Source organism: Xenopus laevis, chromosome 6L (assembly GCF_017654675.1).
Source record: "Xenopus laevis strain J_2021 chromosome 6L, Xenopus_laevis_v10.1, whole genome shotgun sequence".
Taxonomy (NCBI): Eukaryota; Metazoa; Chordata; class Amphibia; order Anura; family Pipidae; genus Xenopus; species Xenopus laevis.
Window position 1 is genome coordinate 103,012,820 of NC_054381.1, and position 241,027 is coordinate 103,253,846.

General features: G+C 37.5%; 1 protein-coding gene across 5 annotated transcripts; it reads right to left on the minus strand.

Moving 5' to 3' along the window:
• Nucleotides 1-111,022: 111,022 nt before the first annotated feature.
• On the minus strand, nucleotides 111,023-239,975 carry nfatc1.L (nuclear factor of activated T cells 1 L homeolog). Of its 5 annotated transcripts, none has more exons than XM_018266473.2 (10): nucleotides 239,410-239,975; nucleotides 223,356-224,454; nucleotides 209,226-209,385; nucleotides 194,022-194,224; nucleotides 192,772-192,944; nucleotides 191,089-191,229; nucleotides 170,437-170,492; nucleotides 166,174-166,306; nucleotides 145,268-145,957; nucleotides 111,023-113,438 (listed from the first exon to the last, which is right to left on the minus strand). In XM_018266473.2, the coding sequence occupies exons 1-10, from the start codon at nucleotides 239,546-239,548 to the stop codon at nucleotides 113,383-113,385; spliced, it is 2,850 nt and encodes a 949-aa protein (XP_018121962.1). In that variant the 5' UTR covers nucleotides 239,549-239,975; the 3' UTR covers nucleotides 111,023-113,382.
• Between the last annotated feature and the right edge of the window lie 1,052 nt (nucleotides 239,976-241,027).

Sequence of the window (241,027 nt, forward strand, 5' to 3'; positions counted from 1 at the left end):
AATTGTAATTTTCATGGCTATATGGTGGAGATGGCTAAAGTTCAAGGAATCAGAGTGGTATAATACATTTATTTAAACCCTCCCCCCCCCTTTCCCCCTCTCTCTTTCCCCCTATCTCACCTACCTTCTAACAGTCCATTCATACCATAGAAAGCATATGTTGATTTGTTGTTATATGTTTTATGCTATAATGTTGAAAGTGCAGAACTATTGCATTGAACTGTGGATATGCACTGCTTTCATTTTATATTCTGTTGAAAACTTCAATAAAAAATTACAATACAAATAAAAATAAAGTAGTAAGCACAGATCAGCCGATGTTCTGCCCCTGACAGCAATTGTACGAAAGTTATGTCCGACATAAAGCTAGTGACAGAGTCTCCCACTGAAAGTCGTACGATCAGCAATACGTGCAGAGAAATTATCAGCAGCCGACAGAAATCTTTTAACCTGTCCGATCGACCAAATGAATGATCTGGGATGACAAATGTACGATCCACACACGGTACGAAAATCGTACGAATCCTCGATTCGTACGGTCGGATCTTTGCGTCTATGGCCAGCTTTACACTTTCTTTGTATTTTAAAGGCAGCTGTTAGAATTGATACAATGTTGCTAATACTCCAGAGATGCTGCTGAGAAATGTATCAACTAAATGTTGCAAAATTGTAACAGTTCAGAAACTGCACCTGAATTACTGAGCTGCCAGACTCAAACATCAGGGACATTAAACTTTAAACTTAGATTTTGTAAAAACAGTAAAAAAATAAAAAATGGATAAGCAGTTGAAAAAAGTTTTTATTTCTAGAGAACAATCTGAAAACAATTCGAAACCGTTTGAAAACGTTTGGAAGTTGAACAACCCCTTTAATGGCAACTGCCTGTCACTGTGCACACGGGACAGATTCTGGTCCAAAAAGTCACACATGAGCATTTTCAGGCAGTAGATGGTGGTTACCAGTATGGCCAATGGCAGACTGCACAGGGGGTATCAGGGGTGTTTGTCAGGTATGGGGAGTGCAGTATTTATATAAGAAAGCCAGGAGTTTGTTTTGTATCTGCATACAGTCTCATTTTACAAAGTCAATCCTTTTATGGGGCTATTTTCATTATCAGGTTCAGGGGTCCGTTTACTAAAGTGCGTTAAAAATATTTTGCGCAATATATAAACAGAATTTTCGCCAAATATGTTATCGCCAGTTTACTAACCTGCGGTAAATATAAGTTTGCGAATTTTCTTGCGCAAGAATAATTGTTCACCAGTTATCGCATTCGCTGAAAATAACGCTACATACACATTAACGCCTGGTTTACTAAAACAGCGAAATGTGCTAAAGACAAAATTAACGCCAGAATATTCACAAACTTTTACCGCCACCTATGTAGTGGCGTAAAAGTATTTTTTTCGCCAGAAAATTCTCAAGGGGCAGGAAATATCCCATAATACTGTTTTTTTTACCCATCATTCTTTGCTCACAGGAGACAGATCTGTAGCTATTGCTGACAGGATGTTTTGGCTTCTGCTTCTATCTGTTGTAACAGCAGCAGTTTCAGCTTAGAGTCGTGTTATTGGCAGCGAGCATCACAGTCCAAGCCTCTATGCTTTTTTGGTTTCATTGTGATTGGCTACATTAAACTGTGCATTTCTATGAAGCAAAGAGATTGACTGGTATCATTTCTTGTTCCTATGATTCTATTGGCAGAAGGGTTTATATGATGCAGACATGTTTGATTGGTGTTACTCTGGTGATGTTGTTGGATGGTATAATCATCAGTCAATAAAGTTTATGAGTTTTGAAGATGCATTTCTGGCCATAAATGTCACAGTAAAAATTGCCATAATAACCGCCATAAAACAAGACTATTTTATAGCAGAAATATTCGCAAAAAACTTTTTCGCCAGAAAATTCGCAACTCGATAAAATTACCGCTGACGTAAACTGGTTCCTTAACATAGTTACCGCAAGTGATCGCAATGACTTCTGAGGGTATCGCTGTTTAGTAAGTTTAGTCGCTGCGAATATTCTGGCGTAAAAATATTCTAAGCGATAACATGCGGAAACTTAGGGGCACATTTACAAAGCTCGAGTGAAGGATTCGAATTAAAAAAACTTCGTATTTCGAAGTGTTTTTTGGCTACTTCGACCATCGAATGGGCTACTTCGACCTTCGACTACGACTTCGACTACGAATCGAACGATTCGAACTAAAAATCGTTCGACTATTCGACCATTCGATAATCGAAGTACTGTCTCTTTAAGAAAAACTTCGACCCCCTAGTTCGGCAGCTAAAAGCTACCGAACTCAATGTTAGCCTATGGGGAAGGTCCCCATAGGCTTGCCTGCGTTTTTTTGATCGAAGGATATTCCTTCGATCGTTGGATTAAAATCCTTCGAATCGTTCGATTCGAAGGATTTAATCGTTCGATCGAACGAATAATCCTTCGATCGCAGGATTTGCGCTAAATCGTTCGACTTCGATATTCGAAGTCGAACGATTTTAGTTCCTGGTCGAATATCGAGGGTTAATTAACCCTCGATATTCGACCCTTAGATTTACCGCACTTTAGTAAACGGACCCCTCAGACTTGACTTCAAAAACAGAGAATTTAGCCTCTATTAATCTGGGGGATCTGGGCAATATCTACTATACTCAGAGCACACTCATTGCTCAGAGACCATATCCCCTGTTCCTCCCCCCGGGTTTGGGGCCCTAAGATTTTCTGATTTTCTCCACTCTGCACCAGACCCTAGCCCTCCGCTCTGCACCCAACCCTAACCCTCCACTCTGCACCCAACCCTAACCCTCTACTCAGCACCCAACCCTAACTCTCCACTCTGCACCTGACCCTAACTTGCCACTCCGCATGAACCCTAACACTCCACTCTGCATCCGACCCTAACCTGCCGCTTCGCACCCAACTCTAACCCTCCACTCTGCACCCGAACCTTACCCTAACCCACCACTCCGCACCCAACTCTAACCCACCACTCTGCACCCGACCCTAACCCACCGCTCCGCACCCAACCCTAACCCTCCACTCTGCACCTGACCTTAACCCTCTGCTCCGCACCGAACCCTAACCCTCCACTCTGCACCGACCCTAACCCACCGCTCCACACCCAACCCTAACTCTCTGCTCTGCACCCGACACTAACCTGCCACTCCGCACTGAACCCTAACCCTCCACTCTGCACCCGACCCTAACCTGCTGCTTCGCATCTGACCTTAAACTGCCGCTCCGCACCCGACCCTAACCTGCGGCTCCGCACCAGACTAACCAGCCCCTCTGCTTCCTTTTACTGTATATACCTTGTCTCTGACGTCACTTCTGCATGTGACATAAACTAGCAGGGAGAATATAGTTTTGCCCTCATGAATATTCTATTTTCATATATCCAGAGCTGGAACTAAGGGTAAGCACAAAAGACAGGAGCCTCAGGAGCCACTGCCTGGGTGAAATTGCTGGGGCAGTGAATGGGTGGGGCTGTGTGTGTTGGGGGACATAGGGAGTTTTGGCACACAGGCCCAGGTCAAATGGTGTCAATATCACCTAGGGGCACATTTACTTAGCTCGAGTGAAGGATTAGAATGAAAAATACTTCGAATTTCGAAGTATTTTTTGGCTACTTCGACCATCGAATTGGCTACTTCGACCTTCGTCTATGACTTCGAGTTTGAATCGAACGATTCAAACTAAAAATCGTTCGACCATTCGACCATTCGATAGTAGTACTGTCTCTTTAAAAAAAACTTGACCACCTACTTCGCCACCTAAAACCTACCGAGCACCAATGTTAGCCTATGGGGAAGGTCCCCATAGGCTTTCCTAGCAATTTCTGATTGAAGGAAAATCGTTCGATCGATGGATTAAAATCGAAGGATCCTTCGAAGTCGAAGGATTTAACTTCGATGGATGAATATTGAGGGTTAATTAACCCTCGATATTCGACCCATAGTAAATGTGCCCCTTAGAGTTTACTGTTGTATGGAGAAATAAAAGCCCACTTGTGCCATAGAAAGCCATGACACATGTGGCAGCTACACATACCTAGGGCTGGAGTTAGATATGAATGGGCTCCCGTCACTGCAGAAAGACTGGGAGAGCAATCAAAGCCAAATGGAGAGCAGGAATGTCCAACCTGCATCCCCCCAGCTGTCCTTGCAACAGCTTTGACTAGAAATCAATGTTAATTGGTGTTCAGAATGGGAGGGGCAGAGGCGAATGTGTGTTTTTAATACTAGTCCTGAAAATATTAACCATTTGCCCCTCCCCGCTCCAAAGGTCCCTTGTGATACTGGAAAATGCACTTTATGTGCAGCCCTAACAGCAGCCCTGCAAATAAGCCTGTATGACATAAGCCGCTAACTTCCTGTGACGTTCCAAGCATCACATTTCATCCTGCTCCCTATACTCACAGCAGCCTCTCCCCTCTAAGAATGTTTTTATCTAAATTAGCATTACTGTATTTCAGAGCTTTGTGGATAACTGATTTCTGAATTTTTGGATACTTCGACCATCGAATAGGCTATTTCGACCATTGAATTGGACTTCGACTCGATCATTTTGAATAAAGAATCGTTCGACTATTCGACCATTCGATAGTCAGAGTACTGTCTCTTTAAAAATCCTTAGAATTCAATACTTCGCCAAGTTAAACCTACCGAATTGCATTATAAGCCTATGGGGACCTTCTACAAACAAGTTTTTGGCATAGAATAAAAATCCTTAGATTGATCGATGAAAATCGTTCAATCGATTGAATGCTTATTTTAGAGCTAAATCCTTTGAATTCGATATTCCAATTCGAAGGATTTCAAATCGATGGTCAAAATCGAGGGTTTTAACCCCTCGAAATTTGACCCTTGATAAATACCCCCCTAAATGTCAGAAGAGCAAAACAGTAAACTAAGCATTTCTCTGACATCCTTCAGAAATCCCATAACTGCCATGACAGATTTAAAAACCAGAGGCATTTGGATCTGATTGCTCATGTGAGCCCTGACTTATTCCTGAACTCTTCCTTATTAATGAGCCTTCTCTTGTGCCCAAGTTCCTGCCTTGTTCCAGAGTCACTACCTTGTTTCTTTCTCTGTGCCTTTTTCATGTGGATTTTCTGACCTCTGGCTTGGGACTTTACTTTGCCTTTTGCCTGCCCTGGCATTTAAATCCAGTTTATTTCCCAAATACCACTCACATAATACTGCAATGTGCAAATAATGTGTAGCTTTATTGGAGATCCAGCCAATAGCTTTATTGGGTACCCCCTACTTCAAGTGCTCTTAAAAATGGGGTTGCCCCAAAACATTTGATGGATCTTCATTTACGCAACATGTTGTTTGCTGTATTATGTGAGTGCTGTTTTGGAAATAAACTGGACTTGAATCTGTGACTCTTCCATATATCTTTTGTATATCATCAAATTGGGCACCATACACATATTGATGATAACTCCGCTCCATACAATATTAATTGTTTTCTGCCCTGGCATAATGTGCCCAATCATATATGACATTAATACATTTAAACTTAAATTTTTAAGTACCCCTGTGATTATACATGAATATTCACATATGTATTGGAGATATGAACATAGTCTAATTAATATAAATGTGACAAAATTCAGGACTGTGTTTTCTGAGCTAAAGAAGCACTCCAAGATTGGAGGTTTTCAATTACTGATCCACTGCAGTGTAATCATTCTTGACACACAGGAGGTTATTTACTAAACCTCAAATGTAAGTGGTTGTTTAGAATTAATCTCCAATATATGACATAGCACTTATTTTTAAATAAAAAGCCTTTATTAGGACATTGGGCTTCTGATCCAGAACGTTCAACGTTTCTAGCCTAATCTTGGCCCTTTATCAAGCTACTGTTTAAGTCACATTGTTACAATTTATACTGTTTTTACACAGTGCGCTCTAGTGGCTTTCTCATATGTTATAGTAACAGATCCACAATAAAAACATACATTGTTGCAAAAATAATCATTGTTGCAAAAATAATTGTGTCACTTATCTACTTCTTGTATGACTATCCTTCTACTTATATGGCTAACTCGATATGTTTTTCATACAAATCTTTCTTGGTAGTTTTTTTAGACTGATCCATAATCTGTAAAAGATAAAGCGACAACCACATTAAAATCAATTATTTAAAAACATCCAAAAGTACAGGTAAAAACTATCGAAATATAAAGTGCAAATCGTTCTCTCGATTTAGACCATGGGGTTCTAGAGTTTCCAGAATATGAATCCACTTAGCTTCCTTAATTAAGAGCTCTTTCGCTCTATCACCACCACGGTGTAATGTTAGTACACTATCTATGATCTGGAATTTTAACTGTTGAACTCCATGGCCTTTTTCGTTGAAATGGGCAGAAACAGCTTGGTCCAATTTTTTATAACTTGATAGCTGACTTATGCTCTCGAATCCTTTCCCTGACCATCCTGGTAGTTTGTCCCTTGTATAGGTGACCGCAAGGGCACTTGTGGAATCCCCTTGGGGCCATTCTCATTCTATTGGTAGGTGTATCTGCTCCTTGTTGGTGTTTTTCTTAATGTGTTTTTTTCCAATGAGTGGTACATATGATGTGCATTGTCATTTGATGTATTGTACAATTTATGCCAATTTATTAAGCCATTATGTGTAAACATTTTCTCTGCATAAAAGTAAAGCTTTTTTAGATACCACTTTTTTCTCTAAATTGTATTTTTTGAGAGTGCAGACCTACAGATATATTGAATTGCTTTATGTTACCTTATGTAGGGGTAACCTATGGTTTTTGCACCTCTTATACTATTATCCAGAACATTTACAAATTGGTGTGCCCTACATCTACTATTAACTCTGTATAAAGTTTTATTTCTCTGGTATGTCATCCCAGCTTGAATAGCCAAATCTACCCAGGGGCAGATGAGAACTTTTATATTGTTTTCTTCCTGCGGAATTATATCCATATATGGTGGAATTGTTCCAATGCAGTCTGCTTTTGGATAAGACTGTACAATTTACTATTCTCTATTTTACACATTAATTTAAGATGGGACTCTTACGTGGCCCTTACGGCCCCCGATGGATTATACTGTTGCGTAATAGTCTATCAGCACAACAATTGCTGCATGATCATTGCTTAGTATTATAAATCACCTTTTATAAACTTTCAGCTAGTGAAACTTGAAATGGATTAGATCTCTTCTAAAGAGCAGTTGACCAGTATTTTAGAGAAACAGCAATCATTCAGTTTAATATGGCAACTGTGGATCAAATATAGATTTCACTGTACCCTTTCTAGGGGTCATGAAGCTTTCAAGATAATGTTGAAGGTTTCAAGATAATTTTAAATATTATACCCATAGGGGATTTTGAGGTGATTGAAATAAATGAATCAGTCACACTGTATTCTGGAGAGAGGTATCCATTTACTTTGGCTTGTTTTTATTTCTCTTTTTCTTTTTTTGTTTCAAGTAGTTTAAATCTATCTATCTCTATGTATAAATCTTGTTAACTACAAATGGTGTATAATATCAGAACTATTTGTGTGCACACCGGAAATGTTTGCATGTAAGCCTGAATATTGTGACAGCTATACATGTGAAAATGTTATAAACAGACTAAAACAAAAACAGAAAACAAAACAGTATAATTACTTATAGTGCCTAGTCTCTGTCTTGCAGCCCCATCTGCTATGAAGAATTTCCAGATGTGCATACGCATTAATGGCTCTCAGTGCAACTCTGTGTGCATCGTACATACAACATGGTGGGATACCAACCAAATTGTGCTGTTTTATAGACTGTGGAGCCCACAGACCATTGTTATAGTCAAGCAAATCCCTTTTAGATATAGTACATCTTTAAAATATGACTATTGGTCAATACAAATAACTTAGATTACTCTAAGGGACAAGGGCCTCTCTTGTCTTGTTAGTACATAAACTTAAATGTAAGTATATTTTATATTTATCTTTTTTTTTTTTTATTATATTGACCCTGTTTGTTCTTCTAATGTAGTTTTTACTGTACTACATGTACAAGTAGAGCTTTCGGGATGTATAAAATACGTAACTGCTTTTCAACCAGGTCCTCTTTAACTGTTGCCACAAGATGGCACCATAAGATTTTTTTTTATTTGCTGTCTTTTTAAGGCTGCATTCATAATGCTCTCCCAGTACATTGAAGCTATTGCAAGTTGATACTTGCAAGTGGCAATTTGTGAATACTTGTAAAATACTATATTTTCAAATAAGTTCAATTTTTCAACTAGTTTGAACTTTTATTTCTCTTTTGAGTCATTTGTTTTAAGTACCAAGAATAATTAATTTCTCAAGGCTATAGTTAAAGCAGGGTTTTGGATATTAAAGGGGGTTGTTCACCTTCAAATACTTTTTTCAGTTCATTTGGTTTCAGATAGTTCATCAGAAATAAAAACTTTGCAATTACTATTTTTACAAAAACTATTTTCTTTGTTTTTCTAATATTAAAGTCTAAAGCTTAATTTTTCACTTTCTGATGCAGCTCTGGGAGGGGGTCGATGATAGTGATGTAAGAGTTTACAAATTGCCAACCTGCCTCCAAACCTAATCGACCACTCTGCACCCATACCCAACCCTAATCCACCATTCTGATTCACTTTATATACTCGTGCCTGACCTGCCCCTATCTCTGACATCACAGAGGGCCGGGGTGGTAGGCACATGTCTATAAACAGACGTTGTTGGAAGTAGCGCATACTTAGGTCGCGGCCCCAATACCGTTTGTGTGAGTCGGCCTGAACCCGACAGGAACATTAAACTTTATTTATTTTTTACGAAAAGTCGTAAAAAATAAAAATTGGAGAGCAATTGAAAAAAGTCTGTATTTCTGGTGAACAATCTGAATACAACTCAACTGAAAAAAAGTGTTTGAAAGGTGGACAACCCCATAAACATATGTTGTATAAGGAAACATGATTATTATTCGCATGTGTGTATTTTGAAATAGCTGAGCTTATTATTAAATTGCATGCTGGCTCAATCGTGAGCTCTACTGCATTGCAGATCTGGGGTCTTCATTTCAGTTCTAAATTGGGCACTATCTGGAAAGTGTTTATACGCTGACTTGTAAAAGTATTGAGCAAATTGTTATTAAATTAAAATTTATAATTTTATGTAATTGATCTACACCAAATAATCCACAATATTGTGGAAAAGTAGAAAATAACAAAATGTGCATAAGTATTCACCCTCTTTACTTTGAAACACTAAATAAGCTGTTGTGCAATGAATGTCATAAAATTAGATGAATGGAGTTCTCCAGTGTGAGCATAAAGGCCCCAGAGTTGGTTAGAGAACATATTTAAGCAAACAGCATCATGATGGCACAGATGTGTATAACCCAACCATCACTGTTGGATCATAAATAACATTGAACTAACGTCTATGGGTCCACCCTTAAGTCTATTAATAAGAAATGGAAAGCATATGGCACAACAATGGCTCTGAATACAGAAGGCAGTGACTGGTTAGAAGGGCATTGGAGAAGCAAACAGAAGTGGTTAGAGGTAACCACACACCTTATTTACCCAAAAGTCTTGGTGCTCAATGATAGAGAAATCGGCCACCTCACATTCAGATTATGAAGAAATTCAAGGGGCATGTCCCGAAATGTTGCACAACTGCATTAATACAATTGCAAGGGCTTACCCTGCTGACACAAGTCTTGTGTGCCGGTGAATTTCTTCATACATTGTAGAAACAACCAAGAAAACCAAGAAAAGTAACTCTGAAGGAGCTGGAGAGATCCATAAACCATTATTGAAAGAAAACCCATACCAAAAGCATTTGGAGTTTGACAAAAGGCATCTGTGAGACACAGCAAACATGAACAAGGTTCTCTGGTCTCAGAACAAAACTGAACTTTTTAGCCTAAGCACAAATGCTATGTGTGGCAAAGAAACCCAAATTGCTCATTACCATGAGAAATCAATCCCCACCATGAAGCATAGTGGTGGTAACACGATTTTGTGCGGAGGCTCTTCATCAGCAGGAAAGACTAGGAAAGTGGTCAAGGTTGAGGGCAGGGTGAAAGGAAAGGGGTTAATGTATATTATGGGAGGGGTTTGTACTTTCTTAAGAGAGATCAAGGTAGGCTGCCATTAGCTTCTGAGGAAGTGGTTGGTAGTGGTTCACCATAATTAGGCCACAATTAACCTGACAACGCTTCAGCAGTTTTGTCAAGAAGAATGGGCAGAAATTGTTGACTCCCTTATCACCTATAGGAGTAAAATTATTCTGATATGAAATTGTTACAAAGCAAAATTATATCTGTAGATGCTGGACAGACATCTGTAAATAGAATGTTCACTGTCGGGTGCTACAAATCGCTGGTTGCTAGGGTTTAATTACAGTTTTGAATACAGCATCTCCTGACGCTTTCTTGCTCACCTCTATAACTCCTGTCATATAATGCAAGAGACCTGAGCAGGGAAGCATCCAGAGAACCTGCCACAGGTATGGGACCTGTTATCCAGAATGCTCGGGACCTGGGGTTTTCTGGATAATGGATCTTTCTGTAATTTGGATCTTCATACCGTAAGTCTACTAGAAAATAATGTAAACATTACATAAACCTAATCGGCTGGTTTTGCTTCCAGTAAGGATTAATTATAACTTAGTTTGATTAAGTATAATGTACTGTTTTAATTACAGAGAAAAAAGGAAACCATTTTTAAAAATTTGGATTATTTGGATAAAACTGAGTCTATGGGAGATGGCCTTTCTAATTCAGAGCTTTCTGGATAACGGGTTTCCGTAAAATTTGTCATAACCAGCTTCTGACCAGCTTCTGACTAGACAGTAGAAAAGTGATAAAACTTGAGGCTGCTACTTACTATAAAGGAGTTGAATTATCAGCTCAGACTAAGGTTACCCCATTCAATTGCATTGTATTAATCTAAAGGAAACACAAAAATAAAATTGGTCACCTATGTACATTATGCTTTTGTTTAAGCCTTCATTAAAGGTGTTTAAAAACTACTTGCAGATTCTGTCTTGTCAGTAACAGTCATTGTTAAATGCTCTTTTCCTGAAATTATCTGTCTCCATGCAAAGAAAGCCTGCCAATGTCCACACAGAGGGCTAACTTTCTTCCTGCTTTTCAGGCTGAATCGTCTAACAGGCTGATCAGGTTTAGAGCATTTGACCAATCAGGTTCGTGACTGAACTACAATAATACAGTGAACTTATCACAAAGAGGTTTGTTGCTGTTCAGTTTTATCTCAGCCTTATATATTAAACCCCATATATAAAACAAACCATGCCATTCGTGTGGGCCCACATGTGCTGGCTTGCCTTTACTTACCTAACGCTGTCACTGTAGTCACTTTACAGGTCAGAGCACGGTCAGCGCTATTTGCCAAATCTTGCTGGCGTGGCCGAAGCACACACAGATGTGCACAGTTTATGTAGAGCATTGGAAAACAAGTGACGTGAATCTTTTTTTTTTTCTCATATTGCTGAAATGAGAGCCCAGTTTGCGCTGCTGCTGTCAGACTGTGACCATTGTAAGTGTCTTTAAACATGCAATGATTGTGTAACAAGTTGCTGCAGGACAAAAAAGTTTTGTAAAACTAATGCAAAATACATTTGTAACTAATGATTGTTACCCACAGAAGGATGCCATTTATACAGCATGTACGGATATACCCTTTGTCCTTAATAGGTAGACTTTATTTCATGAAAATTGCACTGGCAGCTGAAATATACCAATATTATCCAGGACTGAACTTGTTGGGCCTCAGTTTGTAGAAATTACATTAGCCCAGCAGGCACAAAATCACATCAGTTAGTGCCCATATAAGGGGTGGTTCACCTTCAAGTTAACTTTTAGTATGTTATAGAATGACCAGTTATAAAAAACTCAAAAGCTACACATATAATATCAAAATATTGCAAATTGTCTCAGAATACCACTCTCTACATCATACTAAAAGTTAACTCAAAGGTGAAAACCCTTTTAAGTTAACATTTGTGTCCAGGGCATTGCTGCATTCTGCACCTTGCAAACCATTAAAAACCCAGAGTGCTCAGAGCACAATGCAGATAGGGTAAGGCAACCCTGTCATTAAAGAAGAACTAAAGCTTAACTAAAGAAGTAGCTAAAAATGTTGTACATAATGTTTTGGGCTTCTGTACCAGCCCAAGGCAACCACAGAACTTTAGCAGTAAAGATCTGTGTCTCCAAATATACACCAGTAGCTTCCAATCTTCTTTTCTGCTAATTCACTGCACATGCACATAGAATGGAAATGTCACAATATAAGGCTGATTAGTAATTAATACAGATAATTACTACATGGCATCACATAAACCAGTGCAATTATTATCAGAATTGAATAAGCAGCCCTGTAGCATTAGCTTATATTATAGGCCAACCTCATTTTCTGCTTGATAATTTGTGACGACCCCTAAGCTTAGCTTGTCAACAGCTGATCAGAGCCCACTGAGCATGTGAGTGTCACAGACAATTTCAAAGATGGTGACCCCCTAGGACAAGTTTGAAGTCCTGGATCATTGCTACTATTGACAAGTTGAAACTTTAGGCTGGTGCAATAAGTTCGGTATCTGAAATATGACATTCATTATTAGGGTTAATTCTCCTTTAAACGTGCTTAGGGTAGGCAGAAAGGACAATCCTGCACCCTCTGGGTCTGAATGACACACTAATTAGGGGACAGGATGGGGGACACCTACATATCAACTCCAGGCTTCCCCAGCCTGTGAATACAGTTATAATAAACACCCACAGTCCTGTATTTATCATGGAAGCAGAGGTCTCGGGAGTGCAAAGACCTGAACCCATGGTGCAAAGTGCAGGGCCGGGTGTAAACATGCAAAAAATTATGTTTTGCACCTGTTTCTTGCACTTTGCTCCCTGCTCTGCACTTTGTACTTGAACCTTCAAATGTACGGACTTTCTCATCAATCTGTAACTTATGTATAATACTTCATTACTGGTACCAGTAGAGGGAGCTCAATGTTAACATCTAATCAAATAAGCATGATCAGTTCCAATAAATGGATATAGAGGCTGCTCTACATTTTCTTTTCAACTTTTTTCAGTATTTAAAAAAAAACCCAACTCAGTAGTGTATTCAGTCAACAAATGAAGAAGAAGCACGTGCATAAGAAAGAAAATGAATTAATCATCAAGCAGCTCATTAGGAATACAATTAAAGACCTTTTGGATTGACTTTGATCCAGGCATGGAAGTGCTCACTGATGGGTCCTTGTTTTTCCAAAACTTATTGGCTTTTTTTATTAAGGATTGATCAGGTGGTTTCTTTGCAGTAAATGGCCAATTTCCTTAGCCTCTGACCCAGTCAAAAAGTTCAAGGGTGACCAGAGTAAGAAAATGTGCTCTTATACAGAGCAGATAAATCAATATATGAATAAGAACGCATATTAAATATTAATAGATGTGCATCTAATATTTCATTTTTTCCAAAACAGATAAAACACATCTGCTAAAATGTGCTGATACTTAGTATTCTCTCCAGTGCCCATCTGCAACCACAAGTCTCTGTATGTGTATATAGGGCATAGGTATCAAACAGAAATATACAGAGCTCGCTAGAGTTTACCAGTGGGAAATTTCACAGCTTCTCTTCTCTTACATAGGATTTATATTAAACAAAAAAATTATAAAATCCAGTGAACTGGAGAATCTCTACCTGGTGAGCTTCATAAATGTAGTATATTACCGTGTGAAGTTATGTTGGACCTTAACTTTAATTGCTTTTTGTACTTTTAATGGCAGTAATTCAGCATATACACTCTCACAAAAATGAGATGGAAACAGTACCAAATTGTGTAAATCTTACATGGGTTTATGGTGGAAATAAAAAAAGTGCTTGATGGGAATTGTCCCAGACTGGGGCCCATTATGGTACTAGGCCATTCCGACCCTGACCACTACTAATGGAGGATTATTTAGGAAAGGAGTTGCATTCAAGATCTGATATACAGCATGTCCATTCTGATAAGCTGTTAATAAAGTTAAGTTAACAGCAGAAATGGTTTACTAGAGCTTACAAGGTGTAAATGACATTTAAATACCACTAGCAATATCACTGAATGTGAGTGTTATTAACATTATGAGAATATTTAAGGGAAACTCAACCCCAAATTAAAATTTCTGCCTAATAAAAGAAACATGATTCTAAGCAACTTTGCAATATACATTCATTACAAATTGTCTATGGTTTTTAAGTTATTTGTATATATAATGCTATTGAAAGCAATGTTTATTTGACCCTTTTCTATTCTCTGCACTGATGGATCAGACTGTTGATACAATGTAAGACAAGGCAGCTGATTAACAGACCTGTCTTTGCTGGGGAACTCAGACTTTTGCAACATTGTTGAAAAAGTAACAACCAGGATTTCAGCAAATGCCGCTTTCAATAGCAATATTTTTTCAAATAACTTTATAAGCACTTAACATTTTTAATAAATGTATATTGGAAAGTTGCTTAAAATTATGTTTTCTTGTAATAGATACATTTTTATCTTGAGGTTAACTTGCCCTTTAATAATACTCATGAGGCTAATAAAGAAACAAAATTGATTAAATTGGTTAAAATCAAGAACATATAGCCCCCATTGAAGAAATATTTTCGGACCCTATTTCATAGAAAATGACTGAAATTACTGAACTGAATTACTGACTTACTTAATATTATATATTCAAGAAATGAATAGCCTTCTTTGTATCAATGGGCCACAATACACATGTGCAATCCCTACTTATTTTCTGTGATTTACCATACACAGTGTATTCAATAACAAAAATGTAAGATTTATTAATTTTCGAGCAAAACAGAAAGATTTGCAAAAAAAAAAAAAAGAAATAGGGAACATCGACAAAGAACACTCAGACTTCCTTCCTTAACTGGTGTTTTATATTGTAGTTCCACTTTTCCTTAAATAGAGTTTATAATTATGTTGCATGTGTCTGCCAGTATATTACTAAGTGTAAAGTTAAGATCCTGTATCAAAAAGATAAGTATGAGTAAGTCAACAGTCTGGACCCTTTTGTATTTATTACACACATAAATGTGCAGTGGCATAACAGGGGCCCCACAGCAAATTATATTTATGGCCCCCAACATGTCCAGAGGTTGTCCTGTTTTACCAATACACATTAACATAATATTGCTCATTAATTAGAGACTCATGGGGCCCCCTATACCACCTGGGATCCCAGGGTCTGCTTCCTCTGTAGTTAGGCATGAAGATAAGGCACACCAGTCACATTCCATAATTGAAAATTGGAACTTGTTGGGTCAGACCTAACCATGCAAACTTGTGCCCTACCACTTTTGGGATACATGAACTGTGCCAGTCCTGGCTAAATAGTGACAAGTACAAGGGAAGTAAGAATAACAGCACCACAGTAATAACCAACATGAAAATATGTGGCTTGGAGAGTAGGGTTACCATCAGTTCTGGGTACAGGCCACATTTCAGAACCTTGGTCCCTGGGGAACAGGAGGAGGGGGTGAGGGCAATATTATAAGTACAAAAGGCCTGCTCCATAATTTGCAAGGCTATAATGTACTATCAATAGCAGGTTTACAGAAGTGAAATTTTGGGAGGTAGCATCCATTCCGCCACAACCATATTCACAATCAAAACACTCCAACTGTCAGAGCCCTAACTAATTAAAATAAAACAACACAATACAGTACTCTGCATGAGATTATAATACATCAAATTAATTTATATTTATATAGAACTTCTTTCTGTATACAAGATTATATTTTTACATTTAACTAATTGCAATCTCTTCCAGGCAGGGACATCATTTGAATAGTGCATTGAAACTCTTAGTATTTATTAGAGTGTCTAATAGCTATACCCCATTTGTGTTTGTGCAGTGGTGGAACTGCCATTGATGTGCAGGTTGTGACTGCCCGGGGCCCACCGGCGGTTGAGAATCCGCCTCGATCTCCACTTCTGGAGGGGGGCCCAGCTGCATAGCCTACACCCAGGCCCCAGGCCCCACGCCAGGTAGTTCCGTTACTGTGTTTGTGCCTTTCAAGGAACTACTTACATACAAATGCAATGCAATACAGATACTATATTAATAAATTCAAGTGCACAGATGAAGGCAGCTGTTGTGCTCTTACATTTCTCTGTTGCCTAACTGTGTTTGCATTTTGCAAAATTGCTCCATCCTCCTGCATACCTCTTTCTGCTCCTGTTACCTTCCAACTTTTTCCTCCATGACCCCTATGGTACAGGAATGTCTGGGACCTATTGTACAGTAGTGACAACATAAAGAGTGGTTCAGCTTCAAATTAACTTTTAGTATGTTATAGAATGGCTAATTCTGAGCAACTTTTCAACTTGTCCTATTTTTTATAGTTTTGAATTATTAGCCTTTTTCTTCTGACTCTTTCCAGATTTCAAAAAATGCTCTGTATAGAAACAAATGTATTGCTTCATTGTATTACTCATCTTTCGATTCAGGTCCTCTCCTATTCATATTCCAGTCTCTTATTCAAATCAATGCAATGGGTGATTTGGACCCTAGCAACCAGACTACTGAAATTGCAAACTGGAGAGCTGCTAAACAACCCCCTTAAATTAGCAATTATTATGTCCATAATATGACCACAAATGCATCCCAGTGCCAGAAAACTTTACATAAAACTCAAAACATTCATTACAGGGATGCATGTTTGATTTGTAAATGTTAGCTATGACTCTCTGCGAGTGGCAGTCATGTTAGCAATATTGCACTTATAATGGCAGACATTTACAGTATAAAGCATCAGAACCAGAACAACCTGTTGTGCTATGAGGAGTTCAGTGACAACGGTGAGGCTGTGAAATCCTGCTGCTAGTGTTTCCTTCCTTGTTTCTTTCTTTCTGTAATTCTGTTGGTGACCCCCCCACCCCACGTCTTTCTTCAATCTATTTTGATATTAACCTCTTATTTTCCCAACATTGTACTGCTGTTTTCTGTCTTTCCGGCTAGGTTTCATCCTTGCTTACCTATTTTTTACTATAGCACTTTCACTTAACCCTGTTTTTTCTGTGTTCTCTTAAATTAACCTGTTACATTGTACCCCACTTACCTTTTGTTTAATAGTTTGTAGCTGCTTCTCTCCAACATCTCTCACTTTGCTTGCCACAAGAGGTGCATGTGACTCACTTTCTCCCCTCTAGTACCCTGTACTGTATATGATGTGCAGAGGTAGTCTTGCCTTAAAACAAAGTATAGTATCTTGGCAAGGCAACTTGCTGCTTACACTAACCAGTGTAAATTCGCCAGCGCTGGCTTCGCGCACATCACAACACTTCGTCTGGACAACGCTAATTCAAAGTACAATGACTGTATATGCTGCGGCAAATACATTACACTACAAGGCCAGGGAACCTCAATAAAATTGTATAGAGTTGTTATATAGCCCTACACTTGTGCTCACTGTATAGTTTATGTGCCATATGTTATCAAATGTAGGGGGGAAGGAGAGTTCCCCAAAAAAAATTTTGATCTTTTTCAGCCTATCACCCTGTAAAAAGGAAAAGACACCAGCGTTTTTTTTTAAGGAACTCCTATCTACTCTATTGCACTTCGCCTGGTCTGAGGTGCCGAAGGCAAGTCTGGCGATAGAGGTAATGGTCAGTAAAATCTATAACGTAGTGAATTTGCGTAGTAACACTCTTTCGCCCGAGCAAAACTTCGCCCTGGTGTTAGAGTGCGAAGTTGCGCCAGATCTCCTTGGCAAAGTGCTGAAATGAGGTCACACTGGCGAATTTTCGCCAGCATTAGCCACTTCGCCCTTTGTAAATTTCCCCCGTGGTGAGCATCTGCCCTTCACTTAAGGAAGGTGAGAGGGTCAGACCATCCTTGTAGACAATGACTTACCCTTGTTCTGCTTCTCATGATTTCCTTCCTGGCCCCAGTATAAAAACCCCATGATCTATATATGCCCCTACATATGCCCCTACATCTCAAACACATGTGTAACCCATAATTAACAACATTTATTCATCCTTTAAGAACTAAATTTTAGCTTTCAATGGAACACCAAACCAATATATTCACCATGCCATTGGCTAAAGTTCAAGGGGTATCTTTTACTATGATTATTTATTTATAATGAACCTTTATGTGGTGAAATGCATTTGTGTGCAATGAAAAAGAGTTTAAAAGAAATGCTTAGGCATAGGAAGCATTCTTGCAGACACAGTGACACATTTTTATGATCTTAAAATTAGCAGGGCTCATGGTAAGTGGAATAAATCATGATTTTATGTTGTTCTGCCAGTGACCTGATCCTCAGTTTTTATTTGACTGTCAGTTCTACCAGACAGCACACTCATTAAAGGATACTACCCAACATCTGGTTATAATCTTTATTTAATACCCCTTCCCACCCTCCCCATGCAGACAATACAAATTCAGCAATAGTGCCTGTGTGAAGTGCTCACCTCTATCCTTTGCCTTGACAGGCGTTCAATTTATCCCTCCCCCCTAAACAACCAGTACTGTCAGGTAACAGGAAGTATAGAGTTACCTTTCAGATATTCCCTGACGCTCACCATGAGACAAGATGTTTTTCAGCATTTGCCTCTCCCCATAAAGGTCTTGGCAGAACTAATAATGAAGGAGAGTAACATTTAGAATATGCCATATTAAGTACATGGGGATATACAGGTATGGGACCTTTTATACAGAATGCTCAGGACCTGGGGTTTTCTCAATAAGGGATCTTTCTGTAATTTGAATCTCCACATATTAAGTCTACTAAAAAACGACTGGAATGTTAATTAAGCCCAATAGGATTGTTTTGTCTCCAGTAAGGATTGTTTATATCTTAGTTAGGATCAAGTACAAGGTGCTGTTTTATTATCACAGAAATAAGGAAATCGTTTTTTAAAAATTTGCATTATTTGATTCAGATAGAGTCTATGGGAGATGACCTTCTCGTAATTCACAGCTTTCAGGATAACGGGTTTCAAGATAACGGATCCTATGCCTGTATAGTCAGTCAAGAGTTCTTAGTCAGACATCAGTAACTCACTAAATGGACAGTAGGGAAATAGGTGTAAAACAAAAATAATATGTGTATGTGAGTTGGGGGAGGGGTGAAGATTGTTGTGAGGAAACATTCAGAAAAGTATGAATGACATTTAATGAATGGACTGTTTAACCTTTTATTTTTTGCTAAAACAATCCTGCATTTCTTAAAACAGGTATGGGATTTATTCTCCAGAAGCCTCTGAAATATGGGAGGTCCATCTCCCATAGAGTACTATTTAAGCAAATAGTTCTTATTTTGTTACTGTGTTCCCTTTTTTCTATGAAAAAACAGTACCTTGTACTTCATTGGAAACTAACATGTGTTAATCCATATTAGTGGCAAGACACTAATATAATGTATGGTGAGTCAAAGACCCCTTGTTTGGAAAACTACAGGTCCCAAGCATTCTGGAGAATAGATCCTTCTCATGTTAAATCCATGAAGAATTCTAAAAGGTTTTTTTTTCTGCCAACAATATCTGGGTATCCTATCTGAAAATTCCTGTTACTACACCATGCTGGAAGAGGTTAGACAGGGTTTAAATTTTTATCACTTGCCACAACCTCCCTTGATGTTCACTACTGTGGTAGGTGATCACACAGAAACAGTTTTTTGAGCATATCCAAGTGGATCCTGTGTTATCTGGCAACTAATACATATGAACATATCACATCATTATCATAGATCTTCAACCTGTGGAGCACACTGACCATATACAGGTTTGGGACCTGTTATCTAGAATGCTCCGGACCTGGGATTTTCCGTATAAGGTGTCTTTCTGTAATTTGGCACTCCATAATATAAATCATTTAAATATTAAATAAACCCAATGGGATTGTTTTGTCTCCAATAAGGATTAATCATATATTAGTTGCGATCATGTACAAGGTACGGTTCTTTTATTTCAGAGAAAAAGGAAATCATTTTTAAAAATCTGATTTGTTTGATTCAAATGGAATCTATGGGTGATGACCATCCCGTAATTTGGAGCTTTCTGGATAAAGATCCCTTAAAGGGATACTGTCATGGGAAAAAAAATTTTTTCCAAAATGAATCAGTTAATAGTGCTGCTCCAGCAGAATTCTGCACTGAAATCCATTTCTCAAAAGAGCAAACAGATTTTTTTATATTCAATTTTGAAATCTGACATGGGGCTAGACATTTTGTCAATTTCCCAGCTGCCCCATGTCATGTGACTTGTGCTCTGATAAACTTCAATCACTCTTTACTGCTGTACTGCAAGTTAGAGTAATATCACCCCCTCCCTTTCCCCCCCCCCCCAGCAGCCAAACAAAAGAACAATGGGAAGGTAACCAGATAGCAGCTCCCTAACACAAGATAACAGCTGCCTGGTAGATCTAAGAACAACACTCAATAGTAAAAACCCATGTCCCACTGGGACACATTCAGTTACATTGAGAAGGAAAAACAGCAGCCTGCCAGAAAGCATTTCTCTCCTGAAGTGCAGGCACAAGTCACATGACATGGGGCAGCTGGGAAATGGACAAAATGTCTAGCCCCATGTCAGATTTCAAAATTGAATATAAAAAAATCTGTTTGCTCTTTTGAGAAATGGATTTCAATGCAGAATTCTGCTGGAGCAGCACTATTAACTGATTCATTTTGAAAATTTTTTTTTTTTTTTTTTTCCCATGACAGTATCCCTTTAAGGTCCCCATAGACGCAAAGATTTCTCTTGCCGAACGACCGATTTTAGTGAAGCCCGACCAATCCTTCGAAATTATCGTGCGGTTAGTGGGATTAGAACGATCGAACAGCTTATGATTTTTCGGCCGACATTTGTCAGGAAATTGATCGGCCAGGTCAAAAAATCTTTGTCGGTCCCAGTGTAATCTAACTATGTTTGCAGGGCCAAGTAGGCAGCTCCCCTTTGTTTTCCTGGCAAATTGGTCTTTTTAGTTGATGGTAAATTCGTACGATCCTACGATCGTTCAGAGAAGATCGTGGTCTCGCGATCAGGATCTGATCTTTTAAAAATCTCAACATCTATGGCCAGCTTTACCTGTATATGCAAAACTGTGGTACCTTATATGTGATATCTGATTTGTTCCTTAATGAGTACTGCGTGATCAGGAAGCATGGGCTGCATTTGTTCCTGTTAGGGATGCACTGAATCCAGGATTCGGGTCGGAATTCGGCCAGGATTCTGCCTTTTTCAGTAGGATTCGGCTGAATCATTGTACATGGCCGAATCCGAATTTGCATATGTAAGTTAGGGGTGGGTAGGGAAATGACATGATTTTAAGTCACAAAACAAGAATTTTTTCCACTTTTTCTTTTCCTGACCCTAATTTGCGTGTGCAAATTAGGATTTGATTCGGTGTTTGGCCAAATCTTTGACCAAGGATTCGGCCAAATCTTTGACCAAGGATTCGGCCAAATCCTAAATAGTGGATTCAATGCATCCCTAGTTCCTGTGGTCTCCAACGGTGGAATGCATAAAGGATTAACCATAAAGCGACGCAGGAACCTGAAGTAAATACATTTAACGCCATTTTTTTATTGACAAACAAAAGTTTAGTTTCCATACATACTGTTTTTTTAAAAAAAATTCCGTTCCATAAAAGATTGTAAATAGGACGTGTTTTGCTCAGGTGGGAAAACCACCAGTGAAATGTATTTTCTTCCGGTACTGTAGCAGAGTATGGCTAACACTGAGCTTCTTGTAAAAGTAACAACCAGCACAGCAGAGCAAATGTGTGTGTGTACAATGTGTAATGGAAGGGTGGCAGGCTCCAGCTAACCCAACAAAGTTGTATATTTGAGTTGTATAATTCTCAGAGTTTCTGGTGTGTTTCAAGTAGTTTCTAACATCAGTGTTGGACTAGGACACCAGGGGCCCACCCAGCAACGTAACTAGAGGGGGGGGGGGCGGGTCCTGGCGTGGGCCCCCACGCCCCCTCTGCAAGCCCGGAACTGTTCGGAATCAGCCCGGAACCGTCCGGAATTCGTGGTGCGCGAGCTGCCGGGGGGCCCTGAGGGGATGCGGGCCTGGCCCAATCGCACCCCCTGCTCCCCCGGTAGTTACGCCACTGGGCCCACCCAAAAATCTTAGATCAGGGGCCCACCAAAAGACCTTAGACCAGGGGCTCACTCTCAGTACTATTATAATTCCTCTCCTCACTCAACCTCTATTCTGCTAGTCTCTTTTCTTAACATGTTATAATCTATTATTCAATCTATTTAGTCTCTTTGTTCTCATAGAAATAGGTAATGGCTATGAAATAGGCCAAATGTTTTGAAGCAGGAGGGCCCACTGACACCTGGGCCCACCGGGAATGCAGACCAACAAAAAGAAAATTACAGGAAAATAATTTGACTTCTGCATTAAAAACAGGCATTAAAGGGGTTGTTCACATTTGAGATAACTATTAGTATGATGAAGAGCAGGGGTGCCCAAAAGGTAGATCGGGATCCACCAGTAGATCTTTAGCTGGTGATCAGTAGATCTCAAGACACAATCAACAAACAGCTTGTCTAAATCACCCTCCTGTTTCATGCTTTTCATTCAGATATTTATTATGTTAAGGTTACATAAGAAACAGTTGTTTATTTAATAAAGCAATATACATTTTTCCATAAATCAATATAATGTTTAAGTAATATTTCCCATGGAACAAAATGCTAACAATGCGTTTATGGATGGAGATCATAATGGGACATCATCACTAAAAGTAGACCCCGTAATAGTAAAGTATGGGCACTCCTGATGTAGAGAATGATATTCTGAGACAATTTGCAATTTGTTTTTTTATTATTTGTGGTTTTTGAGTTATTTATCTTTTTATTCAGCAGCTCTTCAATTTGCATCTTAATCTGGTAATTATGGTCCAAATTACCCTGGCAACCACACATTGATTTGAATAAGACTGGAATATGAATTGTTACCTTAAAGATGAACCACCCCTTTTAAATGTGGGGACCTATTCAACACTTCATTAGCAATACATTCCATGTGCTAAAATAAAACCAAGGAGCATGCCCAAACCTGCACAATGACAATGCTCTGTAATAATGCCTGGAACATGACCCTGGGAGAACTCTACACTGTACCAGAGAGCAGCAGATGGTTTTCATGTGAGCCTGAGAATGTTGTCTCATTGTATTGTAGGGGAATTCTTCTCGTTAAGTCTCAGATATTGTCATTGCATTTCAGCAACTGCTACAAGCGTCAAATGAGAATTTCGTAACATTTTTTTGTCTGGTAGTTGAACAGGGATTATGTCTCAGTAAGTGGAAAAACATGAGAAATATTACCATCAGTGCAAGAAGAAAAAATGTTCTGTTGGGAGGTGTCTACCCCAATGTTTATTTGAGTTTGTCGACCCCAAAAGTATTTTGATTTTTGAGGTGCATGCTCTCTTATGTGTGTAACATATAAAGCCTCAGTCCCACTTATCTGTTTCCATTTGCCCAAATATTTAATCAGTATTGGACACTAAAATGAGTATATATATATATGTATATATATATATATATATATATATATATATATATATATATATACACACTATATATAATTTTTTTTATGTAATATGAAAATGTGACAACCTAGCTCCATCCTTCATTAGCAGATTCATAGAAATACACAGGAAATATGAGTACAAGTCAAACCCTGCAGTGCAGCCTTTAACTGTATTTTTCTTCATATTAAGACAGTACTGTACTTGCCCATACTTGGGACCTGTGGTGAACTCTATATTAAGTTTTCATAAATACCATGTACATAAGGCAAGACCACTCAGATTTTCCCCATACACATTTTTATTGCATAGCTGCAAAGCTGATTCTTGGACTAAGCAGTTCCCAGCAGCTTTGTGTAACATTTAACAGAAATTTCTCCCACCCCTCCCCTCCCCCCCTGAAAAAAATATTGTGGCAAACCAGCTGTTGGAGTATTTGCTAAAGAATTTCGTGGAACATTTATTTCTCTTTTTTATATACGTATAAAAGAAACATACTGCATGGATACACTCCTGTTCCTTGAGTAACCACATACGCACGATGCAGGGCTGATTTGCAGCCGGTTGAACTTTAAACTGTATGGTCAAATGCACATGCTGCAGAGCTGAAACGTAATCAGTTCAAAGAAATTTCATGTAGTTGTGCAGAAACGACCTCAGTCTGTGCGTTGCTCCGTAATATTCCCTACGGAAAAAACGACACAAGGTGACACAAGAGAGCAATGTAGGTTCAGGTGCACCCTCCATAATATCACAATCAGGTAACGACTGTAACTCCCAGACTATACCACAGGACAAAAATCACACACACCCTAATCAGTTTTCCAAAGTAATTTACTCGGTACACCCAAGTAACAATATTGTAAACTCATTATATAGGTTTATAATTATTAAAAACAAATTTATCAAAAAACTCGAATTTCGAGAGATTTATTGTGCCCCAAATCAACAATCCAAAAATATTCCAGTTAAAACTTGTTGAATTCATGTAAAAGTCAATGGCAGAGGTCCCTTTAACCATCTGAAGATGTTTTTTGTCTTCGTGATTTTCGGGTGTTTCACGCTTGTTTTCGCTAAAAAACTAACTTTTTAGTAAATTAGCCAAAATCATGGATGTGAGTTAGGTCAAGTTTCTGGTAAAATATGAGAAAATAAATGAGTTTTGCTAAATAACCCCTGAATGTGTATATTTACAGATATACTAAATACTTCAGAGAGCATGATTGTGAGCTTGTATGAACATTTGGATGGTCCATAGAGACTTGTTCCTTCAGTCCAGCAAGGCTTTCACTGGTAACAATGCTGCTGGTATGCCCACAGCTTGTAAGGCAGCCCTTGTGCCCAAACTATTCGACTGAACCTAGTATACACTGCCAGTCCATTCAAATTTGGTAGCTGTAAAAAAGCACACACTGGATACCTATTAGATATCCGGCCACTCTTGTGGAGCATCCACTGAAGAGCATCCTGTTCCTTTGTCACAGTGCCTACCTAAGTGTCACTGAGGGGACCTTAAACTCAGTGCACAATCTATTCCAGTACAGGAAGAAGATTCCTAGATTCCAGCAATAGCTGTGAAGAAAGCTTCTAATTCCTTGCATTGTGCAGGTGCTCCTGACACCTACCAGGGTAGATAATCCAAAGAAGGTTACCAGGGTTAGGCACACAGCTACACTGGCATCTCAAGGCTGCAGTATGCGCTGATGACAAATATGTCATCTCTCCAGGACATGTCTGGGGATATTGTCTCATACATGTTCATATCATTGACATAAACTCCAGAAGTACCTGGGTGCTCATGCGCCCCTTCCAAATGAGCTGAACAGACATTTTCTGCCAACACTGCTGCACTTCATAGAGACATCTGGGTTATGTAACACCAAAGAAATTTGTTTTTCTATGCATGTGCAAACATTTTGTCCTATACATGCGCAAATGTTTGCATTGCATAACTTTTTGAGGGATATTTTAAACCGCATATGAGCAAGAAGTAATACCTGCTAAACTACATCTCTCCTTCTCATCTTTTCTAGGTATGTCTAATTCCTGATAAATCAGCTCTGCTACTCCTTGCTTTCTACAACCCACCATTCAAGTCAGCTGCAAAACTCTTTATTACCATTGCCAATTATTCAATTGTGGGATATGTGTAAAATGTTATATTGGCTTAAGTTTATCTAGCAACTTTCCTACTTGCTTGAATGATGGGTAGGTTTGTCCATTTCATTGCCACATCTGGCTCAGTGCCATTAATTGCTTAATTACTGATGTTCTGTTAGATAACCAGGACTAGGAGATTCTTCTGTCTTTAAACTTGTCTTAATTAATCAACTGCCTGCCCTCACCCATGTGACCCCCTTGCTGTATATCAGGACATTCACTTAAGGGGAAGCATGGCAGATTTAATAACTTAATAAGTCCATCAATTTAAAGTACAGACAGTTAAAGTACACCGTATAGAGTTGGACAGCAGTTGGATCAGTAGTTGGATTGGAAGCTCCTGCAAACATTGGACATCTCATCGAGATATCACTGCTCGTCATTACTTCTGTAAAAAAGGTAAGCATGACTATACTATTTAAACTATATTTAAATTAATCACCTTCTTTTTCTCTCTCTCCTCTATACATCTGCATATATCCTCTGCACTCCAACATCTATCTAACTATCCTGGAATTCTAATCTCCCATCACCCTCTCTGAATCTAAGCACCCTGTCTCGCATTGTTAAATCGGTTATCCCCTCTCAACCCATCAAACAATACAATACAAATCTAGGTCACACCTTGTGTGACTTTCTTTATTACTGTTACTTGCAGCTGGGGACATCTCCCAAACCATGGTCCCACTCACTTGTACCCTCACCTATTCCCACTCTTAGGTTTTAACAATGTCTACACCAGTCTCTAAAACCTTCCGCATTTCTAATCCTGCAAACCTTATTCACATAAAGCCAGCACCCTCTCTGCCTTTCTCATGTGCCCTCTGGAATACATGGTCAATCTGCAATAAACTCACAGAAATCCATGATCTCTTTATATCCAAATCCCTTCACCTTATGGCTATCACAGAAACATTGCTCTCTCCCACCGACACTGCTTCACCTTCTGCCCTCTCCTATAGAGGCTTCTCATTTAGTCACACCCTTGGATTTCTTTCTCGTGAAGTCCACAGCCAGACCAACATTCCCATTGACAACTCTGCTTCTCCTGCCACCTCTAAACGCTTCTCTCTAACAACTTCATTTGGTCTCTCTCAGAGGAACGACTCACCTACCCACATTGTGGGTCATGCTCTTGATCTTATATTCTCCCACTCGGGCCCCCTATCCAACCTTACTAACTCTCCCTGACCATCATCTACTCTCATTTCAGATAACACTTTCACCTGCACTATCACAACCATATCTCTCCACCCTCATGCACAGAAACCTTAATGCATTTGATCCACAACAATTATCAAAAGTAGCAGCACAATCCATGTCTCATATTAGCAATCTTTCCTGTCCAAATAGGGCAGCTTCTCTCTACAACGATGCTCTTTGTCCCCCATCTAAAAGCAGGAAAGAGTCAGAAGAAGAAAAGCGGCTTGAAATTACCCATTTTATAACATACTAAGGGACATATTTATTATACTGTGTAAAAAATAGCAGGATAATACACTTTTTTTACAAAAAAATTTTTTTAGCGTGTGTAAAGTAAGGCAGCAAATCTGACATTCACATGGTGAAAAGATTACACACACTTTGATAAATTAACCATTTATTTTACACAGATTTTTACACCATTTTTTTGGCGCATTTAGTTTTACACAGCATAATAAATATGCCCCTAAAAGTTAACTTAAAGGTGAACCACCCTCTTTAACTGACCTATTCACTCACTCTGCAGTCTACAATAGGCTGACCATACCTTTAACCGGAGAAGAGATGCATAGGATCTGTATAGACAAAGTCAAACAGTATATGGGCACTTGTAGCCATGCCATAACTTGTGTGTGATTCAGAAGTGCAAGTTAAGGAGCAACGACATACACAGGCCAGACATAGAAAAGCTTAAGGGTAGGACTAAACGGATGTTTTCTGTGTAATCCGACGTGCTGCAACAAAACGCCAGCGTCAAATCGCATGCAACGAAAATAAGGTAAGTAATGGAAATGTTGGATGAAGTTGCAGCGTTGATCTGACAAGTCACGACTGTTGGATGCAGACGCTGCACGCTGCGTCTGCATCCGTCAATCGTGTTGCATTGGATCAACGCTGCAACTTCATCTGACATTTCCATTACTTACCTTATTTCTGTCGCATGCGATTTGACTCCGGCGTTATGTTCCCAGTGCGTCAGCTCACACTGAAAACGTCCATGTAGTCCTACCCTAAGGCTGGCTTGCACCCATCAATTCTACACTCTGCACATAAATCTATATTTTCTTTTGCCATGTACAAATCCCTGAGGAAGAAATTGAGATTGAATTAGCACTAAGGGATGTGCTCTTGCACTTCTTTTCTTTGTAAATAACCTCTACTGGTTTCAAGCAATAAATGTTACTGGAATGATCAGTATGTGGGTATAAAAACCAATCTGGGTAGCAATACATGCTTGTTTACAGGGTACATTACATTGGGTGTCTCTGTTAAAAAAAAAGGATCTGAGTAGTTTCCAATTAAGTATATTTGTTAGTATGCTAATATAAAAGGATTTGTTAGAAAGCCCAGCCTATCATAGGGCAATGTAATTCAACATTTAATGTTTTTACTCAGATGCTGTGGCAAGCAATTGATATGGATATTTTCAGATTTTACTTAAAAAGATTCCTTTGTTACATTTACCATTAGAATTTCCCAGCCTTGGTTCAGTACAACGATACACTCTTGCACTCAGAAGTTAAGATACATCTTCTTAAGTTGCTTTATACTCGGTGGAAAAGAGAGTAGGTCAAGGGGGCATGCCTGAGTGGTCTGAAATGGACTAGACACTCTTGGGTCATTTTCAATGCTATTTCCCTGCTCTTGGATACATAATGCAACACATTGATGGACAATAAGCCTTCTAGTCCACATTACATATAAATGGAAAAAACAATATCCCAAAATGATGTAAGAGCATAATTCATTTGCACCCTCCTTATTCCAGTAGACAGTAGATGCTTTTACTGATAGTGGTTTTACCAATTACGTGCAGCATAGTTGACTCCAAAATTTCACTTATGCATCAAAGCGCTCCTGTCCTTGTTTATATCCGTAGGTAAATTGCATTGCTTTGTAGCAACCAACTCTCAGCAAACTGTGGAATAAAGGGACATTTGTCAAAAATGCGACGCCAACTTTTTGTTGCAAATGAGTTTGAAAATCATTGTGCGTTTGACTAAGATTAAATAACTGATAAATTTATCAGGTTTAGTTTAGCTAATTCTTTTGTGAGTATTTTTATAAATAAATTGTTATAAAAAGAATAACAGACACCCTGTTGCTCTTATAGCATTTGCACAGGGGCAGGTTTAACATCTAACATCCCATAACACATACTGGACAATGCTTGGCCCTGGCTGGGACTGTGACACGCTCATTTACAAAATTTTCTGAGAATGTACCTGTTAATGTTGTGCCAGATGGCATTTACCATAGGCAGGAAGTATGGGCAAAGTATGTCGTTCTTAGACTGGAAGTTACTTTATGTAAGGAATACTGTGGAGTGCTATTCATACTGACCAATCAAGCTTTTTTTTTATTATAGGAGGTGATTTGTCTTAATTACTTGCTGTGGGTTGTTACACTGGAATAAAGTTACACACTTCAGTAAATTTATCAAGGGTCAAAGTGAAAATTCGAATGAAAAAAGTTTGAATTTAGAGCTATTTTTTGTGTACTTCGACTAGGGAATAGTCCAAATTCAATTTGAAAAAAATTAGAAAATCTGAATATCAAAATGTATTATGTACTGTCTCTTTAAAAATTCAACTTCAACCATTCACCATCTAAAACCTGCCAAATTGCTTTTTTAGCCTATGGGGGACCTCCTAGAACCTATTTGGAGTCAATTGGTGGACTTTGAAAACCTGAAGTTATTTTTTTTAAAAAAATTCGACTCGAATTTGATCGAATATGATGTTACTTCAATTCGTATGAAAAAACAAAAACGGCCTCTTCACCCCAAAAAAAGCTTTGTGTTTTTTTAATAAATTTAATAAGCTTAATAAAACTTTTTTATTCAAATTAAGAATGTTTTTTATTCGAAATTCAACCCTTCATAAATCTGCCCCTTCATGTAAAATATACATCCTGCCTGGATAATTAGTTATTAATTTCAATTTACTCCAGCCAGTCTCAAAAATACCTGAAAACTTCTAAAACCACGAATCAAAGAAATATGTTTTACAAAGAAGTTGTAAAAGGGACATCTGCCATTGACTGTTACAGGATTTAGAGTATTTTCATAGTCATAATTGTCGAAGTTCTGTTTCATAATAAACCCAGAAAAAGTTGTGCTTTTTTTTTCTTGCAACTTTAGGTGTCAAAAAGCCCAACCTGAAAAAGTCACGGTTTAAGGCTATGGACACACAGGCTGTTGTCAGTGGCTGTTTTCAGCCTGACTAATTGGCCTGACCTCAGCCTGTGTGTGACCGCACAGAGGCTGATCAGTTAGTTTGGAACTTTTTAGGAAACTGTGCAACTCAGAGAATTAGCCATGTGTCCTGCATGAAAGGGGAAGTCTGGTGGCATTAGTGTAGCAATGGCAAACAGCCAGCTGCTTACTACAATAGCATGAATAAGAGAGTAGCCTCAGATCACATGATATCAGGAAGTTAATCAGCTACGGTTACATTTAGGACAGTTCAAAGTAAGTCACAAAAGTGGAGCATATATCTATCTATACAACATGCTAACATGCAATCTAGATTAATTAAATCATTTTTGAAATATGGTAATAAACTGAGAAAGCACCTCTTCATTATTTATAAGTTGGTATATCCATGGACCGAATTTGTGTGATGGCTCATCCTTCATAGATACATAATACATAAGATCCATGAATATCCTGTAAATTATATCCTTATAAACGGTGCGTAATGATGTCATCTTTTATAAGCTTAGCGATGTAATTTCTGTCACATGACTCACTGAAACGTGTGTTTTATAATACAATTATTATAATTTATATTTCGTGTTTTTATATGCTCATGGAACTCCTCTGTAACTTATAATATCCATATATTTTACAAGAGGGGGTATGTTATTCACTAAATATACTGTAGATAATTGTACAGGCAGCTTCCTTAAAGGAGAAGGAAAGTCGTTTACCACTTGGGGGTGCCAAATGTTAGGCACCCCCAAGTGAATGTATTTACTTACCCTAGTTTTCTGCTTGTAGGAGCACAGTCCCGGGTTATTCCAGTGAGCACCACTGATCACTTCTCTTCCGGCTTCTTCTTTCTTTAAATTTCCCAGGGCAGACGCATGTGCAATAGAATGAAAAAGTTCGGCTTTTCACACAGCCACGAGATGAAAGAAGAAGCCGGAAGAGAGGCACTCTGTGGTGCCCGCTGGAATAGGTAAGTAAAATACATTCACTTGGGGGTGCCTAACATTTGGCACCCCCAAGTGGTAAACGACATTCCTTCTCATTTAGCTGTAAATTACTTTGGGGTTATTATGAAGAAATGAAGAAATATCCACTCATGAGAAAGAAGGCATAATATTACCTTTTAATAAGTTATCAATAAGACCTCCTTTTGAGTAAAATGTACAGTGTTGGGTGCTGTTTCACAACAATAAAGCCCCATAAATGGCATCACAAAACCATGATATGCTGCAAAATGATATTAAGGTGCAGAACAAAACTGTCAATAGAAATAAAAACACCTAAAACAAAGTAGTGCACACTCTGTCCTATTACCAACAAACAACACAAATCAAGTCACAAATCTAGGCTCCCTGGTCTCGGCTCTCACTTCTGCCTTTAAACACCGCCTTTCACCTCGGGAGGAGCCCTCGGCTAATTGGATGCCGCCAGCAAAGCAAACGGTTCTGGACGAGCAAAGGGGCACGATACTCTCACCAGGATACTGGAAGGAAGAACACCACCAGGAACAGGCAGGCCGGGCCAGCACAACCAGATAGAATGGTCAGACAGGCCGGAATCAGAATTAGAGAATGTAGAATAGTCAGTGGACAGGCAAAGGATCAGGATTGGAGAGATCAGAATAGTCAAACAGGCAGGCAAGGGTCAAAACACAGTAGATCAACCAGGATACAAGTTATAAAGCACCCAGGAACCTTGGTAAATTGAACCTAACAACGGACAATGTGAAATTTGCAAAAGCCCCTTTAAATACTATTTGAATTTCACGACGTCATCACGCCGGCACATAAACCCGGAAGCGCGCCGGCGCACGACATTGAGGAGCCGGCACTTGACCAAGAAGGAGCTGCGCAGCGGGCGTCGACGCCGGACGAGCGGCGGTGGACCCCGCTGCCCACTAGACAATATAGTTGCAGACAGTATAGTTTTAGAGGTCATTAATACACCCAAGCACCTGGGTGCAAAGTCACACAAAAATCTCTCATTATACACAACAAATCTTATAAGTGGTAGATAACATCAACTGACATGGCATACAGGCAATACAAGATCTTTTTGTTTAGTGAGTGGAGCTTTGCCTGAACCACCCTTGTGGGGGGACAAATTGGGCCAATCAAATCACTTGGACCCAGGCCAACAATTTTATTCATAAGAGATGTCTGATCACATTTTTGGCCCCATTTGCACTAAATGTTGTCCTGTGTATGGTCACTTTGAGAAAAGCAGACATAAACAAGTAGTAATGATTAAATGCAAGACCTGCTACTGGAGGGAGATGCTGAGGTGAAAACCCAAGTCAATCGTTTTATCAGATTGTTATTGTACCACTTATTTCTGACTTTGAGTAGAAAATGCCTGCAGACCATTGAATGTGATATCACACAATATACACAGAATATTTGTGTGCAAAAGATTGTATATGAATCTACAATGGTGCCGAACAATATGTTGCCAACTCAAAGCTGGAGGAGTGTTTTTCAAAGTATTTGAATATACCACTAGGGGACATGCTAGTACTACATTCAAGTGCACTATTATGATAACTTCTCCCAGAACTTCTGACATTTTATTGAACGACATGATTCAGGGAGAATTATTGAATTAAGAGCAGATCCTATGAAAGTAGACATTAAGATGTCTAATGATCTCAAGGGCTATGTTATAAAAAGCACAATATGTGTAGGTCTAGTAACCTATAAAAAACAGTCAGCAGCCAGCATAATTGGCACTAATTTCAAAGTGAAAAGATGTTCTCCTGCTATGGTTTACTAACTTTGTAACTTTCCCAATTGTCCTCTGAGTTACTTCTTGCACTTTATTCAAGTAGCCTGGTTGCAGCCTGTAACTGTACATAATTGCTAGTCGTTTTCATTTAATGCAGGCAAAGGCATATATATATATATATATATATATATATATATATATATATATATATATATATATATATGTGTGTTTGTATGTATATAAATGTGTTATATATGTATCTAATACTATACAGGATTAGGATCCATTATCCGGAAATCTATTATTCAGAAAGCTCCGAATTATGGAATGGCTTTCTCCCATAGACTCCATTAAAATCAAATAATTCAAATTTTTAAAAATGATTACCTTTTTCTCTGTAGTAATGAAACAGTACCTTGAACTTGATCCCAGCTAAGATATAATAAATCCTAACTGAATGCAGAATAGTGATAAGCGAATCTTTCCTGTTTCGCTTCGGTGAAAAATCTGTGAAACTCAGAAAAAAATTTGCATAACAGGGACTCTTATGTCCAAATACATTAAAGTCAATGGGCATCAAAATAATTTTGATGTGCGACAATTGTGACGGGCAAAACCATGCGTGGCGAATAAATTCGCTCATCACTAATGCAGAACAATCCTATTAAGTTTAATTAATATTTAGATGATTTTTAGTTGACTTAAGGTATGAAGATCCAAATTACGAAAAGATCCCTTATCCAGAAAACACCAGGTCCCAAGCATTCTGGATAACAGGTCCCATACCTGTATATATATATATATATATATATATATATATATATATATATATATATATATATATATATATACATACATACAGACAATTACAAGAGTCCTCTGCACTCAACCCATTATCAATATATTTAAGACAGAGACATTTTGTGCATACTGCTACTAAAAAATGCCTTACCCTTTAAACAAAACAGGGATTGTTTGTCCATATATTGCAATATATTTAAGCTGGCCAATTACGTCAAAGTCATCCCATATCTGGCCAGTCCTATAATTTTCATTGTTTCATTTTACATTTTACAAAGGGACTAAGTTTTAACTGCAACTTACTATCTTACTAGCTGATTGGCTAATAAGTGCCTATACACTCTTGGATGATGATGATTGGTTCATTTGAATGGTGTATAGACACTCATTAGCCAATGAATTGGCGACATGTCACACAACCCCCACCTGACAGACCCCCACTTGTCATTTCCTTTATATCAACAGTTTTTGTGCAGTGTTGTATCACTTTGAGAAAGGCTGGTGTCCCAGCCGAAACGTTAGTTTTGTGCCCTTATTAAATATTATATATATATAATTAAATGGTATAATTTTACTTTAGGCTCCAGATACATGACCTCATATATTTAATTTCAGCTGCAATAAATAATTTGCACTGAATGCTGAGGATTATTTTAAAAATTACTTTCTGTAAAAGGGGATGTAAAGGCAGGCAAAGATTTATGTGAAAGCTTCAGTAGAACAAAGGACATATACAATTGCCTGTGTCACTTTTTATCAGTTAGGGAAAAACACATTTTCCTGCCCATTTTCCTGCCCCTGGCTCAATTTGGCAGTAGAATTCAAGGAATGTTTCATAAGTTACAACATGCTATACAGAATAAAATTACATTGCTGCATTGTTGTGCTTTCTGCTTGTTTTAATTACGTTCAAGTTGTTTTACTTTAAGACTATGGTCTTAAGAATATTAAAATATAACATTTCAATACAATATAATTATAAACACACACACATATTATTGATGGATTTTACCAAGTAAGCTTATGAAAAAAGTTATGAATACAAAAAGAATCATATTAGGATATTCAGCTCCGTCAGTTGCCCTTGGCTGGTAGGGTACTGTGGGAGTTATTTTCTGCTTTTCATACTGTTGCATAGTGATGAAGGGGGTGCAGTGTCGGACTGGGACACCAGGGGCCCATCCAATAACCTTAGACCAGGGGCCACTGTCAGTATTATTATTCTCAATCAACCTCTATTCTCCTAGTCTCTTATCTTTACATACTATAATCTCTTATTCCATCTATTTAGCCTCTTTGTTCTCATAGAAATAGGGAATGACCATGAAATAGGCCAAGTGTTTAGAAGCAGGAGGGCCCACTGACACCTGGGATACTGTCATGGAATTTTTTTCTTCAAAACGCATCAGTTAATAGTGCTGCAGAATTCTGCACTGAAATCCGTTTCTCAAAAGAGCAAACAATTTTTTATATTTAAATACGGAAGGCAGAGGATTGACTTTATCCCGTCTTTTTTTTTTTTTTTTTTACGCCAGGGAAGAAATGACCCATGAACCCTTAGACTTAGAAGTTTTACTGCTTACACTGCAAACTAAAAAAATATTTTTGTGGCAACTTTAATTCCCTATAATTATTTTATTGTGTGAAATTATTTCACTTTCTTATTTACTGACATTTTTATTTTATATTTTGAAAGATATTATGTGAATTTTTGTTAAATACTTGTCAGTTATCTTTCTATCAGTGTAGTCTTTCTTGTTCATGTCAGTGTGTAGTTAGTATTGATGTCACTAGCCTTGCGGGACTCCAATTTTGTATTATGAATATTTATTTTTCTCTACTAGTCTTCTGTGTGTTTAAGCTTTGACATAATTCATGGTTATTGCCAAGGCAAGTTTCAGTTTAAATTTATGTTGTTGGTTTGTATGGCCTCATGCAGACATATTATTTATGTTTATGTTCCTAGCAGAGAAGTTCAACTTGTGGTTTGGCCCTCCAGCTATTTCATTACTAAAACTATGAATGACTTTTTCCAGTCTTCTGCTGTTTGTATATGCTGGGAATTGTAGTTTGACAATGTACAATAGTCCATTAGTTTGCAATTATGCCTCCAGAGTATATGTGTGTGTGTGTGTGTATATATATATATATATATATATATATATATATATATATATATATACATATACATAATATAATATACTGTTTAATATATATTAGATGCTTAAACCTATCATGTCTATTATTTAAAAATATCCTTTCCTCCATATGTGTATATGATTTGCTCCCTATTTTTCCAATTAAAAGTTTAATTAAAGTAGCATTCCTGCCTATCCAGAATGCTCCTCCTTGTTTTAAGGGTATACGGTATTTTAATTCTAAGATGGTAAATAAAAATACCAGTCTACAGAGAAGCCCTGTGTATAATGTACAGTTCCCTATCTCAAAGCCAAACAAAGGCTGCAGCATGGGGAAGGGAGGGGTTTGTTTTTACAGAACTCCTTATCTCCATTTATAAAAATGACTGTTTATGGGGAGAAAAGTTGATCATTTCAGAAAAAAACAAGTTTCCATTAGTATTTTAGAAAGGTTCAAAATTAGAGAAAATGTATGTATTTAATTAAAACAATATGCTAAATACATTTTCAAGTCAAATATATTTTCAACACAAGTCCTATTTGTTGTGCTCACTGCTCTTGATTAGCAGAGGTGTATATAGATGTGTATAGCCCCTTTAATGACAATGATAAATGCTGCAAATAGACTATGGAGGGTATAGCAAGGTCCTTCACTCATCCTGTTTAATGAGGAACAAAAACACTTAACAGTACTACAAAAGTTATGCATACACATCTCATTCAAGACTTTGCAAGGGCTGCCCCTTTCTCTGCAATTCTCTGGAATTCTCTCCCATGGTCTGTATGACTTTCTCCCAATATTTCTGCTTTTTTTTGCAATACCCTATGCTACATCTCTCACCTTGCTTGCCTATTTCCAAACACAGGGGCCCATTTATTGAACCTCAAATTTATCTGATCGAGATTTTAAAGGGGAAAACTCAAATTTTTGGAGGAAAAAAACCCTCAAATTTTTAGAGATTTATTATACCCCAAAGCTTCTAAAAGTACTCCATCTCAAATCTGTCAAGACATGGCAGATGTCCCTGAAGTGGTTTCTTGACATTGTGATCTGCTGTGGATAATCTGATAAAATTGGGGTTTTCGTCCGATAATCTGATAAAGTTGAGTTTTCACAGCGACAATCCAATAAAGCCGAGTTTTCAGATTGTCAATTGTATGTTACGAATGGATGCTTGATTTTGGCACATTGTTTTTGTTCGATCTGACTTTTTCAATAAGAATTATTGATAATTGAGTTGAATTCGTGGATGGGTGTTTATTCCTCTTTTTTAAATAAAAAGCAGAGAAAAACTTGAGTTTTAGTAAATAACCCCCTCGTGTCTCAAGACTGTAAGCTCTTTTGGGCATAGTACTCTTGTATCGGTGATTGGTCACCATATATGTAATTCTGTATGTTCATTGTATAAACATAACATCTATAATATAATATAACAACAATACTACTACTACTACTAGTACTCATAATAATAACAACAATAATAATAATAATTAAAAAGTAAAAAAATAAAAATGTGAGGTCCAAACAGATTATATAGATTTTTTACAGATATACTATGCATAGTGGTAAATAAAGGAATGCTGCATGCTTAAAGAGAACCAATTAAAAGAAATATTCTTAAAACAAAATTGAAATCTTAAGGTGCAATAAAATGCAAATCATGAATTTAAGACAAAACCTTTGAGTCTTTGTAACTATCTGTAAGGGTTGCACAGATTTCCCATATGCCCTTTGCCTTATTTTTAGAAAAAGATTATAGAAATATCTGTTGAGCAATAAATGTGCAACATGCACATCTGCCCCTTTACATTCTGATGTCAAGTTGAGAAAATAGGAAATTTAGCTCAGTTCATTTAATATCTGACGCTAAACTATTGATTGCAGTTCAGATGATCTGGTTTTTAGTCTTGACCTAAAGGTGAAAGGTTCCATATGTATGGTCAACACACAAACCCATCTGTTCCAATAATCGATAACACCAACATATTCTAAAATTGTAAAGGCTGCATGTGATAACTAACTGACATAGAGGCTTGGTGATTGGGCAAGACCCACATTATTTCTTGCTGCCCTTATTTTACTTTGTCATGCAGAGAATGTGTTGTCACTTTGTTACCATGTGAAGTTATTTTAATGCAGATTCTGCATGGCTCCTTTTTTCCCTAAACCACCTCTTTAACATATCATCTTTTGTGCACTGGCTTTTTCGCCTTTATCTTTACTGTGTATCTTTAAGCAATTTAAGAATATGCCATTTAATACACTCTGAATGTTTGTAAACAATATAACCTCTACTTAAAGGATGAATACGGTTAAGAGTAAATATTCATTTATTGACTTGAAATAATGGGATGTTGAAAGAAGCCTTCGTAAAAGTGATTTACTTTCCATTTTAGCTGCTTCCATTGATGAACCAATATCCTTATAGTCATGTGACCTTATTCCTTCCTGTAAAAACGAAGAGTAGCGTCATGCTTTATGACTGAGATTCCTGGGACTATGCACACCCAAATATTAACCAAAAAGAATAAATAAAAGAAAGCACTGAGTGACTGGGGCAACACCTCTCAACAAGCCCAAACCATTAAAACAAAAGCAAACTAGACTGATAGCTTGTACCAAATTCACAATATCAGTACGTAATAAACAAGAATACTTTATTTTGTTATAGCAGTAGCTTTTTTTGCTGTGTAAGTCATATCTATGATTAAAACATGCTGTATTTATTTGCAAGTGGGCAAGCCTCCTTAGCAATGAATCAGATGACAGTTTCCAAGTAATGTGCTATTAGGCTTTCTTCCAAAAAAGATAGCCAAGGGGTCTTGAATGGTTCTGTGTAGGAAATTGTAGAAGGTGAACAGGAAATTCAGGACTGAAGCCTGGCCTCTAAGGACAAAACAATACACCTGCTTTCCCCATCCTTGTAACTCCTGCTGTGCATGGCTGATGAAATGTGATCTTCCTGCTGTCGTCAGTTGCTGGCACATGTAAATAGCATGATTGTAACTGAATAAATATTATAAAATAAATATATTTGAAAGCAGTGAAACACTGAAAAGGTTTTGTGTTTGCAAACGCACAAGACCTGCAACTCTGGCTCCAAAACAGTAATGAGATGCAATCTTATTTCATACGTGTCTCTAAAATACAGACAACAAGGGAGATTTATTATTATTATTATTATTATTGTTTTATTTGCCTCCTCTGTTTAGACACTTTTTTCATACTCTGAAGTCTGACTTGGTGGAGGTTGTACATGTGGGCGTAGTGTTTACAACAAGTTTACAAATAATCCAGTACACACTTTTCAATGTTAAAATGTCTTTTTGCATTGCATACTATTTGCTGAGATTTTCTTTAGACACACAAGTGTGTTAGTTAGCCCTGTCTTTGAGTGAGAGTGAGACTTATTTATGAGCTTGTCTACTAAAAAAAAATAACTTTGAGTAATCAAAGACAAAATACAGAATATGTTAATTAATTATCAGAACAAAGCATTGTTTAATATATTTTAAGCAAAGACCAAGCATAGTTTCTGAGGCATATCATAACTGTATATTACTGGTGGTAAAAAAAGAGGAAGTTTATGATGCAAAACATTTTTAGTTATTTAATTGCATTATGGAATGCTCCTTGTCACTTTGGCACTTGAGTTGTATGAATCAGATACATAAATACTTACAGGCACATGTTTCAAAGTATATTACTATGTAAAGCTTTATAAATAAGCAATGATAAAATAAAAATATTTTTTGTTTTTTGTCCATGCACCAGATTTGTATCATAAGCCTGTGCTGACTGTCCCTGCTGGCTCCATCCCTATACCTAGAGGTGGAGTTGCTAAGCAATCAACAAATATGCATGCTCCCTATGGATTATCCATCTCAGAATGTATTAGTATTAGAATTAATCTAAGCATCATTTACCTGCCCAATGTCATTTGATAGGGATACAGATAATTACCATGCATTCTAATACCAAGAATATGTACATATGAATGAAAAATGTCCTGCCAGTGCCTTATCTGGCAGTGCAATTTATTATTCTTACTCACTTTTTTGAGTATCACACAGCCTCCAGCTCAGTAGGAAAAAATTGTAATTAAAGGTCTGGAGTCCCACGCTCAAAATGAGATCTCCTGGAAGGAAAATGAAAATATCTGCATCTGCTCTTTGTTTAAAGTGGGACGGGCATGATTATTATCTCAGAGAATAGGCTTTGGGATGTAATCCTGTATTATCCCAAACAAAAAAAGCTTGGTTCTTTTAACTTCAATATGCTGTAGAATAGGAGCTCTTCTGCATATGTATCACTGGTAGATATACAATAAATAACCAGAATGTGCAATGTACCATGATACATCTGCTCCAGGTGTTCACTGCTTTCCACTGCTTTCCACTATACTATTTTTTTTATTAATTATTACCATGTCCTATCCACCTGTATTTTATAATAGTATAATGTATAGGATAGTGTCAGGAGATTACAGGAGCTATAAGGCTCTTGTGAAAACATTGCACAAAAACAAACGACTTGATTTCTGTTGTCTTCTTTTTATGTGCCTACTACAGGACCCAGGTAACCTGGTAGTCAACATACCCCTCATCTACACTACTAGTATCCCCTGCCATCTAATTTTGACCACAGTGGTCCACAATACTTTGTATATAATTACCTTGATCCCAATCAAATACACACCTAAATGTATTATATACTGTATATGACCCAATACCAATACTCAGACTTGCTAAATTCAACACCACCTTATTTGCTTGAGATGGTTCTTTGTTATGGGAAATCTCTGCTCTGCTGACATCCATGCTGATGGACAATGTGCTCTGCCTGCTCTGTGTCCAGCAAAGCACACCATGTACAGTCTGTAAACAACACAGATAGCTACCACTAGACATATAATAAATAATATGTATGTATGCCCCTCAACTGCCGTCTCTCTCCAGCAGTATCACAATATTGTTTTAGCAAAACACTATTTTACCCACTGTATTGTGGGTCCTGACCCTTCATACTGTATGTGTACATTTTAGCATTTCCATCTTTCATATCCTTCTAATAAATGTTACAGCTGCTGGGTTACATTTGCTATATACAGGTATATGATCCATTATCCTGACACCTATTATCCAAAAAGCTCTGAATTATGGGATGACCATCTCCCATAGATACAATTTAAATGAAATAATCCAAACTTTTAAAGCGTATTTCCTTTTTCTCTATAAAAACAAAACAGTGGTTTGTACTTGATCCTTATTGGTGGGAACACAATACAATACTACTGCGTTTATTTAATGTTTCAATTATTTTTGTAGTAGACAAGTTATGGAGATCCAAATTACCTTTACCAGAAAACTCCAGGTCCTGAGCATTCTAGATAACAGGTCCCAAACCTGTATAAGGTTTTTCTTTAAATATCTTAATTTTTAATATTAAAGCACAACCTCATGATAAGAAATTGTATAAAATTTTATACACAATCAACTGGATTTGTTTAAACAGAATTTTATGAATACAGTACAAAAGTATACAAGTGTAAATGTGTTTGCCTTGCTTTGTATTGTATTTCTAAGATGTAGTTTTAAAAAATGTAATTGTTTTTTATCTTATACATTGTATGATGTTTGAGCAATATTTTCCTTGCCTTGCTGTACTGTCAAAATTATTTTTTGCCAAGTACTATGATTTAAAATTGGTAGAATTTGTAAGGGAATTTTTGTTTCCAGAAATATTGTGAATATATTTTGAGCTGGTGAATTCCTGTTTAAAATATTGCTGTACATTCAGACTTAGTCATTCACAATATTGGAAATTCCCTGTCGCTGTCTCATTGACTTCCCTTACTTTTGTTTTGTTACAGTTGTGGAAATATTCATTAAAATGGACATGTTATGTGGGACAAAGGTGAAAATTTAACAAAATCTTCACAATAAGTTTTAACAACATGGTTAAGAATGCAAATAAGCACACTGCCCCAAACTTTCCAATTTACAACCTGAGCTTGACATATTTTACAATTCTTTTCCTACTTAATTCTTTTCAGTGCTCTTTTAATTATCGTATAACACGATTACGTGTACGTTTGAAGAGTGATATAAATATATATTTCAATGAAATTATAATGAACATATGCAGTTATTTTCCTTTTCTTTTCATTTGAATTCTGAAGAACACATTTCCAGCAAATCATCTTTTATACCCAATAATTATTTAACCATCACTGAGGGGCCTATTTATCAGCAGTCTCATTTTGTGGTTTTAGAAACTCTAAAACTTAGAATGTCGTAAGATTTATTATAAAAAGTACAAACGTAAAATTACACTGATCTCTGCATTAAAAAATGTGAAAACCTCTAAACATTTGCATTTTCTGACAATTCCTAGCAGAAGAAAGATCACAAAACCTCTAAAAGTCCAAATTGATTTAGAGTGGCCCAAAAAGATCAGCGCAGCTCCCATTGACTTCTGTAGGACTTCGACAAATTTTACCTGGCAAAGTTTTGTTTTAGAGGTTTTTGTATTTTTTACACTTCATAAATCTCGAAGTTTTAGGGGGTTATTTATCAAAGTCCGAATTTATCTCAATATTTTCCGTTACAAACTCCGATCAAATCTGCTCGGGTTTTTGTGCTTATTTATTATTACATTTTCCCAAAAATTTGCTTTGCAGGGGAAAAAAAATCAGATTTTCAAGATTTTTTTAGATTTTTCATTACATTTTCACAATTTGTTTAAGATTTTTCACCTGAAAACTCAGAGATTTCCCCAAAAACTTCAGGGTATTGCACGAAACCCAGCAAAAAACAAAAAATCATTGGGACTTCTCCCATTGACTTATATGCAACCTCGACGGGTCTGAGATGTCGGATTTTCTGATTCTAAGTTTTCCAGCCTCGGGGTTTAATAAATTCTGAAAAATTCGTGATTGTTTAAGGGGATTTTTTCAATATTTTCTGCTACAAACTCCGAAAAAATCCGCTCTGTTTTTTTACACTTATTTATTATTAAATTTTCCCGAAAATTTGCTTTGTGAGAAAAAATCAGATTTTCACGATTTTTTCAGATTTTTTTTATCCAATTTTCACCTGAAAACTCTGAATACTTCTTGGTATTGCACGAAGCCCAGAGCACATCAAAAAATCATTGGGACTTCTACCATTGACTTATATGCAACCTCGGCAGGTCTGAGTTTTCCATCCTCAGGGTTTAATAAATTCTGAAAAATTCATGATTTTTTAAAAGTCTAATTTTATAAAATAAAATCACAAATTTTTCGTGATTTTTGAAATCAGACTTTAGTAAATAACCCCCTAAAAGTCTGATTTTATTCTAAAAATGCACAAATTTTTAGTGATTTTTGCATTCAGAGTTTAGTAAATAACCCCCATACAGTTTTTTTTAAATAATTAGAAAACAATGAATTTTTACAGATTCGTGTAAAAAAAATCGAAATGACCCCCTGAGTTTTATATGGCCCATATTTGTATAAACTTTAAATAAGTTTCCACCCTTTGCAATTTCCCATATTTTTAATTTGCTCTAAGGCTGTACAAAGCAATGACTACTTTGCCTTCTTCATGTATGTGTGAGACAGACTGAGATTTAAAACCACATCTACTACAGTGGGCATGTACTAGAAGGGAAAATTGAAAGTGCATGATAAAACATGACAGAGGTCAGACCAGACAGATCATTAATATCAATAGTGTGACGATTTGTGGTAAGAATTTTATCCACAATAAACTTTAGGTTGCAAGGTGTTCTATTAGATGATGTACTGTAGCCGCAATAAAGTGCATTTATGATTAAATTCTGACCTCAGGCCCCTACATCCAAATGAGTCCATTTTTACTTCAACATCCTTGAATGAAGGATTGTGTCATGGCTGACATCATGGCTCCAACAGATTTCAGTAAACCAGTAACACACATGACCTGCAGTTATTAAGAGGCTTCCAATCAACTTGCGGTGCCTCTTGGGGGTATATGAAATCATAATGGCGACTGAAATGAAAGTTTGTGTGTGTCATAGATGAATCACTGGCAGAGACATTTGCGGTAGGTTAGCCTTCATTTTAAAACCTGGCTATGGCTCATCGTTCTACCACATTGTGACCTCACTTGTAACAAACATCTGTTGGTTTAATCTACAAAAAGTAGCTCAAGGCTCCGAGCTGACTAATTTGTGTTGAATGTAATGAACAGATGATGCAGTCTTGTTGGCCCACATAAATATTCTTTCTATTGAACCATGCAAGTATCATCTGATTAATATTATTGTCAGGACTTTATAGGATGTATTTTAAAATGAGACCGTGATAAAAGCATGGATTCTGCTGGTTTAGCTTCTTGAAAGAATAGTTCTTCCTGTGAAATACTCTTAAATAACATTTTTTTGCTCAAACCTATTGACAAATAAGCTTCCATTTTATTTTATTCAGTTTCATCTGAACCTAATATAACTTTTTAAATTTACTGCAGCCTCTGGTGTCTCATCCATTCATTACATTAGAGTTATACATTTCTGTGAGTAAAATATTGAGGTTCTCTGTCTATCACTAGCTTACATGGTTGTTGCTTCAAGACATTAAACAGTAGAACTGAACAAGAGCCCCTGAAGAAGGTCATCACACTTGACATCACTAACATTCACACTAGAAAACAGGCTTCAATTAATTTATTGGTAGTGTTAGTTTACATATTAGTATTATCATCCATTATCATGGGCAAAATAACTCTTTACATGTAATTCATAGCAACCAATGGGTTGTGGAGGTACCCATGCCTCAAAAGTGCAGGAGAATTAAGGGGGTAAGAAAATCCCTCCTCTAGTTCTCATTTACGCATAACTTGCATCCTGGGGATTGCTGCACTCTCTACACCCCCCTGGATTAGAAATCCAGAGAAAGATACAGAGAGCAGCACTGTAGGATGCTCAGTTTTGATTGGGGGATAAGGGACCTCTGTTACATACTATTTTTTCTTAGTATCTACCTGTATCCCTGATATTGAACCAAAGTTATATCAGATTTCAGTGGTAGAACTAGAAACTAAACATGTGCCTTTATATTTTGTAAATCCCCATTAGTTGCAGGGTCTGCTTATTCTATAAAGATGCCCCTTGTTTGCAGATCACAGTATCTTCTTTTGGATGAACGTGGTTAATGTGAAAATGTGAAAGCAGTGCCTCCTCTCTTTTTGTTTGAGGCAGTTATTATTTGAGGCTAATATATGGCTTTGGTTGTGCTTACTGTGTGCCTTACAAAGATGCAGAATTTAAAAATGATGAAAAAAAAGTGCATGTAACTAATTTATAGAGCTTGTCAAAATAAAACTCTTGTCCCCCTCCGTTGTACATGGATAATATTATGGCCATATGTGTTTGTTTTGCCATATGTCTACAGACAACTGGGATTAACGAACAGGTAAATATTTGTATTCAGATTAGCATCTGTCTTCACTTTTGGCTTTTGAGTGATCGTAGCTTTTAAGGTTATTTTCTTTAATTGTGATAAAGTAGTTTACTGTATAAGATGTTTATTACAGAATTATTCAATTATTCAGTGTTAAGAATATTTGTCACATATTAAATTGTTTCTCATGTTAGGTATATCCATAACTGTTACTGCTCATTTTTCTAAATTGTATTTTTTTGAATATATCAGCACTTGGGATACTGGGAGCAGAAATTGTGTTATAGTTGCCTGTATAACACAGGCAACTGTCCTTGATTTCAAAGACAATTCTATTTTATAATTTACCCTGTATTAATAATACCCCTTTTTCTATATCTGATTTTTTTCGTATTTAAATGCAATGATATATTCATTTTATTCGTGAGTATCATGCCAGTTTTGAAGCCATTTTTTGTTACATAATTCCGCACATTTATGTTGCACATATTTGAGAGTTGTCATGTTTTGGAATTAACAATTTCTAGACATTTATTCTACAGCAGTTGTACTAAGAGTCTTCGATGTCGGGGTGCTGTCATTGCTTGCTTTGCTTTCAAAATAATGCTTTCTTTGCAAGTACATACAGTATATTAATGCTGGATGCTGTGAGAAAAAAAATAAAGGAAAGGTAACATTAAATAAAATAAGATATGCTAAGATACATATTGTTCCCTTTAAACAAATCTGTAAAACCAGATTCCTGATCTGTACAAACTATTTTGAATTGTACTGTGCTGAACTTTACTGGGAAATAGTAGACAGTTGTTACACCCCCCCCCACCCCAAAAATCACTGCTTCTTATTAGCCCTGTACACTGTTAAATATGCTACAAGAACTTTCATACTGTGCACCAGAAGTGCCCATAATTTACTAATGTGAGGTCTACTTTAAGTTATGATTTCTCATTATGATCTACAATCATCCATAAAAGCATTGTTAGCATTCTATTCCATGGAAAGTATTACTTAAATATTGATTTATGAGAACATGTATATTGCTATATTTGACAAAAAACTGTTTCTTATATAACCTTAACATAATAATTATCTGAATGAAAAGCATGAAATAAGAGACGAGCTGTTTGTTGACAGTGTCTTCAGATTTACTGATCACCAGCTAAAAGTCTACTGGTAGATCCCGATCTATCCTTTGGGCACCCCTACTCTACACCTTTGTATACATATCACATCCTGTATTCATACCATATATTTAATGAAAAGAACTCATGCACCCATTATTGTAGAAAGTTTCTTGTACTTAAAATGGTGGTGCAATCTTCTCCTAAAATGAACATCAGCACAAGGAAATCAGAGCAATTGATTACAAATCTCTGGGGTGCCTAACATATTGCCACACTGAGTAAATTTCACTGTCCGTTAAGAGTGTGAGTTAAAATATTATAATGCAATGTCAATTGGTCTACAAGTGCGTTAAAATGTCTTTAGGGGGTCTAATAAAGGGCAACAGACACATTTTAAGGCATAGTTATGGATAGAAAGAGTGCTGAAGAGGTGACTAATGTACCTTTTGACTGTATGACACTCTAATTAGCAAATGCTTGTAGTACCGTTGGAGAAGGTATTATTGATAGAAGAAATACAGTAGTTTACATAAACACTTAATCAGCTGACCAACCTGCAGCCTTCAGTAGTGGTAGAAGTTCCAGCACCCTGGCAGATGGTAGTTGGTATAATCTGATAGCTGAATGTTCAAGGTCTTGAGATGGGACAATCCTCCAGTAGATAAGTAATGTGACCCTCTTAAGCCTGTTCTGCTCGTGAACCTGTCACCTTTAAAGTTGGCCTTGACTTGTTGTGTAAAAACATTTGGGCACATAGGGTTAAAGACAGAGCCCCTTCTGAACTGATTTTTCGAATGCTGTCTCCTTGATTAAAGACCTTTTCAACCGTACATTTGGCAGGAGCGCATTTATTTATAAACGTCATTTGCCTACATTTCAGACATCACCGGCTTTTATAAAAACACACCAAAATCTGTGTTCTAATAATTGACTGTACATTTTGTGTCTAAAAGGTTTGCAGGTATCCAAATTAAGGTTGAGGGTGTTTATTTTTGTGCAAAGTGCTACATTGAAAATCACTGTTATGGACAGAATTATCCACCAAAAATTATTTCCTCCCATTCAAGCGGTCAGCGTGACCTGCCTGGGCCGGAGTGTAGTTTAACTGCAGAAAAAGTAATTCCAGCTAAAATAAATGGCTTCCTGCTGCATTTTGGGGCCCTGGGCCTGTGATTATGTTGGGTAAGGTGCAATTATATCAGCAGATATCAACTCACAGGGTTGTTGAGTTTTCACATATTGAAACATTTAACCCCATTGTGTGATAGGTCATGTATTCTTAGTGCAACTCTATATATATAATGTAATGACACAAGTTACTTACTACTACATTTGTCTAGTAGTATGGCACTTTGCAATACTGAGTATAATTGACTAATGATGCACAAAAATGGTCTGATTTAGGTTACTTGATGCATATGCTTATATGGTGTTAGTAAAACTCAAAGGAGAACCTAATCCTTAATTATGAAAAGACCTACCCCCCTACCCTACATAGACACCCCCTGCTCCCCCCAGTATAGCTGTTACCTTCAGTAAATGCCCATAACTCTTTACTTATCTTTCTTTGCAGATTCAGCACAGCGGAGCTCACGGGCACCATCTTCTTCTCTTTGGTCTTCTTCAGGAAGTAAACGCCATATCCGCGCATGCGGAGTTGGAGCAGTCTTTGGGTTTTTGACAACTGCACATGCGCCAAAATTGACAGAAATTGCAGAAGCGCTGGAAGAAGACCCAAAGAGCCAGAGGACGGCACGAATTTTTCTATTCCATGTAAATAAGAGGTTCCCCATAAGAGGAAGATGCAACACTTAGCAGGCATCACCCAAAAAACCCCCAAAGCAATCTGCACATAAATGAATCCAAAAATAAGGATCAGGAAGAAAGAAAAAAACACTAAAAATGATTCTTAATCGAGCGATGTCTCCTCCTAGATATCCTGCAGTAGGTGGGGTGGAGCTTTGATAGCAAGTCAATTGTTTTGCTTGTTTTTTTTTTTTAAAGGAGAAGGAAAGGTTAAAACTAAGTAAGCCTTATCAGAAAGGTCCACCTAAATATACCAGTAAACCCTCAAAGTAATGCTGCTCTGAGTCCCCTGTCAAAAGAAACACTGCATTTCTTTCCTTCTATTGTGTACACATGGGCTTCTGTATCAGACTTCCTGCCTTCAGCTTAAACCTCATTGCCCTGGGCAAGAGCATGCTCAGTTTGTTCCTCTTCCCCCTCCCCCTCGCTTCTCTACTGTAATCTGAGCCCAGAGCAGGGAGAGACTCAGGCAGGAAGTGATGTCACACCATGTTAATACTGCAGCTCCTATCCTAAACAAACAGAGAGTTTCTAGAGCTTTTTACTCAGGTATGGTAAAACATTCTACAGAATAAATATAGCATTCTAGCTTGCACTATTGCAGCTAATCTATTGGCAATAAAATGCCCCTGTAGCTTTCCTTCTCCTTTAAAGAGAAGACTGAAATATATACTGTAGTTCAGGCAAAAACAGAGGAGCATATGTTAAAGAATTAAAAAAAGTTTATTAAAAACATAAAAATTGTAATAATCCTGAAATATTTTTTTAAAAAGTACACTTGTGTTACAAAAAACAGCAAATGGGTTATCCTCCAACCAAAAACTCAATCAGTTATAAAATATGCTTCTAGGCCTCATACTCCACTTCAGATTCACTTTGATGAGAAAATTAAATTCCAGATTTTTTCCATAGAGCCAAATGCAATTCAATGAGAAAAAACTTACCTAATTGTTTATCATATGAAAACTCTTGAACTATTGAAGTCTATTCAAACTTCTAGAGATGAAAATGTGATGCACTTTGAAAAACAAGTGTGTTGGTATTTCATCTAAATATTACCATATTATATCAACTGTAAAAAGAAAAAACTATCATTATGCACAAATTATTAGCAATTAGTTTACTCCTTATAGCCAGATTCTGGAAACAGCTTAACCCTCCCAAAATTAAGGATGTTATAGATGAAGTACATAAAATGTGGTATAACCTCTTAAAACAAAATACACTAGATTAATGCTTAGAGTTTTTTTAGACTTTTTTTAGACTCACCGTCACCTCTTTTTTAATGTTTTTTGGTGTATTTCATTTGTTATAGTAATACGTACTTGTTAAAATGGTATAGATGTAGGCCCTTTTTGAATTCTAAGATACCGTAACTTCAAATGTACAAAATTCTTTTGCCTAAAAAGAATTTTATAACTGCTTCCTGGGCATCATTTATACATAAATACAAGGAAATTAAATATTTGTCTTGCACTAGGCAACTGGAACAAAAACACATTTTTGTGCAGTTATAAGAAAAAGGAAATTGCAGAATTAAAAATTTACAGAACTTAAAATTTAAAAGAACTTTTGCCATTTCATGATTTTGAAAAAAATGTATTGCCTCTAGTTTCAACTCAATAGTTAGAATTGGAAGTGTCATCATGTCAACTGAAAGTGACATGGTTCTTAAGTACTTTGCAATTTCCAAAATGATTGATCAGTAAGGTAAATAGAGGGACTGTCAGATTAATTTATCAGCAAAACAAATGTTTTATAAGAACAAACTACAAGTGAACTCACATTTAATTCCAGCTGAAATGCTTATGGGTTCACAGATTTTAATGAAGAGACCCATAGCAACCAATGATCAATGATATTTTGTGTAGTAGAATAAAGAACGCAAATTTTGGTTTCTTTGGGTTAGGTCCAGCATGCGGTAAGCACAGTTGCTCTGGAATTATGGGAAATTTTATATTTAAGCTACAGCCTGGTGCTACCAATCACTACATATAATATATACATACCATACATATATAGACAAACTGAAAACAGAACAGAGTAAACCCTATAATAGTTTTCCTTTTTCCCATTATTTGATCAGATGTTTCTTCCTCCTCATACAAACTATTTTCCCCTGTCACTCACTAGTGTGTTGTGTCAAACAATGCATGATAAAGCACTACTAGAATTTGAGACATGCTAAGAATCTCTGTACCTTACCAGTTTTTGGAAAATTATTTCTCAGAATGCTGGAAAAAAATGATTTTTGCATACATATTTGTGAACTGAGAAACTGAGCCACAATTTCGAAGCTTGCTACTTCATTTCACCAGTTTCTACTATCCAATAACTGAAACACCTGGGTTTGTTTTGTTAAAAAATATAACTTTTTTGTTCATTTTCCGGAGAAACTTTCCATTTGATTTTATATAAATACAACATTTGTGATTTGATATCATGTCTAAATATATATTTTACAATATTGTGACATACACTTTGCACAAGAGCAACACCCAGATAATAGAACATGCAGTATGCATATAATGACGCAATTATGCATAGAACTCTGTACTATGTTAACTGTAATTCTCCCAGCCAACATACAGGATAGAATATGTATCAAGACCAGGCGTCCCCAACCTTTTTTTTACCCATGAGCCTATTGTAAAAAGAGCTGGGGAGCAACACAAGCATGAAAAAAGGTCAATGGGGTGCCAAATAAGGGCTGTGATTGGCTGTTTTGGTAGCCCCTATGTGCACTGGCAGTTAGTGATGGGTGAATTTATTCACCAGGCGTGAATTCGCGGCAAATTCCTGCGTTTCGCCGCCGGTCGATTAAACTTGCAAAAAATTTGCCGGTATCCAAAAAAAATGGACGCCGCCATATGTTTTTTTTGGACGCTGATGCATTTGCGCAAATGTGCACCGGCATCCAAAAATGGACGTTGCCATCAAAAACTGCAGCATTTTGCAAATTTCGCGGGAACAAATTCGCCCATCACTACTGGCAGTCTAAGGGATGGTCTGTTTGGCAGTAATTCTGGTTTTATGCAACCAAATCTTGCTTTCAAGCCAAGAATTTCAAAATAAGTACTTGTTTTGTGGCAAAAGCCAAGGGGTTGGTGAGCAACATGTTGCTTGAGAGCTACTGGTTGGGGATCCCTGATTTAGTAATATAATTCAGAAAGAGAACTGAGTTTGTAATGCCAAAGGTATCAAATTTGAGGTCAAAATAAAACTGACAATAGGTTTTAGATATTAAGCAATATAAGAGGTAGTAAACAATAAGTGGATGCAATCCATCATATGATCATTTCATGAATTTTCATTCGGCCTATCTATATGTGCATTAAATGTCCAATAAAGAGTGATGAATTTCAGCTACCTGTTTGTTTATTTTAGAGATCTTCGGTTGGAGTATATAGTAATGTGAACTAGGAGGCAAGTGCTAGAATTACTGCTACTGACTGTGATTCAGTGTTTGTCTCCAGGAATATTTTATGTCCCTAATGCTTTCCTTTTTTTCATGATTTTTAACCCATTATCATTCCAATGGCTCAACGTTAATATTTTCCAGCGTAAGTTTCATTTGGCATCAACCCTGGAGACAGTCAGCATAATGTATCAGTTTAACAACAAGCTATAGTTCCAAAGACATTAAGAATCTGCCAAGGACAATGTTTCTCTGTAAAATATTCTAATTTCCATTAAAAATACAACTTAAGACATTGGCAAGATCTTGATAATGAATATGGTATTCAGGGGGTGGACAAAATCACTAAAACCCCATATGGCAAAGTATGTTAAGTTTGAAATAACTAAATTACAATTACAAGTAAAGCTACACTGTCATATTCAGTTAATTATGACAGTGTAGCATTATGTTTCATTACTATGATGTTAGGTTTCTAAAGGCAATTAACAGATTTACAAAAAGTCAAAATAATGTGGGTACATTGGTAAAAAAAAGCATTATTTAAAGGGATTATTCACCTTTAAATGACAACCAAACCCTTGCTAATAAAAACACCAACCCCCCTACCCTACATAGACCCCCCTGCCTGCTCCTCCCCAGCCTAGGTGGTACCTTTGGTGGTACTTAACTCTTTACTTACCCCATGGTGCAGATTCATGGCATTGGAGTTCACCGGCGCCATCTTCTCTGCGGTAATCTTTGGGTCTTCTTCCGGCGCTTCGGCAATTTTCGTAACTTTTGGAGCATTCGCAGTTATTGTGAAACAGAAGATTGCTCCAACTAAGCATGCTCCATTACGCCGCTCTCTTCCTGAAAATTACCGAAGAGAAGAAGATGGCGCCCATGAACTCTGATGCACTGAATCTGCACCGAGGGGTAAGTAAAGAGTTAGGGGCATTTACCAAAGGTACCACCTAGGCTGGGGGAGAGCAGGGAGGGGGTCTATGTAGGGTAGGGGGATAATGGTGTTTATTAGCAAAGATTTGGTTTTCCTTTAAGTTAACTCTTAGTATGTTATAGAATGGATAATATTAAGTAACTTTTCAATTGGTCTTCATTTTTTTTAACGTTTTAATGTTTTTGAATTATTTCTTATGATTCTTTCCAGCTTTCAAATAGGGATCACTGAACCCAACTTTAAAACAAATGCTTTGTTAGGCTTCAAGTGTATTTTTATTTCTACATTTTGTCATCATCCTTCTACTCAGGCCCTTTCATTTTCAAATTCCAGTCTTTTCAAAAAAACAGATCATGGTTGCTAGGGTAATTTGGACCATAGCAAGCAAATTGCTGAAGTTGCTAAATGGAGAACTAATACATAAAAAGCTAAATAACTTCAAAAGAATAATTTAAAGGTGAACAACCCCTTTAATATGTGAATATGAAAAACATGCAGCATATGGCAAACATGGACAAACGACATTAGCAAACAGAAAGAGTACTTAATCGGGGGATAGAGAGACACTGAACAGGATATATGCTTGTTATCTTAAAAGAACCTTATTATCCCAGAATGAAATCAGCACATTTTTTACCCCTAATCAACAAAAAAATGATGTCAGGGCTGCTATTTTGGAAACAATTTGTACCCAAGTACAATACAAAGATAAATAATCAGTCATCTTGCACCATACAAATGTCGAATGAATATGTTGAACCATTACAAATAACATGGCCGTGTGATACAGTGAAGGTTGTATTTGTTTTAAGACTTGGGTAAACTAATTCAAAGTTCAACAAAAAGGATGAATCCTTTAATTGTGAAGCATACATTTGCCTTTTAATTGCCTCTGTAATATAGAACAAGATTGCTGAATTGGCTAAAAGCTCATTGCAGGCAATAAGAAAGAAGAGTATGTGTATCTGCTATTCATGTCAGAAATAAATTAAATATAGTGCAATATTAGAACTGAAGTGGCAGCTGTTTTCAAAATACCTTGTGCAAAATATATTGGCAGTTCCTACCATTGTAATTAATAATTGTTTTTCCATTTTAGCTCTTACTGACAACCCCAGATTACTTGTACATTCCATTAAACTTTAATACATGTGGTTTTTAAACCACTGAGGTACCAAGGCACTTCCCAGTGTGGTTAAAACATAAAACTTGCATGTAAATTCAAGTGCAGAATTCTGCTTTAAACTATTGGATAGTAATATAACTAATATAACTGAATCTCAAGGCTTACTCTATATATCACAAATTAAAACAGGACAGTCCTGTTTTCAGTTGTCCTGACTGGACCTTTAGAAAAAGAAAATATTGTGAAAATCAAAGGAATATTTATCAAGGTTTTATTCATATTGATAATTTATCGTAGCATAATCCCAAAGCCAGAAAGTCAGAAAGTGAACAAATTCTTTTCTATGGGCTGAAATTTTTGCAAGGCTGTCCAGAATTCTATCAGGAAAATGATCTGTGAAGCGTTAAAACTGATTCTGAGTTATTTTGATCAATAATAACACTGGAAAGATCAACTGATTGTATCTAGTGGTTACCACCCACTCCAAAAAAACCAAACAAACAACACTTCCTGAAGTACAGCTGAACTCACTAGAAAGTTGGCAGTAGAAGGGTAAAGCTTTTTCAGACCTTTGGATTTTGGGTCTTTTCCTCCCTCTAAAGGTGGCCATACACTTTAGGATCAGCTCATTTGGTGAGGTCATCAAACAAACTGATCTTTCCCCGATATGCCCACCAATGGCAAGGAGATATTGGGTTAATCTGATTGTTCAGCCCTAGGGCCAAACGATCGGATTAAGCTATGCTAATAGCGCCAACAGGTTCTAGGACTGCATCAACTAACTGATGCGGCCCTCAATAGCAGGAAAATCCAAACCTTCCCAATTTTTGGCCAGATATGGATCGGGGAGTCCCGTCAGAAGCCCTATACATGGGCAGATAGGCTGCAGAACCAGTCTGAAGGACTGATATCAGCAGCTTTAATCTGCCCATGTATGGCCGCTTTTAGATTTGTGGAACATGATAAAGTTGGTGTGCCATAACTCATCAAAAGGTTTCAATAAATAAAATAAAAGCAGGGTTTGAACAATCAGGGACATTCTTATTTAAATAAGCACTGACTCACAAATTACAAGCTCTTTAGTCTTCTGATGGCCACAGTCATCCTCAACATTAAACCGCAATTTGGGAGATCACTATTTTGGGTTTTGCTTTAAAGGAGAAGGAAAGTCTTCTTCCACTTGGGAGTGCCAAATGTTAGGCACCCCAAGTGATTGTATATACTTACCTGAAAGCCAGTGCAGTTTTTTGCTGATAGGAGCACCGGCCCGGGGTTCTTCCAGCGAGCACCACAAAGTGATCCTCTTCCGGCTTCTTCATTCTTCTCGTGGCTGCGCATGTGCAGTAGATCAAAAAGCCGAACTTTAACTAAAAAGTCGTCTATTTCGTTCTATTCCGCATGCGTCTGCCCCGGGAAATTTGAAGAAAGAAGAAGCCGAAGAGGATCGCTTTGTGGTGCTCACTGGAAGTACCCCGAACCGGTGCCGTTTTCTGCTGATAGGAGCACCAGCCTGGGGTTTCACCTAAGTAAAACCAATCACTTGGGGGTGCCTAACATTTAGCAGCCGCAAGTGGAAGAAGAGTTTTTCCTTCTCCTTTAAAGCTCTTCAATTTGGAATTTAAATCTGGTTGTTAGGGTTCCACAAGTAAGTAATTTGAAACATCAGACTGATAAATAGTAAATAATCTGAATAGAAATACAAATTAAAAAAAAAATAAAAGCCTAAACAGAGTTACTGACAAAGTCCATCAAGTTCAACCCCTCCAAATGAAATCCCAGCATCCATACACACACCCTTCCCTACTTTCACATAAATTCTATATACCCATACCTATACTAACTATAGAGTTTAGTATCACAATAGCCTTTGATATTATGTCTGTCCAAAAAATCATCCAGCCATTCTTAAAGGCATTAACTGAATCAGCCATCACAACATCACCCGGCAGTGCATTCCACAACCTCACTGTCCTGACTGTGAAGAACCCCCTACGTTGCTTCAAATGAAAGTTCTTTTCTTCTAGTCTAAAGGGGTGGCCTCTGGTGTTGTGAACAGAAATACTGTTTTTTTATGTGTACCAGGGGCTAATGACCATTGCAATAGACTGAGTTGTAAATGCTGGAGTACAGGATGGCAGAAAAAAATAGAACATAAAATCAATAAAAATATTTATGTAAGATTTCATACAGGGAAAGGGATGACTTTAGATAAAAAATAAACCAACTGAACAATTCAATGAGATGGAGCACAATGCAGAGAAAACTTTTATATGTCCAGAATTAACACTCATATTTGTCATACTACATTAAAAGCATAAATGGTATTGGCAACCTTTTATAGGTTATGGCACATGGGACACCTTGGAGGCCTTTGAGGCCTTTGAGCACCTGAACCACTCTACCCCCCCAGAGGTTTGCACTAAACCAACTGACACTCGCAAGCATCAGTATTTGTCAGACTGCCTTATAACACATTAATAAAATAAGTACAGTTTTCCAGTCACTTGCAATGCAACTATATTTTTATCTGTCTTCCCTGTTAATAGCATTGGCATCAGACATGATTTTTACATGCAGGGACAGTAAAATTACAACCAGGTGGAAGTCCTAATAGGGGGGTGCTTTTTGAAACTGTTGATGTGTTTTTGGGTTACTGAAAAAATGCATCACTGACCACACACAGTATTGATAAAGCCCTGCCAATGGGGCCTGATTCAAATCTAAAATAGAAAAATAAAATGTTTGATATAATACAAAAAATACAAACATTTGAGGTTTTGGTCCCACATTTTGGCCAAAAATTTGTAAGTTCACATGCCACGTCAAGGCCTCTCATTTAAAGTGATTCTGTCATGATATTTATGGTGTATATTTTATTTCTAAATTACACTATTTACACTTCAAATAATTCACTCTACCATGTAAAATTTCATTCCCGAACCAGCAAGTGTACAGTATATTTTTATAGTTGTAATATTGGTGTGTAGGTGCCATCTCAGGTCATTTTGCCTGATCATGTGCTTTCAGAAAGAGCCAGTGCTGCACTATGGAACTGCTTTCTGACAGGCTATTGTTTCTCCTACTCAGTGTAACTTGAGTCACAGTGGGACCTGAATTTTACTATTGAGTGCTGTTCTTAGATCTACCAGGGAGCTGTTATCTTGTGCCAGGGAGCTGTTATCTGCTTATTGTTCTGTTGTTAGACTGCTGGGGGGGTCAATATCACTCCAACTTGCAGTGCAGCAGTGAAGAGCAACTGAAGTTTATCAGTGCACAAGTCACATGACTGGGGGCACCTGGGAAACTGACAATATGTCTAGCCCCATGTCAGATTTTCAAAATTTAATATATAAAAAATCTGTTTGCTCTTTTGAAAATGGATTTCAGCTAAGAATTCCGCTGGAGCAGCACTATTAACTGACGTGTTTTGAAAAAAACAGGTTTTCCCATGACAGTATCCCTTTAATGTGTCCTTCACTGTCTACAGTTTACTAAAAAGCAAAAAACATTTAAAACCATTAAACTCCTAGTAGCAATGTGCATTATGTGTGACTGGGTGGAAGAACTGTTTTCATTTACTCTTTGTACTCAGGAGCTATAGGAGCATTTTCATTCATTGGGCCCCCAGCAACACTGTGCTTTATGTTGAACTGAGTGGTGGAACCATATTCACTTACTCTTTGCTCAGAAACTCTGATGAGACCAGCAAGGTCTCAACTAATTCATTAAAACACACCTGTGCCTGAATTCTGAATAAAGGGTTTTGCCTTCAAAAGGCAATATTTGATATGACTTAACTTGATGTGACATATAAAATAACTTAACCCGCACTTACATATGCCAAAGTTACTTTTAAAGAATGTGGATCTGGAAATGCTGACCCCCATAACACACAATGATCCCTAGATTGGCTTGCCTTGGCAGAATCCTTATTTTGTTTTAATTCCTATTTTATTATATTTGTTATCAATAAAGTCTCATGAGTGGTTGAATCTTCATCCAGTTGCTAATATTGTATTTATTGTTATTGTATCCAATGTTATTGAAGATGAGTCACTGAATGAATAGCAATTTAAAAGGAGATCATGAGATCATCATCAGTTCAGCCATATTTTGGAGTGACATACTGGAACAAAGTTGTATACAGCAGTTACCCAGTGATGCATTGTAGATTTGTAAAGTTAACTCCGGAATATGTTACTTGCTCATGCACAAAGCTTGCAATTTACCTTTTCTGTGTTGTCAGAAGGACAGTGTCATGTTTTCATTTGTGCATTGGCTATTGACAGAGACTGACTTTAGGATATGTGGTACAGAATGCTGCAGGCAGGCTACCCACCCATCAACACTGCCAGTACCACATATCACCAATATTTATTTCCCTACTTCCAATTAAATGGAGGACTTTCTTCAGAATCCCCCTTCTTGTTTTTAAATCCCCAAACAATCAAGCCTCTGTTTAGCTGGAAGAAATTTAGATTCCTCATATCCATGCGTTTTCCCTCTATTATCAAGTTAGGAAAAATTCTTTTACCAAAAGTCTCACTAAAATCTTCTCTGGGTGTTTTCAAAAATCATCAGTCAGTAATTTGTTAAAAGGCATCTGTTGGCCAAAAATATTATCCCCAACCAATGCTATGGGCTAATAGAGTCCACACTCCGGTTGGGGAATAACAGTAGTTTTTTTAAAAAAAAAATTGCCTCCACCAGTGCTAGGCTACGCGCACCGGGAGGGAGTTCCTTGTCAGAGCTGGATTTAAATGGGCAGCCCTAGACCCACTGTAGTTTGCCATCCCAATCCCCTCCCTTTTATTCGCTCAAATTTTCATCAGGACCAGAGCAATGGGCGATTGGTGCACAGGAAATTTAAAAAAAAATATTTTATCTCCTGCGCATCCCCAGTGTTTCTGAACCAATGTGGGTGTGGTTAGGCATCATGCCTCCCCCTAAAATCCTGCTGCTCTAGGCCCAGGCCTTGGTGACCTCTCCACAAATCTGGGCCTGCTCCTAGTATGAGCAGCCATGTTGGGGCATTCGAATTATGAGTGAATGCCGCGATTTGCTCATTATGCACTGACATCAGAAGCACATTGTGCACATGCACTATGTTCGGCATTGCCACTTGCACTGGGAGCTCCCTCCTGGTGCCAGTGTCCTATTGCTGGGACAATTAAAAAAAAAAACTACTGTTACCTCAAACCAGAGTGTGGGCCCATACCTTTGGTTGGGTATAATATTTTTTCCCAACAAGTACCATTTAAGCATTTTGAGTCCTATGGATTTTTATTATTATGATTATTATTATGCAGTATCATTAAAAATAGTAAATGCCCACTTTCTAAATGGTCAATCTTAAGGGGCAAATTGTCCTAGGACCACTTAGAGGGAACAAATAGCAGTGTTTATAGCATATAGCAATTCATCATCAAGACGTATGTAAACGTATGTAATCTAGCAACATTAGGGATGGATTACAGCTTGTACATGTGCGTCACAACTATATGATGACATGTAACACTATAAACAAACCACTGGCATTATATCCCCGGCTCAGTATACTAAATCGCACCATAAGGCTCCAACAGGAACTGAGCACCTTCTTTATAAACAGTGTGTTTGTTCATCTTTCAACACTTTTTTTCAGATTGGTTGTTTCCAGATATTTGACCAGAAATAAAGACAATCCATTTCTATTTGTGATCGTTTTTCTAATATTGAAGTGTAAAGTTTCATTTTTCATCTTCTTATGTCTTTCTGAAGCAGCTCTGGGAAGGGGGGGGGGGGTCATCGACCCTGTAAACTATCCTAAAATGATACATTTATATTTTTTATCTTTGGTCCTGCTGAGCAGAATCCCTGAGTTTCAGTAAAGGCAGCTGTTAGAATTGATACAATCGTTGCTAATATTCCACAGATGCTGCTGAGAAATGTATCAACTAATGTAACAAACTATAACAGTTCAGAATCTGCACCTGAATTACTGAGCTGCCAGACTGAAACACCAGAGACACGAACATTTAACTTTAGACTTCAATTTTGGAAAAAAAAACAGTAAGAAATAAAAGATGGAAAGCATGAAAAAAAAGTATATTTCTGATGAGCAATCTGAAAATAACTGAACTAAAAAATTCTTTACAGTGGCTGTCCTGTGATTAAATATGCTGGACATTCAATAGAGTATAATATGCAATCCAACATTTTTTTACCATTACCAAACGTTTTTTACTTTTTGAATTAAAAGTCTAGATTCGTGCAGCGTAGAATCCAAAGCACAATGTCTAGACAAACTCCTACTGTCTGACCATTTATGTATTTCCTAATCCAAATAATTGTGCCAAATTTGGTGACTAAGCAAGCAACAGTTCACTTTACACGGTGTCATGAAGGTCTGACAAGGCCCAGGTCACCGTTATAAATTTCAGTCTGGCTACTTTAGCAAATCCTTGGCTTTCCTTGCACAAGACATCTCCCGTGAGGGAACTGGTCTAACTGTGATGATGTGTGCTCTGGATCATCATGAAGTAATTCAAAGATTGTAAAATCCAAAAGCCACAGCTCTGCCGGAGAACACTGAGCTCTATTATCCTGGAAGCCCCTAGTGTATTTATAGACCGTAAAATGAAGGCTGGAGAAATTTGAGGCAAAGCAAGGTAAACATCAGTGATGTAAAGTCCAGTTCAGGGTGCTGTCGTCACTTTAAAGGAGGTACTCACAGTGGTAATGAAAGTGCAATAAAACTCTGATTCCTCTGCTTTTCATTTGCCGTTAACCCTTTTGTTACAGGGCAGGCTTTGCTGTTGCAGTACAGAAAACCTATGAAATGTTTCTTTATTCAATAGTTGCACTGCCAACATGCAGTCTGGCACATCACACCAATTAAACGATAGTTTTGTTTGAGATCTTAACATAACAGACATAAACCTAGCAAGTATACATTATGCACACACTAGGGATATTTGCTAAATAGGGAAGGGGCTCTCTGAATGCTGGATTTCATGACCTGCATGTCAATACAACATCTGTATGTTATTACGGCTGCTTTGCTACTGAGCTTCCTATTCTGCTACAAATCAAAAAGAGTAAATAGTACGGCTGCGAAAAGTCTACCAATAAGTCCAAATAAAATACCTCATACGCTTAACTCTCAGTGATATATTGTCATTGTGCTGCGTGCTGGCAGACTGAATTAAAATACTTTGTCAATAACATCATCAGAAATGTCTAGATAATTGCGGTTTGAGAATTGAACCTGTTTTCGGAGACAGCTGAAAGCTTTTCTGAGCCTTATTTTATGAAGGATACCATGTTGCTTAGATGTCGCACCCTGGTGTATCACTAGGTGTCAACAGTTACACACACAGCTCTGGCTCATGGTAAGTAAGTAAATGAGATGGAGCAGAAAAAAATAGAGCTCTATAGGATAACATATTCTAGAAAACTGTTACAAATGTCATGGAAGTAAAAGTAAATTTACTATATACACATAGGCCACTGTATTTAAAATCACATTGCTCTCGCGTGTATAGGACTGCAGTAAACAGATATTCCAGAGCAAAATAATGAAACCTAATACATGGAAAAAGCCTACATGCATAGCATAATTGTTTTTTTTCCAGAATACTTATTATATTATATTATAAAAAGTTATGGCATAACTCGTCTGTGCATTGCAATCCGTAACCCACCCACCTACTTCCTGTCCCCCTCAGGCTCTTTTCTGCCCCCCCCCACAGGCCAATTCTGATGTCTCCCTGTGTCCTCCCTCCCCTGAGTCGCCGCTCAAAGATAGGGGAGTGGCTAGGGAGGGAGGGATCCTTTAAAACTATAGAGGACTACAGACCTGTGGGCTGAGTCCCCCTGTTCCCTGGGCCCCCCTGCAGCCGCGGGGTCTGCTTACTCTATAGTTAATCCATTGTATACTTGTCCTTCTTGTCTTTCAAGTGTTCCGATTTTTTTCTTATTTGAAATAATGAATTGCATCTATATGCCGAGCACTCTGTGTTTGAATGAATATACAGGGGAACTGCTGTCCACAAGTTACATGGGGAGATGGACAACAGCACCTGGTACTTCAAGAGCAAAAATTCTGATATTAAAATCTAAATTTAAGCCATCTCAGGCTGGCATTCAGTACCTAAACATCCCTGTGAATATATGTTTTCAAAGTAAATTTGTACATGGCCCTATATAGCTCTCTTAACTTTCAGTTCCTACATGTAGCTCAAATACAACTCCTTGGCATTCGTCAGTATATAGCAAGGGATTAAACAGGACCCTACATAACAAATACAGTAGGACATGAATGCAGAAAAAAATGAACTCAGATCATTACATTTACAACATCTTAAACTTGATTTTTATTTTAAAACTAAATATGGCTAAAGGAACAGTATACCCTCTTTTTTTTAACATTGATGCTATCTGTAGGGTCTGTAAAGAACATACTTTATGCCTGTTGTTTTAATAAGGAAACATTTATTTTGTGACCCATACAGGGTTGGTGGAAATAACACTTCACCCATCTGTGCCACTTGTTATTCAATGAATGGAAAAACTCCTGAATGCCTGACAGGAGATTATATCAGAATGATGGTGGCATGAATTGGCATTAGGCTTTACTATTCGCTTTTTTTATAGGATATAAAAATAGGTAAAAAATAATATTTAAAATTATTTCTTAGAGTGACAGGTTTCCTTTAACAAACCACTTTCAATGCAGAATAATGCCCATTTGCTCCACACACCGTTTTTATAAGTTTTCACCCAAGAAGGCATGATAAAAGTGGGTGCAAACTGCTGTCATTACAGGTCATAACAATGAGGTGATGGATACAGTACATTACATTAAATACATTCTATGAGCAGTGCAGAGGCCTACAATGAGCAATTAAAAAAGGGCAAGTAAACATATACATGAACAACTGAATTCTTGCCCTCTGACCTCTGTGTTTTCCCTGCATGAAAATTAATTCTGAATAGGTTGGTAAGGGAAATAGAAATAAGAAATAAAAATAAGAAATGTAAAATAAGTCTGGGCCAAACTAATTACATTGTGGATGGCGGTACAAACGTTACAGTCTGCTGCCGATGCCTGCATTACCAACGATGCGGAAAAAAAAATCACCACTTGCAAGCAGACGTTACTCTCCCATCACTAGTTTGTTATGGTGATTACATTTTGAGCATCAGCCAAAAACCAGCAATCATCTAATTTGTAGAAAAATAGTATATCTCAGTACTGACTTTTTTTCCATATGGTTCCAAGACATGGATCTGCAACATGTGGCTATCCAGCTACAAAACCTTTACTCATACTGTACCTCCAACTTAATGAAAATGTGTCTTATTTAATAGAAGAACATCTCTAAGCAGATGTAACAAAGCATGATCTGGTGGCTGGCAAATTTTTCATGATTTTTCCATTCAAAAATTTGAAAAGGGTTGCCCTTTAACATACACCATGGGGGTTATTTACTAAACTCCGAATGCAAAAATCACGAAAAGTTTGTGATTTTTTTAAATAAAATCTGACTATTAAAAATCACATATTTTTTGGAATATATTAAACCCCAAGGATGGAAAAGTCAGAATTTGAAAATCCGGCATCTCAGACCTGTCGAGGATGCAATGCAATGGGAGAAGTCCCACTGATTTTTTCATGTGAGCTGGGTTTCGGGCAATACCCAGAAGTTTTCCGAGTTTTCGGGTGAAAATTCCGAAAAAATTTAGAAAATCTGATGAAAATATTCTGAAAAAATTGTGAAAATCGGATTTTTTCCTGCAAAGCAAATTTTCTGGAAAATGTAATAATAAATAAGCATAAAAAAACCAGAGCGGATTTGATTGGACTTTGTAGCAGAAAATATTGAGATAAATTCGACTTAAATAACCCCCCAACTGTGTGATAGTCTAGACTAGATAGATCTGAAAGTCTGGCCCTTAGGCATGTGCAGAACTAGATCAGTAAACGTTGTACATTGGGCCCAGGCAGCCCAATCAATATCTGATATTGAAAACTGAATAAGCCCTAATTATACAGTATATTAATCTCAAATTATTGTGGTCCAAAACAGGGGGCAATCAATGGCAAGCTCTGTCAACAGGCCAAATTCTGAGTGCGTTATAATCCAAGATTTAGATTGCAAATTGGCAAATTTCTAGCGCTCTTTGCAGAATTCAGATTCAGTGGAATATTTTGGGTTTAAAGGTTTAAAGTTTAAATGCAAGTGACTTTAAAGCTGGAAAACTGAGTGGCAAAGTTTCTGAATCTCAAATTTTAATATGCAATTGAAGTTTAAAACTGTTGTGGAAGACTTGGGGGCCGATTAATGAAGCTCGAGTGAAGGATTCAAATTAAAAAAACTTCGAATTTCGAAGTATTTTTTGGGTACTTCGACCATCGAATTGGTTAAATTCGATCGAATTCGATCGAATTCGATCGAATTCGAACGATTCGAACGATTCGAAGTAAAAATCGTTCGACTATTCGACCATTCGATAATCGAAGTACTGTCTCTTTAAAAAATACTTCGACCACCTACTTCGGTAGATAAAACCTACCGAAGTCAATGTTAGCCTATGGGGAAGGTCCCCATAGGCTTGCCTGTGATTTTTTGATCGAAGGATTTTCCTTCGATCGTTGGATTAAAATCCTTCGAATCGTTCGATTCGAAGGATTTAATCGTTCGATCGAACGAAAAATCCTTCGATCGATCGATCGCAGGATTTGCGCAAAATCGTTCGACTTCGATATTCGAAGTCGAACGATTTTAGTTCCCAGTCGAATATCGAGGGTTAATTAACCCTCGATATTCGGCTCTTGATGAATCGGCCCCTTAGTATTGGTGCTCCCAATTAAAAAATAATGTGTTTGCCATAATGATCGAATATTTTATTTACAGATAATGCCATTTTTTAAAATGTAGCTCTAATCTGAATATGGAAATTAGGCTTCAATTTTGATTTGTTATTCAGCCAAAACTTTTATGAGGGTTTCAGTATTTTGGCAAATCCTGAAGTTCCTGAAACCATCATGGCCAACGGCTATTTAACATTGCATTGAAATGTACAAACCATAGGGCTTATACGTGGTCATGTTCTTTATCGCAACCATATTGTTTTGTATTAGTTGTATATATAGCTTGCCATCTAAAACCTGGATGAAAAAAAAAATGCAAAAAAAAAAAAAAAAAATGAACATGAACATCTATGTTATTTAACATCAAAAAATAATAAATGAGCTCCCCCCACAGTGTTCCTTGAGTCCAGAAAAGCAAATTGCTCACAATTACATTTGGCATCCAGTTTCTTGCTTTTCAAAACACCTTTTTCACAGCTGTTTCACAAATGAACCTTTTCAAACTGTCTCACTGTTTATTTTGCAAGTGAAACCATCAAAATGTCTGGGGTTGCAGAGGCTACATCATCTCCCACATGCATTTTCTTTTGCTTTTTCAGCAAAACACTGATGAACACTGATTCTATTATACAACCGCTTGATGCAAGAGTGAAAAAAACACACAAGCTGGGCACCAATCACTATTTCTGAAGGAGAAGGGAAAGCAGAGCAGACACAGTAACCGTTACAGCACTTTCACCTTGTCTGGCTTCCTTGCTCACACTCTCACATTGCTGCTTTCACAATAAAAAATATTTCACTCCAGGCATCATTCCCTGCCACTAACTTGTTCATAATGCCAAATGAAATCAGAATACAGGTATAGGATCTATTATACAGAATACTCGGGGCTTGGGGTTTTTCGGTAAGGGATCTGTCCGTAATTTGTATCTATATACCTCAAGTCTGCTAAACATAATTTAAACATTAAATAAATCCATTAGGATTGTTTTGCCACCAACATGGATTTATACAGCTTAGTTATCATCAAATACAAGCTGCTGTTTTATTATTACAGATAAAAAGGAAAGCATTTTTTAAAGAATTATTTGATTAAAATGGGCTCTGTGGGAGATGGCCTTCCTGTAATTCAGTTCTGGAAAATGGGTTCCTGGATAATGGATCCTATACCTGTAATTTGAATTCTGAAACAAGGGGCATATTTATCAAAGGGTGAAAATAAAGAATGCTGGGCTGAAATTCCGCTGCTCTGTATTCATTGCTATGGAAATTGTAGAGGAGGTTTTAAACTCTCACTTTCACCCATTGATAAATATGTTTCTAAAAAACCCCACAGAAATAAATAGAGTCACAGCATTTCACTCACTCAGTCTGGGAGTTCTAATCTTTCTGATAATAGCACTTGGGCTCTATTGACGGCAACACCGCTGAAACATCCATTGCTAAACCCATTAATGTAAGCATTCATGGGAGGCTTTAAAATGCCTGGTTTTAGCAATGGGCATGTAGGTGTTGTGATTTTGGCTGCCTTTTTGTGAGCAATGGAGATTGAATACTATTAAAAGGGTTGTTCACCTTTAAATGAACCTGTAGTATTATGTAGAGAGTGATATGCTGAGATAATTTACATTTGTTTTCCATTTTTTTTTTATTTGTGTTTTTTTAGTTACTTAGCTTTTTATGCAACAGCTCAGCAATTGTGTTGCTAGGGTCCAAATTACCCTAGCAACCATGCATTGATTTCAATGAGAGACTGGGAAATTAATAGCAGAGGGTCTGAATAAAAATATGCGTAATAAAAAGTATCAATAACAATACATTTGTAGCCTTACAGAGAATTTTTTTTAGATGGGGTCAGTTAGAAGGCAAATTATTAAAAACCTATAGCAAATAAAAAACGAAGGCCGATTGAACATACTTAAAGTTAACTTAAAGGTGGCTTTAATTTTATATTTAGGCTTATCAGCACACCTTGCATCCAGTAGGTAATATACACATACTGTATAGGCTGCGGGGGGGGGGGGGGCTTTCTATGTTGTATCTTTACAACAAAGTTCTAACTTAAAGGGATACTGTCATGGGAAAAAAAAAATCTTTCAAAATGAATCAGTTAATAGTGCTGCTCCAGCAGAATTCTGCACTTAAATCAATTTCTCAAAAGAGCAAACAGATTTTTTTATAGTCAATTTTGAAATTTGAGATGGGGCTAGACATATTGTCAATATCACAGCTGCCCCAAGTCATGTGACTTTGTTTTGTGGTTTTATTGTACTGTATAGTTTAAAGCCATTAAATAACAGTCAATGCACGTGGACCTTCTATGGAAACAGACAGCTACAGACAACCAAGTAAAACTTGTAAGAATAAAGTTTCAACAGCAAGTAGATCATGGGAAGCTTTCATATTGTGTTATCAACCTGAGAATATTACTTGCTTTCATTATACTGACTTTTGGGGCAAACTTTTATAAACATGTAAGGACAATATAAAATATGTAATCAAACTATAAAAAGTTAAATTTGACTAGACTTTCTTGTGCACCTTTGCTCAATATAATCTGCTAAATATTGGTACAGTATTAAAAAAAAAGGCAACACAAATATTAGTTTCAAACCATTAGCAAACATGCATCAACAGAGTTTCTCTTCTTGTTATGCATGAAAAAAACACAAACACCCTCAACAATATGCCTACTTTATACAGATAATAGAAATTAATAGCTTGTGGAATTATCATCAATTGAAGTCAGAGATCTGGAGAAACACATATTGCCCATATTATCATGACATAATGGCTCCTCTACCAATCGCATAGCAATTTTTACCAATTTTAAAGGCTTCATTTTACAAAAGAAAGTTAATTTGAAATATAACTTCTATTATTTAATATATTTCAAATTATTTTAATCTCATATGTAAATATGGCAAAATAGCACCCTACTCTAAGCATAAGGGGGAAAACTGTCATCAAACTTGTTTCATATTACTGACAGTTAGCTGAACCAACCATCACTGCTAATTTGACATGCAGCATAAAATGTCACCTTATTTGTTCATTCCTTATGCCTCAGATTTAACTAGCAATCAGCTCAGAAGTATGCTGCATGTTTATTTAGAAAGCAATGCATTCTGTGTATATATATATACAGAATAATAGCTGTGTACCATTCATACGATATATCACTCTAGATTTAAAGTGGCAGAGTTGCAATAGGATGGATATACGTCATCTTACAAAACCCCAATGAAAATACATACAAGTATAGTAGAAAGGCAGCTGTATATACACAAGGCAACTACAGTGTCAACAAATGATACAAGGATTGTAAATTAATAGTGCCAGATGAACAGTATGATATCATAGGTATTACAGTGAATGACTTTCATAAGTTTGAATTTAAAAAGCTACACTATATTCAGCAAGCAATTTAATTCTAAATAAAAATAAAATAAGGATTAAAACATGATTAAAATTAGATGGATTTATGAAATGCTGAAGCTGAAATGCTTGGTTGTTATAGCTATACACGCAGAGTAGTAGTGAGCATGGCCAAAAACTCAATTTTGTGTACTGCAAGTACAGAGCATACTGAAATGAGTGTCTCAGTTGTGAGCACTCCTGTCTAGTATGCATGTTTTTTTACAAATCACAGTTATTTCACACTATGGCCAGGCTTCCAATTCCGGTAATCACAGCATTGTGCAAGTGCCGCAAGGTAGTTCAAAAGCCAAGCAAGTTGCAACCTAATATACTGTGGCTTTATTTATATGCTGTGTAGCCATGGGAGCAGCCATTCAGACACAGGATACACAGTAGATAACAGATACATTCAGAAGAATGCCATTGTATACTACAGAGCTTCCTTTAAAGGCAATGTTCATTTTTAATCTTATTTTTTAGGATTGTATATTATTATCTGTATACAAGTAAAAAAAGTATAAACTGTATATTATCCGTTTTTTTTTAATTAAAGGGGATCTATCATGCCTTGTCGCATCTTAATCTCAGTTCTGCTTATGTGGGAAGATCTTGTGACTATTAATCTACCTATAGCCTAAGACACATGACAGATCCTTTCTAGCTGTATCTGTAAGTAGTCTGTCACATGAAACAGTTCATTGCAGCAGAGATTTTCCTTCTCAGGTGGAGTGAGCATGAGTCCAGTCCCCAGAGAACTGACAGAATGGTAACTTCTGAACTTCAGTACATAGGGGCAGCAAGCAACATAGTGAATCATGAGGACTCCACTTCAGTTTCACTTGGTCCTACGACATGACAGTTCTCTGCTGAAGAAATATCTGTGGAGGTTCCATTGAGCATATCTGTTTTAGAAGAACACAGCCTCTACAGCTTGGCAAATTGTATATTCATTTTTCAAAGCATCACAAGTGCATTCTTCAATTTTTAAAAATGAGAATTATTTATTTGAAATTGACTCTATGGGAGATAACTTGGAGCTTTCTGGATATTGGGTTTCCAGATAAGGCATCCCATACTTTCACTAGACAAATGGAATATTGCTTTTTCTGCATTCTGATTCTTTAATGGTAAACAGAAAAGATAGATTCCATAATGCAGCACCCAAACTTCCCACTACAGGAACGCTGGTAACTCTCCAGGTATATCAACTTTCCCATACCTGTGGGTGGTGCAGATGCATTTGAACATTTTCCTGCAAAGGAACTTTCGTTTTCCATGTGGGATGTGTACTTACCTTTCTACGTCACATCCTGTAATTTCACTTTAAAATGCTAATTGGTTGATTGGTTTTCCACAAGAGCCTCACAGGGCTCGAAACATGTAGTGCTGAGAATAAAACACAGAAGTTTGAGCAGTTAAACTGCAGTTTTACCTGTTCTTGTTCTATATAATTACTCTGCTTGGACAGCTAACAGTCACACACAGTTTACAATATGTAGCGGTTTCATTCTTCTGTTATAACATGTTTTTTGCCGGCACCTGAACACAAATTAGTGTGCACCTCTGTGCTTAGTACTGGGCTCACTATTTAAAAATGAAATCCACAGTCTTAAAATACAAAATATGTGGACGCATGTTGTAACTGGTTTTGCTATGCCCTGGGGCTCAGTACCGATGGAAGAAGATACCAGCTCAAATTTTGTATTGTCCTAAACCAAGTGCTTCCTCTTCAGTCTCTTCAACCCAAACCATATTAAATAATAATACATTTAATGAAAATATCGGTATTTAGTATAGTGTAATTTATAATGTAAGCCCCAGTGCAGTAGAACCTCCTCTACTGTAAAATGCCAGGTGTCCTCAAAGGGACAGTTCAGTGTAAAAATAAAAAGTGGGTAAATAGACAGAATGTGCAAAATAAAAAATGTTTTTAATATAGTTAATTAGCCAAAAATGTAATCTATAAAGACTGTTGTGACTGGATGTCTAACATAGGGGGGCCACATGGGACATAACTGTTCAGTGAGTTTGAAATGGATCCTTAGCATCGAGGTCAGATTCAAAAGCAACAGTTATGGCTCCATCTCAAATCCTTGATTAGTTGCTGCCTGGTAACCAATCAGTGGAAACCAAGAGAACTGCAAAGCAGGAAGTAGTGTTCTGGCTATTATGTGAGACATCCAGTCACTCCAGTCTTAATAGATAACATTTTTGGCCAACTAACTATATAAGAAACATTTTTTTATTTTGCTATATCTATATCTATTTACCCAGTTTTTATTTTTAGACTGAACTGTTCCTTTGAAAAAATTGCATAGCTATGACACGGTCGCCTATCCTAGGGGAAGAACTAATCTTTTTTAAATTTGAGAAGGGGTCTCCCCTCTCCCAAGGAGGCAGCTCAGAGTAGATGTATAACCCACTATGAACAATTAGTAGATTAGTCAGGAGCCCACCGTTATGGTGTAATTGATTAAAGTTCATTGTAACCCGCCCCACCAGTCGCCCATCATCGCTTACCTCTAGCCTCGCTGACCGGCGGACTTGGGCTGTGGCACAATCCCTTCCCGGCACAGAGGCACCCAGTGATTACACGATCCACGCCTGCGCACCTGCGTCCAAATTGACGCTGATTGTTCAAATCTCTCTACCATTGGTTCTCTCTATAGTCTATCTTTGTTTCTCTTCTCCCATTGATCCTTCTGCCTTTAAATAGCTGATTCCTGTTCCCCTCCTTGCCCAAGCTGGCTTATGTTTACTCAGTTCCTGCTCAAGCTTCATATGCATTGTTATTCTGGGTTTTGACTCCTGCCTGCCTACCGACTCTGATCCTTGCTGCCTGTCTTGAACCTTGCCTGGCCTGACTTCGCTCTACGCCTTATCCTTGTCTGTATTATTTGGTATCCTAAACGTGTTCAGGTTCCCTGATTGATTCTGCAGCAGAAAGTCCGGGGCCCCAAAAGGGTGTGGGTAAACACCAGTATAATCAGGGGTGACCTTGCTCACCGAAAGGTACTTACCAGCGGTCTCCTTGGGTTCCTTGTCAACTAACGTTATAGTCATATTTATCAAAGAGTGGAAGCAGAGAGCTCCACAGTTCACAAGATGGAAATTTTTCTTTTACTTTGTAATCAGGAGCATATGAAAGTACAGATCCCTAAATAAATTCTATAGTTAATAGAGAGCTGTGATTTTTTTGGTATCCAATCAGTTATTATTTACAACAGGATCTGATGCACTTTCATACTATCAGCCTGTCAGCAGGATACCTTTTGAAAAAAGAATCATCTTTCATCCAGCTTCACCATTGCTTCTAATGATGATGGGGAACGATATCTGAATAACAGGCATTTATTTTAATTACAGATATCCAAAGTATTCCTAGAATATGTGGGCCTGCCTTTATAATAAAATGGTAGACAGTGAGCCTCCTGAAATTGGTTCTCTATACTGAAACCAGTGTCAGTGTGTTATTGACCAGATCATTACATTAATGTGGGATAGCTATGGAAAATATATTATGCAGAGCTGAATAGGAACCACTGTAAATCTTCAGGATGCATATTTCATGTTCTGCCCTAATGTTCTGCATTAAAGGCAAGGCTAGTAAGCTGAATGTAAAGTCTATAAGTCATTTTCTATGTTTTATGTTTTGTTTTTTATTTTTAACACCCCATTTATTCTTACAATCAGACCATGTATTCCAGAGTAAATAAATAACATGTTTCATGTCCATCATTGATGTCATGGCATTGCCTATCCTCATTAGTGATCGTAACTGATATTGCCTGTAAATCAGGCATGTTGTCATCTATGATGTGTAAAGAGTTAAAATCATTTAAGACAGGGTAATCAAAACTGTGGCAGCTTATGCAGCACATAATGATTGAAGACAATGCAGGCCAGCAAATGCTATTGCAATGCTGTCTGACCACAGAGACTGCTGGGATGGGTTACTCTAACTCAAGTTCTAAGCGAGCGCTTCTCATTAATCTTTTATAATGGCATTTGGGAGCCACGGTTCATTTAAACATTTTACATTTTTTTTTATATTCAGTCTGCAATTAAACCTGTCGTGGTCATATTATGAAGACTAATGAAAATAGCAGAAGGCAGGTTTTCATTTTCTCTCAAACTAAATATATTTTTGTTGCCAGTTACATAATTCCTCTGAACAAAAAGAATAAACATTATTGTGCCTTCTTGAAAATGTCAATAAAATCTCATATAATAGCCATAATGAATTTACAAGGCAATATTTTGTGTCTGTCCTTTGTCTCTTTTTAGGACAACGATGTCTAATAATATCTAGAGCTTTGAGAATGAAACTGTGTCTAGTATAAAAACAGACCAGAAATAAAAAATGAGACACAGGGCAATATAAAAATATAAGTAGGCTGGGCCCTAGTTTGAGGAAAGACTACTAAAATTATGGAGCCATACAGTATGTCACCATGATTGGATTCTGAAGAACTTACTGCACCTCTACAGCTCCTGTTATCAACTCACTGCCTGAAATACACAGTACCTACATACTATCAGATGCTTACTACTGGGAAAGAGCACAATACAATAAAAATATGCTTAGTAGATATGCTGTTGTCTGTTTTCTCCTAATGGAAGATGACCAAAGAAAAAATGCCACTAAAACCAAGATTTTTTGCAATGATTTGCACTTCACATTTTATTTTGCCAAAATGTTTTATAACACAGGCATTAATTGGATGTCTAGTAATTTATACAACAAATGCAGAAACAATGGAAATGCATTTGGCTATAGGATTAAATATGCTTTTATACTTTCTAGTGCATTTCTATTGTTGTGGTTACAAACATGTTATGCTGGACTGTCAAGAAAGTGTTTCTTTTTAATGAAAACCAGGTGTAAACTCTTTAAGAAAGTCTAAATTTGAAGCCATTGTCTAGTAATGACATTAAAACGCTGACATAAAAATCAACCAAAAAATATGCCTTAAGTTAAACCAGTATATTCTAGTTACTGTTTGTATTTCCACCATTATAGAACATTGTATTTTCTCAAAAAAGAAATGCAAATCTATAGAAATCTATAGAGATTAATGTTTTAACTTGTGCCTCCTCTAAAAACCTGTTAAATATAGTCAATACTTTGGATTTAAAAGGTTTCATATTAGGCTCCTCAATAAGCTACTTCCCATAAATTAGTAAGAATGACATATGTCAGAATCTTTGCTTCCCAATCTGTATTAAAAGAACATTATTAGGTTCATTTATGAATGCAAAGTACAAGGTGAAAAGTACACTTATTTCTAGTGTTGTCACTGGCTTGTGTTACAATTTGCATGTGAATTAATAATGTAAGAGGCACAAGATTTTCATAGTCAATTTGTGCATGGATGATTCACGAGGAGTATGCCAGTTGTTTGTGTAGGTGCAACCAGTGCAGGGCCTAGTTAGTTGGGAGTCCTTGGCTACCAAGCAGGCCAGATTGCCCCCAAACCTCCTTTTACTCTAATAAGTATGCATGTGTGTTGGTGGACTGGTAAGGAAGCGTGCATGCTGCCAGGGGATGATGGCCTGGACCAGGGGTAGGCCAAGAGAAGAGGTACGTGCCTAACGCCCTAGGCACGTGCCTCTTCTGCCTACCCTAGTTCTGCCCTGGGCTCTGCTAGGGGTTGATCCTGAGACCTCCTGGTTACTGGCTGCTTGCCCTAACCACCAGGCAAGGAGAGCAGCCAGCAACCAGGAGGTCTCAGGATCAAAATTGCAACTTGCAATTTTCTCAATTCAGGTGTTAAATCCAGGTGTTAACTCCAGGCATCCCATGCGTCTCTGACCAAGTATTTTACAATTTGCCTGCAATTCCATACAGTTAAACAGAACAAGCTAAGACAGAGCTTTGTCACACCTTTTGCAAGGTGTAAGCTGTGTATACTGCATGGGGTAAAGTATCTTTGGGAACTTTGTACTGCACTTGCATTCATAAATTAGCCTTTACAGCTCTGGATTTGTGGAAAGGTGACAAAGGCGCGGATTTATGGTGGCACATTTTTAGGGACATATTACCCAGGTGAATTTGAATTTCCTGGTTCTACAGACACTTAGAGCAACGGGAACTGGATGTGCCTGGAATTTTGATAATGTACATGTGTGTGTAGGTATGTGATGGTTTAGGGACTGGGAGCAAGAGTCGGCCAGCCTAGGGGAGCATAATTTGGAAGTCCAGCTACCCTTTATATTGCCTAGTTATGGAATTAAAAATCATTATATTGTTTGTATAGCTTTTCCTCCTGTAAAACAAGATTTACACCTTGTCTAAAAGATTGCCATTTCTTGGAAAAGCCATGAATGCATTTCAACATGGTTCCTAACATTTTGGCCACTAGGGTTCGTTTACATTAGAGATGATGCTACATTGTTGGTGCAAAAATGGCTGCTGCAACTATAATGGTATAATCACATGTGACACTGCTGGAGGACCAGTTCTCACTCATCTCATGCAAGGTCCTCTGATTTGGAGACTTTCTCATGTCACTAACATTTTTTATGTTAAGCATGAGGCAATCCCTGTATGTCTGTTTTGATATACATTTACAGTAAACATGTACAGTACATAGAAAAGAGCATAGTTGAAAAGAATTTTGATGTTTTTTTTTGCCTAATGTGAGACAGAGTTCCTGGGAGATATACCAAAGAGTTGCATTTTAAACCAATGATATACCCTGTACTGAGAATGGTAACAGAGATCAACAGTGAATGCAGTAAAATTGCCTTCAGCATTTATCTCCATTCCCATGGGTACAGACTCATTGAGAAACAAGAAAGCAATTAACACATTCATTGCCATGCAGAGAATAGCACACATGTCAAACATGGATCCTGAATGCTGTGAGCATGAAGTATAGTAAAAATCAAGTGGCAAGCCATGCCTACGTTTCTTCATCTTTTAATTTATTTCTTTACTGATTTTTCAGATTACAATCATCTAATGTTGGAGGCAACATTGGGGGTTCTAACTAGGGAACTTAAGAAAAGGAAGGTCACGGTAAGAAAAGAGGAGAAAGAGAGCATAAGAGTGGGTAAGTGGACAGTTGGGGAGGGGGGGGGGTCTTTTCTTTGCCGGGTATTAGTTGCTTGGAAAGTCTTTACTACCTGTTTCTGCTGTCTTGGCCGCCTGGCATTTTTCTTTGGGGGTAACTGTGTTCTTGGGTGTTGAGACAGTTTGCCTACATTTCTTCTATTAAGGCCTTGGCCCAAGCACGATTGTTCTTCTGAATGCCAATGCCAGGATCAGAAATGGATTATTTAACCTGCCAGGACTTAACATTTGGAAAATCTTCCCTTTAGCTATAGGTATAAATACAGGGCATATAAAGCACAATTACTGTAGAGATACTGCAAATGTGCTCTAGCTGTTTTAGGAATCAATAGCTCAAAATAACATTTTACTTTTTCTCTCTTGGGAAAATAATATTTCTGGGTATTTACTATTACTGGTGACAACTAAAGGAGAGAGAAATATTCTTACACCATTCCGCTTTTCATAAAGAGGAAAAATATGACAAATTTGTTTTACAATAAGTAGAACATCTTAAATGCGCCTCATCCGCACATGATGCCTATTACAGGGGATAAAAGGAGAACGCATGATGATGATCTTCAGGGTTTAAACTTGCAACACTTTCCTGGCACAGACACATCTGAGATGCTCTGTTTTTCCCATAAATATTTGAAACTATTACAACTGTTGCATCATTCTGATTCAGACGAGGCATGATGGGACAAACATTCAATGATCTTAAAGCCCAGGGGTACTTTGCTCTTAATCATCTTCCTGTTATACATTAAGATAATAAGCAGAGGAAGATGAATAGAGGCAAAAAGAAAACTGTTAGTTGCAAATATGAGAGCAGGTGCAAAGGTATATATTCTCATTAACACCTCTGACTTCATATTTCTGTTGAGATTATTATCATAGTAAGACAAGTATTCATCTTGTTTGTGTGTATGTGTAACTGTGTGAGTACATATGCATTTGTCTGTGTGTGGATAGAGTTCTTAGCCTCTTCATTCTTATAAAATAACTGAAGACATTTTACCTACCTATAATGCAATATTCTTTCCCAAAACAACTTTTGTACCACATTCTCTGCAGCATTCACCAGAGCACACAAGCTTTACAATGATGTATTTAATATTAAATAATTGTAAAGCTTGTGTGCCCTAGTGCTGCAGAGAACTGAACAAATGGGTGTGGGTAACACCCTATAAGAAAAAGCAGCAAGTCAGTTGCATATTGTTCCTCCAGCAGACAGTTGGCTAAACATTAACTCAGTATGGAAAATATTATTTAATCACTTAATAAAGAAAAAAAAAAATTGGCCCTTTTCTGATATTGATTAAGCAATATGATGTAGTATATCATAAAGCCCTCTAATTCAATTTCTATATGATTTCAATGTGTCAAAGGGCAGATGGAAAATGAAGCTCTATCTTGTGGTCTCATGTGCAATATAACTGCTTATTTATTCCCTTGGAGGCCACGGCCTCTCTTTATTGATTTAATTTTTTCAGGTTGTTTAGTGGTTAGCAAATTGATTATCATAATTGCCTAATTATTTCATGATATGTGGCTTATATAGAATGTTCAGCAAATACTGTAATAAAGCCCTGGTCTTACTCATTCATGACTCATTCATTATTAAAAAATATGCCAAACCCCCTGACTCTAGTGTAAGAAATGGATGATTGCCATTCTTTAACCTCTGTGCAGTAGCGTGAACTCTCTAATGCATTCCTGTCTTCAGGGGCAGTGAAGGGTGTAAAGGTGGGGTCCTGTAGGACTTGAATTAACCATGTGGTATTCTCTCCACATGTGGTGGTTATTTTTTCTTTTTTTTAAAAAAGTAAGAAAGAAAAATGGAAAGTACAATAAATCATTTCTGGCCTCTTGTCATAAATAATTAAAAAGTAAAATGTCAGGAGAGCCCATGCTAATTAGCGCAAGTGCAGGTTACCCCGGCATGTTCTTTATCTGATTCCCGGTACAGCCAGCAATTTTTTTCCTTGAGACATAGATGAAGTGGAAAAATAAACAGTACCAGCCAATTTCTTGTAATATATCTACTACTGAGTCTGAATTGCCCTTCCAGGGAAAGCCTAAGGAAAGTGGCCAAAAAAGGCTAACACTTCGTTTATGTCTTACAAATGTTACACATGTCAGGGTGGAGCAACCGGTGACATCATTCTTTATTCCAGTTTTTACTTTTCTAATTCCATCATTTGTTTTCCTAATTGAAAAGTCAAAATAAAATCCTGGTTTTTCAATTGCAAGCATTCCTACTGTAAACATTCTCAATTCTTCTGTCTGTTAATGACAAAGTGTCAAAGATCTGCATCTACTACTGGTTGTAGGAACATATTTTTGTACAGAAATCCCAATGCAAAATTCAGACTGCGGTTCATGACAATAGACACAAGGAATTCAGGCATAATACAGGTATGGGACTTGTTATCCAGAATGCTCGGGACCTGGGGTTTTCCGGATAATGGATCTTTCCATAATTTGGGTCTTCATGCCTTAAGTCTACTAGAAATTCATACAAACATTAAATAAACCCAATAGGCTGGTTTTGCTTCCAATAAGGATTAATTATATCTTAGATGAGATCAAGTACAAGCTACTGTTTTATTATTACAGAGAAAAAGGAAATCATTTTTAATTTGGATAAAATGGAGTCTATGGCAGACAGCCATTCCGTAATTCGAGCTTTCTGGATATCGGGTTTCCGAATAAAGGATCCTATACCTGTACTTCATTAAAACTTGTATGTAAGCAAAGAATGCAGTAAAATGGTGGGAAAAGCAAACCATAAACTTGTATGGGACCTGTTATCCAGAATGCATGGGACCTGGGGTTTCCGGTTAAGGGGTCTTTCTGTAATTTTGATCTTTATACTTTAAATCTACTAAAAAAGGAATTCAAACATTAAAGGGTGGTTCACCTTTAAGTTAACTTTTTGTATGTTATAGAATGCCTAATTTTAAACAACTTTTCAATTGGTCTTAATTGTTTAATTTTTATAATTTTTTAAATGATTTTCCTTTTTCTTCTGACTCTTTCCAGCTTTCAAAAGAGGGTCACTGACCCCATCTAAAAAGCAAATGCTCTGTAAGGCTATACATTGCTCCTTTTTATTACTCATCTTTCTGTTCAGGCCTCTCCTGTTCATATTCCATTCTTATTCCAAAAAAAATGCAAGTAATAAAAAATGAAGACCAATTGCAAATTATCTCAGATATCCCTCTCTATCATACGAAAAGTTAACTCAAACAACCCCTTTAAATAAACAGAATAGGATTTTTTTCCACTAATGTAATTAAAGGGATCCTGTCATCGGAAAACATGTTTTTTTCAAAATGCATCAGTTAATAGTGCTACTCCAGCAGAATTCTGCACTGAAATCCATTTCTCAAAACAGCAAATAGATTTTTTTATATTCAATTTTGAAATCTGACATGCTAGACATTTTGTCAATTTCCCAGCTGCCCCCAGTCATGTGACTTGTGCCTGCACTTTAGGAGAGAAATGCTTTCTGGCAGGCTGCTGTTTTTCCTTCTCAATGTAACTGAATGTGTCTCAGTGGGACATGGGATTTTACTATTGAGTGTTGTTCTTAGATCTACCAGGCAGCTGTTATCTTGTGTTAGGGAGTTGCTATCTGGTTACCTTCCCATTGTTCTGTTGTTAGGGTGCTGGGGGGGGATATCACTCCAACTTGCAGTACAGCAGTAAAGAGTGATTGAAGTTTATCAGAGCACAAGTCACATGTTTTTCCCCATGACAGTATCCCTTTAATTACATTACATGAGTTTAGATCAAGTACAAGGTGCTGTTTTAATATTACAGTCAAAAATTAAATATGTTTTTATAATTATTTTATTAAAATGGAGTCTATAACAGATGGACTGTCTGTAATTCTGAGCTTTCTGGATAATGAGTTTCCAGATAACTGATCCCATATCTGCACTTGGCTATATAGCAATAGGTATTTATACAAGGATGATCTAGACCTGTACAATTAGTAAATCAATATGCAAGGGGCAAAATGCTTCATATTGCCCTCCGATAGCTTTTATGGCAATCATCAGGAACTACAGGAGCACTAACAGTGCACTAATAAAAGCTCTTATCTTATCTTATATTATCAGCTTTCTGTTATTAGCTTAGGGAAAGAGAAAAAGGTTACAACATAAAGAGAAGTGTGTGGTGTATCTAACCAACAACTATCATCAGAAGTGGTATCTACTAATCATTATGTGGGAAATAATGAATGGATACTGTGATTAACACCACCAAAACTAGAGTGGGCGTCATTCTGTCAATAAGCTCCAGTTCTCAGAGTGAAGGAGTCAGGGATCTGGAGCTTACTGACGCCATGAGGTGCAAAGTAACCATTAATTGTTCTGTTGGGTGAGAATTTTTTATGAACATGAAATCCATATATATTATCATATAGAGCAATTTGATAACCATCATACTGAGTGTTTGTTTACCCACTCTAGCAAAATGTGCTTAATTGCCCATGTACTGCTGCCATTTGTAGAAGAAAGTAGCTCCATTTTAGCTTCACCATAGTCTCTTGGATTTCATAAAATAATTTGGACCACAAATGCACAGAATCTTTTGCTCAAAGGTGCTAATTTATTGTTCCATAAAGTGCACAATGTTTAGTGTTGGTGTCAGGTGCATGAAGCTGCTTTCTGGCAATATTCCCATTGTTTCACACAAATTAATCACTTTGCTAACCAGGGTTTGTGCTATAATTCATGCTTTTCAGGTGCATAAACCTGGTGATACCCTCTAAAATACAAACATGGTGACAGCCTTACACTTTTCATTCACACATGCACTTAGTCATATGATATCTATGTGTGCAAAACCCATACGATTGTTACTATTGTGTGGCATTTCATCATGCTACTTAGCCCAAGTTTGGGTTTTTGTGAGAATGCTTGTGGACTTATAGTGCCAACTATTCAGCCATAGTTCCAAGAATATCTAGAACAGCAATTGTTCAGCCCCATATCTTACTTTAATAACTTTAAAAGTGGGCCTGTAACTGTGTATAGGAGAACAATTAGGAATTCTATCCTACTTTTTCCTTAACTGGCCTTCAACCTGAGCCCCTGCCACTGCCTTAGGCTCCCTTAGAGGGACCAGACCGTAGGTTTTAGAATTAAATTAAATCCTTTCAAGATGGTGACACAACAGCTTTAACGTGCAAATATTGTGCAGCAGCAACTTTCACTTTGTTTATTTGTGGTTTTCTTTATCCCAGCCTTCCCTGCTAATTACCTAATTCAGATCCATCCCAACTGCACTAGGTTGTGCTTACTGGCAATGAGTACCTGGAGAGGCCCTTGAGTGACCAGCATTGGACTGGCCCACCAGGACACTGGAAGAAATCCTGGTGGGCCCTTTCACTCCATACAGATATGTGCATGTGGGGTGGGTGAAGGGTCATCACCTATGGGGGAAGCATGAATGGTCACTGATGGGGCCCTGGAGGTCAGGACCTCTGGTGGGTCCATGGGTCTCCAGTCTGACACTGTAAGTGACCGAAGGCTAAGTTAATAAGATTTCTACTCCTTTCATGTATTATGAATTTTACACGTTTATACACAATATTACTTAACACCCAAAAATGATTTACTATGATTGTGAGGATTCCCTACACTGATATAGATGCCAATGTTCCACAACAACTCATAAGATCTTGGACTATCCTTACATTCGTCATCTTATTGAAAATCTTTTATTCAACTCTCTCAGTCCTGATATCTTGATCTCCAGCAATAGTTGAATTTGTGAACATGTGACTCATCCAAAAAATTCTACTAATTATGGAAAACATGGCTTGAAGCAGGAAGACCTGCCCTCAGTGTAGGACTCACCCTATTTGTGTTTGTCTGAAATTACATGCAGCACTGACCTCTGTTGATTTTATATGTTTCAGGATCAGCCCGGGACTTGAACTCTGGTGGTGCTGTTCTGGCGATTTGCAGCACTTGCCTCATGAGCCACTGGGGGCTCTCAGGAATGGTCCTGAACTATTGTGTTTATTGTTTCTGGTAATCTGCCTGTTTTCCACCCACCTCGTTTACCCTCATGTTACATAGTTACATAGTTACATAGTTACATAGTTACATAGTTAAATTGGGTTGAAAAAAGACAAAGTCCATCAAGTTCAACCCCTCCAAATGAAAACCCAGCATCCATACACACACCCCTCCCTACTTTTAATTAAAATTCTATATACCCATAAATATACTAACTATAGAGTTTAGTATCACAATAGCCTTTGATATTATGTCTGTCCAAAAAATCATCCAAGCCATTCTTAAAGGCATTAACTGAATCAGCCATCACAACATCACCCGGCAGTACATTCCACAACCTCACTGTCCTGACTGTGAAGAACCCTCTACGTTGCTTCAAATGAAAGTTCTTTTCTTCTAGTCTAAAGGGGTACGGTGATCCACTTTATGGGTAAAAGGTCCCCTGCCATTTGTCTATAATGTCCTCTAATGTACTTGTAAAGTGTAATCATGTCCCCTCGCAAGCGCCTTTTTTCCAGAGAAAACAACCCCAACCTTGACAGTCTACCCTCATAATTTAAGTCTTCCGTCCCTCTAACCATTTTAGTTGCACGTCTCTGCACTCTCTCCAGCCCATTTATATCCCTCTTAAGGACTGGAGTCCAAAACTGAACTGCATACTCCAGATGAGGCCTCACCAGGGACCTATAAAGAGGCATAATTATGTTTTCATCCCTTGAGTTAATGCCCTTTTTTATGCAAGACAGGAAACAATGTGTCTCCCATTTCTTATCACCTTCCCTTTATAAACCCCGCCCTGAGCTTTGCTCAGGGCTGAGTCATTGAATGTATTCTGTTTGTTCCTGACCTGCTATCTGAATCTGAATCTGAATCTGAATCTGAACCTGAACCTTGAAAACCTTGTTACCTTGTTTCCTGATTCCTGAAAACCTTGTTACCTTGTTTCCTGAGTGAGTACCTTTGTTCCTGTGTTCCCCATTTTTCCCTCACCATCTGGATACCTCGATTAGCCTTTTCGCCTGTTCCTGCCTTTTGTGTTTCTGTACTACTACTGCAATAAACCTACGATTACTTCATCATCATCATGTCTTTGCCTACAATTACCTATGGCTACACCCCTGGGCTCCCACCATATCCACTCCCCTTGGAGTGGCTATCCTCGGTCACAACGGTTCGCCGTTGTGAACGTTACAATATGATTGCCGACTGAACAAGTATGGCTTCCTTCTGCCACTTCTACACACTTCCCACCTCTCCCCATGTAATGGGCCCTGTTATCCAGAATGCTTGGGACCTGGGTTTTCAGGATAGGGGATCTTTTTTGTAATTTGGATAACCATACCTTAAGTGTACTTAAAGATAATTTAAACATTGATGAACCCCAATAGGATGTTGCCTTCAATAAAGATTAATTATATCTTAACATAGTATATTTTTCCTTTTAATAAGAAGACTAAACTTGACCTTAGGTGGATTAAGTGATGAGATTTTAGCTTGAATAATAAATTCATAGAAATAATATTCTAGCTATGAGCCGTACCTCAGAAGCTAAAAATGTTGATTTCCAATTCCTTAATGTAAGTCCCTTTAATCTTGGACTCAGTTATTTCCAGATGTTGAAACTATTCAAAGATGCAAGATCCAAAGCTATGTTCTCATTGGCTGAAAGTGGGGTTTTCCATCCGTTTTTGTGCTTTTCTGAAATTGCTACTAACAGCAGACACTGGGTTAAGAAAAACTTGGCTGAATAAGAATGGGATGGAAGTTAGAAATCTGCTTTTTTTAACACTTTTTCCCCCTGTACAAGGAAAATTTGACAAAGGTTTAGTTTTGCCAGAGTGTCTGAGAGGGTGTGAGTTAGTAAAAGAAACTGGGACAGGGAGTTTCGTAGAACCAGGGCCAGACGTTCCAGGTAGTTGGAAAATTACATTTAAAATATCCCATTCTATTTGAAAGACTAAAGAAGTATGTTCTTACCCTGACAGAAGAACTAGCATCACAACGGGTTAAGGGAAATCCTTCAGTCTGTGCTTCTCTCTCCCATAAAGTTTTTGATGAAAGTTACATTTCCTTACAATGCGGTTTAAGCATTTTTTTACAAAAACTTTCCGTTGTACAGTCTCTCAATCAGCTTCATGCACATTCACATTCAAAACTGAGCTGATAAAACTTTAATTATATATAAAGATACACACACACACACACATATATATATATATATATACAATTTATCAAAATGCTTAAAGGGGTGTTTCACCTTTCAATTAACTTTTATTATGTTATTAAATGGCCAATTCTAAACAACTTTTCAATTGGCCTTAATTTTTTCTGTTTTATAGTTCTTGAATTATTTGCCTTCTTCTTTTGACCCTTCCCAGCTTTCAAATGGGGGGTCTTATAAATACAACCCTCATGTTGCTGAACTACAGCTTCTGCAGAAAACATGCCATTCTTTCATGCATTCTTCTTTGGCATGCCCTTCTTACTCATGACCCAAAAGGTTTTTTTATTTTAATATTTCCACTGTGACTTCCTTTTTTTCACATCTTGACTTTTCAGTTTGCGTCTGCATTGCTATTTTTGCAAATACAAAACAACACATTAAACCTTGTGACCAGGTTCCAACTCAGTGATGACAAAAATAACAGATCTATATCATGGTGCAGTGGTCAGGGGGCATACCTAACCGCACAGCATGGGGAGTGGGGAAACATAAATATTGTTAATTGTGTTGCAGCATTACATGTAATAAAAATAATGTTATCATTACCTAGGAGCTGTCTGGGGGATTTCCATCAACTTAGTCTGTGAAATTCTAGTTACATAGGCATGTTGCAAACAATCTAACATTTGGGTGAATTTATCTCATATTTTTATTAAACCAAGCTCGACCCATCCACGATTTTATCTTATTTATCAATAAAATAATTTCAAAAATTCGGATCAGGAAAAATATCGATAAACCCGAACCATACAAATTTTTCAGATTTGTTTTTTTCGGTTTTTTTCGGAGTTTTTCAGATTATCAGATGAAACCCAGTGCAGATCATAATATCTTCAAATTGTAAAAGGGACATCTACCATTGACTTATACATGACCTCCAGAGGTTTGAGATGGCAATTTTTCTAATTCTGACTTTTTGCAGCTGCGGAGTATAATAAATCTCAAAAAATGGTTTTTTTCCTCTATAAATTCCAGTTTTTGCCCAAATAACCTCGACCACAAAAAATTGAGGCTTAGTAAATAATCCCCCTGTTGTATATAAAACTACTTGGTTATGAGTATTATGATGTAAAATTACATTTAAACCCTTAAGTACTTGCTTTCTTACTAGGGTGGTTCCTACCATCTGGAGCCATGCATGTGAATACCAAACTGCAATGTGGGTTTAATATTGAGGCAATAAAGTTATTTTTATTATGTATGCAATGCTGTGATTAACTTTTTAAGAAATAATTCTTGATTATTGCATTGATGCAGTGCAACTAGGTTGCCCATCTACCCTTGACTATTGTTTTGGCTATGTAACAGGGTATTGAAAAAAAAAAAAGAAAGTGGTTTTAGGGGTTTTTGAAACTAAACTCACTTTCTCTAAAACCACAAATGTCATGACATTAATTAAAAGAAGTAAGTATAAAACAAGTATGAACGGAAAACAACGATGAACAATGCGCTAAATAAACATGAATACCTCTAAAACCTCTAAAACTTCTAGCTTTTCAGATAATTCCTGGCGGAAAAAAAATTCTAAAGCTTCTAAAAGTCCCGAATTCATTCAAAACAGTCCAATAGGATCAGCACAGCTCCCATTGACTGTTATAGGACCTGGACAACTTTTACCTGGAAAAATTTTGTATTCGTGGTTTTTGTGGTTTTTACACTTAATAAGTCTCAAATTTTTTGAACTTTTAAAAAAATAGGGAATTTGTGGAAAAAACTAAATTTGATTTTTAGTAAATGGGCCTCTTAGTGTGTTAAAGAATGTCCTATTCTTAGCAACTTTTTAATTGGTCATGATTTTTTATAGTTGAATTTGACTTCCTCTTCTGCATTATTATGGTTACATTACTAGTTACCTTTCTATGCAGGCCCTATCAATTGCCAGGCTCTCATTCAAATCACTGGCGGGTTGCTGTGGTGCATTGGACCCTACCAATAGGATTGCTGAAACTCCAAACTTAAATATTCCTTGCCTTCTACTTTATGATAGCAGTTTGAAGAAGGCCCTTTCCTGTTTCATAATCCTCCCCATTTAAAAAGTAAGGTTCATACTGAAATGGTTTGCTGAAACAGGAGCAGAAGAATTTGCTGCACAGAGCCTTGACCTCAACCCAACTGAACACCTGTGAGATGATTTTTAAGGTTCATGTGAACAGCTCTGAACCCCAAAACCAGTGCCCAACCTCTTACTTATGAATGGAAGCAAATCCCACCAACAATGTCCCAACATATAGAGGCCAATTTATCAAAATTCTAATTTGTGTAATTTAAAGTCAGAATTTTTTCCCCTGCTTTGAATAAACTCACAATTGATTATTGCTTATTGCTTAAAACATCTGAATATAAAAAAAATGTGATTGAATAAAGCTGTGAAATTTTTTAAAAAAAACGTAGTTTACATTTTGCCTGTGATGGCTCCCATTGACTTCTACGTGACCTCACAAGCTTCCAGATTCCAACGTTTTACACGAGAGGTTTTTGCATTTCTTATGCAGTAATAAATATAGAAAATTCATATTTTTAAAGCCTGTAATCAATTTCATGATTGTAAGTGCATGAATTTGAATCGCAGAAAAAAAAGAGGACAAACAATGATAACCCCTATAGTGGAAAAAATAGAGGACAAAGGCTGTTTTAGAAAAGGGCAAACTTTATACATTAATCCACAATTTAACATCCCCTCATTTTACATTTTCCTGCATTTTACACAGTTTTTATGGTCCCTGGTCCCACCAATATATATAATACATTTCCCTGATTTTACACAATTTTTTGGGGTTCCCTAAAAAATGTTAAATGGAGGATCTACTATTTTAGGTTTTGGAATAAAATGTTGCATAGGCAGGTGTGCACATACTTTAACCATATAGTGTACCTCTATCTAGAAGAAAAAAGGTTACATTTCAATATTTATAAAATTACAATTTTATTGCCAGTTTTTCTAGGCTTGAATAAATGTTTTTCATCTGGGCAAAAATGCAATGCTAATACATATAAATTGCATTCAGATTGTTTCACTTATTCTTTGAATGTGAATGTGTGCCTTAGCCGTGTGTTTTGTTTGGGGAAGAAATATACACACACGCTACTATTATTGGATGTGATTTGTTTGCCCTTTACCAATAATAACAATTGCATAGAGTGGAGGACAACTAAAACCAAATGTTAATTATAGACACATGTACGAAGAAACCCTCAATGTAAGAGGCATCAATAATGTTAAAATTGTCTATTTATGAAATGCTTCACATGTATTAGGAACAAAGGAAATTACATTATTAGTGGGTTAATAACCATCACCAGAGTGGAAAACTTTATAGGTAGTGTTAGTTCCTTTTATAAAACGCCATTGTGATGCCGATGAGCCAAAGGAAATACAGTTTATTATCCAAACAAGTGTAACACTGCCTAGTTATAGTGGGTTAGTATCAGAGGTGTCCATCCCCATTAAAGGAACCTAAGTGTTACACTCAGGGATAGGCTTTATTAACTTTGAAGAGGTCCAAGATTGATGCCAGTAAGCCAAGGCAAAGACATCATGTCTAGCTACTTTGAGCTTTATTACCCTAGCAAGCACACAAATTAGCAGAAGATCGTTATTTGAACTTTAGAAATCCAAGCCAACACAGCACACAGCAGGACTGTGATTTTTACCCTCTATCTTCCAAAAAATACAAGAGAGCGTTATCCCCTGGACATTTTAAAGTGAACATGAAAACTCCAACACGACTTAATGTAAAATTGGTCAAAGTAGTCTTATGAGTACATTATTTTAATTTCATAAGGAGGAGGAGCTAGAAGCATAGTTTGTATGACATCGCTACAGGATTAGATAGTTGGTTTGATGTGGGAGGGAAATGGAACAAGGGAAGGGCATAGGTAAGGAAAGATTAGGTGGAAAGTTTTCTGCCAGTAGCTAGTTATTGGAACACAGAAACAGTTCCCCACCCAACCTTTCTAATATTGTTGGCAGGTGCTTTGAGGGTCAGGATACAACAGATCTTAGACTTAGTTTCCAATTCTCTTTATTAAATTTTTAATAATCCAGCAGCAAAGTTTCAAACAAACCATATTTGCCAAGATTCTATGTGAATCATACAAGAAATTAATTTATCATTCACAGGTATTAACTACCAAGTGACCAGGGATCTACGTAATCTTTTTGCTCGACACATTTAAAAACAAAGCAGTATAACATGTGAATGGTACAGCCAATCTCAAAATAGGTAGCAAAGGAATTTCTAGACCTCAAGGATTTTCTCCCGTAAACTTATAAGTAAATTGCCTTTTTGTTGTTTTTTGATGTTTATAAATAAATCGGCCACTTTATTTTGAATAGCTTCCTTGAAGAATGGTCTCCTAATTTATATCTAAAAGCATCTTGTAAGCAAAGGCTATGGAGATATTTAAGAACATCATTTAAAACGGGAGCAGTATCCTTAATCCAATACAATAAAACGGCCTTCCTAGTAGCTGCCATTTCTAAAAAACAGAAATTAACCACTTCATCAGAAATATCAGGGATAGAATGTTCATCAGATTCCTGAAGATCATCAGAGAGGTCAAGAAAACAGATCTTAGAAAGTTAAATTAGGTTAGGGGGGCCATTAGATTATTGCATTAGATTATAGTTATAGCCCCTTTATCATTCTAACCAGTCACTCCTTTTTTGAGCGAGTTGCTTGTCTGCCTGCCAGGTGTTGAAGTGGTGAAGTCATGGGTGTTATTGGTGGTTATGGGTAACTCCTAAGGAGGTGAATAACCCTGGTGATTTGAACTTCATTATGGACTTGGACCCTTGGATATCGACTGCTTTAGTTACTGATACCAGAAGGGTCTTCTTTCCTGGGGAATGGCTGTACTCTCTACCTCATGCCAGATTTTTTATCCGGCACAAAGAATAGAGCCCAGTATTATTGGGTGGAGCCAGTCTTGCCTTGCAAACTGCCACAGGGCAGATGATAAGGACAGGGTCCTAACTTGCTGTTGTGTTCACTGTTCAGCCTTTCAGTGTTCTAAGGCTCCAGAAACAGGCGGCACATTAACAGCAACTTTCTGCATGTTTACTCAGCAATGAACATATAACTTAACACACAAAACATCAGGGTGCAACCATGCTGTGCAAGAGAGAGTGAGAGTGAGAGATATAGCAGAACAGCACTGGAGAGAAACTGCTGCAGGTGCAACACAGCTCCCTCTATATTACTCCAGTGGTAAAGTAACAGACAAATACACTATACTTACAGCCAAAAGGGGGATAATGTGTGCTTTAAACTTTTTTTTAACTAACATTCTCAGTTCCAGTCTGCCTCAAGTTTTCCTCTGATTCTGATCATCAAAACCAATAGTATACCCGCAGTATGTCCTCTACTATTGATTCACAAAACAATCCTTGCCACACAGGGGAAGTGCAAGTAGGGTAAAACCATTGCAAAATTTAATTCATGAAGTGTAACTTTGAATCTGACATATACAATGTGCAAAGGTTTTAACCTGCTAGCACTTGCCCTGTGTGCTGAGGATTGTTAGGTGGAACTACTGGTGAGGGTGGAGATCCTTCCATTAATGAGCCCCGGACCTAGTTAATTTGGAAAGGAAAGGGTGTGCGTCCATTTTAACTTTGTCTATACTAATAATTCCCCTGCCCCCTTCTGACCTCAGCACGCTCATGCTCATCACCCCTGCCCCTGGCTAAACTCTTCAATGCAAATCTCGAGCTCCTGCACATGATCTGCAGAGCTTTTATAAATAAAATTCCATGCAAAATCTGACTCTTCACTATAATATATTACTTCTTTGATCCTATGTCATCTTTTTAGTATTATGATTATTATTATTATTATTTTTAATACTAATAATAATAATAATAACAGCACATTGATTAACATATGGCATTAACATATGCCACAGTGCTGTACAATAGTATATACACTAAACATACAGATTACATATAAACATACAATTGATAACCTATAGCAGAGCAAGAGTGACCTGCTCAAAGAGCTCACAATCTAAACTATTTGTCTTCATAAACACTCTGTTACTGCCCAGCTTACACACATATATTCCATCCTTCCCTAACTTATGGAAATGTCCCCTTTCTATTCAAACAAGCCTCTGTCAAGCCTATTTTCTTCAAGAGGCCACATGTAACCCTCCCTCCTTCATTGCCCCATTTTTCTACCAGCAACCTGAAAGATTTCCCCTGTCTCTGACATTAATAATAATCTGCTTGACCATATACAATCTTCTTTTCAGCCTGCACACTGTGCTCAGACAACCTAATGTATAGTTGAAAATTATTTCCAGATTGCCAAGGTCAAAGGACACCTCTCTTGTCTTGTGCACCTATATTTCATGGATCCCCTGCTTTTGATTCTATCTCTAATGTTTTGAATGGGTTTCTTTTCCCTTCCAACCAAAATGCTCCATTGCCTTGGTGTCCGCTATCAAGCTCCATCTTGGTTCTTGTCTTGACTTTTTTAATCACTTCTTCTCTGAGTCTTATGGCAAGACACCTAGGGTCTTCTCAAAGTTTGCTAGATTTTAACAAATTGACACAATTATTTAACCTGATAACGGTGTCAATTAGTATTTGCTATGAGCAGCTGCATGCCATTTTTATCTACAGGTAGATAGTACTCAGCACTGCTCACCAGTCTGAATGTTGTTCCCCAATGCATCTGGAGGGAAAGGCTTTTGGAAATTATTGCTAAATTTGGAAACCTTTGTAAAAATTATTAGACTTATAAATCAACTTTCTTTGAAAGTCTATTGAATCATGGGCTCCCTAGACTGGTGCAATTTACCTAAGCTTCAAAGTGGCGCATTGTTTTATATGTAGGCAATATAATATATATACAGGTATGGGACCTGTTATCTAGAATGCTCGGGACCTGGGGTTACGGATCTTTCTGTAATTTGGGTCTTCATGCCTTAAGTCTACTAGAAATTAAACATTAAATAAACCCAATAGGCTGGTTCTGCTTCCAATAAGCATTAATGTTATATTAGTTTATATCAAGTACAAGCTACTGTTTTATTTTTATGGAGAAAAAGGAAATTATGTTAAAAATTTGGATTATTTGGATAAAATGGAGTCTATGGGAGACAGCCATTCCGTAATTCGGAGCTTTCTGGATATCGGGTTTCCGGATAAAGGATCCTATACCTGTATGTATATATATTTATTTTTATTTATTTATTTATTTGGATTAATAGTGTCCATTAAATCTGCAATATATTTAGAGAAATAATATAACATACATCTTTTCTAGGAAGTCTTAAGGTGGCGATAAATGTAGATATCGGATCACAACATTGGAACGGTCGGATTGAGGACTGCATCAACAATGTGGTCCTCTACCTGACGGGCTTTTTAACCCTGCCCCTTCGAAATCGCCCAATAAACTGCAGACTTAATCTGTTGGCAGCTTATATTTGCTCTTGTATGGGGACCTTCAGTTGCAACCTGCTCAGTAGATGAAGAAAGGGTTATAATAGCACACTTCCCTCACAGTACTGGAGTCAATGTAGAAAGAATTCATAATGGCTATTAAATGTGAATAATGATGGTGGCTCTGATTTTTGGGGGGTGAGATGGAAAAGACATTGACTATGTTATTACTTTCTGAGAGTTAACTAAAATATTAATTGTGTCTGGTAGGCTGATCTAAGAAATATTGCATACCTTGTTAAAATAGAAAAAACGTATATGTAGTATTGTAATAGTTGATTAGAAAATATAAATCTACTGCTTTATACAGTATGCACATCTGTAATTGCCATTACTGTGAGCTGTCTGTGTTTTTCTAATTCGCAAGTTAAGACTGATGTAAGTTGATATAGTGTTAGGTTACAGCATTCAGTACCAAGATCAAGTAAAGAGAAATTCTGGCTTTAGGCCTCTGTTTATTTTTCTCCCTTGCACAAACGGAATATATAGACTGGTTTATTCGCTATAACCGAAATGTTTCTTTTTTAAATAAGAGACAATCTTTGGTGATGTACTGTATTTCCACAACGAGCCTTATAAGCCATTATGACACTATGGAGAGTTTGATTTCTCAACAGTTTTCATGTTTTCTCATCAAAGCAATTCCTTATTATTGGTGACAATATATTACTAAGCAAACAAAATATATACCTATATTCTTAGCAAGTCAGATTTCCCCATAGATGCCAATTATAAGAATAAGAATTATAAGAATTTTCAGCTGGAGGGAAAAGAATTTGGCTGACAATTTCAGTGGTAGCAGAAAGTTGAGAGACTAGAGTTGGCTTAAGAAGAAGACTTGTTTTACCACTCCTGAAATATTAAAAAAATTTAAAAACTTTGGGGTAACACTTTTCCCAAAATAAAGACAAGCTATGATTTCACTGACTTAAGGGGTCGTTAGAGGAGAATTAAACTCTAAAAATGAATGTCTAAAAATGCCATAGTTAACATAGTTAACTTATTGCACCAGCCTAAAGTTTCAGCTTCTCAATAGCAGCAATGATCCAGGACTTCAAACTTGTCACAGGGGGTCACCATCTTGGAAAGTGTCTGTGACACACATGCTCAGTGGGCTCTGAGCAGCTGTTGAGAAGTTAAGCTTAGGGGTCGTCACAAATTATCAAGCAGAAAATGAGGCTGGCCTGTAATATAAGCTGATGCTACAGGGCTGATAATTAAATTCTGATGCTAATGCCATGTAGTAGTTATCTGTATTAATTACTAATCAGCCTTATATTGTGACATTTCTATTCTATATGTACTGTATATTGTGAGCGGGTCCCTAAGCTCAGTAAGGGCTAGTCCACACGGGGAGATAGCCACGCGTTTGCGGTCGCGGCGACAAAGCGCCGCGCCAGTCGCCGCGACCGGCGCAGGCGACAGTTTTGTATGGGCGCCTATGTAAAAACGCCTGTGCTAACCACACGAGGCGATGCGCTTTTCAACAGTCGCCTGAAAATGCCTGGCGAGGCATTTTCAGGCGACTGTTGAAAAGCGCATCGCCTCGTGTGGTTAGCACAGGCGTTTTTACATAGGCGCCCATACAAAACTGTCGCCTGCACCGGTCGCGGCGACTGGCGCGGCGCTTTGTCGCCGCGACCGCAAACGCGTGGCTATCTCCCCGTGTGGAATAGCCCTAAGTGACAGCAGCACAGAGCATGTGCAGTGAATCAGCAGAAAAGAAGATGGGGAGCTACTGGGGCACCTTTGGAGACACAGATCTTTACTGTTAAAGGGCTGTAGTTGCCTTGGGCTGGTACAGAAGCCCAAAACATTATGTACAACATTTCTAGCCTACTGTACTTTTTTAGTTATGCTTTAGTTCTCCTTTAACAACCTGCAAATGCACTATGCAAAATGCACTTTAGGGTATGTTTTTTTTAACCCAAAATTAGTTTTTTCCCATTATTCCATAGTAATTGTGGCTGCAAGGGGATGATGTGCCTTTGCAATTGCGGAAAATGATTGGAAATGCACACAACCGAACTTGCACTTTGTTGCAAAAGAAAAAAATTAAAATTCTGGAAAGTCTGGTTGGCGTGGGAATGACGCGGGACCCTGCAGCAATAAGAGCAGAACAATGCACAGGATTAGGAAAGATCTTACTTAGACTAAAGCATAGCTAAAATCACCGGTTTTTAATAGTTTTCTGCAACACTTTAAAATTACCCTGACATTTCTGCATTCAGAAAACAGATGAACTAGATGGTCTGTAAACAATGGTAGACCATTCGGGGGCTTTGTCATTTTGACATTTGAATTGTAAATCACATAAACCCATACCTTACATTCTGCTACATTTCCATTGCACCCTAAGATAGTTTAGGTTAGCATCTCTAATATACTCCTAAACACATCTAGCACCAATATGTGACTGCCTTCTTTACAACTGTGCAATAATAATGAGGAATAGTTGACTGTGGAATGACACAATGACCTCTTCAGCAGGTGGTAAATCATGGTGAACCCGTTCCTCAAGTTACAATAGATGGAGAATAGCGTGATGATAGATGGAGAATATGGTTACAATAGATGGAGAAATGTTGGCCCACCCCAACACAGTCCCTGAATCATCCATAAACACAATCAAAGGCCCATAATTATGAGCCATTAGAACGTGGCCTTTTTTTATATCATGAAATGGTTTGTGAAAGAGGAGTCACTCTATCAGCCAGATGACATAGCACTCACAGCCCAACTAATAGTTTTATTGGCAGTTGTTTTTGGCTGCATTTTCCGCAAAGCCTTAGAATTGCCTGTTGCCAAAATAAATGTTATTCACCAGCCTCAAAGGAAATGTATGCTATTTCACATCTATAATTTCTGCCACCTGGACATTGGCCACTACAGTTTTTAACATGGGATCTCCAGAGAGTCACATTTGACTGGACTGGATATTGCATGAGAGGTACAGCAAGGGATCACTGGTTTGTGACATCAGTTCAAACCCGTATTTGTAGAAAGCAGGAAACTCTTTCCTCCTTAAGCTGAAGGCTATCAACCTAATCGCCTACTGTAAGACATATATTTACATATATACAACCATTCTTGGAACATCAAACTCTCATAGGCCTAAAGATCTAGGAGTGAGGAAAGCTCCTCAAACAGGTTGATATTATGAATCACATTTTATTTCCTTTCTCCCTCTCTTTAGTTACTGTTGCACTGAAAATTGAAATTATATAACCCCCCTTCCTTTCCTCCCAAGCAGCCTATCAGCAGAACAATGGGAAAGTAGCCAGATAATTGCTCCCTGACCAGGGGCGATCCTGGCCATTTTGCTGCCCCCTCCCCACAGCACTCAACTTTCCGTGCCGGATGGGGTTGGGGAGTCCATATCGATAGAAGAGCTGAATTTCCAGGTTAAAAAAAAAGCTCTTAAAGTTACCAGAAGCAGCATTTTTGTTGCCCTAGGGGGGTGCCGAAGACTCATGGATTTGCCAGACACAAAAGGCAGGTGTAGCGGGGAAATCCCCTGCACGTTTATTAAGTCAAAGATGTAACGTTTCGGGGGCATGCCCCTTCTTCAGACAGGCCAGACCAGGGGGGTGCTGCCATCTAAAGCGAGTTTCTCAGCTCGCCGCATTGGTGTTGCGTCCCTGTCCCTGACACCTGCATTGCTAAAAATGCTCCCATGCCCCACCTAGTGAGTGGACTACCCAAGTCGCCAGTCCTTCCGTTACTTTGAGTAGGAGAAACAATAGCTCCATAGCCAACAAAAGTCCATTTTGAAGTGTTGGCTCTGTCTTAAAGCATAGGATCAGGCAAAATGACCTGATATGGCTGCCTACACACCAATAATACAACAAAATATTTATATATTTATTGGTTCAAGAATAAAATTTTAATTGGTATAATGAATTACGTACAATGCATAATGTAATGCACAGTGTAATTTAGTAATAAAAACTGTACCGTAAAAATCACAACAGACTTTAAGGGGCCGATGCATCAAGGGTCGAATATCGAGGGTTAATTAACCCTCGATAGTCGACTGGGAATGAAAATCCTTCGACTTCGAAAATCGAAGTTTTTTTACTTCGAATCCTTCACTCGAAGTTAATGAATTGGCCCCTAAGCTTTTTCTTTAGCTGGTCTTTTTCACTACTTTCAAAGTAACTATACTGTATAAGCTAAAGGCATATATATTTATATATATATATATATATATATATATATATATATATATATATATATATATATATATATATATATATATATATATGTATATATATATATATATGTATATATATATGTATATATATATATGTATGTATGTATATATATATATATATATATATATATATAGATATAGATATATATATATATATAGATATATATATATATAGATATATATCTATATAGGATGAGCGGCATTTCATTTTGCTAATTTAATTTTAGATTATGGGGAGGTGGGATGCCTCTCAATGCCTGCTCTCCCAACCCCCCTTAATGGTGTCTTTGGAAGAGATCATGCTAAACAAAGAGATAAGAGAAAAAAGAAATGGCCTTTTTCCCCCCAAAGATAACACTTTCTCTTTTTTTCACTTAGTTAGGACTGACGCTTGGACACTGCCCTGACGGGGCGCGTCAGCTTATTCATACTTTGTACATACTTTGTAACTAAAGTGTCTTTTTATTTAGAGTTACAGTTCAGTTGTGCAAAATAGTTTTTCTCAGGGAGTTGTATGTTGGAGCGCTGGGGTAATTTCTGTTATATATATAAATATATTGCATAAAATGTGCTCTGCCTAGTAAATCCAGGCTTAGCTGTCATTAAACCTGAATTGGCCGAAATTGGACCACTGAGTGAGCCATTCTACAAGACTGTAAGGGCTATCGTCATACAGTTGTTTGAAATGTCATTGTGAAGTAATGTCCACTGAGCCCTTGCTCTGTCACGCTGTGGAAATACTGAATAGCTCCTTAACAGAATATCCGTGTTTTTTCTACATTAAACAACATGATGATTGAACTACGGTGTTAACACATTACAAAGTGGGCAGTGAAATAAAAGAATTCATATGGCAGAAATATATGTCTGGATCTGTCCTGTTAGCACTTCATCTTTAGTCAATTATCTACATTCGAATGTGACTGCACCTCTCATTGGAATCAACTGGCTGACTCTTCTCATTCTAGTGGTTCTGGCACTTGCTACGTTCCTTTCCACCTGAAAAGGAAACTGTTAAGTGAAAACAAAAATAAACAGTATTTCATTCAGTTCTGTTGTCCTGTGGAACATATTCACTAAACATTAAGGGGCAGATGTATTAAGGGTTGAATATCGAGGATTAATTAACCCTCGATATTCGACTGGCGAATTAAAATCCTTCGACTTCGAATATCAATATTGAAGGATTTTGCGCAATTCGTTCGATAGAGCGATTAGAAGGATTTTAATCCATCGATCGAAGGATTATCCTTCGATCAGAAAAAACTTGGAAAGCCTATGGGGACCTTCCCCATAGGCTAACATTGACTTCGGTAGCTTTTAGGTGGCGAACTAGGGGGTCGAAGTTTTTTCTTAAAGAGACAGTACTTCGCCTATCGAATGGTCGAATAGATTTTTTTTGTTCAAATCGTTCGATTCGAATACGTAGTCGAAGGTCGAAGTAGCCCATTCGATGGTCGAAGAAGCCAAAAAAACACTTCGAAATTCGAAGTTTTTTTTCCTCTATTCCTTCACTCGAACTTAGTGAATGGGCCCCTACAGGACAAAAGTATAAATGTGTGTTAAAAAACAGTGCTGAAATACATCAGACATTGGCTATATATATGTATATATAGATATAATAACATGGTGCACAGTGTAATTATTTTATGTTGCCGATTATAAAGTTTTAGTGAAAAAAAAAGGCGTTAGCTTGAAAAAAAAGCTGCATAAAGATGTTGGGTATTAAAATTTGTGCATCCTTTTGCATAGGAGTTTGTCCAGATGACTTCTTTATACTGGTCTCAAATATTCAATCTTTTATTTTTTTTTATAGTTTTGTGAAATAAATGCGTTTTCTCAACCACATTTTTTCTTGCTGCAGACAGCTCAGCCATGCTGTCAGTAACTAAGAGTCAAAAAGCAGACTAGTAACTTATACAGGTATGGGACCTGTTATTCAGAATGCTTGGGAAAGCCCCAGGGCTTTCCAGATAAGGGATCTTTCTGTAATTTGGATCTCTATACCTTAAGGGGCACATTTACTATTGGTCGAATATCGAGGGTTAATTAACCCTCGATATTCGACCGTCAAAGTAAAATCCTTCGACGAATATCGGATATCGAAGTTGAAGGATTTACTGCAATTCCTGCGATCGAACGATCGAAGGAAAAATCTAAACGATTTTCCTTCGATCCCAAATTGGTAGGAAAGCCTATGGGGACCTTCCCCCCATAGGCTAACATTGGTGCTCGGTAGGTTTTAGGTGGCGAAGTAGGTGGTTGAAGTTTTTTTTAAAGAGACAGTACGTCGACTATCGAATGGTCAAATAGTGGAACGATTTTTAGTTCGAATCGTTCGATTCGAATTCGTAGTCGAAGGTCGAAGTAGCCCATTCGATGGTCGAAGAAGCCAAAAAAACACTTCGAAATTCTACGTTTTTTTTCCTCTATTCCTTCACTCGAACTTAGTGAATGGGCCCCTACGGGACAAAAGTATAAAGGTGTGTTAAAAAACAGTGCTGAAATACATCAGACATTGGCTATATATGTGTATATATAGTGGATAATGTACCCCCTACTGTAATTTATAAAGATATTATTAGTCACCGAGGAGTTATGTGACCATATAAAAGCACGAGGCCGCAGGCCGAGTGCTTTTATACAGGTCACATAACTCCGAGGTGACTTCTAATATCTTTATAAATTTAAGTTGGGGGTACATTATGCATTATAATCTACAATTTTTGTGTGCAGTGGTTTATTTCCTAAATAGCTGACTTTACTACATATCTGGCTTAACGTTCTATACAGTTGTAAATTTTAGTCTGTAATTGTTCCCTTGGCTGACTTCAGTTTTTGGTTTACTCAGTTTCCCTTATTTAGGACTAAGTACCTGCATCTGTACTCTTCTGGGTCTTTTAGTTCTTTTAATGTGGCCTGCTATGGGTGACGTCATCAGCTGAGGAGAGGGAAAGGAAGAGAGATTGAAACTGGTACCGGATAGTGGAGGGGAGCGACACTGGAGAGGGGCCTTGTGAGGGGAAGCCAGACAGAGCAGACTGTCACTTGATGTCTGCGAAGCAGAGGAACCGAAACTTGAGATGGTGGGAGGGAGGGGGAGCCAGACTGCAGACGCAGCGTGCGAGGAGGGAGCTGGGAACGTCATCACGTGAGGCACTAGACGGAGCCGACACGGAGGGGCAAGGAGAGAAGAAAGTAAAGACTGGATGACTTGCGAGTATGTTAGGAGGAGCGCGTTAGCTGGTCTAGGAAATTAGACGGAAGGGGGGGCAGAGTGGAGTAACAACTACAGGGAGAGCAGTGGCAAGTGCTCTCTGTCTTATAATCGGCGCGTTCTGACGCAAGAACGCGCCGTTTATAAGGATATAATTTACAGTCTGGTCCCATAGGGAAATGACCAGACTGTAGATTATATAGTGAATAAAGTACCCCCTCTTGTAAAATATAAGGATATTATAAGTTACCGAGGAGTTTCATGACCATATAAAAACACGAGGCCGAAGGCCGAGTGTTTTTATACAGGTCATGGAACTCCGAGGTAACTTCTAATATCCTCATATTTTGCAACTGGGGGTACTTTATTTATTATAATACACAAGTTTAAGTGAGTCATGTGACGGAAATGACATCAGAACTCACCGTTTATAACTGATGACATCAGAACTCACCGTTTATAAGGATATAATTTACAGGATATTCATGGCTTTTGTGTATTATATAGATATAATAACATGGTGCACAGTGTAATTATTTTATGTTGCCGATTATAAAGTTTTAGTGAAAAAGAGGCGTTAGCTTGAAAAAAAAGCTGCATAAAGATGTTGGGTATTAAAATTTGTGCATCAATTTGCATAGGAATTTGTCCAGATGACTTCTTTATACTGGTCTCAAATATTCAATCTTTTATTTTTTTTTATAGTTTTGTGAAATAAATGCGTTTTCTCAACCACATTTTTTCTTGCTGCAGACAGCTCAGCCATGCTGTCAGTAACTAAGAGTCAAAAAGCAGACTAGTAACTTATACAGGTATGGGACCTGTTATTCAGAATGCTTGGGAAAGCCCCAGGGCTTTCCAGATAAGTGATCTTTCTGTAATTTGGATCTCTATACCTTAAGGGGCACATTTACTATTGGTCGAATATCGAGGGTTAATTAACCCTCGATATTCGACCGTCAAAGTAAAATCCTTCGACGAATATCGGATATCGAAGTTGAAGGATTTACCGCAATTCCTGCGATCGAACGATCGAAGGAAAAATCTAAACGATTTTCCTTCGATCCCAAATTGGTAGGAAAGCCTATGGGGACTTTCCCCATAGGCTAACATTGGTGCTCGGTAGGTTTTAGGTGGCGAAGTAGGTGGTTGAAGTTTTTTTTAAAGAGACAGTACTTCAACTATCGAATGGCCGAATAGTAGCCAAAAAAATACTTAGAAATTCAAAGTATTTTTCATTCTAAAAGTATATGGATAAAGTACAAGGTATTGTCTTGTCTATGGGAGACAAGCTTTTTGGAGAACAGATTTTTGGATAACGGATCCCACACCTGTAGTATCCCTGTAGTATGAGAATGTTTTTTTTGCAGGAGCAGCAACACAATCATCAAATCTGAAAACATTTTGACTGTGTTAAAATATTAAGGCAGTGGCATTTTCTGACATTTGGGTGTTGAATATAATAACAATACGTTTTTACTCTAGGCCAGTGGCACACCAGGCTGTTTCTCCACAGGTTGATCTGCTCCCATTTAAAAACAGAAATATGCATTTTCATGTCAAAATCTGTTCCTTCTTACACCTTTTTAATGTCAGTATTTCTTTGCTGTTTTTTTGTCCCAATGACATAAATAGGTTTTGCCAGGTCTGAGTAGGTATAAAATAACGGTGTATATGAATATGTACAATAACCTCTCTAATGCTTTATTTACTAGTAGATCCTTCCCGCTGACAATTAGAATTAATTAGAAGAAAAGAGTTTCCCCCTAAATATTCGGAAGGGGTTTTTTACAGTGAGAGCTGTGAAGATGTGGAATTCTCTCCCTGAATCAGTTGTACAGGCTGATACATTAGATAGCTTTAAGAAGGGGTTGGATAGCTTTTTAGCAAGTGAGGGAATACAGGGTTATGGAAGATAGCACATAGTTAGTGATGGGTGAATAAATTCGGCAGGCACGAATTTGTGCTGAATTTCCATGAAACTGGCACGAAAATTTGCAGGCAAAAAATCCGTTGCATACAAAAAATTTGGATGTGTGTCAGAATAATTGCGCGCATAAACATTGTCGCATGTCAAAATTATTCGGACGCCCGTTGACTTCAATGCTTTTCACAAATTCAAAATTGACGCATTTGGTCAAAATAGGTGCGCAAATAACAATCTTGGGCATCGAAATGAACCTGCCTCAAAATAATTTTGCCGCCCATTAACTTCAATGCTTTTCACAAATTTTTCGCAGTTTCTTCGGCAAAGAGAAACGGGACAAATTTGCCCATCACTTCTCATAGTACAAGTTGATCCAGGGACTGGTCCGATTGCCATCTTGGAGTCAGGAAGGAATTTTTTCCCCCTTGGAGAGGCTGCAATGGGTTTTTTGCCTTTGGACCAACTAGCAGTTAGGCAGGATATATATATATATATATATTTTTTTTTTTAATAGGTTGAACTTGATGGGTGTGTGTCTTTTTTCAACCTCATTTACTGGGTTACTACTATGTTACTATGTATTGGGCATACTTTAGGGATAGTGAGCTACTCAGATCCAAACATCTGTTACATTAATAGAGTACACATGGTTGTTATGTTAAATTTGGGTGGCTGCTTTCCAGAGACTGGTCTTCTATATCTAGGCTGTCAATCCACTTTACATTAAAATAGAAGCAGATGTCCCTTGCTGATTCCAGTTTGCTCCTGAATTGCAGTTGGTAAAGTAGTTGCAATACTGTATGTTCCTCTTACTTCACTGTAAGGATAACTGGCAGCAAAGGTTTTATTCTCTTTATATTATACAGCAAGAATACCTAAATTGTATCCCTCAAACCCTGGCTGAAGCTAAAATGTGTGCATGGTTGCTAAGGGAAATGTGTGCGTGGGGGAAGTGTTCTTCACCAATAGCTGTGCAGCCAAAGGCTTTTAATCATATTTCTAGAGCCTAAAGAGTTCATTCATCTGTAGTTGTAGTTATGTATGCTGTTATATGTCTCCCTTTGACCTATATAATTGAAAGAGTATTTTATGGTCCCATTAGGAAACTTATTGTTTCAGCTTTTCTTTACTTTACTGGGAAGCCACAAAGAGTAGCCTTCTTTATCTCTTAATCCTCTAGCATTATCCAATGCCCAAGTGTACAAACCACATACAGAAGTGACAGGTTACAGAAAGACTGCAGGTTAGGACAGATTGAATACAACAGAACAACTTGGCTTTTGCTGAAGCTATTTCTTTACCCTGTAGCAAACACATAATAATTGTTCACTACAAGACAGGTAATTCCAAGTATTCCTTACCTTGTGCTCGGGGGGTTCTAATTAGTCTGAAAGGCAGTTATTGTAGCCCAAGAATTGTTTTACATCTAATTATGTGCCTCACTTTAATAATTGCAGGAACAAATGTAACTGTACCAGTCTGCATTAAAGGTGATCTTAGGGAACCTCCCTTAACACCATGGGGTTCATTGTTTTGGTTCTCATAGGTTAAGATAGACAAGTTTAACTACAGAACTAAATCCAAGCCCTTCCCAACCCTGTCTATCTAAGGAGCTGTTTGGGCCCCAGGCTTGGAAGAAATTGGCAAAATTGCAACCTTTTTATTTTATGAAGAGCAGTTGTATCTATGGTTGCTAAAAGTGTTGGAGGGAGTGTTGTCAGTGTTGGAGGCAAACCAAATGCTTGCGGAAAAGGCTTGAACGGGTTTAAATATTCCATAGGACAAAGGCCACATAAGCCCACTGATGCTCGTTGGCCTCTCGCACCAGGGCTGCTTAGTCTTCTTTTATGATCTGACCATTGGCCCAGGAGCCAAATGCTTGGATCACCAGTTTGGCGTGCTTTGTGGATGCTGTAGGGTGGCTAAATCATGCAAAGATTGCTTGTTTGATGAGCTTGACAAATAGGTGCATCTTTTTGTGTAATTAAGTAATTCAAGAAAAATAAATATGAAAGGGGGAGTATCAACTGTATCACAAACAAAAAAACTATAATTTTTTTCCTGGTAGCATGCCTGACAAGTGCTTCAAGTGATCCTTTCCCTTTAAATAAGTATTTGTGTAGTGTGTTTAATTAAAAAACAATAAAAAAAAAGTCTTTAATGGAAGTTATACAATAAGCTGTAGACCTTTTTTTTTTTACCCTGGCCAGATGTAATCTATGCCCAGCATTGCTCAAAATTGATGAATACCCATTGTGCTGAATTATATTACATGTCTAGACTTGGTTACTGAAACTGTAATGAATTTTTTCACTACTCCTATACTGAAGAGTGATCCTGACAAAGTCTGTATGTTGTTTTAACTCTTTGGCTGCACTCAAAGAAATTAACTATGGCAATTTCATTTCTAAATCATTAAAGTCAGGGCAAAAGCCTGCTGGTTCCTTCTCCTTGCTTTGGTATATTTAAAATGTTACACAGTTTACACAATTGTCTACTATATGGCCCTGCCCTGGGTCAGACTGGGCTCGAAGGACACGAGAAAAAAACCTGGGGGAGCCTGCCGACCCAGGTCCTCTCCCCACCTGAGATCCTGGGCACAGCTCCCTTACCTCCTCCACTGGACCTGATCACGGCATGAGAAGAAAAAACAAGGTGCATGGGGGGCTGGTGCATGGGGTTCTGTCTGGGGAACTGGGGGAGGTGTGGGGGCCCCTGAGGCAGCAACCCCGATGGGCCCTGGACCTCCAGTCCGACACTGGCCCTGCCTATGCTGTATTCTACAAATCCCAGCAATGTTGAACAACCATTGTCTGGAGTAAGATGCATTGAAATCCTTTACAAACAAATCCTTTTCAGGTTTTTTCTACTGCCTTTGAGTGTGAAAGGCATCATTTTCCAAGCACAGCATCCCTAATGTGTGTGCACAAAACTCTGGCTAAGGGAACACTGGAAGTACCAGCTCCAGCTCCACTAGGCAGGGACCTCCAAGGTTCCATCACACATGTTGAGCCTTTTCTTTAGATGGGATTAATAAAAGTAGACTGAAGGGTGTGCAAGTTGCTAGGAGCATGTATGGGAGCAAAATACTTTCCAAGTGTGCATAATTTGGTTTTCATTTTAGCTCTATATCCTTCCATTCATACAAGAGCCCTTGAGAGTTACTCCTAGAAGCACATGAAGCATAGCAGATGTAGTTGTCATTTCAGAATTCATATCTATTCAACATGATGCATATGAGGCAACTGAAATTTGCTGGGAAGGTGATCAACTTCTAAAATGATGGTTCGTGTTGGCTCTTTATCTATCCTTCCACACACAAACATCAAAATGCTAGCAATAATGCTTTAAAGATGGGACCTGTAGGTGTATACTTAGCTTAAAGAGGCTGTAAAGTCAACCCACTTAGTTTAGGGATTGCAATGAGGATATAAACAATAATCAACCCCTAGTGCAAAGTTCCAGCTCTTATTGATTTTACTGACATTTTCAATTTTTTTACTGAGTTAAAAAAATCAGTAGATACAAGTGCAGGTATGTAGCATTTTATAGGCCTGGTCTTTTCTTTTTTTTTTTTTTTTTTTCATTAGTTTTTTATTTTCAAATATGCAGTCGACATCACATATATATATGCCCACCAGGTGCAACCCGGGTGCGGTTATTATCAATGTAGACAGTATCATAACGTATATAAAATATGCATAAACTGGTGTCAATCTTATTTGTCGACCTAAAGAGAAGAATTAGGGGGAAGGAAAGAAAAGAGAAAAGAGTTGAAATGCATGAGTATGTAATGTTTGCCTTATCAATTAGGAGAGGACAGTATTACTGGTAGACCTTGTATGGCTAACAAACATTCAGGGTAACAGGTTCAGTTATTGCAGAAGGCCTTGGGAGATGTGACGGTAGGAGAGCCAGAGAGACCAGGTTCTGTTGAATGTTTTAGCCTGTCCGGTTTCAACGCTAGTGAGTCTTTCTAGTATCAGAACATTATCCAGTCTTGTTTTGACCTCTTGTATGTTAAGAGTATTGGTCTTCCATGCTTTCGCTATTGTTTGTTTGGCTGCCGAGAAAATATGTGTAATCAGTCGTCTGTAGTATTTATTGCCGCCTGCAATATGCTTGTTCAGTAAGGCTTCTGCAGGGTCTTTTTTAAGGGAGAGGCCGGTAACACTATTGATTAGTGTATATACTCTGATCCAGAAACGGGCTGCCACCGGGCAGTCCCACCATGTATGTAAGAAAGAGCCGTTTTGATTGCATGCTCTGAAGCAGAGCTTGGAGGAAGAGGGATACCAGCGGGATATTTTCTCCGGGACTAAGTACCAGCGGTGCAGCACCTTCTGGGAAGTCTCTTGGGTGAGAACATTGATTGAACATTTAATAGCGTTTCTGAACATATCCGACCAGGTATCCTCATCATAGCATTGACGTAAGTCTGTCTCCCAATGTTGAACATATGACAGTGTTTTAATCGGGGAGATATGAATCATGTTGTCGTATAGGTAAGATATGGCTCCCTTAGCTGAGACAAGGTGCAGACAGAGCCTTTCGAAGGCCGTCAGGGGAGAGAAGGCATTTCCTTCTATTTTAGAGTTGATAAAGTGCTCAACTTGCTAGTACCGGAACCATTCTCCCCGAGGGGCTTTGTATGTTTCTTGAAGTTGAGGAAAGGATGGTATTTTGTTTGCCCGAGTAAGGGAGTATATTGTCGTTAAGAGGGCTTGTTCCCACCATGCAAAAGCCTTGCAGGATTTGCCAGGAGGAAAGTCGTCGTTATTGAGTAAACAGGTGACTGGTTTATGCGGTGAATATAGTTGATAGGTGTCCCTTGTTTGGGACCAAACCTTCAGCGAGTGAGCCACTATTGGGTTAGTCTGTGCTTTGATGGATGGAGTTGTAGCCCAGATTATGTTCCTTAAATTGACTCCTAGGAGGGAGTCTTGCTCAATCTGGGCCCATATTGGTGAGTCATTAGTCTGATGCCAACAAACTATCTGGGATAGTTGAGCAGCGTAAAAGTAACTTTTCAAGTTTGGTATTCCCAAGCCTCCTTTATAGCGGCTTCGACAAGCAGTTGAGAAGTTCAACCTGGCTCTCTTCCCGTTCCACACAAACCTGTTGAAGGCCCTCTGTAAGTGGTCAATAAAACCTCTAGGGGGGAAAGTGGGTAAAGTGCGGAATAAATACAGTAATAGAGGAAGGGCTGACATTTTTAGGGCCGTAACTCTTCCCAGCCATGATAAATTAAGAGTACTCCAGGATTTCAACATCGCTAAGACTTTGTGGCCAGTTTTTGTATAATTATCGGGGGCAAGGGTAGAAAATTGGGCTGATATACATGTTCCCAGATATTTAATGGTCTTAGGTTGCCAATGGAAATCAAAATTTATTTCCAATAACTTTTTTTGGTGGGTTGGAAGGTTGATGTTCAGTGCTTCTGACTTGCCAGCGTTCACCGTTAGGCCCGACAGTTTTGCATATATAGAGAGGGCATCATATAGAAAGGGTAAAGAGGTCATTGGTTTAGTCAATGTTAGGATGATATCATCTGCGTACAGTGCGCCTTTATATTCTATCTCCCCCACCATTACGCCCGAGATTTTCTCGTTGGCTCTGATAGATTGTGCCAGTGGCTCTATAGCCAGGGCGAACAATAGGGGAGATAGGGGGCATCCTTGCCTGGTACCCCTTTGTATAGGAAATTCTGGAGAACTGAAACCCATGTAGTGGACTTTTGCCTTGGGGAGGTGGTACAGGGCAGATATTACTTGGGAGAATGATGGAGGGAAGCCATAAACCTTCAGGACCTCAAACAAAAAGGGCCAGGAAACAGTATTGAATGCCTTTTCCAGATCTAAGGAAAGTAGCATCGATGGTGTGCCACTTGTCTTAGCTATGTGGATTAGGTTGAGAATTCTGCGTATGTTATCAGTGACTTGCCTCCGGGGGATAAAGCCTGATTGGTCTTTGTGGACAAGGCATTCGATAAAGCTGTTTAATCTGGTGGCCATAATTTTGGCCATCATTTTTACGTCTATGTTTAAGACTGAGATAGGGCGAAAATTTTTGCAGTCGGTAGTGTCTTTGTCCGGCTTTGGGATCACTGCTATCTGTGCCAATAAGTCTTCTTGGCCAAATTTGCCCTTGCCCTGCATTATATCATTAAACAATTTGGTTAGCCAGGGGATCAATCTTAGGGAAAAGGTTTTAAAGTATTTCCCCGAAAATCCATCCGGGCCCGGGGATTTTCTAGTTTTTATCTGTTTTATTGCGTCCTGTACTTCCTCCGTCGTGATTGGGTCAGACATAACTGTGATCTGTTGTGGTGTTAGGGGGGGTAGCTGGGCTTGTTGGAGGAAGTTTGTTAATGTTGTTGGGTTAGGATCTGGCTGTGAGCTGTAGAGTTTCTGGTAGTATGAGGCAAACTCGTCCGCTATGCGTTTGGGGTTTGCTGTCAGTGAGCCGTCTTTTAGTTTAAGTTGGGTAAAAGTCGATTGGTAAGATTTGTTGTTTAGGCGTCTAGCCATCATAGTGTCAGCTTTGTTGGCTTTGCGAAAGTATCTTTGTTTGGTCCATTGTAGTTTGCCTATTTCTATCTCTGTTAATTGTAGGTTAATTTCAGTTCTTAAGGTATCTATCTTTTTCCTGAGGCCTTGTATATATTGAGTCTCTAAGCTCTGTAGCTCCGAGGTGAGTTTATGTATTTGCTCAGCTCTGGCTTTCCTCACTTGTGATCTAAGTTGTATTAGAATACCCCTGATGTAGGCCTTATGAGCTGCCCATAGTGTTTGGCTACTGATTTCTGGAGAGTTGTTAATGGAGAAGTAAGTGTCTAGCTCCCTCTCTATATGTTCTCTGTGTTGGGGGTTCGATAATAGTGTATCGTCTAGGCGCCATCTCACCGTATCTGGTTTGGCTATGATGTTGGAGAGTTTCAAGGTGACGATAGAGTGGTCTGACCACGCACAGGAGCGTATTTCGGAGCGAAGAATATTGGGAGATAGTTGTTTGCTAATTAGGATCATATCTATCCTAGAGTGAGAATTGTGAGGGGGGGAGAAAAAAGTGAAATCTCTCTTGAAAGGATAGCATTCCCTCCAGGAATCTACAAAATTATTTTGGCCGATCATTGAGGCGAAATAGTGTGGGCCTCGTTTGAGAGGGGTAGCGTGGGTAGTTGATTGTCTGTCTATAGTGGGGTTAGCTAACTCGTTGAAGTCCCCGGCTAGAATGATAGGACCTCTACCCTCCTCCTCCAGGAACGCAAAAAATTCCGTGTAATAGTTTCTCTGAGAATCATTAGGGCCGTATACTGTTGCTAAAGTAACAGGGCTATCTTGTAGTTGGCCTACTAGTATTAGGTATCTGCCCTCTGGGTCAGATTTAGAGCTAGTAAGGCTAAAGTTTAGATTTTTGTGGATGCAAATTGCAACACCTCTATGCTTCTTAGTTGTGCTTGCCGTGTATACACGGTTATACGAATGGTGAAAGTATTTTGGGGTGGAAGAGGTTGAAAAGTGCGTTTCCTGGAGGAAGATGATATCGGCCCCCATTTTACAGTAATGACGGAATGCAATAGACCTCTTGGTGGGAGAGTTAAGACCCTTAACATTATGAGTTACACAATGTAGTACCATCTTATAACAGAAAGAAAGCTAAGGTTATGGTGCCATACGGTTAACCAGAAAGTGTGCGATGTACATATCATGCATTCAAAAGGTATGAAAGTATATATAATAGAACTAGAGAAACAAGAAAAAAAACTTGTAAACAGTAACCCACGAGTGGGGAAGTCATTTCTGGGAAATGTTGGTGTAGGTCTCATGGTGTGACCTAAACAGGGGGGGAATATTCCCCGGAGGACTCAACTTGGAGAGTGTGCACCGGAATAGAATAAGAGAATGGTAAGCCATAAACCTCCCAAGTGTCATTTTATTTTACCGTTCTGGTGTTTCTGCCATATTGGAGAGAGAGGTCTTGCCTTCGGGCTCCCTGCTGGTGTAGAGGTGGATGGAGACGGTGAGGAGGGGAGATGCAGCTTTAGGTGGGTTAGTATCTCCATGCCCTCCTGTGGAGTCGAGATTGCGTGTTGGCGATGTTGGTAGGTAAATATTAATTTGAATGGATATCCCCACTTGTAGCGGATCTTCTGCGTTAGTAGTATTGAGATAACTGGTTTCATAAGTTTCCGTTTCTGGATGGTGGAGGTCGCCAGATCGGTGAAGATAGAGAATTGGAAGGATTTGTACTCCAGCGCGGTGGAGGCCCTTGAGGCGCTCATGATGGCCTCTTTAGATGTGTAATAATGGAGCCTCGCGATGACGTCTTTCGGTGGGGCCCCTTCCCTTCTCGGACCGAGGGCTCGATGAACTCTGTCGAGTATTAAGTGGGAGGAAGGGATCTCCGGTACTATTGTTTGGAGCAGAAGCGGGATCTCTTCGTGCAGGTTCGTGATCGAATCTGGTAGGCCGCGGATGCGCACATTGTTCCGCCTGGAGCGATTTTCGTTGTCCTCTTGGCGGTCCTGCAGTTCTGTTAGCTGTTGTTGTAGATGTGCAATAAGTTCATCGTGCGTAGTGGTCTTACTTATCAGGTCGTCCACTTTGTCTTCGACCGCTGCTGTTCGTTGTCCCAGCTCCCGTATTTCTTGGGAGACATGTTCCGTGATTCTGTTTGCCACTGTATTGAGCTCTGAGTGGAGGAGCTGTTTGAAGCGGGCAATTAGCTGTTTGTCTCCGGAGTATTGTGTCGGAGTCTCCGCTTCTGATTCCAGCTTGTCGGAGTCTGGGTCGTGCAGAGGGGAGGACGCCGCTGTCGGCCATTTTGGGGCCTCGGCCCTGTGTTAGCTTGCGGGCAGGTGTTGCTGATAGCTTCGGCGTAGGCGGAATTTTCCTAGATTTACCGCTCTTAGACATCGCTGGGGTGTCCAAGAGCCGGTTGTTGCGTTGGGAGTCCGGTAAATGTGCTTATTATTCGCTATGGGAGTCCCCCGGGTGCGGAGAGTCGGTGGAACACGTCTGGTTAGGTCCGCTGCATGGCCACGCCCCCTGCATGGCCACGCCCCCTTTTCTTTTTTTTTTTAATCTATTTCATTAAAAGAAATAAATTAAAATGAAGTGACTATACCCCTTCGCCCCCCCCCCAAAAATAAAAAAAATGTGTTAATTTTGTTCATGGCGGTCACCAAGAAACCTTAATTGTATTATTGTTTGAGAAAAGAAGGTCATTCTATTAATGAAATTCTATCTTTTCTTAACCAATTAAGTTGACAGGAAGCATTCAAGTTGAAACAAGTGAACTTAAATGTAAACAAGTTCTTAATGGATATATATAACGTGTCTAAGCCAGCTGGGACACCAAGTTATTAATGGGGTTATGTGTTAGAAGGTGCAAAGTTTGCTGCGGGTCTAATCACCTATAGCAACCAATAAGTAGGTAACATTTACTGGTCCAGTTGTCCCACTAACATACCCCATGCAGCCCATAATCCCCACAGTTCCATCCCTGTAGGACACCACTGGAATTGTCCCATGTCATGACAAGGTGCCAAAAAAGCCCTGAGCCAAGAGACTATAAAGTACTTACGTTAGAGCACCTAATCTGTGACCTTCTCCTAGTTCTGATTTCACCTTTAATGCTAGAAAGCAAAGTATAAGTGCAAGCAAGCTAAACTTGGAAAGCAACATTCATTATTTGGAACACTGTACCTGCAATCTGAAAGATGTTCAGTATCACACCGACAGCAAGAGAATCCTGCTGCTTTATTGTATTATATTGGTGAATGTGTGTGGTCAGGTCTTACCCTGGATAATTCTTTGGAATGTAAGCAAGAGATTGGGTTGTGGCTAAAAGAACCATTATACTCTGTAATGATTTTATCTGCAGTGAGGGAGGTGTTCACAGCAGCGACACAGAAACTTTTCGCTTTACTTAATTTTTGTTGCATTGGCCTGTTATAATGGCATCTCCTATTTTAATAACATCCCCTAGATCATGTATATGGAGCAGAACAGACAGTGCACCTTACTAAAAATGATACATAATAGTTCTAAGAGTTCCTGTTCATTTACATGATGGTATCCTTTCAAGCTGCAGTATGCACGATGTTTCCTATATATTTCATACAGATTGTAAGCTCTACATTATCTGTGCTCCTGTCTGCACAATTAAAGGGGTTGTTCACCTTTGAGTTCATTTTTATTATGATGTAGAGAGTGATATTCTGAGACAATTTGTAATTGGTTTTCATGTGTTATTATTTGTGGTTTTTGAGTTATTTAGCTTTTTATTCTGCAACTCTCCATTTTGCAATTTCAGGTCCTAATTAAACCATGCATTGATTTGAACGTGAGACTGAAATATGAATAGGAGAATAGAAAGACAGGTAATAAAAAGTATCAATAACAATAAAGGTGTAGCCTTACAGAGCATTTGTTTTTTTAGTTGGGGTCAGTGATAGTGATGAGCGAATTTATTCGCCAGGCGCGAATTCGCCGGTGTCAAAAAAAATTTTTTGTCGGCGTCGAAAGAAACGGAGGCCGGCGTCAAAAACGGACGCCGGCATCAAAAACAAGACGCTGGTGCCGTTTTGTGGAATTCGCTAATTTTTCGGTGAACCGAAACGACGCAGATTCGCCCATCACTAGTCAGTGACCCCCATTTGAAATTAGAAAGAGTCAAAACTACAAAAAATAAATAATGACAACCAAAAGAAAAGTTACTTAGAATTGGCCATTCTATAACATCCTAAAAATTAACCACCCCTGTAATATAGTGTAGACATGTACAGTGCTGTGTATGCTGTTGTTTAAAGATGTTCATATTTACTGTGTATTGAAGCACATACTCATAAGAAGTATCAAGCTTCATATCATGGAAAATCCCAACAAAGTAACATATCACTGGGCAATAAATAACAATAGGAAGCATGCAAAGCAGAGACTGGACAGCTGAATACTGGCTCCAAAATATTGCTTTATTGGATATTGTTCAGGGATAGCCAGTAAGCTTTGTCTTTGACCACTGAATTATCTACTTGGTAAACTATTATACATATATCATGCACATTCTATAGTACTATGTAATGGGTAAACATCCTTGATTACACGTGAGAAATAAAAAGTTATTCCAATAACTAAGCCTAGTTTGTACATGAAGCCATATCGTTGCTTATATATTATCACAGTTGTGTGCAAATCTGAAATATGGCTTGTGTTTTTCACAACGTAAGACATTATACACATATTTGAGCCAGTTACCTCACTATCAGTTTGCAATTCAGGCATTTTTCCAGAAGAGGGCATTAATTACTAAGGCACAACAAGTACATTTTATTGTTATTTAGACCATGCTAGTTTGGTTACATCAGGGACGAGCAGCCCTCGGCGTTCCAGCTGTTGTAGAAGTAACCCTCGCAGTCTCCCTCGACAAGGATTCTGGGAGTTTTATTTGAACAATACCAGGAAGGACACAAGGTTGGACGCCCCCCGTTTATATAAAGTAAAGATTCTTCACTAGTGATATACTAAGCAATTTGTACAATAGGCAACAAGCAGAGTCATACTAAATACCTGCAATTTACTCCAAACTGGATGAACTAATATGGACAGATATCAACTGCATTTTCAGCCATTGTTTTTGGTAAGACTTCCCTACGAGAAGCACAGAGTCAGAATAAGGCCTTTGTGGAATAGCAATCCTGGAAACAAAGAAATATTTACAATCTATTCGTCTATGTACAGTTTTATTTACTCATTTGGTGCTTTTTACGCAACTTTCCTAGTCTAAAGTGCTTGCGTTCCTATACGAAATTCCTTTGTATCAGACAGACCCATGGCTTTTTAACACTATAGTTTAAGCTGGACAGGAGAATAGAACAGTTCCATGTGTTCCATAGTTACACAGTCCTAATAGACAGGTATGGTATCACTGATTCAGGATTAAATGGGTGTCACTTTCAAATAGAATCATGCCATGTAGGTGAGTGGAGCCTGGTCATTGAGTACACACGGATGGCAATGAGAATGAATGATCATGCTAGGAGGTCGATGCCTTTGGGAAAATAGGAGTGTTGCTTTAAATACTCAGAACATATTCCATTCATAAATCTATATACTGGAATGTGAAACCTGTGAAACCATAACCCCCAGCATTGGAGTGCGTCTAGTTTATGATTCTGGGATCTGTACTTCTAAACGGTGCTCTGGGTATGACATCTATAATCACCAATTAAAATCTAACTTTTGACTTTGGGGCCTCCTCTGATATACTAACCCAAAAAAATAGAGATTTTTGGGGCCCCCAAAATGGCGGGAGCCATCCCCACAGATGGTTGCCTTGTCCTTAATGCTAGCAAATCATTCTGCTTTCATTATTTTTTTTTTCACCTTTACATAAAGAGCAGACAGTCCCAGTCCGTAGATCCTACTGAAATGATGGGCTGCATGCACTGTTTTTCCTCTGTGCATTAACTCAATAAATAAAGCTGCATGTCTACAAACAGCTGACATTCTAAAATAAATCTATATTTTAGGATCTATATGAGATTAAGTATTGCTATAGGCCCTTGCCTTTGATTTAAATACTAGATACTGCATCTAAAAATTCACCTAAAATATCCAAGGATTATTGTGCTTTTTTCTCCTTTGTTACTTAGTTCCATTCTAATACTCTAACCTGCTGTGTGTCAGGAATTTTATATTACAAGGTACAGAATAAAGAGAGATAAATGGGTTTACCCCCCTTCCCCCCCCTTGTCTGAGGTGCAGAGATTAAGGCAATACAATATTACTTGCAGCATCCACAGAGCTCGGTCATTCCTTTACATGTACTAATGTCTGCCCCTCTCTTCCCACAGCCGTGTCGCTTCCACTGGTGCAGCAAGCAGTGGATGGAGTTGCTTGGTGGTTTTCTTCTCTAATGTTTTTGCACCTACAATACTTTATTTGGTAGCAAACAGAAAGCATTTGAAACATCCTAATGCCACAAATATGAACATTTAAGGCACTTCTGGCATCCAGTGGTGCCAAAAAGATCAGTCGTGCTTCCAGGCCATCTGCTTTTGTCAAGTATTTCAGTTATATTTTTCCATAAAATACATTATCAATCAGTTCGTTCCTTCTTGCTTAGCTTGAGATGAGAATTCTTCTAAAAGAGAATCACTTGACAGCCCAACAAATGAGCTGTGTCAGCCAGTTGGACTTCAGTTATCTAAGGCAGGAGAGTGTACCATGTGATACTGCGGGTCCAATAAACATTTTTAATTCACTGCAATCGGTAATGTTCAGTTTCGCTTATTGAAGTCCATGATTGTCAAAGCTATGAATGCACATTGTTGTTGTTGCTGGAGAGGTCGTTTCGTATTATTTCATTTACTGCAAAGGAGAAACAAAACAGTATCGCTTAGAAACACTATATATAATATTAATAAATATGCTATTATATAAATATTATTATAATTATACTTTTGTGCCAAGGTATAGTGTAATGCTACATTTGAAAATTATCCTACTAGTGAATAAATCACCCTTTGAGCCCCAATTAAATAATACAGGTTTATTACAAATAAATATACAATGATAAAAATTCTGCAATTCTACAATTTCTGAACATAATTTACCCACCAGAGGTCACTGTTTCAATAGATTCAAAGGATGACATTTAACTGGTAACCTATGACATTATGTGCTACTGCACACCATACTATTTCACTGATAAGCCCTATATGTACATTTTGTTTATTTCTACTTTTCATTATTCTGATTATTTGCTTTCCATTAACTGCTCTGTAGATCCTACTGACCCAGCTTGCAATTTTAGTCTTGCCCAAGCTGCTATTGTCTTCCAAAAGATGGAATTAACAGGGACACCGCCCTACATTTGTGCTCAGCACGTTAAGAGAAATACCATAAGCCAATTCCCTGCATTAAGGAATTTTGCAGGATATAATGACCCTTTTAGGATAAGGCACATTCCATATATAAAGGGGTTGTTCACCTTTGAGATAACTTTTTTTTATTATTTAAGGTTTTTGAATTATTTAGTTTAATCAGCAGCTCTCCAGGTTGCAATTTCAGCAATCTGGTTGCTAGGGTCCAAATTACCCTAGCAACCATGCATTGATGTGAATAAGAGACTGGAATATGAATAGGAGAGGGCCTGAATAGAAAGAAGTGTAATAAAATATAGCAACAGCAGCAATACATTTGTAGATTGAAAGAGCATATGTTTTTAGATGGGGGTCACTGACCCCCATTTTGAAAGCTGAAAAAAAAGGCAAATAATTAAAAAAACGAAATAATGAACTGAAAAGTTGCTTAGAAATGGCCATTCTATAACTAAAAGTTATATATATATTAAAAAAAAAAAGATATATATATATATATATATATATATATATTAAAATACATATTAAAGGGTTGGTTCTCCTTTAAGGTAACTTTTATTATGTTATAGAATGGACAATTTGAAGCAACTTTCAATTGGTTTTCATTTATTTTTTGTTGTTTTATAGTTATTTGCCTTTTTCTTCTGACATTTAGCGGCTTTCAAATGGGCGTTGATGGCCCAACAATTGCTCTGTAAGGCTACAAATGTAATGTTATTGTTACTTTTTATTACTGATCCTTCTATTCAGGCCTCTCCTATTCATATTTCCGTTTCTTATCCAAATCAATGCATGATTGCTAGGGTAAATTGGACCCTTGTTACCAGATTGGTTAATATGCAAATTGAAGAGCTGCTGAATAAAAAGCTAAATAATTCAAAAACCGTCAGTAATAAAAAATGAAAACAAATTGCAAATTATCTCAGAATATCACATCATACTAAAAGTTATCTCAAAGGTGAACCCATTTAATATATATATATTAAAAGTTAACTTAATGGTGAACCATCCCTTTAAATTAGGTACTGGATATTATGATGGCCCTAATTTAGCCTTTTATGTAGTTTTAGGTTAAGAGAACTAAACCCACCCACCCATAATAAAACCCTTTTACTAATGAAAATAATTGAACTGGGAAATCCTGAAGGATCCAGTATAGGATCATAATGCAAATTCATCAGAATGTGTTGAACTGCTTTTAGCAGCCTGACACCATCCTGTTCTCTAGGTGTGATCCCTGATACAAATTGAATGTGAAATAAATAAATATAAATGAATTGGTATTTCTTGACCAAGCGATTTTCGATGCTATATCGGACCCTCTGTTTAACTAAAACATTCCAACCCTTGAGTTAAGAATATCTGGGAGGCTAAAACACAAAATAAGAAAAAATATACAGTAAAGTATTCTGATTAAGTCACTGGACTTGTGCATAAAGGCTGAGTCTTGTGTCACCCAGTATAGAACACAGACAAGTATGTTTGGGCACTCAGGTTTTATGCATGGCTAACACAGCTGAATACAGGCCTTATACCTATAATCATGAACAGAGGTATGGATTCCTCCAACAGGAATGGTAACTCAGAATTACAGGCATTGGCTGTGTGTTAAAACACAGAACACATCACAGGAACAACAGCAATCTGCATTTGGCCTTCATCTTTCATCTGCCTGAGGCCCCAAGTTCAGATTGTAAGCTCCAAGGGGAAGGGTCTCAATACCCATGCAAAATGCTGTGTTCTGCACTGTGTAACAATTCTTGCTACTTGATAATAACATAAACTCAATAGCAATGTCAAACTTTAGCAATAAGAGAGCAGATTGGCTTTATTAATGATGCATTATCGCTCTGCTGTGAGTGGTCTCATTTCATTTGAAGATTTTCTATAATTAACTAAGAGAAATGCTAAATAGCAGCTCTCTCTCAAGTGCATTCAAAAAGCTTTATTTTCTCATAGAGAAAGGTTTTTTTTTTTGGCTTTGTTTTTTACGAGTTCTTCTTTCATTCTCTTTTTTCTCTTGTACACTGTCAAGCTATACAGTTCCCACACTCATCATTTCATGTCAATTTATCAGCATGTGTGTTTTGGCAGTCGGACAGGAAATGAGTGAACCTGGCAAAGGCCATCTAAAGCTAAAGCAAGCTGTACAACATCCCTTCTGTTTCCATCCCACCCTCGTCCACCCACTCCCAAGCACCGCTACCACCGCTACCACCTGATCGCCACAGAGATAGGCAAAATGTCAATAGACAGGCAAGCAAGACTCCTGCTTCTACATCGGAATTTTACCTGCTATGAGCTTTTACATAATGCAAGTAGCCAAGTTGCCAGATTTCCCTTTAGTCAGGACTCCAGATCATCAAAATAAAACAAGTCATCTAAACTATCCTTCTGTTAGCATTGGCTTCCCAAATAAAATAGAATGTACTGTAAAAGAGTATTAGCTCTTAAAAAAATAACAATACTTTGAAAAAGGCTTTAATGTAAAACACCAGGTCTCCCCTTGATTTTGGTTTGCCACACATAAAATATATTACAATAACGGGACCTGTTATCCCGAATGCTCAGGACCTGGGTTTTTCTCGATAAGGGGCTTTTCCGTAACTTTGGATCTATTATTTGACACTAAATAAATCCAGTAGGATTGTTTTGCTTCCAATAAGGATTCATTATATCTTAGTTGGGATTAAGTACAAGGTACTGTTTTATTATTACAGAGAAAAAGGAAATCATTTTTAAAAATGTGGATTATTTGATCAAAATAGAGTCTATGGGAGCAGGGTCGGACTGGGTCGGCCAAAGATAGGTTCTAGCACGAATGGCCGCTTCCTTCCTGGCCCCCCAACCACAGTGCAGGGGGTTAAAGGGGGACAGAGGGGGATGGGCTCCGGGGTTGGGGGGCCCTAGGGGTAGCAGAGGGAGGTGGGGGCATAGGGGTTGCGGAGGAGGGTGGAGGCCCTTGGGGAGGTTGCAGGCCAATGATATGGCAGCCCTGGTGGGCTCACACCCCTCAAGTCTGATGATGTATAGGTGATGTCCTTTCCGTAATTTGGAGGTTTCTGGATAATGGGTTTCTGAATAACAGATCCTATACCTCTATTACATAAAAATACATGCTTCTATATTAGCATTAAAGCATTAATGTACTATATTTGAACACAGTGGAGTAGGAACTGCCATATTTATGCCTGCTGCATAGTGCTGCGAAGAATGGTTTAGGGAATCCAAATAATATTGCACAGTAAGCAGTCCCACTTAACCATAGATTTTCTTCCAAAGCACTAACACTACTCTTGCAAATGCCACAAAGAACACAAACCATTCTTCTTAAAGGAGAACTAAACCTTAAAATGAATAGGGCTAAAAATGCCATATTTTATACACTGAACTTATTGCACCAGCCTAAAATTTCAGCTTCTCGGTAGCAGCAATGATCCAGGACTTCAAACTTGTCACATGGGGTCACCATCTTGGAAAGTGTCTGTGACACTCACATGCTCAGTGGGTTCTGAGCAGCTGTTGAGAAGCTAAGCTTAGGGGTCGTCATAAATTATCAAGCAGAAAATGAGGGTTGTCTGTAATATAAGCTGATGCTGCAGGACTGATTATTGCAGTGCTAATTGCAGTGTTGTCTGTGCTGCCATGAAATAATGATCTGTATTAATTACTAATCAGCCTTATATTGTGACATTTATATTCTCTATGTACTGTATATTGTGAGTGGGTCCCTAAGCTCAGTAAGTGACAGCAGCACAGAGCATGTGCAATAAATCAGCAGAAAAGAAGAGCTACTGGGGCATCTTTGTGGTTGCCTTGGGCTCAGGGGCGTAACTATAGAGGAAGCAGACCCTGCGGTTGCAGGGGGGCCCAGGAGTGTAGGGGGCCCAGTGAGACCCTAATTAATTACCAATTTTAATATATCTTGGTAAAATAGGCCAACTTATAAATATTTTGGGGCCCTAAATTGAATTTGCTATGGGGCCCAGTAACAACTAGTTACGCCACTGCTTGGGCTGGTATAGAGGCTCAAACATAATGTACAACATTTCTAGTCTACTTCTTTAGTTAAGCTTTAGTTCTCATTTAAGTGGCTTGATCGAACAAAATTTGCCCTCCCACATTGATGCAGCAGCTCTGAATGATACAACAAACTTCAAGCGTGCACATTTCCTTAAAAGAGGTTGTTCACCTCTAAATTAGGATGAAGTTGAGAGTGATATTCTGAGACAATTTGCAATAGTTTTTTTTTATTATTAATTGTGTTTTTATTAGTTATTTAGCTTTTTGTTCAGCAGCTCTTCAGTTTGCAGTTTCAGCTAGGTTGCTAGGGTCAAAATTACCCTAACAACCATGCCTTTATTTGAATGAGAATGAAATAGGAACAGGAGAGAGTCTGAATAGAAAGATGAGTAATAAAAAGTAGCAATAACAAAACATTCGTTGCATTGAGAATTAGTTTGTTAGATGGGGTCAGTTACCCCCATTTGAAAACTGGAAAGAGTCAGCAGGAGATGGTTAATAATTCAAAAACTATAAAAAAAAGACCAGTTGAAAAGTTGCTTAGAATTAGCCATTCTAAAAACATATTAAACTTAAACTTAAATGTGAACCACCTCTTTAAAACTAAAGGGTACTGAGGGTAGCCAGTTATTTTCTAACTTTGGTTGTGACAGCAGAATTTGCTTGAAATGTCTGTGGCCAATGTAGTAAATGAGTGAAATAAAATGCTGTCAGATATCTAATCTTTAAATGTATATATAGGGGCAATGCAATAGTGGAAACAGACCCAAGTCCTAGGAATCTATAGAGCTGAGTATGGCTTGATGTCGATGGATGTGAAATGTCTACATATGTTTGTTAATCTACTATGTGTATTGTGAGTACCCTAAAATAATTTTGTAATTTCTAATGAGTGGATTGAAATAGAACAGAATTTTGTGGACGATAAACATACAAATACAGTATTGGATTGATTATCTGGAAAGCTTGGAACCCAGGTTTTCTGGATATTTATACAGTGTAACATAATCAAGATAAACATCACTTTCAAATAACCATCATCTACACAGTTTCAGGTGTAGAAGGCCAATCAACATCCCCTATATACTGTAGCACAGCACTGTTTATTCAGATACTGTATTATAAGGTAATACAAAGGTTGAGATGCAATTACTGTGCGCACATGTTCTTTACATTTACAAAACTAAATGACTATGCAGATGAAAAGATGAACAAAACAAATAACATCTGCTTGAAGTAGAAAGAGGAAGAAAAATGAAGCAGAAGATTCTAAAAGTGGGCTTCCCCCTCCCTGCCCACCACAGCACCTGAAAACTGCTTTAGAGGGAATACCCCTGTGGGCGTCAATGGAAATTCTATCCACATATTTCAAGTTCAGCGTTTGCAAGATACAACTTAAAAAATGTCTGTCACTGTTTTGCATTATCCGTTTTACCAAGTAGGCTTTTCCTCCAAGATACATGTAGTAATAATATCAGGACTATTTTCATAATAAATAAATCATGTTTTATTATCCGGCAAACAATTTAATGGAAAAAAACTTGAAATATATCCACAGATTTGCCACCCTAGCTACTGATTCCTTAAAAGAAGGATGCGAAAACAACAGATATATAATTATAAATACTACTGCATATTAAATGATACAAAAAATGGTATACATAAAAACCCCAAAACTTTAGTTTACCTCACAAAATACCTAAACACAGAGTATTAAAACAATGTACTCCTTCTTCAATATACACCTAAAATCTACAGAAGTCACCTGACTATGTACTTCTAACTGGGATCTATTTAATATTTGATCTACATACATAGATGACCTTGTTTGAGTATATCACATCAAAGACATATGTTTGTATGACTGGAACACCCATAGTTTACAGAATTTCAAGTTTATAGAAAGCAGGCCTTTCCACATTCCCACTGGGTTCTCTAGCTGACTATATTGCCCAAGAATCTCCTAATTAGAGTAATCAATTCTACTTAGCTCAGCACACATAAGTTCGTTTCAACCCTACACAGGGGTCTAACTTCAGGAATTCTTAACTACCCTAGCATGTAACTGCTATTAGGCCAGAATAGGCACTTTTGCCAATAGCTGTGTCTCTACCTGACATTTTGTGATGTGGACTTTAACTTAAACTAAAAGGACTGTTTCTACACCCCCCCCCCCAGTTTTTAACAGTTGGATTTCCTGTGACATTAGTAACATTAAGCACAATAAAGTTTAAGTGATAAGCCTGGTGCTACTGCTTAGTTTTCACCTAACTCGCACACATGGTTGCAGCAGCTCCCAGAAAATTCAAAAAACATTATTTGGATTCACCTTGGATAAACCCTAAAGTAACATTCCAGAGGTTGAGCAAATATAAAATGGAAAGAACGTGAGATAATTCCCACTCAAAATTACCAATAAAATAATGGCACATTACACATTGTACCCATGGTAGGGTAAGTATTTTAATCATTTTAGACCTACTGCATTGATTTACAAGGCTTCGGAACTAAGAATCTCTTTAGCACTACGGCAATGGTGCTATAGTTTTTACAATATATTTGTTGGCAAACTCCAAAGTTTAAAAGTATAGTACGATGCCCCTTCTTTTAATATAGTTTTGGCTATCCGGATATTGGTATCTTTGATAGAAGTCAGTCCGGATGTTGATGCCTTTGATAGAAGGCAGACTGCTCCAATTTTAACCCTATTATCGTCATTTTAGATCTTTGCTCTTAATAATCTTTAGGCTTTTATTGACAGTAACACTGTTTTGTTTTTAGAAACATTCAGCCTTTCCATTAGCAAAAGTGATGAAAATCAAGAAGCGAACTTCAGTTAACCTGGGACATTAGCCACCTTTTGTTATAAAATAATAGAATAAAGTTGTTTCTGTACTGCCATCAAAACAGATAGTAAAACAGGATGTGGCAAACTGTTAGACCACACATTAGTTTACTGAGTAAAGTTGTTTTTTCTTAACTCCCACGTTTCATTTCACTAAAGTATAAAATGGAAATTCAGTTTTAGCAAATCACAGCAACATTAGGGCAGCATTTCATCATAACCAAATTTTGTTAAACGTGCAGTAATTTTCTTCTAAGGGTAAAATTTTAACATGGATGGAAAATACTTGTTATTGGATACCATAGAACCATACAACGCAGCCACTCAACCAGCAGTTGTGTACACATGGCTATACAGACTAAATGGATTGCTGTCGAAAAATTAGCGAAAATTGTGAAATCAGAAAGTTCACGAAAAACGTGTGAAATTCGAATGTTTTCACGAAAAAATCGTGAAATTCGAAAGTTTTCACGAAAAAATAGATCAATTCGAACGTTTCACAAAAAAATATAGCAATTCTAACTTTTTCACTTTAAAATCGAGCAATTCTAACCTTTTCACGGAAAAATTGTGAAAATCGGAAATTGACGCGAATTCGTGCCAGGCAAATTTATTCACCCTTCACTAGATACTAGACAAAATCTTTTCACTGTCACAACAATAATATTTACCAATGGGTGAAAGTTCACCATTTGATAAATGCACTTCTTAAAATCCCATAGGAAGGAATAGAACGTCTTAGAGTTTTTTTTTTCTGATGAGCTGTCTCACATTTTGATGAAGTTGCCCCTAAATCTTGACTGGTTACTGGTAAAAATAAAATGTCTTCATGCAGAAGGCATGGAGTAAATGAAAAAGTGACCAAAAGTAATTACCACTCAGTTTGACAGATCTCATGCAATAAAAATCATAAGGGGAAGTGTTGAATCGGTTGCTATAGGCTAGTTGATTGGGGTACATTTTTCATATGTTACTACATAACTCCCTTAGTGTCCATTTAACCACCCAGTAAGAATTAGGTTTGCTGACTATAACATCTACCAATGTCTTACTTGAGCTCTAAAACAAAAAAGGAAGGCAGGAAAATATTTGCTGTCTAGTTCTCCTGCATTGAAATGCTTCTTTGAATGGAATTAGACCATAAAATGTCTTCTAGAAAGGAAGATAGCTTGTTAGGCACTAAGTCTTGGCAATTAGCATCCTGAGAGCTTCAGAAAGCTTCTTACTGAAATGACTCTGTCCTGTACATGGCAGAGTTCAAGCAGTCAGTCTCGTGCACTCTGCCTCGAAAGGAAATGAGAAGTGGTTGTAACATATTGTTTTTCCTTTGTAGTCACAAATAGCAACTGCATTTGGGAAACATGCTGCTGTTCTATTTTTAGTTGCTTCACCAACCGCAATGTTCAAGTACCTGATATTTATCAACTATTCTCTTTTTTCACACTTGCTCCAGGACAATGGGTGTTATGTGGTATTTTATTTTAGTCAAAGTTTTAAAAAGTCCTAGCCCATAAGTAGCATATAGTCTATATTGTTGAAAAATTAAACTTCCTCTGTGCCTTAGGGTAATGGCACAAGGGAGGCAATTTGTTGTATTTTGTAGCTCCATGTTTGGGGCCAAATGCTCCATGCTCCACTCCGTTAACTTTTAAACTGATTAAAAGTGCCTGGTGCGGTTTTGAGCAGTATTGGTACAAAATGCTGAGAACAATTGGGGGATTTTTGTGGTAACAAACTGTGAACCTCTAGCCAGAAACAGCAACACAATTCTCTGGGGCACTACAAGGTTAGCTTTAGCTGCGTGAAATAAAGATAACTTTTTAAGAAGGCCTAATTTTCTCTGGAGACATGATTACTCATTACAGATACGTAAGAGCACATTATAGACAGATTTTTTTCATTTTAAGCTTTAAGGTTGTGGAATGCCCTGCTGGTTGATGGCAGATTCTATTCATGCCTTTAACAGTGGCTTTAAGAACAATAATAAACTCTATAGTTAGTATAGGTATGGGTATATATAATATATGTGAAAGTATGGAGGGGTGTGTGTATGGATGCTGGGTTTTCATTTGGAGGGGTTGACCTTGATGGACTTTGTCTTTTTTCAACCTGATTCAACTATGTAACTACATGTAATAGAATAGAATATACATTCTATTGCGAGGAGACGAGCAATGGTATCACAAGCACATTAAGCACATTCACATGCATTTTATTGTTTTTGGAGTATGGAAGAAACCCATGCAAACAAAGAGCAAACTCCTTGCAGACAATGCCCTGGAATCTACCCTAGAACCCAGCACTGAGTAAAATAAAACTAAAATTCACCAGGGACCTTTTTTTACGAACCCCCTAGGTATAGAATTGCTAACCTTGGACCCTAGGCCAGAACTCTCTCTTTGCTAAAAAATGCATTGACCTGAAATATATGTTTAGGAGTGCTCCTCCACCATAATTTGATTTGTTCCCAGTGGTGCTTTTTTGATTGCTAGTAAAACAGACAATGGTGGAGATCCTAAGCAAAAAATGGGGAGCAAGTCTGGGATTCAAGGTTACTGAATATGTTCAGCCTCAACGCTATAATATCCCTACCTGTTATAACAATTATATCTTATGTTCTTTTTGGAACTAGTGCAGCACTGCTTCAATAAAAGATATGGGCAGACGATGGTGGTTTATACAAGAGTAAAACTGAAACCTGTTTTAGTAAACTAAAATAAAGCAAAATAAAATGCTGAAACCCTATAGAATAATTAACAATGGAATAAATAGGCAGGTGGAAGTTTCAACTGCAACGTGTTTAACATTCACTTTTACTGTGTTTATACATTTTTTAACATGAATGGCACCCTAAGCCTTAACACATGCACACTGGAGTTCACATAAATACCCTTCTATTGCTATATGTCACAGTGCTTGCTAGATGCATTTCCCTGGAGACACTTGCAATGTCTATTATCCTCTTCCTAGTTAGATGCTGTGTTGAAATATGAATATTTTATATGTATTTTGTGAATGTTAAGCCACGCATTGAAGTGATAGACAAAACAAAATGTACTTGCTTAATTTGTGTTATTTCTCGACTTGCTGTGTTATCATAGGGTGCCTTCAAAATCGTTATTAATAATTCAAATATACCTTGACGAAATTAAACATGATCATGTAATCATTAAAGATCCCTGTCAACACAACCTTTCGTGTGACTGGATTATTATAAAAAGATAAGCAAAACAGCAATTGGATTTAAGTAGGCTAGTGCAGGTAGAGCACAATAAAGAAACATAGAGGCAGATTTACTAAAGGGCAAAGTGGCCGTCGATAGCGAAAACTTGCCAGAAATCTCTAATCCGCAGGGACATCGCCAATTCACTAACAGGCGCAGATAACAATTCGCTAGGGAAAGAGACCATCGCTAGTGTTTGTTCACACTCTATCACCAGGCGACTTTTCGCTCAGACGAATGGTCGTTGCTCCGCAAGTTTACTAAAGTGCGGATTTTACTGAACATTACATCTTTCGCCAGAGTTGACTTTGCCACCTCAGACCAGACGAACTGCTAAAATGAAGCTAGATCTTCCTCAATCTTATGTCAGTGACATCATATCCTGTCTGCCAAAAATGCATTAAAGTTGAAAAAGCAACTAAAAAGTCCTAACTTTTTTGGGTTAACATTTTTCCCCAGACATTTGAGGGCCATGGAACATTCAATTTATAGTGGGCTCATGTCTAGGGCATTATATGATCTTTATAAAGGTTCCTTGGACATTTGTACAGGTATGAGACCTGCTATCCAGAATGCGCAGGACCTGAGGTCTTCCGGATAATGGATCTTTCCATAATTTGGATCTTCATCCCTTAAATCTACTGAAAAATGATGTAAATATTAAATAAACCCAATAGGCTGGTTTTGCTTCCAATAAGGATTAATTATATCTTAGTTGGGATCAAGTACAAGCTACTGTTTTATTATTACAGAGAAAAAGGAAAACTTTTTTAAAATTTGGATTATTTGGACAAAATGGAGTCTATGGGAGACATCCATTCCGTAATTCGGAATTCGCAATAAAAAGTGGTCACTTCAAGCATTGTCAGTGCACCAACATCTGTAATAAAGACGTCCATACAACTTTAATGTACCCACCCTATTTAAATTGACCTAAGCGTAAGATCATTAGCAACTTTTCGCTAGGCATAAACGAACACTTGTGTGATGTGTTCTCGCTTTTAAATGGATTAATAAAGAATTTGGATTTTTACTGAAGCAGTGTGCGGAAAATACAACTTTATCTTCCTTTGAAATATACGGCCTGGGATGCCAAGGTCTTTCCAGCACCTGATGATATTTAGCATGGACTGCCTGCATTCCTACAAGAGAAAGACGCGGTGAGTCTGAGCGGTTTACCATTTTTTCACATTGCTTTAATAAACGAACACTAGCGAATCTTCGCTATGAAATGCTAGCGAAAAGTCGCCAGCGTTCGGCGCCCAGGATTCAACTTCGCATTTTAGTGAATTAGTGTAGTGGTAACGAATTTGCGCCAGACGAAGTGGTGAGAAGTGTGCAAATTGGTCGCTGGCAACAATTTGCCCTTTAGTAAGTCTGCCCCATAAAGTCTAGTTGGTTACTGCACTAGGACAACTTTCCACTATGTCAATAATATGAGCCAGTTTGCTATATTAGTATATCAAAGATCTATGACTGCAGTAAACAGATATACAACATATGGCATCCGATTAGAAATCATTCCATGTATATACTGTATATGTATATATATAAACACATATATAAAATTGTAAATTGAATATTTATGTTACTTAGAAGCAGCAAGGTAAAGGTTTCTAGTTTGTACAATTGCTGGGGGGTGTCTGTCAGAGCAAGGTAAGCATTTTTTAAATAGTGAACAAAGCTAAAGACTATTCATGAGAAATGTTGTGAAGAAATGGAAAATGTGACCTAATACATTCTTTGAAGAGTTCATTTTCCCCCTCCTGCTACCTCAGGTGCGTTGGATTTGTTCAAACATTATGCCATTTGTACCTTTCTAATCATAATAATCTATTGCCATGGGGCATGCTGTTTTTGGAAAAATAGACAGGACACTGAAAGCATTCACTGACAACAAGTAGCGGGTTCAAATAAAACATGATCCTCCCTTAAGTATGTGGTTTTGGCATGGATGATTACAATAGTCAGCTGAGGCTGTCAAACAATCAACTCAAAGCATTCCCAGTTCAGTTCTGTTTCTGGCTAGTGAAAACATGACAATGTTGTGCCCCCCTTCATGTCCCTGAAAAACATGGACATGGCAACTTAACTGGGTTTACCCAGTGACAAATTGCTTGAGGCCTCGTAGTTTCCTGGCACATGTCTGGTTTGTTTATACTATACATTCACTATCCAAATGAAGACTGGGAGGGAAGAGATTCTCGTTCTATTAATATACTCTGTTTCTTTTTACTTCTCTGTTGTATCTGCTGACAGTTTCCAGCAATCGCCATGTCTGTTCTCAGTTGTTAAGCATATGCCTTTTTAATGCCTCAGAATTGAGACCACTGAAAAAATATTTCAGCTTTATACAGATATTTTTAGAAATATATTTCCACGCAGGAAGACCACAGTTTGTCTACAAATTCTGACCATAGTGTGAAACCTCATAATCTTCTTAAGGGCAACAATCATAGAGACGCTGTTAATTAAAATTACCCCACAGCAACCTTTAACAATAACAATCTAACAGTAACGGGCAGCTTTATCAAGGGTCGAATTTCGAGGAGTTTTTTTAAACTCCCATCAACTCGAAATTCAAATACAAAAAAGGACCAACCAAAATTTAAAAAAAAAAATTAAATTTTTTAACTTCTAGGTGCAGATTTATCAAGGGTCGAATTTTGAAGTGTAAAATACTTTGAAATTCGACCATCAAATTGAAATACTTCGACTTCGAATATCAAAGTCAAAGTATTTTTCACCGAATTTGGACATCCTGCGATCAAATGATTCGAACGATTTTCCCCTTTAACCTCAAATGATTAAACCAACTTTTTATTTGTTTCAGTCATGAGTTTTGTCTCCACATGATACTGCAGAAAGGAATGAATTAATCCACTGCTTTTTTCCCCCTAAATTGCTGTATTAGCAGTTTGAAGTCTGCATTTGATAAGGAGACAGGAGAAAAGTCAGACAGAGAAATAATATAATTACATTTATCTCCACTGTGTATCAAGAAATACAGAATTCTATGTCTATGAAAGAACCAAATATAGAACAATTGTTCACAAAATTGTGCTTTGCAAAAAGCAAACATTTACTATCTGTACATTTCATTACATATACAGTAAATGTGTTTTTGCTTCTTGTAGGCCCAGGCTTATACTACCTATTAGTTAAGTAATCATTAAATCTGAGAAAAGTTCAAGATCTTTTTTGGTATACATTATGATTGAACTCCTCTTGCATAGAGTCAGATCTTTAAAGTGTGTTTTGACAGAGATTTGTGATTATTGTGTTTATTTATTAAAGGTTGAATTTTAGTGGTATTAGAGCTTTTTGAAACCACTATTAAATTCTATTTCTCTATCATCATAAATGCCATGAAAGTTATTAAAAGATCCAAATATTAAGGGGCAGATTTACAGTATTAAAGGTCAAATTGAAAATTAGAATTAGAATTTTCAAGTTTTTTTTATGGTCAAAACTGTCAAATTCGACTAGGGAATTAACCAAACTCGATTAACCAATAGGATCAGTGCAGTTCCAAACGCGATTAACCAATAGGATCAGTGCAGTTCCCATTGACTTCAATTTAACTTTGACTGCTTTTACTTGGAAAAGTTTTGTATTAGAGTTTTCATGGTTTCTTACACTGAAATGATGCATTTTTAGAAATTAAAAATAAAAATCGAATTTTAAGAGAAAAAATGTGATTCTTAAAAAAAAAGAAAATTCAAATGTTTGTAAATAGGCCCCTTAGAATTTCCATATTTACCGGAAATAATAATTGGCCTACTTAACGTTACCATTCTTCCATAATAATAACAAGTGCTCCCAATTCCGTAACCCACATCAGATGCTTGTTTTTTTTCCAAAAGTCAATCAAAAGTGCTGCTGATTGGTTACTCTGGGTTTTTTCAAAATGATGCAAACTTTGCTCAATAATTGGCCTTTGAATTCCTTCATAGTCGAAATACACTCTTCATGCCAGGTTGACTTCCTACATAAACTGAATAGAAGAACTCATAGTACTTTGTTGTGACAAAGCCACGCACTGACATCCCTATCCAACATTCCACAACTTCCACTCTGCAAAGGAACATGCATGCAGAGGTCATGAATCTCAAATTCAACTTGGAGTTGAGGCATCAATCCCTTCCTGCAGCTGGGAGACATCTGTAGCTCCACCATGGGAACCTCTGCTAATGAAAATACTGCACCATCATATCTACAGCACAGTAGACTCCGACTGTGTACTCCGACTCTATTTATTGCTTCTATGTTCTGTGAAGGTGGTAAATTATTCGCATTCAATGTTATTACTATAAAGGCTAAAAAGCTTACGTCAACAAGACAGCAATTCTAGCAACATTTATTTACTGTTTCTGTTGCATCTACAGTCATATGAAAAGGTTTGGGAACCCCTCATAATTCTTTGGAGTTTTGTTTATCGTTGGCTGAGCTTTCAAAATTGCAACTTCCTTTTAATATATAATATGCCTTATGGAAACAGTAGTATTTCAGCAGTGGCATAAAGTTTATTGAATTAAGAGAAAATATGCATCATAAGAAAATTAGACAGGTGCATAAATTTGGGCACCGCAACAGAGATATTACATCAATACTTAGTTGAGCCGCCTTTTGCAAATGTAACAGCCTCTAGACGCCTCCTATAGCCTTTGATGAGTGTCTGGATTCTGGATGGCGGTATGTTTGACCATTTGTCCATACAAAATCTCTCCAGTTCAGTTAAATTTGATGGCTGCCAAGCATGGACAGCCTGCTTCAAATCATCCCATAGATTTTCAGTAGGTGGACTGTGACGGCCATTCCAGAATATTGCACTTCTCCATAAATGGATAAATCACTTTGTAGATTTCTAAGGGTGTTTAGGGTCATGGTCTTGTTGGAATATCCAACCCCTGTGTAACTTCAACTTTGTGACTGATGCTTGAACATTTTCCTGAAGAATTTGTTGATATTGAGCTGAATTCATCGGACACTCGACTTTAACAAGGGCCCCAGTCCCTGAACTAGCCACACAACCCCACAGCATGATGGAACCTCCACCAAATTTGACAGTAGGTAGCAGGTGTTTTTCTTGGAATGTGGTGTTCTTCTTCCGCTATGCAAAGCACTTTTTGTTATGACCAAATAACTCAAATGTCTCATCAGTCCAAAGCACTTTGTTCCAAAATGACTGTGGCATTTCTAAATGAGCTTTTGCATACAACAAGCGACTCTGTTTGTGGTGTGAGTGCAGAAAGGGCTTCTTTATCATCACCCTGCCATATAGATCCAAATTGAGCTCAATTGTAGAATAATGTACAGATACACCATCTGCAGCAAGATGTTCTTGCAGGTCTTTGGAGGTGATCTTTGTGTTGGTTGTAACCATTCTCACAATCCTCCGCATATTCGGCTCCTGTATTTTTCTTTGTCTGTCAGACCTGGTTTTTACAGCAACTGTGCCTGTGGACTTCGAATCCCTGATTACATTCCTTACAGTTGAAACTGACAGTTTAAACCTCTGAGATAGCTTTTTGTAGCCTTCCCCTAAACCATGATACTGAACGATTTTAGTATTTTAGTATATGTTTGTATCAAACAAAGGTGAATATTATACGCATCATTGTTTAAATAAGTTCAGATGTATGTATGGTGTGAAGTATCACCTGTGAAGTGAGAAATGTTTGATCAATACCTGGTCAGTGGGCCATAGAATCCAATTTTCCTGAAGGCAATGGCACTTCCAATGTGTAACTGCCCCAAAACAGACAACTGCCCTACCAGGATACTTTGGACTGTGAGTGGAAACCAGGGAACTAAGAGCAAGCCCACAAAAACAGGGGGGAAAACACATATACACCCCACCGAGAGAGAACCCCAAACCCTGGATCTTCTGGATTACAGTAAATTGGATTTGTGAGCTTATCTTTTGGTTACAATAAATGTTTTTGCATAGGAGCATATATCTTAAGTTGAGTAGAATAACATCACCAAATGTCACAACTTTAACACCATATTGTAAATTAGTCTGTGTAATCATTTTAAACAAATATGTAGCCAAGTGTAAGATTCTGGCATAAATAGAGGTACTGGCTTGAAAAAAAAAACCATCCACGTAACAGCCACTACTTTTCACATAATATTTTACACAACTTTTGTGGGGAAACTGAAATGTACAAAATCACATTCTAAAATGCAATTTTTTCACTTTGCACCTTTGCCCTTACCATTCAAGCATTTGAGGCCATGGCATTGGTAAATGAGCTATATACAGTATATGGTATCCCATGAGCTTATAGTCTTTCTATGTCATTTTTTTTTTAAGTTTATTTTTCCTCTCCAATTTGTGGTCATTTTCTCCTACCCATCAATTATCCTGCAAGGGCACTCACTGATACAGCCTCTTGATCCCTGTGTTCTTTCTAGAATTGTGCTGAAATAAGGGAATTGCACTTGCTTTTGTACAGTCCTATATCATATGCTTGCAATTAATTTTATTTTATGCAAGTATTTTTATCTTATACTGTATTTAAAATTTAAAGGAAACTCTCCTTTGTGAATGCTATCGAGGCACACGGATTGTTATTCACAGATGAGTTATCTTTAAGTACAAGGGGAAAAAAACCTCTGAACAACTTCTGTGTCTGAAGCGCTTGGAAACAATTGCTGCACTGAAAAAGGGGATTTCCAAGTATGCTTAACCTTTTGGGTGACAGAGAAGTGTGCGAAATAATAACCTCAAGGCACTACACGAATATACCTGGCTGTGTTTTCTCTTTAATACTTGCTTTCTAAATAAATGCTCCAATATGGTAGGCTTTTAAATTATATTTCACCAACACTGTGCTAATTAACAGATTTTTGGACAAAGACAACCTAATTAAATAATCTTCTGCAGGGCACTTTTCTATTTGGTTTACAGTAAGTTATAATTACTATAATTATATAAATCACATGTTATTCTACAATTAATAGCAATCCACTTTTTTATACATTTCAATAAAAAATATAACACTGTTCTATATGCCTGGAGTTACTTAGTTCTTGAGTGATAACATTAAATGCTTTTGTGTAACTAAAAATCTCCTAAGTGTTGACATTGTTGGAAGTATAAACTCTGAACTAAATATGGCTATGAACCAACATGCTTTCCTCTAACAAGCCACTGTCAGTACTGGATCCAGCTAAATATACTGTACATTCATCAGAAAATCCATGTTTCTAATCTACCTAGGCAATATGCAAGTTCATAGGTTCATAGAGATCAGTGAACCATTGATACAGTAGTAGGTGAACTTCAAGGTGGTTTAATGCTGCCTGTGTATAAAAACTTCACAGTGAGGAGGCAGTAAATGAGGATTAGTAGACTAACCACCAAAACATATGCTTCAACTCATAATTCAACAATACCCAAGTGACTCAGTGATGCCTGGGACACAGCTAGGGGTTTCCCTGACAACATATGGCAGCCTATTAATGCTGATAGAAAGGTGTGGTGTCCAGAGACCTGGCAACAATGGTTTGTTTTTAACAATGTATTTTCACTTTTGCTTGCTGTGATCCCTTACCTGTCTTTAACTGAAGAGCTTCTTTTGGATATGGACAACATCACCTGTGATGTTTTTCTCCAATGTTTTACAAAGCATGATAAATAGGCCCCTCGTTCTGCTTGTGTATGCTGACCTTTGGTGGAGTTATGGTACAATGATGGCCAGTACATTTTGTGCTGTGACACACATTGACAATTATTGAATGTAGGAAGGAAACTTGCTTTGAACTAGTTGATAAAGGGTATTTAGTATTTATTTATTCCATTTCAGCAATTTAAGGATTACAATATTCAAGTGGGTGTTAAAGCTTGATGCCGCTGCTGAGCTCCAGCAAACCATAGAAGACCATGGGGTCAAAGCAGCTGAACACATTCTGATTAACTGACAAATGTATTTTTTGATTACTTAGCTTATTACATTTTAAAGAATAAAATAGGGAAAAAAAAGAGTTGGGTTTAATATTTGATAAATATGTCCCTTCATTTTTTTTAATATGCAGTTAGGGAGCTAAGAATGAGGAACTCCCAGCATGAAAATATAAAGGTCTGTTGAACATGCTGATAGGCTCTCTCTCAGGTGAATCAGCTTCAGTATCTGCCACATTATTCATCAGCTAGAAGGAAATAACATCTCTTGTTCTGGGAATTTGGGATTGCTGGAAAACCCTCACTGCTCAAGACTCATGCAGTTATGGATGATAACATCTATTGCAAAAGATTTATTTGGTTAAAACTTTTAAATTTTTAAGTGATATAGAGTATATAGCTCTACCTAAAGAAAAAAGAATGAGAGAAAGACAGAAATAAAGGAAGAAAGAGAAAGACTTTATATGAAGGCTGCTAAGAGTCTGACATTGTGAAATGCAGAAGATGAGCCAAGACAAGCAAACAGCACGGCTTCCCCATCCCGGCCGGCTGCAGCGATTTCTGGATATTGACTATCTGTCGCTATGGGATACAGTCACCCGCTCTGACAGAGCTCATCTGGAGACTGTAATTAAAACGAAAACATCTTAAAATGTAATTTCTCTCTCATAAGCATTTGCAGATGTCAACTAGACTGCTTTTAGTGTAAAGGCCGGTGGGTGTGCTGTTTTATTGTACTTACCAAGGGCAAGATTCTGACATTCTGCTCTGGTCTGGTATCACATGTTATTATTAGCTACAAAATGATGAGAACATCCGATTACATTGAGAAAGCATTCTGCAAAATAATGTTGAGGTTGGACACCCCTGGTTAATATGTCTGGGTGCAACACATCATTTAATACTGCGTGCTAGAAAGCAGTGCAAATCTGAATTGTATGTTAGCCAGTAGGAGGCTGAAGCATTTCATGTGTAATTAGAATATACCATCCTATTATGTGAAGGGGGAGGGGGTTTCTCATATGGGTAAAAGGCTGAGCAAGCAGAAGTCTCTTCAGTGCACACGTGTCAGTTCCACCTCAATACTGCAAATAAAGTGGAACTTTTCACTGAGCCAAGTACTTTAAGATTTACAGGAGACGTATCATATAACTCCAGAGTACCCAACAGAAGGTGATGGCTTAATACTCCATCCTGATCATCAACAGTCCAGACAGTGATGTCTACAACTTATTTTTTGCAACTGGCTTTGATTGGTGCCAGAACCTTGGTAAATCAAGAGGAATTTCTATCCCCCCTTTTTTCTCTTCTCTCCCTGCTTTCCGGTGCCTACTTCCTGCCATATCTACAAAACACAGCAGCTGCATGAGGCTGATAGAGAAGCGTCCCAGGGTAATGACTTTCACAAATGAGCTGGAAAAAGTACAAATGAGTTTGGGAAAGGAGAACAAGACAGTTAAAAGGGGAGCTGATAACACAGGCATAACATCAGGTTTTTTTTTCAAAAGTGGCCCCCTGATGTCTGTCTACAAAGAGAAAGACCACTGTGATAGAGACATGAGAATGATAACTTAAAGTGCACTAAGGGATAATACCACAAAGTCTCAGTGCACTGCTTCTATTGTGTTTCCTATCAGACTCTGATTAGAGAAAATTTCAGGGTAAAAAGATTATGGTAACAACTTTTTCAAACATTAATATATAAATGTAACAAAATATAAGAGTAAATGTTAATATACAGTTAGGTTCATAAATCTTTGGACAAAGACAGAAAGGCCACAAACAAACAGCAACTGAAAGCCACTGCAGTAAAGGCCTGGCAGAACATTAAAAAGGAGGAAACCCAGAATCTGGTGATGTCCATGAGTTCAAGACGTCAGACTGTCATTGCCAGCAAAGGATTAGAAATTAACATTTTATTTTTAGTTTTTAAATTTGTCCAATTACTTTTGAGCCCCTGAAATGAAGTGATTGTGTGAAAAAAAAGGCTTTAGTTCCTCACATATTTATGCAATCTTTTTGTTCAACCCACTGAATTAAAGCTGAAAGTCTGCAGTTCAACTGCATCTGAGTTGTTTCATTTAAAATTCATTGTGGTAATGTACAGAACCAAAATTAGAAAAAAGTTGTCCAAAGATTTATGGACCTAACTGTATGTGCTGTCATTATGGTCCTGTGAACTTTCACAGCAGTCAAGGGGCGGGGGGGGGGGGGTCACTGCAAAATACATGACTCCCTTTAACCCTTATGGTGAAGGTAGATGGGGAGATTTGTGGCCCTTGGTTAAATCTGTGCTACTGAGGGTGACAAATCTCCGAAAATACTTTCCCACCAGCAATACTGTATATTGCCGGTGGGAAAACATATGTAACACTTAGTTTTATGAAGATGCCTCATGAGGAAACTTCAGGCAACTTCCGAGTTCATGTTTAGGGAATAAACCATTGTTTTATTCAGGAAAGCATTGGCTTTCAAAATATGCCTGAAGTAATGGGAAACATATTCCAAAGCATTGTACAATAGAAGGTGGTGCACTCACACAAATTCTGTTGTTAGTACCCTTTGAAAACACACTAAGGGGCCCATTCATTAAGTTCGAGTGAAGGAATAGAAGAAAAAAAACTTCGAATTTCGAAGTGTTTTTTTGGCTACTTCGACCATCGAATGGGTTACTTCGACCTTCGACTACGACTTCGAATCGAAGGATTCGAACTAAAAATCGTTCGACTATTCGACCATTCGATAGTCAAAGTACTGTCTCTAAGAAAAAACTTCGACCCCCTAGTTCGCCACCTAAAAGCTACCGAGCTCAATGTTAGCCTATGGGGAAGGTCCCCATAGGCTTGCCTAACTTTTTTTGGTCGAAGGATAATCCTTTGATTGTTGGATTAAAATCCTTCGAATCGGTCGATTCAAAGGATTTAATCGTTTGATCGAACGATTATTCCTTCGATCGTTCGATCGAGGTATTTGCGCAAAATCCTTCGACTTCAATATTCGAAGTCGAAGGATTTTCATTCCCCAGTCGAATATCGAGGGTTAATTAACCCTCGATATTCGACCCTTGATGAATTTGCCCCTAAGAAAAAAGCATACTTTAGATTGCAAGGCTAAATAATGGTAAATTGCAAAGATGCTCCACAACATATGTTTTGAAAATGTTGACATCCCACTGAAAGCAAACAATTACAACATGGCATCACAAAAAATTATCTTCCACCAGTTTTTGCCAACTTAATATTTTCACAAAAGCCAAGATGTACAGCACAATACAGCATCTTTGCCTTGGGCTGGTATAGAAGCCTAAAACATAAGATACAACATTTCTGCCCTACTACTTTAGTTAAGCTTTAGTTCTCCTTCAAAAACACTCTAATTAAAGATCTATACGTGCTCCTAAAATGTTATGGTAATCACCAAAGTACCAGTTCAGCCTGCTCTACTGAATTATGTGCAAGGTGCAAAAGAACAACATGCAGGAAAGCAAGTGAACTCTGAAATTCCTGTCTTGAAGAGGTGTTATATGGTCCCCCAGCATATGCTTATTTCCATACGTGTGAAGTACGGTATACCCCAGGTTGCTACGATGATTTTTGGATTCTGGGAAAAACACTGCTTTGCAATTAAAAACAACCCAATTTGCAAATTAGGCTACCTGAAATTTTATGTATTACAAAAGCCCCTTATAGTAAGTCTGTCTAACAAAAGAATATAAGTTTCAATTTTTTAAGACTTCAACCTGGTACACTAAAATACCAAACCACAAATCGATGCTAAACTTGTGGTTTCCAGATTTCCAGAAATTGATTAAAAGTTGCAATTTAAGGCATTTTTTCTTGGGTACAAAAATAGATATTCTGTTTATAAATTAAATGATACAATATATAGAGCTATAGACATATTAATATATAGAGGTTATAGAGGGTGCAAAAAATAATAGTTCACTACTTTTTAATTTGCCTGGTAGCCAACAACTTGGATAAGAACTAACTGGATTTTCAAATCTGCCAGATTGGGAAAGGCTTCCTGGGGGACCCATAAATGGGCCAGTAAGCTGCTGATTGTAAATACTTATAAAGGTTAAAAGACACATTGAGAGAATACTTATACCTTAGTAGTGAAAGATGGGAAAAGAGGGGTCCAGCTGACATTTTATTAACTTTCCTGGCTCTATGTTTACAGAAAAGATACTTAGATGCCATATAGCCATACTATTTAGAGTCAGGACTAAATTACACTTATACAAATACTGTAGTTCTGCAAAACAGAAACAAAACCAGGAAGAAAAAAAAACAATCAAGTGCATATTTACTAATTTAGCAGATTTAAACAGGTCTTGCTTATAATTTACACTAAGGGGCACATTTACAAAGCTCGAGTGAAGGATTCGAATTAAAAAAACTTCGAATTTCGAAGTGTTTTTTGGGCTACTTCGACCATCGAATGGGCTACTTCAACCTTCGACTACTACTTCGACTTCGAATCGAACGATTCGAACTAAAAATCGTTCGACTATTCGACCATTCGATAGTCGAAGTACTGTCTCTTTAAGAAAAACTTCGACCCCCTACTTCGGCAGCTAAAAGCTACCGAAGTCAATGTTAGCCTATGGGGAAGGTCCCCATAGGCTTGCCTGAGATTTTTTGATCGAAGGATATTCCTTCGATCGTTGTATTAAAATCCTTTGAATCGTTCGATTCGAAGGATTTAAATCGTTCGATCGCAGGATTTGCGCTAAATCGTTCGACTTCGATATTCGAAGTCGAACGATTTTAGTTCCTAGTCGAATATCGAGGGTTAATTAACCCTCGATATTCGACCCTTCTTACATCTGCCCCTAAGAAAAAAAATACCTGTTGTAAAGAGCCCAAGCCTTTAAATGTGTCGATTAAGCAAGATTTTATTATAGCTGCATTGTTACAAATATGTGTACAGACCATCGAAAGTGGGTGGATATACAGTAGGCTTTTGCCAGAATTCATGTTTATTTTTAAAAATAAATGGTCTTGTTCATGGAACAATAATCTACTGTACCACTGGGGGAGGAAGGGGAGTTTATGCAATTGTTTGGCATTTTATTCACACCATTACACAAACAGAATTCATTGGTTAGATATCTGTAGTGCATTAAATGAAGTTTCAAAGCACAGTAAGTACTATGGGGTCCATTAACTAAAGTACGGTAAAAATATGCGCACAAAATATAGACAAATATAGTTTTCGCCAGTTTACTAACCTGCGGTAAATATAAATTTGTGAATTTTCTTGCGCAAAAATATGTTTTCGCCAGTTTGCATCGTCTGAAAATAACGCTACGTACACATTAACGTCTGGTTTATTACGAAATGTGCAAAAGACAAAATTTACGCAAGAATATTTAAAATTTTACTACCACTTATGTAGTGTCGTAAAAGTATTTTTTCCCCAGAAAGGGCAGTAAATATCCCATAATATTTTTTTTTTTACCCATCATTCTTTGATGACAGAAGAGAGATCTGTAGCTATTGCTGACAGGATGTTTTGGCTTCTGCTTCTATCTGTTGCAACAGCAGCAGTTTTAGCTCAAAGTCGTATTATTGGCAGCGGCCATCACAGTCCAAGGATTCGTCAGCCTCTACGCTTTTTTGGTTTCATTGTGATTGGCTACATTAAACTGTGCATTTCTATGAAGCAAAGAGATTGACTGGTATCATTTCTTGTTCCTATGATTCTATTGGCAGAAGGGTTTATATGATGCAGACATGTTTGATTGCTGTTACTCTGGTGATGTTGTTGGAGGGTATAATCATCAGTCAATAAAGTTTATGAGTTTTGAAGATGCATCTCTGGCCATAAATGTCACAGAAAAAATTGCCATAATAACCGCCATAAAACAAGACTATTTTATAGCATAAATATTCGCAAAATCGTAATTTGTTGCCAGAAAATTCGCTAACGTAAGCTGGTTCGTTAACGTAGTTACCGCAAGTGATCGCAATGATTTCTGAGCGCATTGCTGTTTAGTAAACGTAGTCGCTGCGGAAAAATATTCTCAGCGATAACATGCGCAAGTCAAATTTACTGCACTTTAGTAAATGAGAATACATGTGCTCTAGATACACCAATATGGTGTTTGAATGTAGCATAAATGTTAAGTTTTCTCTTAACTGAAAAACAACTGTATGTCATTTCACTAATTTGAAATGAGTTATCAGCTTGCATACAGTATGCATAAGCACACGCAGCCACCTGCCCCTGTCATTTAAAGCATGGAGGCTGATTTCTGGAAGCCCCTGGAGAGAGGTTAAACAGAATGGTTACAAGTTAAATGGGGAAAGGCAATCATGATAGCTTGGCAGTCTGTTTAATGCTCCTTGCCTGACAGGGGTAAACAGTTACTGCATTAAAGATCTGACCCAAATGAATTATCGTAACTATTTATTTATTTGAGTTTTCTCTCCCCATCCAATCTAAAACTGCATCTCAAATGTTAACAAGTCAGCATGTTTTATCACAGCATGTACTCTTTCAATCATCATTAGAAATGCAGAGGGGACTGGTTTAGGCATGGAGCCAGCTTTGTAATATTTTCCATGAGGAAATCTTAATTTTTTTTCTCTCCAAAAGCTGCTACTTGGAATGGGGAGGAAGTGGAAGGTTCAGTATCCAGACTGTAGGGGAGACGATACTTCTGAACTTTTCTAACTACCTGAATGTTGTTTTAATGACATAGTGACTACTGGAAACCAGAGCCCTCACATGGGTTTTTCAAAATCATAACTGTGTCAACCCCGAGCTCAGCTGAGTGATTGTGATAGCTCAAAACAAAATAAAAGTCCATGCTCTCTCCACAAAATATAATAGACTTAATGTTTTGAAGAGAAAAAAAAAGGTTCTGTAAAACAGTACAATAAAATATTTTAAAATGTTTTTCTAATGATAGCATCAAATACAGAACAGTAATGAACACAGGCAGAAGGTGAAAGAGAGAACTAATGGTTATTTTCAGTGCCAGCAACTGATAATATGTAAAACTTAGGCCTTCTTTTTGGTAGGCAATGTATTAAGTACAGGTATGGGATCTGTTATACGAAAACCTGTTATCCAGGAAGCTGCGAATTAAGGAAAAGCCGTTTCCCATAGACTCCATTTTATCTAAATAATAACATTTTTAATAAGCAAAAACAGTACCTTGTACTTGATCCAAACTAAGATATAATTAATCTTTATTGGAAGCAAAACCAGCCTATTGGGTTTATTTAAGGGTTATTTATTAAGTTTCGAGTTGTGAAATCTCAAAAAATTCTAGTTTTTTTCACTAGTAAACTAAATTTTTGGGGAAAAAACAGTTTTTTTGAGATTTTTATACCCCAATGCTGCAAAAAACGTGAATCCAAAAGTCCTCCATCTCAGACCAGTTGAGGTCCTGTATAAGTCAGTAGGAGAGGCACCTATCCCAATTTTAAGTTTTCGTGGTCTGCGCTGGATTTAGCTTGAAAATCTGACTTTTTCTGGGTTTTCAGGAAAGAAATCTTTTTTATTAATATTATGAGATAAATTGGATTTTAGTAAATAACCTCCTTAATGTTTACATAATTATCTAGTAGGCTTAAGGTATGAGCATCAAAATTACGCAAAGATACATTATTTGGAAAACCCCAGGTCCTGGGCAGTCTGGATAACAGGTCCCATACTGTACCTACTAAAGTCAATCACTGGCAGGTGAAGAAAGAGAGCGGTGCCAGTACAACCCAGGAAGGCTGGTGGCTAATGGAAGTGCCAGTGTTGCACCTCAGCCCTTTGTGACAAAAGTAACTTACAGAACTAAGAATAGTTAGGACCTTAGTTGTCCTCTATATAAGCTGTTAAACAAAATGCTGCATTTTGTTTTAAAAGGTGGAATAATATAACTTCAAACAAACCTTTCTCTAAAAAAACACCATAAAAAAATAACCTTTATAATAAAGAAATTGACAGGACTGTAACGCCATTACTTGTGCTCTCCCCTACACTTGAGTTACACCTTTAAACAATATAAGCTGTATGGCGAGCTTACTATAAAAAGTAGAGAACGGAATGACCACAGGAGAATGCTATAACAAAGTGAAAGTGTTAAAGGAAAACAAGAAACTTTAACAGCATAACCTATTACTTTCTTGGGATCATTATATAAAGCAAAGCGACAGCAAAGGGAGGATTTCCCATTCAGCTGAGTTCACTGAAGTCTGGAATAAAGTCTTGGCAAGATGTTGCTTAGAAATTCCCAGAGAAGTCACATGCAAACAGTAAAAAGATGTGAGGAGAATACCATAACACAGAATTATAAGAACTCGTTTGTAAACAATATATGCAACTGCTAAGTATGTTTTGTTATGCAACATTTGAATAATATAACATTAAAATTGTTCACTATAAATATTATTACTGCCACTGTGAATAACGGCAAACAATTAATGGCAGATGGCTAAATTAAAATAATTATTAAAGACTGTCTTTAATTACTAAAGCTAGAGATGTTTTGAAGGTCACTGAAGAAGAAGAAGAATACAAAAAAGTATATCATTCATCTTGTAAAAGTATAGGTGCAGCAATTAATGGGATGGGGACTATGGGGATAATATCAGACAAATGTTTCTTCACCATTTAAGGACTGCTGTGTGTGTCTCGGATGGAAGCGTTGTCCCTAACCCTTAGGCTTGGTTTATATCTGTATTCTCCTGCTGCATGTGGTGTAAAACAAACAATTGTGCACACAGCCTAATACTCATATATTGAATATTGGCATAAGTTACCAATAATTCTTTCCTGCAAAATGTCTTTTTACCCTAGCGTTCTATGTAGTATATGAATTTATCAGGAATGTGCAAAGATTAACATACCAGGATGTTTGAACCATCAGCACTTCAATTATCCGCTACCAAAGAAAGGCAACAGATAGAGGCCCATGTAAGGCACATTAGCTTTGGTAGATAGGACTTTTCTATAACTAAACCTGTCTATGATGGGCACAGATTTATTAATGAGCCAAGTGTTCAGTTGGCCCAACTATACTGTGAGCATTAGACTGATGGTACAATGGAGTGCCTGAATGCTGCTGAGGAACCAGGTATTTGTTTAAATAGAATCTGCCTGTCACACAAGTGACAGCTGCATTTTGGTCTAAAAATACTCAAATGTGCATTTTTGGGATAAAATCTACGGCTGTCACTACTGGTAAGAAGAACTTTCCATTCATTCTAGTGACAGAGACCGCTCAGCAAGTGGAGAATATATGTAGTGAATTTAACACTCTACTTCAAATTTAATTTAAAATTTGTAATTATTTTATTTTGCAATATTAAAAAAAACTTAAACACAGAGCTATGACTGTCATGAGAAAATAATCTCCAAAAAACAATGGGTAGACTAGCCACTAAGTGATTACTATTCACAACTATAAGGAGTCTCTATCCTTTATTATTGCCCCATGGAAATAAAGAGTGCCATGCTTTTATTGGGAGAAATTATATAATAAATTCACAAGACTGCCCCGAAAATTCACTGGTGAAAATTTGGCAAAAGATTTTGGACGCGCATCAGAAGAGTCGCTTGCGTCAACACATCGGGTCAACATTATTTAGACATCCATTTACTTTAACGTCAGCGTCAAAATTTACGCGAGTGGGAAATTCGTAAATTTTCGGGCGAATCAAAACTGAACTAATTTGCATATCGATGTGGCAAAATCTTGCCTGTGATTAAATTCTTATATTGGACACGTCACTCCATTTAAGTGACACAAGCTAATGAAGTAAATTGATTAAAAATTTCAGAAAAGAATATTCAGCACAATGCTGAAATAGCCACGGAAACTGATAATCAACGACTTTCCCTGTGGCAGCTTGCTTTTTGGTTCTGTTGTCTCCATTTCGGCTGCATGAAGTTACTTTCTAAAAACAGTGACTTCAGTCTGTTATATATTAGTAAAATTAATTAGTTTGAGCTGCTGAATTATATTCCAAGCTGAAACAAAGATTTAAACAGTCTGACTTTTTTATTGAACGTAACAGCTGCAGTAATAAGGAAATGTGTTATTGTCTGCATAGTAAAAAGCACCCCTTGTTACTCACAGCACCAAGCTTCTTTTTTTAATCCTAAATTAGCCTGAACCAGGCTGCTTATGTCTGAAATGTCACAGAAAAGACACAATATGAACACTATTATGCTTCTTTTTAATCCTAAATAACAATTGACTGCAGTTGTTCCTTTAACAATTTCTACCAGTTATCTAAGGCTGAAACTTTAAAACTGTTTCATAAAGTTTCTCAAAAAAAAAGAGTTAGCTACTATATTAGTTACATAACCAAACACAAAATGCAGTAACGCAATAACTCTTTAAAGCAGACCAATATATATATATAAAGCAAGCAAACCGCGTTGTCTCTCTTGTCTCTAGACGAGCACAGCCTCAGACAGTAAAAAGAGTGCTAAATGCTGACCTATGGTACTCTGGATTTTCACCTGAACACTTAAAAACCAGTCATTAAATCCACATCATGTAGGTGTCCTTAGCAGTTTGTTAGATGCACGCTGCAGACTACACTAGTAGTTTTGACCATGCAAGAAATTGATTCAGAATTGATGACAGAAGGACCTCAACTCAAACAAGCATTTTAGAGTTGAGGTCCATCAGTCACAACAGGGAGGCCCATTTATCAACATTCTCATTTTAGTGGTTTTAGAGGTTTTTGAAACCACAAATAAACTAATTTTCTCTAAAACCACAAATGCCATGTAATTATTATTAAAAGATCTGAATATAAAAAACACAAACGAAAAAATGCTTAACAATCCAAATAAAAATAAGAAAATATCTAATAGCTCTAATTATTAAACATTTTTTTTATTAGTGAAAAAAAGAATTGATTCAAAATGGACAAAGAAGCGCAGCTTCCACTGAATTGTATAGGACCCCGACAGCTTTTACATGGCAAGTTTTGTTTTTTGATTATTTTCATGGTTTTTACAATCTATGAATCTTACACTTTTGGAATTTTAGAGAAAAATTTGATTTGTGGGAAAAAATAGAAATTTGAACGTTAAGAATAGGCCCCATAGTGTGCTCCAGGCACAGCATTTCTCAGATTAGTATGGGTTGCCGTGACAGGCAGAAAGGGATATTCCTCCTAAGGACAGAGGCAGCCATTACTCGGGATGTATTGAACCCTGGATTTGGACAAATTAGGATTTGGACAGCAGGATTTGGATTCGGCTGAATCCAAGAGCCTGCCTGGTTGAACCAAATCAGAACCCTCAAAATGGCATGAAGACATTCTTTCTCCCTTCAATAGCCTTATTTTCATATGGAAATTAGGGTTCAAGTTTGGTTCAGGATTCACTTGAATCAACAGGCCCAGACCTTCAGCTAGGGGAGATAAAAAGAAAAGTGATGGGCACTAAAGGAGACTACAAAGGCCACAAAAATATAGTAAAAAACACATTAATCCAAGATACCATCCCTGTAGCCTTATATGTTTCATGCTCAAAATGACGCAGTTAATCATAGGCACCAAACCTATAATTAACTTAAGTGCTATTTTTTAAACTCAAAAAACATTGGATAGCCTCTTGAATAAAAGTTCTTTTACTATATTTATATGTTCTCTGTGGATTCCTTGAGTGTCCATTACCTTTGTTTCATTGGGGACCACCCCTTGTGTTTTAGACTGTGGATATGACTGTGGGCAGATATAGTAGCACTCAAAAGCTATTAAACCTAGGACCACAGTACTGTAAGACAGCAAAAAAAAAATAAAACCTCTATGCTGCTGTGCTTTTTTATTAATTGCATAAAGAACGCATGACTCCTTCTAGAAGTAGCATCATCCAAAAACACCAATGAAACAGTGACCTGTTGGCCTGAATTCTATAAAAATGGATGAAAGCTCAATTGCTATGAACGCTTAATAATTTTTCAACAATTCATATTCTGGAGAAGTCCCATCAATGTTTAATCAGCAAGGCAATTTCTTATAAAGCATGTGTTCTTTTCTAATCGAATACTGATCAGGATAATGTTATACATATATAAATTAATTTCATTGACAAATAGTTGCAAAGTCTAATTTGATAGTTGAGTAATAATCAGTGTTTTGGTTGAGGCAAGACACAAATACAAATAGGCTATCCCACTTGATTACTGCTACAATTTGTTCACAGGTGATACCACAAGACGCAAAGAACAGATTAACGAATCAATAGTGATATCACCACAATGTCGTAGGTGTGTGCCACTTTCTTAAATTTTGCCCTGTAAGGCAAAGCTACAAAGGTTTTATGGTCTGTCTCTGTACATGAACAAATACTCTTTCTTAGGTCATGAAATATTCCTTTGTTGCTGGCTATGGACCCAAAGCCTGTAGACTGTGCCCATCCTGCTAGATCATGACTGAAGGGACAGGCAACGGATTGAGAGTTAGATCAAATCAGATTTGGGTATAGGCGTGGCAAAAATCCACTGGATTAATTTCATGGGAAGCAGGGGAGGAGTGTGAGACCTGCAGGGTCATAACCTTCATACTATATACAAGTCTTCTGACTGATTCAAGCAGAACGTGCTGGATAAATGGAAAAGGCCCTAAATCAAAAGCAACAAAGTTTCTACTTGGTATCTTCCTACCCGCAGTATAACAGATTACACATATTTTTCTGGTTTTAGCAATGATATCTCTAGAGAAGGAAAACCAGCAGCCTAAAGAAACATAATCTGTGCAGCATGGTCTACTAGCAAAACTAACACAACACAAAAGAACATGCTCTAACACAAAAAAAATCTTCTGCAGCAGATATATAGAGCTTACACATTACCAGTCTTAAGCTAGTCAGAAGCTAAAGTTTCTTAGCATAAAACCCCCATGTTCTTATAGATCATTGCAATATATTTTATTTTAAAATGCTTTAACATATTTGTCATTTTATTTTTGTAATAATCTTCTCATACAGGAGCACTGCTCTCTTCTTTCTCTTCCCAGATATGCATCTGCAGACATTTTGTAATGCCGTTTCACTCAAACTTTGTCAGGTCACCTGAATGAGCTAAGAGCATATGGTTGCAATTACTTAAGTGTAGCAGTTGGTGGTTAAGCTACCTCTGTGGTTATGAATGGCACTTAATGCCTTAAACACACAGTATGAAAAATGCTACAATAGGAACTATTTCAACTCCCTTCTCTTATTTTTTTTAATTCATTTTTTTAGTGCTGTTAATTTATGAGTACTCCTGTAAGCATCTGGTTAATAAAGAACTTACAGATACAGCAATATAGTTGAATGCCTCAACATCGGTGGAACACTTACCATCGTCCAAGTACAACTGATCCAATTCCTCAGGTTCACGCTTGATCGTTACAGGAATAGGGGCCAAATTATGATTACTGTCCTCATGCAACTCTGGCAGTGACAGTAGTTGACTGTTTGGAGATTCATTTCTCTGAACCTTCTGATGTTGGTGCCGCGGCTCACCGATTACTGCTGAGTGAGTTGGACTGCAGGACTGCAAATATGATGGCTCTTGGGTAATGGACGGAACTGGTGAAGAGGGACTGTTGGGATATACTGTTTGTTGAAAACCAAGGGGACAGCTACTGCTCTGATGGAGACTCACCTGCGGATGCAGCATGATGGGGGACGACTGGTCAGGTGAACTTGGGTGCACAACTATAGATCGTGGTACTTCCTGTATTGTGGGGACACCGCCAGTGGTCTGCTGTAGTCCTAGCTGAGTATGACCTGGATTCGAGATACATTTGTTGTATGCAGAAGCAGACAGGTCATGAAGCTTGGGGCTTGAGTTTGGAGAAGATGACATCACAGTGTTTCTTTGCTGACAGGAAGTGAAGCCAGACACAAGGCACGAACCAGGATCAGGGGGCATCATGATCTGTTGGCTGTAGTATGGCTTTGAGAGTTGGGTTAATCCTTGGCTCATTGGGACACAGCTTTGAGCTGACTCATAATCATCAGAGGGCTCTGTTTTTATAATTGGAACTGTTAGAAAAAGAAAAAAATTGAATAAACATGAGTTGCATTTTAGTAAGATCAAGTTGGCTTGTGGCTAGGATACCCCTTGCAAAACAAACAACGTCTTGAATAAGACTCTGTGTGTCTTTTGCCTCGTTCTCCCACCCAATAAAAAAAAAAAGTATGAGTCATCAGCATAAGTAAGTTACAGCTGGTTTTAATATTCAAAGGAACTATTTTCTTTGGAATCTCCTCCAGCCCTAATGTGCTATAAAAATCTATTTGCAAATAGCCATGTTGCTGAAGAAGCTTTGGACCCAAGGGCTCCATGGATTTGTATTAATCAAAGCAAAAATGTTAACTTGGATTTAGCATTGCCTGTGCTTCTGCTACCAATGGGCCATTTGATAAATGCCTGCACATTTAGCAGAGTCACAGGCAGTCTAAACAGATTCAGCTGATGTAAGAAATATATACACACGCATGGGTAAATAGAGTTGTGGTTTATGATGTCACCAGCACTAGGATGATTAGGGTAGCATCCTGTATTATTGAATATGTTTACTTTTACTTTGTTACAGCTACTGAGGGCTATGTATGTTCTCCTAGAAATCTGTGTTTAATAAAGCCTTCACATCTGGAAGAAATGCTTGGATTTACCATGTCATTATATACTTTTAATCAATGGCTTCAAAAATATCTTGTTTTTGTGTTAGAGGCATTGTAGCAGCTAGTTCCAAAGATCTAAACAATTATCTTCCATTTCTAGAAGACACTTTGTTAAAGTCATTCCCTTTTAAATACTGGTGTCATACATGTAAAGCAAATCACACTTATACAGTGCTTTGTTGCAGTCCTATGGAAAAGACTTTAGGCCAAAACTGGTAGCATTGTAGCTAATATCAAATTAAATGTTTGTACTGCCCCTGTCATCAGGCGGAAAACAGTAGTGGTCCAAATGCTCCTCTCCTTCTGTCAACTTATCCAATATTAATCCATGGGAAATGTTGTGCTTAAACACACATAGCATGACAGGTGGACCTGCACTCAAAAATGTTCAAGCGAGTATTTTGGATCGTGGCTGTTTCCACCTGATGACAGTACTTGTCAAAACACCCAGTCTAACATTAACTTAATTTACAAATATGTTTTATCTTTATCTACAATAGCATTTATAACTGACTCGCAGCACATACTTTTTTTTATTATAAAGAAATTTACATATATGTTTTAGCTTAAGAACATATGTATGCTTTGTACTACAGTAGAGTAGATAACACATTTTGAATACATACTTTAACATTCTATACACAGGATTGTGTGTTCTCATTTGTTGGATACAGCTCTAGTGGCATTGTATACAGTATAGCAATACTGTGTGGCAGATGCCTGCAGAATTGATTGCATTCTTGTTTGCAGATGAATCCTCCATTATATCTCAAGTCAATGCACAAAGCACTGAAATGAGTCCCAAGCTGGACTGTGCAAGAGATGGCAATTTGAAGGAAAATACACCCTCCTTTTAGACATGAGCTTGTTCAGTTAGGTTTATGTAGAAAAGGTACAAAAACATACCTGATTTCACATAATGGCAAAAAAAATCACACTCTAACAAACCATTTCCCAGCATCCCTTTCTCCCTCACCTTGTTCCATTGTGAAATGGTGGATTCTGCGGCTTGAAGTCACATTGCTTCCCACAGTGGGTGGTGCACAGGTTCATTGTAAAGCAGAGGGACTTAAAGAAGAAGGGAAGCTACTGAAGCATTTTATTGCCAGTAGATTAGCCACAATAGTGCAAGCTGGAACACAATATTTATTCTGTAGAATGCTTTACCATAATTGAGTAAACAGTTCTAGAAGCTCTCTGTTTGTTTAGGATAGCAGCTGCCATATTAGCATGGTGTGACATCACTTCCTGCCTGAGTTTCTCCCTGCTCACTCATAGGCCTGGGCTCACATTACAGCAGGGAGAAGGGTGGGGGAGAGGGATAGAGGAGCAAACTGAGAATGTGCAAGCCCATTACCTGGAGGTTTAAGCTGAAAGAAGGAAGTGTGATACAGAAGCCCATGTGTATAGAAGGAAAGAAATATGTTCCTTTTGACAGAGGACTCAGAGCAGCACTACTTCGAGGGTTTACTGGTGTATTTATATAGACCTTTCTGATAAAGCTTACTTAGTTTTAGGGTAAGGGCACACGCTAAGACTCGGGGAGATTTAGTCGCCCGACGACAAATCGATTCTTCTTCGGGTGACTTATCTCTCCAAAAAGCCTTCCCACCGGCTAGAATCTAAATCACCTGCGGGATGGCACTCGGAGCACTTCGTTTTCTGAAGTCTTCCGAAGTTTCTTGGTGAGACGACTTCGGAAAACGAAGCGCGGCGAGTGCGATCCCGCTGCCGATTTAGATTTTAGATTCTAGCTGGCGGGAAGGCTTTTGTGGGAGATTAGTCGCCCGAAGAAGAGGCGTTTCGTCGATGGGTAACTAAATCTCCCCGAATCTTAGCGTGTGCCCTTACGCTAAACCTTTCCTTCTCCTTTAAGAGTGCATCACTTAACAATAAAACAAGGTAAGGGAGGGGCTGGATTACAGTACAAGTCTAGGAAGGGGGGGGGGCTGGCAAACACAGACTATTATGGTTTTCTTTAAATCGGTTGAATCAGGTCTTTGTTTAAGAAAATACATTTACATTTATTTTTGGAAGTTAAGTCAGTGTTTATACACTTTTTACTACATAAGCCCAGGTGAACAAGCTCATGTCATAAAGTGGGGTATATTTTCCCTGTAATGAATAATTTCATGGAACTTATGTCAGCTGCTGCATTTCACTCATAGATGCAGGACTGACACTCTTATTAGCAAAGCAAAGTTCTGTTAACTGTGTCTCTTTAGTAGTTGCTGAACTACCACTAACAATACTACAATACAAGTGTTACATAACAGTCAAAAAGAAACAGGTTGTAAAGCTCTGAATTGGGAAGAGCTGGTAAAGCAGTCAGCATGTCCAACACTAAATATATGCACATATAACTGTCTTCTCTATAATATAACAAATCAATTAAGAGCCTCATGAGTGAATGCCAATTCTTCTGAGACCTATTGGTAAAGAATAGCTTTAATCTTAATGTATTGTAGAGCAGAGCATTGATTTATAATGTATTCTATTACTGTTGATCTCATTATGAACAGCAGCCTCCAACACAAAGGAAACATTGTAGCAGCAAACAGAAATAAACATGTAAACAGTATTTACAGTACAGGTATGGCACCTGTTATCCAGAATGCTCGGGACCTGGATAACTAATCTTTCTTCATACCTTAAGTCTACTATAAACTCATGTAATCATTAAATAAACCCAATAGGGTGGTTTTACTTCTAGTAAGGATTAATTATATCTCAGTTTGGATTAAGAACAAGGTACCGTTTTTTTATTACATTGAATAAAATGGAATCTATGGGAGATGGCCTTTCCATAATTCAGAGCTTTCTGGATAACGGATTTCCAGATAATGAATCCCACACCTATACTCATAAATTGAAAGGAATTACATAATTCACATCCTTATTCCATGGGTTTCTAAAAAATAATGTGTTCCAGCGCAGAAAAATATTGCCCTTTATCCAGCCATATTCATCAGGGAGCAAGAATTTAGACAGGTGACAGGCCAGCAAGTTGTACCCCAATATTAAAAGGCAAACACTGTAGGCCCAAAATTATTAGAGTGTAGCAGAGCATAATCTATTTTATTTTTGACTTAAAGTAGATAAGGATTCCTCACCTGCTTAGGAGAGCAACATAGTAAGTTGAAAAAAGACATCATATTCAACTCTTCCATAACTCGGTACAGATAAAACAAACTAACCTTCCAATAGCCAAGCTGCTCATAAATGTAAAAAGCATCCACCATTGGGATGGAAGATTTCCAAAATAATTTGTTGCAATGTGTCATGGAAGTTACGCTTTTTTTTGAATTTGTCAGAAACCTGTGCACATGTTATTCACATACTGTAGCTGACCTTATTTAAAATTTAAGGGGGAAGTATACCTTTAAACCAAACAGTCACAACAAAGGGTGAAGGGAAAGGGTTGGTTATAAAAAGTTGAGTCTTTAGTTAAACATTCAGCTTACTAATAATGGTAAGATCGCAAGTGCAAAATATGCTCTGTATCTATGCTTTTTACTAAAAATAACTACAAAATATTCTTTATTATAATTAAAACAATAGGCATAACATTTTCAGCATAAGAACTATTTATTTTGCTTATGTGCCTTTAAAGTAAAAAGTAAAAGCAATCTTTTTTTCATATCTGCAAATTATGAATCGTTTTTTAAATTACTACTCATTATTTAGCAACTTGATTATACACCTTGATACACTTGTATCTAATAAATTAGCTAAATCGCATTAGGAACCATCACAGTTTTACCACATCCGCTCACTCTAATAAAGTTAAGCACTACAGTCTTTCAAGTCTAGGCTTAAAGGGCATGTAAAGTCTAAAATAGAATAAGGCTAGAAATGCTGTATTTTGTATACTAAATATAAACATGAACTTACTGCACCACAAGCCTAATCAAACAAATAATTTATGCTTTCAAAGTTGGCTACAGGGGGTCACCATCTTGTAACTTTGTTAAACATCTTTGCAAGACTAAGACTGTGCACATGCTCAATGTGGTCTGGGCTGCTTAGGGATCATCATAAACAACGCTGCTTGAGTTCTGCATGGCTGGGAAGTAAGGCGGGGGCTACCCCTGCTGTTCATAAGTATGATTGTTTCCCTGCTCAGCAGTTAGGGACCATCTGACAATTCCTATCCACAGCAGTAAATGAAGGGAGAATTTCACTGCATACAGTCGCGTTTCTTATAAAAACAGTGTCAATTTTTTAATTAAAGTATATTGGAGATAGTTTTTTTTTCATTAAAGAAAGTAAAAAAATGTATTTTATTTTTTTGCCTTTACATGCCCTTTAAAAAAAAGATCAATAGTAATTTCCAGGTAAACAAAACTAAGGATTGTTTTGCATTTAACATGGATTCATATCCATCAAGAACAAGGTACTATTTTATTATTACAGAAAAAAAGGAAATCATTTTTTTTATAAAAAAATAGAATTTGCTTACAATAGGAGATGGGCTTCCTGTAATTCTGAGCTTCCTGAATAACAGGTATCCGGATAAGGGATCCTACACATGGGTATTATTTCCCTATGAAACACAGAACTTTATGCTTATATAAAAGTACAGGTGGTTATCCTTTTAAATATCAATAATGTTGTGCAAGAAGACCCCCATCTAAGTAATGCTAACTATTTCCTATAACAATCTGTGATATTAGGGTGTGCACATGACCGGTCGCCTACAGCACTATAAATAGACGGCCTGCATTCTCATGTCCCCTGTGTTTATGGAAAATAATTTGCATTAGATGCATGAGGGGAATGGCCCCTCTAAACTGGAAATTCTATCACAGCTCTCCAGATGAATTTGTATGACATGAAATGTTTCAGGTATCTGACTTTCCACTGGCAATATTACAGTAATGTGGTTAAAGGTTTATTAAACAGGATCTTATTAATGCAACTTGTATAAACATGTTTATAAAAAATACATTCTCCGTGGTAGTTTCCATCCAGGATACATGTGATTACATCAGCAATGGCAAATATAATTACTTGTATTAATCTAAATGTCTAGATGAACAATGATGATTGTACACAATAGCTATACAATTCTATAGTACCAGTAAAAACTTCCATCATATTCCTAAACTAGCGCAGATAAATGCTTATCATTAAAGGCACTGCAGGCTATACACTCCTGCTCTTCCACCCAGTCTTAATAGACAATGCCTATGAATCTGATGTATGAATTATGTCTCTGCAAATCTATGATTATATGATATATCTCAGGGAAGGAAAGAAAAACACATAATTCTTAGCATGATAACTTGTCTTCCATGTGCTGTAAAGATTATGTTTCTCTCCTTCCACATATGGCTTCCTAAATTCTATTTAATCACTGACATGAATGTATGACCTGTTCATATCCTAATTTCAAGTGTAATTTAAGGCTACGTAATCACAACAAAAGTATGGATTACGTACCCTTAAAATATTTGTTTAGTTTAAGATTTTGATAACTACATCTGCATCCTGCTCTAGAATTTCACATGTTAATAGAATTACGAATCAAGATGGAAACATCATCCTATTAGGTGTCTCAATTCCTGACATTTTTGATTAATAATATGTGCTCAGAAAAGACCACATATTGATTTAAAATTAAGTTGGGTCTAATATGGTTGCTACTTTATTGAATATCTCGATCCACGAATGGCAGCGCATACTAAGCTCATGGTAACTAATCAGTCTGTGTATGAGTGTATATAAAAAAGAAAGGTGTCATTTTATATATTGTAAAGGTATACCAAGCAGTAATGAGTAAATTATGCAACAATAAGAATTTTTGAAGTCAAGGAGGGGACCAGAGCTACCACTGATATCACCAACTGGGAGGGTTTGCCATAAGATGACAGCAAGGGTAATGTGCAGGGGCTCAAGGAAGCTGGTCTGACAATACCAAAAGTTTTAAACCCCAACCCACCAAACCCAGCACCCCTACTTTGTTACCCAAATATGTGGGTCCCCCAGGTATCAGTTATACCCACACATCACTGTGGTAGAGGCATTACAGCAGGGTTTCCTTTTATCAGATGTATAGGAGTCATCTAAGCGATAGATACAAGATTTGGTTTAAAATTGTCTATATGACTTATTTGAATTACTATTGTGTGTTATAGCAAGGCATTTCACTTTACTAAAGGAATTCATGGAGATTCAGCATGGAGACACAGTTTTGGGTCTAGAAAGAAACACTGCATTACAGGGATAATGTTATACACAATACATTAGAGGGGCGATTTAAGATTGCTCCCCCCACTAATTATGTAAGGTTTAGTGCTAAAAAAACATTGCCAAGCTTCATCATTTTACCCAAATGTGCTTTAGAAACAAATAAAAACATCAACACCTAAAAACTGTCAAAGTTTTTCTTTGTTTCAAAAGTCCATTCAGGTAAAATGATGAAGAAGAGTTTGTTTGTTTGCTATGAAACCCCACGTGATTAGAAAATCACAATTGCTTTAAAAGGCATGACCAATCTTAAATCTGTCCCCTAATGTTTTGTGTATATCATTATAACTGTAATGCAGTGTTTCTTTCTAGACCCAAAACGGTGTCCCCATACTGGACCTCCATGAATTTGTGTAGTAAAGTGAAATGCCTTGCTACAACAAACAATTGGCCCCTTAGTATTGGCTACTGCAAACAACAGGTAATGTTTGGAAAAAGTAGTTTTTTAGGGAATAATGTAATTACCCAAAACTGCATTTGAAAAAATAAAAGAATTAAAAAGTTTAAAAGAAATTCCTAAAAAGGAAGTTTAGGGATGATATTATTAATGTAGTTTCGAATACTGTATTAGTGTATACTGTTCAATTTTTTAAAAACCTAAACAAAAGCCTCTGAAGTTCCTCTGGTCCACTCCAGACAACTTTTTGGTTCTACTATCCATTTTTGAGGACTTGGATACCCTTTACAAAAAATTTAAAAGTTTGCTCAGCAGAGCTGTGTACCTGAAGGCTGTTTTATTTCTAAAAATGCTTCAAATGAAATGAAAATGAATCATGTCAAACTGTTCAGCTGGAGCAGCCAACAAATGTGGGTGTGGGCCTGAAATGCCAAAGTACAAAGGACCTATTCAGAATGCTTTCCCTGCTTTTGAGCCAGGCTGAAGATTTTGGGTCAATATGGAAGTTATTGAGGGGAAAAAAGAAAGAAAGAAATGTGAAACTTACAAGTGAAGTGCAGAAGTGGAGCCAAAGAAACAGTTGCAGGTGTGTGCTCTTTATTGGGACCAACTTAGAACATTTATAGCCTTGGAGAGCAATTTCATCAGGAAAGACCTCTTATAGCTTTAGTGTTGTTTTCATAACACATTAAACAGCATGTGATTTAGAACAGGGTGGTGTTAAAAACTTTCTGAAGAAATTGTGCCCAATAAATATTCCTTAAACAGATGCAAGTTGTCAAGAATTCTGTGAATAATATGAAATACTGAAACGGCAAAGGTGAACACCTAAACAGCTCAGTTTTAAACTATGCTTATTTTAAAATGCTGTAATTTCATAGAATTTTTCTATACTAGCTGGTTAGCTTCTGCAAAGTAGACTAGCAGAATAACAAAAGTCTGCAGTCTGTTGCAAACTTAAACCTTGTCCTGTTCAGTAAAGTAACTAGAGGGGGGTGGGCCCTGGCGCAGGACGTGCAGCCGGGCCCCCTCCCCCTCCGTACGGCCGCAATTACTAAAGAACTCAGTGGCGCGCGAGCTGCCGGGGGGCCCTGAGGGGTGCGGGCCCTGGCCCAATTGCACCCCCTGCTCCCCCGGTAGTTACGCCACTGGTCCTGTCCACACTCCCACAGTGATCACTGGTCAATATTTTCACCTCAAATAATAATTAGTGAACTAAAGTACATTGCTCCAACCCATCACTAAAAAGTTGTTCTCTGTGTTATTTTTATTTAAAGTACTGAAACCCAGTTATGCTTTCAACGAGACATTATTTATGAGTGAAAATATTATGAAAAATAATCCAGTTTGCCAAGAAACTTGTGGGACCCACGGGTTTACCTGCAGTTCAGGCAGCTTTGGGCTGACTTTCACAGAAGATTGCTGGCATGTGGGCAGGTTCAGGTTGTACTCTTCCTACCACTCTCCCTGCCGCGACCTAACACTGCCGGCTTCTGACAGTGGCTCTATTTTCTATTTTCAGGCACTAAGATATAATTAATCCTTATTGGAAGCAAAACCAGCCTATTGGGTTTATTTAATGTTTAAATGAATTTCTAGTAGACTTAAGGCACGAAGACCCAAATTACGGAAAGATCCGTTATCCGGAAAACCCCAGGTCCCGAGCATTCTGGATAACCGGTCCCATACCTGTACTCTGTTACCATAAAAAACAAGATGATATGTTTTGAATTTTATTGTACTTTCCAATTGAACTCTAAAGCAAGTGTCCCATACAGAAAACTTTCCACTAATAGCAGAAATAGAAGACTCAACAGCCTTTATGAAAAAGCCAAGCTCTTTCTTACCTATTTGCTTGTTTGTCAATAGAAGAACAAATGTGTAGCAATAGCCCTCAAGGGATGAAAATTGTCTGTACTAGGCAACAATTATCATACGTCATGTATAATTAGTTAAGTGCCTGGGTTGGCTTTAGTCATACAGACAGTATGAAGAGATACAATAGGTTTTATTTTGTTCGTTCTATTATTAAATCATAAGAGGCTTATGTCAATAGAAGTCATTGCATATAACGCAGAAAAGTAGCTGTATCCATACAAAACTAGAGCTTTTGAGATTAATTTTTATGTCTATGATAAGACCTTGCCACTTATAAGTAAAAACAGGTAAGAACAGTTGCCAGACACAGCACTTTATTGAGGTTGGCTATCTAACATCAAGGGAGACATTTATTAAAGTCTGAATCCATAAAACTCAAAAAAAAAAAATATTTTTTTAACTATAAAATCCGAACATTTTTAAGATTTATTATACCCCGAGGGTGGAAAAAGTCAAAATCTGAGAATACTCCATCTTAGACCTACTGAGGTTGTATATAAGTCAATGGGAGAGGTCCCTATCCTATTTGGCAGTTTATGTGGTCCATGCTGGAATTAGCCTTAAAATCCAACTATTTCAGACTTTTCTGACAAAAATCAAAAAAAACCTTTCGGAAAAAAGCAAGAAAAAATGTACGGTTCAGAATTTTGCCCAATTTATTTTGTGTTTATCCCCGATACGATCATGCTTTTTTAATAACAAATAAGCAAATTGTGGATTCTAGTTTGATCTGACTTTTTTATTTACATAGTCAAATAAATTCGGATTTTGATATATAAGGCCCCGAGTCAAATTCTAATATTTTTCTATACACTAACTAGGGGGTAGAGGCATTAGGTCCTTCAGACAGAATCACCTCTAAAAGAGTAGGCACATTTCCACTGTTTTTGTAAGGTCCCTGGCCTATTAATTCCTTAGGCCGTAATAGCCATAGGAGTCTGTTTAACTGCAGTGCTTAATAAAAATCTCTGACACCACATACATTGGACTGTTACTCAACGATGATAGGCTCCTCTAAGCAACTGAGTAAGGATCTAAAAAAGGAGCTAATTGATACCTACAAAGTAAGGCAAGTCTAAAAAACCACAAAACACAAAAAGCTCACAATTTTTATAATGACTATTAAGGGGACCTGTGGAAGTCATTGCAAGATGACTACCAGAAAACTACCATTATGCTGGGTAAGCAAATACAAACCCTTCTATGTCTGCAAAGGACCTGCAGTGGTGGTGCATAGTGGTTTTGCACTGTTCCAGTGCAGTGGCGCTTACACAAACATGATTTGTATGGAAAAGTCATCAGGAGAAAGCCTTACCTGTAATCTCATCACAAATGTCAACATCTGAGGTATGCCCCTAAATAAGCCTCTAAATAAGCCTCAACCATTTGGAAATAAGTGCTGTGGACTCATGAAGTCAAAATAAAACAATCACCAAAGGTTTGCTTGGAGAAGAAAAATTAGTAGAATCTAATGAAAAGAACAGCCTACCAACAGTAAAACATGGAGGTGATCCATTATGCTTTGAGGATGGGTGGCAGCCAGTGGCAACAGAATTGTATGTGTAGAGAAAAGAATGGATTCCGCTAACATCAGGAAATTCTGGATACCAATGTGAAACACTTGGCCAGAAGTTGAAACTAACAAGGGGATAGCTCCTACACCAAGACAATGATCCTAAACATACCTTAAAAATCAGCAGGAGCTACTTGAAGAAAAACAAGCTAAAGGTTTTGAAATGACCCTCAGATTCTCCTGACTTAAACATCATTAAAATGCAAGGAAGAGTGGGCTAATATCACTACAAAAATAATTGAAAGACTCTTAGTTGGACACAAAAAATATTTGCAAGCAGTGATCTAGTCAAGGGGCATGGGGGGGCATTAAATGCTTTAATAGGGTGACCAAATGTTGGCACAAGCCACAAGTACTATTATTTTCTTTGTTTCTATGTTTTACAGTTTGTGAAATAAAAGGTAACTGTGCATTAATATGTAAAAATATGTTGTTGTTTTTTTAACTTTGATTCCTTAGTTGGTAGTTTACTTATTTTCCCTTACACATTTAACAAAATCTGTAATTTGGCAAACTTCAAGGCACAAGCCACAAGTACTATTATTTTCTTTGTTTCTATGTTTTACAGTTTGTGAAATAAAAGGTAACTGTGCATTAATATGTAAAAATATGTTGTTTTTTTTTTAACTTTGATTCCTTAGTTGGTAGTTTACTTATTTTCCCTTACACATTTAACAAAATCTGTAATTTGGCAAACTTCAAGGGGCCGATTCACTAACTTCGAGTGAAGGATTCGAAGTAAAAAAACTTCGAATTTCGAAGTGTTTTTTGGGCTACTTCGACCATCGAATGGGCTACTACGACCTTCGACTACGACTTCGAATCGAACTATTCGAACTAAAAATCATTCGACCATTCGATAGTCGAAGTACTGTCTCTTTAAGAAAAAACTTCGACCCCCTAGTTCGCCATCTAAAAGCTACTGAACTCAATGTTAGCCTATGGGGAAGGTCCCCATAGGCTTTCCTAAGTTTTTTTGATCGAAGGATATTCCTTCGATCGTTGGATTAAAATCCTTAGAATCGTTCGATTCAAAGGATTTTATCGTTCGATTGAAGGAATAATCCTTCGATCGTTCGATCGCACTATTTGTGCTAAAATCCTTCGACTTTGATATTCGAAGTCGAAGGATTTTAATTCCCAGTCGAATATCGAGGGTTAATTAACCCTCGATATTCGACCCTTTGTGAATCGGCCCCCAAGTGCACTTTTTCTTAGAGCAAATATATGAAAACAATATCTCTGCCCTTTTTCCCCATAAATGACACTAAGCACTTTAATACTCACAACAAATATAAACGTATATTTAAGCATCTGCTCACATACAATAACATACGCCTCAGACAAATTCATAGCTAGTCTGCTATTGTAGACCTAAATATTTGCTAGAGGCTGTATTGTTCAGTCCCAAGGTATCTTAAAATAGTCATAACACCAGATAGAAAATGATCCTTATTTCGGGCCTTTAGGCTTCAATGAGAGGGCTGAGATCATTCCTTGATCAGACAACATTGCACAAAGTTTACCACTGACTTTACAGAGTTCAAATACTGTAATGCTACAATTCTCAGTCACCCGTTACAGATATGTCATCATGGCACATATGCACAAAGGGACTGGTATTTCTTTTCTACCATCTGTGCTTCTAATGAACGTATGTAGTAGTCTCTCTCACTGGTCTCCCACACATTGCTGTGCAATGCAAGAATTTGTGAATATAATATATATAAAAATATATATACGTTATATAACTATATTTACTGTATATAGAAAAGGGGGACTTTTTTTTAAAATAAATTCTTTTAAGATTCTCTTCTTATTGTTCTTACTGCTAGTGATTACTTAATTGCTTTAACAGATATCTGTCTTGTCATTTTTCCAGTGTGAATACAATAGAATGATTATGATGTGCACGTTTACTCTGATAATCATAATTTCATGGGAATAGGAGGGAAAAAAACTTAACTGATCTTATCTGCAGATTTACAGAATATTCAGCTGTTTCCTAAACTTACTTTGATTTAATTGTATTGTATTCCGCATATAGCAATGTTTTTTTTAATGTACGTTGGGACAGATTTAATCCAGTGAGAAAAAGGTTTATCATGTGAAAATAATGGATGAGGTTCAATTTGAGATACAATTCAATTCAGAAAAAATTATCTTACTATCCATATTAAAGTATATTGGAAATTAATTTGGATAAAAGTTTTCATGTGATAAACCTTGAGATATGTTTTTCTGACTGAATTGAATCTGGGCTGTTATGTGCAAGGGTCTCAGAACAAATGAAGGACAAGTGTCATCAGTCCTACTTAGCCTGTTAAGAATTGTTTCAAATTATATCTTTTATGCTTACGTCAATATATGACCACAGGATGTCTTTCAGAAAGCCACCATTTACATTTTGTAGGTTACTTGGCACACCACGAATGCAAGTTAGGAAAGGTGAGAATAAAGGTACGCTCACTGGCTAGCGTTCATTATGAAAGGGTTCTTGTTATTCATGTGTGATGGAATTCTTAAAAGATAAATTTAGGTCTCAGGAAGGAAGCTGCGTGGGCAGAATAATGACAGAGATCGGTATTTGGTATTGCTCACCATTTTCAGCAACAAAGTGCATTCACTTTTCATAAATAAATAGTCAACAGCTTGTATACCACATCTTAGTGATTTATTTTTTAAACATATAGAAAGGATCATTTAGCCTTTTCTGAAGCACAGTCTTGTTTCATTTTGAACTAACACTAACTGAGGGCATAGCATATTTTAGTAATCTATGACCACTTGTCTGACTCAATAACACATGTATACTTGGACAAGACTAACCTTAAATCTTGTTGGCACCATCTTGCACTTTTATGCTTACTTTCCCCCCACTCATCCTCCCTATTGAAGCTCTGTGGAGCCACTTGATATTCAGGGCTCTGGGTGGCCCCTCTAACATGTTTTGTCTATTTTACTACAATAAAAACAATGGGGCAAATTCACTAAAGCGTGAAGCGGCTAACGCTAGCGCAAATTCGCCAGTGTGATGTAATTTCGTTACTTATTCGATTTACCAACAAGTGCTGGTGTAAATTCGCTAGCGAAGTGGACCTACTCTAGCGCTACTTCGCACCCTTACGCCAAGCAAAGTGATGTACCAATGCTAATTCACTAACTTGCGGGTTTTACTGAACTTTACCTCTTGCGCCAGACTTCCCTTCGCCACCTCAGACCAGGCGAAGTGCAATAGAGTAGATAAGAGTCCCAAAAACCCTGGCGACTTTTACTTTTTTAAGGGTGATAGGCTGAAAAAGATCGTAATTTTTTTTGGGGGTACCCTCCTTTCCCCCTACATTTCCTAACATATGGCACCTAAACTATATAGAGCAAATGTATAGCAAATGGGCACATGTATAGAGCAAAATAACATGAAGCTTTCCCAGGTTTGTGTAGTGTTTGCTGCTACATATACGTCCATTGTACTTTAACTTGGCGCCGTATGCAAATTAGGCATCTCTAGCGTAGCTTCTCTTTGCTTGACGAATTAACGGTAGCGCAACTTCGCTACCTTTCACCTCCCTGAGCACAACTTCGGATTTTTAGTGAATTAGCAGTAACCTGGCGAAACTTATGGCGAAGTGCGACAAAGCCAACACTGGTGCAACTTCAAAGGAAAGTAAATTTGCCCCAATGTGTTCAAGGGAAAGTGTAAAAACAACCAAGAAAATAATAGTAGTCGTATTATTAATAGTATGAATGAACTGATATTATTACTGATATTTAACTGCATGGCAACTTGCTTTATAGCAAGGAGCTAAATAATGGTGAATCTTACGGCTAAACACTTACACAGTACACACTAGATGAGTGGCATTTGTAAAACATTAATTACATTATGGCTCATAAAAAGCACTTTTGTGAGCTCTATTACAAAACATGCTGAATATATTAAACAAATGATTTACCTCACTACACACTTTTTTATCTATGTGACTATAATACAATATAATTTAAGACCTATATTAACTTTTAAGTATGTTATAGAGTGGCCTATTCTTAGCAACTTTTAAATTGGTCTTTATTTTTTATAGTTTCTGAATTATTTGCCTTCCTTTTCTACTTTATTGCTACTTTTTATTACTTATCTTTCTATTCAGTCAACCTACTGTTCCAGTCTCTCATTTAACCCTCTGCTTGGTTGCTAGGGGGAAATTTTACCTTAGCAACCAGTTACCAGCTCTGTACAATAAAGAGCTGCTAAACAAAAAGCAAAATAAATTACCACCAAAAAATGGAGGAGCAAATTGGAACCACTGTATGTTTGAGGGTAATATATTTTCTTGATACATTTTTGTAAGTTAACCCTACAGCCCATGGTTAAATATATAATTGCCAGTGTTTTGAGTATTTACGGCAGAATATACACACACACACACACACATGTATGTTTACTTTCAGTAAATTATTAATATTTGCATAAACGCTGGAAGTCATTACAGTTTTTTTCTTTGTTTTACAAATGTATTTGCATTATTACTCAATGTCTCAATAAGCAAAGTGTTGTTCAGTATCTTTTGGAACAAGCTGAATGAAATCTACTTAGGTGGCTACAAGCCAAATCCTTAGAAACCTACTTAATCAAATGCTGTAGGACAGTGCTCCAAAGAAATGTTTTGGAAAATGGCTGAGTAAATATTAGTCAGTTACCGTATACATTTAACCACATTTGGGCTCTATCTTGGCTCTATCTAGAAAGCAGTACGGCAAGCAATACAGAGCAAAACTTTTGACTTAATTCTAACCCTGACAATTACTTACATGACAATTACTTTGGAGACTATAAATAAGAGTTAAGGCGTTCCCCCTCTCATTTTGTAAACCTGTATCACCTTTTATGTGATTTTGAAAATAAGTATATCTGTCACATTGGAGGCAATATGCAATATCTGCAGCAGCACCTTTTGTGGTAAAGATGAAATCTATGTATAGAAAGTGTTCGCCGACTGAAGTGTAATTAAAAACATTCTAATAGATAGAAAACCACTTATCAGACTGCTTATCAAAGAGACTGAAGCCATGGCAGTTAACTCTGTGAAAATACCCTACAAATAAAAGTTAGGCTCTATGCCTTTATCCTGCTTTGTAAGTAGTTAGTTACCATGTACTTATTATGAAGCATACGGTACTTTATATTCATTCTGGACATTTTAAGGTCAGGGCACACAGGCAGATTCGGGGAGATTAGCCGCCCAGCAACAAATCTCCTCTTAATCTCCCTGAACTGCCTCCCCTGCCTTCCTGCCGGATAAAATGTAAATCACCGGCAGGATGGCACTTGGACGGATTCGTTTTCTGAACTTGGGGAGACTTAAATTGAGCGTCTTCGGAAAACGAATTCCTCAGAGTGCCATCCCGCCGGAGATTAGTTGCCCCGAAGAGGAGATTTGTCGCCGGGCGACTAATCTTCCCGAATCTGCCTGTGTGCCCTGACCCTTACCTGCAAGAGCACCTACATCATCTGATAAGAAATAAGCTGGATGGGAGTGCCTACAAAATGCAGAGGAAAAACTAGTAAAAGAAAAGTCAGGATTTAATCTTTAATAACTGGGTGTACCATTCCCCTATAACTTTACCATTACACATCCTCTACTCGTACTGCACAACACAGCCTGTCAGTCCAACTCAATCAATAATTCTAATTCTTAGAAAACATAATTATTGTTTCTCTAGCAATCACTAATTCACCCAATTTTCACCAAACACCCTGTTATTTAAAAGAGCAACACACACATCTACATAAGTACAATAAATAGGCCTTGCTTGGGAAATCTCCTTCACCTTTTTACCCACTGGCTGCAGTTAAAGCATAAAATAAAACAGCATTTGTTATGATTTTCAAATCAATAGAAACCAAGTTCAACATAAACATGTTCCCTTTAAAGAACCATTAAACATTTTCTGTGCATTTTTCTATATGCAAATATTATAACTGGTCAGTTTATAATTATGTAATGTTCTGTTTCCCTGACTACTTATTTTGCTTATTCTGGCTTATGCAGTATTTCATTGTTCCTTGTAACAGCATTTCATTATTTCATCCTCAGCCCAACTGTGATGTGAATATACTTTACAAAAGGCCAACAGTGATTTTGATGTATTTAGTAGTAAGGGATATGATCTGACATCAGGTTAGACTGTAAACTCTTTGAGCAGGGCCATCTGGTCCCATTCTTCTTCTGTAACCCTTGTTTGTTGAATTATTGCAAGACCCCTGTTTGTTTTATATTAATGTAAAAAATGCTGCATAACTTGAGGTTCTATATAAATAAATGATGATGATTGCCATAAAGTGGTCCAACAAGAAAAAGACTAAGCAGAACAGCAAGATGTTCTTTTAAAATCCCATTCAGAAAGATAACAACAGTAACCTTTGACTTTTTGATGCTCTCTAATAATAATTGTACACTTTAACTTTTATTTATATCATGTCAAAATTTTTACATTTACAGAGAGAAAGAAATTGTTTACCATTCATATTGGGCATTGCTGTAATTTTAGTGTTTAGTGGCTCTTTAATGAACAAAAAATACCTTTTCCCCCTTTCCTTGTTAGATTCCATTGCTTGTACAATTTATAGAGTTCATTTTATTTTTAAAAAATAATACTAACAAAATAAAACCAATATGTTATATTTTCAGAATATTCAGGAGCCTACAACACATCTTCTCACATTCATTTACTGGATACATGATGGATTGCTGCTTCTTTCCTTCTGATACTGCATGTGCAGTGCTTTAGAATTCACACACATTAACAACTTTTTAAAATCAGATACATATGCAAGATATAGTAGAAGCAAGTACCTGTATTGCTTAATGGGGCAGTAAAAATTTATTCTGAACATACTTTTTGCCTTTTGTTTTAATTATGTAAAACAGTGTTTTTTTGTTATTTCTTGCAAAAAACAAAATTGAAAGTAAGGTGAAAAAAAAAATCACCAGTCACTTGTCCACTGAAAAATCCTCTTTATAATCAGCTGGTCTTTATCTAAAAGCCTAGCAAGCTGCAGCTGGGGGGGGGGATTTCATGTATTAAAATAAATGGTTTCTTATAAGACTGCAGATTTGTTTTGACTGTGCACGTACAAACCAGGTAGTAGAATGTTGCCTTACTTTCAGTTGCAGATGTTGCTCTGTTTAGGGTAAGAAATAACAAATAACATATGCATTGCTCAATTAGAGGGATAACAAAATGTATGTTCAGCACAACCCTATGCATTGCACTAACTTTGAAAAAGAGAGTATACAGTCCCTTTAATTGGCCACCATGATTTTTTTTCATTTACCCTTAGTCTAGTAGAAATATTATAACAATTTCTTCTTGTTTTGTTTACCCTGGGTTCTTTGAAAGCATACTGACTGACTAAATGTAATTTAATTTAGGTACAGATCCAATGAACTCAAAAGACAATATTTTTTTTTTGTATGCTGTATTATTAATAATAATAATACTCATCATCATCATGATAGGATAAAACATACCAAACTACTTCAGGCTACTAAAGAGTACATATTTCAAATGAAAATGTTATTATATTCCATGGGGAAATGGGTATCGATCTGGGCATTTATTTTTTTTATCAGTGCAATTTATTAAGAAATAACAGTGAAATGTATTTCAGAAAGAGATGCTAACAAATAACTACTCACATGCAGGTAAGAGTTCAGACAGTCTGAACAGGGCAGAAGATCAGGAAAACAACTCTGTAATCCCATATTATAATTTATCTGTCAAGATGTTAAGTTTTTCTTTTGACATGCACTTTACAATGATCCCCAAAACTAAGAAAGTTTAATATATCTCATTGCTATGAAATGCTCAATTTAAGAAAATGTCTTCCCCCCACAGTTACAACACAGGTACAAGGACCCAGAACACATGCAACTGGTGCAAACATGCCTTTTAGAAACTGTACATATCAAAAGTTGAGGCATTTGCGGGCTACTGACCAAAGAAATTAGCAAGCTCTAAAATATTGTGTTAGGGAAAAGAATAGTCTAACTATGTAGTACATGTCTACGTAAGAAATATAAGCAGACCACAAGAAGAAATAGAAATGGAAGTTTGCCTCCAACGTTTGGACATTTTGTATAATTTCTGAGATTTTATATCAATCTGAGCTTTTATGACTTTACAGAAGTATAAATATTGGAAAGTGGCTGTATTTGCATGTCAATGTCCTCTATTACCAAACTATAATGTCCCATTTCATTTGCTGCTAAACATTTGTTTATTCCTTATGAACTGACTCCAATGGTAATAGTCATATTTCTGGAGAGAAAAGTTAATCTGCATCTCCAGTCATGCAAACAATAAAAGACTGGGGCTTAAATTTTGCTTAGATATGCCACTTACAAGATAAATCCCAAAATAATAATTGTGATTAGCAAAGAGCTCACTGTAGGTATTTGGTGAAAAAAAATGTTTTTATTAATTTCACATATCAAACAATGTATCTTACACAGACCTTGTGAGGTTATTTGGTCCAAAGGTGAAAAAATTAAACAGAACATGGATTTACAATATGCCAGTTTTTCTTATTCAAAAATTAAGATTTTTTTGTATGCTTGGAAGTATGAAATATGATTATATAATTGATTGTAGCAGTTCATCTTTCCATTCACTAGGATAAAGTTGACTACAAGTCATTCCCTACAAAGTAAATCGCCACTGTTATGCAGAAAATGACATTTTGTCAGCCTGGCATTCCCCTTCCCCATTTTATTAAGAAGCTATTTAGCACTTACCCCACCCACAGGGTTAAAGCATTAAATATTGAATTTATTTGGGATGTGAAAATATATCAACTTGTCTGCTTCTTAATTTTGCTAGACCTCTGCCCTGTCAAAGATAAAAGAAGAGTATATTTCTGTTTTTTTTGCATAGCCACACCCAGATCAACAACAGCTGGCGCTGTTTTGGTAGGCTTGCAATGACCACTGCCAAAATATGGGAGAGAGTCCTTTCTTACTATCCCCACCCAGACATTGGTGGCCCACCCAAGATGATAAAGATGCACCCTTTGAGTCATGCAATATGTGCTAAATTAATCTGATGCAATTAAGATCTTTTCAGATATTTATTTTTTTACACTAAATTTGAATTGCTTCTGTATATTTTATGTATAACACTAAAAAGTACCCTTCTAACAGGTATCTGAACAGAATTCTCAAGGAAGCAGGGGCTTTCTGCAGTTATGTTTGTGTGCGTTTGGCACAAGTATAGGATGTTTGCCAAAGGGATGGTCAGATAACATACATTTCAGAGTAGCCAGAACAAAGCAAGCACCATTTCTAACAAACAGAAGATTAATTTCATGTTGTTGCCCTTTACACCCACAGGTCATTTTTTAACAATGTCTCAGTAACAAGTATTGTTAACAATTTTAGGTGTATAAAGACAAATGTTCATGATGCAGGATGTTACCATTGGCTGGCAGATAGGTGAAAATCTGGTACTGGCTTCTTTTCCTCTTCCCATTGCAGACATAAAAATTCACTTGAACTGGGCTGGATATTCTCTGGTTGCGAAAAGGCGGAATTTCTACAACTAGAGTACTCTGCAAAAAAGAAAAACACAAGCAGTTTTAATGTTGTTTCTTTATTTTACATCATCTGTTCTAAAAATAGTACATTCTAAATACAGACAACATGCTTTTGCTGTTTAATCACTACAGACAAAATTCCATTCAGGTCAATGGAACGCTGTAATATTTAAAGATACAGGTATAAACTTCCCATATTAAGTTTGAAGCAGGAAGGGGAAGATATTTTCTTCTCATTCATAGGAGTATGTAATCATCTAACGTGGCGAGGAAGTGAAAGACTTTACCAAATTATAAATAACACACAGAGTACACAAAAATCATAGGACAAGGGAAAAGGGACTGAACATAAACAACATTCTTGATGTACAAGATAAGAGTACAAAAATTACAAGTAAATTCTAATCAAACCTGTCACTATATAATGTTTATATACTGCCTGGAAATAACTGGCAAAACAGTTACATACATATTATACAAGCATATGCTGCTGTCTGTTATATTTCATTTTGGCAACCACCCTCGCCTCCCTTAGCTGCTAGTAATGCAAGAATGGCGGAAGGGTAAAATTGTACAGCAGCTGGAGAGTCATAGGATGGCTTTTGCTGAATTTAACTTACTTACACAAATTAGGGTTTAAAAGAATGCTGTTATTCCTACAATAGAATTCAAAGAACTCATAGTATTATGGTTTGCTATGATACTGGACTTCATAGCAAATCATAATACTATGAGTTTGTGCCAGCATGGTTTTATGTGTAATACATCTTGCCAGATTAACTTAATTTCTTTTAATGAGAAAGTGAGCAGAGATGGGATGGCAGTGGATGTGCTTTACTTAGACTTTGCTAAAGCATTTGATACAGTGCCACACAGAAGGTTACTGGTTAAATTAAGGAATGTTGGCCTGGAACATAGTATTTGTACCTGGATAGAGAACTGGCTAAAAGATAGACTACAAAGAGTGGTGGTAAATGGAACATTTTCTAATTGGACCAGTGTTGTTAGTGGAGTACCGCAGGGCTCTGTACTAGGTCCCTTGCTTTTCAACTTGTTTATTAATGACCCGGAGGTGGGCATTAAAAGTACTGTTTTTATGTTTGCAGATGATACTAAATTGTGCAGAACTATAGGTTCCATGCAGGATGCTGCCACTTTGCAGAGTGATTTGTCCAAGTTGGGAAACTGGGCAGCAAACTGTAAAATGAGGTTCAATGTTGATAAATGCAAGGTTATGCACTTTGGCAAAAATAATATAAATGCAAGTTATACACTAAATGGCAGTGTGTTGGGCGTTTCCTTAAATGAGAAGGATCTAGTTTTTGTAGATAACAAGTTGTCTAATTCTGGGCAGTGTCATTCTGTGGCTACTAAAGCAAACAAAGTTCTGTCTTGCATTAAAAAGGGCATTAAAAGATATAAAAAAAGTTTAAAAAAAAATTGTTTCTACATAACGAAAAAAAGCCCACCAAGATACATTTAACTTTAAAAGTAACCAGATAGCAGCTCCCTAACACAAGATAACAGCTCCCTTGAAGATCTAAGAACAACACTCAATAATAAAAATCCAGGTCCCACTGCGACACATTCAGTTACATTGAGTCGGAGAAACAACAGCCTGCCAGAAAGAAGTTCCATCCTAAAGTGCTGGCTCTTTCTAAAAGCACATGACCAGGCAAAATGACCTGAGATGACTGCCTACATACCAGTATTACAACTTGAAAATACACTTTCTGGTTCAGGAATGACATTTTATATTGTAGAGCGAATTATTTGCAGTGTAAACAAGACAACTTAGAATTAAAAACTACATCATAAAAATCATGACAGAATCTCTTTAAGCACAATTTATTTTACCACACGAGTTGTCATGCCAATAGCATTGTTAAGTATTGCAGCAAAAGACCAGCAAATTTCTATAAAACAGACTGGAAGAATACCAAGACAGGCTGGACAGTAGGATTTAAATACAGCGTGCATAGCTCCCATGTGGTATAACACTGCTTTAGTGTCTAAGGGCACCTTTGGAGATGATAACTGCTTTGAGAAACACTTCTTTTCTCTGTAAGCTGTGATAAACTTAAGAGTAACCAGGTATAAAAAACAATTAACAATATTAAAAAATATACATATTTGCCCACAAGCAATGCCCCATAATAAATATATGTTATGGTTATTCTAAGTAAGAGGGATTAAACATTAATATCATAGTAATGCAGAGGAAAAGCATCTGTACCAATTTGCATCCCTTCCTGTCTCCTGTATAATTTCTCTAAAAAACATCTTGACCCAGCTTGCTTAGTTATAGCAGAGATGGAAACATTATGAAAAAAAATCTTTTTTAGTTCAATTCTGCTGTATTTACTATTTGCAACTATCAAGAGTTAAAAAGGTTCCATATTTTCATTTTACAAGGCTACTTCCCCAGGGTCACTGCACATATTATTCTTTCGCTCCAGTCACTTAGGAGACAGGTTCCCAGTAGTCAGATCACACTCCAGCTAAGTAGGAGAGCACATACAAATGGAGCAGCAAAGGTTAAACCTACATAGGTGATGTATGAAAGGAAATGTTGTGATTATTATAGCTGTATAGTTAGATTCGCCATCACATGATAAAACACAGAACCACCTACACACTACAAATCAACCCACAAAGCCCAAATGTATTTCTTATACTATTTTTGTAGCAAACCTTTATACTCTCCCATCCTCCTCCATCTCTGTCAATGTATTTTCCTACCAGTCCTATCAGCAATATTAATAGAGATCAAAACACTTATCTAATCTTTTTTTGGTAATGCTGGTATTGCTAACATCAATCTGTTTGCCACTGTATGTCTATATGAAATTAAATACGAGTATTTTTTAGAAATGCAGAAGCATAAACTAATTGCACTGTCTATCACACCCATAGTAGAAGACTGGCATCAGCAAAAACATAGTAACATAGTAAGTTAGGTTGAAAAAAAGACACACCACCATCAAGTTCAACCTTTTAAACCAATATATTACCTGCCTAACTGATAGTTGATCCAGAGTAAGGCAAAAAAAAAAACCATGAAGTCTCTCTTTTTCTCAGGGGGGGGGAAATTCATTCCTGACTCCAAGATGGCAATTGGACCAGTCCCTGGATCAACTTTTACTATGAGCTATCTTCTTTAATCTTGTATTCCTTCACTTGCTAAAAAGCCATCCAAACCCTTGTTAAAAGGGATGAAAAGGCAAAAAAATAAAATGCCATTTTTACTTTCTTTAATGAAAAATAAATATATCTCCAATATACTTTAATTAAAAAATGTGTACCGTTTTTATAACAAACCTGACTTTATGCAGTAAAATACCCCCTTTGTTTTACTTGCTCTGAAACTTCAGATGGTCCCTAACTGCTCTGCACTGCAAGGAAACAATCATACTTTCAAACGGCAGGGGGGAGCCCCCCACCTTATTTCCCTCCCCCACCTTATTTCCCTCCCCACCTTATTTCCCTGACCTCAAGCAGCTTTGTTTGTTTCCCTAGAAAGCAGGCAACGACTGTGTAGCGATTTGTATCCACAGACCCAGTGCAGTCCTCATATTCTGATTATTAGTCTTGCTTGTATCAGCTTCTATAGCACATATTATTTGACTTTTTGTGTTGATAATTTATGACGATCTCTAAGCTTAACCATTCCAACAGAAGCCCAGACCACACTGAGCATGTGTGTAGTCTTGGTCTTGCAAAGATGTTTAACAAAGTTACAAGATAACAGCCCACTGCGGCCAACTTTGAAAACATAAATCATATTTTTATTTAGGCTTCTGGTGCAGTAAGTTCATGTTTATGTTTAGTATACAAAACACAGCATTTCCAGCATTATTCTATTGTAGACTTTAGTTCCCCTTTAATCATCAGCGAGTATCAGTGAGTATGACTGATTCAGGGAGAGAATTCCACAATTTCACAGCTCTTTTTCATTTTTTCACAGCTCTATTCCACATCTTTACAGTTCTAAAAACCATGTTTCAGTCTTTTAATATGCCAGTTTTTCACTTTTTACCATTTTAATTTTATCATTTATGGGGGTTCTATTGCTTTTTTAAATATGTATATTGTAAAAATCCAAAAATGGTCAGATATACTGGCTCTAAAGTGCTTATACGTACCGTCTTAAACATTTCTTTGTCAGTTTTTGCCTCCATTTCCCATACATGATGGCCATCTATAAGGGAAACAAGAATTAGGAAATATACAGTTACATAAAAACGTATACCAAAATGTACAAATGAGAAGAGAATGAAGAAAGCATATTTTTGTGTGATATGCTTATCTCTGACATAGTACAGCCATATGCTAAATAAAGCAAATGACTAATGCAAAAATGTCAGACTCAGTCAGCTGGGCCAAACCTACTAAATTAGAAAAAGGCCCACTGCTCTTATTGCTAGTTCTGAAGCTAATGTAAGTGAAGCAGTCGCAGTGGGACATGGATTTTTACTAGTGAGTGCTGCCAGGGAGCTGTTATCTGGTTACCTTCCCGTTGTTCTGCTGATGGGCTATAGGAGAGGGAAGGGAGGGGGTGATATCACTTCAAGTAAGGAGTGACTGAAGTTTATCAGAGCACAGGTCACATGACTGGAGGCACCTGGGAAACTGACAATATGTCTGAACCGATATCAGATTTGAAAATGAAATATCAAAAAATCTATTTACTCTTTTGAAAAATGGATTTCACAGCAGAATTCTCCTGGAGCGGCACTATTAACTAATGCTTTTTGAAAAAATCATGTTTTCCCATGACAGTATGCCTTTAAGCAAAAGGTGTGGGGTTAAGAAAGGGCAAAGGATAAGATTTATTTATTAGCGAGAAAGACCTGATGTTATTACAATTAACAAGACAAATAGCCCCTATTCTTCTAACTAATAACATACATTAACTTTTTTTTCTTTTACAGCACAAAAAAAAGAAATCTTCTACCGTATGATTAAGGCAGACTAAGCAGAAACAATGTCTTAACATGTCTGTATGAACACTAGGAGTACATGTGATATCTTTCTACGCTACGCATATATATATATAGACTTTCCTTTTCAACATGTCTCCTCTAAATTCTACCTGTAGGGCCTTTTAACCTGTATGGCTATTCATACTTCTGGCCACTTGTAGATGGCAAGAAATAGACCTCATTCTTTACTATGGCCATAATAGACCCCTATTTCTAGCTAGCTATGAGTAGTAGTGTCTACTCCCTCAGTGTGGTACAGGCTTTAACGTAAGTGAGCTTACGGCCCAAGGCACAAGGTGTTTTGATTGGTACAGTTTTCTTGGAGGAAATCCACAGTGATCACAACAATTATTGTAAAAACACAGACATCTGCTCCACCATTTTCAGATAAAGTTGTGCCTATCAAAATAGAGAGTTGGGATGTAAATGCTCTTGTGAGCTATAACTACCAAACCTTTTAATAATCAATCAACACATTTCCTTTTGACTCCAACTATTCGATACATAGAAAAAGAGAGGGAAACATCCCTGCTTATCAATGAATTTAACTAAGTCTGAAAGGTGTAGACTAATGTCCTCTGTATTTTCCTTGACAGAAGATATCAGCTGAAGACCAATTTGTTGTAAGCCCTTGTAAATATGTATGTCAACATACAGGCTGGGCAATACAAATATTTGTCATATTGAACCTGACTATACAGCCTTTTGCATGTTTAAATAATGGGGAAAAAAGTCAGGCTCTGTGAAAGCTGTTGGTGAAAGCTCTTTTTGTTTAGCACAGTCTCTCACGCCCCATACATATAGACGTTTCGCAGGCAGAATGACCTGATTGATTACAAATGTCTGAAATAATCATATTCATGTACAGAAGTCTCTTTGTGCAAGAAATCTGTTTGAAAGTGAACTCAGGTATTTGTGTTAGCTTAGAGACATCAAAACCATTTGCATTTTCAGGCATATTGCTTTAGAGTTCCCAAGTTAAAGATAGTTGCCTATAAGTGATGAAGTGCTGCATTTCAGGTTTTTTTTTTACACTCCTGCATTGCTAGAGTCTCAAAGCCATTTAAAAAGTGTTGAATAGGTTTTGCAGTGGTTGGGGGGGAAACACATTTGCCATGCCAGTATTCAAATCTTTCTAGCAGTAGTTTATATTAGCTCTGCCAGAACTTAACAGAAGAAACCTTAAAGGGCTTCTGGGGATCACGGCTCAAATGTATATACCAGATGTTTAATTTATTTTCTTTTTAATCATTGGCAGAATGGGTCTTGCTCTTTCAGTCTAAGATCTGTGGGGCTTACTACATGCTGAACAACTGAAGAGAAGTTTCCCCACTGGCAACATAAGCAACTTAACTCTTTTCCTTACAGAATGTCTGCTAACTTTATTTTATCGTTAGTTGATCAATCCATTAAAAGTGAACTAGCACCAAGAACTATTATCAAATGTTTGATATATTGGCATGACATATTACAGGAAAATTGAACACAAATAGCCCTAGTCCCGGACATCATAAAATAAGTTATACCAAATAATTGTTTTTAATATAATGTAATAAGATACAGATAAACGATTGACAAAACTGAACTGAATCATTACAGTGCCAAACAGGCACCCATTTAATATCTCTGTGTTTTATTTTCAAAGAAGCTGTTCTGCTAAAAAATGTGGACTCTTCCTACAGGCCCATACATTTAGCTGGCCACATTAAACATAGATCCTTCATCCCAATCAATGCTACGGCCAAGGTTCACCAGAGAGTATAAATCTCATTTGAAACAGCATAGTTTTAAGCAACAACGTTTAAACAGATTTAGGGATGTCCAATTCCTGGTCTTAAGTGCCTTAACAGACCAGGTATTACGTTTACACATAAATAAGGACATGTGAGTCACCTAAAATGAGTAAATCTCTAATGACCTCACCAAAGGATAACATTAAATACAGAACTATGAAGAACAACAAATAAGTTGATGGGAGCAGGCTGTATGGCAATCCCATAAGAAGATAATTTGGTTAACATGAAAATTAAAGCACTGTAGGCAATATAAATTTACCAGGACTACAAAACTGTGTTTGTTTGTAGCTTTGTTCTTTATGTATTCAAACAAGTATTGTCAATGATCATTCTTTTACACAGGAAGAGTCTAAGAATGATGGCACACAGATTGACCACTCAGAACATAGAACATGGTAGCATAGGGCAAAGCTAACAGGGATAGGAGGAGGAAAAGCAGCGCTGGCGTCACTGAAAGGGGGGAGCTTGCAGAGCACGCAGGCAGCTGAAAATGGAAAAGTGCAACAGCTCTCTTCAGGCAACGTCCCATCTGACCTCCCTAAGTGCAAGTATAGTCATGTGTAATTTCATTTAATTGTCACAGCTAGCAGGGCAGGGGAATGCTTGCCATTTGGGGGCTTTTGCCCAAATTTATTATGGATATGTAGCCGACTGGGACTGGGATGATTATATGCTCTGTGGGCACAGGTCCCTCTAGGTGGTGAATTGGTAGCCTAGTTCAACTTGCCCATCGGGCCCCTTGGAGTTGGATCGCCAGCATGATAGGTACCCCAATAAGACAGGTGTTACTGATTGTGGCAGTTATTCCTGGGGGGTGTTTTTTGTTATAGTTTCCTCTTTGTTATGTTTTCCTCTTTGGTTAAAGAAACTATTATATGTTTTGTTTTTCATGTTGATACTGTAAAATTGTTACAAATTAACTAGAGCTGTGGCCTTCATTCATCCCAAAACCTCTCTCTCTCTCGTCAAATCTAAAAAGTCTCTCTCTCACTTTATGTGGTGGCTTAAATGAAAGTAAAAGGAAGTTCTGGAAAGTATGTGAGTTGATTGGGTTAAGCCTATTTGATACTGCCCTAGGTTGAAAGAAGCAAATACGCTCCCTTACACACCTCAGTAAAACTGCACTGACAAGAACAGCGTAGCCTCCACTTTGTGTAACCGACCGGGGATCGACTCAAAAATGTGAATGCCGACATTTTTGGGATATTCTCCACTCTGCACATTGCACAGTTCAAGGGGCATGAGAACAATGACCAAAGGCCCCTTGAATTGAAGAGGGACGACAGGGGGAGGCACATAGGTGTCCCACACCCTAACTTGCACATCCGGAGGCATATTGGGACAGGGCTGCTGCACCTTCTGTCCGCTGATGAGTATTGCTTCTTATGATTCTGATTATTGCCTGCTGCAATAAGGCCCACCCTTGTGCTACACTGCTGTGCTAAATTCAGAGAACACACTCATGAGTTCAAACTCATATACATTACGTTTTAGATATAACTGCACAATATTACACGCAGATGCCCTAGAAATTTGCACCCACAAAGCACCAAAACTGAATAAACCAAGGTCATATCTTTGAATTCACAGTGTTACATAAAATAAAATCTGACCTATGTTTAGTCTTTTGGCTGTCTGCTAGAAGGTTAGAAGAAAAATCGTTTTCATTTCTGCAAGGAATTCTGCTGAGAATGTCCAGACCTTTGCAGTTATAAAAGGAATAGACTACTCATTAAGAAATAGTGACATTATATTTAAGAAAAACACAAGAAGCAGAAGCTGTTATGATACAGATGTAGAGAAAAAAGTAGACAATTCCTCATATTACGTCTAGGGAACCAACAGGGAAATCTCAACGCCTTTGAGCTGGGATCAAGTCCAGGAGGGAAACCTTAGACCACTACGTCAGCCTCTTACAGTAAACATGTTTTGCAGAGTTGCACACATACGAGGAAAAAAAGGAATAGAGCAATTTGTGGGGGCCCATTTATGAAAATGAACAGTAAGAGCATTCAGCTCCAAAGCTTATATACACACTGCAGTCCACAAACTCAGTGGGATACCCACTCTCACTAGGATATGCCTGCAGACCAATACGTCATAGAATTTTCCACTGAAGCAGGCCACACATGCTTGCTGCTAGTGAATTTTCAAAAAGCTACACCTTAATTTATGGAGTACAAAAAAGTAATGAAAGTATATTTATTAAAATTATTTAAATTACTACAGTAAATTAAAAAAGGCATATTTTGCCTTATCTATACAAAAGAGGTTAAACTACAGAGGTCTTGAAAATTCACAATGCGTTTCTTACCCAATGAGATTTTCAAATCTTCCCAAATGATATCTGATCAAATATGGACAAGGTATCGACTGGTGAGGCCTCTGTACTTAGGCCAATAAGCTACCAGCTAAAAAATGCAGCGAAAAATAGCACACATAGGTATTGAACTGCTAGGTCTTTGCTTAGATATCAAATAAAAGATTGTTAAACACAGCAACAAACACTAGTAGATTAACTGCAATAAAATATTAATAACAGGACATTTTTACATGTATAGAAACAAAATAGCTGATATGCCAAGTCAAATGAACCAACTTAAATTTTGGAGTAGAACCTTCTCTTTAATCACCTCTGCATTCGTTTGGGAATCGTCTGGCAATGGCAGATGGGTTGTGTGCTCATATAGAATGGCAATTTAGGCCTTCAGTGGGTGGTCAGCGTTATCCCCATAGAGTAAATGTAACTAAATATGACATATGGGTGTCAGATCCCTGTGTCTGCAATAGGAACCTCATTAAATAAGACTGTGGCCATCCATTATGGCAGGGTGTACTATATGCCACAAATTGATTATATTATGGACAAACAGTTCTCAAAATTCTAAATCCAAAAAGCAAATCATACTTTGGAAATAATTCAAGGAGAGTACATAATTGTACTTAATTTCAAATACATACATATCCAGCTGTAGACATGACACAGCTGGGTGAGTCCCATGAAATAATGCCGTTCAGAATCTGGACAGTCAGACTTTTCTTTGAAGCAGTTCTAATCTTTTTAATTTTAAAACGGTGACAATATTATATTTTCTTCATATGTTTATCAGACATTAAAACTAAGAAAAAGATAGCTGCAACTCCTGACAATTTCCATTATCTGTATATAATACACAAGAGCCATGAATATCCTGTAAATGACATCCTCATAAACTGTGCTTAGTGATGCCATAAGTTACAATCAGTGCTTAATGATGTTATTTCTACCTCACCCTCGGAGCTCCGTGCCCTGTATAAAAGCACTCTGCCTTCGGCCTTGTGCCTTTATATGGTCAAGGAACTCTTTGGAGAGTTATATTTTTATAATTTTCTATAATTTTTTTTTTTGGTTGGGCGGTACGTTATTCACTGCATATCAACCTGCCATATCCCACCCTTTCAGTTTCCCTTTGCTCTCAACCACCCCCACCCCCACAATACATATCCTACCCCCCCCCCACCCATTATGACTTTTGGATAATCTAAAGTGGGCTGTCATAGAAATATAAACCTGCACCTGTAGTGGTTGCTAAGAATTCATTTTCACAAATACTGTAGGTGCTATTTTTTTCCTATGGTTTTTTAAAAAATAAATTCTTCATTAATGTGCTTCCTCATGCCTATAATTTTTACCAATTGAAAATAAATGAAATAAAGTCATAAAGAACATAATTTTAAATATGCCAGGTAAAACAAAAATAAGTGATATCATCATAAAAAAATATATTTACTAATGGAGAAAGGAGAACTTTCTTTAACCACAAAATACAGTACATAGCAAATGTCAAAAATGGTTTTAAAAGTTCCTGTTAAGGAAGAACTAAAGAACCTTGAGTTATCTTTTTCTTAGAGCTACTATATTAATAGCTTAGATTGTGTCTGCTCCAGGAACAATAAATGCTGTTCCAAATATAGATCACAAACATAAATCTATAAACTCTTGCCTGCTATTTGTGTCATGACAAAAGTTTAGTGTGTCCTCACTTAGATGCTGGCCTGTCTGACTGGAATGAGCCAACCTTGATACTATCACTTCTGTGACATTTTGAAAGCATTTTTTTGATTATGTGTGAATGAAGAAGAATGTTCACTTTAGCAGATCTGCTTCCATCACCCGGAATATGCTAGTGTTTTAACTAGAACAATAAAAGTTGGTTTGTATAGTTTATCAAATGCAGGCAGTCCCCGAGTTACATACTAGATAGGGTCTGTAGGTTTGTTCATAAGTTGAATTTGTATGTAAGTTGAAACATATACATTTACTTATTAAATGCAAATTAGACAGATGTCTGTCTTAACATAGTATTTATTTTTACCTTTCTGTGCTATGCAGGAGACAACACACACAAGAGGGGATTGGGGCAGATGGTTTATTAAAGCTAAACACTAATAAAGGCCAAGCAAATCATAGTATGTTACTGTAACAGCCCCCATCTGTAAGTGTGAGTTGTATGTAAGTCGGGTGTATGTAACTCGAGGACTGCTAGTGCTTTAGTGCTTTCAGCATTTTTTAGAAACAGGTTTTTGGCAGATATAGAAATTAATACTCAATTTGTTACAGATGATGCATTTATTTAAATGTTTATTATTATTAATCTTTATACTTATATTCCAAGTTTACCCTCCAGTAGTATATCTGGACAGACATTAACAAAAAGATGCATCTTTAAGGTAACATAGTTCTGGGCAAAGAACAGGAGTTGTTGATCAATAAGCAAGTATCCTAGATTCAATATTATACTTGAACCTTGCTACATTTTAAATCGTTATCTGGTGGTCGTACTTTCAAAATGTTTTTTTTTTCTTTTTTGGCTGCTGTTAATAGCACAATTTATTACATTTCATGTTGTTACAAAAGGTGCTTGACAGGAAGTTCTAATATAAATTTTTACCCTACATACATACAAGGTGTTACCTATTATCTAGGTCTGTTATACAGATGGCCAAAAAATTGATGTTGAATAAACGAAATTCACAAACTAAAAGAAAGACGGCTAAAGCAATTTACTTTTGTGGCAATTTAATTTGTTAACATTATACAAGCACATCCTCCAATGGCAGACTAATGTAATAATAATTAGTATAATTACAGCGTTTAACATAATTCAGTTAAGGTCATATTAACCAACATGACATGAAAAAAACAAGAGTGCCTTGTTTAAGTCAACATGTTGAAAACTCAGTAAGCATACTACTTTCTAAGGCAATATAGTAATGGGCAATTATATTTTAGTGAAACTGTGATTGTTTAGACTAGCATCTGTGTGACAAAAATTGCCCTATTATGTGATAAGTGAGACAAAAAAAAGCCCTAATGATTTCAGCTGGAATCCATATTTGTGGGTGGCTGGACATCTTTCTAAACACTGCTTCACTCTCAAAATACAACTACAGTAGCTACTGTTTTTCCTTTACATCTGATAATCTTCAAGCTATTGGACATTATGATGCTTCAGATTTTTTTTTTACAATCATTGTGACAATTTGTGTGACATTAAAGTCATCACTTCTATCTACATAAGAGAACAGTCATGTACAGCAGCTTTCCTTCATACAGGAACACACTGCTGGTTTTAATCAGAGGATTGTGGTTACTGGAGGTTCCCAAACACAAAGAGAGAGTGTAGGAAACAATCTAACATGAAAACATACAAATTATAATAACTACACTTCTTTGCTAAGGTTTACAGGTTAAGAATTGTTACACTGCTTACTCTTTAAAAAGCATAAAAGAAATCTCAACTGATCCTTATTTAATTAAAACTTTGTAAACCAAGGAAATGAATATGCCTTGCTCTATCTCACGCTACACTAGACAGTGCTGCAAAATCTAGTAGCACTTCAAAGGTCCCACTCAAATATGCCTGTAGTAAACTAGCTGTAGTTAAAACTATTCACACAAAACGGTCATTGCATGGTTTCCAAAGGCACATTTTGCATTGCTGGTTCTTGATATAAAAATGAATGTCACACTGGGCAATTTTGGCATGTTACCATGCTTCACTGAACTGCAATCAGAAAATAATGCTAAATTAACATGTCTGTCCTGGCACATATTCTACAGGTATGGGATCTGTTACGCAGAATGCTCGGAACCTGGGGTTTTTACGGATAATAAATCTTTCCGTAATTTGAATCTTCATACCTTCAGTCTGCTAAATTAAATTAACCCAATAGGCTGGTTGTGTTTCCATTAAAAGGCATGTAAACCCCTCCCCACAAAAATGTAATCAGTGTACAGCTTCTTTGAATCTTTAGATACCTGCCACTCTTGTTGTTAAAAGGTTAACAGTAAGGCTGCAGCATCCACTTAATCACTCAGGAATTTGCTTTGGCTGTTGGCTCATGAGCATGCTCAGTTCTTCTCAGCTTAGATTACTAAGCACCCCCCAGTCTAACAGAAAATGAAGAGATAGCATTGCTGGTTGCCACAGAAACTCTAGCTGTCTGATCCTATTTTTTTTCTCCTAACCATCTCTCCTGAGCTCAGCTTAACCATTACAGTGCTCAACCCCAGCTGAACTTTTCATCAAAGTCTGTTGTGCCTGTGTAAACCTGCATTCTGAATTGCATGAACTTTGCAGCATACATGTCCTGTTTGCAGATGTCAATGTTACTGATGATGTGTCAGAGGGAAAATGGCTGCTGGGTGAAAGCTGCTATTTGTTTTAGAAAAATGCTGGGAAATGAAGAGGGTATATGCAGTACAAATGATGTGGCCTGGGTGGTGAAAATATGCTCGACTTATATCTGTACAAAAAAAAATCAACTATAGTCAATACCTCTGGCATAAAATGACAACAGACAGGTCTCAAACATGCTCCACTAAGATACTGCCCTGACAAACATTCATTTTCATACAGACCTGTATACTGCCAGATCTATATATTTAATAAGCATTATCTCAAATAATCAACATTTTTCAAAAGGATGCCACAGCAAGCATGAACGAAAGCCCCAGTAAAAGCCGCAGTAATGAAAGTTATAAATATTAGAAAGAAGCAAATAGGTTGTCTAGCAAGCTTTATGGCTTGACATCATTTAGAATATTGATGTTTACCTTTTAACAGCGTTAGACTGTGTAATAGAAATCTTCAACATGTGAGCCTTGAGCCATTTGCAAATGTTCCAGTCATCTTTTTAGTACAAAGTATTTAAAGATTTAATAATTGAAATGTGTATTTAGTGGTTGTACAACAGCTTTTTCATTGCTTGCTGAGACTTCCTCTTCTTATGCCATACAACAATATTCACAGACAAAGTTTCCAGTCTAAACTACACTGTTGTCATCTGTCAACATTAATTCTGTTTGCCTAAGTCATTGGCTTTTAATGCTGAGCTTAGAGTCCTGTTGTGAAACAGCACGGATATATATATCTCAGGATTAAATAAACAATTGCAATTTATTATATGAAAGCTGACAAAACACAGCTTCAATGAATTAAATGTTGGTGTTTGTGTATTTCTCTTTACATGAATTACATTTTGATTGCAAGTGGAAATATGACACTTTTCTGGCCACGGGGCTCCTTACTATTACTGCTACTGGCATTAGAAATAGTGTGGAAAGATCTCCAAGAATGTAATATCTCTTACCAAATGGAGCTTGGCTGAGATTCAACTTCATCAGTCTGCGCGTCATACTTTGTCAAAACAGCTCTTGCCGTCTTAACCCTCCCACTGAATTTGTGCACCAATTTAAATAATGATTGTCACTGAAAATGAAATGATGCAGGCCTAGTGACATAAAGCATTAGTACACAGACTAATGGAGCAGTCAAGAATCATTCTACAGCTGGTCCCACATGGCTAATTTGCCTTGAGAACCACTTGCATATTTTGTGATTTAATTACTAACATGAACATCCAGACTGCACTAAACTACACAATGGGTCGGTGAGCTGAACAACTGAAAATCAAAGTGGGATGATAGTAAAGTTCCACTCCCAGGTTTTTATTCCATACAGCAATCTACATGGGCCCACAACAATATTTCTATTAAGCTGGCCATAGATGCAAAGATCTGATCGTACGAATCGAGGATTCGTACGATTTTCGGAACGTGTGTGGAGAGTCCCGACATTTTTCGTCGGGCGGAGATCGGTCGTTTGGTCGATCGGACAGGTTGGAAAATTTCTGTTGGCTGCTGATAATATCTCTGCGTGTATTGCCGATCGTGCGATTTTCAGTGGGAGACTGTCACTAGCTTTGGTTGGACATAGATATTGTACGATTGCTGTCAGGGGCAGAACATTGCTGATCTGTTCTTTTACTAATCTGACTGGTAAGACTTTGATCTGAATGGTTAGTGGCGGGTCGGGAGATGGGAAAGTCCGATCGTACGATGATTCGTACGATCGGATCTTTGCATCTATGGCCAGCTTTAGACCTCTTAGACCTCTTTTTGTTTAGCAGTAATAGAGACAAGGATAATTCAGTCTGTGATACTGTAACCATACAAGCTCCAAAAGGAGTCCTCCTCAGACATTACTGTAATGCGCATTTATATTTATACATTTTCCCACTACAGCTTTGGACCATCATGCTGCCAGTGCATGGCAACATGATAATATAGTATAGAGGGTAATATACAAAAGACAGATATTAGATTTCTGTTTTTGCAACATAAATGTTTATATGTTGTCAAGTAGCTGTAGCAGTAACCAATATTGAAATTAGCAAAATCTAGAACTTTATTTTATACCTTCAACAGTTGAAGAGCTACTAGCTGAGCTTCTTTGGTATTGACGATATTCGAAGTCGAAGGATTTTACTTCGATGGTCGAATATCGAGGATTAATTAACCCTCGATATTCGACCCATAGTAAATGTGCCCCTATGTGTATATGTGGGGGCCATTTTGCTAAATGCTCCTCTGGGCTTAAGTGTTTGGATACTAAAATCATGCATGGTTTTCTCATCCGAATAACTCAACTTGCTTGTTTTTGCCCTCAGTGGGCTTTTAAAAGAAAATAAATGCTTGGCTCCTAAAACCTGATGAGCTTTTTATTTTTTTTCAAGCAAGGCATGGTGCAAACCATGCATGAGTTTACGAACTCACGTGTGATTTTAGTACTCAAATGCTCAAACCCAGTGGCTCAAGCATGAACAAATCACATCTGTGGGGGTGCTATTTTTCAACAGTCTAATTTTAATGGTTTTAGTGGTTTTTGAAACCACAACCAAACTACAAATGTCATGAGTTTAATCAAAAAATCTGAATAAAAAAATGGAAAATTAGCTAAAAAATCCAAATACCTCGAAAACCTCTAAAATAAACCCTTTCCTAGCGAAATAAAATATGTAAACCTCTAAGTCCAAATTGATTTAGAATGGTCCAAAAAAAATAAAAATCAGCAGAGTTCCCTAGGACTTGACAACTTTTACCTGGTGAAGTTTTGTCTTAGTGGTTTTCATGGTTTTTACACTAAATAAATCTCAAATTTTTAGATTTTTTAAAATAATGAGAAAACCACAGATATTTGTGGAAAAAATCAAAATCCGTTTTTTAATAAATGGACCCCATAGCGTACCAGTGTACACGTATTTAAAAGAATCTCTTGCTAAAAAAGTAATTCTGAGATTTGCCCCAAACCACAGATAAAGCCCTTTTGAAATCTGTTGAATGACAATTTAACCATTCCTAAGAATGAGCTTTTGCCAATAGTAGTGTTTTTGTCTTCATGCAGCAAAATCATGAAATTATAACAATGTTCTAGAAAAAAACTTTTTTGATGTAACAGTTTAGATTACCAGCAATATTTTAACGTTTTCATTTTTTCTATTCGGAAAAAAAATTGTTAAAAAAACATATTTCAGACTGACAGTTTAACAAATTATCCCCTGAGGGTAAAGTCACTAACATAGGTGAATTATGTTTGAATGCATAACCCATAGTAACCTACAGTTAGTGTTCATTGGTCTAGTGTAGTTAGATGAATAAAAACAGACACAAATGAAGGATTGGTTGCTATGGCTTTCTGCCCTGAAGCAAAACTGCAGCTATGTTCTTTGAAAATTATTTTTACCCCTTGGTATTACATGAAAACTATGGCAGTGTTAAAATGTAAAGTGAAAAAATGCATGCATGTTTCTTAAAAGTATATGCCACAATGAAAATGTACTAAGGTAATATTGGGGCAATCTCAACAAGATTTTATCGCAGTCTGAAATAGGTAGTTCGAGACTGGCTGAAATGTTTAACTGCTTTTCTTTTTGGGAAAGAAGCAATTACATAGTAACAGTAACGTATTTATTGTGTAATAAGATTGAAATTATAACCACAGTTGCTTTACATGTCCCTACTGAAAGCGATGGATAATGAGAAATGTTGCAATAATGTCACGGGATACTGCAGTCTGAGGCAAGTGGATTCTGGTCTCAAATATATATTTTTTATAAGAGATTAAATATAAAAAGAAATAAAAATGCTACATTGAGAATACAAGCAATAATTTGTTTGTCTGCAATGTTAAGTCAAGGGTTAAGTAGTCAGACTGAATTGATGTGCATCATCAGAATACTGTTAAGCAGTACAAACAGAACAAAGGGTTAACACTGAACTCAGCTTTCTTTCCTTTAAGTTCAAGTACTGACACGATTGTTCTTTTGGGATTCCCTTGGAATGAGTCATTGTTAGCAGAGACTCCCTATTCAAGGAGGGCAGGATAATGCCAGGCCTCATGAGGTTACAACAGCTGAGATTTTGTCTTACAAGACACTGGAATGAATGTCATAGCTGGAGCTAAAAAGAGCTTCTACTTTAACTGCTACAATATCTTTGAACACATTCCCTATTTAAAATACATTTCTCAGAGAAGATAACTTTGCACTGTTCGTAATTTTACGTACATTAAAAGGTCTGGATTTTTAACAGTGTTTTTAACAGCAACCAAAGGACACAAAACAGTTCCTTCCTCATTTCTATCCTAGCACAAGGCAAAGTTATGCCTGTATATAATTATATACTTATAATGTAATTTCCCTTGTAATGTCCACTAAATCATACAGTTTTTCTGCATAGAAAATGACTGAATCTGTGCAGTTGTTTCAGTTGTGTCTGATAGAACATGTTGTTGCTATCTCACTTGCTTGGAGGAGCTAAAGGGAAGTTTCAGCTACATTTCTTAAAGGAACAGTAACACCAAAAAATTAAAGTGTTTTAAAGAGATGAAAATATCATGTACTGTTGCCCTGCACTGGTAAAACTGATCTTTTTGCTTCAGAAACACAACTATAGTTCATAAAAACAAGCTGCTGTGTAAAGCTGGCCATAGACGCAAAGATCCTATCGTACGAATCGAGGATTTGTATGATTTTCGGACCGTGTGTGGAGAGTCCAGACATTTTTCGTCCAGCGGAGATCGGTTGTTTGGTCGTACAGGTTTGATTTTGTCCTGACTGTCCCGCCGGAGCCAATTGCGCTCTCATCGTAATCCGTTCGTTCAGCCATGGGGCCATAGGGCCGAACGTTCAGATTACCCCCGATATTGCCATGCCCGTTAGTGGCATATCGGGGAAAGATTGGCTCATTTGCCGGTGTCGACAAACAAGCGGATCTTTGTGTCTATGGCCACCTTAACAATGGTGGAAACTGAAAAAAGGCTATATGGCACAGATTAAATTGTGGATAACACTATCTGCTATGTAACTTGAGCCTTTTCTCCTTTAAATGACTGACCCCCCCCCCCCCCCGCTACACAGCATCTTATTTATATAAACAATAGTAGCAGGATTACCAGTGCAGGGTAACACTGCATTACATTTTTATTACTTTAAAACACTTTACTTTTTGATGTTACTGTTACTTTCAAGAAAAGCCTTCCTTTATCAAGAAGAATGTCTAGATACTTGTGTGGGTTAATCAACCATGCTTTTCTCACATTGGGTAAGCATGGTGCTATTTAACACTGAAGGAAAAAAAAACAAGCCTTGCCACTTTAGTTTTGGCATGAATACTTTTCCTTTACAAAAGTTAGCTTTGACACAGTCACTTAGAGGCACATTTACCAAGGGTCGAATTTTAAAACTCCCATAAATTTGAAATTTGACCAACCGTAATGTATTGATAAAATCAAATTTTCTCGGACGAATTGAATCAATCAGTAAGAACAAGGCCTTGTTGCTATGCCATGTGCCCTCTGCCTCCTACCACTAACCTGCCCATTATTCATATGCAAAAGTATGGGAGTGATATGGGAAGGGATGCAGGCAAACATTGTATTCATTAAGGTGGTAATTCTGCAGTTGAGGAAGGCAGCATGTATACTGCAAATAGCAGGTGCACACTACCTTGGAGGTAGAAGCGTATTCAGGTCCAGTGTTGTGCTTGGCACTGGAACTGCGAGCACCTTCATGTAAAATCAGAGGAGGCGACTTCACATCACAATACATATGAGCCTGATATCACTTTCGCCCTGCGTCTATTGATGGAACCCCTACCCCCACCTCTGCTGCCAGATTTAGTAGGAAAGCATCCGGCAGCAGGGGAAGTAGGGTTTTTTTTCTAGCAACATTTTTTACCTTATAGTCATCCGAGGGACGCTCCATTAAAATTGTCCCCTAGGTACAGGCCCTTGAGTGCGTATATGGTAAATATGCCCCTGCTTGGAGGTTGTACATGCCCCTCTTATGTAAATAAAACAGCAATGAAATACACTGCAATAATCTCTTTGCTACAGTACATCAGGCACATGCAAAGTGCTTCCCCATGTTTTGTACCAGGCCATCATAGCTCTGCTTCCCCAGGGTTTTGTATCAAGGAATCATAGCTGTCCATAAGTTTCTATTTAAGTGAATTTTAAAAATTCTGTGATATAGATAAATAATATTTTGTGTGCCTGAGATTTGCTTTAAGTAATACTAGCCAGTTTACAATACTGACAATACTGCAAACTACATGATTAAAACCAGAAAATAGGCAGCATGGTGTATGACTATTTAGGGAAACAAGCAGTTAACTAAGAAGTATAGCGTTGACCACATTTACTGGCCTTTTATTTTGGCTAATTGCTCCCCTATTGCTTGGCTTTTAATGTTGCTGCTACGGATTATAATTACCCATTAAAATGTTGATTTTTATGGAATTGTAAAATAGCAATGTGAAAACCCTTTGAGTCAGCCTTCTATGATTACTTGACTTTCTAAGGAGGCATTCATTATTTTTCATGATTTTACTTAGGTGTTTATAATAATGACTAGCCTTCTCTAATTCTATTAGCTGAAACCCACTAGGAAGGTTATTAACTTTTATGTTAATTTTAATTTTCAAAGAACAAATCTCTTTAGTCAACCAATGAATGGCTGAACCCCAAGCAGAAATATGCAGGGCGTCTGGTACCTGCTTCCCTTGTTTTTACTCTTGAAGGTAAGAAGAAAACACCTGCTGGCAGAGACACTGCAGCTGGCTAATTAACTAAAATTACTATTATTATATTTTTATTTCAATTGCATTTAAGTGGTTGCGCACAAAGTACAATTAAAACAAGCATTGCTTCAGAATGATGCATCACCAGTGGATACACAAGCATTTTGTCTACCATTAATTGTTATTACAAGCTAAGTCCAGGATAATTGCACAAAAGGCATTGTCTTAAAAGACTAGCCCTGAAGGGCTCAGCAAAAGAAAGTCCTTTCTTCGAGCTTTTTCTGGACTAGAACACCTGCTGATGATTGGGCTAGGTGGGAGGCAATTTCACTGTGGGTTGGCTTAATTAAAGCACAATATAATTATTCACTATATATGTTTACAAAATTCAGTTAATAGCCACACAGTGATCAGAATCTGGCTTAAAATTACCATTTATAATTAAATAGAATTAGTACTTAGAATCTCGCTGTTGATGGCAAAGAAAAAATAATTTGCATAGTTAAGCTTCCTTTCCTTTGAATTAACACAAAAGCAATAGCTTTCCAGGGTTAATCTGTAATACCCTTAATTTTATATAATCTTTACTTCTTGTTGGCCTGAACCAAATGTGCATTATATCTATTTTATGTATCAACTTTCTGCACTTTTGAGAGTTCTAAGACGTTGCTGTCCAGGCCCCCCCCGCTGCGCTGCCATTAGGGATGTAGCGAACGTCGGAAAAAAAGTTCGCGAACATATTCGCGAACTTGCGCAAAAACGCGAGCGGTTCGCGAACCCCATAGACTTCAATGGGAAGGCGAACTTTAACATCTAGAAAAGACATTTCTGGCCAGAAAAATGATTTTAAAGTTGTTTAAAGGGTGCAACGACCTGGACAGTGGCATGCCAGAGGGGGATCAAGGGCAAAAATGTATCTGAAAAATCTGCCTGTGTGTGCTTGGAAGAGATAGTGTAGGGGGAGAGCTGTTAGTGATTTCAGGGACAGATGATAGTAAGTTTGCTGGCTAGTAATCTGCTTGATACTGCTCTGTATTGGAGGGACAGAAGTCTGCAGGGATTTGAGGGACATTTTAGCTTAGGTAGCTTTGCTGGCTAGTAATCTACTGTTCTCTTTAAACAACTGCCATACGTTGACCTTGTAGGCATTGTTTGCCCAGTTTTTTTGGACGCAGCCACTGAAGCACAGTTGCCAGAAAAAATATGCCATATAAATGCTGAAAATAGTCATTTTTCGCCATACGTTGACCTTGTAGACATTGTTTGCCCAGTTTTTTTGGACGCAGCCACTGAAGCACAGTTGCCAGAAAAAATATGCCATATAAATGCTGAAAATAGTAATTTTTCGCCATACGTTGACCTTGTAGACATTGTTTGCCCAGTTTTTTTGGTTGCAGCCACTGAAGCACAGTTGCCAGAAAAAATATGCCACATAAATGCTGAAAATAGTCATTTTTTGCCATATACGTTGAGTCAACGTATGGCAAAAAATGACTATTTTCAGCATTTATATGGCATATTTTTTCTGGCCTCTGTGCTTCAGTGGCTGTGGCCAAAAAAACTGGGCAAACAATGCCTACAAGGCCAACGTATACACTACTACAGCGGTGGATACGGATTACGTAAAATATATTATGGCTGCTTGAAAAAAGTGACTCCGGTGTTTTTTCTGGAGACGGTAATATTATGGATATTTAGACAGAATGTGAACAAGGTCACACAGCTCGATGGCGGGTTGAAGAAAACAGTGTGCAAATAATGCCTACAAGGCCAACGTATACACTACTACAGCGGTGGATACGGATTACGTAAAATATATGAATGCTGCTTGAAAAAAGTGACTCCGGTGTTTTTTCTGGAGACGGTAATATTATGGATATTTAGACAGAATGTGAACAAGGTCACACAGCTCGATGGCGGGTTGAAGAAAACAGTGTGCAAATAATGCCTACAGGGCAAATAATGCCTAATAGGTCAACTTATACACTACTACAGCGGTAGTAAAATAAAAAAAGTAAAATAAAAAAAAAATGAATATTAAAAAAAAAAAATTAAAGTTGGTGCTGCTGAACTACTAGGAGCAGCAGATTAGCACACCAGTCCCACTCCCCAACACTGCTAGACTAATAGCACTGGGCTCTTATAGTAGTAGTAGTAGTAGTAGTAGTAAAACAACAAAAAAATAAATAAAAGCAGTCCTTACAAGGACTACTGTTATTGCAGCAGTCAGCAGATGAGATCAGAAGCAGGACAGCTGCCCACTGCAGCTACATACAGAGCACTGCAGTAGAAGGTAGATTACTAGCCAGCAAAGCTACCTAAGCTTAAATGTCCCTCAAACCCCTGCAGACTTCTGTCCCTCCAATAACAGAGCAGTATCAAAACGATTACTAGCCAGCAAACTTTCAACTGTCCCTGAAATCACTAACAGGCAGCAGCTCTCTCCCTACACTATCTCTTCAGCACACACAGGCAGAGTGAAAAAACGCTGCAGGGCTTCGGTTTTTATAGGGAAGGGGAGTGGTCCAGGGGAGAGCTTCCTGATTGGCTGCCATGTACCTGCTGGTCTGGGGTGAGAGGGCAAAAAAAAGCGCCAACAATGGCGAACCCAAAATGGCAAACGTCGCGCGACGTTCGCGAACTTCCGGCGAGCGCGAACACCCGATGTTCGCGCGCAAGTAGCTAGCTGCCATACGCTAACTATGCTTTTGCCGCGATTGTCCAAAAAAGGGAGGTCACGGCAGGAAACCTGCGGATCTGGCCCGGCAGGGCCAACAAGAGCCAGGGGCCCACAAGGTTTTTTCCCGGTGTCCTGCCGGCCCAGTCCGACCCTACTGCTATGCAGGCTCATCTGAGTGGACTGAATCAACAAGCTGATGCAGTTCCCGTCTAATGGGATTTTTTAACCTGTCTGATACATATCTACGTGAATCTAACAGGTAGGCCATCAGGAAGGGCCCATACACAGACAGATAAGCTGCAGATCTGTTTTCTGTTTTGGACAAATCGGCAAATTAAACCTGCCTGTGTATATAGGCATCACAAGATTGACAAATCACAAGTTGATCTTACTGAAGAAAGTAAAGCCAGTAATGTTGCAAATGGAAAATAACATTAACAAAGCTGTTTGACATTATATAATATTTTTATACATGTACTATACTACATTTTTTTTGTTATAAAAGCATCTTTTTTTTATAAAGAGACCACTGACAATAAGATATATGCACAGTTTTTTTTCTTTACGCAATAAATGTAATTGCAATATACTGTTTCTCATATGTTTTAAGGCATGTAATAATTTAATTTCAGTCACTTTCACTATTTATTACATTAATATCTCATTTATTTTGTATTATGCCACTGATGTTGTGGAATTATTATTTATCTCTGACTACTATTAAATTCCAGAATCACTCGATATTTATTTGTTCCAAGGAAGAACTGTCCCTAATACTAACAAATACTTTCAGCGGTCAAGTTCTTTAAATTTGCAAGATATTAAGAACACTAAGCGGCTGTTTCATTAACAATAGAGGCTTAGGTCTATCAGTGTTTACTAAATGAAGACTTTTTCAGACATTTTTTGAAGACATTTTTTTACATCAATAGACTGACTCGACTGTTAAATCATCCTCATAAAAAATAGCTGTGATGATAGTGTGCTCTCTATTTTACAACATCACTGGAAATGCTGAATGTTATTTTTAAAGAGGAAGGAAGTGAATTGAAGACATCAGAACTAAGAAGTTTTCTTCCCCTTTTCAAACACTAAGGGGGTTATTTATCAAAGGTTGAGTTTGTGAGGTATGTGAGTTTTTTTTTCTACCTCAAATAAACTCACAACTTGAATGTTTGCTTATTTATGAAAAAACCCAAATGTAAAAAACTCGATTGAATGCAATCAGGGTAAAAAACTTGAATACTCAAATTGATCGAGTTATTAGAGAAAAAAACTTGAATACCTCTAACGAATCCAGTTTTCGAGCGAAAACCACCGTAAAAAATCTTGAAGTCTAAAAACATCTTCAAATGGGTCAAGGGACCTCTGCCATTGACTTCTACATGACCGCAACAGGTTTTAGCTGGAGGATTTTGGGATGCTGGCTTTTAGCAGCTTTGGGGGAATAAAAAATTTAGAAAAAATTTAGTTTTTTTTATCCTGAAAAATGAGTTTTTAGTGAACTACACCCAAATTTTTTAGGAATAACACAACTCGACCTTTAATAAATAACCCCCTAAGTGAATAAAACTTATGTACACAAAAGTACAGCGAATCACTTTTTTTGCACTCTAGTACAATAATACAAAATATTTTGATTGGAAACACCTATTTATTATAGATTACCCATTTTGTTATCATTTCATTTAAAAATAATTAATTTATTTACAGCAGAGCTTTGTAGTCCACCTCTGCACTATGGAAAATCAAATTGGGGCATTGCCATTCAAAAGCAAACATGCTATGTTACTACATCAACAACATACATGTCTCAATATGGTTTAAAATTTACTTGTATTGGTACAGACTAATAGGGACACTTATTCTATCATTTGTAACATGTGTATTCGGTATAAAAAATAAATAAATACCAAAATATATATGTATACCTGGTGCTTTTTCTACAAAAATTACTTTGGAGTCTGGATGGAAATTGTGTCCATTCAATATCATTTTTTTCCCACCAATCACTGGAAAGCTGTCAATGCTCTGTTTCTCCACCAATGGCAATTCCTGAGCAGATCGCTGAGCTTAAAGGGGAAAAAATATTATCAAATCATAAACCTGTATATTCACAAATGCTCTTTTGCAAACACAACAATATTTCTCATCTACACTTCAATCAAAACACAAGCAAATACTAGGTGTTTAGGTGTTTCACATCTACGTTCTAATCAGCTAGCTAGTGTCAGGAAGTATGCAAGACAGGGTCGTACTGTACTGTACTGCTCTGTATTAAGTAAACCACCAAGCCAGTCAGTCAGTCAGGAATAATGTATGTATAACAGACATCCATACATGAAATACACTTTACACTTTCAAATCTTTTTCACTTACAGGCACTGGATTAGTATTTATTTTACTAGTGATTGTAAACATAGATGTATTTACTGTATGTTTTAATACCAAAAGTTTAAGATGTACCCAAATGCACTCTCATATGGTTAGTCAGAATCCTCTGCCTACGTAATGCAAATTCACAAGTGACAAACGAGTTCATTTTATACTGGGACATAACTTCTGGCTCTCCGGCTGCTTCTGCATTACAACAAAAGAGTCATTGATCAGCAACAGCTGGACTGCTACAGTCTGTAGATGGATGGTTTGGAAACAGGCCAAAATGCTTTTTGGGAGCAGTTATAGTTACAATTCTGGCTTTTACTTCATAAGAACAACCACTTCACCTTTTCCCGGATATCTGCACTGAAATGGGGACAACTGGGTTTAGAAAGAGTTGTTACAAACCCAAACTTCACCCTTGATGTTTTTTGTGTTAATGTACATTATGTCACATTTACTGATTAAATATCTGACAATGAATTGCTCTAGGTTTTGGTATCTACACTTGTCTCCCTTTAGAGAAGGGACTTTAGCTGCACAAAAGATGGTGTCACTAGTGCCTCGATCCTATATAAAATGCTGGGATATGGGAGTGAAACAAGGTTCAAACTTGCTTATAGTTAGAATATAGAAAATATTTCAAAATCCCCTCATACCATAAATAAACAAAAGTGGCAAACCCAAATTGCTTATTTTTGTGCTAATAATATCAAGTGTGCTTGCATGAGAAAGTTTTGTTACGTTATTTCTGTCTTTGAAAATCTGCAATATATATCATGTATCATTTTCAAATTTTCATTTTACTTTCACGTAAATATTTTACCTGAACTGCAAAAAATGTTATCTATTTTTTGCAAAATGTTAGTTCAGAGTTCTGTTTCCTGTTCTAAATGGTGTTAACCATGGGAAAGAGTGGGTGGTACATAAACTAAGCAGACAGACCTATGTAAGGGATGCTGAGCCAAATATATTTGCAAAAGGAATGTGATGACGCAGAATCACTACACCAACAGTCCTACAAATATTTAAATTATTCCCTCAACATTAAATCTGTAACCCTTACAGGGAGGAATATATGTACATAATTAACATAAATCAATCCTCTGCATTCAGTTTTTTTTAATAAGGTATTAGACTATTAGAATATTTTCACATACATGATTGCCTTTCCATTTCAGATACATATTACAATCACATCAATTTACTTCAAGGCATGTCTGGTAATTACTTACAACACTCTATAGGGTTTGATGCTGCTTGCAGAGTAAGAGTTCTCCCATTGGCTTGTGGAATGTGAACACGGAACACTAAGCGGACTCTTGTATTCTTCCGTCCAATATCTGTTTCACCTTTTCTTAGTTCGATGTCTGAATTACGAAGCTTCAGAATACCAGCACAATCGATACTGTTAAAACAACAAAAAGTGATTCATCTTAATGAACGTACACACTGATTCTGAAAGCAGAAAGTCTAAAGTATAATAGTCCTATTACAATTATAAGAAAATATGCTTATTTTTTAAGCTGATCAACAACACTAAAGTGTAGACTCTTTACTGTTGATCGCCCAGTTTGTCAGGACAGTACATTTGAGAAAAGTCTCACATATTTCATACTGTGCTGTGTGCATTTAGAATGTTGCATTATGTTTCTTTGGGAAGTGCTAATGTGTGCAGATAATATTTAATTTTTTTCAATCACGGATTTAAATATATAATCACAGATGTTGGGCCCAAATAGTTTATAGCACATATAACTGAGGTACTGTAATTTGTAGACTTGTTATTTCTAAATGAAAGTTATACAATATACATACTTTATAATCATATGATGCTACTTCATTTATTTTTTTTTAATAATTTGTTAATTTTGTTCATATAATTTTTTTTATTATTCTGCAAAAAACTCTTCTAAATTTACCCAGAGAGCCTTTTTTTTTGGTATGGGCAACTAAGAAACACCACTATGAACAGCAATGTGCATTTGTATAAGTAAGTGCTGCTGTAAAGTCGCCCATACAAGCATGCTCTGTGCGTTTTTGAGAACACATGCAAGTGTTTGAGATGGTCTACATCTAAAAGATTTCTGTACTATGTCTTTCTTTTCTATTCCCAAGAGAAGCTTATAATCTATGTTTGAAAAAACACTGCACTTCAGAAAACAAGATCCAATAAGTGTCTTGCCATAAACTGTACACTAAGGCTGAAGTGGAAGATATTTACGGCTCTGTAACTGAGACATGTTTTATAAAAAGCAACAGCCGCACGGGCTGAAACATTAGAACTAAAAGCAATCCGTTGTCAGAAGTATTTATAAGGTTTATTAAGGTGGTAAAATGAGGAGAGGTACTTCAAACATGTTTTGAAGAGTTGATTGGGAAAGCTGGATTATTTATGGGATTTATGTAACAAAATTAGCACATATTGAAATCCCTAATGGGCAGCGCTTCAGGAAAGCGCCTGGCAAGCAGGTGGTAGGCTTACATGGCTCTCATATTGTTCTCAGGCAGGAGTGGGATTTCCAAGACCTTGGTGTTGGAGATGATTGTTTCATGGCTTGTGGTAGAAACGGTCTTGCCGGTGATGCGATGGACCTGGTAGAAAGCATGGGGTCGCAGCAGGCGATCGTCTGCAGTACCAATGAACAGCTGGATAGTGAGCGGCTCGTTTTCTAAGTAACCGTGTAGCTGGCAAGAGAACAGAAGGCTTAAAATCACACACGTATAAATGCTTGGAATCAATTAAGCCTTTTGTAAAAGGGGCTATGATTTTAAGTAGGGGGAAAAGAATTTAGGACAGGTGCTGAGTGTTAGTCCATAGGTTTGCCTGGCAATATTGGTGCAATAAAAAAGGTGTAAGTCAGAAAAATGTCTCATTATTTCAGTGACCTGAGGCAGTCAAGCTAAATTTCATCTTTATATGCCAATACTTTAACCATTCACCCTCTCAAGAGAGTCTCTATGCATCAGTGATATGAAATACATAAAATAATCAAAGACAATCAGCTATATAATCAGTTTTTATTTAACTTTTTTTATTTAAGAAGAAAATAACACTATTTGTTATATTGCAGATCCAAACACATTAAATGGCTTATTTATCAAAGGTCTAATTTGTGAGCTTTCTGAGGTTTTTAATACCTTGAATAAAAACTTGAATTCAGGGTGAAAAACCCGAATACTCAAATTAATCGAGTTTTCGGTAGAAAAAACTTGAGTCACTTAAAGTAATCGAGTTTTTTGATCGAAACTCATGGAAAAAAACTTGAAGGCTACAAACATCTGCAAATGGTTCAAGGGACCTTTGCCATTGAATTATACATTACCTTGACAGGTTGTAGCTGGAGTATTTTCTCCAAGTATTTTCTTCAAGCTATTTCCAGCTTCGGGTATAGAAAGTTTAAAAAATCCAAGGATTTTTTTAGAAACCCGAAAAATTCTATTTTTTTCTATCCCGAAAACTTGGATAATTTTACAAATCGACCTTTAATAAATAACCCCCTACATAATAGATGTAATGTTATGGCTGTCCAAGTAGAGGTCCATAGACCAGTTGAGGCCCTCCAACATGAGGGAGCATATTATGATGTGTATGCTGTGCCATTATTTTAAATTGCTTTCAGCGGAAGTCACTCTAACAAAAAACGTATATCTTTTTTAACACAGCGAAGCCTTGGTGATGTAAGGTGTATTATCCCACCTTTTTTTATACCACATAATAAATATGCCCCTTGATAGCTCAACCCACTACATTATATTTATTGCTGCACAATGCTCTAAAAAAATTATGCATGGAGAAGTGACTGCTCTGTAGCAGTTTACTGGTGATAACACTGTTCTGTAAAATCATAAGTCACGGAGAGATAGCAAAACAAATTATGTCAAGTAATAATACAGAGAGAGTACTAATTGCTAGATCTTCCTATCACAGCAAACAGAGCAATCACTTACACATGATCTAAAATCTAATATAGACTATGTCTATATGCAGTGTCCTATCTTTTCCTTTCCAACCCTGTCTTCTATGTGACTTTAGTTTCAAATCATTATTGTACATGTTGGGCACTTCTAGTTGGAAATCATACAGATGTGCATAGTGAGGACCACAAGTTCCACACAGAAGCAAAGGACAAGTTTATGTGGTAGCTCTCCACTTTTCTGCTTTAGTTGACCCTTGTAGGGCAAGGGCACGTGGACAACTTTAGGGAAATCTGAACAATATAACACATCTTTTCAGGTGATGTTGGCCTGGAAATCTGGTGGTCTATGTTTTCAGGCGGTTACTAATGCCCGACAATTCTTTGCAGAAGTTCATTCTGGCAATTACATTGTAAGTTGCCATAAGTAGACATTAGCAAAATTTTTAGCCAGGTTTCATCGCAAAAAACGCTCATAGACTCCAATGTATTGTGCACCGAAAAAGTCATACTGTCACCATGAAAAAATGCCCATTGACTTGACTTTTTGGGAAGAAAAATGGGACAAACTTGCTCATCACTATCCATAAATTAAGTTTTCAGGCTTACCCGAGAGCACCCACAGTATTCTATTACTCTTAGGGTCAGATTTATTATTATTATTATTATTAGTAGCTAAGATGAGGCTCCACATTTTTGTTGGCTCCTGCATCCCCCCCCCCCCCCTCACCCTTTATCTTTTTAGTTTTGAAGCACATGTAGCTGGGTGACCAATTCTTTCACTTCTGGAAAATGTTTTACTATCTTACACATTTTATAGGGGTACACTTCAAAGCAACGGATGAACAAACACAAACAATCCTACACAATCCTTGGCTTGTAAAGCCAAAAATATGCTCATTAATAAAAGCAAATTTAATTTCAAGCAACTTTCCAACATATTACAATTTAATTGCTATTGTAAGGAGTATCTTTGCTACTGCCTGGTTTGAATACAACTACCACATGCAAAGCTTTATGGGAATTGGAGTCATCACTGGAGGGGAGCTGAATACGGCAACTTTTTTTAATGGCACATAGTAGTACTTATAGTCAAATCAAACAATTAAGGAATGTGGTGTTCAGAGTAAAATTGTGCTAATGACATGATTTCAATGTCCTCCGTTTGAATTTTTGTCAGTGTTTTTTCAGGCTTACTGTAAATGCACTGCCTGTGGAAAATATGATGAGGTTTTGGGTGAAGAAGAAACAGAGGGCATGTATGAACTGAAAGTAGCATAGAGAAATGTTCTATGTCTCATAATATGATTCCACTGTGTGCAAATCCACCCTGTGCCAATACACATATTTACAAATACAAGAGGGGTGGCATATCTATTTAGTCACATATGACTTCATTCTTTACATGAATCTACTTGTGAAAATGAAGACTGTGTTTGAAAGTATAAACTGGATTACCAGTGGAAATTTACTTTAAAATGATCAAATTATAACCTGCAAACAGCCCTTCAGAATTAAAACTATTCATTAGGGCAGCTGGTTATAAATAAAAAGGAGAAACCTTTTTTTTACTGAGCTACATAGCATCCTGAGACAGTTTGCACCTGCTCTGTGCACCTTCATGCATTCTGTGCCTGGAACAAGTATGATACTCATGGAAATCTAACTTCCTTTTTAACAGACTCACTTTTGTTGTCACAACTTTGTGGCGCTAAAAGGTGTAGTAAAAGGAGTACTTTTTCATTGCTCTTGATTTCTTATTAACAAACCCAAAATTAGTAATCCCATTGAAAGAAGGGGAGATTTTGTGAAATAACTCTCATTGGGAGAGTGATAATCTGATCTGATCCAAACACAACCATTCAGCAGAGCAAAAGGTTCCGGTAATTCATCTCTGTTTTAGTGTGTCTGTTTTTGAAGACATCAAATGATGCTTATGAGTTTGAGGGGAAGAAACATTCTTTCCACTTCCTTTCTGATCCAGTTGATCTGGATCTAGTTGATCAAGAAGCATCAAGCTGATAAGTACAGCTCCCAGTGTATAACAAATATAATCATGAATATGGTATCCATGGTTTGGCAGTAGTATTATGCATGCTGATCTAGAAGTGTAATCATAAAAGCCTGCAGATATAAACACAAATTCCACTTCTAAAAGTTTGATTAGGCAAATCAATATGGAAAACAAATTATGAAGGTACATATTTATTCAAAGCTGTATGTTGTTTTTGTTTACAGTGAAACCTCAATTTTACATCCCCTGACATTGTTGTTTTTTTGGCCCCACCTATATATTATGCATACTACATTTTCCTGGATTTTACACCATTTTATTCTGGTCGCCTGAAAAACTTAAAATGGGGGTTCTACTGTATTTATCTTAAGATTAGGCCAACTTACTTTTACAACAGATGTGTTTTCGGCTATAAGTGTAAGTTATCTCCTGATAGCTTTCACCAAGAATACAACTTTACTCTTCACAGTGAGTAGAAAACATCTATTTTTCTTATGTCAGCTGGAGTATGCCACTTATTTACTGACCATTTCTGTACCAAGCTTTTAAGAATGAAAATAAGGTAACATGTTGCTTGTATGATTTATTTATGCCATGTACCATGTTACCTTCTGGAATAATAGCATTTTTTTCTCCACAATATAACAGCTTGAAGGATGATTCTATGCTAACTGCAAGCAGCAGTCATAATTGCCAGATTCATAATGATATCATTCATGCTTCCAAACAAGTAGCAAAACAAGAAAGCAAGCCAAAAAACGAACAAGAGTGGAGGCATACTACACAATCTCATCACTCAGCACAATCAGGCCTAATTATTTTTTTTTGTGTGTTCATATGCTGGAATGTGATATCCTTGTTCCTGTGCAGATCATTCGATATCCCATTAGATCTTTCCACTTAATAAGGTATTCAGGTGTGTTTGTTTAGATTATGAAGTATGAACATTTCCATAAATAATAACATTTGCATCATCAATGTAACACCAGTATTATTGTTGCTATTCTCTCTGGAAAAAAATATTCAGGCAGACTCACCCTTGCACAGGTAGAGCTCTCAACACTTGGAAAGACTGGTTAGATATGAATGCTATTTGGACCCATATGTGAATGGACACAATGCATTGGAGCAGTAAAACATGCATTGAGGCCAGCTTAAGAGTGGTGGCACACAGGTATTTAATCGCCAGCGCTAAATCTTCACTACTGCAGACGACTAATCTCACCATATGCCTTCCCACCAGCAAGAATGTGAATAGCTGGCGGAATGGCACAAGCGTTGTTTCAGTTTTTCCGAAGTTACAGAAGCAACGCTTATGCAATCCCACGATTCACATTCTTGCTAGCGGGAAGGCATTTTAGGGAGATTAGTCGCCCGCAGCAGTGAAGATTTATCACAGGCGACTAAATCTCCCCCTGTGCCACCACCCTAAGCCATTCTGGTGAACTAGATTCCAGTACTAGCCACTATTGCTGATTGAATCTTATATCCAACAGTTTCTACATGCAGATTGTTGAGAATTGTTGGAGTCAGTCAAATACAGGAAGAATCAGATATCTGCTGTCTGTAGTATTATCAGTGCTGAGAGAAAACAGGCAAAAAAGATAAGCACTACCTAGAAATATAGTATCAGTTCCTTTTAAAGGACATGTAAACCCCCCAAAAATTTAATGCAGCCTCTTTGAAAACTGCCACTCTGGTTGTTAAAAGGTTAACAGTAAGGCTGCAGCATCCCCTTAATCACTTAGAAATCTATGTCCTCCTCTAGCCCACTCGGCCCCTTTCTTAGAAATTTGCTTTGGCTGTTGACTTATGAGCATGCCCAGTTCTTCTCAGCTATGATTTCTAAACACACCCTCTAGCCAATGACAAGATAGCTTTGCTGGTTCCCATAGAGACTCTGCTCTAGCTGTCTGGTCCTATTTTTTTCTCCTAACCATTTCTCCTGAGCTCAGCTTAAGCATTACAGTGCTCAACCTCAGCAGAACTTTTAAGTATGGTGTGCCTGTGTAATCCTGCATTCTGAATTGCAAGAACTTTAAAGCATACATGTCCTGTTTGCAGATGTCAATGTTACTGATGATGTGTCAGAGAGAAAATGGCTGCTGGGTGAAAGCTGCTATTTGTTTTAGAAAAATGTCATGGCTTTGGCAAATGGAGGGGGGTATATGCAGTATAAATGATGTAGTTTGTGTGGGGAAGAAATGCCCAACTTATATACATGGTAGAAAATGTAGGCTTTACATGTCCTTTAACCGGAAAGGAATGTCTGCTACAGGAGAATGTTCATGCAGAATGGTGCTTGGAATGGGGGATACCTATGCTAGCATATTTTTATGCATGCTGTCAAGGTTTTGAGAAAATCTTGTTTGGACTATAAAGAATTATAAAACAATATAAAGTCCATGGGAAGTGATAAGTAATGTTTTAATCAACCAATAAGAGACCTTAGGCAAGGTTAAAACTGCAAGATAAAGCATATAAACATTAAGATCTTATAATCTGCACTGGGCAAATACACATGGGAAAGATATATGAAAGTGTAGTGGCCCTTAAATTATTGAGCAAATCAACACAAGATAGACGCATCTTATATTTTAATGAAAAACCATATCATTTCCATCGAACCTGTTCTCATCCAAGTGTTGCTTCTCTTTTATACGCTGGAGGCTAAATGTTGAATCAAATTTTTATTATATATTTTTCTTTATCAGAAATGATTAATAACACCTTTCATGCAAATGAACCATAGCAATAGTTCTTCAAAGCCCACTGCCACCTATTCCAATATATTATATTTAGAATAAACTCCAGATGTTTGGTTCTAACCAGACATATAGACATATAAAAATATATCACTTGCCTCATATTGTATACCCAGCTTTTGGAAGGTAAGCTCAAAAGAATGGTGTGTCTGGTTATAGGCTGAGCCGATCTATATCGCAACGTCAAAATGCATTAATGTGAGAGGTTAACTGCACTTGTTTTGCTGTATAGATTTCATATGGATCCTTTTTACTTGCAACCAAAATAAACTGAGTGATAAAAACTGTATGTCCTTTGTGCAGAAGACATCTGTTCTTTGTTCGTTTTGCTTTTTTTAAGGGATTTTTTACATGCACACACAAATATAGTTCACACCTCTTCAAAATATATGACGTGCAAGGGTTCCTGTCTGCTTGTCAGAGCTTACACTATTACTGCATGAAAGGCTCATTGAAAGCAGAAATGGAACCAGACTTTACCTAATGCGTGTATATGATATACTTGATGTATGCCTCCTCTAACTACGTCATATCAGAAATCATCTCATAGATGGAATTGAAAATTTATGTTAAAATTAATTTAATAAAAAATTGTATTGTATGAGCTTTTTTTTAAATTAGTATATATATATATATATATATATATATATATATATATATATATATATATAGATATATGTAGATATATAGATATATATATATATATATATATATATATAGATATATGTAGATATATAGATATATAGATATATATATCTCTATATATATATATATATATATATATATATATCTCTATATATATATATATCTCTATATATATATATATATATATATATATATATATATATATATATATATATATATATATATAAATATATAATCGCTATTGTGTACCAGTGACACATGTATTGTATTAGAGTACTATTTTTTTTTTAATTTAAATTTACCATTTTACCATAACACCACAAAATGTGCCCTACAGAGCCTCGCTGCACTAGACTGACATGCAAAGCTGTTTATCTGTATTGTATACATGCACAACAGTTTCAGTGAATTAGAATATACAACTGTCATGATATAGATATTATAAAGTTGTCTTTAAATTATCTAATTGATGTTTGTCATTGGTTTCGCTATAGTTAAGAGGCTGATCATACAGGAAGGCAGATATATTAACGCAGCTAATGAAAGCATGAAGAGTATGCAGCATAACAAAACAAAGAGATGAGGATTGGGTACCAATATACTTGCATATGGATGCATAATATCATCAGTTTTGCCAATGCAAAAGAGATTGCTATTGCATATTAAAGCCCCCAATTTATACTGTAAAACAGGGTACAGGAATTATATTATACTCTGAGCCAGCAGGCATAGCAGAAGATCCATATTGTAAGTAGGATTTTTTTCAAATATATTTTCTGCAGTTACAGCAAATTCAGTGATGTAAAACAAATAGAGAAAGAAGTAAAAGTTTACAAAACATTGTGCACATTAATAAAGCAAATCCTACCTTTAAAACGTGGAGACAATGGGGCTAATCCCAGTGACATGCTTTACAGTTTCAAACTGATGAAATCAATTACTTGAATTTAATATTTTTCACACTGAATAAGTGTGACTGTATTATTTGGCAAGTGCACGCCATGAGAATACTTCAATAACCCATGTGGAATTGCTGGTAAAATGTGCCAGCCGTTTATGACTGAGCTATAAAATGTCTGCTTTGTGGTATGTTTGCCTGGCTACAATACATGTAATTATTGTATTCTGGCTCACAGATGTGTATTAATGTCTTGTTTTTTTTTCTCATTTACCTTACCTGCATAATTGTAGCATATGGGTAATAGACACAGTGTTTTCAGTTAGTGCCTGCAGGCGTGAATTTGGGAGGGGTACATTTACCACAGTGCTGAAATGTTTGCATTATCTCTACATAAATTAGCAGACAATGGCTATAAAAAAAATGGTTGTTCGGCAATGTAAAAGCCCTCTTTTCTTGCTGCTATGGAAATATTACTTTCACAGTTAGATATCCCGTTTAACCGCACATTACAATTAAAGTCTTATACTTTATGCTTTTTATAAATTCCATTATACAAATATAACATCAAAAAAATTGAGCAATGTTTATCATATGATGCAGTAAACAAAAATAAGAGAAAGTTTATTTTAATTGTTGGTTTTGTGCATAAAAATGGATCAGTTAGAGCAAGACTTTAAATATAAGGAAATACATGTTCCTCAGCTCTAAAACAAAAACCATAAAGCTCAGCCCAAGTCTGTAAATAAAATACCTGGGAAATAAAAGAATATATCCAAAACCCAGTACCCTGGACTAGGAAAAAGGCTAGCATTTACGCTAACTGCATGTCCCTAATAAACCTGTAGTGTATTAAAGGATAACTAAACCCTAAAAATGAATATGGCTAAAAATGCCATATTTTATATACTGAACTTATTGCATCAACCTTAAGTTTCAGCTTCTCAATAGCAGCAATGATCCAGGACTTCAAACTTGTCACAAGGGGTCACCATCTTGGAAAGTGTCTGCGACACTCACATACTCAGTGAGCTCTGAGCAGCTGTTGAGAAGCTAAGCTTAGGGGTCGTCATAAATTATCAAGCAGAAAATGAGGTTGGCCTGTCGTATAAGCTGATGCTACAAGGCTGATTATAAAATTCTGATGCTAGTTGCACTGGTTTCTGTGCTGGCATGTAGTAATTATCTGTATTAAGTACTAATCAGCCTTAAATTGTGACATTTCTATTCTGTGTGTACTGTATATTGTTGGTATGAGTTGGTCCCTAAGCTCAGTAAGTGACAGCAGCATATGCAGTGAATCAGCAGATAATAAGATGGGGAGCTACTGGGGCATCTTTGGAGACACAGATCTTTACTGCTAAAGGGCTGTGTTTGCCTTGGGCTGATACAGAAACCCAACACATAATGTACAACATTTCTGCCCTATGTCTTCAGTTAAACTTTAGTTCTCCTTTAAGGTTTCATATCCTTTAATGCCCAAAGTGTGCCACATCTTTAAGCTACAAAGCATGAATAAGACAAGCACAGCACATTACATTTTTTTAAGGTTTGAAGAGCAAACATTAAGTCATCTAAAATAGAAGCATCACTCTAGGATTTTCAATGGCTTAGTGAAATATTCTTTAAATTCAAACATGACCAAAATATATGCAACAACATATGCGGCAGTTAAACTACGAAACAACCAACAGAGTACTGTTCTTAAACAGAATTTCACTCCATGAGTCCAACTTCATTTATTGTGGTCCAAGACTCATTCATCTTCTCAGTCCCAAGACTAATTTGCCAAGCCAGATGTGAGGAAAGGCCAGGAAAGGTGCAGTTACAAAGGGCTGGAAATTACATTTGTAATTTGGTCTACATCAAACCTTCAGTGCTGCATAAACAGTTTACCTATAGAATAAGCCTGGGACTGACCAAAGGCTCAGACTCTGGCACCCATTTAGAATAAAGAATGGTAAAGAATGTGCTTTAGTGGCAGCAAAAAATATATGCAATAGGAATGCACCAAAAAATGCTCTTGTATCACTGGCAAACAATTTTGTCAGCTACAAACATGATGTTAAATTATACTTTTCTTATACTTTCTTATTTAAAGAGGAAGTTCCTCTTTAAGTACATTTTAGTATGCTATAGAATAGATGGTCCTCTTTCAAGCCTGACAGCTGTACAACAAATATTTTGAAGTAATCAAAAGCAACAAAAAACTTAAAAAAATTAAGTCCAATTTCAGATTGGCTTATACTGCTACTGCCTACACAATAATAAAAGTTAACTTTAAGGTGAACCGCTCCTTTAATGCAATGACAGCTAAGCAACAGAAGTTTAACAACTATAAATCCCTTAGAGATGCTAGGAGATCTCCATTGTTCATCTAACAATTGCAAAGAGAATATATTCTTGACTAGGATTGACTCAAAGGTTTCACAGAAAATATACAAGCACACACAGTGGCACATATTTACACCCACATAAACGTATGGTTTTTCTACGAACTCACCCGTATTAAATTTAGCTCATCAATCAAATATTTGAATATGCAGAGAATCACTGTATAAAAGATCAATAGCTTTTTTTTCATGACAGTAGTAGTGACTGATGAAAAATGTGATGGGAGATTTCTCTATTCACTGATGTAAGTAGCCACATGCTTAAACAAAACACCCTAATTATCTTATTTATTTTAAAAACTACTATATATGTAATACATAACAGAAGCATGTTAATTACTAGTTTATTATGTCACTGATCAAACTAGAAGAACCCGTCAGCATCTGCACTACACACTTATACTTATAAAACAAACATATTACCAGCTTTCACATTTTTCTAAATGTTATCAGATGAGATAGAACATTTCCTGTTCACAAATTCAGACCTCAAAAATGTGTGATATACATTTCTGTTTGCAGCCCACGCAGAATTCAAAAGGATTTCTCATCTTAGTGAAGCATGAAAATGCCTTCATTTTGGTTGAATAAAAAAATACTTTAATTTTTAGATATGTTTGATCAAATGTGCTTTTTTGATGCATGACTTGACATAAGTATACTGAACACACAAATATCCCATTTTGTATCTTAAGTCCTTATATCTTCACACGTACCGGGGAGGAAATAGTCATTAAAAATGTGCATCCAAAATTTTCCTATGATGATTATTTATGTTAAGTAATAAATAATGCATATATGAAAATGCAACTACACATTAAGAAGAAGAAGATTAGCACACCCACAGCAAAAATGTACAGGTATAAATATATTATTAGCTTATATTGTATAAACTACTTGTGGAGTACAGTACGGTAATATTGTTTTTAGGGCAAGGTGACACAGGAAACACCATTTTATTGAACTCTATAAGGGATCCGCAGGTTTGGAAATACATCACTGAAATACAGAGTATTTTCAATATGGCGGCCAAACTCTCACGAATTGGATTGCGCGTATAAGTATTTGCAGGTTTGTAAAGGAGCAACCAAATGTTACCATGTTACCATTGGCCAGGTATAGAACATGTGACACTAGCATGTGACACTACAAGAAAAAGTGGCACTGTGTAAATGACGACGCACAGCATATCGGGGCGTGCAAACACTCGTAACAACGGAATTGTGGGGAAAGAGAAAAAAGAGAAATGCACGTTGGGAAAAGAAAACTACAGGCTGACGTAAAAAACGCCCTGTGTAACCTCGCCTTATACAATGAGTTTAAGAACTTGATCTTCATCTGTTGATCTCATTAGACTACCTTCACAGTTGCACTTCACAATCTCAAAATGCTTTGGACAATGGATGAAGCTGAGCTTAGCAATAGTAAGAAATCATTCAAAACATTAGCAGAAAGTGGTTACATTTGTCATAGAAGCTAATGCCACAGGACAGAGTATTAAGGTATTTGGATGCAGAATGAGCAGTTTATATACTGCCATTTAATCTAAAATAATTAATAATCGGCTTTGTATCAACAATTTTATACAGTATTTTATATACACTGTATATTGTTAGTCAGGTAAATCACTGAAACTACATAATGTACTGTGAATCAGCAGGAAAGATAAAAGAAAGATAATTGGATTTTAGGGTCAAAGATCTTAAAGGCAATGGTTGGGGCAGACAGGCAGATTCGGGGAGATCTAGTTGTCTGGCGAGTAATCGCCTTTTCTGCAGGGCGACAATCTCCCGAACTGCCTTCCGTCAGCTTGAATGAAGAATTGCCTGCGCTAATGCACTCGCAACTCTTCGATTTCCAAAGTCGCCTGAATTTTCCTCATGAGGCCACTTCGGGAGAATCGTCCGACTGTGTTTTACTTGCGATGATCCTAGTGTTATCCTATGGCAAATCATTTTCGAGAGCTTTGTTGCCAGCTTTTGTTTAACGATATTAAGGGGGTTGTTTATGAATTTTAGAGCTTTGTGAGGTTTTTTATACTTTGAATGAACTCACAACTCGAATATTTTCCGATTTAAGAAAAAATTCGGAGTGAAAAAAATCAAAAACTCAAATTAATCGAGTTTTCCACGGGAAAAAAACTTGAATTGCTCAAGTTAATTGAGTTTTCGAGTAAAACCCACCGAAAAAACTCGACAGGTTTTAGCTGGAGTATTTTTGAATTTCAGCTATTTCCAGCTTCACAGTATAATAAATCTTAAAAATTAATCATAAAAACCCCAAAAAACTTGAAAACCTGAAAATTTTAGTTTTTGATGATTTTAGTTTTTCAGCGACTCAGTTAGTCACCGACTTGAAGGGGGGGGTGCACATGGGACATAACTATTCAGTGAGTCTGAAACTGATCTTAAGCATTCAGCACAGATTCAGAAGAAAACAGTTATGACACATGTGCCCCCCCCCCTCAAGTCACCGGTTACTGCCTGGTGGAAACCAAGAAAGCTGAAAAGCAGTGTTCTGTTCTGTTAGACATCCAGTCACTCCAGTCTTTATACATTACATTTTTGGCTAACTAACTATATTAGAAACATTTTTTATTTTGCACAGCCTATCTATTTTAGGGATGCACCGAATCCAGGATTTGGTTTGGGATTCGGCCTTTTTCAGCAGGATTCGGACGAATACTTCTTCCCTGCCGAACCAAATGCAAATTAGGGGCAGGGAGGGAAATCGTGTGACTCTTTTGTGACAAAACAAGGAAGTAAAAACGGTTTTCCCCATCTCACCCCTGGATTCGGTTCAGTATTAGGCCGAATCTTTCGCGAAGGTTTCGGCCGAATCCAAAATAGTGGATTCGATGCATCCCTAATCTATTTACCCAGTTTTTATTTTTAGACTGAACAATTCCTTTAAATTAGTGCTCTGGTGACAGGCAGATTTTGGCCTGGAAAAATATTTGATCGATGGAGCCAATTACCTTGCCTGTATGTTTTTAGGGTGTGGAAGGAAACCAATAATGTTAAACCACCAAAAAAGGGGGCACATGACACAATATATATTGATCACTCACTACATGGAACAGGTGGTCCAGGTGCACCAATCCCAGACCCTCAGCTTTGGGAGCGGATAAACCAGCGAAATACATGACATGACATGGGGCAGCTGGGAAATTGACAAAATGTCTAGCCCCATGTCAGATTTCAAAATTGAATATAAAAAAATCTGTTTGCTCTTTTGAGAAATGGATTTCAGTGCAGAATTCTGCTGGAGTAGCATTATTAACTGATGCGTTTTTGAAAAAAATGTTTTTTCCCCATGACAGTATCCCTTTAACTTTAACAATACCCCTCTTTTTGTATTTTGCTGGTTTATCTGCTCCCAAAGCTGAGGGTCTGGGGCTGGTGCACCTGGACCACCTGTTCCATGTGGTGAGTGATCAATATACTGTATATTGTGTCATGTGCCACCTTTTTTGGTGGTTTAATGTTATTGGTTTCCTTCCACACCCTAAAAACATACAGGCAAGTTAATTGGCTCCATCGATCAAATATTTTTCCATGCCAAAATCTGTTTTCTGATGACAGCATCCCTTTAAAGGGGTGGTTGACATTTGAGATAACTTTTAGTATGATGTAGAGAGTGATATTCTACGACAATTTGCAATTGGTTTAATTTTTTTATTATTTGTGGTTTTTCAGTTATTTAGCGTTTTATTCAGCAGCTCTTCAATTTGCATTTTAAGCAATCTGGTTGCTAGGGTGCAAATTCCCCTAGCAACCATACCCTGATCTGAATAAGAGACTGGAATATGAATAGGAGAGGAGCTGAATAGAAAGATCAGGAATATCGAATAGCAATAGCAATACAGTTGTAGCCTTACAGAGCATTTACTTTTTAGAAGGGAGTCAGCGACGCCCATTTGAAAGCAGCAAAGAGTCAGAAGAAAAAGGCAAACAACTATAAAACTATAAAAAATAAATAATGAAAACCAATTGAAAAGTTGCTCAGAATTGGCCATCCTATAACATACAAAAAGTTGCCTTAAAGGTGAACCACCCCTTTAAAAGTGTAATATTTATTGTAGATTCATTAAAATAGGAACAGAATCTCCATTGTTACCAATAAATATTACACTTTTAACATTTAAGGGCCCTTGTGGAAGGAAACCCAGGGACCCTAACATCGCAGCAATGCTAACCACTGTGCTATAGTGAGCATTTTCAGGCCTGCTACTACCTACACCAGTGATATTAGGTAGTTTCCATAAAAATCTATAGAGATGGCATAGACGTAGGTTGTTCTCCCTGGTGTAACATTTACATTGGACCTTTCTACTGCTTAAACCAATTGAGAAAGGGTGTGAGATTTTTGCTAATACATGTATGTTTTGGTTTTGGTATATTGCAACACCACTTTTTTATGACAATAATAAATTATATAATTGCTTAATATACTGCTGTCAGCATTTGAAACTACTTTACATCTGAAAACTTTTAGTGAATATCTTCATGACAACAAGGCAATGCAACACTGGTATACATGTTTTAGGCTAAGGCCATACTAGGCGATAGCGCAGCGATTTGACTCGCGGCGACTTTTCGCCGCGACTTTTAAGCCGCAATCGCTGGGGAAACTTTTGCACTGGCGTCTATGGGGAATCGCGAAAAATCGCCAGCGTAAAAACACACGCGGCGATCTTTTCTCTACTGTCGGCAATTTCGAGCGACAATAGAAAAAAGATCGCCGCGTGTGTTTTTACGCTGGCGATTCCCCATAGACGCCAGCGCAAAAGTTTCCCCAGCGATTGCGGCTTAAAAGTCGCGGCGAAAAGTCGCCGCGAGTCAAATCGCGGCGCTATCGCCTAGTGTGGCCTTAGCCTTACATTCACACTAGACTCCCTTACAGAAATTAGTGCATTTCCATTGAAATACTAATTATATAAATTGCATAATAACATTCCTGGAGAATGTGCTTGGGTACTCCAGTAATGCACACAGCATAATTAGGGTTTCCATGCCAAAAGTAAAAGAACACACTATCACTAATTAAATGATTACCTGAACAATGGGATGTCCTCCTGTAGATGCCTTCACAGCCCCTCGACTTCCTTCTGTCTCATAATGAGCTCTGTGGTGGGATTTGGGCTGCATGTCAATCCGAAGTTCATATGGCCCTGACTGGGATGGCAAATGCCAGTCAAGGGCAGGCAGAGAGGGGCTATAATGGAAAAGAATAGTAATTAAATATTTATACAAAAATATCATTCCACACCACAGGAATTTAGCACTATTACTTTGGAGACCATGATTAGCTATCTAACATTTAAAATTGTATCAATAGGTCTAATGCCATGACATAAGTAATTTAAAAGCTGACAAAACCTCTTTTCTCTTTATGAAGATGAATGACTATAGACTCGCTGATGCTTCACTTCTTAGCTAAATGGAAACTGTATGCATTAGGGTTTTTTTTACCCTAAATTCCTTTGTATTGATTTTATTTGTCTCAAAATGGAAAAAAGTAATAAATTGCGACATTTAAATTGCATAAACAGACTGTATAGCTTCAGGTCTATAAACGTATAATTATACATGCTAAATGCAGTTGTGTTGCCTGTCCCCCACAATCCCCTCTTGTGCCATCCCAGATCACTCCTGTTAGACATAGACATAGAAAGACAGAATCTCCAACACACACACAAACACAAGATATTTCTATTTTTTGTAGGCAACACTATTCAAGGACATTTGATGTTAAAATATCTCAAGGTGATACTACATTACAATTATAATTTAAAAAATAAATTACCCCCAAGGGCCCTGGCAGCTAGCAGACTGAAGGTAGGGAAGCAAAACATTTGTATTTTGCACATTTCATTTAATGTTTAGTCTCACACAATAATACACAATCAACAGCCTGATTAAAATGTGTTTAGAAAAGGTAGTTTACAAAGTCAATGAAATGATATTTCAGATGCAGTATTTCACTGCAATTTATTAGCAGTTAAGTAGCAGCAATATCATTATTTCCATTTCATTTGTGATGCAATGTTAGCAACAGACTATATAAATATACCATATTGTGAAACATTTTATCTAAGCAGTTGTAAGCACCTTTTATAAGAAAACAATACATGTATGGGACCTGTTATCCAGAATGCTCTGGACCTGGGATTTTCCAGATAAAGGATCTCTCCGTAATTTGGCTCTTCATACCTTAAGTCTACTAGAAAATAATGTAAACATTAAATAAACCCAATAAGCTGGTTTTGCTTCCAATAAAGTTTAATTATATCTTAGTTTGGATCAAGTAGAAGGTACTGTTTTAAAATGTTGTCTATGGGAGATGGCCTTTTCGTAATTCTGAGCTTTCTGGATAACGGGTTTCCGGATAAGGGATCCCATACCTGTACCACAAACTAATCTTCACATAACTTTGGCACGCACCAACAAAATAGCAGAATCTGAGAAAAGGAGATTTATTTAGAGATAAAAAAAAGCTTCCATAAAAAGATGGAAGACTTGGTATATCTGTACATTGCTCAGAGAAGCATTATATCACAGCTCAGTTATATTGTTTGTTTAATAAAAAAATAAAGGATAAACAAGCACTGCCTTTTAGATCAGCAACCACTGTTGTATGTTGTCTGTATCATTTATATATTATCATTTAGAAAGCCAATTGCATAAGTGTTAACTTTGCAATCTTTAATACTCTTGAAAATAACTTTCGGAGTGTACAGTGAATCTATCATGAGAAAATAGTCAGTTAATTCATTTGATAAATTTGTTTTTATGTTCAATTCCATTTTTGGTGAAACGGAATTTGACTACAGTTAAAAAAAAATACTGTGCTTCATTTACGAACTGTGGGGCAGGTTGTGACCTTAGGCACAGGTTTTTGCGTTTCAAAATAGAGAACACAGATTGACACCTTTCTAAGCAGGCCAAAGATGTATGTAATATAAAACATTTTGCAACACTTATTTAATAAGCTCAATACTAAACAGTGATTAGTATCACTGATCAGTTGCCGTTAGTGATGCACAGGTCAGCAAGTCATAGAACAAGACAGATTCTATGTTGTCCCTTCTCTATGTACACCCAACACGACATGAAGTTCCACTGAGATTCTGATACCAGTGCCGACCCCTGTAGCCAGATTTAGGCAGGATATTTGGGACAAGCCCATGACATTACCAGAGGAGATGGTTGGTAGTAGAAGTTAGGCCAGCCACACACCAGGATCCCGAATAACAACCACAAAATTTTAACACAACCATTTCGAACGGCAGTTACAGTTTCCACTTCAAATAATTATTTTTTTATACTTCATGTACCCCCATTAAAGGGGTAATAATTATATTTGTGTTATACTCATAATGAGACTTTATCTGACAAAAATCAGATAATAGTACTAACAAATACTTGCACCTTCTAACTTCCCAGGACAGGGCATACATGCCTTCAGCAGAGTCTGGTGTCTACTATTGCATCCACAATATATCCTATAAGTTTCTCTTTGGGTTGTCTATCTGGTTGGCTGTTCCTCCAGGAATAAGAAACCTATATAATTTGGAGGCTTAAATCTATGTAGAACCCTGTGTAGAAATTCTAAGAATAAACCATATTTAAATAAACAGTAACAAGTAGGAAAATGAAAAACCTAGAATTTACAATACTGCTACATCAATTGCATTTCAAAACATACAATATCTGTATAAAAAGCAGAGCATGGTTTTGGTAAACAACCAACCACAATAGCTCTAATAACAGCACATTTAAAGTGTTTTTCTGATTCCACACACCACAGTGGGGGTTAGGTAAGCGCTAAGAGCATATGGTACCAAAAATGATTAAACAGTTTGTTAAATGTCTATATAGACATAAAGTAGTACTTAACTACAAACTCAACCTACTGACAAACAATTTGTGTGAAACCTAAGATGGGAACATTCCTTGTATAGTTTTTTTTATCTTTCTTCTTGTTTGTTTTCCATTCTATTTAGCTTATGTTAATATTTATGTTTTTACTATGATACATAACTGCACATTGGCAGTGCACATATCAATCCATGAACTATGTTTTTGAAATGACTGCTTTCTCAACTAAATGCAGTCCTATCAGTTTTGTGATCATCTCAAGTTTCAGCAATTGGACTTGTGTTCAATGACATCAAACAAATGGTGTTCAATTTTGCACTGAATGATACATACTGAGTTTTATACGTACGATTCATCAATAAAAAAAATGACATTTAAAAAAAAAAAAAAAAAAAAGTAGACTTATGTCCACCATAAAAAGTAAGGCTTAAATAAAGCATTCCTAACAAGAAGGCACAAGAATATAATGTTTTGTCCTTTAATAAATTTTATTTTATTGTAGCTTTGCACTTTTCCTCCAAACTGTTGGTGCCATGTTCATAAAATAATGAATGAGAGCGAACACCTGAGATGAATAAAACTGAATTGTAAAATAAAAGGTGTTAAGAGAAACAGCTCCCCCGGAACCATTAAACTATAAGTGTTTGGAGGGGATTTACTAGGCTCTGTGATTCACCTAGTGCCGTTTTTGTATGAAGAAAATTAGTCAGAGCTGAGCAGTGAAGAGAGAATGTGAACATAATTTCGACAGGAACTACTGTAAAGTGGGCCAGGCCCCTAAAGAACATTTTCTTGAGCTGTCAAATAATATATGGGAAAAGGAAAGTGGCAGCATGTGCAAAACAAACAGATAAACTGAACTAAAAAGAGAAATTCTTGGAAAAGGTAGAAACCTCTGCTATCTAAAGGGTTCCATACATTACTATACACCCTGATGCCCCTTCTATTTCTTAATGAAAACAATATTTTGCCCCAACTAATCAGCAGGCAGCATTTACTGGTCATATATTTAAAAGTAAATATAGAGAGAATTAGCGAATTAGGTTGTGAGAGGAATAGTTCATAGATTTCTCATTTTAGTGTAAAGAACACTTGAACAACTAATATGACTGTTCCGCTTGTTATAAGCGGGAACTCCCTGATAAACTGTACCATAACAGTAAATAGCATGTTTGGCTCAGGGGCAGTTAGCATCATGTTTTTTTATATTATTCAGGCTCAATAACGTCAGTGTCCTCTGATGAAATGGGCTGATAAAATTACCATTCAATCAAAGAGTATCCATGTGTATGGGATGGAAACAAGCCCAATACATGAAACACGGTGGAAATTGTTTCACTACATAATCTTTGACCTCAGTGACGTATGGCATATATTAGGGTAGTGCAGCAAACTTTTAATGTTGATGGACCCTTGCTGTGGAAGGAAGTTTGGTTAAAATACAATTAGCAAAATAACCAAAATTTCTTTGCAGTAATATCCCAGAACAAATGTTAGGGAGTTCAGATGGAAAGATACTCCATGGGAGCAGGAAACATATTGTGACCAAAACAGGGGAATGCTTTTTCTTTTTATTCCACACCTTCTAACCACTTTCCTATAATACAAATATGTTGACGATGTGAAGCATCCTGTCTGCCAAGCAGAACCTCATCAGAGAAATCTATTAGCGTATGAAAAGCTACATTATTCAAACTTATGATTGACTATTACATACATCCACAGAAACGGAACTAGAGGGGGGCGGGCCCTGGCGCAGGACGCGCAGCCGGGCCCCAGCCCCCCTCCGTACACCCGGAACTGGCCCGGGAATATGCGCCGGGGGGCCCTGAGGGGGTGCGGGCCCCGGTAGTTCCGCCCCTGAACATACAAAATAAATACTGTGACATCAGCATACGGTTTGATGGCACAATGGGTTGATAAAAAATCTCTGTTGCAATGTGGTCAGTAGCATAGGGTAAACTTTAAAGGAACAGTAATACTAAACTATGAAAGTCACTATGAAAAGTCACTACAACATATTGTACTTTTTCCCCTACACTGGTACAACTGGTGTGTTTGCTTTATAAAGACTACTATAGTTTATACAAACATGTAGCCATGGGGGCAGCCATTCAAGCTGGAAAAAAGGAGAAAAGGCACAGGTTACATAGCAGATAACAGATAAAACACCATTGTATTAGACAGAGCTTATTTGTTTTGTGCTTGTAACACGTGCCTATTTTCCAGCATCTTGAATGACTGCCCCCATGGCTACAAGGCAGTCTTTCTGAAGCAAACGCACAGCTTTTACCAGTGCAGAGCAACAGTATAAAATATAAACCATATCCTGTGAAACAAAATTAAACCAAAAACAATTAAACAATATATATTTATTGAACCTGGCATATAGCTGTAGAATAGCTGTTAAATACAATTGCTTCGTATTCCAAAGTTGAACTTCAAAAAGCTGAAGCGATTCAAGTGCTATCCCACCTGCGATTCACATTCTAGCCAGCGGGAAGGCATTTCAGGGGGGATTAGTCACCCAAAGCAATCTCCCTGAATAGCAGCGTGTGCCACCACCCTAAATGGGTAACTCAAACATTGTTTGAAACAGAGTCCTGAACCCATTGACAGAGCTTGAATGCAATATGATCAGCACCTTTTTAATGCACTATACTATTTCGAAGGTGCAAAGTGTGCTTGCAGCCTTCCCATGCTGCAGAACCAAAAAACTCCTCTTTACAGCTTCTTCATCTCTTGTGTGCTTTAAAAAACCTGTCAACTTTTGGTAGGAAAAAGCAATATAGTTTTATTCCGGAAAAAAGAAGTTACTTAAAGAGTTTCCAAGGAAAATGTTGTTTCGTGCTACCCATGTGTCTAACAACTTTTTATTAGGGATGGGCGAATTTGTCCCGTTTCGGTTCGCCAACGGCGAAATGTTGCCGACATTTTTTTGACACACAATGCCTTACAAGTCTATGGCCGTAATTTTTCGGCAAAAAAATTCGCCCATCCCTACTTTTTATTAAAGAGAGTATGAACTGAAGAATTGGTGGATCCTCTGTCTGAATTCTCAGTGTTGTTTAGCACATGGTGCTATTTACTAAAACTCAAATGTATCTAGTTTTTTTTTATTAAAAGAAAGTCAGCCTAACTCCCATCCACAAATTGAACTCATTTATCAAATAATCAGCTCAAAAAAGTCTCTGTGGGAAAAGTCTCAATAAAATCCTTTAAAAATTCAGATTATACAATTTATTTGAGTTTGACGCCCCGATGACTTGATTTTTTTGGGTTGTCGCCCCAAACCCCCCGATTATCCAGTGCGGAACTATTTCAAAAAACACCTTCAGGGACATCTGCCATTGACTTCTACATGACCTTGACAGGTTTTAGCGGGAGTATTTACGGATTTGGATTTTTAGTTGCTTTAGGGTATAATAAATCTCTAAAAATTCAAGTTTTTTTTTCATCTAAAAATTTTCTCCTCCAGCCTGCAATGTTGTTTTACTATAGCCTATGGAAAAGAAGTAAGTTTCTGGAAATAATGGTAAGAACTGTTCCTGCAAATGCCCTTGTGGCAAAGACCAGCATTGTTTTGTTTTTTTCAAATGGAAAAGAAAAGCCGATTTTTAGAGGTGAACAACCCCCAAAAACTTCACTTCACAGCAATATTTCAAAACATGTATCAAAAAAAAATAATAAAAGAAGCAAATTCATGTAAAAGTCATGATTTGCACTTGAAAACTCAATAAATTGGAGGTTTTCAAGTTTTTTTAGCCTATAAACTCGATAAGTTTGAGGTATTCGGGTTTTTACCAAAATGCATTCAATCGAGTTTTGACATTTTTCAAAAATAAGCAAATATTCAAGTTTGTTTAAATTGTGATTTTCTACGAGATAGAAAAACCCTCACAAACTCGACCTTTAATAAATAACCCCCTAAGCTGTCCTAAACTACAGTTTCCAATATACTTAGCTAAAAAGTCTGAAGTATACTTTAAAATTCAGCTTTACAAGTTTACAATTTTCTGCTCATTGGAATGTATGTCTTTTCTTGCCACATATGTAGCACAATTACCATTTTCAGATCACAAATTTGCCACGTGCTGTGGTAAGTAAACATATATTAATATGTATATATATATATATATATATATATATATATATATATATATATATATATATATATATATATATACTGTAAATATATAATCCTCCAATATATTTATTGTCTCTACACCTTTAGAAAGAAAGAATCCCTAAGGTCTTATTTGCCCAGGGGTAGTGTGAATAGACTGCTGCTCTTATGAAAGCAAGAAAGACACAAGGTAATTTCCTGACCTTCAGTCCAGGGACTACAAATGGTTGGTATAGGTTTACATGACTCTTGTAATGACTTCCCAGGCCCTCTCATTTAACACTTTTATTGTGTTAGGTATCTGCTGTCATTGTCGAAAGAGAAAGTTGTAGTTGTGTTTTTTTTCCTTACAATAAATTCCCTTAGCTTTAATATAATAGTATAATAGTCATATCATGTCCCCTATTACAACCAAAACACCTTTTATAACAAAAATAAGGAATGCACAGAATGCAGCGCTTTTAAGCAAGATTCAGCAGAATCCTAAGGGTTATCCTGAATAAAATCTGAACCCTTATCTCCATATGTTATAATAGGCACCAATCAGATGTTCTTTTAAACAGATGATCGGTGAATGCAACCTGCTGATTGGTTGTTACAGATTACTGCACCTGGGCAAACCTTCAGCATATTTTTTAAAAAAAATTTCTTTTTTTTCTTTTCACAATTCGAGAAAAAAATGTGAATATTCAAGCAACTAAAATCAACAAAAATTAATTAAAATATATTGACACCAGTGGCTCGTATTCTGTGCTATATGTAGCCCATAACACTACTTACATTATATCTAAATACTTTCAAATAATGAACACAACCACAAGTGAAGAGACTGATAATATTTGCATAACTTCTATATAAAACATTCCTCAAAACATTACCCATATAACCCTTTATTCATTTATCTTTTTACTTTCTTAGCATATGAGAAGAGTGAGCATTTTGCTGACCATGCAATTTCCAACTCAGAAGCAGGGAGCAAATGCTCAATTGCCCCATTGACTTAAAGGACAACTAAACTCTAAAAATTAATATGGCTAAAAATGGCATGATTTATATAATGACCTTATTGCATCAGCCTAAAGTTTCAGCTTCTCAATAGCAGCAATGATCCAGGACTTAAAACTTGTCACAGGGGGTCACCATCTTAGAAAGTGTCTGCGACACTCACATGCCCAGTGGGCTCTGAGCAGCTGTTGAGAAGCTAAGTTTAGAGGCAGTCGCAAATTATCCAGCAGAAAAGGAGGTATTTCTCAAATATAAGCTGATGCTACATTAAATTCTGATGCTGGTTGCACTGGTTTCTGTGCTGCCATGTAGTAATTATCTATAGTAATTCCTAATCAGCATTATATTGTGACATTTATATTCTATGTGTACTGTATATTGCGGGTTCCATAAGTGACAGCAGCACAGAGCATTTGCAGTGAATCAGCAGAAAAGAAGATGGGGAGCTACTGGGGCATCTTTGGAGACACATATCTTCCCTACTAAAGGGCTGCGGTTGCATTGGGCTGGTACAAAAGCTCAAAACATAATGTACAATATTTTTAGTCTACATCTTTAGGTAAGCTTTAGTTCTCCTTTAAACAATAATCGCATTGGCGCTGCCAGAGCACTCACAGGCTTTGTTTTCTAACCTGTCTGCCCATGAAAAAGGACATAAATAAATTATTATTTTAAAGTGCTATATATGCATATGAAACTTACACTGGCATTTTGCAGAAGGTCCTCTTAAATACTGAATTTATATGGCGTATGGTACAGGTAAACATGATAGAGAGAAACAGTATAATTGTGCCGTGGTTAATATTGCTCTCCAGGCAGGGCACAATCTACAATACATTAGTATAGTCTCTACATGTTTGTGTGGGTTATTTCTAGGTATTCCAACTTGCTCCCAATACTTCCCAAACATAATTGTAGGTGAATTTGCTTCTGAAAGGGGCATCGTTTTCGGGCAAAAATCTGTTGTTGTTTATTTTTAAATTAAAGATAAAGACAGGCTTCTCAGTATGACGCGGGCACTTCATGGCATAGGATTCCCATGTGCCAAGAGCCTTCAGGACGTTTGACTAAGGAATGTGTCCTTCAATATATTGCTGCCAAAATCCCATTAATTTCTTCATAATTACAGTGCACCCACTGTAACCATCTCAATTTCATAGGACTTCCTAATATATGGGTACAAAAGGGACTAATGTGAAGTACAGAAGAGTATAGCACAACACAAGAAGTCAGCTGAGGATTCCTCTCTTTTCATTGTGTCATCCTGCTAACCTTGTAAGATGGCTATCTAGCAATTCTAGTACAACGTGTTGCAACACACTTTCATTTTCTAGGTTGATGATCTGTTCATTTTTCAATCTAAATTTAACATTTTTCAAAATTGCATTTCAGTTTGTGCATAAAAGATATAATATTTAAAAAGAAAATGAAGATACAATATTTTATGAATTTTTTTTTTTTTTTGCTAAATAGGCCTTTAAAAAATAGTATATTTCCAATATTCATGTGACTACTCCTTCCCACCCTGTCATGGGATTCTAGAAATCTTTACTATACAGAATGAGTCAGAAGTGTTAGGCAGAAATAGTGACTGTAACATTTACCATTAAAGAAATAGTTGTTTTTTTTAAACACTTCTCTAATGTAAAACTTTAAACATTGCTGGTACAAATAAGGAATGCATACATAGATAATGTTTAATAAACTAGATTATTTACCAGAGATAAGTGCAGTAATAATTTCAAGCAATTGTGTCTGTGTATGTTAGATAACTGTATTCAAAAGCTGCTGTCAACAGAGTAGTAAGTAAATCACTGGATCAAGTAATATTATTATATTTTAGTTTATATAACACATTCCTTTTTTCAAGAGACCATATACTTCCCGTATTCCTGGGAAGAACCAGCAAGCTAAGTTTTGGGTTCTTTGTGAAAGGGCCTATTCCTCAGGACCTATGTGACACTGCCACTGAATATGACAGTACAGAAGAGAAATTACTTGTATCAGATCTAATTGATGTAGTTATTTGTAGTGAGTGCATTAGTATAATTTTTGTAGTCCTATACAAATTACAATATCATGAAGAGGCAGCTTTTTAAACAATTGTCAAACATTCCCAATTCTGTTTCTCGTGTTTTATCTTTTATCGTATTTCTCATGTCAATTTTCTTGAGTGCCAAGATGACTGCGGACCCTTCAGAATTTGAGTTAATTGAGGGATATAAATACATTCAAACCAATGCTTATAAGCCCATTGGTTTGAAAGATACTTGGGGCCTATAAGCTTCAAAAATGTTTTGGCGAGAAAAGTGTAAAAAAAATCTGATAAACTTCAAAAACATTTCAATCTGAGAAAAAGATAATTTTTTTCAAGTACAACTGCACTGACAAATACAGAATCCGAAAGCAGGCATTTTGGGGCTGATCCCTGCTGTTTTACTGAGGTGCATAAAGCTGGCCATAGATGTTAAGATTTTTAAAAGATCAGATCCTCATCGTGAGACCACGATTTTCTCGGAACGATCGTACGATCGTACGAATTGACCATCAACTAAAAAGACAAATTTGCCAGGAAAACAAAGGGGAGCTGCCTGCTTGGCCCGGCAAACATAGATTGCACTGGGGCCGACAAAGATTTTTTAACCTGGTCGATCAATTTCCTGATGTCGGCCGAAAAATCGTAAAATGTTCGATCTATCGAATCCCACTAACCGCACGATAATTTCGAAGGATTGGTCGGACTTCGCTAAAATTGGTCGTTCGGCAAGAAGAATCATGCGTCTATGGGGAGCTTTAGAGAGTGGATCTGCTTCTCTCAACCTGCAAAAAAAACTCAGACTGAGAGCAGCAGAGCCAACACTCTGTGTGGCCTAGCACTGCTGACACTCAAGGGCACAATGTCTCTGCATTTTATTCATAAATTACCCTCGGTATCTTAGTAAAATAGTGAACAACATTATTCACTAACAAAAAAACATTTGAAACTATGACTTGCCAGACTATCACTACTTGCACCACTTGCACTTGTACACACATCTTTCAAGTGATGATACCTTTTTTTAAATGACCTCTTTTGATAAAACACTGAAGTCCGCAACTACAAAATAAGGGGATCAGTGCAATTAGTGGTGTTTTTACCTGAAATGCAACATTATTTGCTAGATCCGAGCACCAACATCAAAAACTGTGCAAAATTGAGAATTGGCAGGTGCACTGCTAAATGAAAGCCCTGTACTTAGCACCTGCCCAAGGCAGGTTTAAGATACAATTGCACCCAGGCACACTGCACTCTACACCTCATTTGCCTCTTATAAAGTTACAAGTAACCAAAAAACATAAAGTCTACAATTGAATCCTACTATATATGACACATAAAGAGTTACATTATTGACAATTTTGCGAATACCAGGATAAGCCTCTTATTGTATACACAACTGTAGAAAGGAAACAACACAGACATAAAACAGAAAAATGCACAACACAACAGGAAATTCAAATAAATTAAGCCTGGAACATGGTGGGGGAAAAATATAATTTTAAAACACTATAACATTTTATGAACTCAGGAAATTCCAGAGGAATACTAATTTAAAAATTATTTCCACTAGTAGGGTGCTCCTAATTTATCAGTCCTTTTAAACTTTTTCCTGCCAAGCACTTGTTTCTTTTGTATTAGCAGACAAAGGTTCTAACTGCTGTATAATACATGCAGAACCAAAATGACTACTAAATTACTCTTGCCAAAATTATCATTTTGACAAAGCCAAACACCCCTATTTCAAGACAAAATATAGCAATGTTCTAACAAATCCATCAGCAAAATATCATACAACTGCAACTATTTAATTTGAAGAATCTTCTGAGATCAATACAAAGGTTCTGCTCATCTCTGCTTGTTGTTGGTGGTGGGGAATGGTTCAAGTGTTAACGACTGATGTAGTAAAACATTTTTCAAGTAGTGACCCAATAATCCATTATCTTATATATCTGCAGTGGCCTTATGAAGAATTCCTATAGCCACCAGTATGCCCAAAACTCCATAGATAGATATCCTTGTATGGAATCACATTTATAATACCAACAATACACAAAATTGGGCAGCACTGATCTAACATCCACTAAACAACCTATCATATAACCAATTAGTAAGCAGATATCCAGGTTCCCAGCAGAAAGACAACAATCTAGTCCTTACATGTAAATCTTTACACTAAAATTATAGGGCAAAATATATAAATTGGCAAAAAGGGGGTGGGTGGTGCCATTATTTTGCTTTTGCTGGCCTATCTGCATGTCACAATATTATTTAGAAACTGCCAATATAAATGTTGAAAATATATGCAAGGCCCAATGAATTCATTTGCACTTTGTTATTATTGTTTGTTGAATAAATAAATGAAATTCAAATGTGGTATATGCCCTGCTTAATTACAGAGAGTAAATATAATACAGCTATTCGATCCATTTTCAGCAAACCCATTATCCAGAAAGCTCCAAATTATGCAAAGGTCATCTCCCATAGACTCAAATAATTACAATTTTTAAGAATGATTTCCTATTTCTCTGTAAATCTTTATTGGAGGCAAAACAATCCTATTGGGTTTAAATAATATTTAAATGACTTTTTAGTAGATTTAAGATAAGGAGATCCAAATTATGGAAAGAGCCTTTGTCCAGAAAACCCCAGGTCCCAAGCATTCTGGATAACAGGTCTCATACCTGTACAGCAAGTTCTCATAGAGCAGTACAATAATATTGCATGTATTCACTGTAGCATTCATTTTCAGTGAATCCAGCCATTGAACTTGTATATCATACAACAGGCCACAAAGTTACAAAGCACAACACTAGTAGGCTGTAATGGCCTAATAATCACTATTTTCTATTTTGTAGCCGTGACAAGTAGCTGCGATTAGCTCTGTGTGTCTTCGGCCTAAAAAGCGGAGAAATGTAATGCTAAGTGTATGGAGCACAGCAAGAAATGGTTGTTTTGAAGCTGAATGCATAGGTGTGCTTGATCCCCTGCAAAAAGTGAATGAGCACATATAGGGGCAGATTTATCAAGGGTCGAATTTCGAAGTTAAAAATACTTCGAAATTCGACCATCGAATTGAAATACTTCGAATATCAAACTCGTATTTTTTTAGCGAATTTGGGTAACCTGCGGTCGAAGTAAAATTATTCGATCCAACGATTACATCCTTCGAATCGAACGATTCGAAGGATTTCATCGATCGATCAAATGATTTTACTTCAACTTCCAAAAACTTAGAAAAATGCTCTAGAAGGTCCCCATAGTCTAACATAGCACTTCGGCAGGTTTAATTTGGCAAAGTATTGAAATCGAAGTTTTTTTTAAAGAGACAGTATCTCGATTATCGAATGGTCGAATATTTGAACGATTTTACTTCGAATCGAATTTGAAATTGTAGTATCCTATTCGATGGTCGAAGTATCCAAAAAATTACTTTGAATTTCGAATTTTTTTACTTAGAAAATTCCCTCGAATTCACTTCGACCCTTTATAAATCTGCCCCATATTGTCCCACTCGACCACTGACAGGATGGCATCTCTAGAATATGTAAATATGTATCTCTAGAATATGAAATATGTCTCCCAAGGGCAGACAGTGTATCCGTCACCTACGTGTAAACATTTTGCGTTGTTAGTGCAAACTTTGCATCTGGCCTAGTCATCCATAGCAACCACTCAGTATATAGCATTTACTAGTCACCTGTTTGAAAGCAAACATCTGATTAATTGTCATGGGTAACTAGAACTGGGAAAATGCTGTGCCTTTTATTACATTAAACTTGCTTTACAATGTACAGCCCTCGGTACTTGCTAGGACCTGAACCTTAGGTTAAGGGTAACATCTGTGCCTGATACTACCTAATCCAATCAAATGCAAATTGCTATGGCTGTTCATCAAATGTCATCAAAAACAATATTTCTAACATCAACAAGGCTGACTAGTTTTCCAGCTGTAATTAATGTTGTGTAAAACCGAGCATGCTTACATTTATCTATACATTTAATATGCTGTAAAGATCTCTCACACAATAATTAGCAAACTCTTCTTTTACTGGAATACAATAAAGCAATTTTATGGATATATATATATATATGAAAGAAATGTAATTAATCTTGAGTCATTTTGTAATTGTCTTACCTCAAATAGGATGTTGGAGATATATTCTTTGGTTTGGCCCACTGATAGGATTGCTGTGGAACAGATAAATATTGATCACAGAAATTTCCTTTCCTTATGTGATGAAATCCAGAATAGTCATCTGGTGATAAGTCATTAATTGATGACATTGTGCTATGGTCATCACAAATAGGCTCTGTCTTAAGAGACATGTTGGGTGTATGATCTGCTGCTGTTTTTCTAGATTTTATTGGAATGCCATCATTCATGTCTGTTGGGTCAGTTGTAAGAGCATTGATTGCTGCAACTATAGCAGAACTGGTATACTGATGAGTGTTTCCCAACCAAGTTTCATCGGTTACACTAACACGTGGGGAATTATGAGGAGATGGAGTTGGTGAGTGGTGTGGTGAGTATGATGTCTGACGACCATTTAGGCTGTATTTTCTTTTGATGCATGGAGAAGAGGGGCGTGAATTTGGGGCATTTAACCAGTTTTCCTCTGAAATGCTTGTCCTGGGTGATGTAGATGGAGAATGCCTAGGTGAACTAAGCAAAGTGCAGGTTACCATACTCCTCTGGTATCCTTCTTCAGGATCAGTGGTTTTGGGAGAAACACAAGGTGACTGCCACGGAGAGGTCTGCGGGGAAGTAAATGGATAAGAGTAATTTGATTCAAAAGAAGAAGCCTCAGAATTACAGCTTCTGGAAGACAAACTGCTTGCAGGACTTAAACAAGATGGATCTCGGTAAGTGTCAACATTTGGCAAGTTCAGAGTTGCTGTAGAATGTGTTCTCTTTGCTTGTGGCATGGCTTCCTCAACATCTGGTTCATTAAAAAACTGGTTATGGTTAGGATGCATTGCTAAGCATGATGTGATCTCAATTCTGGGACTTTCTAATGCTGGGGGTCCAATGGGTCTTATGCTAGGAGATAGATAATATCCAGTAGCCTCACTGTCTAGGTTCCCTCCATATCCAGGCAGATGACTTGAAGATGGAATAATGGAAATGACTGGGTTTGATGACTGAAGGCCATGGCATGGGTTTGATAATGAAGAATTCATCACACCCAGTGACAGACTGGCACTTAAATTGGAAGATGCATAGTTAAAGTGCTCTGAAAAAAAATTATTACAAAAATGTTAGTAAAAACAGAAATAAAATCACAAGCCTATTTTTTTTCATGTTAACTTTAACAATAAAAGTAATATGATACTGCAAGTGTCAAAGTGCATGAGTGATGGTCAAAATATGTGCTTTTATCAGTGAGCAGCACAAGGATAAAAAATTAACAGAATACAGTACAGAGATACCAATTTATGCGTGCTTAATGATGCAAAAAAATGAAATAATAAAATCTAGCAGATGCAACGCAAGTGAATAACATTAGTACTGATAGGAGATTGCTACCATATTTGGATTCTTGTGGTGGGATTCATGATGTGGCTGCATAACTGCAGCCTTAAAGTGCTATTAACAAGTCAGATTTTATGATGTGTCAGTGCATCAGACATGTACAATGAATACTTGTTCAAGGAGGGTGAATGTTCTTGAAGAATGCTCAGATAAATTTAAGACACTTTTTCTTTGAAGTAGAAAATTGCTTCCAATTAGAAACAGGAAAGCAATATTTTGGGTTAGTCAGATTAATAGTATTATATATAGGCTATGGAGTTTGCCTGCCATTGCCAGTGGAAAACATTGGCAAACAAAACAGCCCAGTCAGCCTGTTACAACTACTAATAGTGCTACATGAAAACAGCCACATAGAATCCAGGAGACCAGTGCTGGTTCATGTGCAGTCTAATGACAGCACGGACAACCTGTCATTTTCTATTCTTGTAAATGCCTGCCCTGACCTGTGCCTGGACTTTGCCACAATCATTACTTAACCCTTTGTGCTCGCTGATTCTGCCTGTTCTAATGCCATTCTTGCTAATCCTACCTGCTCTCCAAGACTTGCTTCCTCCTCAGTCCTAACTTCCTAACCTTGAGGCCAGACTCAGTCCAAGTAAAAACATGTGCCTGCCACCCTAGAGCCAAGCAATATGCAATTAATAGCCTTATAAATAGACAAGATGGTGCTGCATGCAGGAAGATGACAGCAAAACACACTCAGTTTCTAAAATTATTCTTAAACAGTTTCCTAATCAGTCTATCTAGCTTTCAGTTTAAAATATTAATGGCTGCTTAAAGGAACAGTAAGACCAAAGAATTAAGTGTCTTAAAGTACTGCACTGTTGCCCTGCACTGGTAAAACTGGCCTGTTTGCTCCACAAACACTACTATAGTTTATATAAACAAGCTGCTGTGTAGCAACGGCAGAAATTGAAAAAAGGCTATATGAAACAGTTTAAATAGTGGATAACAGATAAAACCATTATGTTGTACAGAGCTTGTCTGCTGTGTAACCTGAGACTTTTCTCATTTGAATGGCTGCCCCCATTGCTACACAACCACTTATTTATATAAACAATAGTAGTGTTTCTGAAGCAAACACAGCAGTTTTCCCAGTGCAGGGCAACGCTACACTTTTATGTTTTGATGTTACTGTTCCTTTAACATTCTATAGAAGTCCTATCCTATTCCTTTCTGGCTTCGAGACAACTGCCTGGTTGGTAGGGTAACTGGGACCTTTGCAAACAGAAAATCTGTAAAACAAAATGTTAAATAATTTAATGGCTAATGAAAATGAATTTCCTTTCCTTAGAATACCATAGTGCACATTACAAAGTGAGTCTGGACTACCTCTTAAAGAGATAAGTACTACTGTAATAAAAGAACTTGCCAAACCCTGTTATATGGCTAAATACCATAGTTTACAAATGTATCTTGACATAAAAATATAAAAGATGGTGGTTTTCAAGTTTGGTCACCAGTTCTGTTATCATGCCATTCAATGTTGGGAGGCATTAAGGCTATGCCGTTAAAATTTTTAGTTGTAGTGATGTAACATGATTTAGTCTGCTTTCTTTAGATACATAATTCCCCACCTATAGCCCCCAGTTTTACTTGAACTCTCAGTGAGCCTCCACAGTACACTCATGCAAAAGAGTTTTGCTGTGGCTGCAGCAGTGGCTGGACATTTAGTATACAGCCACCAAAGTTTGACTGTGGTGTGATGGCAGTCACAGAATAGAAAAGAACTCCTGATCTAGAAATATGTGCCAGTATGCATTATATGCATTATTGTTTTACAAAATTGTCAAATAATCTGAAATAAAAGTATACAAATGTTGTTAAATTCTGCTGGGAACTGGCCTGCTGCCGGAATGAATGCATTGTCTCATACAATGGAACTCTAAAGTCTGCACTAAATTTATTGAATTACTGTAATTGGATATATGAAAAAGTATTTGCTATTGACTATTCTTTATGTGACAGATGTGACAAATTAATGGTTATGAATCAAAATGTTCCAGATGGAGAAATTGAGACATCAACAATAAAGTTCCCTTATCCAAATAAGCATTTCAATAATGAGCTACCCAGAATTCTCCAAAATGAAAAACTTATTGGTTGTTTAAAGCAAATTAATTCAAGCAGAATTGATTGCTGCTTTTCAATTTTGCATGGAGATCTGTATAGTTTATGAACGGAACCTTTAGCTAGAGTTTGGATTATATGTTAAAAAGGCATCCAGCTGAAATGGAGATGGTTTCCTAATATTTACCTCTAGTAGCTATGCAGCTAGAGTATCCAGTGCAACAACTATTTCACTACTGTGCATCTGTGCTTGTAAGAAATATTTCTGTTTGCACAACTCAATAATCCTCAAACCTAAATATTTGCTTTTAATATGGAGAGATAAAAGATTTATAAGGTGTAGTATTACATAAGTTGATATGCTGTGACTGCCCACACACATTGTAAGGTGAGCTGACCCAAAGTTACACTATCTTTTATCTCTTCAAAAGCTTGGTGACGTAAGCATTGTTGTGCTTTCTGAATAAATGTTCATTCATTTCTAATAATCTCTTAAAGCAAACTACTGCCAACAAAGACAGCCCAGAATGAAAGCCTCGCTCTCAGTGCAAACCTCGCTTTCAATGATAGCTACACTACAATAAAAAAGTAAAATTAGGAAGTACAGATGCAGGGGCTATTTTCAGTTGGTGGTTCCTAAACTGGCCAGCTCCCTTGCAGAAACCTAATTTTATTTCATTTTAATTAATGGAAAAAGGAGCACTAGAATACATAGGACGTTATGCATTAATCCCGAATCTTTCAACCGAATCCTGAGTCAAATCCGAACCCTAATGTAGAACAGGGAAGGGCAAAAAGGAAAATCACAATTTCCCTATTTGTGTCACAAGAAATCACTTTCATTTTAAGTATCTGGTTAGACCAGGCACTAGGATTTGGCCAAATCCGAATCCTGCATTTCTAAATTTCTAAATAAAGTATCTTTCATAAGCAACTACAGAATAAAAAATAATAATAAAGCCACAGCAGAGTTTTAAATAAATTATAAAATTGGGGTTTTTCAAAGGACAGCAACCTGAATGGTACATTTCAATAAGATGTAGACTGTAGTATTTTAAGCCAATTTGCAATTAGCATTCATTTTTTTTTTTTTTTGTAGGTTATGAAATATTTCTGCTGCTAGGGTCAGAATGTTAGAAGATGATAACAGAGGGCCAGAAAAAAAGATAAGCCATTAAAATGAAGAAAAATAATAAAACCTTCAAAGTAGATATGTTTTGTGGTCTTGGGGGCAGCAAACCTGATAACTAGATTGCATTTTCAGTAACAGGAATGCTAATATTTAAAAAACCATAATAATGACAATGAGAAATTGAAAAGCTTCTTAGAATAGACACTATAAGATACTAAATATTACTTTCTCTTTACTATCCCAATAATGTGCCAAGTCATCTTTATGAAGCCAAATTGTAACAGCAACAGAACTGGCCAATGTGGAAATCACATTATTGTGGTAAGCCATCTTATAACCTTGTTTTCATGAGTTCCTTTGTAATCATATGGTTTTTTTTTGTATTTTTACATATACAGCATATATTGGATTTACATTCCAAACAGACACGTCCTGGCAATCGAACAGCTTTAAGCAGTATATTTGTCTTCTCGTCGATTTACAAAAAGAGAAGAAGGCCGCAGTGTGGATGCCCTGTAAATAGACTATAATTAGAGTTGTAGCTTTGTGAAAATACATTTCAAGTCTTGTGCGCCAGGAGTTCCTTCCATTCAGTACATGCGGTCCTCAGCCTGCCAGGGGTGTTTAATGGCAGATGGCAGCATCCCACTGTGGAACAACTACTAAGCCACATGCCATTTGGTGACCTAAATCAGCATCCAGTTATGAGCAGAATTGCAACAATGATTCAAATGCTAAATACAAGATAAAGTATCTTATTAGAAATTCAGAAAGTAATGAGGGGTATAAGTAAGCTCAAGAAGGAAGTAAGATGTCAGTATTTGCAAAAACACCATGTATTTTGAAAATTAACTAGAAAAACAGTTACTCTTTATATCTTACTGAGACTATTTGGTCATTATCATATCCTGACATGACCCAATCGCTAAGGGCAGAAGTCTACTGGCAAATAGAAAGCAGTGGTAGATTGGAGGAAGCTGCTCGTTCCCTTTTCAGCTGACAGGCAGGCACTGTATGGAGAGGCCTCCTGCACATGGAACAAACCCCTGTATTGCTAGCCCAAAAACAATCCTGTCAGAGGATTAGAGGCTTTACAATGACAGTTCATCTTAAATTAATATATTGTAAACAGCAGCATTTTTTGACAGTTTGCAAAAAAACGTCCAAACATTGGAAAAAAGTACTGTCAAGTACTGGGAAAATTAAAGTATCACTGACACTGATAAAATACTACTCAAAATATAAAAGTTACATATAGGTCTTGTTGGTCGTTTTTCACTGATAGGTTTGCTTTTATAAGTAATTGTTACTCTGAAATACCAAAACATTACTGTTTTGCCAACCTGGCTGTTTCCTCTCAACCTGTAAGTGATAGCGTCTAATGCTAACCGATTACTTCTGCACATATATGGCAGCACCCTTACTGATTAGGAAACTCGAAACATTAGCCCCTCTAGGTTTAAATAAAGAATATGATCTGAAACCTATTTTTAGATAAAACAATCTTTATATAAAATATTTTAACATTTTTCATGTCTCAACTTTACATTTCTTCACAGATTTGCTACACATGAATCGTGTTATCTTTTGCATTATTGGAAACATTGTTGGATATTTAAAAAGGTTAATTTGTTGGAAACATTGTTGGATATTTGAAAAGGTTAATATGTTACCTATCACATGTTATGTATCAACCACTAGGTGGAGAGGTGGGGGTATAAATAGGTGTGTTGTAAAATGTCAGTTAAGCTTGACAAAGGGTCAGGTGTGACCCGAAACGTTGCTGTAATGCCCAATAAAGGCATTTTAATTTTTAAAAAGAAGGTGGTGCTGTTTCGTCTTGTACTACAAAGTGTATACCCGTGGAAAAGTGGCCACTGGATAACTTGCACCACAAGAAAGAAAAAGCCAGGAGGCTGTGCTGACTACCTTGTATATAGCACCCTTACTGATGAACATGGGGGATCAGATTGGTAATGTAAAAGCATTAGGCAAATACTATTATAATTATATATATATAGCGAACAAAATATCAGGGGTCCGTATCTCTTTAACAAACATGTGCTACTTTTATCCTTGAGCTGGTGTTTGGCATCTGAATTATTAGTAAAAGAGGGAGTGGGTATGGAATCTAACATATATATGTGATCAGTAAGACAGAAAAGATCAGCATATTGCAAAAAACTATATACTCGTGTGACATAGTGCTGACATATTCTGCAACAATTTAGATAACTTATATATCATTCAATTGAGTCCCAGTACTAGTGGTGCTTACAATCCTAGATCTTATCACGTGCATATACATATGATTAGTGTGGGAGGACTCATGAAAGCACTGGGAGGACATAAAAACTCCTTGCAAGTAGTGACCTGGCTGTAATGAAAGCTAGAAGGCAGCATTGTTAACCACTGCACCACTAAGCTCCGTACTACATAGTGCTGGGGTAAAAGGCAGGGTGGGAACTATGGGTAGGCTGAAGAGGCATGTGCCAGGGGCATGGAGCATACTTTCTCTTAGTTTCAAACCTTTTGGAATTTTCTCACTTTCTTTTGCTGCTGGATTAGGTAGTGATATGCACAGGGGGGTGTGCAAGCACATACACAAGTCTCATCTGTACAATAACTTGGAAAGTATGTACACAATTTTTTTACTGTATCATGATGGAAACAAGTCTATTCTAGATGTTTAGTAGTTTTACTGATAATAAATGAAAGAAAAAAAAACACAAGCAGAAGGCAGTTCTACTAACTTGCGATTCCACTAACTTTGTCTATCCAGAAGCTTCTGCTTCGGATGCCCCAAATAAATGCATGTAGATGTAGTAAGTCATTTACCAGGCCTTTGAAACACAAATAACTGACATTAGCCAAAGGTCATACTATTAACCAGTAAGATGGAATGCATTCAGCTACATAGAAAGGGCAATGGCTTTATAAAAGAGCACTCCTAAAATATAACAGTATTACAGCCGTTCACAACTTTTTTTTAGTTTAAACATTCATATAAACCAGTACTGCATGACTTCTTCCAGGTTGTGTGTCCTTAATCTGTTTTAAAAAACATTTAAAGGGTCAAATTATATTAAAATGGTTATATCATGAAACTTAAAGAACCCAATAGGAAACTGATATTATAAAGTGGGCAAACCTGAAACATGTGGCTTTATAAACATAATAAAGGTATTTAGAAGCAGAAATCGGCGATTTTCATTTTAGCCGGCGAAAGCAGGGGAAGGCAGATCGGGGAGATTAGATGCCATGAAGAAGAGGTGATTTGTTGTCTGGCGACTAATCTCCCTGAATCTGTCCGTGGGGCCAGACCCTAACCAGGTATTTTTACCTGCAATCACATACAATGTTTATACATAATGTAATGTACAAAAGACTACACAGACTCAGCAAATAAACAGATAATAGTAATTATCTTAACTGAATACCTGTGAACAGTCTCAAAAGCAGAGTGCAATAGGGCAGCATACTTATCAGTCACCGTAACAGGGCATTCTGCTTTGTTCGGTGGCAATCAAATGATCTCTGTGATATTACCCTTATGGATCAGTAAAAAATAATCTAAAGGTTTCATAAAAACGTAACTAGAATGCATGCTAAAAGCTGGGATATCCGAGTAACTGTTATGCAGGTCCACAGCTGGCTGCCACTGATTTGACCAACAAGCCTATAGGCCAACTGGGATCACTCAGTGGAAGTGCATTTCTGACTATGGTTTATCTCATTAAATCCACTGCAAGACATTCACTCAAATGTCTTATTCAGGGCAGTTATATAAGCAAAAGCTTTGTCCCAGAGACATGCTGATATTGCCTTTAACTTATGATAATGTAATGTGAGATATCTGGAACTGCTATAGAGTCACTTAGAGCTACTTAAGCCTTGTGATATGAATTAAGCCTAGTTGTACTTAGAAAAATGTTGTCTATTAAAAGGCTATAACATCTGATATAGAAATCATTTGCAGGGCAATGACGAGCTCCAGGGCTCTATTTGTAGTTCAGATAGCTGACAAGCTATTTAGAATAGAACTGTTTACCAAACAACAAAGTGATATTGGGGTCAAATGTCATTTGTGGCTGTCTATACACAAATAGAAGAGAAAGGCACTTATACAAAACAGGACCTCTATTCCAAAGTTTTGTATGGTTTTATAATGCTTTTTAATTGTTTAATGTTGTTGGGCCGTTAAGTTGGCACCAACATGGAAAGGCACCATTTAAATTGTAGATTAAAACACACTGAATAATAAACCAGTTGACCAAGAAACCTTTTCACTTTTCTTAATAACTATTCCAAACCTACGCAAAGTTGTAATCCTGTGTGTAAATGCTACCGTTTCCATTTGCCCTTGAGTTGGCACAAACGTGCAACTGCCAGGATACACTAACAAGTTGTTTAGCTTTCAGCATCATCTGTTGCCTATGCCTTTAGACTGCAGACAGCAATGGGTCAGAATACAAAATGTATCAAACTCTGAGGAAAATGATCCGTGCTTCACAATATATTATAACTGTACTTTAGTAATGGCCCCCACTGCTGGCTGTACTGTCACTACTGTAGAGCCTCTTCTACTCTACACTCAGCAGTGATCCCCAACTAGGGTTGCCACCTTTTCTGGAAAAAATACCGGCTTTCCTATATATTTATCTTTTTTCCCCTATTAATAACATTGGGATCAGCCATAATTTTTACCAGCCAGGTGGCAACTCTATCCCCAACCAGTGGCTAGTGAGCAACATGTTGCTCACCAACCCCTTGAATGTTGCTCCCAGTGGTCTCAAAGCAGGTGTTTATTTTTGAATTCCTGGCTTGGAGGCAAAGTTTGGTAGCATAAAAAACAGATTTATGGCCAAACAGAGCCTTCTGTAGGCTGACAGTCTACATAGGGCTACTAAATATCCAATTATATACTTTATTTGGCGTCCCCAGCAACTTTTTTCATGCTTGTGTTGTTCCCCAACTCTTTTTACATTTGAATGTGGCTGACGGGTAAAAAAGGTTGGGGATCCCTGCTCTAAAGGTTAGGGGATTACTCTAAATAGTGCTACAAATTGCCCCTTAAAGATAAATATTAAGTCATGAGTTTATTATTGTATAAGATTCCATGGGTGCAAAGTCCTGTGGTTAGGGTCGCCACCTTTTTTGGAAACAAATTCCGGCCTTCCGATATAATTAGATTTTTTTTCCTATTAATAACATTGGGGTCAAAGTATCATTTTTACCGGTCAGGCTGGTAAAATACTGGCCAGGTGGCAACCCTACCTGTGGTTGAGAAATGCTGCTCTATACATTAATATGAATGGTTGAATATTTTTTCTAAATGTTTGTTAGATATATATTTAGGCTATTGAGGTGCAGTGTCTATGCATAAAGAACCAGCTATTTCTTGATCCTGTAATTGTATGGCTGTAGGGTTTACATGAATACTGTAAAGTGAATTAATTGAATTTTAGCACACAGGCTTTGCCACTTTTATTATTATTATAACCCGACCCAACCAGCCCAGAGAAACAAAACAAAAAGTTTACAGTGAATATTGCAGAAAGCAGCCAGTGGCTCATGGGCAAGCTGTCAGCTAAAGGGTTAGCCGTGTGATTATTATGTCCCGGGAGAAGAGAAGTGCACGCCTATTGGTCCTTGGAGAGAAGTCTCCAGTGTAAGAGAGACGTGACGTTCCTCCCCATGACAATGCCCTGCACATGCTGTAACTCACACATCACAGGCTCTCCAGCTGTTGTTGTCAAACTATAACTTTCACCGCCATACTGGGGCCGCTACTAAAGGATAACGGGAGCTGTCGCTTATTAGGAACTGGAGAGCCACAAGTTTAAATAAATATATATCCCCTTGATATTTAGCGATCTCTAATCAGCGGCTTCTTGTTGAAAGGTCCAAAAACAGAACATCCCACCGGGATCCGCAAAGAATGCTGGGAGTGGAGAAGAGGCACAACAGCTGGAGCGCTGCAGGTTGGAGACGAGCGAATGTTTGTATTATGGTTAGAGCGCGGGGAACAGGATGTGGAACGCACGGAGCAGGAAATATGTGCGCGCACCGGCATTATTAGCGTCCCACTCACTAGAGCAGTGATCCCCAACCAGTAGCTCGTGAGCAACATGTTGCTCTCCAACCCCTTGGATGTTGCTCCCAGTAACCCCAAAGCAGGTGCTTATTTTTGAATTCCAGGCTTGGAGGCAAGTTTTGGTTGAATAATAACCAGATGTACTGCCCAACAAAGTCTCAATGTAGGTTGACAATCCACATAGGGGCTACCAAATGGCCAATCACAGCACTTATTTGGCACCCCAAGAACATTTTTCATGCTTGTGTTGCTCCCCAACTCCTTTAACATCTCGATGTTGCTCACAGGTACAAAAGGTTGGGGATCCCTGCACTAGAGGAATGACAGCGCTCTGCCATAGCGGCACAAGTTGGCGGAAGGTTACTGTTGCCTCGGAATCACCCCGTGTGGAAAGTGTCCGCTCAGTCCCTCCCCCACAGAACTCACCTCTGTCCCCGCCCAGGTGCTCGCCCTTGTTGTACTCGTACTCGAACAGATAGTCGAAGTCCAGCTCGGGCTCTTCTCTTGGGGCGCTCATGCCTGAGACTCGCTTGTCCCCCCCGTGCCGCTGTGTGTGAGTGTGTCAGACTGACAGTCAGGCCAGGGAGCGTGTCCCGCAGCTCCGCCTCATCTCAGAGACCTGTTGCTGCTGCTGCCGCTGAAGCTCAAGCTCCAGCCCCTCCCCCTGCTCTGTCACTACCGAGGCTTCCTCCTCTGTTTAAATAAAGTCAACTTCAAAGCTGCTCCACTGGAGGTCTCGTTGTGTCTCCGCTCTTGTGACTGGCAGTGCCAGCAGCCGCTCCTCCCTCCCCCTTCTCCTCACCTATCGGGTGTCTGCCTGCTGCCACTCTCTTAATCCTCCCCTGCCTCTAACGGTCACTTGCCTGGCAGTCTCTGGCCCAGGACTTCAGCAGCAGCCGGCTCTATAGTACTATAGAATGTTGGCTCTGCTGCCTATGGGCATCTCTCTGGCATCATCGCGCTGCCCCTCATGTCTAAAGGCAACAATCATGGCTTCATCGGTGATGATGCATTAGGTGTCCCCTGTGCTTTCTGTGGGGTGACAGGCTGGCATGGCTTGGGCACATCCTGAGCCCGTTGCTTGTGGCTGATACTCCAGGTTTTGGCGGAGGGATAACAGCCCCCATTCCTGTGTGCGCGCTTGTTTCCGGGTCTGTAATGTATACATATACACAGTACACTGCCGGCTCTGCTGGAGGATCAGGCTAATTCCCTCTCCCAACCCCCGGGGCCTAATCTCTCCTCTCTCCAGACTGCCCTGTCTCCGCGGGATTGTCACAGCGCTTATAATGAGGTTATCATCAGGGTGCCAAACGGTCCTGCTGTGCCCTGCAGACTTGTGAATGGGAATCAGACGCCTGTCACACTGCTTTGCCTGGTCGATACATCATTAAAGTGACTGGGCGCAGTGCATGTGGCAAACACGCGACTTGTCGCCAGCAAATAAATCCATTTGCCAGAGGAGGCTCCAACTTGAACACAGAGTGAGCCAGAGCTTCAGACTGACACAGGGATGATGGGTAACTGTTGTGTCCCCTGCTGCAAGTGTTTGTGTTTACTTGCAGCACCCACTAGTGATAACTCCTATTCGCACAGCCGCCACTTATCATAGAATAACTTGGTCCACTAGCTGGAGCAGCACGAACAAGTCATGGCACTATTCCTCCTCTTACTCCTTGTTATATTGCTATGCAATAATATTCAAATCTCGGTTATGCACACAAATGAATGCACTGGCAAACGACATTAACCAGAGAAGTAGAAAAACTGCCTGTGGCTCTCCAGCTCGTGTGCAACTGTCAGCTTCTGTCAAACTACAACTGTCTGCTCCTATTGTCCGTGGGTGGCGGCGTGTGCAGTTCAGCGGCTACTGTAAAGCCACAAATGACTATTCCTGAGCTTAGACCTGCCTGTGCTTCCATGATAAATGAGAGGAGGTAGCCGGCCTGCTTTCATGCCCCCTGCATCATACCCTTTTCATCTAAATATCAACAGTAACAGTTCTCTAAACATCCCAGTAAATGTTAGTGTATATTGGCCCACTCTAATAAACCGCAGAAATATAGAAAACCACGTTCTGAGTTTCTTACAAGAGATAATGCTTGCTTTCATTCCCCCTGCCTCCTGCTTTGGCACTTCTGTGTACTGGCTAACAAGGCAGTCACTATCCCTGGCAAATTAATACTTTCATTTTAATATGCAAAGGGAAATTACAGTGGCCCTCCACTGCTATTAAACACAGTTATTACTGCATACTGGACCCCCATCGCAGATCATACACATCTCCCCCAAACAGTACAGGGATGGCCAAAAAGTAGGGGAATTAAACAAATAAAGAACATACAGTTCTAAACAACATATCGAATATATGTTAATGACACATCTTGAGTAGTTTACAAAGTATACTTAAAACTGCAACTGAAACCAGTATTTGTCTGTCCCTCTCTGTACCCCTGGTTTTAACATTTCAAACAATGTAGCCAGCCAAGAAAGTTCTGTCATCTGCTACATTGTTTCAGGAGTCAGAGCTATCAAGGGACAAACAGAAAATGCCTTCAGCAGCAATTACATTATTATTTTAAAATGTTTTATGCCTGTATATTGGGAAGTGGCTTCGAATTATATATTTCTTTGATTTGGCAACATTTTATTTTTGGGTTCACATCCCCTTAGAAAATGAAACTTGTGATTAAGGGTATTAAGTATTCGCCCAATATTCGTTTCCTGTCCTGTAATGAAGGGCAAGCTGGTTGTTCAGGCGGGGCATTATTGATGTCTGGTCTGATGTCTGGGCTAAATTTCTCAGATTTTCTCAGATTACCATTGAAAGGATTTAATGGCGGAGGGTAGGATTAAGATAAATTACAAAAAATTGCCCATAACGTTTCCTTTCTAGTTAGCCACTTTAACGTATTTACAAGCCATGCTGCCTATCCCTATGTGCCAGAGGGGGGTAAGCAAAAGACAGAACGCAGCGATATAGTGGTAAAAAGCGCGGTATTGGCCATCATATCATGCATAGGAAATACAGTTTCCAGGTGTCGCTGGTACCGTGATATCGTAGCGCGTTAAATTACATAGCGCTGTGCCATTTGGCATCTTATTAAAACGTGGATTACCATGATCTAGGTGGTTCTGTAAATAGATAAGAGCAGTAGTTGAGTTCTCAGTGATCCATGGGATCTGGACAAGTGACTATCTGGACAAATCTTAAACATGGCATTTTGTGGTTTAGGAAGCTAAAGTGCAAGTCTGTGGTGGTACCTAAACATTGTGAAACTCATGCATACATAAATGCAGAGCTCATTGAAGATTTGAACAGTAATTTGTGCTTTTGGAAAATCAAGGTACACAAGCCCTGGGACTTTGTCTGCCCAGCTAATCATTTCAGCAAGCTCGTGGCAATTCCCATGGCAAGTTGGACTGGTAAACTCACTGACTCTTTGCCAAACCAGATTTTAATGCCACGTGGGAGTGCCAGGTAAATTCTTTGATCTGATGAAACAACTCCACTTTTTAGCACGTTGATCCCCCGAGCAAAAAAAAAATGAAGTACAGAGAAATGTTGGCTATATTACTGTAGCTGCTCTAAAGTGGACAACTTGCCACCACCCTTCTGAGATTCTACAGCATTCTACAGATTGCTAAGGAATCTACAAGGCATAAAAAGCAGAATGCCCAGGTGGGTCCAGGAGGCCATACACTGCAGGTGCCATGCGTTGAATATCCTGGTATGGGTTACAAACATAACTACCATACCATTATCAATTCAGAAGTGGCATTCAGTGCCCTGGGCAAGGTGAAAGTTCCCGGTGCAATAGCCATGTGATCTAAACATTGGCCCGCTGTGGGGCTTTTCTAGGTGACAGCGCGCTGCCCGCGTTAAAGGCCACATTCACCGAATAACTTTTTTTCTTGAATTAGAATCCTAGCAGCTTTGTACAGCTCCGATTGGTATATTTTCGCCCATTTGGACACATGCCTGTCTACCAGGAGACATTTACAGTAGACTTCTCGTTGCCTGTGCCGTTACACCCCAGCTTTGAGGATTACATTTCTCTTCCCTTTTGACACGTGTACACAAGCCAAATAACCAGCTTCAAACAAATCCTTCCCCTGAAAATGATAGAGGAGCTAAAGTATTTAACCTGAAAAAAAATATGGAATTCCATAATTGGCCGCAATTCTCCAATCTATTTTGGACTTAAAGGTTTTGCGAATGGTTTTAATTATGGGTGCGCCCAAACAGTGCTATTTACTGTTTCATCATGATTTACTCTGCTGCTGCTACTGGCCGGTATCATGTCTGAAAGGCCAGCTCTGTGCTAAATATAATCAGCATCTAAAGTTTAATGTATCAGCCAGACTCTGGGAACTTCCCTAACACCAAGGGATCCTTAGGAAAAACAGCTCAGCCTGTAGCCTTCCAGCTACTCACTAACTGTAAGCTCCATTGGCAGATCGCGTTGGGAATGGTAGTTCAAGAGCAGCTCGGCATAAACATAATACTCATCATGGACCTTTATGCCAAGTACTGGCAGAAGTCTCCCACACATAATGCCAGCTCCCCCCCCCCCCTCCACTCCACCAAAGGGAAGAAACTATTGTGCGATAAGCTACACAAATCAGGGCACATTTCCTGGAGCAAAAAGAGAGAAAAGAGATCAAGAAAACCAAGAGAAATCTCTATGCAACCCTGCTCTTTATGTTGGCTTTGTGCTCTGATTTGCACCTGTTCCTCACTAATCAACCTCATCTAAGTCACTTTAATTTTTAAACGACTATATATATATATATATATATATATATATATATATATATATATATTATATATATATATATATATATATATATATTATATATATATATATATATGGGTTTATTTCTATTTCTCACACTAAACGACACCAATAACATCACCTGCCAACTGGGGTCGGGAGGGTGAGGCTGAGTAACTAGTCATTGTCACACTTACACTTACTAACTGCATCCATGCTAGAGCAAGCAACGGTGGGGCAGGTATCAGCTTAAGTCTTGTAATGCCAAATAAATAGCAATACCATATAAAACACTACTACTATCAGTGGCAGCCCAGTGCCACCAGCTGGAAGGTCACTGGTCACTATGAATGTCACCCCTGTTAGTCACAAAGCAATGTAAGACTATTTCTACAGACTCGCAGTATTATTAAAGAGAAGGTTACATTGATAATACTATATACATTGCGCCTTCAATTCAACTTCAAGCTACTTTTCCCAGCAGTTCGTAATTGTGATGAAGGATCAGTTAACCCACAAGCAGCCACAGATACACTGACACCCCATACACATGGCCCGGGGATCCAGGGGACACATTACCTTCCTCCGCTGACTTCATGATGAATGGGAAGAAGGGCTGGAAATCCACAGTAGTGTCTGTGACGCAGGCGGGGTAGAGCGGACCGAAGGGAAGACTGGAAGGAACCGCCGCCGCCGCCGCTACACTAGTGCGTGGCATTCACTCGGCGATCCGAGCAGTTCGTTTGCTGGCTGTGTATAGCAGTGGGCTGAGGCGTGTGGCTAAGCTACAGTCACTGGAACTGTGTTACACACTACTAGACTACTTTTTTTAAGTTTGGAATTGGAAGGCAGTGTCCCGCAATAGAGCGGAGCACTTTGTCAGCAATAGATGTGCAGCTAATGAGAGAGTGTGTGTGAGACAGAGAAGGGTTAGGCAGTGTGTAGTGGAGGTGGCGCTGCCCTCTGACAGGAGCACAGGCGCATGTGTGTGTCAGTCAGTGGATAGAGTGTCTGGCTGTGCTGCTCGCACTTATGGGCAGTTGAGTGAGGGGTTTAGGGAGTGTGTGACTTCTCTTTTCCTCTTTCTAGCTGTTTGTGTTAAGCTGGGAGTTAAGTAGTCTCAAAGTCTCTCTCTGACGCAGACCTGCTGCCTTTTTAAAGCTGGAAAACACCCCCTACACACACATATTACCTTCCTCCTCCCCCTTCCCTTCTTTCTGCACCTCCCCCCGCCCATAGGGCAGTGACGTCTCTGGACCTGCTACTGCTCTTCTGCCTGTTAGAAGCTGTATGAGACTGAGTGCTGCTGCTGCTGGGGCTGTGTCACTGCCAGTGTCGGACTGGGACACCAGGGGCCCACCCAAAAACCTTAGACCCGGGGCCCACCAAAAAACCTTGGATCAGGGGCTCACTCTCAGTACTATTATAATTCCTCTCCTCACTCAACCTCTATTCTGCTAGTCTCTTTTCTATACATGCTATAATCTATTATTCAATTTAGTCTCTTTGTTCTCAAAGAAATGGGTAATGGCTATGAAATAAGCCAAATGTTTTGAAGCAGGAGGGCCCACTAATACCTGGGCCCACCGGGAGTTTTCCTGGTATCCCTGGGGGCCAGTCTGACACTGCTCTCTGGCTCTGCTATAGAAGAGTAGTAGGGTAATGGGTGGGTGACCTGTCACAAGGCACCTTCATTTCTCCCTTTGAGCCCTGTTAATAAAAAGCTGCAAGAATTTCATCTGCAGCTACAAGTGCCACTGAGTGGAGTTGCTGGAATGAGTTTATCTGCCACAGAGTGCCTCTTCTTCTAGCTTCAGAGCTCTAAAAATACCCATGCTCAGATAAGCACATACGTAGATTGCCAGCTCTTCAGTGCAGATCGTGCGTTATTCACATTTTATTCATTTGATGCATGAATTTTATTGCCTCACTGCCAGGGGTGTGTAATAATATTATTATATATGCAAATTGCCTGTATAATCTGGCTAAAAACTGACAGGCAGGAGCTGTGCATTAAGTGAAAGTTATACTGTGACATCAGCTGTAGTCTGTGAGGCACAAAATATTCTATATTGGCCCTGTATTTTATCACCTTCAGTAGTTTAATTGATAACTTCTTATCTGTGCTAAGCAGTATTGGGTTATATAAGCAATAGTCTGCTTTGCTCCAATATCAGTGGCAACTTAATTCCTGGTC

Excerpts from the sequence above, each read along its gene's own strand:
- nfatc1.L (XM_018266473.2), bottom strand. The coding sequence starts at position 239,548 with ATGCCACGCACTAGTGTAGCGGCGGCGGCGGCGGTTCCTTCCAGTCTT. Across the intron at positions 224,455-239,409 it reads CATGAAGTCAGCGGAGGAAG|AGCACTTTAACTATGCATCT; the intron begins GTAATGTGTCCC and ends ATTTTTTTTCAG. Across the intron at positions 166,307-170,436 it reads ACAAAGAAATGTTTAAGACG|AGTACTCTAGTTGTAGAAAT; the intron begins GTACGTATAAGC and ends TCTTTTTTGCAG.